This window comes from Dysidea avara, chromosome 2, assembly GCF_963678975.1.
Source record: "Dysidea avara chromosome 2, odDysAvar1.4, whole genome shotgun sequence".
In the NCBI taxonomy this organism is placed as follows: Eukaryota; Metazoa; Porifera; class Demospongiae; order Dictyoceratida; family Dysideidae; genus Dysidea; species Dysidea avara.
In genome coordinates this window covers 15488722-15777079 of record NC_089273.1, presented here as the reverse complement: position 1 = coordinate 15777079, position 288358 = coordinate 15488722, and the positions used below count along the sequence as shown (strand labels likewise).

Genomic DNA, 288358 nt, shown 5'->3' with positions numbered 1-288358 from the left:
TGAACTGGGACAGACTTACAGTGTATGACCCATTTTCTGGAGGTATGTATTGGCTTGCGTGTTTTAATTGCATACTTGGCGAGTTTTGGCCCCGTACATTTGCTGAAGGGTAAATCCTTAGGTATCATATTATTCCTTATTACATCACAAATATAGTGGCACAAATTGCGTAGCCGTAGAACTATTAGTTCAACAACTACAGCATTCTGTTTGAGGCCAGGGTGTGCATTGCTACAAAAATTACATCCAGGATTAAGGGTTAAGCGCATGTCCAAAGAATAGGCTAGCATGCTACAGAGCACCATACACCATATACTGGTGTACACATGGTATAGAAATCTAATGTATACTCACAGAGATTCAGCTGGCATACCCCAACATAGCCTCACAAAGCCAGGACCTTAGTAGGCATAAGTGCCATTTGCCTTATACTGAAATCTGAGAGCTCCTGGATGTGGCCTATGACAGTAAACCAGAGTAGATCACTACAATTATAACTGCATTAGATTTCTAGAGCACTTGTACTACGCAAAGATCATGTCTGCGTCTAGAAGTAAAGACTACTGTACAGTAGTGCTCTGCGATATACCGATAATACTGTTTATCGTAATACATTATCATAATCAATTATCGTACCATAACAACCTTTGATAGCCGATATATCAAAATACAGTGCTGGTGTATCAACAAATTCCAGTATAGGATTGCTTTTAACTCAACCTTTGGTGTTTAATCACCCAATTTTCTGGTGGTTTGGCAGACACGCCCTAAACAAACTCTTGAGGTTGTCACATTACAACACATGCCTACTTGTACTGAACTATATATTTTGGTTTTTGGGATGCATACCACTTCATACTACGCCAAAGAAATGATGCAGTAATTACAATAACAAGTTAACTATATATCGATATACCGCAATATTTTCCTTTTACTAATGCCGTGTATTCAATTTCAATACTGCTGAGCACTACTGTACAGAACAATGTTAGGTATGAAAATTAACTATTGCATAGATTCTCATAATGCAGACAAGGGACAGTTAAAAACACATGTACCATGAAACCACCTAACTTCAAAGGAAAATTTCAGGGTACATATCTCATAAACCCTGGCTTGCCATGGTACATTTAAGTTAAACCATGGCTGGCCATGGTTTATTTTAATTAAACCATGGCTGGCCATGGCCTTGATATCTGGTGAGGTAATGTTAGTTTGTTTTTATATGAATCCTGGTAGCATTCGATTGTGGGAGTTTATTATTGCTCACGTGATGAAAACCATGAGGCCGATTTTCCATCCTACAGCACTCAGACAGAGGCGATTCGACTCCCTCACCACCCTATGAGTTGACAAACGAAAGTTCAAGGTGAGAACTAGTGTCATGCGTAATTTACAAGCGCTTGTCTGCATGTTTGATTATGTACCATGCCCATTTTTCGTATATCACGAGGTAACCACTCTACAGCGAAGCTTACCCCTCTGGATGTTTAGAAAACTGTGTAAACAGTGTTTAAGTGATGTAGCAACTTTGAAACACTTGTAAAATTGCTAAATTGAGTGTTTCCGTGATATCCGTAGGATTTGCCCGTTTATGTTAACAAACGTAGTCACAACGTTAGTTGTTGCTGTCCCATAATCGAATTTCACAAGTTGGTCTATTATAATGAATTCGGTGGTTGGTCTCATATTGGTTTGGGTGATTAGTCGTCCGCAGGCTATTAGCCTGCACTGGCATGGTACATATCAGTTGTATCACGTGCCCTTGTGATTTGCCTGATATGTACACCCCCACTCTCGGGCCTAACGGCCCTCGAGCTTGGGTGTACATATCAGGCAAATTACTCAGGTACATGATACAACTATTACCAGTATAATAGCTACCTTTTGTAAACTGGATAGTCAGTAGGTAAGTCAACACTGTATTAGGTTAACCATAATATTATGAAGTTAAGAATCATGAAATTGGTATATACGTAGATCAGATAGATTACAAGACCACTTTTTCACATATCCAGTGAACTATTTCATGAAACAGCCAAATTTATGAAATTTATCTAGGCTATCATAACACTGTTTATTAAACAGTTTGTGATTACTCACTGGGTTACCCATTATGTTGTGTAGCACAAACTACTAATGACTATACTACAAGTCAGCACTGAACCAGGTTGGGTCAACCTGTTCATCTGGATGACATTCTGTCCTGATCATCTGAGTCTGACCCACTTTTACAGATTATCTGGTCTGACCTGGATCTGATCACATGGCTAGTGTATGTAACCATACATGTAGCCACATCCATTTATCAGTATGGCAGTCTGTACATATACACAAAATCCTGTCTACAGATTACAGCCACACCCACTAATCCATTGTAATCATACAAGACACAACACAGTTGTCTGGTAATACACCAGTTTCTATAGGATGTCACACCCACTTTAGTATCAAGAATGTGTGATACTTTATATTACCATACGTGGACCCACCCTAAGTTATTAGTACAGTGTGTGAAATTTGTAGGTTGCACAAAGCCACACCCACTTACAGGAAATATATCTTCCTGTCTGCACACTTATGTACAACCACACCAAATGATGGTTAATTATAATATAAACCTTAGCTTTATACACCTACCCTTGTGCTCGACCTATACGCTAGTCAAGTGTACAAAATGTACGTAGCTATTGGCTTACACCTCAGTTTTAATTAATCCAGGTATGACACAGATTGCATACAGGTCAGAAGGTCATCCGAGTCAGCAGTACTAACCTAGTTTCAATGCTGCTTCATGTAGCGCATGTAAACAATATGTTTGATTAATAATGCATGTCATTATACAACAAAGGGTGATAATATAGTATTATAATACACTGTGACTTACCCATCCCTGTGTATCCATCAGATGTGATGGTAGTGTACATGAAAAGTGAAACACAACAAATAATAACAACATTTAACACCTGTACCACACATATCATACACATGTACACTTGTCTACAAGACAATAAAGTGATAAAGCTGATAATGTACAGTCAATGTGTACACAATAACATATTATACAGTCAAGTGTTTGTCATAGTACAACATTTCAATTACTACATACATACACTTCCAGTGTACATACACACAACTATGTATTAGAAAGTTTTAATAAAATGTGTGGATATAAAGGAAGTTGAATAATTAACTACAAAAAGTCGAGAACAACAATACCAACATGATGTTACACACATCTTCACTGGTATATTGTATGACCACATTATGTGAACACACACAATTACAGTGTAATATGTGTTTAGTTAATAGTGGGTTAGGACACCACTTTTCTTCTCCTCACAGTAAACATGTAATCTTGTGTTGATAACAAACACAGATCTTAAAATAGGATCAGATCACTGTGTCACTAAAGTTGTTCTGTTGTATAAGGAAGTATAAAGAGCCACTAATAGTACTGGGTTATTATTAACCCACTCACCGGGTTTCGATATATAAATGCCCATACCATCACATTCTAAATGCTCTGTAACTTCAGTGAAGCGTTCTAGTGGTCCCTGTGCTTATCCTGTAACAGGCATGCCCTTAAGTAAACGGGAACAGGGATAACCGCTCTCTCGTACACTACTGTGTGGTTAGATGATGCAATTGCGTACTTTCAGAATTTCGATAACAAACATTGTAAATGATTTTTCGAAGTGATAATGGCACTACTAGTAAAGAGAAACAGTAAGGAGAGGGATTACATAGGTTAGGGTAGCGTGTTTCTACTTTCGTATGCCTTGAAACAGTGATCTCATGCCTGTATGCACATGCGTACTTGCTCAAATGCTGGAAAACCAAACTTAGAGATAATTGCTTCAACTGTTAACAGGTTAGTGATGTTTCTTGTACTATTATAAACAGTGCTAGCTTGTAAAGTTGTGAAATTTTACGTTTGGTTTAACTTAGATCAATTGTTGCACTTTAAAGGCTTTGAGGTTGTTCTTGTGTAAACAACAACTCGATAATTGAATTCCTTGTTCTATAGCAAGTTCGTTGGTATATAGTTTATAGGATTATATGTTATGGTGTGTAAGTTATAGCAGTTTAGAAGTGGTAGATTGGAGCCTCTACAGATTTGGCGGTGAGGAGGTTAATGACTACCTTAGTGTTATTCTTGATTATTATGTTGGATCATACTAGGTTATGTTGGCATAATTTGCAAAAAGGACACAGAGAAATTAGAAATTTTAAACTAGAGTAGAGCTAGTACCACAATTAAAAGTACTGAAACAGTCTGGATTGGAGTATTATGTAATGTCCAATTGCTATAAAACAATAAGAAGTGAATATCCTTACTGTACGTTTCATCTTCTAATTTTTCTTATACCATATAGCGGGTATAATGTGTGAGGCTCAATTTCTGTGAAGAAGCAAATTTTCCTTCCAGCAGTAATATCTGTGATTATAACATCTGCGAACCCTTCCAATCATCAAAACACATGGTCACAATAAAAATCGTGGTATGCTACATGTGCAATGGCGTCTGAGCTCATGTCTTAAGGGGCATGCTATTAATTCCTATGGCTTCACAAGCAAAATCTTAGTTTTCATGATCTGTGCTTGCTTTTCATTCCTTTTGTGTATCATATGTGTTTGTGGTACTTTAAAATCACCATCTCCAATTAGAAGTACTGACTTTAAGACTCAGTTTAGTATTTTAGACCTGAAGAATGGGAATTCTACAAATTTTGGATCGAGTCTCACAGTTTTGGTTCTACGCTTATTAAACTTTGCCATCTGCTACCTAAGCATATTCGCAACAAAAGTATGTAAGTATGAAGTACTTGATCAAATGAGCCATTGAACTCTCTAAAATGAAAAAGAGTATTCTCCTCCTTTGAAGCCATACTAGTCATACCTAATAATCTATTTCCATATTCTTTAAGATAATACTATTACAAGCCACTACAAGAATTTTTGGGGAGTTTCACAATTAGCTGCAGGAGGAGAATCAATTTTACTGTTAACATTACAGTGTTTTGTAACCACGTAAATAATATGCACATAGTTCAGGGGATTTCACTCAGATTTGCACTAAACATAAGTTCAATGTCTCAACTAAAACATGTTTTATTCATCAGATGGAGAACAGTATCTACAGGTGGTGTATGTTGGTTTTACAGCTTCATATAAAACACATAATTTTATTCACGGAAGCCATGGGACATAGTTGCTTGCCTCTTAAGTAGAATCCTTTACAATAGATTCTATGATTAGAGGATATCTTTTTATATTATGAACTCTTGATATCATGTTTACAAGGATATTTGGTCCAGTTTTATAGGGGAAGTGCTGTATTGTCGCCTGATATGCGAAACCACCACGATCCATTTGCTGTTGTGGTATGTAAGGGGATCACTGTAGTGAGACACGTGCCGAGGAAAATATCTCAGTTTTTCTGGGGAAGACAGGAGCAACAATAACTGTCACAGTTACAGGTTCGAGGCAGTGCTCTCATGACTTGCCATAAGGTGGCATGGAGGTAATGAAGTTTGCTGGTTGTAAGGTGATGGTGAATAAAGCGAAGTCTGTACTACTTGATATGAAAAGGCCAGTGCCACTTTTTATGTCTGTACCAGTTAGAGTCTGTCATGCTGGTACTGGTGGGAGTGATGTGAACAGTAGCTCTAACAGTAATCCATCACTGATCCAATGACAAGCATGAAAGTGTTAGAATGTGAACCGACATGTCAAGATGGCCCCCCAGAGGAGAAATTCTACCGCAAAACAAAGTCAGAAATAATTATGATGCTGAGGCCTGTGTATCTGTGGTTTTACTACATCCAGTTGAAAGTACTAGAGGTAGCAAAGATGCCATGAAGCATCAAAGCAGTGCATCTGCACTGGTGTCCAGTCCCACATTGGTGAAATTTGGAAGAATGTATTTTACTCTTTCAGACAGAGATGAAATTGCTGGTGGTTTTCAACTAAATGACAAGCACCATAACTACACCCAAACCATACTAAAGTGCAAGGTTTCAATTAAAGGTTTGCAATCCACTCTACTGCAGGCAACTTCATCTCCCGAGTCAATGAGCTGCAAATTGTCTATGTCAGGGGTAATCATTGGATAACTGCCAGCACAATATTGTCAAAACCTAACCAGGCCTTAATGTTGTCACTAACCTTTCCTGGGACAACTGTATTCTGCGATTCTCTGCCACAATCCGTAGCCTCACTTGTCTTCCAAAATCATCTAGCTCAACCACGATCTGTAGTTGATTGTGGTGAGTTGGTAGGTGTGCAAGGCCTCGATTGCTTTGGGTCAAGACTTTTTACTTTTGATTAAAGGCCAAGAGTAACATTACAAATTAGGCGACAAATACTTGGGCAGGCAAGAATGTTGGAGCAGGGCCAGCAAAATTGACCGTCCAAATTCTTGCTGCAGAAGCCATCCTATGAATGTGCTTATCAAGCAGTCATCCTAAGTGAGACCTTGCACTATCACACTCCCTCTAGAGGAATGGAGGTGCTGCATATGCAGCAAATGAAGAACCTTGGTAAGTGCAATGTATTGGTTAGTAAATAAAGCCTTTTGTTTAAGTATGAAGCAGACTTTGTCCTAAATTGGCTCTTCTTAGTAGGCATACCCGAAGTGGGTGGACCTATATTTACCCTAGTGGTAGCGGTATAGGTCTTGGATAACCAACAAATAGCAACCATCTACATAAGTGTGAACCAATATTTGCCTTAGTGGCAGCAACATTGGCTCAGTAACCAAGATTGTGCATGTAGTAACAATGAACCAATATTTGCCTTATTGGCAGCAGTATTGGCTTGGTTACCAACAGTGCATATAACAGTAACGGACCAATATTTGCCTTAGTGGCAGCAACATTGGCTCAGTAACCAAGATTGTGCATGTAGTAACAATGAACCAATATTTACCTTATTGGCAGCAGTATTGGATTGGTTACCAACAGTGCATATAACAGTAACGGACCAATATTTGCCTTAGTGGCAGCAACATTGGCTCAGTAACCAAGATTGTGCATGTAATAACAATGAACCAATATTTGCCTTATTGGCAGCAACATTGACTCGGTAACCACAAGTAATAACAATGAACCAATATTTGCCTTATTGGCAGCAGAATTGGCTTGGTTACCAACAGTGCATATAACAGTAATGGACCAATATTTGTCTTAGTGGCAGCAACATTGGCTCGGTAACCAAGATTGTACATGTAATAACAATTAACTAATATTTGCCTTAGTAGCAGCAACATTGGCTCAGTAACCAAAATTGTGCATGTAATAACAATGAACCAATATTTGCCTTATTGGCAGAAACATTGACTTGGTAACCACAAGTAATAACAATGAACCAATATTTGCCTTAGTGGCAGCAACATTGGCTCAGTAACCAAGATTGTGCATGTAACAACAATGAACCAATATTTGCCTTAGTGGCAGCAGTATTGGTCCAGTAACAACAGTGTATACATGTATAAATTAATGAATGTTACCTTAGAGGCAGTAGCGTTGACATAGATACCAAACAGTATGCATGTAAATACTTATTTGTCTTAAAGTTACCATGTGAAAATATTGAACCCAACATCTATTTTAAAGTTACCATATGACAGTAATGACCAACATATGTCTTAGAATTACCATGCAAGACTAATGATTCACTGAAGCAGCGTCTATCTTAGTCCAGTAGTATTATTATTAGTCTGTGATGCAGAGCATAGACATTGTGACAGAAGCATGATTGGGAGGGGAGGGGATTGGGAAGAGCAATTGCCGACTCGTTCGCTTAGTTGCATGTGTTACTGCGCATGCGTCAGTATTCTAATTATAGCACTGATACTCTTATTGATGCCCTACTCTGATAGCCATTGGATACTACTATTTTTTTTACCTGCATCACGGTGAGTATTACATCTGTTAGTTTCCAACATTAACTCGTTTTAAATGCTTTAAACTTCATTTAATCTTGTCACTAACCTTGCCTGGGACAACTGTATTCTGTGATTCTCTGCCACAATCAGTAGCCTCACTTGTCTTCCAAAATCATCTAGCTCAACCACGATCTGTAGTTGATTGTGGTGAGTTGGTAGGTGTGCAAGGCCTCGACTGCTTTGGGTCAAGACTTTTTACTTTTGATTAAAGGCCAAGAGTAACATTACAAATTAGGCGACAAATACTTGGGCAGGCAAGAATGTTGGAGCAGGGCCAGCAAAATTGACCGTCCAAATTCTTGCTGCAGAAGCCATAGAAAGGAGACCATGTGCACATGGGAATCTTTCACCCCAAGGATTCTGGCGCTTGAACTCGATGATGCTTATTGTTATACATGAATGCATAATACAATGTTTACAATTGAACAGGGCAAATTTGAGTTACTTTCTATAAGCTGGGTGCTGTGTAGATGATGTCACTGAAGTGGAGGAAGGTGCTACGTACTTGTGTATTATCACCAGGTGAGTCCTTGGCCATGCTCTGTGAGGAATAGAGGGCCAGTTTGTGTTCCTCTTTGGGCCAGATATGGAAGCATCCCTAGTATATGGCATACAGGGGTGTCAGTTGCTCCCAAGTAAATTTGTACACCCTATCGAACAGGTTAGTATTTGATTGTTTGATAGTGATTTTTAAAGATTACTTTTTTTTTTTGTTAGGACTCGAGGATATTTCTATATGAGTAGGGTTGATTGGATAGTGTCTGGTTGATACTTAGCATTATTTGGAGAGTGATTGGCAGTCTGACTCTCTGTGGGGAGTCCAATGCTTGAGAATTATTGGATGCCACGTACAACTAGCTGAAGTCGAGGTGTGAGCTGCTCACTGAGAGATACACTTTGATAGTGGTGCGCAAGATGTTGACCTCAGCTAGGATTTGTGACAAATAGAATTACTGTTGATTCTGATGATGGCATTCAGGAGGTCCTAGACGTTTGCAGAAATGAATGTACTTTTTCTTTCCTGCAGAGTACGTAGTTATAGATGATGGGGTTAGTTTTTTTTTGCAAGGAAGTGATCAGACTTGCTGCGGAGATCGGCTAAATGTGCGACATCCAGGGTAGTGGTACACATCTACAGAAGGAGATGATGGTGGTAAACGATAAGGATTACAACATGATTACAGTGCTTGTGGAAAGGTGGGCAGTTGCAATATATACAGCTCGGAGCAAACACGCCAGTATGAGATTCTTGGTCAACAAGCCAGGCATGCATGTTACTGGTGAGAAATATACATATAAGCAACTAGGCCAGTGAATTATATAGGGCCCTGTCACATATGCAGTGTGCTTGACATATATCCCATAAATATTATGAATAGGCTCATGCGTGCCCACACACACGTTATTTGTACATACATCATGATTACATATACAGCTATATATAGAAATAAAATAGTACATGGATACCAAGTGCACTGGCGACATAGGTCCTGTTTGAAAAAAAAATGTAGTGTATTCAGTGCGGTGTAATGCAGTTGTGACTAGTAGCAGAGGTTACTGGGGCATCTGGATGACTTGGGAGTGTCGGAGGAACTGAGACGACATCTAGTTGAGCTGTCTTAGTGACACAATTCGAGCAAGGCAAAGTGGAATTGGCAGTTGGTAAGCAAGTGGCTGTTGGCTGTGAGACGAGGAATTGTTGAAGCTTGTTTCTTGACAGCAGGTCTGCTGCTGTGTTTTGGACTCCCAGAAGGTGTGAAACTGTGATGTGAATGTCATAGTGGGCTATGAAAAAAAAAAACCTGAGACATCTGAGAAAGTGCATCATTATATTGTCTTTAGATGCATCTTTCCGAATGGGCTCTACAAGGCCAAGATGGTCACAAAAGAGCTGTACCCTCTTTCTACTCAGGAATCTGCCCCATATTGAACAGCTGAAGATGATAGCAACAAGTTCCTTGGCCATTATGGTAATTGGCTTCACTCAGGGGGGGCCAGGGGGAACTGGAAGCATTGATCTCCAAATTGTGCACCACAGCCCTATGGGCCAGAGACATCTGTTCGTATCTGGTAATCCAACAAAGTTTCCTGAGAGTGGTACAGAAAACTGATGCCATTTCGGGATGTAATGAACAGCGTAAGTCGGATTTGAACTCAGTGGTAAGTCTGATCCGGTGAGACGACTACTTTACCTTATTCATTATTTTTAAAGCAAGTGTTAATGGCAAACTCTGCTGTAGTTAATGTGCACTTGCAACCGAACTGCAGAAAACCACCTCATGATCTCTAGCCCTCATATGTTGTTATGCCTACGCCTTTGTTAATGTAATGGGGAGAGCTGCTGATTTGGAGCTCCACTGGTAAATAGTAACTGTTGATTGGTGATGATGACAGATGTGAGGTGCTAACAATATATATATATATATATATATATATATATATATATAGCTGTTAAAGTATTGTCATTTGTTGTTCATAATGTTTGTTTTTGTATCAGCAGAAGGGGTGCAACCTGAACCATTAGTGAAGCATGATGAAATTAACACACTTTTCATGCTTGACAACCATGAGGGTTTGAACTATTCTCAGCTAACTAAGTATTTAGCAAGTAAATATTACAGTGGTGAAATGTTAATATGTTTACCACAGTATGTATGTGTGTCTGCATCACTTTTGGTTATCTGTGTAATAATACAAATAGGCTGTAACACAACATAATGCCATACCATGGCTATGCAGTTACTGTGTAGACTTTGTGAGCATGTGTAATTTAATGCTGAATGGTATAGCTGGTGTAACACTATTATCAGAATTCTGTTATTTTATTTTTAAATTAATTTTATTTACACAATTAGAATTTTGAAACTAGCATGGTACTGTTAATCGCAGAAAACAGTTTTCAAATATTTCTAAAAATTTCCTTGTAATTCAAGGTTTATCGCACCCCATAATGGGTGGGAATTTTTACCTATAATGCTGTGTTCATAGCTTAATTTTAATGTGCCGAATGCACCCGTAAGGGAAAATTCGATCACATATGTCTTTGCTATTACTTACAGTCACTACTGTGTGGCAAAGGATGATAATAGCATGACCTTGAAATGGGAAATAGGCGGGAAAAAAAACAACTTCAGCTGTGCATCATTGCATTGTTATTCAGGAAATACACTACTGAAGTAACTACTACAGTAGTCTACATTAATTCTAGGTTAGCAACTCTGCAGCCGATAATGTTTGGCAAGCAAGATCCAAGATAATTATCACGAGAAACTTTAGTTTAGGCTGGTTAGAGGCCGAGTGATATCAATAGTTTACTATCAAGATGTGTAATCAGTTTAGATCTTGTAATAAAATGTTTGGTAAGCAAGCTGCATTGACTACCACCCAGCACTACTTATTGTTTAAATTGGTTCCAATTGTCTACACAGAATGACAATCATTTTTTTTGCATAAAGTTAGCATGTGATCTGCAGACGGTGATTACTGGGACTAAGCACATTAACAGTATACCTGGGGGTTTACATCTAATCATTCAATTAGGTTTCTGTGATCATGTAGCCCCAATAGACAATTACTCAACCCACAATTAGTACAATAAGCATGACTGATTATTTAAACCCACAATCGATTATTTTATGCCACCATGTGGCAATGCTGTATCTCTAGGGATGGCAATTCTAAGTTTACACAGGTAAGTGTGTGTACTTATTTGCCTGTATCCTGGGGTTACCATTCTAGCAAGTGACTCAAGCTATCTACATTAGGAATTTGCTAGAAAATATGCTAGGGTAGCCATAACAATTAATACCCTTTTATGAAAATAAACACATTGCATCATGGTGAAAGTAGGTATTACTTCAACACTAACTTACGTATGCATGGAGACGCTCGTTGTTGTCTTTCACTAATGAATGGAAGTCAACTCTTCCTTTGGCTGTCACTCTGAGTATAATTTCCTGTCTGGCAGGATGTTGTTCATTGATAACAAATCAATTCATTGCCGTTCCATTTAGTCACTCTCGCTCTACTATCCTTCTGGTGGAGGCCTTAACTGTCAGCCACCTGTCGACGTGTCTCCAGTGTTCTGGTAGCGATGTCATCCTAAAGTCGCTGCTATCGATTTCAGTAAAGCACGCGGCCTGTTGATTCTTCATGAATCATTATCGCCATCAGCGTGTCGGTACTAATTTCACTAAGGCACCTAGTTGCCAGGTCGCAATTGAGTCACTCTCTTGCTCTGGAGGCTGTGTCAGCGAGTCCATGTCTCTTGTACCTCTAATTTTACAGCGTCCGCGACTTTCGTGAATAGCACTCCCCATCTGGCCTTGAGTCTCACAAGAGGTTATGGCAGTGACAGCTGTGGTCGTTGTTGGGGTGGTGGCAGCAATGGTAGCGGGACGCGGCGGTGGTGATCCACCTAACGTAGACGCCACGATGGTAATAGTGGTTAATCCTCCCAATGTCAATCCAGAGGGTGATGCCCGAATCGCCGCTATGATTGTGGGGATGTCATTCGTTGTTAAGGGGCGAGGCGTAGTCGTGGAATGTCGGCTTTGCTTCAGAGGCAGCTCTAGTGTGTCCTGGCTCTCTCCAGAAGTTCGGGTGCTTGAAGGGGATTGGCGAGAAGCTGTAGCTTTCTTCCTCGGCATGGAATTACGAAGAGCAATTGCCGACTTGTTCGCTTAGTTGCACGTGTTACTGCGCATGCGTCATTATTCTAATTATAGCACTGATACTCTTATTGATGCCCTACTCTGATAGCCATTGGATACTAGTATTTGTTTTACCTGCATCACGGTGAGTATTACATCTGTTAGTTTCCAACATTAACTCGTTTTAAATGCTTTAAACTTCATTACGAAAACAGGGCATGTGGGCACAAACTACACCATGTCATGCTACAGATTATATCTCAGTCCTGGAACAGAATATTTGCATTCTGTAACTTGCATCATAAAGCCAATTAGATGCATACTAAGGGCTGAAAATTGTGTTGCCATAACATTATGGTACAAAAAGTTACGAGTGATGAGATTTTGAAAAAGTAGACAAAATTCATGTGCCTATATGCCCTATTCTCACAGGCCCAGTCACTAATGCAGTAAACATTTATGATTCACTCTATGATTCTGTAGATGAAAAAAGCCTGAAGATCATACAGCAGCTTTTTGGTGTTAAGGAGGTTCGTGTGGTACCAGTACAGAAACAACAAGGTTTCAATGACTGTGGACTATTTGCAATTGCATACGCAGTATATTTGGCAAAAAAACAACAAAAAAACATGATCCAGAAAAGGCTTACTTTCACCAATCACAGATAAGGTCACATTTATTCAACTGCCTGAGTTAAGGAAAAATGTCACCCTTCTCATCTCGCCGGGTCAAGCCTCAGAAGTAAACTGCATATGCAGCTGATACTAAAATGTGATATCATGTACATACCATAAAATATTGTGATTTAGCTGTACAATTTCACTAATCATCAAATAATTATTATAATGCAATTAACACAATTATTACACAAGTTCCTGGCAGTTGCTACTACAGTGATCGCTGTTCCTTCAGGACATCTGCTATTCCTGCAACCTTGAATCCATTCTGAATGATTTCTTTGTTGACCATTAAATGTCTGTAAGCCTTTAATAGCCATTGAGCACCAAGAGGTTTCATCACTGCCATTCGTAAATCAGCTGGTGTTGGATTTTCTGCTTCAAGTGTCTCATACACTACTGAGGAATACCATTCATTAAATTCCTCCTTCATAAAATCTTAGAGTTTTGTTGACACTTAAGTCCATTGGCTGAAGCTTATTGGTGTATACATTGTTAGCTTCCAGCAATTGATAAATTCTCTCGGTTGCCTGACCTTTAAATGCATCGAGCAACACAACAGCCGGAAAAGTGCTAGAAAGCCCTAATTCTGCTCTTTTCTTCTCCAAGTAAGGTAAGAGTACTGATTGATATACTCCTTGGTTTTGTCTTCATTGGACCAATGGTTTGGTGTGAAGCTCAGTAGCTAATCTTTAGGAAGCTTTACTTTAGATGTTTTCCCTTGGTAGATTTATTGAAATGGCAAAATCTCACCACTTAGTGCTCCACAAAGGATGGCAGTGATCTGCCGTTCATCATTCAAGCGAACTATTTTAACTCATTCTTCTCCTTTCTGGTTCATTGTCTATGAAGACACAGGCACGATGTTTATAGTTGAGTGGTCCCAGTTTAGTATCAAATCATCTGGGATAAACAAACAATGCTCTCATTCAACTTCTTGCCTAAACGTTTAGTGTATTTCCTGGCAGTGACGCTGTTTCCATTAGCAAACTTGGCAACTTGTGCCTTGCATTCTGGAGTGACTCTTACATACGGGGCCTTCTTTTGTGGTTCCTTAGCTTCAGCTATTGCTTTCTAAACCTGCAATCAATGTTGTAGGTAAGCGATCTGACAAAGGACCTTTCAGATCAGGCTGCAAGGATGAAATGTCCACTCTTTTGAAGTACTTGAAAAGAGACATAGGTGCACACTGCAATACGTGGATATTTAAATCACTGACTTAATAAAACACGAAAGTGTAAGAGGCTGTAGAATTAAATTCTGCGATCCTGTAGCTTCTCACATAATTTGCACAAATTAGGACCTCGCAGATTAAACCCACCATATGGTACTTGCTTGTGAACTTTTCCTGCAAGTTCATGACCACTAAACGCACTGTGTAATAATGCAAATTGGATTTTTTGTCTTTATCACTCATTCATATAGGAGCCATAAAATATTTCATCCTTGGTGCTAACTATTGACCAGATTTGAAGTCATTGGTTTCCTTCAATTTGTCTGAAGCTATGAATTATTAAAGTTGGCAAATTGGATGTCTGTGCGTGGGAAGACCCCTTTTCACATAACCAGTCATAATTTATTACACACAGTTATAGTTAACAAGAACACTATAATTATACAGTAAATAATGCTTAGGTGCCTCTAAAAATAATTATCGTGTTTTTTTCTAAAGACATTACAGCAACTGGTACAGGCTTCAGCTAAGGCCTAAACGGTAAGATTTAACAGTAAAACATTGCTGGGGAGTTTATCATTAAGAGTGGGCCTTCCCTTTTTATAGAAGTCTGGATCCGTGCCTGTAGCGAACAGTCAGGAGGATGGCACAGCAAACGTTCAGAACTGAATGCAAGTAAAGTTAACTTTGCTAAAAACAAATACTTGTCTTGGATAGCTTACTCAGCACTGCATGTCCACAGGCATTCACATTATGCAATGCTATATGGATAATGTTGCATAACGTGTAACTAGCCACGCCTCTAGATGGAAGCCCTACTATCGATGAAGAACCTTCACTGGTACAGAAGGATAAAAGGCAAGGCAATAGCGCATGCACTGTATGTTTTATCAATATGCCAAAGGCTTCTTCTTAAGTGAATTTGAAATGTTTTGTGAAAGAAGTAGGGCTGTAGCTTTACCCAGTTTTCTGCTATGCTTGACTGAACACATCAGGCAGGTAGTAGAAAATTCCATCAAATAAAAAAAATTAAATTCTGTAGCAGCTCAACAAAAGCATTTTGGGTCAATCTGAAGGCATTTTTGTGCTTGACTTTACCCAACCAATACTGTCATGTCATTGTGAAGAAAAATAGCTGTAGGTTTTTGAATTATACGTATTTATCACGGGTCATGCCCACACCTTCATCGTTCCTACTATACAGTACTATTTGATAAGTGCCTGAAACAATAAGAATAATCTAACTATAAAATGGAGAATATCTGTGCCGTAACTATAATATATCTGTGATTGTGTATAATTATACGTAAATGACATGTGATATACTCTAATAGAACAGTCAAGTGTGATTGTTTTATTAGAGTTTTTTGAAGGAATCTTCCACATACCATCAAACTTGATATACAGGTGAAAAACACTACTATAAATCACCAAAGTTATATGAATAAAGAATACAACTAATTATAGCATTGAGAATTCTTTAGGTAAAATAATAACACATAGCCTAACCATCAACACATAACTTGAATTCCCAAAATACCATATGTATGGCCTCCCCCACATTATTACGCTACACATTACAAAGATTGATGTAACTGATTAGTCATGTCATATGTGACCGGATCTGCAAGAATTCCATATGTTAGCGCAAGCCTAATTTTACAGTAGAATGTGCAATAAACACAATGGGTGAAATGCTTATGAAACGGAAAAAAATTCTGTAATTTTTTTGAGCATTTGTTTCACAGTGAAGGAAGGTGGTAACAGCAAATACCTTAGTACCATTGTGATCCCCAAAGCAAGAGGAGTTTGTAAATCTTGTTTTGTGTCAGTGCTCCCAAGGAGATGGAAGATATGAACGTTAATCTATCTCGCATTGGACGAGCGGTTTGATATCATTTCTTTTCTCACATTTTTGCTTTTGCCATGGTCGTAGAAAGGACCTGGAAGGCAAAATGTACCCAGCAATGGATTAACCTGTTCATGGAGAATCCGATTGTATACATTTCATCTTGATACATGACTGCATTCATAAGTTACGATTATTTAATTAAGCGCTTGTAGTTTATTTTCCATATTGTCACCATACAAATCAATTTTCCAGTTGTTGCCACTTGTAGCACTGTATCTTTGAAAGTTCTTGATTTCTAGAGCTGAAACTTTGGTTGACCATTCCATTGGCTATCTAAATAAAGATAATGTAATAAATGAAATTTGAAAAATGTGCTAACATATGGGGTTCTTGCAGATCCGGTCACATATCACATCACCAACTTGTTACATCAATACTATCAATGTTTCAATGTATTGTGGCAATACTAATCAAATTCTATAAAATGGTAAAACAGTAACTATGTTTCAAATTGACACAAAGGTTACTCAACACATAATGCAAAGTTGCTGACCACACATCAAATTAATAGTCTTCTCCAATATTTCATGAATGAGATGAGAAAGCTACTTTTGGCACATCTGGTCAACTAGATTTCACACACTGTAGCAGTTAGATCTCTGTAGCCTACAATAGTACTTAAAGCTTTTGGATTCTTTTAAACTTTACTGTGATTGATAATGCCTTTAATGTGGCCTGGTAATATATCTTGAGCCTTTGAAGTGGTTGAACAGATTACCATTTTCATAACACTAGTACTAACCAAGTACAGTTTTCAATTTGTATATGTTACCTATATCACCAATAGACAGTTTTGATTGTGGGATTCAGTGAGTCTCAATTAAAAGCCACAGGTTCTCAATAAGCCACACAAACCCACAATATAAAGCACGGCTTGCTAATAAGTTGAAGAGTAAAACAGTCTATTTGTTTGTACAGCATCTATGCAAAATCAAGACACACGGTAGTGTGTCGTGCGGCCCAAGAAGCCGGCGCGTAACACCCGTGAGTATATTGACAGGAAGAAAGAAAACGCAATTTTCGCACCTCCGTAGCTCTGTGCTTCCTTGATGAAACAAGACGATTTTTGCTGTGGACATTCCCTCCAACTGCAGCACTCCACATTCCAAATTTGAGCGAAATCGCTTCGCGCGTTCCCGAGATATGCGACTTCAAAAATTGGCTCAGCTTCTTCGTTTTTTTTTTCTTCTTCTTATTTTTCTTTTTCTTGTCGCACACTTACAAAAATTGCTATAAAACTCGAACGCCATATCCGATTGCCTTGAAATTTGGCACACAGAAGGGGGATATAAAGGCGCATCTCAGTACCAACTTTGGCTGGAATACGACAAACAGGCAAAGAGTTATGAGCAATTATTCACGAAAATTAATACCAATATGTTGTCACGCCTACAGGGTAAACCGCGTATGGGAAGAAGCTGAAAATCGGTGAGTGAATAGGTTAACTATTGAACCTCAAACCTTTTGTAGTTTGAAAGAAATCGAGCTAAAAAACAGGAAGATACAACGAAAAAACCAACAGTGTGTAACAATTACGCAATCGAGATTAGCTAATAAAAATAACGACTGCTTGCCACGCCTACCAGATAAACCGCTTGGGGTAATGCTTTGAAAATCGTTGTACAGATGGAGTAATCATCTTAGAAAGGCTCATCAATGGTGTAGAAGAATCAGACTTAAAGCCACGGAGTTATAACACGAAATCCAACTTGGTGCAGCAAGTGCGAGATCGAGATACTCTAATAGAGCAGTCATCCTAATAGAGCAGTCATCCTAATAGAGCAGTCACCCTGAAGAGAATTTAAGAGATCAGCTAGAAACAAGAAACATGTATAGAGATCAGCTACACACAAGTCACTCTGTAGAGAGATCAGCTAGAAGAAGTTACCTTGTAGGGAGTTCATGCAACTATGGAAATGGATAGTTCAGCTAGAAAAAATCACCTTGTATAGAGTTCAGCTACAAAGAAACCACCATGTAGAGAGTTCAGCTACAAACAAATCACCCTGTAGAAAGATCAGCTAGAAGAGGTCACCTTGTAGAGAGTTCAGTTACAAAGAAACCACCATGTAGAGAGCTCAGCTACAAACTAGTGACTTTGTAGAGACATCAGCTAGAAGAAGTTACCTTGTAGAGAGTTCAGCTACAAACAAATCACCCTGTAGAGAGATCAGCTAGAAGAAATTACTTTGGTGAGAGTTCAGCTTCAAACAAATCACCCTGTAGAAAGATCAGCTAGAAGAGGTCACCTTGTAGAGAGTTCAGTTACAAAGAAACCACCATGTAGAGAGCTCAGCTACAAACTAGTGACTTTGTAGAGACATCAGCTAGAAGAAGTTACCTTGTAGAGAGTTCAGCTACAAACAAATCACCCTGTAGAGAGATCAGCTAGAAGAAATTACTTTGGTGAGAGTTCAGCTACAAAGAAACCACCACGTAGAGAGTTCAGCTGCAAAGAAATCACCCTGTATAAAATTCTGCCACAAGCAAATTGCCCTGTAGAAAGATCAGTTAGAAGAAGTTACCTTGTAGATAAGATCTCCCTGTAGAGAGATCAGCTACAAGAAAGTACCTTGTAGAGAGTTCAGCTACAAAGAAACCACCATGTAGAGAGTTCAGCTGCAAAGAAATCACCCTGTAGAAAATGCAGCCACAAACAAATTGCCCTGTAGAAAGATCAGTTAGAAGAAGTTACCTTTTAGAGAGTTCAGCTACAAAGAAACCACCCTGTAGAGAGATCAGCTAGAAGAAGTTACCTTGTAGATCGTTCAGCTACAAACAAATCACCCTGCAGAGAGATCAGCTAGAAAAAGTTACCTTGTAGAGAGTTCAGCTACAAAGAAACCACCATGTAGAGAGTTCAGCTGCAAAGAAATCACCCTGTAGAAAATTCTGCCACAAACAAATTGCCCTGTAGAAAGATCAGTTAGAAGAAGTTACCTTGTAGAGAGTTCAGCTACAAAGAAACCATTTTGTAAAGAGCTCAGCTGCAAACAAATCACCTGTACAGAATTCAGCTATGAACAAATCACCCTGTAGAGAGATCAGCTAGAAGAAGTTACCTTGTAGATAGTTCAGAGACAAACAAATCTCCCTGTAGAGAGATCAGCTAGAAGAAATTACCTTGTAGAGAGTTCAGCTACAAAGAAACCACCATGTAGAGAGTTCAGCTGCAAAGAAATCACCCTGTAGAAAATTCTGCCAGAAGCAAATTTCCCTGTAGAAAGATCAGTTATAAGAAGTTACCTTTTAGAGAGTTCAGCTACAAAGAAACCATTCTGTAAAGAGTTCAGCTGCAGACAAATCACCTGTACAGAATTCAGCTACGAACAAATCATCCTGTAGAGAGATCAGCTAGAAGAAGTTACCTTGTAGATAGTTCAGCTACAAACAAATCTCCCTGTAGAGAGATCAGCTAGAAGAAATTACCTTGTAGAGAGTTCAGCTACAAAGAAACCATCATTTAGAAAGTTCAGCTTCAAACAAATCACCTGTAGAGAGTTCAGCTACAAACAAATCTCCCTGTAGAGAGATCAGCTAGAAGAAGTTACCTTGTAGATAGTTCAGCTGCAAACAAATCTCCCTGTAGAGAGATCAGCTAGAAGAAATTACCTTGTAGAGAGTTCAGCTACAAAGAAACCATCATTTAGAAAGTTCAGCTTCAAACAAATCTCCCTGTAGAGAGATCAGCTAGAAGAAGTTACCTTGTAGAGAGTGAAGCTACAAACAAATCATCCTATTGAAAGATCAGCTAGAAGAAGTCACCTTGTAGAAATTTCAGTTACAAAGAAACCACCATGTAGAGAGTTCAGCTACAAACTAGTCACCTTGTAGAGACATCAGCTAGAAAAGTTACCTTGTATAGAGTTCAGCTACAAACAAATCTCCCTGTAGAGAGATCAGCTAGAAGAAATTACCTTGTAGAGAGTTCAGCTACAAAGAAACCATTCTGTAAAGAGCTCAGCTGCAAACAAATCACCTGTACAGAATTCAGCTCCAAACAAATCACCCTGTAGAGATATCAGCTAGAAGATATTACCTTGTAGATAGTTCAGCTACAAACAAATCACCCTGTAGAAAGATCAGTTAGAAGAAGTTACCTTTTAGAGAGTTCAGCTACAAAGAAACCATTCTGTAAAGAGCTCAGCTGCAAACAAATCACCTGTACAGAATTCAGCTACAAACAAATCACCTGTAGAGAGTTCAGCTACAAACAAATCTCCCTGTAGAGAGATCAGCTAGAAGAAGTTACCTTGTAGAGAGTGAAGCTACAAACAAATCACCCTATTGAAAGATCAGCTAGAAGAAGTCACCTTGTAGAAAGTTCAGTTACAAACTAGTCACCTTGTAGAGACATCAGCTAGAAAGTTTACCTTGTAGAGAGTTCAGCTACAAAGAAACCATTCTGTAAAGAGCTCAGCTGCAAACAAATCACCTGTACAGAATTCAGCTACAAACAAATCACCCTGTAGAAAGATCAGTTAGAAGAAGTTACTTTGTAGAGAGTTCAGCTACAAAGAAACCGTAAAGAGCTCAGCTGCAAACAAATCACCTGTACAGAATTCAGCTACAAACAAATCATCCTGTAGAGAGATCAGCTAGAAGAAATTACCTTGTAGAGAGTTCAGCTACAAAGAAACCATCATATAGAGAGTTCAGCTGCAAAGAAAACACCACTGCCCAAATTTCAAGGCAATAGCTCCTTCCAATCTGAAGTTATCAATTGTCAAAGTTGGCAAATTGGATGTGTGGAAGGCCCCTTTTCGCAAATCCAGTCACATATGTATTATATGTGACCGGATTTAAGAAAAAGGGTCTTCCACACACATCCAATTCTATGAACTTGAATGACCATACCTTTGTGCTCAAAGAAGATACTAACCTGAAATTTTGTTCATGCATTAACCTATGTTGTTACTCATCACTGTCCAAATTTCAAGGCAATACTATTTTCCTATCTGACATTATGAACTGCCAAAGTTCGTAAATTGGATGTGTGTGGAAGACCCCTTTTCGCAAATCCGGTCACATATATATAATTTGTACATTACTTCATCTTTTCTTCTTCCTGTAGTAAAGAAAAAAACATAGGTTAAAAAATTCCCAAAGCTGGCCATAGGCCGGCTTTGGGGTATACAAATACAAAAAGACATGAAATCTAATCCAAAACAGCCAAGCTGTAAAAATAGTGTGCGGCCCTCAGAAAGGCTATGGTGAAAAAAGATGTGAAATCCAAGGTGGCGGCCAAGAAATGGCTGTGATGGTAGGTTAATGGTAAAAATTTTAATAACGACAATTCAGGTGAATTTTTGTGCCGCTTCACAAAATTTACCTGAATTGTCATTATTAAAATTTTTACCATTAACCTACCATCACAGCCATTTCTTGGCCGCCACCTTGGATTTCACATCTTTTTTCACCATAGCCTTTCTGAGGGCCGCACACTATTTTTACAGCTTGGCTGTTTTGGATTAGATATAAATTACAGGTGCTCATTTAATTGACCATAAGAACAGGTTACAGAGTTGAGACTTGTGGTACTGTTTTCACCATGAACTACAGTGTAGGGTATTCATTGAGGTAGAATTTTTGGGTAGGTAAAAACAGTGGACCAGGGGACCAAGGACCCAGGACCCGCAGAAATCCAACTCTGCTTGGAACTTTATACACTTCACAGTATTCTATACTTGTACTAGGTACCTCTGCAAGTAGTCATGCATGGCTAATCCACTTTTCCCCCCTCGCAGCGTCTCGTACGATATTTACACCAATTAGAAATTATGAGTGCTTCTGAAAATGTGTCTGAAGCAACTTGCACTTGCTACAGTATTTCCCCAGAATGTTTGTTTGCACAACTTTAGTATATAGCTAGGTGACATAATAGACTAGTATGCTCATTGTGCAGCAGGTGAGCAGTTACTAGCTAAGCCAAGCTAAGCAAGTTCCAGCAGCTCTTCATACATCATGGTGCATTTGCACAATGTTCCTAAACTACTCTAGTAGCTAGGTGGCATAATAGACTAGTATGCTTACTGGACAGAAGGAAGTGGCCTATAAATGCAGTCAGCTTCAGACACTTTATCAAAGGCGCTTATAATTTCTAATTGGTGTAAACATCATGCAAGATGCCGCAGGGGAGGGGGAAAGTGGATTGGCCATACAAGACTACTTGCAGAGGTACCTATAGTACAAGTAGAATACAGTGAAGTAAAAAAAATTCCAAGCAGAGTTGGATTTCCACAGGTCCCCAGGGCCACTGTTTTTACCTACCCAGAGTTTTTGACTTATTTCTACTTGAAGAGAAGATTACCTACAGAATCTGAGTGTCAAATAATGAGCAGTACCCAAGTGTGAAATAATAAACAGAGAATATTCAGCAATTACCTTTACAGAAACAATGAACAGTGAAAGTTCTAGAACTAACCTCAATCAATGTGTGTGCAACCTATAAATAAACTGAACTTTTATCATATAATGCTGGTTTGCTATTGCTGTGCTTAAGAGTTGTATGTTGATATATTGTATGCTGACTTGCTGTATCTTTTTGACAATTAATGATTGACTAATCAGCACTAGCTTGAGAACAACTTGGTAGCAGAGGATGGTTGAAGAACAACATAAAGAGTTGGAAGAAGAAGATAGTAGTGCAGTGCAGGATGAAGTGAGTATTATAGAACTTAGACAAAGGAAGGCTGGAATAAAGTCAGCATTTACTAAAGCTAGGCGCTCCTTGTTGGCATCCTTAACAGATAAGGAATTGAAGACTGAGAACATTAAAGAATTGTGTGATATGTTAGATGACTGTGAAAGAGAAGCAATGGATGTTATGTTCCAGTTAGTAGAAAGGTATAAAGGTCAGAAATACAGAAAGAATTTCAAAAAAAATAAGTGAGGAAATAGAGCAACTAGAGATAGAGTGCAGCAGTGCACATAAGAGAGCACAGGATATAATAGAGAATAGACTGGGTGAAAATTTAGCAAACCAACTAGCTGTAAGTCAAAAACATTCTGAAAGTCATAGGGAAATTGTTCAGGAGAAGTTATTACAGTCAGCATCATATCATCCAGTGTTGAATAACAGTGTTCGTGAACAATTATCAGCAAGATATTCAGTTCAAGAGAATAGTGTATTGAGTGAATCGGATCTTATCGGTCAAGATATCTGGAAGCAATTGAAAAGAGTCACTATCCCAACATTTTCTGGAGATAAGCGGACGTATCAAAGCTGGGAAGTAGCCTTTATGGCGTGTATAGATAAAGCTCCTGCTACAGCGGAATGTAAGTTGCTGCAACTTCAACAATGCCTCACCGGAGAGGCTCTTAAATCGATCGAGAATTTAGGTTACTCTGCAGCAGCCTATGAAGCAGCCAAAGATAGTATGGAAAGAAAATTTGGTGGTGGACAGAGGAGGCAGATGCCTTATACCTTGAAGAAATAGATAGCTTTAGACCAGTTCGAAATGGTAACACAAAAAAGATTTGGAAAGTTTGCATGTTTACTGGACATCGCAATAGTGAATTAAAAGAGGCTAGTCGATTTGATGAGTTGAAAGATGGATTGCCCTATATGAAGTTACAAAAGAAACTGCCAGCCACAATGTTGACCCATTACCACAGATGGATATATGAGAACCATAGGACAGAATCAGTTGAAAGAGTTTGTGGTCTCAATGGGTGTAGAGAAGTACATCATAGATTATTGCATTTGGGTGAGAACAAGAAGTCAGACATAAAAGTAGGTGAGCAAAAACCTGACAAGGGTCTAAGAGAAAAGTGTCAACAAGATATTACTGTAAGTCAATCACATAATACTGGTTCACAAAAGGTTTTGTGTACTGAGGGGGGATCTAAAAATGAAGAAAAACAAACAGATACTACAATGGTTTCAGAAACAACTGGTAATATTGCTTTGAGAACAATGCCAGTATATCTAAAGAATGGTAATAAAAGAGTGAGAGTAAATGCTGTGTTGGATGATGCAAGTACTAAGACATATGTCAACGTGGATGACACTGCATTGTTGTGTCTCAAGGGTCTCAAAGAGTTAATGTTAGTGTGCTAAACGGTCAAATGGAAAGTTTTGAAACAACCCCAATTGATTGTGCCTTGGAGAGTTTGGATGGAAAAAGTTACAACATTACAGCATTTACAACACACAGAGTAACTAGGAACATGAATGTAATCGATTGGAATGTGTGCTCGCAGAAGTGGTCACATCTAAAACTAGAAATTTCATAATTTGGGGTCTAGACCTATTGTTGATATTCTAATTAGTTTGGATTGTGTTGATTTGCATTATTCCATTAAGGACATTAAGGGTAAACCAGACCAACCTATTGCTAGACTCACCCCATTGGGTTGGATGTGTGTGGGTGCCTTGGGTGATAAGATTGGTCCTACGACACATTTTGCTACAACTTATTTTACATTAGACCAGAGAAAACATTGATGTTGTATTGAGAAAGTTTGGGGAGATTGATAGTAGCAGCATGGAAGTTTACCTGTGTTAAGTGTGAATGAAAAGATGGTCATAGAAAAGGTTGAAAGTTCAATCAAGTTTGTAGATAGTCGTTATCAGATCACCATACCTTGGAAGGAAGATAGACCGTCTTTACCAGATAGTTTTAAGATGGCCTTTCAGAGTCTGCAAAATTTAGAGAAACATTTGATGAGAAGCCCAGATGTTGCTGCAGAATACAATCAAGTTATTGTAAACCATCTTGAAAAAGGTTATGTAAGAAAGGTTGAAACATGTATGGAACAGCCAGAGTTAACGATAAGTGGTACTTGCCACATTTTGCTGTGGTTAATGACACTCGAACCACTTCTAAGATACTTGTCGTGTTTGATGCTGCTGCTGCTAAGTGCAATGGGATAGCTCTAAATGATATGGTGCATCCAGGACCAAGATTACAGAGAGAATTATTTGATGTATTACTGTGTTTTCGAAGATACCCAATTGCAATTGTTTGTGACATAGCTGAAAAGTATTTAAGAATTGGACTCAGTCCCGAAGACAGACCATATCACAGATTCTTGTGAAGAAATTTAGATTCAAGTAAGTCTCCATGTGAATATAAATTTAATAGTCTTGTGTTTGGCATCAATGCTGCACCATTTCTCACTCAATTTGTGTCACAGTATCATGCAAAGAAATGGGAAAAGAGTTATCCTAGAGCTGCTGAAACAATACTCCACTCCACTTACATGGATGATAGTATGGATTCCGTTGAGAGTGATACAGAAGGTATTAAATTGTACATAGAATAATAGGATAGCTGACTGTAGATGAAATCAAAGGTGCAGAGAAACAAATAATTAAGAGTGCTCAAAAGGAAACATTTCAAGATGAGTTTGTGGCATTACAGATGGCTAAACTGCTACAATAACCAGCACGTTACTTAAACTGTGTCCAAAGTTAGTTTAATTAGATGTGACAGTCGACTACAGTATGCAGAATTTCTGCCATGTGATGTCAGATACCCCATAATACTACCAAGAAGAAACCACATCACAAAGTTGATTGTTAAACACTATCACGAAGTAGGCAACCACACTGCAGAAACTAACCAGATATTGGCTGCTCTATCAGAAAGATTTTGGATTGTGGCTGTTCAAGAGGAGATACTGGGCTGGGAAAAAGAATGTGCAGCATGTAAGAGAAGAAAGGCCAAGTCTGCAAAGCAAGTTATGGCCCCCTTACCTTTGAATCGATTGAAGTTATCGCTAGGGGCATTTGTAAGAACAGCTGTGGATTTTGCTGATCTTTTATGACTATTCAGGGCCAAGGAAAACGGCAGCAGAAATGTTATTTGTGTTTATTTACCTGCTTAGCCACCAGAGCAATTCATTTGGAGGTGGCCTATGGCCTCAATACAGATTCATTTTTAAGAGCTTTGTGTATAATGTGCAACAGACGTAGTGTGCCTGAAGAAATACTTTCTGACAATGGTACAAATTTTGTGGGTGTAAACCAGGAGTTGTGTCAGCTAAGAGACAAAGTACTTAAAGAAAGTTTGATTAATCAAAAGATCAAATGGAAATTTAATCCACCGTCAGCTCCATACTTTGGAGGAGTGTATGAAGTGATGATAAAGGCAGCAAAGCGAGCAATCTTAGCCATGCTAGGCAATGTAGATGTCAATGATGAAGAATTGATAACAGCATTTACAGAAGCCTAGTCCTTAATAAATTCTCGACCATCAACATATCAGTCAGCCAACCCAGAAGACAACATACCTTTAACTCCCAACCATTTTTTGCATGGCCAGAGTGGTGGTTAATTTTCACCTCAAGTTGATGAAGAAGTAAACAGCAATCCGAAGAAGCGGAAGAGTCCAGGAGTTAAGTAGACACTTCTGGCACAGGTGGATAAGGGAGTGGGTTCCAAGTTTGAGTTCTAGAAAGAAGTGGTACCATTCCAATAAGAATCTTAAAGTTGGTGACATTGTATTGTTAAAGGGAGAGTGACATGTATTTAAAAAAACTTTTTTTTGTATGTATGTATGAATAGTTAAAGATATGATATGTACAACTGTATGATTTGTTTTAAAAATAATATAATCTAATCCAAAACAGACAAGCTGTAAAAAAAGTGTGCGGCCCTTAAAAAGGCTAAGATGAAAAAAAGATGTGAAATCCAAGGTGGCGGCCAAGAAATGGCTGTGATGGTAGATTTAATAACAAAAATTCAGGTGAATTTAGTGCCGCTTGGTCTTGGCATGTCATTGTAAAAGATTCATACACTCTAATAGAACAGTCAATGACTTATTCCTTCCTCCATGTCACAGATGACATGTTTGTCACTGCAGTGGTCAATAAAATACAATTCACTGGACTTCTTTATTAACAGTTTATAAGGCATGATTCCTTCAATTTGGGCCACCATCTCGTTGATTTTGAGAGAAAGAGGTATGTCTGCCCTTCATCATTTACTCCAGCGACATGTTACTAACTGTTAATTATTATATATTATGTATTTGTACACAACTGTCATATATGTGTGGACTGTATTTGACACCATAAAAGAGCTGACATGAATGTTTTATTAGAGTAGTTTACCAGATTTTAAAGGAATCTTCTGCACACACCAAGTTCAGTGCTGCCACAATACTACCATACATCACCAAGGTTGATATGAACATAAAACATGATACAGAACTAACTATAGCATAAGTTAACATTCCTCAGGTAAGCATACTTAACCACCAATTAAATACCCGACTACACATTACAAACATATAACTGATTGATATAACTGATTAACTATACAGTAGAACCTCAATTATCCAAATTAATTGGGGGAAAGGGTGTTCATATAATCGAACAGTATTTAAAATTGAACTTCCATACATTTATATACTGAGCTTTGCTCAACTACTCTAATAAAGCATATGCTTTTGATAAAATACTCTAATTGAACAGTCGATTTGGTGGTCGGATAATCAAGAGTTTGGTTAATCGGTGTTTGGATAATCAAGGTTCCACTGTATCATATAGCCAACTTATTATCAAACAGTATGGTAGTACTGTTCAATAGGGTTTCTACCTAAAATGACACCTGCCTCCAAAACGCTGTACCTAAAAACCATCTTTGAAATATTATATGGGATGAAATCATCTTTACAGAATAGTCTTGCTCCATTAAACATTAAATACAGCATTAAAAACAAGACAACAATAATACAGGAGGTCGGATATAAAATTCTTTTTACAAAAAAAGTCAAGACCCGTATTGTCGGTCTGCCTGCCCCACTGCTTGCCTCACAGATCAGTTACAAGGCTATATAGAGGCCAAATGAAGCAACACACAGCCACCATTTTACTCCATAACAACAAACTCACTGCCTTTTGTGGTTCCAATGAATGCCTGTCTTCTGTGCTTTGGCATTCTTTTATCTACAAATAAATGGTCACCTTCTTCTTCATGCCAGGAAACCATACCAAAGTATTAGCTTTCTGTATTGACACTCTTTTTAAAGGAACATACAGTGGAACCTCCCTTATCCAGACCTCTATTATCCAGGCACCTCCATTGTCTGGACAACCCAAATTGGTCATGTGGCTTATATGTACATAGTTTATTGACCATAATGAAGTTTAAAGCACAAGGAGGGAGCCTAAAGGTTGCTGTTTACCTGTTTGGTGGCTTGTTTATTCTACTAATAATAACTACCACTTGGTTGCTAGGTGATAATGCACTTTTACAGTCCAGGGGAGTGACCATGAATGCTCTGTAGTGACTTCCCCTCTGCCCATCAAAGGGGCGTCTGGATTCAGTGGACTGGAATGGTGGAACGGACTGGAATGGAATGGTGGAATGGACTGGAATGGTGGACTGGAATGGAATGGTGGAATGGAACGGTACTTTGGTAATTTCAATTGGTGGTCACCTCTTTATAAATACCACCTTCTAACAAAGACCACCTTCTAACAAAGACCATATAAAGACCGTTTTACTGTAATGTTTAAAATGCTGCTATCTTGTTGTTTTAGAGTGTATCCCCATAGGATGGTCTTATTGATCAGTTGTGCACCACATGCCTAGAAAAATCAGAGGGATATCTGATTTGTAATGCAGTAATATACCCCATGCAAAAACAGTTTGGCTGTATAAAGTGACGTCCCCATCAAACTAAAAGTAACTTACAACTAAAGTAGCTATATTATTTGGGTGAGGCCAAGAAACACTGACAAATAACTTGCTATAATTTATAAAAATTTGGTCCATCATCATTCACTCGTACAATCTTGCTGCATTCCTAATTAATTCCCTGTAACTCTAATTGGCTAGTAATTTACTATTATTAACACTTTACAGTGACCAGCACTGAAGGTCTGACAGCAACATGTGCTGCAACCTTAGGAGTACCTAACCTATAATTCAAGGACTTAGAACTAGCTGCCTTTTTTCTCCTCTACAACACTGGACTATTGAGAAAGGTACCAATTTACTAGCCAATTAGATTTACAGGGAATATATACAGTCAGACTGCACAAGTTTATGATAAAGGACCAAGATTATTGTAAATTATACTTAGTTGCCAGTATATATTGACATTCATTTCTAGATATTAGCTCCTTTAGTTGCCAGTTGCTTTTAGTTTCATGGACACATATTTTTTGTATAGCCAAGCTGTCTTTTGTATGGGGTATATAGCTATTACTGTATTGTATCATAAATCAGATATCACTGGCTTTTCTAGGGGACATAACATGTGGCACACGATTCATCAATAAGACTGTCTTATAGGGCTCTAAAACAACAATTCAGATATTAAAATAAAAATGGTCTTTGTAAAGAGGTGGTCTTTGTAAAGAGGTGGTCTTTGTTAGAAGGTGGTCCTTTAAAAGAGGTGACCACTAATTGAAATTACCTAAGTACCGTTCCATTCCATTCCACCATTCCAGTCCATTCCATTCCAGTCCAGTCCACCATTCCATTCCACTGAATCCACACGCCCCCATCAAAGGGAGTGTATAAACAGTGGAATGGAATACTGGAATGGTGGAATACTGGAATGGCCTACAAGGAAAGATTAACCAGTTTTTTTTTTGTTTTGTTTTTTTGTACTACTTAATTTTTGTTTTATCATTTGAATACACAAATCCTACCATGAATACTCTGGCCTCCTCCTCTTCTACATCTCGGATACAGCATTCCATTAAAAGAGCACCGTTGTTAACGCATGCGTAGTATACGTGCCTCGTGGCAGCATGTAGCATATGTACCTCGTGGCACTAACACAAAAGTGTTCGCGAGCTAGTTGGTGTTACCATGGATGGTTCTCCCATTCCTGGGAATTCGTGTACCTTTCCTTTACTTATTGAAGATGATGGAGACGATGCGGCCAGTCCTGTTAAGCCTGTAACGAGGTGCCAAGAATCGTACAAGTGTGTAGCCAATATTTTGTACGTATATTAATTTATTATCCTTACTTGCAGAAGACTTATCGAAGAATTAAGTGCTAGTGAGACTGAAGACTTAGACATGCACCTGGCCTCTAACTGCCCAAGCTATAGCGACCGAGATAGCGACAGTGAGATTTCGCATCCGTCATGTCAGGAAGACGACATAGTGGTTAAAACTGATGTAACAAAGTGCACATGTATGCTAGCTATATTGCGCAACTTCACTGTATGTTATATAGGTCTGATGACAGTTGTCCACTGTATGAAACCCCTCCTAATAAGTACTCTGTTGAGAGGGTTATTAAGATTTTGCTTGATCCAAAGATAGACAAATCAAGGATTTGTCACCAGTGGCCACTCAACATTATGTAGAACAGCACTTTTGTAATTGACTTGAACTCGCCGAAGGACCCAGATGATGTCAAAAAAGACAACTTTGGTGTTTGGAAACACAATGGTTCCCACAATCAGTCTTTTCAATGTTGTGTCAGTGAAGTCCATATTGGCCCATCAATTTTTTCACAAACAGATGGCAGACAGTGGAAGACGTTTTCACTTACACGATTGCATAGCAAACACCCAGCAAAAGACAGCTTCAGGAGAATGTTGTGCTTTATTACTGGTAAGTGCATTATTTATATGCTAGTTTGAAAGGGGAGAAGCTCTAACTAGCTTACCATAGATACAAATGTATTTAAAGGGATACAATAATGTATATGTAATATCACAGTTTTGTGATGTATTGCAGTGTTGTTGTAAAGGATAGTGGCTTGTAGATAATTGGCCTATTCAGCTGCCGCCCTCCAGGAGGGCAAAGCCACTGGAATGTAGTTGATGGTTTAGAGGTGATGAAAAGCCTTACCCTAAACAGGTTATAGCAAGAGTTCATAACATTTTTTCAGCCATTTTGAGCTTTAACTGGTGAGTGTACACCTCATGATATGGTGTTTACCTACACTGTATGACAAGAAGTATTGACAAAAGGAAAATTTGACGGATTATTTGTGTCATAATTATTTAATTTGCCTCTGTTTGTAATAATTTTTGTGTGTTGTGCCACATTTATATATAGCACAGATGTGTAAAGTGAGGCAACTCCTGTCATATGGTATAGAGGTCTTTAAAATTCCAAGATGCGCATATATGTATGGTGCTGTGAATTGCCACAAGAATTCACAGAATTTATTGGAACTTGTGTAAAAAACATTAGGTCTTTGGGCAGGTAAAAGAAATTGATACAACTTTAGTAATATTTGTTAGAGACTTTAAAGACAAGGTTGGAAGTTGTTTAGTGGTATAAACGAAAACCATCTAGCAGTATAGTTTGAAGAAAGCTTGATATGTAAGTGTATTTTTTCGATAAGAAGTTTTAGGCTAAATACACATGTTTCATTCTACATGCTGCAATTCAAAAGCTGCTGCCGGAACTGGCTACGCAATACTGATATAAACTATTAAACATCATATCTGTTGTTTAGCTAATTTGTGCCAGCAGTTTTCGAGATGACAAAAATGCCCTATGATTCACCATCTTTTGACACCCAGTCATCCATAAATTATTGTGGCTGCTCACATGTCCGTAAATATAAACTTTCTCGTATTTTTCGAAAGACCTCAATTGTTGTATCCCTATTGTGCTTGAGATTAGCTTGCATACCCTTGGCATAGTGAAAGAAATTCCACATGTTTGTTCAATCTAAATGTAATAAATGAAATATAAAATTTTTCATTTAAATAATTTAAGCACCTGTTTTGCAATATTATGCAGTAGTATGGTAGGGACAACGAAGGTGTGTATAAAATATTACCCAAAAACCTGCCTCGATTTTCTCTCACTGCAACATGACAGTATTGATTGGGTAAAATCAAGCCTGAAAGTAAAAACATGCTACAGAATGTATTAAAAATTATTTGATAGAACTTTTTTACTGTCTGCCTGATGTGACATAGCAGAAAACTGGCTACAGCTGCAGCCCTACTTCCTTTATTATAATGTGTGTGTGTATTTTGTATGTCTTATATTGTGATAATTTATATCACTGTTTTGTAAATCTTTGTAGACTCAACAGATGCTCCTCATCACCTCTGCTTGCTGGTATATTACATCCCAAAAGGCTACACGCCTATTGTGCTACCTCATGGAAACTCCAAGTCTAATCAGCCGTTCTTTCCCACCTGGCCCAGCACAATGAAAATGATCAAAAGTGAAGTGCCCAACAATTGTCCTAAAGGTGTTGTGGCATCTGTTTCTGCTAAAGTTGGAGGTGTCATGCAGGCAAATGCCCCAGGAGAGCTGCCACGTGGTGAAAGGCAAGTAATCAATACCAAGCACACTTTGAAATTCAGTAGTGATGATGGCATGGACGAACTTTATTCTGTTATGCAACAAGCAAAAGCAAACAATTCATATGTCCGTGACATCAAGACCTCACCAGATCCAGCTATCGTTATAGCATCAGATGGACAACTAGATGACCTTGTAAGATTTTGTGCGCCATTAGCAGGAGTAGAGAGCTGTGTTATGACAGTTGATCCAACGTTTAATCTTGGAGAATTCGAGTGTACACCCACTACTTATCGTCATCTGATGGTCCAAACGTGAAGGTACAAGACATATCCAGTGTTCTTGGGGCCAATTCTCATTCATTATCGCAATTTTTTTCCACATTTCTGCACTTTTCATCAGCTTTGGTTGCTCTGAGAAAAGATCTACAGTGTTTACGAGTGTTTGGGTGTGATGGAGAAAAGGCTTTGATTAATGCATTTATGCATGAATATAGATTTGCTATTCACCTACACTGCTCAATACATGCTTGCAACAACATCAAGAAAAATCTAAGAGAAAGGAGGCTTCCTGAGCTAGTTGTCAATGAGATTACTGACGAAATATTTGGAAAGCAGGTTGGCTCAAGTTATGTTGAAGGTTTGGTAGACGCTGAAAGTGAATAAATTTTTACAAGCAATTAGAAGAGAGAAAAGTTCAATGGGATAGAATAGAAAAGGAAAATCCTGGTTGTGTTTCTGGCTTTTATGAGTGGTTTAATGAACACAAATGTGAAGAAATAGTGTCTGGTATGCTAAGTCCTGTACGAGAAGATGCTGGCTTGGGTGTGCCTCTATCAGCATTCACAACAAATGCAAGTGAATCTATTACTGCAATGCTGAAGAGGAAAGTTAACTACAAAAAAAGTGTGTTGGTAGCTTTTATTCAGCATCTAAAAGAATTAATCGATGAGCAACAAAGAGAATTAGAATGTGCAGTCATAAGACGTGGCAAATACGAATGTAGAGAAGAATACAAATTTCTTGAAGTTGACGAAGCTAACTAGTTTAAAATGACAAAATTGCAGAGAGAAAAACATATGAAAAAAGTTTCAGCTTCTACACTTAAAAATTTGGACTTGGTGCCTATTGAGGCAAGACCATGTTCTCTTTCTGTTACAGCAGAGCAATGCCATTCTGGAGATCAGAAGGTTCCATTTGCTTCCATTCAGGGTATATGGAGGTAAGCTGAAGAATTAATAAATGAGCCTAATGCAATTGCTCTAGCCCCAGGATTTAATGAAGGGGTAATGATGGTGTTAAGTAGAAGTGGGAAACACCCTCATCTCGTCAAATGTGGAAAAGGTGGAAGGGTCTCATGTGATAGCGACTGTCCAAATTGGAAGTCTTTAAATATTTGTTCGCACTGTGTTGTGGCTGCAGAAACCAACAATTGCCTTTGTGAATTTGTTGATTATTACAGAAAATCTAAACGTCTACCAAGTGTTACCAGGCTACTATTAACAGGGGTTTCTTCAGGTGTTGGGAGGAAAGGTAACCGTGTGTCTCGGAAAAGAAAGGTATCAGAAGTCACCACTCGTATTCAGTCATCACCTGTTACCACACCTACTACCATGCTACCAACATCACCTGCTGAGCTTACCACTCATATTCAGGCATCATCAACTACCATGATATCGACTCCACCTTCACACACTGCTGATCACACTGAAGATGCATACCATACATTACCTGCTGCAGCTTTGGGGAATGCTACATACCCGACAAACAGGTTTAGTAATACAGTTCCTGGATCTAATTCAGTATACAATTTACCTGGTGTTCACATGCCATCAATGAGTATTAATACAGGAACTGGATATGTTTCAGCTATGCAAAACTGGCTTTCTCCCCACATAAATTGTCACACTCCACAGGTTAATGCTCAAAACTGGATGTCACCTGTCACCAGTGATAGTTCTGAATTCAGATTGTATTTTAGAACCGGAAACATAAGTGTATGCAATGGTAGCAAAAATAGATTTGACAAAACTGCTTCACCACCCAACGATTTGTGTATTCAGCATGAAGAGTGGCGGTCTTTTTTGTCTCCGACAGGTTTACCAGAATTGAGATATGGCAATGCTTACTACCATGCTAACCCTGCCTGTATTGTCAAGAAATGGCCTCATTTCAATCCTAGTCTTCTGGTGATTATATCACCAATTTTATCAAGGTTACTACCACAGCACAAAAGTATTATTTCATCACTTTTTGGTATAACACTTGTATGACTTACAACTTGTAGTTCATCACTTATATCTTTTATGACTCAACTTTATGCTCCTTGTATGATTTGAGATACTTTGTATCTTGTATGTTGATACTTTTGTCACTTGTTTATGACTTTGTACTTTGTATTTTTGTCACTTGTGTGACTTGATACTTTTATCATCACTTGTCTGAAAACATTTAAGACTCATATCATGTATGCATTCTTCAAATGCTATCTTGTGAAGGTTCAGTTCTGTGTGCAATGCAGCACCAACACAAGTGTGTGTACTACGATGCATACATGTAATCATCTAGCTAACTTTTTTATCATTGATTTCCCATTTGGAAACAGGGTTGAGTCAGAAGTCTTCTTGGTCAGTAGTCAATATCATCATATTCATATTAAAATACATTCGCTACATTATATCAAGTTTGTCTATGATGAGCTAAAAGAAGGGGAAATCCTTTTATTTGCTTAAGGAGAGGATTTGTACTTGGCTACTTGGATGTAAAAACTAATATTGAACTTAAAAAAATTCCATTCCACCATTCCAGTATTCCACCATTCCAGTATTCCATTCCATTGTTTATACACTCCCCCCATCAAACTGCATAGCACAACAGCGTTGAAACCGGGTCACTACTGCTGACCCGGATGACCCACTGACCCGGATAGCAATCCGGGTCAGACCCGGATTTGACCCGGATGTGACCCGGATTGAATTAAGCCGAGGCGCGCGATAAGAGCTATGTTTCGGGTATTCTCGAGCGAGCGAGACTACGTTTTGAGCGTTTGATGCATGTTGAGTAAACGAGTAGTTATTATTATTATTATTGATTGTTGTGCAGACCTCAAAAGAGTATGGTGCACAAAAAAGGGTACAATTGCTACTGTCAATTACAAAAGAAAAACAAACTTATATAATTATACAATATTTACTATACACAAGACCATATATACACATTGATAAATTATTAAACAGTTACTAGTCCAGCTAGGCTGTGCTTGAATTGGTCAATCTCTGTTAAATCAATCACGTGTTGGGGTAAGGAATTCCAAATATTGATTGCAGAGGGGAAAAAAGAAAATTTATAACAGTCAATTCTAGTCATTGGGGTTAAAAATCTCTTATCATGGCCTCTGGTGTGATGTAGGTTAGGATTAGAAAAAAGGAAATCATCAGCATTAATATCGATTTGGTGAGATATAATTTTAAATAACATTGTAGCCTTCTGTTCATTCCTGCATCTGGCTAAGGTAGGCCAATTAAGGTTAGATAACATTTCAGTGACGCTGGAATATCTAGAATAGTTGTTAAATGCAAACCGTGCTGCTCGTCTTTGGACATTTTCTATGGCATCGATGTCTCTTCGCGTGTGGGGTGACCAGACTGTGGCTGCATATTCTAAGATAGGTTTAACCAGGGCTTTGTAGCAGTTACTTTTGACTTGGAGAGGACACTTTTCAAGTTACGTTGCAAGAAGCATTTGGTGTTATTGGCCTTTTTAGTAATTTGTTTAATGTGCTCTGACCAGGATAAGTTTTTGTCTTTATGTGATAACTAAGCCGGTAAGTTTATAATTTAAAATCAGTCAGTGGGTTTGGTTCCACGTAACTACTGTGAGTTTACAGACAGCAATTGGGTGTGGCTTCATACATACTTAGTATTGCAATTTCCCAATATATTAAAATGGGTGTGGCTCACAAAAGTACTTAACATCCTGCTGCAAGACTAGACCTAGACTATATACAACTCATACATTAGTCGATTAGTGGGCGTGGCTCCACGTAAGCTTGCAGACAGAAACGGACACAATTTCATGCTACAGACTGCACTTACTAATAAATGGGCGTGGCTGAGCGTATGTTTGTAACGCGATAAGTGGTGGCTCATGAAAGAGCTACACGACTAGCGTTTATAGGTTCCACGTCGTCAAACGATCAATTTCGTTTCTCACGTGATCCAATCCGGGTCTGACCCGGATAATTTGTAAACCGGGTCAGACCCGGATGACCCGGAGAAAATGTGACCCGGTTGATCCGGATGACCCGGATGACCCGACCCGGTTTCAACGCTGTAGCACAAGCTGATAACAACAACAACATTATTTTTAGTGTATGTTAGATACCCACTGAGGGTTTTTTAGTAGGGCTCACAATCTGAGGGCGTGGTTTGGTCCCCAAGGGATGGCTTTAATTAGTGACCAAGGCACAGCTGAGGTTAATAATTAATGCCCGCCGAGGTGCCAAACCAAGCACGAGGGTTTCAACCTACCAAAAAACGACAGTGGGTATCTAACCTACTATTTTAGAAAGCTCATTACAAAAGAAGCACATAGTCATGCTAAGTAAGCGCCTTTACAGCGTGTTTGTGCCGTTGGCTTAGTGGCCAGGTTAGTGTTGCTTTAGCAGCTGTTATTTAGTTCCAAGGCTTGTTTACTAGCTAATACAAGCTGACCCATGAAGCAACAAGCTTTATTACAACTGGTCACAAAATAACAAGTTTTATCACAACTGGCCACAAAGCGACAAGCTTTATAACAACTGGCCATGAAGCGACAAGTTTGTTACAATACAACAAGCTGTATTACAACTGGCAACAAAGCGACAAGTTTTATTACAACACAACAAGCTATATTACAACTGGCCACGAAGCACAAGCTTTATTACAACTGGTCACAAAGCGACAAGCGTAACTGGCCCGAGGGGCCCGACACCAACTGGAATTCAACACAAATCACTTGGAATCCCTCAATGAAATCTGGAATCTTGGTCTGGAATCCAGAATCTTCGGCGAAGTGAAATCTTGACTATCTGTATCAAATCCGATTATTTCCGTATAATTTTAATAAAACACCGTAAATTCTAACAATGTAAATTTCCTGGTAGGCAGTTTCGCAACTAATCTAATCACGTGATCATACACTGAGCTTAAACTGATTCTGTACTTGTAAGTCCTCATGTAGGTCTCTCTGTCCTGGTAGCTTAGTAGGCTGCTGCCCAGCTCGGCTGTCTTGTTGAGATCTTGATAGCTCATTATCAGCTCCCTCGTGTTAGCTACACGATATCCTGGGTGCAACGGCTCGGTGTGGAGGCCTTTAGTGGGGTACCTGGCAGCTGCTATCCAAGCGCTACTGTCTACAACACAAGGGTTAGGTATGTGGGGCTACAGTTTGTGAGTGCAATTTAGCTCATCTACCTTTACTTTCACTATAGTGCTGTGTTCCCTGTTCTGCCGTAGTAGCTAGAAAGCATAGAAAAGCTAGAGCAGGATCAGTTGTGGAGTGACCCGTCGTCCACCAGGAGACTACCAAGCTACATCTCAAGCCGAGTATCAAACAATAGATACACTAGACTACAGGTTAGCTCAAGTCGCACTGAATGTATAATATAGGATGTAGCTATTAACTAGCCTCTTGGTCCACTCTTGGCTAGCTGAATATTCTGCCTCGCAACTACATGTTTGCATAATTACAGTGTTATATTTCTTAATTGAGTAGCTATAACTAATCAGAAAAGCTTTTCAAATGTGCTAAAAGTTTAGTGCAATTTTAATACATTACTTCTATAACCAAAATATCATGTAGAGAATAGAGTTAATAGGCCCTGTGAAGATCTTATTGCAATAACAAGAACAAGGCTATTAGAATTGCAGGTATAGGATAAAATGCTCAACAGCAAATTGTTCATTTGTAGCAGTTAATTACTTCCATACCATTTTGCCATGTTGTCATTTAACCTAAAATTTAGTGAGCTCAAGTTGTAGCAGCATTAGCTATATGCTCTTCACAATAGACTAATAGGCATAGCTACATGCTCTTGGTAAAACCTCAGTCTGTCCAACTACCAATCAACAGTCCTGTATCCGATGATGACCAGTTGAGGTATTAATTTGATGAAAGGTGAACTTGATTCAACAGGCCATTGATTAGTTGTTTCGTGGGCAAAAAGCTCAAGAGTATAGGGTTGGTAGGCTGGCATATAAATATTTAAAATATTAACAGAAATCAGGACAGAAGCAGTGCAGAAATAGTAAAGTATGTGTAAGGGGTGTGGTCTGGATGAAACAGAAGCTCATTTGTAGCTACTAATCTGTATTAGAACTAGGTGTTAAGAAGATATTTATAGGTAAGCAACATTCCAAGAATATCAGGCTTGTACTCAGGTACCGCAGTATTTAGCTTGATTTCTCACTTATGGAAATTTATCTTAAAATTTTCCATCTATGAATAGGTGAGTCGGTCAGGCCCGTGAAACAACTAATCAAGTCTAAACACATTCTCCATATTGAAATAATATTATATGATCTCCTGATACTACAAGTTTAATCGAAGGTTAAACAGTGTTAACTTGAAGGTGCCATAGCAACATTAGTCTGTGGACTAAGGTTAAACACTTTGTAGGCGAGGTGTCAGTAAACAACTAACAATAGGATTAGCTTGATCACTATGCATTGTGGTATGCATTAAAAGGTATCAGGTTTGAGGTGGTAGCATATGTAGCATCCTGCCTGTTAGATCATTCTATGCTATAGCAGGGTAGCAGTGGCAGCTAAGGAGCAGCAGTATCACTAATTGTTTGCAGTGCTGGAAAAGTTTTATCCCACTTAAAGGTCCCTCCCCATTTCTTTCTTTATAGTAGCAAACTATGAATTGTTAGTGTGACATGGGTTGCGCTGTAGCATATCAGCTAGGAGGGACCATATAGGGCATCTGGTGTGGGTAAGTTGGCATACCACAGAATAAACCAGCCAGAGCCTTATCATAGATGTTGGGGTGCATATTTATCATGACCCAATCTAGGAGGGTCACGTGACCTCATGTGACAAATTAAGGGTCAGGTCTTGAGGCTACAGCACTCCAGCCCATTCTCCCAATCTCGATGTCTTATTGTATATGGTCATTGGTACACACTTGTATACAGAGGTACACCTGGGAACAAGTTAATAAGCAATTATACAATCTCACAGATCCGTGCAAACAAATAACAATTGCTATACTTGTGTGTCATTAAAACTGTTTAGTTTGTTGTAATTTATTGCTTCACTCAGTAATGGCATGTTGTAAATTAACAAAATTAGAACCATTGATGGCATTGTTAAGTATATAATACAGTGCTGCAAGGTGTGCTTAATATCCGGTGTCTGTATAGCCACATCTCTGGTGTTAGTAGATCAAAGCATGCAGAAGTATTGCTACATATACACAAATAGTTTTGGAAGTGTGTGTGTAGAGGAGAGTGTCTAACTGGAGTGTACACCAAATGTGCAAAAGTACTAATCCAAGTTGCATCTCAGGTGTCAGTCTTATCTTTATGGAGGAGATTGTCTAACTCCTAGTACAGACCCTGTGTTAAATTTTGCTTTTGATGAAATTTACAATTTTGGTAGGCAATAAAGTCCTGCCTTTATTCTAAAAAATTAACTCTTGATATCTACGTAGATGAGAATAATGCACTATAGAGTCGTATATCATTATCAAATACACATGTTGTATTAGCACTTATCAGCAACCTGATAGCCAACATAATTTAGATATTTGTCACTGATCAATTTCACATCTTGTCATGTAACTATAACTGTTCACTTTTAATTAGTACAGGTGGAGCCCCAACAACTTAATTTGTTTACCAGTGGTTTACACATGGTGTAGATTAATGTACTGTAGTGTCATGTACTAGTAGCAGGTGTAATGGCCAGGAGTAAACAGTAGTGTAATTCTGCCTCATTTATACCCTGTTGGCTTTAGCAAGGAAGTACCTGTGCTTTTGTGCTACTATAGGTGTCCATCTGAATGATCATTAAGAGCATTCCTTGTTAAACCCTGAAATGGTAAACATGTTAACCTTTTACTAATTTATATGCACTATGTTCATTTACTGGATTTACAATGTTACAGTTTTTATTTATCGCATTTACTCAATTTGTGCCGCACCCTCGAATAGTACCGCAGTGCGGTACTATTCAAAGGTCTATATCCTTGTTTCTGAAAATAATTTTAATTGTACCACACCCTTGAATAGTACTGCACTATACTTTCGTAATTACTAGTGCTCTCATACCTTTAGTATTAATCTCAATCTCGATTTAAGGAAGGCACTGTCCTGGCAAAACTTAAACAGCTATCACGTAATCGAAATTCCGGATATTAGTTAGTAAATTGACGATGTAGGACGAGACGTGACATAGATGTGCTACAAGGACTTGACAGAAAGAAAGGTCCTGTATAGAAGGAGTAAGTAGCAACGTGTTGTGTATGCTTTATAGAACTATAGTGTAGAATAGCAATAGCAGTGGCATGTTTAAAATATTAGTAGTGCACCTTCGAATAATACCGCAGTGTGGCACTATTCCAAGGGTTTTATCCTTATATTTGGGCAAAAAATAATAGTACCCCTGGGGCACAAATCGAGTAATACGGTACATTATACAAAAAATATCAAAAACAAAATTTGAGAAACTTTAGCAACGAATATATAGATTACAAATGCAATATCACCCAGCACTATTATTGCCTGATCAATATTTCATTTATGTAAATTCAATGATCAAGTGAACTTTATCCATGGCCAGTATAAAATGTAGGAGTTTGTACCCACTGAGCTTTCATCACAGAGACATTTTTACAACTTTTTTGCTAGTTGCTCAAATGTGCAGTGAAGCCATCACAGCTAGCTTCTATACCTGATAATTAACAGCAAAATAGAAAAAGGTAAAATGTCATCAAGAATCCTCAATCAGATGGCAATCATAAAAAATGTAAGATGACTATTGATGTGACCTTAAATGAAACACCTCCTGGCTTATCTCTTCAGCCTGAAAGTAAGGAACATAGGCAGGTGCAGAGCTCAATACAGAACTGGATAGACGGTCACCAGAGTGAATTGCTCAGAAGCCTCAATGAAGATCATTACAGCATTAAAACGGTACTACTGTAATGGTGTATGTACAATGCAAACTTTGTAACACTTCCATAAAATTACAACCTAAATTAACCCAAAAAAGGGAGTTCAGCATAGAATATCAAACTGGACTAAACATGTTACACCTTGCTATCTTAAAAGGCTTAAAGCAGACTCCGGACAAGCAAAGCTCACATTGAAGTCCATTCAGTTAGATTCTTCAAATGAATGTAGTTCTTCACAATCATGTCCATTAGACAGTGTATTAGTGTGAAGAAGGTAGTGTTATGCTCAAATGATAAAATTTCAAAACAGCCTTCACGAATTGAGTGTGCTCAAAGACAGCTTCTTAAAGCAGCCAGCGACCCATGCCAATCACGCATAACGGATTACTTTCAAATACTAAACAATATTGAACAATTGTTAAAAGCCAACTGGAAGTTGTCTGATTTGCTACAACAGTGTAGGAAAGAGCAGTCAGAGGCAATCATTAGTCATGATGCATCATTTACACCTATTCTAAGACAGCTTATTTTGAATGCAGAAAGGAATTTAGATCAAGCTCCAAACCATCGGCGGCATTTAGAAATTCTAAAAAAATTCTCAACAGCTCTATTAATTTATGCTGGGCCACTGACATATGATTTAATCCAGAAAAACTTACCTGAGGCATTACCATCACTTCGAACTGTTCAGAGAATTATTTGCTCTGATTACAAAACATTTCCTGAAGGTTATTTCAAGTTTGATGAGTTGGCTTTTCACATCAAGGAGTTTAAGGTATCTACAGCTCTATCTATTGGAGAAGATGCCACTCGTGTAATATCTTGAGTAGATTATGACTCTGAAACTGATAAATGAGTGAGGTTTGTTCTTCCATTGAATGATAACGGTCTTCCTCTTGTAGATTCTTTTTTGGCTGTTTCTTTTAATTCTTCTACCAGTTGGTCCAAATTTCTTTGCTAGTGGAACCCACCTTCAAATGGTTCGAATGGCATATGGTAAAGATCAACACAATCTCAGGGAGTGTGATATTAGTCATAAAGACAAACAAATTTTTGATTCTGTTTTGCATATTATGGGTTCAGTCCACTTGTTAAGCACCATTGCTGAGGCTAAGGGTACCTTTGTTTATGTAATAGGTATACCATGGCTGCAAGGGATTTTGCTGATATATACACCCAAAGCCCGAGGGCTGCGGGTGTATATGTCAGCAAAATCCCAAGCAGCCATGATACAAGTGATATATATCACTTGGGGCGCACTCACCTAATATGTGAAAGAACTAACGAGAAGTCATCCCATTTGCTTTATACAGTAGCATCTGAAGATCGATCGTGGTTTTAATAGCGTGGGCTAATAGCCATCAAAATGTTCTCCATACGTTAAAATGTCATTAATACGTTACTATGCTTCAACACACAATGTTAGAAAACTTGCGATTGTGGGATGGAGTTTATATTGTTATCATTTTTGTACTAAGTTAAACCAACTAACTTGGCTATTGGGACAGTAAGTTATTATCTAATCCAAAACAGCCAAGCTGTAAAAAAAACAGTGCGGCCCTCAAAAAGGCTATGGTGAAAAAAGATGTGAAATCCAAGGTGGCGGCCAAGAAATGGCTGTGATGGTAGGTTAATGGTAAAAATTTTAATAACGACAATTCAAGTGAATTTTTGTGCCACTTGGTCTTGGCAAAAAAATTCACCTAAATTGCCGTTATTAAAATTTTTACCATTAACCTACCATCACAGCCATTTCTTGGCCGCCACCTTGGATTTCACATCTTTTTTCACCATAGCCTTTTTGAGGGCCGCACTGTTTTTTTACAGCTTGGCTGTTTTGGATTAGATTTCATTTCTTTTTGTATTTGTATACCCCAAAGCCGGCCTATGGCCAGCTTTGGAACTTTTTCAACCTGTCTTTTTTTCTTTACTACAGGAAGAAGAAAAGGTGAAGCAGATGTACTTTAAATATTTCTGATTTTATCAGTAAATGTACAAATTATATATATAATACATATATTTATCATAGAACTCTCCATGGTGGTTTCTTTGTAGCTGAACACTCTACAAGGTGACTTCTTCTTGCTGCTCTCTCTACAGGGTGAATGTTTGTAGCTGAATAATCTACAAGGTAACTTCTTTTAGCTGATCTCTCTACAGGGTGATTTGTTTGTAGCTGAATTCTGTGCAGGTGATTTGTTTGCAGCTGAGCTCTTTACAGAATGGTTTCTTTGTATCTGAACTCTCTACAAGGTAACTTCTTCTAACTGATCTTTCTACAGGGCAATTTGTTTGTGGCTGAATTTTCTACAGGGTGATTTCTTTGCAGCTGAACTATCTACATGGTGGTTTCTTTGTAACTGAACTCTCTACAAGGTAATTTCTTCTAGCTGATCTCTCTACAGGGAGATTTGTTTCTAGCTGAACTCTCTACAGGTGATTTGTTTGCAGCTGAACTCTCTACATGATGGTTTCTTTATAGCTGAACTCTCCACAAGGTAACTTCTTCTAGCTGATCTTTCTACAGGGTGATTTGTTTGTAGCTGAACTCTCTACAAGGAAACTTATTCTAGCTCATCTCTCTACAGGGAGATCTGTTTGTAGCTGAACTCTCTACAGGTGATTTGTTTGCAGCTGAACTCTCTACATGATGGTTTCTTTGTAACTGAACTCTCTACAAGGTAATTTCTTCTAGCTGATCTCTCTACAGGGAGATTTGTTTGTAGCTGAACTCTCTACATGATGGTTTCTTTGTAGCTGAACACTCTACAAGGTAACTTCTTCTAGCTGATCTTTCTACAGGGTGATTTGTTTGTAGCTGAACTCTCTACAAGGAAACTTCGTCTAGCTGATCTCTCCACAGGGAGATTTGTTTGTAGTTGAACTCTCTACAGGTGATTTCTTTGCAGCTGATCTCTCTACATGATGGTTCTTTGTAGCTTAACTCTCTACAAGGTGACTTCTTCTAGCTGATCTTTCTACAGGGTGATTTGTTTGTAGCTGAACTCTCTACAGGTGATTTGTTTGCAGCTGAACTCTCTACATGATGGTTTCTTTGTAGCTGAACTCTCTACAAGGTGACTTCTTCTAGCTGATCTTTCTAGAGGGTGATTTGTTTGTAGCTGAACTCTCTAAAAGGTGACTTCTTCTAGCTGATCTTTCTAGAGGGTGATTTGTTTGTAGCTGAACTCTCTACAAGGAAACTTCTTCTAGCTGATCTCTCTACAGGGAGATTTGTTTGTAGCTGAACTTTCTACATAATGCTTTCTTTGTAGCTGAACTCTCTACAAGGTGACTTCTTCTAGCTGATCTTTCTACAGGGAGATTTGTTTGTAGCTGAACTCTCTACATGATGATTTCTTTGTAACTGAACTCTCTACAAGGTAATTTCTTTTAGCTGATCTCTCTACAGGGAGATTTGTTTGTAGCTGAACTCTCTACAGGTGATCTGTTTGCAGCTCAACTCTCTACATGATGGTTTCTTTGTAGCTGAACTCTCCACAAGGTAACTTCTTCTAGCTGATCTTTCTACAGGGTGATTTGTTTGTAGCTGAACTCTATTCAAGGAAACTTCTTCTAGCTGATCTCTCTACAGGGAGATTTGTTTGTAGCTGAACTCTCTACAGGTGATTTCTTTGCAGCTGAACTCTCTACATGATGGTTCTTTGTAGCTGAACTCTCTACAAGGTGACTTCTTCTAGCTGATCTTTCTACAGGGTGATTTGTTTGTAGCTGAACTCTCTACATGATGGTTTCTTTGTAGCTTAACTCTCTACAAGGTAACTGATGTCTCTACAAGGTCACTAGTTTGTAGCTGAACTCTCTACGTGGTGGTTTCTTTGTAACTGAACTCTCTACAAGGTGACTTCTTCTAGCTGATCTTTCTAGAGGCTGATTTGTTTGTAGCTGAACTCTCTACAAGGAAACTTCTTCTAGCTGATCTCTCTACAGGGAGATTTGTTTGTAGCTTAACTCTCTACAGGTGATTTGTTTGCAGCTGAACGTTACTTTGTAACTGAACTCTCCACAAGGTAACTTCTTCTAGCTGATCTTTCTACAGGATGATTTGCTTGTAGCTGAACTCTCTACAAGGAAACTTCTTCTAGCTGATCTCTCTACAGGGAGATTTGTTTGTAGCTGAACTCTCTACAGGTGATTTCTTTGCAGCTGAACTCTCTACATGATGGTTTCTTTGTAGCTGAACTATCTACAAGGTAACTTCTTCTATTGATCTCTCTATAGGGCGATTTGTTTGTAGTTGAACTCTCTACATGGTAGTTTCTTTGTAGCTGAACTCTACAAGGTGATTTCTTCTAGCTGAACTATCTCTTTCCATAGTTGCATGAACTCCCTACAAGGTAACTTCTTCTAGTTGATCTCTCTACAGGGTGAATTGTTTGTAGCTGATCACTCTACAGGGTGAAATGTTTGTAGCTGATCTCTATACAGGTTACCTGTTTCTAGCTGATCTCTTGAATTCTCTTCAGGGTGACTGCTCTATTAGGATGACTGCTCTATTAGAGTATCTCGATCTCGCACTTGCTGCACCAAGTTGGATTTCGTGTTATAACTCCGTAGCTTTAAGTCTGACTTTTCTACATCATTGAAGAGCTTTTCTAAGATGATTACTCCATCTATACAGCGATTTTCAAAGCATTATTCCAAGCGGTTTATCTGGTAGGCGTGGCAAGTAATCATTTTTTATTAGCTAATCTCGATTGCATAATTGTTACACACTGTTGGTTTTTTCGTTGTATCTTCCTGGTTTTTAGCTCGATTTCTTTCAAACCACAAAAGGTTTGAGGTTCAATAGTTAACCTATTCACCCACCGATTTTCAGCTTCTTCCCATACGCGGTTTACCCTGTAGGCGTGACAACATATTGGTGTTATTTTTCGTGAATAATCGATCATAACTCTTTTCCTGTTTATCGTATCCTAGCCAAAGTTGGTACAGAGATGCGCCTTTATACCCCGCTTCAGTGTGCCAAATTTCAAGGCAATCGGATATGGCGTTTGCATTTTATAGCAGTTTTTGTAAGTGTGCGAAAAGAGGAAGAAAAATAAGAAGAAAAAAAAAACGAAGAAACTAAGCAAATTTTTGAAGTCGCATATCTCGGGAACGCATGAAGCGATTTCGCTCAAATTTGGAACGTTGAGTGCTGAAGGTGGAGGGGTGTCCACAGCAAAAATCGTTTTGTTTCATCAAGGCAGCACAGAGCTACGGAGGTGCGAAAATTGCGTTTTCTTCCTTCCTGTCAATATACTCACGGATGTTGCGCGCCGGCTTCTTGGGCCGCATGACACACCACCGTGTGTCTTGATATTAAGTTAAGTACTTAGGACTGTAAGTTACTAACCTATTTCAGCGTAGCAGTAGTAGCTTTGCTGTTCCGTGGTCTGTTCAAAGGCTGATACACGGTGGGTAGAAATACGCATCCACAATCGCCCAAACGATTATTTTATGCCTTCATTAACCTTTAGTAACAACCAACTACCCTATCTTAACAAATGTGCTAAGCTTAGCAACTATTACAAAAACGAATCTCACAATACAAAGCTCTATGTCGCTCAATATAATGAGTCAAAGCACATCGATTCTTTGAACTGGCTGGGTATCAAAGTCATTGGTAAACCGCTTTCCCATGATATTGCCTGGGCAATATGCGAGTTAAACACCGAGCGGCGCCTTTAAACACCCACACTAAAGTGGTATATGTAAAAATAATGGCATCCACAGTTGATAGCTACCTTAATATGAGCCTTAGTCCCCTGGAAAGGGTAGAAAAGGCATGGTATGCTAAATTTTTTTGTCAGGTATTGGAGGGAGTGGATACTGGTAAATGAGAAAAATACTTTGAAGCAGAATTTTCTCACCAACAATAGGGCAATTGGAAACAGTGGAAATGGAAACTAGAAAGGGAAAGTGGAAATGGAAAACGGAAACGGTCAAATTGTCATACGTATAAATGTACCCTAGAATAAAACCCTTGTATAGTGGCCACCACCTCTTAAAGATCTCCTTCTTATAAAGACCACCTCTGTACAAAGACCACTTTGTAATAAGATCTCAATGACCTTATAAACCACTTCATGATTACCTTTATAAAGACCACTCTCTTTACAAAGACCACCTCTCCTCATTGTAATAATCGTTCCAAACATCTTATCAAAACAGCTAGGTCAGCTAAAAAATACTACACTTTTAAGGTCATCATCTCTTTATGAGACCTCATTTTTTGTTGATACAGTAGGTTGTAGTGTATCTAGCCACATTTCACTTGCATGGACTAAGGACTTGGTACATTCTGGTATAAACCGATAATGGTAGACGACTTGAGTGAAATGTGGACCAAAACATGGGAGATGGCATTGACCTCTTTCTATGAGTCATGAAATACATGTTTGAAGCTTATCAAATATTACCCATGTAAAGAGGTGGTCTTTATAAAAGGTGACCATGAAGTGGCCTTACCTATCTTTAGAGCCTAATTACAGTGTATTCTTTGTATAGAAGTGGTCTTTGTACAGAGGTGGTATTTAAAAGTGACACTAAGTGAGGTTTTACCCTAGGACCATAAGAGCCTAGCTGTTTTGATAAAGTCATAGAATACATGCTTGGAATCTTAGCTATTATTACAATGTGAGAGGTGGTCTTTTTAAAGAGGGTGGTCTTTCAACAGATCATGAAACAGTCTCATAAGGTCAGCTATCCTTGAGATCTAATTACAATGTAGTCTTTGTATGGAGATGGTCTTTATAATGAGGTGGCCACTATGCAAGGGTTTTACTCTAGGGTACATGATTTCACCATTTCCACTTTCCGTTTCCACTGTTTCCAATTGCCCCCAACAATACATATCTGTGCATTGAACTCAATGCTCATGCTTTGTTAACATTCCTAATGAATGCTCGTGACAATGTGAATAAGAATGACGTTGTTTTCTTTCCTTGGTTACTAGGATCACTTTCCTGTGAGAAGACGTTTAGGAGTGCCCGCAGCATGAGCACTGTATTTTCTTCTGTACTAAATTTCAGTATTTTAGGGTTACTTTGCCGATTGCACCACCTTAACATCCAAGCAATGCTACAAGTGGATGCAGAGGAATCCGGAATTAGGTTTCCTCGTGCAGAGAAGTACATTGAGAGATCTGGCACAAAATCATATGTTGTTCCATCAGTTACAAGTATTACCAATCAAGAAATTAGCAAAACAGTTGAGAATGCGTTGGGCAGAGCAAAGGAAACTTTGGTAAATCTTGAAATGGATCAATTACTGAAGAAACATTCAAAGTGGGACAATGTGAAGTGGAGTAAGCCTTAGCCGTTATCAAGTTCACATATCAAGCAGTTGGTCAGTCAGTCAGTCAGATATTAGAAAATTCCACTTACACTCTGAAGGCACTGTTGGACTCTGACCAATACTGCCAAGGCACCTGTGAGGTTGGTGTATTATTGGCCAGGAAAACCCATTTGATTACATTATGTTCAATATTTGTTCTATACTTTTATAACTATAACTCCAGGTTGTGATGTTCATACTGTATGTATATCAGGGATCATGATGGTTTGAAAATAGACAAATTGTTTAGTATAACAACATAACATAACAGGTGATATTAAAATCCTAACTTGTTCCTTTAGGCGGCCCTTCCTCCGGCGTGACAAAGCTCTTCGCTTGCTCAATCCAGCAGTCGACCTTCCCAAGGACGACGACCCTCCCTTTTCTCAGCCGGCGAGAACTACGAGTATTCATCTTGAAGATTTAAAGCCACTGTAACTGGCAAGATTTGTTACAACAGGTATGAATTACTGCCAATGTGTTCTGCTAACTTTGTTGCGCATGCGTTGTTCTTATTAGAGCCCACTGTTGCATGCTAATATTTTGGATATTTGCGCAGCCTACGCTTCACAACATTAACTGTGTTTAATACTTAAACTTTATATAACAGGTGATATTAAAATCATAACAGGTTACTGATCACATTACTCATACAAAGGGATTGTTAACACTGGAAATAATAACTAGTGATTATAATTGAATAACATCATGTGATATATCATGTGATCACATCACTACTAATCCATACCATATTTTACCAGTTAATAGTCATGTAAACTAAGGATAGTAGCTACATCACAGAATTATAGTCATAACAGCTGCCTTTAAATAAGAGCCACTATTTGTATCTGAATAATTTGATAAAAGTGTTGTTAGTATTACATGTAACACTTTCACACCTAAGATCAAAGGAGCTGACCGGGTTACGTTTCGTATGTAGCACAGCTAGCCGGGCTACATATGAAACGTAGACCGGGCTACAACTGGGCAGTGATTATATAGATGTTGATGCCAAAACCAATTGTGGGGATCGATTAACACTCACGTGATTAGGATATACGACTTGGGTTTTGCTATAAAAACCATGCAAATGGTAAGCGTTTTGTTATCCTCGCCATCCTACAAGTTGAAAAACATTGGATTAAGGTGGAAATTAGTGCTATAGCTTATTGATCGTTTCAGCACATTTTGAAATATGGACACGCCCCCATCATGAAGCTACTACTCTGCACAGAGTAACCACTCTACAAGCAAGCTTACCTGTCTAGGCCTTTAGTGAACTGCGTAGTTTTTCCATAAACAATTCAGTAGCACTGATTAAAACATTAAACTCACGTAACGGAAATTCTCAGTTATATCTCTAGGATATGTCCCTTTATCATAACCAAACGTAACCAGAACGTACTAGCTGCTGACCCATAATCGAAAATTTTAGGTATGCAGATAAATTAAGTGGCTGCACTTGTATTGGCTTGGGTGATTGATCACCCTGTACAGGCTATCAGCCTAATAAATGTTACATATTAGCTGTAATATGGGCATTCGGGCTTTGCCTGCTATGTATGCCCTCTACCCTCGAGCAGTTAGGCATACATATCAGGCAAAGCCCTCATGCCCATGTTATAATTATTACATGTAGCTTGAAGTAGAAACCATACAAAGGAGTCACTTTAAGCCAGTTGTGTTCTTGAAGTAGTTTATTAGGAACCAAATGGAAAGATGGTTAAATGAGGTCAATCATTAAAATAATTCATATACACACAACTAGCTTACTACTACACAAGCTCATAGTAACTATCCTCAGATAGTAACCACATTCACATAGTAGCTGTATACTATTGTGTTGAATGGTATAGAAGTCACAACTATTCACTGGGAAACTACAGGTATGGTTTTTGTGTTATACTACCATGCCATTATACTGGATTAGTATGTAACAATACTCACAGTTTTAAAACGAGCATTGATATCAATGTTTTTATCTATTATGATAGTTTTAATCCCATCAGCGTCTCCTTTCCTAATAGCACCTATCAGTCTATCCTCCTCCTCCTACAACAAATATGTACCATTGCTCACACATGCATCACATGACCTTCACCACACCCACTAATTTCACAAATAATAAACTAGTTTCACAACACCTCTATACCAACCCTACATGTACCTGTATAGTACAATAGGAAATGTATATGGTGTACATGTTGTGATCATTTTGAAACTGGGAAGAGTCCTACACAGGACTACAAGTACATATTGAAGCCTATGATATGTAGGAGTGTTAGTAGTGGAATAGTGGAAATGAAGAATTTGGTAGTTGCTACAGTAAATCATTCTTCACTGACACTACAGTAGGTTGTGTCATAACAATTCTGTACTAGTGTATATTACTGTGACAACTGGACTGTCTGTGGATAATAAAACTTCTTCAAATAATTTCTTCAAACTATTAGACTATCTACAGACATGTACACACAATAAATTATATTACTCACATAAGTTGGTTCCCTTCCTGTCCCACGTTGAGCCATACCACCACTACTACTATAGTAGTAATAAAACATCTCATAATGTGTGCTCTATACAACATTATAATGTACACACATGTTCAGACCACAACACAATCATTAACAACACAAACTGAATTACTCATACTCAATCATTATTATGACACACATACATACACATCTAATGGTAGGTGTGTGTACACCAGTGGTTCAGGTCACCTGGGTCACATTCAAGTCATCCAGGTCTCACCCACTTTATAGAATATTCAGGTCTGACTCAGATTGGATCACATGTGAAATGTGTTAATTAGTTTGATGATGTGTTAACCCTTTAAGGATCACTGCCATAATATTACATCCAAGTGTATGGGATGTAAACAAAAGGCTGTAACTCGACAGTAATTAAAGCTATGAGCTTGAAATAAAAGTCATTATTTTTGCCACCAATTCTGTTGTTCATTTCCATTTTCTGTTTCCAGTTCCATGTATTGTTTCCAATTGCCCCATTCAAGGTCTTCAGGACACATCAGACACTGTCTGTCTGTCTGTCCAGCCAAATCAAATTAAAAAATCAATAAACAAACAAATGTGTCAACATAACAAGGGAGTGTCACATATGCTGTAGGTAAGTCTGTTATTGTGGTCAAAGATTGACTGGCCAAAGTATCACTTAGACTTGTGACTTGTACCCATACCCTGAGTATTACCTGTTACTTGATGACAACTATTAAGTTTTATGTACTTATCAATCATGAGTCAAACTTGTATCTTTGATCACTGACTTGGTATAAATCTAGCAGGATTGACTTGCAAATTTTATAACATTCACAGATCAATCTACATGGATCATACCAACTGGCTTATACCCAGCTTTTAATAAATAATGAGTAATAGGCCTGGCCATAGTTACAGTATTATTTTGATCGTGGAAACTATGATCAACCAACGATTTGGTAGAGTTTAAACTGCTACCCAGGGATTGCAGGCTGGTTGTTGATGGCACCTCTAGGTACCATCACAATCCAATTTGTTTCCATATACGGAAAGTTATTTGAAGCCGTATACAGAATTGCATGTAGCGACATTACAAGATGGTGGTAGTGTTCCCACTTGAGAGTTGAACTTTGTACAGAGTACAAGGAGATGTACAATGAGTGAGCCAGCGCCAAAGTGTGCACAGTTAGACAATGAAGGGACCCTAAGCCACCATAGAACAAGCCAAGGAAGGAGACTGGCAGTGACGCATGGTGATGGTGAAGTTGGCTGAGTTTTCCTTGTGGTCCTTCTCTTCTTTGATGGTGGTGAACTTGTCTCTACCTTGACATCAATTAGTGCAGCTGGAGAATCCATTGTTACATGTTGAATCACACATGTCAATTACATAACCATTATTTTGTAAGACGTACAGCAGATTTTTGTAATCTTGCCATTTCAAATATGCATGTGTGGATTTTAAAACAGCCGTGTGAACTGTTTGAACACTGTGATGTATTTCTGGTGAGCCTTTTAATGATGTAAAGTTCTGTTATGATGATTCTAAAATGAAAATCTTCAGCTCTGGATGGCATGAACTCAACCGTGATATTTTATAAAAGTACATGTACATATTGAAAATAGCCATTGGGATTGCACACCTAATAAAATTTACTGGTTTTAGCAGAATTCCGCATATCTACCAACATGGTAAGGCCAAAAACGCATAAGAAACCCACTAAAAGTTGGCTTAGCAAACATGATGTCTGTTTATATAGGCCTACAGAAACTAGAACAAAGTCATTATAAACTAAGTTACTAATGCAGCACTATTCTTGAAGCAGCTCTCCTTAACTTTACTGAATGGCCCGCTCTAGGGCAACAACTCTTCATACAATTCCCTCAAATTACTGAAGTAATATTCATGTACACAATGTCCCAGACCATTTTTTGTATTTAGATTAATTAGTTTAAGGTGGATTCCCATAGTCTTTGTAACGGGTGAATCCCACAATACATTATGTATTGGGAAAAATACAAAACGGGGTCAGAAACTGTGCCAGGTCCATGTATCTAAAACCATGAAAATAAGGTGGAGTATTCCTTAGAGGTATGTGAGTAATTAGCAGACCGTTTTGGTGGGTACCACTATTAATGTTGTTGGTGCTTCAAAAATACACGAACATCACTGTGTGTTTTTATACCATTTTAAGTAGTTAACGTATTTTTGGGGGCATGTCCCCTTCGATATTAATGTATTGATTATCAACCAAATAAATTCAATGCGATGCATATTAAAAACAGCAAGATTACAAAAAATATCACTGAAAAACCACTGTAAAGCAATTCATTTCAAACGCTGTTACATAATTATGGACTGTCACAGAATTCAGTTCCATGCTCCATCAGCAGCTAATAAGCTCCTGACTAGAGCTACAGAAAAAAAAGAAAATCCTAGGTAGAAAACCAGGCCTTAAATTAACACGCAGTGAGGACAAAATCCACACAAATAGCACAATGTCTGCACATAACGAGTTTTGAGCAGACACATATTTCCTTGCAAAACCAATAGTGGTACCATAACAGTTGATGTGTACATGTTTGTTTGTAGTGCAAACAATAACTGTCACTTGGTTGCTAGGAGATACTACATTTTCCCAACCCAAGGATTTACAGGTAGGTATAAACAGTGGACCTGGGGACCAAGGACCCAGGACCAGGGGACCCACTAAGATCCAGTTTTTTTGGAATTTTACACAGTTCACAATATTCTATACTTGTACTAGGTACCTCTGCAAGTAGTCTTGCATGGCCAATCCACTTTTACCCTCCTCACGGCGTCTCACGTGATGTTTATACCACTTAGATATTATAAGCGCCTCTGATATGGTGTCTGAAGCCGACTGCATTTATAGGCCACTTGTGAGACCACTTGCCCACTGCACAATAAGCAAATTAGTCTATTATGTTGCCTAGCTACTAAAGTTTAGAAATAATGTGAAAATGCACTATGCACTATTTTGTATGAGGTCCCGTTGTAGAATTCACTCCCGGGATGAAACTTGCCAGCTACAAGGCTTAGCTAGTAATTGTAATTTCCCTGGAATAATTGTTTACACAATGCTAGGTGACATAATAGACTAGTATGCTCATTGTGCAGCTGGTGAGTGGCCAATAAATGCTGTCAGTTTTAGACACTTTTTCAGAGGTCCTTATAATTAATTTCTAGCTAATTGGTATAAACATTGTGTGAGACACCGTAACAAGGAAAAGTGGATTAGTCATATGAGAGTACATGTAGAGGTACCTAGTACAAGTACAGACATTGTGAAGTACCAAAAATAGTTGGATCTTTGTGGGTCCCCAGATCCCCTGGTCCTTGGTCCCCTGGTCCACTGTTTATACCTACCCAGGATTTACCAATGCCACCTCCCCTTTGTACTGCTATCACCAGCAGCTGTAATGACCACAGCTTGGTGATATGTTGCAGCATAGATAATATATGTCATATGGATTGATTGGAAACTCCCGTATTATTTACATAGTGATGTCATGGGCCATCCTCGTTTTGCTGTGCGTAAACTTTATGGCCTCAACAGGTGGAAGATTTCACTGAAATTGTAACCAGCAAATTAGTGTTTGTTGTTTACAGCTGGGTTAGTTACCATCTACACTAATTAAAGGTTGGACTGGGTAAGGATGCTGGAGAGTAGTAAACAACAGCGTAAGAAAATTTAGGTTCAAAGGTGAAATATGGTGGATCGAAACGATTACACAAATTTCCTGAAAAAACATATAAAGTGCAGTGTTGTTTCTTTGCTGCTGTTTACATCACTTGTAGCAGGTAGAGTGTAGTAGGCTAGCTAGATATTCACTGCCAGTGTTGGGCAAATTACTTTGTAAAAGTAACTAGTTACATATTACATGCAACTGAACTATTTAGTTACAGTTATTAATACCATACCTGTTTCACTGCCCATACAAAAGTCTCAATAGTAGCAGTGAAATTTATCCCGTATTTCACTGGTAGCAGTGAAAAAGTTGTAATTGCAATTTCATTGGCTAGAATTTATGTTAACAATGTAGTGCCAATTAGTGTTTACGCGTACGTACATAGTGACAAATTGCGTACATAGCATGCGTATATGCAGCGAGTATGGTATTAACTGGGAATAGCATGAGTATAGCAGTGAAATTTTGGGATAAATACCACTCTTGTTGTATTGAAAATGGTAAATTTCACTCGGCTTCGCCTCATGAAATTTATCCCCATTTCCAATACAGCACTCGTGGTATTTATCCCAAATTTCACTGCTACCCATGCTATTACTAGTACATATTACTCATAAAATAAAGTAACTATAATAATATTACATATTATTACACAGCCGTAAGCTGTCACATTTGAAACTACCACTTTATCACATGACATGATTACGTTGTTGGACAATGTACAAATCTTGGTTATAAGTAAGAAGCTGGTGAATAAACTTCATTCAGTAGGCGTCATTACTTCGTTGTGGCTAGGCATTACTCAGAGGATAACTAATGAGATTAGTAACTTCGTTACTTGTAGTAATAATATTATGTAATATTAGACTCGTTACAGTAACTATATTACTTAGGTAACGCGTTACATTTGTAAGTAAAGTAACTTAAGTTATATTACCCATTTTTATAGCGCATTTCATTATATTTCTTAGTTACCACAATAATAATAATATTACATAACGCGTTACTTATGTAACGCATTACTCCCCAACACTGTGAATCACTGCTTTGCTGTATATTTCCACTGTTTCGACAAAACTTCCCAATATCCACAGACACGCTGTGTTTTTGTTCAGTACACAATGCAACACAATAAACAATGTAAAAGGAATATCCACACCATCAAACTGGCCTTCAAACAAGCAAGAGAAAGCTAAACAGCCACTCAGTACATTTCCTAATGTATCAGCACACCATAACTAGGATAGGAAAATAATTAACAGACATTTCCTATCCATTAGGAACACATACATTATCTATGGTTACAGCTATATATGTGGTTGCATTAACTTCAAACTTTCAATGGAAACTCCCTATTCCAATTCCAGCAGTGTAAAGTGCTCCTCTAGCTCATGTCTGTACAATCTGACTCTATGTCTGTACATTTGTGAATATGTAAGGACATTTGTCCTCCGCACCTTAAAAATTAAATTAAGGTCTAGAACACAAACCCCCAAAACACACCATTGTGATGAAGGCAACTCACTGCGATTATGTATGCTCGTTGCCATTTGAGACATAAAGTTAACAGAAGTTTGAGAACGACCAAAGGAGAAATTGTCCTTAGCGTCTCTGCCCATAGATATATACTAACCTCATCTATACTCTACCTGGCAAGTGGGTGTCACTCCAATAGACACCGTAGTACAATCTGCGACCACGGTCGAAATCGATTTTCGATTTTAACCCGTTGATTTTCACTGAAAATTTGTCTTGACTATTGATTAATTTTCACTGTATTATTGTGCACTACTTACTCGCGAAGCTTTGACCGTGCTGGGAAAACTTGACCATTGTTCTTTGTGAAAAATTGGCCTTGTTCATTGACCTTTAGTTTTACTTTTGACCGCGGTCGCAGGTCACAGTACCTATTGGAGTGACACCCCCTGCCTGCAGTTCTAAGGCCACGCTGACAGCGATAGTTCCCAAAAGAAAGGAATTTCACCTTCGCTGTAGCGCTTATTAATTCCTACTGTACAAATACAATAATTAATATCACCCATTTACAATACAGCCAAACAGCTTAAGAAAACTGAAAACGAGCGATTAAAAGCCGAGTTAAAATCAGTGGTTGGGTTTGGTTGGCCTGGCCGAGCGCGGCAGAATATAACGCCCTTCCCGCCTACAAATATTTCAGTTGAGTGGAGGACAAAGTGACCTCTCACTAATAATTTTTTCTATTGTTCCTGATTCCCCCGAAGGGGAGGGGCACAATATTGATTTGTTCATTGCCACAAATACCACACAAATACAACAAACACTTACCGTGTATACTGAAATAGAACACTTGAGTGGAGATCGCAAGGTAGTCTCTTCCGCCTAATTCACGCCCTTTATTTCACGTGATCAGTAATTGAATATTAATATCACAAGAGTGGGCGAGAGACAAATGATATACACACGGGAATGGCGTGGACTTCACTTCGCTGCTACAAGGTATCAGACAGTAACCTGTGATAGCAACTTGTAACAGTCTTTATGATTTAGATACAGAAGTATTAACAAAAACTCGAAGCCGGTAAAAACACTCCACGAAATATTCCATTATCAGGCCTGCCAACCTGGAAAGTAAAAAAATCTTGAGATTTCTGTACCTTTATTGTAGCATTGCAGTGTGTAGTAAAAAAACAACTGGTAGATGCTAGCTATGCTGAGACCAAAAAAAAAAAAAAAAGGTCTCGACTTTTTAATCTTGAAATCCGTGACATTGCGCTACAAACCGTGAGATTCTATCCAAAAAAGGTTAGTGAAACCGTGAGAGTTAGCAGGCCTCAAAAACCGTGAGATTCGATCTGCTGCCCTTGAGCAGGGTAGTGAAACCGTGAGACTCACGGTAAACCCGTGAGAGTTGGCAGGCCTGTATTATTCTTTATTCTTCCACTATTCTCCGGCTATTCTTGCATACTGTACGTGCTCAGTAAAATCCACCTTGTAACAGTCAGCTCACAAGTCAGTGTGGTATCTAGCTGGCACAAATCTTTAAAAAGGAAGGACAAGCTTAAGCATGCTATTATGCAGCTTTTCAGTATGGTTGTGCTAGGCAAATAATGGCTTTCCGGGGGAAAAGCTGCCAATTTTATATCAGTACTGAAATAATGCAGGGGCGAATCCGGGGGGGGGGGGGGGGGGGGGGGGTTCAAAAGGTTCCATGGAACCCCCCTTTTGAAAGAGCCTCTTTTACTTGAGATATTCTAATAGAGCAATCAAATCAAGATCAATCATTCATAGTAGTCTTTTGAGGAGCAGTGTAGCAAGTTACTGTATGTATCTATACTGAGTTATAAATAAATGAAATATAGTTGGTGAGGGCATCTATGGTGATGGGAAGCTATTGTCAACAGCTGATGACCTTTTTTGGGCTGAAGTTGCAATTCAATAGTGGAACCCCCCTTTTTAAAAGCCCCTGCAATGGACTGCCTGCCTGCATGCAAATATGCCTGAGTCCAGGATGGGAAATGGAGGATTTATTTGGAGTGGTCTAAATGCCAAGAGAAATCTTGACTCAGTTATTTAGTATAGCTATGTACCAGTGATATTAATGCTGTCTTAGTTGGCTGCTGGACAAGCCAGTCTAGTCCTTACAGATGTAGACCATGCAGTGTTGTAATTGAACTGAGGATGGAGCATGATTGGCCAATGAAGATTTAAAGTATAATATATGGATAAACTATGTATATCTATAATGTTCTTCATCATGCATGGCAACAAATGAAGTGGTCTACTCATGATCACTACTGTAGGTAGTTTCTGGGCCAGTGTTGAAACCATTTTGGGTCACCCAGGATAACCGGATCACATTTTGTCTGGGTCACCTGCTTTACATAGAATACCCAGGGTTGGATCAATTGTGAAAATGAGATCAATGGTGTGAAGTGTATTAGTACATTATGGTCCTGCTGGAAGCCCTGAGCCACACCCACTTATCAAGATTATGTGTAGCTGTCTCAGACTCTGTACCCACACCCATGCATTTATCAGTATGCGTATTGTCTGTATTATGTAAGCACGAATCCATATAATTATGCAGGCTTATTTGAAGCCATGCCCACTATTTTGATATTCGATAGTCTCGTAGCAGGTCATCCTCTTTTGTGAGTCATGCCAATGCACTTATCAACACACTCTAAAAAATAAATTGTGCTTTGCACACAAAGAGTGTGCCCTGTGACACCAAAGTGTGCTGTTTTGGTGTCACAGGGCACACTTTATTTTTTTAGAGTGCAATGTATGATTATATCCTTGGAGTCATGCTAATTTATCAGTACATGTGTTATGCACCTGTCAAAGTCAAATGGTTTAGCAGCCCAACAGGTCAGCAGTAGCAGCTAGGTCAGGGTATGTGTGGCATACCAGTAACGTTGGCTTCAATGGGATGTAACTTGTATGATAATATAAGCTGATGAAGTTCTGCTTTTTATTAGAATTTTCAAATGGGAATATACACTAGCTGTAGCTATGTAAATCAACTAAGCTAATAGATTGTTAATTATTTATTAATTTAAGCTGCAAATATTTATCTGATTTATAACATGACATCATTGGTTTTGTTGTTTTCTTGTGCTTGTGGTATACAAAGCCTATTTTATTAATTATTTCACTAATAGATGTAAAATGTGATGATACCAATGATGTTTGTCATCATCCCAGCATATTTAGTTGTGTCAGAAAAAGCAGTACTATTGTTACAACATTATGCTCATTGTGATGTAACATATTGTGTGAAAATGGGTTGTTAATTTAATTAGTTACTGGCTGGACAATTACTTTGATCCCATGTGACTAGCTACTGATACTTTCTGCTAGTGGAGTAATCAATGCAATTATTAAGCTCTGAATGGGTCTCGATATAATAGTGCGAGCCTATAGTTGAAGCATTGAGTAAAATACTTACATATTTGTAAAACAAAATTCATAATTTATTTAGAATTTGCTTAATTTATAGTAAAAGTTTAAATCCATTTGAAAATATTCATAATTACATGTTCCCAAGCCATTTGGCCTACTATCTCTTTATTGTATATTTTGCACTGTCCATTAATTATAATACTATAAATTTGAATATGGGGATCCAGAGGGTTTCTGAAGTTTCCAGAAACTGGTAAAGTATATTCAGATGATTTTGCAAAAGTATCAAATGTTCAGATCGAAATATTCTAATAGAGCAGTCAACTACCCTAATAGAATAGTCACATTTTGTATTTATTTAGAATTTACTTAATTTATAGTAAAAGTTTAAATCCATTTCCCAAAGTTGAAAATATTCACGATGGCATGCTCCAAACCCTTACAATGGCATTCATGCATGTCTGTTGTATGCATGCACATGGCTTCACCTCTTAATTCTAGATTCCTGCTCATGCCAGCACAAGCAGCCTAAATCAATCAATTCCTAACATGTTTAAAATGGCAGCTCATTCTCAGAATGTGTAATTTTCAAAATTTCTTGCCCCCAAACTATTTAGATTTAAGTGTGCATGCAACAGAAATGTCACCAATATTCCTGGAGCTGCCCTTGTGAAGGTTGATACAGGGACAACCTTCTCTGTCAAATCAGAGGCCACCAAACAAGCTTTAACGAAATTCTACTCTTGTCTAATTTGGTAGTCAAAACATACACAGATGAATGTATGAAGGTATAGGGCACACTCAGTGTAAATGTACACTATGGCAACCAACTGAGTTGGACCAATCCTCCCAGGTAGGAATTGGCTGAAACAAATCCAACTTGACTGGCACAGCATTTTCACCATATGAACAGCTGAAGCCACTTAACTCACTTCAACAACATAAGATTCTGTTCTCAGAAGAGCTTTGAAAGATTCAGCCATTTACAGCTGACTTCACATAAAGCCAGATGTTACTCCATGATTTTTCAAGCCATTACTAGTTCCCTTTGTAATCAAAGGTGCCATTAGCTAGCCAAGAACTTGATCAGCTAGAAAAGCAAGGGATCATCTCTAAGGTTTCTCATAGTCAGTGGGCGACACTCAGGGGCGGATCCAGGGGGAGGGCTTTGGGGGCTGAAGCCCCCCCTTCATATTTAGGCTTTACTTGATCAATATGCTGAGTATTATAATGAAATTTTGTCTTAGCATAATTATATGATCACTAATAATACAAATACTCATAAAACCACCTTATAAACATCTTTCCAAGGTATTATCAGTGGATTTATGCTAAAGTTTATGCAACAAGGACCCGGATCAGCATTGGAGGTGTACACGATCGAGATACTCTAATAGAGCAGTCAGCTAACTACTCTAATAGAACATTCACTGGAAACATGTAGTTGGTTCTGTTATGGAATTTTTTCCAAATCTGCCTGCACCTATACATACAATGAAGTGCATTGGTCTGTTTAAAGGGCTTCATTCATCTACTTGTGTAGTTAATATGTATGGCAATACTTAATTAAGGTACACAATTTCCACTGAAAATGCTCTCAGATTCAATCTTGTATTGTTCAAATTTCAAAATTTTCCACTTTCAACATTCTTATTCTAACATGCACCTATTCAGTGTTGTGCAATTGTGAGAGGGGTGCATCATGTACTTGGTTGTCTGTACCTACCCAAACTTTTCCATTAGCAAAATGCTTCAGAGAGCCATACCTATAATCTAAAGGCAGCATATAAAATATCTACAGGCAGAAAATATTATGAATTTTATGTGGAAATGTCTCCAAATTGCAGTATTTTAGCATCCATTTTTCAAAATTTTCCTGGGGGGGCATGCCCCCAGACCCCCCTAGTTCCAGCATACTTCGCACATCTCTACCCAAGAGATTAGTACCTTGAGTTAGCCCCCCCCTTTTATAAATCCTAGATCCGCCCCTGACACTAATTGTCCTACTCCAGAGAAAGATGGGAAATTTTGTGTTTGTGGAGATTAGAAAGTGACCATCAACCAAGCTTTGTAACACTGCACAAAATGATATAATTATTTCCATGGTGTTTCTGTAATGAAACTTAAATGAAATTTTCAAGAATGTGTAAGTTTGTCACAAAACTGTCATAATTCATGCAAATTTCCAAGAAACAAATTCGTTTACATTAATTACCAAAAAGTACATGTGACAGAACTGTGGTTGTGGTACTTCTGTCAAGTAGAGTTTATTGTGAAACCATATTTAATACAGGTGTTAACACAGTTGGTTGAATGTTGTATTTATCATCACATGCAACAGATGACCATCTTGTATAATTAAAAGCAGTCAATTATAATGTCCCACTAGTTGAGCTACACCAGTACATGCTCTGTTAACCATTTATTATCCAATACAGATAATGAAATTGTATGATTTGTGTAAACTTCGTGTGATGCATATGGACCCACCCATTAATTAACCCTTCAAGCTATATGGCAAAGTGACACTACTTGTTAATGTAATAGAATAAAATATTGGACAACACCAATCTCATAATATTTATGACAGTATGCATAATCATCAGCAGCATAAGCCTTGGCCACTAAACTGTTTTTGTCATAAAATAATGTCTCTAGTCACATTTACAGTAATATCTGGTGACAACATTTCTAGGTTCCAAATGCTGAACACTGGGGCACTAGTGACATTTTGTGTAATTGCATAGCTAGTTTCTTTGTGGATAATTAACTGTCTGCTGCACTTGTGCAATAATTCAGGAATGCAAAACTGTTGACTAAACATATAATAGAGTTAGGCATTTGGCAAAGTTTTTATTGCAACGAGATGACTGTTAAATGATAATGGATTTGTCTTTCATCTGGAACCTTGCATGTCTACTGTTAAATTCAACAGTAAAGTTGACACTAAATTCAGATGTCAGAATATTTGCTGTAAATATTGATGGTCTAGTGATCAGCATGGTATGCATAGATCTTGATGCAGGGCTGTAGCTATTCTTACAGCTTGGAATTGATTTGTCAAAAAAACGATTCAAAGTTTCCCTGCAAAGCAAATTCTTATCACTTACATTTGTGGTGAGTCTGTCCAGACTATCAGCTGAAGTTATCAGGTGCACTGATCATGATGTAGGAAATTGTATAGTTTTACATTGTCCAAGCTCTATAAGACAACATACATAACTGACTGGGAATGTTATGTGTACCAGAATTGATTGATCTAGCTATATACTAAAGAACAATAGTATGGGTCGCAGCAGTAAAAATGCTGGCCAATGATAAAGTGTTTAGCTTAACATCAGGTAGTGATACTAATGGTTCTAATTGAGTAAACTCTTGCCTTAGTACTTCCGAATTGTAAGTATGTGTCACTGTTAAAGTTGGTCTAACACTGGTACTGTTGATGTAAGAACTTGTTCTTATATGGTTCAGAAAGTACTGTGTTGATCGATACATATGACTTTCTTGGTCAATGGCAATTTATGGGATCTCTAAGTTTTGCAATCCAAAAAGATGAATCAGTACTTTATCATGACACACATATTATTGGTTGCCACAAACTATTTGTGAGTATGCAGTGGAAACATTAGTTGTATATATACCATAATAGGGTGTTCAGTTGTGCAATGATGGATCCACGATGGAGCATTTGGGGCAAATGTGTAGGAGCCAGTCATAGCTACATACTTCTGATTAAAATATTAAACTTTATGTCAGGCCAAGATTAGTTTATAAAACTCATGAAATTATGCACATTTTACTAGCATTTATTACAAATTCACTTGAAACCAAAGCAAACTAGCTGTGAAATTGTCATCCAGCACCTTTGTGTACTAAGCTCCTCTAAAATAACTATTGTGTTGCTGGCATTCAGTGCCTTTCAAGACTTCACAATCATCTGCAAATGCCAAAATAGCAAGACTCAACAGTGAGACACTACTAAGAGATGATTATTTGCTGCTTCAAAAATGCAGCAGCTAACAAGAGAATCTGGCTCTCCCCAACCACCTTCAACTTAGCCTGTTTGTGTCCCACCCCTTGCCAGCTCTTGGATCCGCCCTAACGCTTGTTGTGGTATGAATAATTACAATGTATACTTGTTTTAATACTTTTATAACTTGATTTCTTGAATCATGATTAATTATAACAGCCAGTAAATTCCCCTCCATAGTTGTACTGACTTTAGTGGTCATATCCTAACTCAGAAACAGAAGCCTGGCTAGCTACAATAACCACTGACTAATCACCATTTGATGGACTATTTAAACATATTGTGATGAACTGTTGGATATAGATAATGTGTTGCTATACAATGTGTGTTGTCATTAGTGTTGCACCGATATGAGATTTTGCCAATATTCTGATAGCCAATATTGGATAGTATTTTCAAGCCGATGAATGTAGCCAATCTAATACATAGCGCAGCTTAACTATTTTGTAGCAATTTTCACTAGAAATTTGATTGTGAAGGATTAATTTAGCTTGTTTATAGCAGCAGTATTGCTACAACAGCTGACATAACACTGAAGCAGTAAAATAACATTGTAATATAGGTAAATGCAACTCAATGCATTTGTAAGCATCATTTGGTGCACATGAGCATGTGTTTCTAAATACATACATATATCTGTATCTGCTGCTATTTTCATAATGGTGTCAATCTGATACCGATATACAAAAGCACAGCCGATATATGGTTTTTCTGATAACCAATCCAATCATCAGTGCAGCACTAGTTGTCATACAATGTGTAGTGTAGCATTAATGAGCCATGGTTTAATAACTGATTGGATTTAGCAAGCTTACTGAGCAACAAATCTGCAAAGCCACACAAACATCAATACGGAATTCAAAAACTTGCCTTTCTTTAACACTGCAATATAGAAGTACCCAGGGCCGCCCAGAGAAATTAAGGGGCCCAGGGCAAAGAGTTAAAGTGGGGCCCTTGACCCAAGTTGTAAGGTGAAGACCAAAAAAAAAAAAAAAAAAAAAAAAGAACCTGCTGGCAATGACAATAACTACCCATCACCAACCATATCTCCTTATCTATAAGCTTGCTACACTACTCCTCTGAAGAATACTGTGACTGCTCTATTAGAGTATTTAGATCTGACTGCTCTATTAGAGTATATCGATCTTTTAAACAGGTATTCAGGGGGCCCCTTTCAGGCTGGGGCCCGGGGCAAAATGCCCCAGTTGCCCCCCCTGTGGGCGGCCCTGGAAGTACCTTGGGTCCATTACAGCCCATCTAGCTAATACCTGATTGTTATATAAATCTTAGAATTTGCTGAATAGCTACGTAGATTTTTGTTACTCAGCAAGCTTTTAAGTATGTACAATGTGTAAGTGTCAGGAGCATTTGGCTGGCTAGTGCCTTGTTGAACCAGCATATTAACTTTGGGTAAGTGCTGCACATCAGCAATTATTGTAGTTGTCAACTGAGCTTGGTGAATATTCCCTAAAATAAGGTTACTAAAATGCTCTTTGGTTTATGATGTATTCAAATATAGATCAGTAGATCACATGTGGACCACCTGGCTTAAACATGTAACTAAGATGACTGTAATGTATGGGCCCTGTTAGAGATACATTATTTATATGTTGTCCATCACTGACACTACTTAACAACATGTTAGTGGTCTGTTCTTTTGCAATATTGTGTAGCTGAGTAAACGACTCAAATGGTCTTTCTTGAAGTTCATCATGTAAACATTGAGTAATTAATTTTCTTGTATTTATGAAATTTGGTTTTTCTTTCTTCAATAAGATATCTCACTAGGATCTTCTCCTGTAAACATGAAGGTCACAATCCAACCAAAACAGTAGATCTAGACATCCAGTTACTCGCTGTAACTGAATATAGTTTGTGTTGTTTCTGGGGTCATGTTCAAAGCTGTACCTGGTGATTCAATACAGTACCATTATCAAGGAACCTGGAAACACCAAAATCCCCAATCTTAGCCTTTAAACTCTTAGTAAGTAAAATGCTATTGGGTGTTAAGTCACAGTGGACTATGTCAAGAGGACACGAATGCAAGTATTCCAGACCTGCAATTATGCCACACAAAATTTTAACCTTAATGTGAACTGTAGACACCATTCATTAATGAGATATCTCAATGAAGTGTGTAAACGCTCCATGACCAGCCACGGGGAAAAATTCATACTATCACCTTTATAGTACATGCCAGAAAACTGAAGATGATCCAATATAACCAGTATAGAAGCCTCATACTCAAATCTATTTTTACAATACATATTTTACTGTAAAGTCTGTGTTATAAGTCATAACACAGACGTTACAGTAGTTTTGTTTAGATTTACACAATTATACTAACATTTAGACATGCATACCCCTTGAATGTATCAGTGGCTACAATTGCCATTCTAGGAATACAAATGCTTCACATGACACATACTCAGATTATTATAATCCCACACTACATCCTGATATACAACACTTCATACACTAACTGCATGACCATCATGACACTACAATGTCATTCATTATTGAAGCCAAGTCACATAGTTGTGTAAGTGCCATCCTCAAACCAATTGTGAATCTCATAATATATAACATGTTTACATCCTGTATTGTATAGTTATTGTAGACAAGTTAGCTTAGTACCACCCTACTGCCTCCACTTGCATTCCATTGTTATGTATACATCCTGATTTACGAAACAATAGGTAATATAAGCGGCAACCTTACTGCCAACCTATATATTCATTACTCTAAATTAAAGTCTGCAGATTTAGAATATAGCTACTTCCAAGTTCTTGGTAGTGACAAAATTTGTCACCTTATTCCGTGCCACAAATGGTATCTACTTATGTCAAGGCATTAGTGTGATTCCACTTGACTTGTCAACTGAGGATGAGTACAACATTTACGAGTTGAGTTTCCAAACCCTCGATAATTCACTGTTTTGATACTATAATGGCTTTATTGTACACTTTGAAACCTTGGAAGTAACCCGCAGCATCAGGTACTGTGATAGGCAGAGCCATGCATATATGTAGGATGAATACTGGACTAGTCCCAAGCTGTAAACATCACAAAACAATGCAGTCTGGTGAGATCTCTGAGTCATTTGAAATATTGCCCACAAATACATATTTATCCTGGGATACTATAAAAGCTGCTTTACTGTGAACTTGACACAAATGTGTGAAATATAAAATTATAGCAGGTTACTACTACCTGTGATCACACTCAATTATCAACAATATAGCAAATTCATTGTCTATATGTTTCTATACTTCAGCAGAAAATTTGGATAAACAGATTTCATATTATTTTGTGATGTCACAAGAATTGCTCTGTAGTGCATGGATGGCACTACATGCAAGTTTATAAGTTATAAGAACTTGCATAAACTTACTCAACTCCGATCCTTTAACTATACACAGGCTATAATATTATACACTATTTAGTTGAAGTTGCATATATGGTTCTAGTAGTTTAATTGCATATTAAATTTCCTTGATGTCCATGTACTATACTGCTACATAACACAGGTAGGATTTAGTGAAAGAGGGATTGACCACTAGCCTATTCTCAGATGTAGACCTAATTTGTAGTTACCTTCAAAAAATGATTTTTTTTGTCCCATGCAGGAATAGCTATAGCTACTGAGCAGCAAGGTAGATACCTTGACTAAAGGATTAGCAAAGGCACAAGACTGGAGATTTTCTCTCTCAGAAATTCAAATCCTCCCATTATCCTATATATATAAAGGTTGTGGGGCAAAGCTTGAATAACTTGAAACACATAATCATTATTTTTATCAATTTGATCTTCCATACACTTATACACTAGCTCACATGAGACTATACACACATATCTAGTACTAAATGTGTTCCTATAGTACCTAGCTATGTATGTGTACGTTGACAAGCACAAAAAAGTAATCAAAACAATTAGCTATGAATGAAAAATCTACACAAAAAAATGTTGTGTATAATAGCTAGGATAATTGTAGGAGATCCATGCACTCAGTGAAAACGCTGATTTTCAGTGGAGACCTATAGCTGTTTACAAACATAATAATTTAATCAGCAAAAGTGAAAAATACAAAATAAATTAAATCCATTTGAAATTTTTAAAAGGTTACAATGTAACACAATACTATCACACCATGCAGGGCTAGAACTTGATAATGAAGGCCTGGGCCCTAGTAACTTGACTCTACACCTTGTAGCAAACCTATTGTGATTCTGGCATATCCTGATCCCACTTTGATGTCCTGCATTAGTGTATTGTTTGTATTCTAGATCTGAACTCATACATGGACAATAAAATCCATGCAGTATAGTGTTTATTCCACTAGTGTTGTAATTCTGCATTGAGCACTTTACAGATTAAAATGTAGATATAGCCTATAGCATAATAGAGGTGGATTCATAGGGTGGAGGCCAAGGGGGCCAGTGCTCCCCCTCCCCTCCTACACACACATATACACACTTCAGAAAAATTTTATAGGGTACGTTGCTCATTTTACAAAGCTAAGCACTTTAGAGACATAATTTTGTGCAGCTCATTTATCATGGTATAATATGTCCAAATATGTCCATTGAATTGCTATACCCATATATAGGCATAGCACAAGGGGAACATGATCATGGGAACTACATTTGAGATTGAGATACTCCAACAGCATATTGTCTAATGAAACAGTCGAGAGCGGTGTAATTATAAACATTGTTTGTAAACCTAAATACTTTTCCTTTCCCACCTCAGTTAACTTGATGCATCAAGAGACAAGATATTCTATAGCTATAAGGATCATACTTTTGCACACTACACACCAGCAACATAATGTCTATGGCTTCATAATGGATATTCAGCCTGCAGTGCAGCTGCTTAGATTTATAGATATGCATGCTTGTGCTTTAGTTTGGCCTAACTACAAATTCTGTTTTCTATCTCAGTAGTTTTAAATTTCAATAAAAACTTTCAGTTAAAATTCAATGCCACCAAATTCATTCTTGGAAGGAAAATTTCTTTTGGAGAGTAATCGTGGTACAAATTTGATTTCTGTTTAGTAGCATTCATACAGTGCTGAATTTCATAAAACTTTAATTAAAGTTCCCACCAAATTCAATTGTGGCATATTATTGCATGTCTTGATCAATAAGATGTCTTCCCTCCAAAGGGCCATGTGCATGCATTTAATTTACTAGCAGGCTATATAATTAAGTGTGTCTGGGATGGTTATCTATATTTATTTATTTATTAATAGCAATCACCCTACAGGGTTTTAATGCTAATGTACACATTATGTACACACAAGTGCCTATATAGCTAGTTTAAGTTATAACAACGATAAGTGCTATAAGTTAAAACAAAGTAGGAGTTGTTAATTGTTTAAATGTTTTAGGATTAACACTCCATTGTATGGGGAATATAGTTTTGGGTAGGAATGAATAGAGCTAAGCATTTACAGAAGATTTTATATGAATGACTTTCTGATCATGATGAGCTCAGGAAGCAGTTCAATTTATGATGGCAGACAATGATTTGGGACAAGTATAAATAAGTGATTAACTATCTTGTACAGTAGGATGAGACATGCATGTTTTCTATGTTCTTAAAGAGATGGCCAGTGTATTTCATTTAAAATTTCTGTGATACTGTTTTGGTGGAGACGAAATTTGTTCAAACCTATAGATATAACTGTTAAGGATATGGAGACTGTTCTATTAGAGTATATATTAGAGCATATGGTATTGGAGCCGATTTGAAAATTGCCTTCATCTTGTTCTACACAACAGAGTTTGACACTACACTACGTCATCCCTACCCAGTTTATTCCAAAGGAAAGATCTACTAGACTATATCACTCAAGACAATTTATTTTACCCAAACTCATCCACTTAATCACACTAACTAAATTTTTATTCTAGAACAATAAAGGATTGGAACAGTCTACCATAGTAATTGAAATAATCAAGATTGACTCTTTTCAGCAGACTGTATAACACTCACTGTAACTACATAATTAATATCCTGTAATTGTACTAGTTACTCTTTTCCCCGAGCACATCAGCTGTGGCAGTGCTGTCTGCTCAGTAATGATCAATAAATAAATCCCTTACCATACATACTGTACTCAAGAGAGAGGTGGGAATGACATGTTAATGAGGCAATGCTAACAGCACAACAAACATCAAAGGTGGATAGGTGGACCCAATCATGGGTATGTATAGAATATACTATCTATGAGCAAGCCAACTTCTTTTGTGAACCATGCCCAAATCAGTGGGTTTTAATTAATTCTGGTTTTTAGACTACTATCTGGATCAGTATAGCCTGGCACAGCTGCAAGTGGATCAGTGGGTCATCCGAGCTGATGTGGTCAGATCAGCAAGTAGCGACCCGTTTCAATGCTGAATTGTGATGTTAGAACTAGCTCTTGCAGGTGTAGCAAAATAAATGAATAAATAAATTAAGAAATGTTTGACCTTTGATTAGATCATTGATACACTTTGACCCACAAGGTTGAAATACTTGCTAACTTTATGTAGCAAAGGTGGTATAGGCAATGGCTGTACTTAGCCACCTCTGCAGAAAGGTTCACAAATATATTGGTTGGCAGATCTAGAGGAAATATCAGTGATGAGACTTAGCTCCCTTGATCAGCTTTTGGATGTGACAATCCCTTACTTGTCTATGCAGATGCAAAGTTTCAGTTCATCACCTGAAGTACTTTTATGGCTTCACAAATACATGTCAGTTTTTTAAAAATGTGAAATGATCAATTGGTAATTTTAATGGCACCATATATATCTAACATGAAATAGTATGAATTAAGCAAATGTTGTACCAAGTTTATTACTTTAATCAAAAAGTAAATGATTTTTTCACCTAGCTGTTCTTGGTGTTATAATAATTATATGTTAACACTGATAGTAGTAATGTACATGATGACTGTCTTGATATACATCTTTAGTACTATGTGTCAAGCACCACCAGCACCTCATGTTAGCTATTATTAAAATAATGGATTTATAAAAAGTAAACAAACCAATGGGAATAGAGATTGCTGAAAAAAGTAAAGAAACAAGGGTCAAACAAGCCAGTATGTTAAACACACTGAGATCTTGATTTGGACTCAAATAAACATTTATATAGATCTGTAGTATTCTTGGTACCTATCTGCCCCTGATTTATGGAATCTACTGACAGTGTTTTTTCCTTATCCATTGAGTCCAAATAGAGATTTCTGTGTGTTTAACATGCTGGCTTGTTTGACTCTTGTTTCTTTACTTTTTCAGCAATGTATGTTTTAAATCTTAAATTTTTTACACCAACTAATATAATGTAATTCAATGTGGTATAATAATTTGGGGAAGAAACCTTAACACTGATATTCAAGGATATGTATATACATTTGATAGTTTCATGGTGATCAACCACTACACATCTAGATCACTTTAACAATTACACAAACAACATTTCAACAATCTATATGTAGCTACCTATACTACACAACATTTAAATAGGATGGTCATGCCACCAATGCATGGCTTAGTTATTGGTAATCAGATGACCTGTTTGCGCCTCTAGATGAGATGTGGGAAGTTTGTAAGGCATCCAAAAGGCATGAGATTGGTGTGTACCTAGTGATACCATCACTGCATGGGGTTGGCACACTGTAATTGAATACTGTCAGTAAAATTATCACCACTTCCCAAGGTTTCAACCCACACACATACACACATGCACACATGCACACACACACACTACATGACACTGCACACTATGGGGACGTCAGAACCAGGGACACCATGGAACCGCACTTTGTCTCAGATTGAAAAATCAGCCAAAGCTAGCTCCTTATTTAGTTACATGACCATGCATACCTTCATATGAGAAGCTATACAATTACCATATAATGGTCTCTAAAGCATTCAAGTTACTGGCTGTTAACCCTGTAATTTATGTACAGACCTCAAATTGAATAAAATGTACATGATTAGTTACAATTACACTACAAGTGAAAATTTAAAAAGTGTCAGTTTCCTACATAATTGGGTAGGTGATTCCATAATCTAACTGCTGTGGGAATATGAATCAATTCTTGAGGGTAAGTGGTAATAATAAGAACTTTTTGCAACTACTAAATAGGTGTGGCCTGAAGGATGTGATGACAGGGTATATCTCAGTACTTGATAATTAATAATTCTTTGGATTTCCATTGTTTGCTATTCAAGTTGAACTAACATAGCTGAAACACTGGAAAATCAAAGAATACAAATCTAGCAGCCTTCCCTAGTACCATCTTGAAGTATGTTAGTTTGTGTGTAAATGGACCAGATGATATAATCAACAATTGCATGGGCACAGATATGTTTGATAGTATTTGGTTTTACGTCTTGTGCACACTGTCCAAAATTTATCCTGAAAATGACAAAGTTGAGTTTGCTCAACCAATAACTCCTGAGATGTGTGTAGGCCAAGACAATTAATTCTGAGAAATAGTCACACACACATACATGCCATACAAAGCAAACCCTTCAGCTGCCACTACACGGTCATGCTGCCCACTACTCAGGTGCTATGAGTCAGTGCAGGAATTCCCTCCTGGAGCAGGACTAGTAAGCTGTACCATGTCTCACAAGTGAAGGTGTAGGCACCTGAAGTCCCACCTGGACCTTCAACTACTACTGTGACAGTATACGAGACATGGACAGTTGAGCATTTGCTTCCCCAGTTTACACCAGGTACCCATTGAGCTGGGTGCATGGACTGCTGTAACACACACACACACACACACACACACACACACACACACACACACACACACACACACACACACACACACACACACACACACACACACACACACACACACACACACACACACACACAAACACACACACACACACGCACACACACATACAGTGGCAGATCTAGAAATTTTCAGAGGGGGTTTCAGGTTCAGGAAGTTTTCAATAAACTGTGATTCCAGACTGCCACATAGATCTACGATGTAAACTAGCTAGCAATGAATCAGTAAAAAAAAAATATTCCATAACATTGTTTCACAGTTGAATATTACCAATGCAGGCCTTCGCAGGAAGCTCTGAAACAAAACACCACTTGTATTCATTTAAACGATAATTATTTTAGAGGCGCTTAACACGCTTAACACGCTTAAACCTACCTAGTACACAGTAGTAGTGACATTTTCAGTGATTTCGTAGGCTAAATTATACAATAGAAAATAATACACTATGTATAACTCCAGGTGATTTTATCACCCACACGAATCGTAAATAAGTTTGGGGCTCACACTATTTTAAAGAGGGGGAAAACCATTGCAACCCCTTGTACCCGCCACTGCCACACACACATATGTATGCAATGTACTGATATATGGTTAACACAATTGAATATTTTACTTAGTTTGCTACTTTAACCTATATCACTGTGAATAAGGTGTATAATAGAGTAAGTAGTCAAGACTAGAACAGATAGCTATACAGTGTAGCTGTGTAGTGTTATTGGCTAATAATATGCAACGCACATGTAGAAACTGTGCTGTATGTACCTGTTGAGCTGGATCCACACGCAAAAACATTTAATATCTTACAGATACAATTACACAAGTTCCTGAAATTTGGCTCATTTGTAGCACTGCTTGACCTGCAAATGCCTGACACAATATTTACAGTCAATCAAAATTTTCACCATACATTTCCTATATGGAAGTCATAAAAGTGCAATGTCTATTTTGCCTTTTTAATGGAGCCAAACCGCGCATGTCTGTTTGCTGTTCACCACTTATCATCTAGTTGGCTGAAATGATAACTCTCTTAAGATAAAAATCACTTTTATCATGTATTTTTCAGGATCCAGCTCAACTTGTATACACTCATATATCTAGTTACCTTACCAAATTGGGCCTTCTTATGTTTACATGGATGTTGATTGGTTTGTGTGTTGACTAGCTTTGGTCAAAAATTGTTCCTATGCCCATACTATACACCTCATACTACACACACCACACCATGTTACAGATACAAGAGATAGTCACTACCAACAGTCCTGTAGAATCATCTGCTACCGGGATCAAAGTTTTTGATTGACAAAAATATACGGATAATTTAGCACGTAAATTCTTGCTTTGTTTGTGAGCTAGCTTTCTATAGGATGTCTTGATTCAGTCCTAATTTACCTCTTGATTTGATTTTGATTCCGGTTGCAGATGGCTACCCCTCATGCCCCTTGAGATACACGGATACCACGCATACCATAATATATACTAGTCTCCCATGCCAGACGGTTTGTGTGGGGGCAGCAAATAAATACGGTTTATGTGGGCGAGGTGTGTGGGCGGCAAATAAATATTTGCCGTCCCCACGCAAACCAATCTCGTTATGTACAGACTTGCTCAACCACAAAGTTACGTAATACAGGAAACTGGTTGATCACGTGATCATCGCACATTGCTGTTGTGGTCAAACACGTTTTCTGCGTAACAATGACGAGTGAGTGACTTTATAAAGGAGATAAACTGGTGACTGTTATGAATATGGAAAGCACCTTGATGGAAGGTACGGTAACTCACCCCTGTGTTAAACTAAATTTGCAGTGACTTGCGTATGCACACATTCAAAGGCGTAGGAACGATTGTCAGGGTGGGGGGGCCAAAGATAGCCATGACCAGTTAACCATAAACCCATTCAGACACACAGGGTCCCATTGATACGGCTCCTCTGTACCTAGTCCATACGTACGTTTATATAAAGGTGTTGTGGGGTGTGTTATCACTAGCTAACAGCCCTACACCTATACTGCATAGCTATATCTCTTCACTCCCTACACCCGCCGCTATGCTCCTCTACACCTACTGCATGTGCTTAATGCATGTATGTATCACATGAGAAATCATGGTCACATCAAGGTCTTTTCTTTATGCGAGCTTTACGTACTTCACACTACAAGGATTACAGCATTAATAGTTGTTATCGGCAAAGTGAAACATCGTTACCTTTAAGGAACTATAAGCTGGGATGTCTGTTCTAGCAGGTGTTCCCAAACTGAGTGTAGATCAGGTGAATACTACACTGCATTCATGGTTGGCCACTTTCATATTCCTCATCCTTGTTTGTTTCTCTTCATAAATCAACTTCACCACAAAGTCTTAATAATGTCTGGTTTAATCGTTGGTAGTCAGCAACAGCGTTGAAACCGGGTCGGGTCAACCGGGTCACATTTTCTCCGGGTCTGACCCGGATTGGATCACGTGAGAAACGAAATTGATCGTTTGACGACGTGGAACCTATAAACACTAGTCGCGTAGCTCGTTCGTGAGCCACGCCCACTTTTCGCGTTACAAACATACGCTCGGCCACGCCCATTTATTAGTAAGTGCAGTCTGTAGCATGAAACTGTGTCCGTTTTTGTCTGCAAGCTTACGTGGAGCCACGCCCACTAATCGATTAATGTATGAGTTGTATATAGTCTAGGTCTAGTCTTGCAGCAGGATAAGTACTTTTGTGAGTCACACCCATTTTAATATATTGGGAAATTGTAATACTAAGTATGTACGAAGCCACACCCAATTTCTGTCTGTAAACTCACAGTAGCTACATGGAAACAAACCCACTGACTGATTTTAAATTATAAACTTACCGGCTTATAGTTATAACATAACTACTCGTTTACTCAACACGAATCGAACGCTCAAAACGTAGTCTCGCTCGCTCGAGAATACCCGAAACATAGCTCTTATCGCGCGCCTCGGATTAATTTAATCCGGGTCAAATCCGGGTCTGACCCGGATTGCTATCCGGGTCAGTGGGTCATCCGGGTCAGCAGTAGTGACCCGGTTTCAACGCTGGTCAGCAACTCCCATCATAGGCGGCGGAAAGGGGGGGGCTAGGGGGCTAAAGCCCCCCCTTGGTCTGCTGAGGGGGGGCTTAGCCCCCCCTCAGAATGATATTACACCGAAATTATCTTTCTTGGAGTGGGGCTGAAAACCTTGATAAAGATCGAGATACTCTAATAGAGCAGTCACTCTAATAAAGTAGTCAGTGTGTAGCGAGCTATATAAGGATTTTTATGTAGTTTATCAGCTAGAAATGGTAGCTGGTGAGGTGGAAAGCTCTTGTCAGTTGGTTGTGACCTTTTTTTTTTTTTTTTTTTTTGGTCTCACCTTACCAAACTATAGAAATAAGTCTGGGTCAGCTCAGCGGAGCCCCCCCTCATATCAACTACTTCCTCCGCCGCTGACTCCCATACACTCGTGCACTACAGTGTGACTGCCCTCTTAGACTTAGATCTGTTACCACCCTCAATTTGAGTTCAATCTTTCCCACATCACGGACATGACACTCTTTCTACTCGGTTCAAACTTCTCACTGCACGGGATCCAGGAAATATTTCAACCACAGGTATCATGTGCAAGCAGAACAGAAATAAAATTACAGGTGCTTTTGTGTTAAATACAGTGCCTCGTACAGTACAATGAATGGGGTGGACCAGGGGCGGATACAGGGGGGGTCAAAGGGGCCTCTTGACCCCCCTCCAAAAATTTTTAATATACCAAGATCGAGATACTCTAATAGAGCAGTCACTCTAATAAAGCAGTCACAGTATTAGAATAGTGTGTAGTGAGCTATTTAAGAATTTTTATGTACTTTATCAGCTATTAATGCGTGGTTGGTGAGGTGGGCAGCTATTGTCAGCTGGCTGTGGCCTTTTTTATTATTTTTGGTCTCACCTTATCAAACCAGAGACAATGTAGTGCCTCAGTTCATTTTTGACCCCCTTTCTATAAGTCTGGATTCGCCTCTGCGGTGGACTGGTGATGCCACACCCCAGAGTGCTTTTGCGTGATGGTTGTATGGCTTCTTGTATGGAGGTATACATTTCTGTGTGTGTATATAACTTGGCCCAAAAAGTGGGGGGCCAAAACATGCTTTTGAAAATAGTGTGGGGGCCTGGCCCCCGGTTCCGATGCCCTTGGACACATTCATAGTGATGAGTAGTCTGGCGGCGCCCGCCCCATCGCATAGAGTAAGGGCGGGTGCCGCCAGACTAAGTGATGAGCAAGTGAATCATTATTTTGCTTCGAGCTTGTAACTTATACTGAACATAATGTATGGCATTGCTATCAGGTGGTTACCAATACGCCTGACAATGTCATGCATATTTAAACTGTAAGCTCACTGGTTATGTACACATGGGGCAAGGTCAAGGACAAGGTTGAGATTTGAACTATGATGAGCACGACTGAATCTCTGCTTTGTGCTGTTGCAGTTTCACCGTAAATTCTTACCGGTGAAACAACATAACCAAATGGTTAGGACAGTGGCTTGTATGCCCCATGATGCTGGCTGGTTCATGCTGTTGCAGTTTCTTGCACTACTTACCATGACTATAACTGGTTATTATGGAACTTTGAGACAGTTTCTATCCGTGTTAACCTCCTGCAAGTTACTAGTCTTGTCCAAGGTGGATTTGCCCGCACATACTCAAGTGCTTAGGACACTTTCCCCAGCAGATTCAAGCCTAATAGAGCTCTATATGACATGCTTAATATAATGCTGCAGAAATGTTCATTTGATATCATTTCTCTTGTAATGCTGTGTACCCCCGGACACTGAACAAGACTATGGGACCGGCCATAATTGACGCAGTAAGATACATGAATTATAGTTTAGCTTTTTTCATTGTACCAGTAATAGACATGATGTCATGCACTCATCCAGTATTTTCTATAACACAAACTGAGTACGTATGCAACAAAATTTAATATTTTATCTTCAAATGTTTAGTAAAACACTTGTTCGTATTCTTCCTATTGTGTTGTGCGTATTGTCCAATCTTATATCAATTGCTTTATTTTACAGATTATTAAAACAAGATGCCACAGAACTTGCCAGCTTGAGCAATCTTAGTGTAAGTGTATTTTGTTTGTGATCTTACAATAGACCATATGCAATCTTGGGGGCATGGCTTTGTAGTATTGCTGCAAGAATATTATAGAGATGGGCAATTATCCAATTATCATGATTATTTAGTTGGCAATCGTCTAATTTTCATTAACTAGTGATAATTAAAATTGGCAATTATCACATAATAATCGATCATCTTAAATATTTTTGCCGCTTAGTTGAATATTTTAGGGTTTTTGTTACAGTACAGTGGTTAATTGTACAATAATTGTGATAATGGCTCATGACAATAATCGTACGACAGAAATGTCAATACCCTCCCATCCCTAGAATACTAGCCAAACTTCTCAGATGTTCCCTTAAGGTATTTTATAGCTACACATACAGATTATTGTACACAAGTTAGTACTAATATAATTCCCTACCCCAGGAATTAATAAACCCAGGACCAAAGATCTGCAGGGATCCAGAAATTTTATATGTTTCCTAGTGTTTATGCATTCTTAAGTATTAGATGCCTCTGCAAGTCAGTGTCTCATCTTACATAGTCATAGCACTTCTGCACCATGCATCACATGACGTCTATCATCAGGTCTGGACTGGCTGCTCACTGGTTACAGCTGGCTTTCTGTATGACAAGTACACTAGTATTGCTTAACTGGAGAAATTTTGTGTAACAATTTTTCCAGGAAACATTTTCAGTGAAAGGGTGACTGCTGGCAAGAGCTGCTGGTTACACAAGCAGTTTGACAAAATTATAATAGCCTTGTGTGCTTTATGTGGTGCATGAGAAGTTAAACTTCTAGTATTTATTAATATTAATGGTGCGTATGGTACCTGGAGGTGTGAAAATGAGCACCCATCAGAATGGCCTATGCTAAGCAGTCCAAACCCTCTTTCAGTGTAGGCATTAAATGCTAGGGATTGTGTGAGGCACCATGATATAGAATAAGTGATCTGGCCATGCAAGATGGGATGCTGTGACTTGTAGAGGTAACAGGCATGAATGTGAAGTACCAATTGAGTTCTTCATTTCCAGGTCCACTGCTTATACCACCTCATATTATTTACCCATTACATATCACAATAATAATTATTATTGTTTAATTTATTGTTAGCATTTATATTCCAGGAAGTGAGAAGTCTGTGTGATAGATGATGATTGCCTATTAGTCAGTTCACTCGCTTCAGCACTGATAAGCCCCCTGCCTATATTATGATGAAGAGCCTTAGATGATCTGTAGATGTCCTTATACCAAGAAGCTTAAGACGGCAATCAATCTGCAGCAATTGGTGACTTAATTATGAATTAGCCAATTACGACATGAAACTGACAATTCCTTTGTAGTATATCTAAGTGTGTAATACATAATATGTTTATGTATAATGTACTGTAATGATACAATGCAAGGAGTGAAAAAACATAATGAAGTGTCCATTTATATGTTGGTATTATTCTTCCTTGTATTGTACAGAAGTGTTTGTGGAGTCATCTAGGGACTTGCAATCGTCATTTGCAACACACACTTGAATGTTTCAATAATATTTACACAATCAGAAGTTTTGTGCTCCAAGTATGAAGCTTACACATCTGGTTGATGTACATGTACTGATAGTACATTTGATATGCTTGTCTCACCACTATTTCATTTATTGTGTTGCAAGCCTTGATTATTGCAAGTGCATCATTTTGAAAGAACCATTGCATCACGGCAGTGAGTGTTATGAAGATGATGTTGACTATAGAGCTGAAACAAACATTCTGTATACCAGTGTGTGGCAATGACCATAATACAACAAGACATCGAGATTGGGAGAACGGGCTGGAGCGCTGTAGCCTTGTGACCTGACCCTTAATCTGTCATGTGAGATCACATGACCCTCCGAGATTGGGTCATGGTAAATGTGTACCCCAACATTTATGATAAAGCTCTGGCTGGTACATTTGGTGGTATGCCAATTTACCCAACACCAGATGCCCTATATGATCCCTCCTAACTGATATGCTACAATGCAGCCCATATCCTACTAAGCAGCCGTAGTTTGGTACTATGGACCTTTGGTGGGATAAAAAGTTTCCAGCACTGCAAACAATTAGTGATAATGCTGCTTCTTTACTGCCCTGCTATAGCATAGAATGATCTAGAACAGGCAGGCTGCTACATATGGTACTACCCCAAACCTGTTGATACCTTCTAATGAATACCACAATGCATAGTGATCAAACTAACCCTACCGTTTAGATATTTACTGAATAGTGCATAGTGTTCAACGCTAGTTCCCATCTATTAATGTTATTATGGCCACCTTCAAGTTAACCTTCGATTAAACTTGTAAAGGTCTGAACAAGTGATAAAAATATACACAACTCAATCGATACGACAAACAAAACTTAGTTACAGAATAAGTTAGAATACACACAATTATAAACCAATTGCATCGTGTGTGGTGTTTTCCCATAATCTCCAGAACACCTATATATCAAGATGACAATTGCTAATAATCATAGAAATAAAAGACCACTAAACACATTACAGAAATTGGACAATCAAATCAGCAAATGAAGCCAAAATCTCACTAGCCAAATCAACACTATTGCAGAACTTCCCAGAAGCATTTTAGGTCACTCTGAAACCACGCTAATTTTCCAGTGACATTGTAAGGCAGAAAAGCGACAATCTACATCATTCTTACAATAGCACTGAATGAACTAAGCAAATGACAATGCTCGATTGATGATTTGATATCCATATGGTACAGTATATACACAGCTGACAATAGACTTACCTCAGCAGTATGCACATGACTCCAATGAATAAACATTTGTGTGCCACTAGCACCTATTATAAGAGGAACATTCATCACTTGTGACAACAGTTGCTGGTCTTAACTAAAAATGAACACAATACATTATGAAAGTGAATTTCACGAAGAGTGGAATGAAAGTTGTTGCAAAGCGATAGGATCAACTACCATCGAGTTATCAACCATTTTATAAAGGTATGTAAAGGGTTTGTGTGTTTCCTTACTGAAAAGTTATTTTCACGACTAGTTTTGGCTTCACCATTAATTTTAGTGTTAGGGTAAAACCCTAGGTATCATTTTGATCCTTGCTACATCATGAGTAGAATGATATAAATTGCATAGCCATAGGAGGGACGAAAGCTTTGAAAGTTACAGCGCTTTGTGCAAAGCATGTGTATTTATTAAGTGTAAATCCAGTTTTCTGGATTATGCGGGTTTAAGGGTTAAGCTGTACAAACAGCAGTGTAGTAGCTAGCTAGGCATAACTTCTTTTAAAGCAAACCTGTAATGAAGAGTCCACAGAGATGGGCTCGCATTGCTTGTTAAAGGGGACAGCCAGATCTTGTGCCTGGGTAATTCAGAAAGCTAGCTACACCCCGGTGTGTTTTGTAACATATCTCTACACAGTGACATAGCTAACAATGGTTATTGGCGAGGAAAAAAACTTGGACTATTTGCCAAATTCACCTATGTTTTACACTGCCTAAGTTGTCTATTGGCGGTAGCTTTCAGACCTTCCTCTCTAGGATTGTGATGACCAACAGTTTAGGCCTTGCTTAAAGGGTGGTACAAATGTGAATGTATGTTGGTGGTGGGATAGGGGGTTTAAATCAATCTCCTTACTGAGGACACTGTATTTGTTGTTATAGACTATGTGCAATCTAGAGCATAGTCTCATATATTCCTGAGAGCAAGAAATTCTATACTGGAAAAATTTTAAATGCTCATACTCTTGATGAAAGGAACATCCGAGAAGTTACTATAGTATTCTTTCAAGACATTCTGGTTACAGATTGCACACGATCAATACTACAAAGCCATGCCCCCAAGATTGCATATGGTCTATTGTAAGATCACAAACAAAATACACTTACACTAAGATTGCTCAAGCTGGCAAGTTCTGTGGCATCTTGTTTTAATAATCTGTAAAATAAAGCAATTGATATAAGATTGGACAATACGCACAACACAATAGGAAGAATACGAACAAGTGTTTTACTAAACATTTGAAGATAAAATATTAAATTTTGTTGCATACGTACTCAGTTTGTGTTATAGAAAATACTGGATGAGTGCATGACATCATGTCTATTACTGGTACAATGAAAAAAGCTAAACTATAATTCATGTATCTTACTGCGTCAATTATGGCCGGTCCCATAGTCTTGTTCAGTGTCCGGGGGTACACAGCATTACAAGAGAAATGATATCAAATGAACATTTCTGCAGCATTATATTAAGCATGTCATATAGAGCTCTATTAGGCTTGAATCTGCTGGGGAAAGTGTCCTAAGCACTTGAGTATGTGCGGGCAAATCCACCTTGGACAAGACTAGTAACTTGCAGGAGGTTAACACGGATAGAAACTGTCTCAAAGTTCCATAATAACCAGTTATAGTCATGGTAAGTAGTGCAAGAAACTGCAACAGCATGAACCAGCCAGCATCATGGGGCATACAAGCCACTGTCCTAACCATTTGGTTATGTTGTTTCACCGGTAAGAATTTACGGTGAAACTGCAACAGCACAAAGCAGAGATTCAGTCGTGCTCATCATAGTTCAAATCTCAACCTTGTCCTTGACCTTGCCCCATGTGTACATAACCAGTGAGCTTACAGTTTAAATATGCATGACATTGTCAGGCGTATTGGTAACCACCTGATAGCAATGCCATACATTATGTTCAGTATAAGTTACAAGCTCGAGACAAAAATTAATAGTGATTAACTCGCTCATCACTATGAATGTGTGCATACACAAGTCACTGCAAATTTAGTTGTGAGTTACCGTACCTTCCATCAAGGTGCTTTCCATATTCATAACAATCACCAGTTTATCTCCTTTATAAAGTCACTCACTCGTCATTGTTACGCAGAAAACGTGGTTGACCACAACAGCAATGTGCGGTGATCACGTGATTAACCAGTTTCCTGTGTTACGTAACTTTGTGGTTGAGCAAGTCTGTACATAACGAGATTGGTCCCGTATGGGGTTTACTCTTTTCACCACCTTTCATAACCCTTACGTAATATTAAGCTCAAAAGCATCCAGACTTCCTACTGTAGTTGTTGCTCTCTCTCTTCGACTTTAGGGCACGCATCTAGTAGTTACCGCGAGTAGTCGACTTTAGGGAATGCGTCCAGTAGTTGCCGCGAGTAGTAGACTTTAGGGGAAGCGTCCAGTAGTTGCCACGAGTAGTAGACTTTAGGGGAAGCCTCTAGTAGTGTTAGCGTTAGGGTTAGAGTTCAGCTTTGGTTTCTTCTTCACCTTTAGGGTTAGGTTCTTCTTACTATATACAGCTTATTTCGTTAGTCACATTTATAAGATACAAAAGAAGGGAATTAAGGGAGCTAGCAGCGGTAGCATAATCGGTAGAACACTGGACCATCACACGGGGATCCTGGGTTCGATCCCCCTTCAATATTGCACTTTTTTTTCGCCTTTTTGGTTCACCGTTTTTTGTCTAAGTTCTGTAGGGTTATGAAATAGGGTGAAAAGAGTGATACCCGGTCTCGTATCCAGCGCCTGCGGCTGGTAAATAGGGCGGGCGCCATTAGTTGGCATGGCTGACCACGTGGAACCCGTCAGATCCCCAGGTGTGTGACCCCAGCTGGACCTCCCGCCGCCTGAGTCGCAGAGAGAACCCCCTGCGCCTGTGAAAAGAAGACCAGCGAGTGGAGTTAAACTTGTGAAACCGGCCGGGTGAAATAGAAAGTGAGGACTCGACTGAGGAAGTGGTGAACGTTTTCAATCACCTGGTTAGGTGCGTTCACAGTGTTCAGTAAGTTGTAACATAGTTTATTGCCAACAATTGAATGTGGTTGCCTTTTCGTTGATTTGTTAATTTTTGCGAGCAGATTCGTGACATTAGTCTCGACCGCCTATCGAGACAAAGATATAGATTGTAAGCGGGCCAACAGAGGAGGGTTGACACGAATTAAGCGCTATCAAAAAGATTCTAAAGGTTTCGTGAAATTTGATGAAGCATACCACAAGGGATCGTCACTACCAATACTAGGCATTCCAGCTCGATTTTTAAATTTTGGAAAAATGGACTTTTTATATGCTCAATAGGTAGAGTATTGATTGTCGATCTCAGAAATATATAGTTTGTTGGGTTGGAATTAACTACTTTGCACAGTGCACAGTGCTTTAAAACTGAAAAAAGGTACATTTTTTCTCCGGGGCTCCCCATACATTTTAAAGGGAAAAATGGCACAATTGAATCAGGAAGCCATCTAGCAATCAGGACTGTTTTGAAACTGCAGTTGCTTTTAGCTGCAAGTTTGTACATATAATGAGAGTAATTTCAGATGTTATCGGATCTCAGCGATCTTTGTATGCTTTGTAGTGAGCAAATATGTTTCACCTACTGCACACTTCTCAATACAATGGTGCATACCCACAGGCAAGAGACGTCACTATTCAGTGGACTGGACTACTGGACTGGAACACTGGACTGGACTACTGGACTGACATATTTTTGGTTTTTGCACATTCTATGGTTGGATTTTTGCTAGTAAGAACCCTTTGGGCACCTGTAGCCCACTTCTAAACACTTTTAAACACTGAAGACAAACAGTGGAATATGCGAAAACTGTCTCTTAATAATTTCGCTACTGTTCATTATGCCACTATACAACACTTAGCTATTCCTTACCTGGTGTGTAGTAATGCTGCAGGCAGTGCAGGGAATTCCGCCAGTGAATGTGACAGCAATAGTTAACCAGCAATCAACTAGTCAGTAGACAATATCCTTCAAGATATATCCTTAGAGCAAGCTTGCAGCAAGCTAGTCTCATTAGTCTTGCTCTCACTAGTCTTGCTGTTTCAGTGTAGGGGCTTATCAAATAAAGATTATAAGTGCCCATGCTGAAAAATTTCTAATTGGTAAGCCCCTGCACTGACTGGCCATGCTGGCGAGACTAGCTTACTCCTCAAAGATATCTCGAAAGATTGTCTACTGGCTAGTTGATAGCTGGTTAACTATTGCTGTCATATTCAGTTCCCTGCACTGCCTGCAGCATTACTACACACCAGGTAAGCGGGAATAAGTGTTGTATAGTGGCATAATGAACAGTAGCGAAATTATTAAGAGACAGTTTTCACATATTCCACTGTGTTTGTCTTCAGTGTTTAGAAGTGGGCTGCAGGTACCCAAAGGGTTCTTACTAGCAAGACTCAATAAAACCAACCTCAGAATGTGTAAAAACCAAAAATATGTCAGTCCAGTCCAGTATTCCAGTCCAGTAGTCCAGTCCACTGAATAGTAACCCCCCTATCTCAAGTAAGTAAAAACATCAAGTTAACAACTTGTAAAGGTAAACAACTAAAGTGGAGGTGCCACAATGATGCAACAATACCTAAGGTGGAGCTGTGGTTTCAATTATGGCATTGTTATGCTGACTCTTTGAAGTGGTTTGTATTATTGAGCTGATGACACAGCCATCAGAAAATTGCTCTGGAGCTGAAAATCGCTAACCTGAACAAAGTAACTATGCACTTTAAAGTAAGCACCAGTGACTACCTTCCACCCGACACTACGTTTTTTTTAAATTTTAAAGTATTCTACATACATTACAAGGCTTAAAAAGATTACAAAACAACACAAACTTATATGTAATGCGCACGACAAAACTAAGATTTTCATGATGATCAGCGTGTGGACAAACCCCATAGCGATTTTCATCTTCATTGGAGCTCGGACTATGGACCAATCCCAAGTTAAACGCGAGTTGTTGTTTTGTGCCAGGGTTCTATTGGAGAATATACGGAGAAATTTTTTATTAGAAAATCTCGGATACTGGAATGCCTACCAATAGTCCTGTAGAACGATTTGCGACCGGTATCAAGATTTTTGATTGACAAAAATACACCTTGATTGCTTGATTTCATTAATAAGGTACCTTGATCCCTTAACAATCTAGCATAGAAGCCTCATAGATTCTCGATTTACTCTACAAATTGGCTTTCTAAGGTGCTTGATTGTCCTTTTTTAGGACTTCTTGATTGCTTGATTCAGTGTAAAATAACCTCTTGATTGTTTGATTTGATTTTGATCCCGTTCACAAATGGTTCTATAGGAGTGTTGGTAGTGACTACCCCTTGTACCTTTTAGCCTAAATATTTTGAGGGACAAATTTTCAAGTTGGCCAAAACCAAAATTTTGACTAACTGATTTGCAAACACTCCCAAAATTTATTAGACTAAATGGAGGTCTAAATTTTCAAGGATAATGTTTTCACTGGTAATCCCCAAAACTGTGAAATCAGCATAAAAAATGTCCCTCCCTTGAATTATTTAGGCTATACAGTAATGTGCCTATCAATGTAATACCCAACTACCACAGATACGGGCTGAGGGTGGGGTAGGTCAGGGATGGAATTTATCGCTAAATTTGCCTGATGTAGTGGGGATGTGTTTTCACTAAAGAAATTCATTATGGAGGAGTGTCTTGGGTGCTAGCTACTACATTCATACTCGAATCTACTCAAACTAGAATCCATTCAAACTAATTCATCACTAGACCAGTGCCACACAACCTTACAAATCCTCTCCTAGCCCCAGTATTCTCGGGGTTTGCAAGTCAAGACTTGGTCATGGTTTGCACTGCCAGTACATCCCCAATAAGTGGGGAAATGTAATGTTCAGTGATGCATATCCCCACCTCAAGTAGTCAGGGATTACATTAATAGGTGCATTTAACATTGGCTAATCACTTTACTTTAATTTGTCAAACATCTGTAAATACCCCTAAAAGTATTTGTTTAGATGATTGCTGATATTTGTCAATATTTAATTTGTCAGTACTGATGAAGTGTAGCCAGACCCTATTTCTTCACATGGCGCTTACCTGCTCCTTTTGGAGCAGGCGTTTATAATTTGCAATTGATAAGTGCTGTGCAGAGAAATAGGGTCTTGCTACATGAGACTAGATAAAGTGTGGATTCATCATATTTTCCTGCCAAATTTCCTGTTGTACAGTACTGCATTGAAAACTTCTAAGTGCCACCTAATCCATCCCCAATTTGCACCCTTTATAGTCGTTTGCATTCACCTGAGCCTCTTGTTACTTGGGCCAGCTGTGGGCTCGTTCACTCTACGTAACATGGACAAGAGTACAATATGTGGCTGTGAAGAGTTGAAAGGGTTATAAGGGTTGGTTCAGTATGGATATTACAACAGGGGTTATTGTATTTGTATGGTTCGCCTACCAAAGTTGTAAAAATTCAGACTAAAGAAGATTTGTTTGAGTTATGGAGCACCACCACATACTTTGGTGCGATGAATTGTTTCAAAGTAGTGAAAATAGCAAACCTTCTAGTAAATCAGTGAGGGATCAAAGTGAGAGTGACAGTGGTGTTGCTAAGGAGAAACAACAAAGTTGTGAAGAAAAGGTTCAAGAAATAGTAGATAGCCTGAAAGAAAAACGCTCTTCTAATTTTACACATATATGATTGCAGATCTGGGCTGAAATGATTGTAGGTGGCATGAACTCTAGTGACCCACCTAACACATCCATATTTGTCTGAGCTGATGGTTCCTAAAAAAAGTAAAGCCAACAGAATTCAGTTGCTTAGGCATTATCATAAGCTGCAACTGCTATTACAAGTGCCTTGTCTCCCAATAACCCTCCTATAACTGACAGTAAGTGTACCAGTGGTTTAGAGGTTATTGAGAGTGGTCATGGCTTTACAAACAATTTAGTAAACTTTGTTGTGAGCTACAAAATATGGTATGTTAACTGATGATTAAAGTTTTTGCAATTGAATTCGTCGGTTTTGCAATTGAATTCATCGGTTTTGCAGTTGAATTAGTCGGTTTTGCAATAGAATTCGTCGCGTTTGCATTACAATTCGTAATAAACAAAACGGCTCCAAGAAACCAACCCGTTCATTAAGAGATGAACTATTTATGCCTTGGAGAGTTACACTTGAGACACTAGAAGGTAATTGAAGCTGGTAGTACGCGAAGTTGATAGCTGTCTGACAAGTTAATTAGCTTGCTCCATTGCGAATGGCAATGGCATAGTAGAGTTTGGAATGTTGTTGGATAGGCTGTAGAGGAATAGTACAGTTGTTGAAGGTTAAAAAATGACTATACCCGGAATAAAATGGTATAAAGATAAATTTGGTATCATTAGATGCAGACTTTTCTGGAGAACAACATATCCAAAATCCTCTAAAATCCCCTTTGGGAAAAAAAGTTATGGATGTTTGAAGTTTTATGCTAATATAGTGCAACAAGGCATTAACATCCAAAAATTTTAATTTCATATTCCTGATTATAATTTGAGATGTACGTACACCACATATCTTAATTCTGTTTTTTGTACATGGTTATGCTCATGTACCTTTACTTATTTATATACAGTTACCATGACAGCAACCACAACTATCTAGTGGTTTGTAGATTAATGTATGGTTATATTTCGTGAGATTCGCTGCATGTAGCACTGGTATTTCTTTCATACCACACAAAATTAATTAAAATATTTCTAGTTTCACATACTTCAAAAAAATTTTTGGATATGTTTCTGGGAGAAGATAAACATGTGTTGGTCTGGCTGTTGAAGGGTGATACAAAATGATATCAAGATAAACTTGGTGTCATTAGCTGTAGAGAATGACATACCAAAATCCTTTGAAATCCTTTTTGAGAATTTTTTCTACAGTCATTTGATTTTTAATTAAAAATTACTATAGTTTATAGGAGCATGATCAGTTATTGAGTTTACAAAATACAGCTTTTTAAACACTCTAACCTTAACATTATATGTACATAAAATTTAAACAAAGCCATTTTTACTACTTTTAGGTAATTCAGAACTGTGCAGCTGCATGCTTGTTTTGTTACAGTTTGTATACATATATAATTATCGTTTTCAATGTAAATAGCTACGTATGAGTAGAGCCATGCTTTCTCAGTAACAATTTCTTTAGTAATAACCTTTTAGCCTTTTACAATGTTCTCCCCTCAAGTTGTAAGTCCACAATTGACTGACTATGCTATTATGACATAATTTAACTTTGAAACTGCCACATGTACGCCATAATATGACAGTTGGCATTTAAATTAAACTGTGCTCATGTCTATTCTTACAAATGCCTTAAAGCATGGCACAGTATAGTAAGCATTTATGAGCTCACAGGGCCGGAGGAGGGAAAATTGAGTTGGTCAGGCCATTGACTATAATGTTGAAATTACTGCTATATACATGCCAATGAGAGGAGTTGCTGCACAGTGTGCGAAGCACGAGTATTCTAGGGGGGTCTGGGGGCATGCCCCCACAGGAAATTTTTGAAAATTAGACACTCAGATCTGCAATTTTAGTGATATTTCACTGCTAGCTAGCTATATAAATATGCTCAAGCCTATCTGTTGTTCTTCAGATTTTCTATACTATGTATAATTGTAGACCTGACATACAGGGGACACAGCATGAAACTTGCTGTATGGTTCATTTAGTTATAGCTAGCAATTAGAAGTTCAAGGGGGGTCTGGGGTACAACCGAGCTGCAGATTTAAAGGTTGAAAATGCCTTAAAATTTAAAATTGATGCTAAATTTTAAAGTAAAACTAGCTAGCAACTTTTCCCCCCAATTTCACAGGGAACCCATGCAGCATGACCCCAGGATATAATTAATCGACTAGGCAGTTAGCTGTAGCTATACAGTGAATTCACACAGCTACAATAAGAAGCTACACACAGCTACAAAAATGCGGTATACAGTACTACTATACTGGTTTGTATGAAGTGAACGGATCATCATGTAAATATACTGGTGGACAGTCACGAGACCAATCAGTATTCGAAAATGGCATGAAGTGGGTGAGACTGAGAGTTTGCTCAGTATATCTCGACAGGATGAGTGGGTAGTTGAAGAGGAGTGATTTCTACTCAGAATCTCATCCAGATGGCTGCCATGTAATGTATGGGTGTACAGCTTCTGGCTGCGGAATGAGTCATCTGGTTTATCTCTGCCAGCCCTTCGCCCAGTAAAAGAAGCCAAGAGAGACAAGCCAAAGAATGCTAATGATTATTTTATGAAGATTGAATTGTGATATAAGTGTGTTGGTTTAGAATCAAAGAAGGCACCTGCCTTACACGTGATAAATGCCAACTGTCAGCACACGTGATGCTGTACGTAGAACCCACAATCATTTCTGTACAAAACGATACGAATGCTATGCTGTACTGTAAGGTAATTGGAGGTACTATACGTGTAGTTCTGTGCTTTAGTTAGGCTGAGAATCTAGGTAATTACTTGTGTCATGCATTTTCAATAACATCTGTAAAATGTACGTAGCTACATGTGGTTACGATCGTCCAAAGAATACATGAGAGTGATATAGTATTAGTTTGAGCTGGTCAGCTAGTTGGTTCAGCTCCAGATTATCGGTCCGGCTCAGGCCTGACCAACCGGACCGTCTCCTCTCATTCCAGTGTGTAACCTGCAAGTGAACCTGTAATTTAAATACTTCAACATCAATGCTTTCATGCTTTCCACCAGAATACTATTTAGTGAGACCCCAGCAGCAAGCCTGCATATGGCTACCTTTAGGGCTTATACACTTTGGCTTGCTTCTTTGTGAGGCTGACCACAAGTTAACATACACAAGGTGAAATTTTCAATTATCGTAGTTGATTTTCAATATAGATCAATATAAACATGCTTTATCAGATTTATTATTGAGAGAAAAATTATTAAAAATATTGGAGTAGCAATATTAGGCCATGCATTACTTGGTGATTTTCTGTTATTCATCAGAAAATGGGCATGTGGGTCAATATGGCTATAATATATTGCTATAGGCTTATTTTCATATCCTAACTCTCTGTATCACTGTTAGTGAACTATATACTTACAGTAACTGGTCTTAAAGCAGCACAAGACCACAATGTTATAGTCTACTTCAGATGTAGCTATGTACAGTTGTCCTTTGTGATTGCAGAACTTTACTAACATAAATGTTAGAAGGTTAACTGCATAATCTTTAAGGATTTTGGGACTACAGTGAACAAGGTAGCTGGTATGTAAGTGCAGTGATCTCAAAAACTGAACTCACATGCTCAATCTTTTTGATATACAGAAAAATAATGGTTGGCAACATCTTTGTAATAATGGGAATATATATATATGTGGCAAAGAAAGTACAAGTGGATGCTGATGAGATACAGAAAATCGCTAAGGCCTTACAGTATAGTTTGACTATTTGAATGCAAAATATCCACCAAAAATGTCACAGTAAACTAGAGCACAGTTCTAGTGGCAAAGGATGTGGAAATACAGATATTTAGTTTCCTAGACCTGACCTTAAAGTGGATTTATAAGTCCTGCTCTTCATTCACACTAGACATTGTTATTGTATAGTCTTGCTGATTATATCTAAGAGTGAATCATTCCTTGTCTATTATATATACCCTAATGGCAAAACATTTGCCTCTGTACTCACACATTTATTTGCACTACTTTGTTCATTATGCTTTAATGTGGTGCACTGCCCATTAGTATTGCATAATTTATAGCTCTACTGTGGATATACATTTGCAGTGTCAGAGCACACTTTTATACATAAATTTTGGTTTCAACTGAAAAATTGTAACGTGAGTTCACAATGTCATTAAACAAAATACTAAAAAGAAATTTACAAAAACCTTTTAGCAATGCCTATTTTTTTTCCAGAAACATACACCAAATATTTTTGAAGCCTTATGCAAATCAGAAAAATGGCCGTATTTACTTTTAAAATATTTGTTTTTTAAATGGGCTACTGACTGACCTTAATGAAAGTTTTCATCTGCCACAAAATGATTACCAAACTCAAAACTAGCTATTATACGTAAAACTAGATATGAAAAAACTAAAAACCATAACTGAATATACAAATCACGAGATAATTGTGGTTGTTGTCATGGAAACCTATGTACAAATAAGTACATATACATGAGCGTAACCATGTACACAAAACAGAATTAAGATATGTGGTGCACATCTCAGTTATGATCAGAAACATGAAATTTACAATTTTGGATGTTAATGTCTTGTTGCAGTATATTAGCAACAAGGCATTTATCTCTTTATATACCAAATTTATCTTTATACCATTTTTTTTCAAGTATTACCCTTCAACAACCAGACTAGAAGAATTATTGCCTATATAAAGATACTACTGTTGTACTTGAACAAGTTCTTGTAGCAGCTGCTACATCATGTTTTCGTGTTTGCTCCTGAATTTAACTGCAAAAGCAACGGATTCAATTGCAAAAGCGACAAATTCAATTGCAAACGTGACGAATTCAATTGCAAAAGCGACGAACTTAATTGCAAACGGGACGAATTCAATTGCAAAGTCGCCGAATTCAATTGCAAAAACCTGTAATATAAAATAGAAAGGACTGAATCATGAAAACACTTCAGCAACTGAAGTCATAACAGTATACACTGTAGTGATAGTAACAGGGTTAATGTAATTGTATGTGTTATTGACTGATTATTGGTAGCCACTGTGTGCATTGCAGTCTTCTACAGTTAACATGTCAAATACCATTAATCAGAAGCACTCTTGATTCTGTGCATGATTGAAAAACATAGTTGTTTTTGGACTTTCCTTGGCTAAACACCTCTTCTGGGGGGGGGGGTTGAGGTCAGGTGAGTAAGGGGGCAAAATAAGTATTCTGGAGCCACTATTCTGAATCAAATCTACCCCACCTTGCACATGGTGAATTGAAGCATTGTCCATGAAAACCACAGAATGGGAATAGTTGAGTGACTATAGACATTTCCACACGACAAAAATAATGTGAATTGAATGCGCATTGATTTGAATTATTCGCGTCCACACGGAGTGTGCATTAAGGCGATTCGAATTGAAAGTGGATTACACAAATTCACCTGCACAGGTGGTTTGAATAAGAATTGGCTGCGAATCGGGATTTGCTACGTCATAATAATGCGATGCTAGTTAGCACGTGAGGGCTTGACACGTTTGCACGTGACCTTTGTAAACAACACAGGGTAGAAATACAGAAGCGCTCAGTTTGACCTCGGTTTGACAAAAGCGCAGGGACGTGTCGAAGCAGTGTTTCATCATCCTAGCTAGCCCTTAGAGTTTGAAAGAACAACGGTCCCATACCTATCACGCACCATCCATACTCTACTTGTAGAAATCCTTCTGATACGTTATAAACAAAAGTATAAGCGTTACCACGAACCATTCCTTTCGTTCTATCTTTAAACTCACTATTCTATTGGTTGGTGCAATTGGGTGTTTTCTCAACCATTTAATTATCCGTTTACCACACTAGTAAATTCAATAATGCGCATTACGTGATAATGCATGTGGACACGTTCAATTCGGATTCAATACGCAGTGCCTGAATTCGTTTTGCATCTGGTTCCTAATTCGAATTCGTGTGGACATGTTTTTAAGATGTGGCAATAAGTAATTTAAAATCCCGCGTTCTTTCACCATTGATGGTTCCTTCAAAAAGGCAAACATCATGAATTCCTTCAACTGGTAAAACTGGAATAGCAGAGTGACAAGTACCTCACACCATCAATCTGATCTTGAGATGTTAGACCCATGTTTTTGAAATGATTTCCGTTTGTCACACCCACTTTTGTCAATCCATACAAGCATTTCAGACTCTTACATTGATACTTCAACCATAAATTCAACTCAGCATTCATCAACTGTACATCAATTTCCTTTGTGAACAACCCTAAATTTCAAGGTTTCTTGGCCGATTTTTTGGTGCAAAACACAGCTGATACTTTGAGTATGAGTATTGCTAATTATGATGTAACAGTCACATGTGGTTATGTGGGTTGGCCATTGAATGGCTTCAAAAACCACTAGCATCCTTAACTGACCCTCCTTGTAACTGAGGTAGTCAGAGTCAGTTGATTTAAGGTGCTGATCACCTTATTCTTTTTGTTCATCATTACCAAAGGGTTATGGTCAAATCATCACCTTGTGACTAAAGGAGGTTGGACATACTTTAAGCACCTCCTAAATAAATGCATTGTTTTGTTTTGTATATCACCTGACCCTCAATAGTCACAATACAAAACTGAATAATGATGTGGTTTATATGATGCTTCACTGAGATCAATGTACTACCCTTCTCAATAAAATGAATTTTGCATAATTTGTTTTAGTGGCACTCACTTGGCTCAGATACTTTAGAGTTAGTACTTATAATCTCTAATTGATAAGTGTTATGGTAGAGAAACTACATGAGAGTAGTGTAACATGGAACACAATGAGGTGTCACTACAATATCTATTGTACTATGATCTGTGGCTGTGGTCAAAAGAAAGGTCAACAAACTAGACTGATTTTATAATGGTCTAGCTGTTTCCCAGCATGTTCAAAGCTGCGTGAGTAACTAGTGCATGAAAATATAGCACAGGAAACAAGTTTATGTTATGCTACATGTATTTCTAAAAACCAAGCGCCCATGCAGTTAAATACTATCCCATTCGGCAACCATGTAGACTATATAAAATTTAGTTTATATTCATGCTATTGTTGTTATTAATTAATCTAGACAATTAAATATATAAATACTGTGATTTGGTGTATTTCATAATTCATGAATTATTTTGTGATTTGGTAATTATGTTGCTATGGACTGCTAACTATAGCAAACCACTTTAAACCGCAAGTTACACATAGAAGTATCTTCTCAACTGTTTCATAGTGTGTCTACCATGTTTTATAATGTGTCTGCTGTATTTTATCAGAGAAAGCCTCAAGGCTACCCTTCATTTTCATTCACGTAAGTACAGGTAATGCCCCCCTTTTAACTCGAAGGATACGGTACCTCTGCTAGTCTAAGAGGCCTTCAACATTATTTTAAAGTTGTTAAATGTCTATAAAACTAAAAGGGAAGAGTGTTCAAGAAGTGTAATGAAGAGTTGCCATACCCGTATTTCAGACCACTGAGAAGAAACTACCTCAGAGCAAAGTTTATGTGTGAGGAAGTTTAATGGAAACTTACTTTAGCTTTTATTTCTTACATCCTGGCTACTTTACCATTTTTAATGCTTTTGCTCATGTGGGTACGTATGGATGAACAAACGTAGATAGGTAGGGGTAGGTACACGCACATGTGTGTCGTTACGAAAATAATTTCAGTATACCAGATGCAAGCTCACAGCCAGCCCCTGGCCGGTTGTGGGAGTGTGCCTGGTTTAAAAATCTATAGTCAAGACAATTTCATTGTCAGTGATCAAATTCAAAATTCAAGTTTTGCTCTGTATTGATATTGTGTACATCAGTGTGATGGTGACAAACTATACTAGATCATTTCTTCAAGGGCTCAAGCACTCCTATATACTGATTTGTGACAGTGTACAAACTCATAAATTACATGTAATGGTCAAGACTTTGTTGTGGTTGAGTTGTAGTTGTAGTTGTTTGTAGTTGTAAGCTAAAGTAAGTTTACATTAAACTTCTTATATGGCTATACAAGGTCTTGAATTATGTGCTTGTGGTTTTTGATCAGAATAAATTTTTTTATGTGAGACAGTACGAATGTCATGATCCCTTATATGCAGTACTACCATACTGTATTGTTCAATTAGAGTTTAATCCTTTGAAATGTAGCATGTTTATACAGTGAAATTCAATGGGGAAGAAAAATAAATGTATGACAGAAAAGTGGGATTAATCACTTTGCTGTTTTTGCTGAGTCGTATCAAGTCTCCTTTCCCAACTTCAATTATTCATGGCTGTCTGTGTGCTCTAAACAGTATTATTGATTGGTTGTATGTAGTACAGTACATAATGTTACTGTTTGTTAACATGAAGAAAATGAAGTTGATTAGCTTGAAAGTTATTTAAATGTATGATGCAACATATACGTAATGTAGTTTGTGTGTGTGGTCAGTACAACTTCTTAACTTCATTTTTCTGTTGAGTAATGTTAACAAATTTCGTGACAAGGACATGTGTTGGAAGGGAGATATTCAACACTAGCATGCCTTGTTGCATAATAGTTTATACTCTTCTATAGTCTTTTGTTTATTGGGGCAAGCCTGAGCAAGCCCCACACTAGCGAGAGAGCTGTAAGTCATCATCCATTACATGGCAATTTACAAACAATTGTAAGTCATCGTTCATGACACGGCAACTTCATGATTAAATACGAAAAACAAATCTTACAAGTTCTTTGGTGTCACACAAGGACACAATAGTATACAGAGAAGTGTAAGTAATCGTCAATGTCACGGATGAAATTAACAGCATAGATTACTGGACTTCCTTATTTGTACTTGTCATTGACAATGCCACGGTGAATTTAAATGACATAGATTACTGAGCTTCCTTATTTGTACTGTTAGTCATCATTCATTACATGACGATAAACAGCATAGATTACTGGACTTTCTTATTTGTAATCAATGTCATGGCGATTTTTTTTTTGAAGACTTGTACAATGGATAGAGATTATTTCCTTTGAATGAATAGGCTGACCGCACAATTTTGGATCTTCGATAGCAGTGGAAGCACAAACACGCAACTCCAAGATAATGCGCACCTTCAAAAAGAGAGAAGAGTGTCAGTATATACAAATGTAGTCAAAAATTGTGTGAAGTACATATGGTAGGATTATTATGCAATACTTATAGTCAAATTGATGTGTTAGATAGTCAGGTCTCTACTCAACATTACAATGACCTTTGTAGTTGTGGCTTCAATAAGTAGTCAGTGATGACATTGTCAGTGATCCTTTTTATATTATTATACTAGCATTGGTACCTGCCCTACGTGCAGGGATCACTTTATGATAACAACCAAGCATTAAACATCAGTGCCATTCATGCCCTGCAGCATGCATGTTGGTAACATTTTAATACCATCATCTTGCCAAAATCATGGGAAGCACGCAGGTACCCCTGAACCTGCAGAATTGCAGTATTTAAACTACTGTAGTAATATGTATGCTTATAACACATAGGTGTGAACAATGTGGATAGTACCTATCCTATTATGCAGGCTATAGTTACATGTAGCGTCATTTGATAAAAGATTGACCACAAAAGACATTATTTATTGGTACCTACCCTATAAAGTAGAAGTTGCCATATTGCGCATTATGTTGTGGGCATGCGCATCATGTAATGGAAACCATGCATTAAAATTCATGCAACTATGTTGCATGAACAATGAATTAAAGACCATTAAATACCATCAGGCCATCCTGGAATGATGTGAGCATACAGATAATTTTAAACAGGAAAGCTGTGTATAGCTACATAAGCAAATACAACTGTAATACTGTACTACGTACCTGTCCATACCTATAATATTATGTCTACCATACAGGCACAAACTACATATTATGTGATATTAGTATAGTACCTGTCATGAAGGCCATACGCATGACATTTAACTTACTGACAATGAAAAGAAACTACATAATGGTAGGGTGCAGTACATGCCTACAGTGCAGGCTGAACTTTGTATGTTAACAATGCTACAACATTCCCTCCTGTTCCCTTTACTACACTACAACCTATTGTCATCACCTCTATCCTACATTTACAGTACTGTATGAGTAAGCTACTACTGACTATTATCACCTATTGTCATCACCATTGTGCAGTAAAATTAGCTACCACAAACTATTATCAACCAATACAGTGCAACCTGTTAATCAGGACACTTGACACCTACATAATCTGGACACTTGGTAATGCTCCTAAAGTATCCCTTAGCATGTAACTGAACTGAAAATTCAGGAAACCTTGATAATCAGGACACTTTTGGTACACTGCCTTTACTGTAGAGTGAGAAAAACCTGTTACTAAAAAGGCTGCCAAAATGAAAAAAAAAGTTGTAACAGAGAAAGGGTGTTGAAGAAAAGTTGGAACCAAAAGGTTTGAAAAAGAAAAATAAAAGTAATACAACTGGGATTTGAACTCTCTGGGATTTGAACTCCCATCCTATCAATTTCCAGCCTAACACTCTACCACTTGCACTAAATGTCACTTGTGATTAAAGAGTCTTTAAAAGTTGTTTATAAAAGTATGCTAAGTTGAATGGAATAGGTGTTTACTTGCGATTTGCATGCGATTTACAAAAAAATTCGAGCGAATTTTTGTGTGCACCCTTGCACTAATCGTGCTGTAAATGACAAACGACAGCGGTTAGAAGCTTCATTTGAAAGTGAGGCAATTCTTAGATGATGAGCGCTTAATTTGGCACAAAAAATGCTTCGATACGTGCATCAGCTGGCGAAAAAATCGTTGGACGCCATCGGAATTGTAGATGGACAGATGGCTTTTCAGCTTTATATAAATAGATGTTGACATGATGTACTACAAAAACCTGTATCACTTCAATGCATGGTACAGGCTATATAGTCTGGTGTAGAAAGCATTAGTGTCCCCCATTAAGCACTGGTGCAATTAAATTCAAAATGTTCATGTCAACACATGGGTTGTGGTGTAATGGTGGCACTTGCATGACAATTAATGACCTCACTATATGCTGTGTAGTCAGTATGTATCAGTTGTATGGTGTACACAAATTAAATTGAGGCTGGCTATAGCAGAAAGTAATTCATAGAATGTTATTAATTGATGTCCGAGTGATTTTATTCAGGAGATATCACTTATCTATAGAACAATTGCATTACACAACAGTGAAGAACAGTTTACAATGCTAATCGCCAACTAGACACTCAAAGTAGTAGTGGTATTCAAATAGAGATCATGACACCAGTCACGCCAGTGCCACCAATACTGCACAGTTTCCATGGTATTATCATCCAACTGTCATTGCTAAAATGACAGAATTTCACGTACACATGGGTTCGTTGCAATTAATTAATTATGAATAAGGTGTGTCAGAAATAGCTACTAAAATGGTTTTGGTATTATTGCTGCATAAGTACATATTTTGCCCTTTTGCTACTAGCAATTTCAGTACTTTTTTCAATTTTACATAATCTTGCTCATTTTCCACAAAATACCAAGACACAACATAAGCTTGCATAACATACGTATAGCTAGTCTTCAGCCATACACAGATGCAATTCAACACGCTCAGGCTCGCCCCACTGTTATTAATGTCTGTATAGTGCTGGACATCATAAGTTTCCAAAACTTGTATTCTGAGTTTGCGATGTCATAACTTTATGTGGGTTTGGTCTATGTCATTGATATTTGGACCGGTCGAGCATGTAACCATTGTGGTTACACAACCAGAAATTGAAGCCATATCAATATAAATTATTCTCACAATGATGTAACAACTAAGCAGATTCAACATTTACATATTTCAACTTTTCTCCCTGTAGCTTTAATCCACAAAGCTAAATCTTGGCGGGATAAGAGAACAGTTATAGCTCCAACTTTTTGTAAGACAGATTTTTGATATCTTCATTTATTTTGATGCTATTGTGAATTGAAAGCATATCACAAAGGATTCAGTGAAACAGCCAACAATACTCATGAAATTCGGTACACGTACACCCCTGTATATAATGCAGCATATGATTAAGGTTCAGGAGTTATAGCTTTTAAAACAGAGGAACCAGCTATAACTTTTAAAGCCACACAAAAATGTTTGAAGAATGATTGTTTATTCAAACAGGCTTAAGTATATGGCCAGGTAACTTGGCCTGCCTAACTCCATTAGCCTACGTAATACTGTACCAAATATCAAAAGAAAGCTTATTCATTGGGCTACTAAGGGAAGGCTAAATACACACTGTAACAATAGAGGCTTACTTGTTATGGAGCAATGAAGAACAATGGTATTGTTGCAATGCTACATTCTACGCTTCACCCACCATGTTAATTAACATTTCTGTCACGTGAACTGTATGTATGACCTTACTCGCCATTGAATGGCGAATCAGCCAACGGTGATTTGGGGTGAATAGGATCAACTGGCAATGAGTTATGGATGATTTTCTAAAGATGTGTAGAAGATTTACTTGCTTATAAACTGAAATGTATATTCACAGTGTTGTGGTCTTCATACTTTCATTGTAGGGTAAATCCCTAGGTATCTTTTTAATCCTTATTACATCTTAAGTAAAGTGACGTTGATTGCATAGTCATAGGACAAACACTATGAAAATTACAGCGCTTTGTTTATAACCATACGTAGCGGTCAATCAAATTGTATAGCACGTCATGTTTTGGGGAAGTTATGATGTCCAGCATTATAGTTATTATTTTTGTATTGTAATAATTAATTAGTGTAAGCAAGAGTCCATAATAAAGAGGAGAGTGTCCAACTCAGTATTGGTCCATCAAAATGAGCCCAGTAAGTACATAGTGGTAAATTGTTCCTGTTTGACCACATTAGCCATATTCATTTTAAAGAAGTACTGAAGTTAGCCTTCTTTGTACTCAGGCAGAATTTGGGCTTTCTGCATGCTGTCACTCTTTGTAACTGCTGCGGCCAAATACTACTATAAGTGTAAAAGTTTGCTTATGTCAACCTAAACAGATGTTGAAGCCTGATCTTAAAGTGTGATACATTTTTAGACGCTACTTTGGTAGCCATTACTTGTAGCATTTGTATGTATATAGTCAGTGTGGCTTGATCTTGTTGTGATGGTAATCTGAGCTCCGTTTTAACTTAACCTTGATACTTAAACCCAAACCTTATATGTACACTGCATGTGTGCTGGAAAGCGAAAAGTTAAACCATAATAGATAACCCAAATATCATCTGACATTGACCAAGGCTTGAGACCTACTGTAAGTTTGTTAACAGGTGAAAGATAATCTGAGTGATGGAATGCTATTGAAGGTTCATTATCAGTGATACCAGGAGCTTATATTTCGGCGCGTTCGCACCTTCGGCGCTTATAAGCTCCTGGTGATACCAAGCAAATTTGGCATCAAAACAATATCAGTGAAGTAATTAAAGTGTAGTCACAGATCATGCAGTGTAACATACTATCATACTAACTCTTGATACTGGGAATGTGTCATTAGTCTGAGGACAATGTTGGAAACTTACTTAAAAAAAATTAAAATTAAAAAAAAGTGATAAAGAACATTGTAAAGCTTTATTCTGAAAACACATATAGGTAAAAGCATGAGTTAACAATACAATCACTGTATGGAGGAAAACTTTAGTGTTTGGTAAAATGATGTTGTAGGAGGACACCCCATAGCTATAATTAGCTGTGCATACATGTAACTGTGATCATATGTGTGATACCCTTTCTGTTTACTGGTACATGTGTTAGTACTGGTATTATTAGTGTGTTGTGTTTTTTGTGTGAGTGTGTGGTAAAACAGTGCTACACCCCTGTTTCAATTGTTGTAGTGTGATGTTTCTAGCATTTCAATAGTCAGATAATATTAAGAGTCTGTTTAAAGCCAGTCTGTGAGCTCAGTACAGTATATAACTACAATTGAAACATGGTGAGTTCACCAGGGTAGTGCATTAGGTACAGACATAGAAGAAGGACAATGCATAAGTCTTGCCAGCCAGCCTGTATTTTTTTTCTTTTGTCATTTGGTCGGGGAAAAAGCTAGTCTGATAACATGTCCAATACAGTGCGGGAACCTCTCTTAAAAACTCCCCAAATTAAGTAATAATCTCCATAATAAGGACAAATATTTTAATCCCAACAGGTCTGGTTAATACATCCTTTACCTCTGAAGGAGGAAAACCTCTATATTACAACAAAAAGTCGCCAAAAATTCTCAGTCCCAAAATGTCCATAATACTAATGCAGCAGCAGCAGCTTTAATAATGATTGTATTCATATGATTGCTATATACTCCATAACAAGCTTGTAAGGCTTGAGGTTGAGCTTGCAAGGTTTGAGGTTGACCAACTCAATTTCTGGTCTGTCAAAAAGTGCTGCCGGACTGGCTACTAAGTGGGGAAGTTTTGCTGGATGAAAGTTTCGTGTTTTTCGTGGTTTCAAAGCAAACTGAAAGTGTTTCCCCGCTTCACCACAAATTTTCCCTGCTTCACCCCACTTTCACCACGAATAGTCTCAGTATGCCTTAACTGTGAAACTCCCTATTTACAGTACTGACTATGTTACCAGAATGTCGTTTTTCCTGATCAAATGACAACTGAAAAAAAATACAGACTGGCTGGAGAGACTACAATAGCATAGTTAGTACTAGTTTATGATATCCGCACAGAACACAATCCTTTACTAGATTGTGTGGTAGTTATACAGGGGTAGGGTGTGATGACATGATGGTTGTGACACGTGTACGTTTTACCATGAAGTTTATGTCTGCAGTCATGCTAGAAGCATAGTACGTTAGTTCTATCAGAAATTATTTTGATCAATCATATTTCAGCCAGGGAATGAAATAATGAGCTCTAAGCAGCAGGTATGGTTACAAGACAATACAATAAACTATTTGTATAGCATGCTGGAAAATTTTTGAGAAAGTTTGTTTGCAATGGTTTTTATTACTTTATTACCCATAATTGTTGGCTACTGTCGGTATCTTGCTTCATGATATTTTCTATATAGGCACCTGTACATCAGTCCCCCATATAAAGTGGCCATCTTGTGCTCGTGACGTCATTGTGAATAAAGTCCATTAATAACAAAGATGTTCTCCAAGCATGAAATTAATTATGTTCATCCCAGCCTCTGCAGGAACCATTTTTTGTGAATCAGTGTTGTTTTAGATTGTAAAATGTGTTTCTTGTCAGAGCTAGCTACACACTGTGTTGATCTGTTGTGTTTACGAATTGTATCAAATGAAATATGAACACTAACAAGATACATCATATGTACAATGCATGTACTGTGCTCATTACCTTAGTTAGAAAAATCAATTTGGTAACTGGTCATACTCCACCAGTAGCTACTTAATGCTTGAAAACGATGTTTAAGCCCTTATTTTCAAAAATAAATGGAGGCATAACTCCAGTGTGGCAACTATAGGTGCGGCATTTATTCAAGGATATATGGTACTTTTTACAATGTATAGGTGTAATCAGCTAGTTAACTTGTTTATTGTTGATTTTCCATTTGGAACAGAAAATTTTTTAATATTCATTAGATGAAGTGATATTGTGTGTGTAATTGATTTTTAAAAGTATAATACAACTAGTTCTAGTTTTGCCAGGCACAAAAATGCTAAAAGAGCTGACTTTGAGGGAAATCGTACTTTATTTGATTGTAGAAAATGACAGTGGGCTTAAAAAATTTCATTTCACTATTCCACCATTTCAGTAGTCCATTTCACTGTTTATACACTCCCCCACAAGTTGTGTGATATGATGTCTATCACTTGGTGTGAGGAATGTATGTCTATTTTTAGTTCTGACCATTTTTGTTTTATTACAATTTATTCATAACTGCTTGATTGGTTGTAATTTTATTCATTTTACCATAGATATGTTACTAACTATAGTATAGTGATCTGTAAATACTGTGACAAATATTACAAAGGCTAATTTACTACTAAATAAATGAAGATTTGGAAATTTCAAAAGAGGAATCACTGGACACAAAACAAGAAGGGATCGCTAGGGGTGATAATATAATTTTCTGTCACAAAATTTTAGTTACATAATCATCCTTTTAAATTAGTTGAGGAAAAATAGGAATGTCATTTGTATTACCACCCCAGGTGTTTTGTGGCTATTTTTTCAGTGATCCTTACTTCCCCTTTAAAATTTCTTTATCTAGTTTGTGCACTTTTTTTTAATCCAGTAATGGATTTGTTTTATTGATGATGACCATATAGATAGAGCAATTAAACGTTCTATGTACTGTCAATATTTCATTGAAGCTACACATGAAAGTGATCATACAGTGTTTCCTATTACAAGCATTACTATAGTCTTAGTGCCTTTAATAGCTTTAAAATTTAGTACAAGGTTTGGTGCTATCAGACTGTATTATGTGCCTGCTCTTTTAGAGTATTGTAATTGTGAATAGCCTGCTATATCATGGAACAACACTTCAGTTTTCATAAGGCTTCAACAGTGTTTCACATTAGTATTGAGTCTTAATTACAATCATTGTTGTGGTTGACTACCAGTTCCTGTCATTTTATTGAATATAATTATGTTGCAAAAGCACAAATCATCACAACGTTCAATGAGGCATGCTCTTAATACAAGCCTCCATACAATAATGAATTACATAGTCACTAGTTTTTTTTTTTAAATACAACTGTCGAAATTTGGATGGGCAAGCAGTATATAGTAAATAAGCAGAAGCCGATCTTTAATACTCGTCTCCACTTGGTAGTGGAGAAACTGTTTTAAATCTTGTAGCTGAATTATCGCATGAACTGAAGGCCTGACACAATGGTAGATAAGCAGGTTAATAGTGTCTAAAACTGGCCTGGTTTTGGTGAAAACAAAGTCAGTATTAAGTCATGGACACACACCATTCAGCAAGCCTTGCTACTTTTATCCTGGAATTCTTGTAAACTTTTGTTGTGCTTGTGAAATAATTTTTATGCGTAATATATGTATGAGCGGAAACACCTTTGCAGGTATAGCTAGTTTATTTCCTTTTCACTTGAGAACCACCAGAGGGTTGCTTTGATATGTGTCCCAGTGTAGTTTTTAGGTGTGCTTTCTATTAGGATTTTTCATAAACACTGGATCCCTATTGTGAACTGACTATTGTGGTTCGTGTATATGATGGAATGAATGAATGGAATGTTTGAGTGGGAATAATTTTGGAATGAATGGAATGTTTGAGTGGGAATAATTTTGGAATGAATGGAATGTTTAGTTGAAAGTACTTGTCCTTCACAATTCATTAGCAAGAGCTCATAGTATATGTTATATATTAACTGTTGCTTTTTGTATGTTAATTATCTGGCATTATTAATGTGTATTGGGATTCATTCACGGAAGAAAATACTCACGAATTGGCCTTTTCGTATCTTCTATAGCTGCAACTACTTGCAAAGAATCTTCAACCCTACTTGCATGATACAATGAGTGAGAATAATTATACTGAGGTTTGTGAGTGAGAATAATTATACTGAGGTTTGTAGCAATGTTTGAATTGTGCAATGATCATGTCTGACCGTATTAATCCGCAAGAGGCAAACATTTCTCTATTGTTGTGATCACAACACTTATGGCATCAGGTTTGGTGGAATCAATGTCTTCACACCACAACTTCACTTCCAACATTTTCCACCATCTCACGCACACACACACTTCCGAAACCTGGTCATAAATTTTAAATTACTGTAACTCTGTAATGGAAAGTGCTATTACTATGAAATTTGGAAGGATAATTTGTGGAATTTCCGATTAAAAAAATCCAGACAATGAATTGTGGTTTGCATTGCACCATAGATATGTATGTATTGAATTTAATACTCACCTCCACTGCACTGTTCGGTGCTTCCCCTGTGTGGAACATCATCATTCATAGCTACTCCCATAGTAGCTTGTCACATTCGAGCGATAAAATTTTTGAGGCACAAAATAGGCCGAGTATACAACCAGGTTTTAATTTTCTATTCACAGTGGCATGATATGGCATCAAGTAGTTCAGGCCAAATTCTGGCTGTTGTAAGCATTCTTCATTGTTAGCAGCACCTGCTAGTAAGAAGCAGTAGTGGCCCAGGTGGTAGATCAAGAGGTCCCAGGTTCAATGCTCGAGCAGGGACTTCTACTACTGTGTTGTTTCCTTGAGCAAGAAACTTCACTCCCATAGCTCCAGCTAAAACCAGGAACATATTGTGTGTGTACCAGAGCACAGCTGAAAAACAGCCATTGGTGTATTGTTCAAAACGTAACAATTACATTATCATGGAAAGAAATATTGTTCAAATCAACATAATGTTATAGTTAGCATGGAGTTCCTTGGAATAACTGTATGGAAATAAAAAAACATGAAATATAAGTACATGCTATTAATATACAAAGTGCTCTTATATAGCTACATTGTTATAAAAGCTATGAAGTGCTATAGACAGGTAAGGGCATTGTTACATCATAAATTTTGCCCAAAATGGCATGTCAGAGCATCTAATTTTGAAATATTTCCTAGAGGGGGTCACGCCCCCCTAGTTTTAAGCATGCTTTGCACAATGTTACCTGCATAGTTCAGCTATATCTGCCATACAAATTAACTAAATTCCTGACAATTCATATGTCTGGAAATCTTCCCCGACAATTTAAAAGAATTTATTTCAAGCACTGATGGTACTGTAAAAAAGTTTTGAAACATTTTCTTTATTGCTGCTTTAGAGCGAGTTAAACTATATTGTCAGAGCATATCTATAAATACATGTGTGGCTGTGACTGCTGTATTAGAATATCTCGATTTTGCTACAGTATTACACAGTAGATTAAACTAGGTGGTGTGGTACAACACCTTTATTTTCTACTGAACTAGATCATTGAGGGGTGTGGCCTCAACAGTGACTATTAGAGATGCAGTAGTGTGTTTTGATCTTTTAAGGGGGTGTGGCCCTTTGCAATTGTTTTATAAGCCTAGCTTAGCTTCTACTCAATACTACTGTGCCTGAGATGTTGCTACAATCCGTTGAGTGCCTCTAATAGTTTTGCTGCGGCATCTTAATACGCCTTTAAAGAAAATTTCGATACAGTAAAATTAATCCCTTGGTATGGTTTCCTGGCATGAAGAAGATGACCATTTAATTGAAGATAAAAGAAATAGCAAAGCGCAAAAGGCAGATATTCATTGGAACCCCAAAAAAGGTACATTCAACTCGTGAGTTTGTTATTGTGCCGTAAAATGTTGGCCGTGTGCTGCTCTTTTTGGCCTCTAGCCTGGTAACTGATCAGCGAGGTAAGAAGACCAAAATACAGTTCTTTAATGATATTTTATTCTATATTCAGCTGCCTGTAAGCATTTTCTTGTTTTTAGTTCTATATTTGATGTTGAACAGACTACTTACTTAGTAAAGGTGACTTTTTGTCGCATATGATATTTTTATGATGGGTTTTATAAGTGGTGTGCGTCACTTTGGAGGCAAACACTACTAAACAGTATACTACCGTACTGTTGGATAATAAATGCAGTTGGTAAATTCTTTCTGAGCTTCAGTAAATGTAATTAATAAAATAATGTTGTTTTCATACTGCAGTTACACTATGTTATATTTATTGCTTGTGAGTTACAGTATCGTGTGATCGTGATGAATGTTCATGAAAAAAAATAGGTGCTTAGTTGTTTTCTTTTCTATTTTTAGAATTGCTCAATTCCTTCATGACTTGACAATGTATCAATACTACTGTTTATATTTCAGTGCGGGGAGGATCAAAGTATCGTGCTGGGTGACAACTAACTTATCACTGGGTTGTCAATCATTCAGTATGCAGGATCAAAACTTTAAACCAGCTGTGTTATGAGTAGACTGGGTATATTTTGGTTAATGTTTAGTGGCCATGATCTATACTTGGCCATATGAATGAATTAATTAGAATATGTTGCTAAAGTATCTTAATGATGGCACTGGGATAATAGTATCCCTTGATCTTGATTTTCACTCAAAAGACTTGTAGAAGTCTGCCAGGTGCACAGACTGGTAGACTACAGGAGCATAAATTGGATGGCTGCAGGTTTGAGGCTGTCCAGGTCCAGTCTAGTTACTGTGTGCACAGCTCAAAACACTGTCATGTGTGCAACTACCACCTTATCATGTGACATGATTGTATTGTTGGTTAATGTGTAAATCTTGGTTACAAATTGTATTCATAAGAAAGTAACTGGTCAGCAAATGCTGTCTTGCAATAATAGAAGTTGCTTTTTCAGTTTCTGATTTTCCCCTAAAGTTTGTCGATCAACATGTTTGGTTTATTGAATTGTCAAGCCTTTATGGTTAATTAAAGATATGAAAAGCATGCATTTTTTTCCCGGGCTGGATGGACTGCCCTTGCCACCACCCCCAGCACTAGGTGTTAAAGTGCTGGACAGCTGGAAATACCAGCAATCAAACAAGGCCGCCAGACTCCAAGCGACCCTTGGAGTAGGCCAGATCAATATTAGTAGTTGATGGACAGCATGCATGGTCACATGCATACGTACATAGATGTATTTACGTATATAAATTTTTTTTTGTATATGATTTTTTTTTTGTCGAGCTATATTGGGTGCTACCCTACTTGAAGAGCCATATTTTGTATGTTTCAAGGTAATTTCTTGTAAATTAGCAGTTGGTATTTTGTTAACGTTGCAATCTATTGGATAGCTACAAATGTGATTGAATAAATTACTAAAGGAAACTTGTACTGTATTTGGCTATTTGTGTTTAAGTAAAATAATCAATCATGTCACTGGTGTCCTAAATCACATTCAGTGTGTAGTGCCTTTACTTTGGCTGCAAAAATATGTTTCTTTTGTTGATGTATATCTATATTCTGGTATGCAATGGACTGTCTCACTGGAGTTTTTGGTGAGATGAGCGAATTTGTTGTGCCACGCCCCACTGTCTTTGAGTAGATTAGTTGGGTGGTTTCTTACTGTAATCATTCTTGCAGCAAAGATTGCAGCAGGGAGTGACTGACTAACTGGGAGGTATGTGTGCATTAGGTCGTTTGGAACTAGTAAGTTGAAAGTGGGAGTTAAAAGTGGTTGGCGGTAAGCTAGCTAAGATTTGCCACGCCCCCCTTTTGATCAATATGAATAGATCGGAGTGTGGAATGATAGGATTGGGAATCATAACCGTAATAGTGTATTAAAGCCGTAATAGCTTTAATCTATTTTTTTGAAGGATAAATCGTTGCTTAACACATGGAATATTTTATATATTGAAAAATGAGTATCTGCTGTATATCTGGCGAGCTGGTTGATTGAACCTCGTCACCTTGCAGCTATGTAATGTAGTAGCTAGCAGCGCGTTGGAAGGATCCTGTCTCTGGTAAAGGTCGAGACATGAGACATGATTGCTCTATGCATGATGTGGTTGTGCTGAGCCATGTTCCTGTAACATGCCCTTTATGAGGGTCGTTATGCGGGATCACTGCTTTGGCTAACTATATAATTTAGTTGACAATGTTAAACAGTAAGGATATAGAAGACTGATCGAATGCAAAAGCTTTGAATAGTTGAACAATACGATACGCCTATTTTTATTCTCTACGCACGTGTTAGGGTGGGGCTTCCGAGAAGCCGGATACTAACCCGTATATTATACGAAAAACCATCTCGCTGGAACACCCAGCGTTGGAATTTTTCTTGAAGGGTTAAGAAAAATAAGGTTGTTTCGCGAGAAATTTTCGGTGGTTTGTACTATAAATCTCGTAGTTTAAAACCACAGTCTGGAGATTCCTTATGCCATTACGCAGTACATTAGTCTCGTGCCCAGACCGCTTTTTTTCTTTTTGTGTGGGGGCGGAGAAAAAAGGATCTGGTGGGTCTCCAATACATTTTTTGTGCAGCCGGATTCACAACTTTTGGGGATCGTTGATTAGTGGTGATGAATAGCAAAGGCTTGTTAACGAAGCAACAATAGGAAATACGGCGCGCGTTTGTTGGCAAGGCTGCATCCTTGGGTACGCGCGCCGTATTTCCTATTGTTGCTTCGTTAACAAGCCTTTGCTATTCATCACCACTAATCAACGATCCCCAAAAGTTGTTGATCCGGCTGCACAAAAAATGTATTAGAGATCCACCTGACCCTTTTTTTTCTCCGCCCCAACACAAAAAGAAAAGAAGCGGTCTGGGCACGAGACTAGCAGTACATTACTGCATTAGGATTTTTTTTTTGCGCAGTACATTAAGGTCTTTCACACTCATCAGCATTCTGAGCATTGACGAATTAAATGTTGACCAACAATCACAAATCTAAACACGTACTGTACTTTAAGGCGCTTTTTTATTGACGTTTGACGAATTAACTAGTTCGTTAATTTTCTTCGTCGAAGCTACGGTATAACCTGGTAAGCGCACTCTGTTTACGAATTCTGACCACTACCCAGATAGCTATCTGTTTGTCGTTGTGTTTTATCTAGTTAACTGGCTATTGTTATAAATGTATGTGGTAGAAGTTAATTATATTCTTTAGTGTTAAGTTTCGCTTTTCTTTTGTGTAGAACACGAACGCGATAGTGAAAGCTTCTAGGTCTACTACACCGGCGATAAATGGCTAGTCAGGAGTCTACCGCTCAAATTGGAATTGACGCCAATCTAACTAAGATATTTCTAAGGAAAAGTCCGGAGTCGTTGAGCCCGGCAGAGGTTGAAGCTTACCGGTGTTTCATCTGTCGCCTCCTCTTGAGACAACCATCTCAGTTATCATGCTGTGGACGCCGATCGTGCCGTTCTTGCATTGACGGTAAACGCAGGTTAGTGATGACATTTGCAATTGTATTGGTATAATGTACAGATTCCATACTAATATTTTGTACTGAGGTTTTCATCAGCGTTCGAATTTGCGTTACGCCGTGCGTGAGTGCGTAGCAGTTGGCGTGGTTGCACACTCAGCCTTTTACCATCACGCTAACCGGTGCACTCTCACGCACGGCGTCACGCAGATTCGAACGCTGGTGAAAACCTCAGTATCCTTGTTTCCGCCGTACGCCGGTGCAGTTATTGCATTACGGGCGAAATTTCTTGGAGAATTTTCCTGTCCACTGAAAACATTACTGAAATTGTACATGTAGTTGTCAAATTATGATGTTATAATCAAAGTTGATTGGGAGTTCTTCCCTTTCCTGTGGTGTAATAACTACCCAAACTGGTTAACATGTGGTTATTTGCAGGTGTGGTTTATTGTACACATCTAATTGTGGTGCATGGCTTGTGTAGAGAGACTTATGAACAGCTCTTTATGGGATAATTAATGACTGAGAAACACTGCATGCCTGGAATATATATGTAGCACATCATCTCTGAGATAAAAGGTCACTGGGACTTACAGTACCATGTTTTAAAAAAAATAAAAAAATTTTCAAAGTAAATATTTCAGCAACTGGCTGTACCAATGGGAAAGGAGAATGTCAAACTGCACTACAAGTTGTTAACAATGAGCCTGTAAACCTACATACCTTTGTTTCTTCTTAACCTGACCACTGTTGATTGCTCAGATTTAACACCTTATGGGGGCGGTCCTCATGGAATCATGGCTGAAATTCTGTCTTGTCACTTGCTGGTAGAACTTTCTCAAGTACACTGTTCTTTCACTCGGTAGTCATGTATACAAAGTGCACCCGCTGTGCTTATAATTAGTCACCAATCAACACAATCACTGAATCGTTGGAACGGTCACATAGGATTTTATGGGCTCATTTTTCACAGCATATATCTCATTGTAAGTAGATAGGAGCAACCATTATTGAGGTAAGGATTAATGGTATGGAAATGGAAGTTGCTTATCCGGCAATTTTTAGTTTGTGCTATAACGTGGAGGTAAAAACTCTAGGTGTCATTTAATTCTGGTTACATCACTGGTGAATTGTGAAGTATGCTTTGAAAGTTATGGCGTTTTGTTACAGTCATGCATATATGTGACCCTCTGAGCGAAAGCTTGACTAGTTTGCATTTTTCTCAAACTTATTTTTATAACTTCTTTGTTATCCAGAGGGAAAAACCAATGGTCTTTCAAAGTTTCAGCCATTTCTATTGAATAATTGTGGAGTTAGCGATAGGCAGCAGGAAAAGCAAAACAATTGATCTGTACAGTTACCATACTGGAAAATTTACAGGCACTTGTTTAATCGATCATAACTTACGAAGGAAAAAAGCTATGGAGATGGACTTGGCTCATTGTCTTCACAATGAATTGGGGCATCAGCAAGGTATGGTGTTTGCCCTACATACACCCATGCATAAGGCTGTTTAAGATTAGAAACAGCAACGTTTACATAATATTTACTGCTACGTAAACAAACGCTCATAACTCACGTTTGCTTCATGGCACTGAAACGAAGCAAAGATATTCTTACTCACCATTAACAGGCAAATCTGTTGGTCACTTAGTTCTGTTGATTCAAGCCTTGTTTCACTATTTGCTGAAGCAATTAAAATGCACGTAAAATTGTTTTGTAGTATGTATTTTTAACCCAATGTATTTCAATGCAGTTTTTCTCAAAAACAGAATTTATGCAAACTAGTCGGGTTTTGCTCAGTAGGGCAATTATCTGCTACTCTTGTAAATGAACAGGCAGTAGGTCTTACCTGTATATTCACATGTTTAGTGCAGCAAGCTAGTTGCATAAAAACACCTCAGTCTAGCAGCCTGTTTACACTAGCCATCTAGTTCGAACTGACTCGAATCAGAGCGATTTCCAAGTCAGTGTAAACGCGTACCGTACCGAATGGAACCGTGTCAAACCGCTCTGAAATGGACCTGCTAGAGATGTGGGTCTGGTTTGAACTAGTTCGCTCTACTCACCCTGTATAAACAGATGCGAACCTGCAGTTCGATTTGGTTCTAATAAGTGGGATAAAGATACAGAGAACTACAGCTAAAATGGCAACTGTAAAGACAAAATGAAGCAACAGCGAAGTATTTAGGTGATGATATGGAAGGGCAGTCTCAAGAACAACAAAAGGACTAAAAAAAAACAGGTACGCGTGCGAATGAACAGTTAACCAACTCCATAGAATTGAGAGGTTGTTGCCAACACTGAAAACTTTATCATGCTTACTAACCTTATGATAACAGAGCACACAAATCCTTTAACTCCATCAACAATCTCTACTTCGATGAAAATTATGATTGTGGGTTTAAGTTTTTTGGTGATTGGAATGGGTTTGGCCTTCGTAGTATAAACGGTGCAAAAAAATCGATCTGGATCGAACTGAAGTGATCTCAACCAGAGCGACTAGTGTAAACAGGCTGTAGTAGTCAGTTCACCAATCCAGCCCAGTGACTGTATACAGCTGAGTTAAAAGGGGCGTATCCTTTTGGTACATGAAAATGAAGAGCTGCTTTGGGGCTAATTGTTGTAAGAAAAAGGGAGACAATTCTGTACATAATTTGTATCATGATTTGTTTGTGTGTTTGTACTATTGATTAATTGGTGTTAAGGCATAATCATAAACACCTGGTTTTACAACTGGCTCTACAAAACCTTAATTATACTTGCTGTATTAGTGTAAAGCGTTATGCATGAAAATGGCTGACTAGAAACATACAATATATACACACGAACCTTTTTTTTACTAGTGCCAGAAAGTGTGTAACTGCTAACAAATTGCATTAATTCATTTTAGACATATAATGGAACCTATAAATAATGGACACTTGGAGATTGTGCTTGTTTGTCCTTTGTATGGAGGTGTTCTTTACAGGGAGGTTCAGAATGTTTGTATCCAATGTGGTATTCATAGGTTGACCAGTAGCCATTACAAAAAAGTGTCTGTCGTATAGTAGTTAGGTGTACAACACTGCAGGAAATGAGACTATATGGCTTGTAGGTACATGCACACACATACCCTCACACCCTTTGAAACGTGCAGCTACTAGTTATAGAAACTTTTCTAAAATGGTGTATTTTTATTTGGGTGATAAATGAAGATTGATTAACTGGGAAGAAGATATTGAGCTGATATAAGCATAGTGTAATTTTAGAATGTTTTAGACTGGTTAAAAATTTTTGGGTGTTTGCTACGGGTAGTGCTAAAAGCCGGAACGGAATGGAACGGAAGGGGGCGCGCGCCAAGTTAATGAATCGTTTTTGCAGATTGTACACCGTTTCTTACCATTACGTAGTGACTAGAATTGTGCTAAAGTTAGTTTTCTTCTGCTTGTAGGCATGCTAGAAATTGCTCGCTCGAAGTTTCTATTTAATACCCACTGTACGAAAGCGTTTTGCAATTACCTACGCTGAAAAAACTATCATTTAACCTGCTAAACTATTATTTTGTAAGCACTATAAGCATATGATTCACAGCCACTAACATGCACTGTGGTTAACTCTCGTAAATTATTGCCCATGCTGGTAGACTTCAGAAAACCATCCTCGCTGTTACTAAAGAGCTGGACACGACTATAACATGAAAATACTACAGTGGTTTACCTTTTACAATGATAAGGAAGCAATTCTACATCAGGATTAAACAGAATTTGATGGATTGGTAAGAGCACAACATGCCACGTGGCGGGCATTAAATAGAGACTTCGAGAGCGCGATTTCTAGCTTGCATATAAGTAGAAGGAAATGAACTCTAGCACAATTCTAGTCACTGTGTGGCAGTTGGAAACGATGCAAAATCCGTCTCAAATGATTTTTCTACTTGGCGCGCGCCCTAATTGATTCCGTTCCGTTCCATTCCATTCCGGCTTTTAGCACTACCCGTTTGCTACAATATCCAATCAAAATTATGTCTATGAGAAATGATACAAATTTTAAGGGTTCACTTAGACCCAGTGCTTTCCAAATAGAGGTAGCCATTTTCAAGAGTGATGTTATGAAGAAATTTAAAGACTGACCCTTAACCAGATTACCACAGGGAATTTTTGTGGACTGTTATAGAATTCATGTTGCATTTAAATATACCCACAATAAAATTTAAAGATGTACCATTATTTAGAATTTACTTTGCATGATTTTCAGTAGACAATTACATCAAATATGTGCATTTGTAACTGTTTACAAATGTTTTTACCACTGTTGATTATGCTTTTAGTCCATCCCATCTTTATTTTGTCGCTTCACAGGCTTGACCAACTCACCTTTTTGTACACTGAAAATGTTCATATTAATTACTAAATTATCACTATGAACTCTGAGTACAATTTAGCCTCATATTCTTAACAGTACATTTGTAATCAAGTTGAAGTGCATGCTCCACCCTTGGAACTTAGGACCTCCCTCTGTATAACAAACTAGTGGGTAATGGGATGTAATTTTCACCTACTGGAATTTTCTTTGCTACACAAACACTATCCATACATGATAATAGAAAGGATGTTTGTCTGTTTGAATTGTCTCATGCTAAGAAACATGTGTATGTTTGATATGCATCACAAAACCTTTTATGGTATGTGTTTTAACCAAACCTTAACACCTCAGGCTTCTCTTAGAAGCAAGACTTGACCTACATATCAGCAGTTCTTTGTCATCAATAGAGATGTGCATGTCATCAAAAGTGAACTTGCAGCAGTGTGTTTGTACAGGCTAGACACTCTCCCCCATACAATATTATGATAATTTATTATGACCTATGCATTAACAGAAGCCTGCCCCTCTTGGCATTAAGTATCCATTACAATGAAAATGTTTTGTAAACTTTCAGGGGTGATACAGTATGACTTGGAAGTGTGAAAGTGAAAACGTGACTTGCCCACGCACACAATGTTCCCTTATTGATTCATTGTGGTGGACAGTGGGGGTCAACCTGAGTTTATGTATGTAATTTAATACATATGGATCATTTGTCATGTCCATTGTAACACAATGGGAACAAGGAAACTTGTTGACACCTGTATACTCAATTTGTACTGCAGGATTACTATTACATGTAACTATCCTGTAACATTAGCAAACACAAAAGACATTTAGATTATGCTTTGTGTCCAAGGAGATATAGTCCATTCTCAATAAGCAACCAAGGTATGCAATTAAGTTTATGGCTTCTGTGGATGCCTGCTTTTAACCACAAAACCATGTTTTCCAATGGTTACAATGTATTTTAGCCTTCTCTTTCTGCGCATGGAACTCAGGCATACTGGATTGTGTTGGAGGCTACTACGAAGCCTTTTAAACTATTGACACTGCTCTTTAAAAGAGTCCCATGTTGGTAGTTCATACCATGAAACATGACATTAATATGTAGCAGTAGAAATAGTTGCTCACAAATGACATAATTTGTGTGCACAATCTAGAAAGCACAAAAGACAGAGGTTAGAACAGTAAGGAACACTACCAGAACAATAGTACAAAGAAAACATCAATTACAACAATTACACTTTTAAGCCTTGATGGTTGGATTAAGGGAAACACCACTATCAACGCTACACAGTTTACTTAGATGGTGAAGCAATATAACACTTGCTAATAGCTACAAGACAAGAAATCATTTTAAAATGTCACCACAAAGTGCCTACCTCACAAAAGAGCTCTGATTTTAGCTGTTTTAACTCCTCAAGACCAGGGGGGGTAGGACATGATGTCATAACGTGTACAATTTTGCGTAATTTAATTGAATTTCAATGATAATTACAAGATGAAAAACTAAATGTATCAGCTAGTTGCATCATTGTAGACGCCAAAGTCGATTGCATTTACTACTAACAACTAAGAATACAGCGAACAAATACTGTACCTGAAACTAAGATCAGAATTTATTCTAAATAATGCTCTATTACAAAATTCACCATAATATTGCTGGGGCTTAGCGGGGTTTAGTAGATAAAATGATTTCTTCACTATTGAATTACTATTTCTGACTATAAATACAACACTAATCTTCACGGTTTACTAGAACTCAACCCTATGGCAAAATGTACATTAAGCATACATCATGCAATTATTGTGACCTCTGCCTCAAGACAACTTGCACACAAATGATGTCATAATTAACAGGCATATTAACTTCATTAGAGGTCACAGCTCTATCCAACAAGGATCAATTAATAGAGTGGTTCCAGAACCTTCTGAAGTAAGTATGCATAGGCTCCAATGTATTTTGACATCATTTTTGATTAGCTGTTGATCTCATATACTTTGGTGTAGTAATTAGTGCAGCAACCAGTTATTGTTGTTAATGTGGCCACACAATAATAATAGTGGTTACCCAAAAATAAACTTTATGGTTAATGAACACATCAGTGGTGAGTGATCAACTTTGTAGGTTATGTACACTGTTGTTTACATCACATCTAGAGTATTAAAATTTTTCAAGTGATCCTGACTGACCTTCACAGTAGTCTTGCTGTAATCAGCGCCTCGCCTGCTCTATCAAATATGTCACACACCATTCACATTTCTCTAAGTTCCTTCAAATTTGTACTACGTACATTTGACTATCGTAATCATTTGATGTCTTGACGATCCCATTGAAAGTCCACACTTTGCAAAAATTTATGATGTATTTGATGCTATAATTTTTATTTGCAGTTAGTACTACAATGGTTTAACAGCCAAATAAGATCTTACCAATACCACAGTATCTTAACACAAGTACACAAAAATAGTTTCAACTAGAGTAGGGACCATATACTGTAACATATATCAATAAAAAGTACTGAAACAAGTTGGAGTAGTGCACAATGTTAAATCACATTAAAACAATAAGAAGTGCTATATCCCTACTGTACATTTCCATTAAGGTATCTTGATCACAGTAGGGATATGACACTTCTTATTGTTTTACTGTGATTTAACATTGTGCACTACTCCAACTTGCTTCAGTACTTTTTATTGATATGTTACAGTATATGGTCCCTACTCTAGTTGAAAATTCAATTTTTGTGTACTTGTTTGTTAACTTTTTTGTAAATAATTAATATGACTGGTGAACCCACGCATACTGCATCTGAAATGGCGCCGCATGCCCCAGTTTTATCAATTATCGTCTTAAATTTGAAGTATCCATTACACTTCGTTGTTGGTTATGTTCAACCCGTTACACAGCAGTACGAATTAAGAAATGTTCAAAAAGCACCTCTGCTATCAAAGTAGCCACTATGAAAAATATGGACGATTTCCATAAGGGAAGCCATCACGTGCTACCATGAATTGACACTTTTCGCTATCACTAAAGATGAATGGGACACAAAGGAGGACACTGGTAAGTCCGTGAAGAATGCATTGTACGCACTGCGGTATGCCAAAAGCCACCTCGGGCCAAAGCGACATCGAACAGTGAAAAAATCAAGCCCTTAGCCTTAACCGTTATCGCGTTACGCTTGTCTGACGGCATCAATCAGTCAGTCAGTTACTTACTCAGTCAGAAGAAAATTCTGTTCAATTTTAAAATTATGTAGCAACTTGTTGAAAGTGTTTTGGGTCGATCTGAAGACTTTTGGGGCTTAGTTTTACCTAACCAATACTGCCTCATCGTCGTCTGGGAAAATTGAGGCTGGTTTTTGAGTGATGTAATTTTATGGGCCACGCCCATTCCTTTGTAGTACTATTGTACTGTGTGATGAAAATAATTTAAAGCATAGCAAAGCTGTTCAAGAGTGCATGTGCACATGGTGTCCAGTGAAAAAGAAAATCTATAAGAAAAAATCATCCACAGATTTTATTCTATAGCTGTAAAAGAAATAACAAGCAACTGGGACACTACACAACATCTTGTGTGTGGGTATCACAGCCAGGCTTGTTATAGTAACCAGAAGTGATGTTATAGTCATTGAAACAGAGTGGTTCTTGGAACAGAATAACCATGCCTCCTACTATAATGTATCGCCTTTGTTACAATGTTTGACAGTCAGGGGCTATTCTATGACAAGAGTGCAAATATCTCAATAAACATGGTAACTAATATATATTACTGGAATTTACTGCTTTCCCTTTCCTCTAATACGTGAAATAACAATGTCAGTAGATTATATTTTTGTGGAAATTGTGTTGTAAGATTTGTGATAAAATTATAGGCACAGTAAAAACCTGCTGAACATTATTCTGATTTTGTTTATGCGTGTATATACACTGTATAGTTTGGTTGACGATAATGTCAGTTGGGTGACAATAATACAGTAAGTGACTGTCTCAGCAGAAACCTGACTTGGTTGCATAAGCATGGGTATTGAGAAAAATGAAATTTAAATTTAAAAAAAAAGTAAACTACGCATGCCACAAAGAAAACATGAGTTTTTATTGGGCCATTACTCAGAGAAGGAAGACTCAAATCGGTTAAAACTATACAGCATCTTATTTGCCTCCTCATGTAAAGTTCAAAAATCTTTTGTTTCGTTTCTGTAGCCCCAACAGTATGTGTGTCACATGTGTTTTGTTTATGATGTGGTAAACAAACAAGATCGTCCTCATTTCTTCAACTAAACCGCCTTCATATCCATATGCACAAGTGACTACAGGGCAAACACTATACCTTGGTTGATGTGCTGATCCATGGTGAACATTTTAAGCCAAATTGCAATGTAGACTAATCCAAACGGAAGTTATGGCTGCGAATGTAAGTGGCTGTAGTATAGCCGCTGTACAAATCGATTACCTTGCTCTTCCTACTGTCTTGTGCTATAATTTCAAAACTACTCACTACAGAAGGCTGAAACTTTGGTGATCCTTTCCTTGGACACTGCAGATAATGCTGAGAAAATGAAAAAAAATTCAGAGGTTGTGTGAACAAGTCGGGTTTTTGCTGAGATGGTCAGGATTGTTAGAATGTGGTTGAGAATTTATTTATTTGTTTATTACTGTGTAGAAACTCTACAGAACATGACGCACAGATACTTAATGCTAAATCTGTGTCTTATTACACCATTGCTAAGAATTCCACAGTTGTTTGACACAAATTGATGTAGTGCTACGCCAACATCTCAGTGGAAGAATAGTGGATTAAACAACTTATCAGCTCTTTACAAAGACCACCACCTTACAAAGTCCATACCAATATAATATTCCATATCGTATCACAGCATAACGCATAGTCACCAAGTTATCAGTACTGTCAAATACTTTCATAATGTAACTGTACTGCAGAAACAATGGAGGTAGGTATATTGTAATGGGAACCACGATGCTAGCTATCATATAGTGGTTGGTGGTATTCAAAAGCTTGTTAGGCTAGTGAATTGCTTCATCATACAGTATAGTAAGGACCACAAAGAAGTAGGTGTGGTCCATGAAATAATATCACCCAAAAATCAGCTGCAATTTTCCCTAATTTTCCCTAATTTTCCCTGACGATGATGAGGCAGTATTGGTTAGGTAAAACTAAGCCCAAACAAGCTTTCAGATAGACCCAAAATACTTTCAACAGGTTGCTATGGAATTTTAACAAAAAAATTATGTAATGGAATTTTCTACTGACTGAGTAACTGACTGATGCCTTCAGACAAGCATAACTTGATAACGGCTACGGCTAAGACATAACTCGATAACGGCTAAGGTTACAGGCTTGAGTTTTTCACTGTTCGACGTCACTTCAGCCTGAGAGGTGCCTTTTGACATACCGCAGTATGTACAATGCATTCTTGATGGACTTACCAGTGTCCTTCTTTGTGTTCCATTCATCTTTGCTGACAGCGAAAAGTGTTGATTTTGCAATAGCACATGATGGCTTCCCTTCGTAACAGAAATGTCCGTATTTTTCATAGTGGTTTTATTGTGTTAGCAGAGGCACTTTTCGAACAGTTCTTGATTTGTACTGCTGTGTAACGGGCTGAACATAGCCAACAACAAAGTGTAATGGATACTTCATTTTTCAGACGCTAATTGATATAACTGGGGCGCGGCACCATTTCAGATGCGGTATGTGTAAATTCACCAGTGCTAAACACTTACTGTGATTTAATATCATGCACAACTCCAACTTGTTTCAGTACTTTTTATCGATGTGCTATGGCCCCTACTCTAGTTCCAGAATCTTCTGTGTACTTGTTTAAGTGTGAATTGACACAAAGTTGAAAATATAGATCAACAAAGATGTGAGTAATAACCTGAGGTTATTGGATACGACATTCATCATTTACACTATACTGTGTTCAATTTCATTTTCTATAGTTCAGTGTAATGTTGTACTTGAGTGTTACATATGCTGTGTACATGCTGTACACATGTGAAAGTGGATATCTAAAATGTGCTTTCTGTATTATTACAACCAGTCCTCTGTTAAATAATAATGTGGTTGTGTACAATTGTAAATGATTTCTGAAAAGAATTTGTGTGTGTCTGCATGTAGTATGTGTATGTCAGTACAACCAGGTGGTTCTGGTATTGTGATTTGACCTAGCTAGTGTACCGTATTTACTTTGTTGCAGGCTTTGATTACTTTAGTTGTCTGTCTGTCTGTCTATGGATACTCTAACAAGACCACTGCACATTGAACACTTTTCAGGTCCTAAAGGCTCCTTAAAAATGTGTGCATGTATGCACGTGCCTATCTGTCTGTCTGTTCGTTTGTCCATCTATCTATAAATCTATCTGTATGTCTGTCTCTACCTATCTATTAAATTGCATTGAAGAAGATGACCAAAAAAATACTGCATTATTAGACAGGGTGCTTGTGAACAAGTTATCACCAATAAAACTGTATTCTCCAATCTTAGCATTAGTGCTCTGCGATATATCGGTAATACCGTTTATTGTGATAAATTATGATAACCGATCATCATACCATGACAGCGTTTGATAATTGATATATCAAATACTGGTATACCGATGAATACAGTACCAGTAAAGGATTGCTTTTATCCCAGCCTTTGGTGTTTAATTACCCAATTTGTTAATGGTTTAGCAGACACACCCTAAACAAACTCTTGAGGTTGTCACATTACAACACATGCTTACTTGTACTGGACTATATATTTTGGTTTTTGGGACGATACCGCCTCAATACTAGTGATGCAATAGTTACAATGTAACTATATACCCCACAATATTTTCCTGTTACTAATACTGTGTATTCAAATTTCAATACCGCCGAGCTCTACTTACCGTACATATCATTGTTTACAAGATATCATACAGTATGATAGTACTGTATGGTAGGGACCACAAAGATGTAGGCGTGGTCCACGAATAAAAATACCCAAAACCAGCCTCAATTTTCTCTGATGATGATGAGGCAGTATTGGTTAGGTAAAACTAAGCCTAAACAAGCTTTCAGATCAACCCGAGATGCTTTCAACAAGTTGCTAAGGAATTTTTGAAATACAATTATTAAACGAAATTTCTATTGACTGGTTAGTTGGTTGGCTGGCTGACTGACTGATTGACTATTGCCTTGAGACAAACATAACTCGATTACAGCTAAAGCTACAGGCTTGATATTTTCACTGTTTGATATTGCTTCAACCCGAGATGTGCCTATACCGCAGTACATACAATGCATTCTTCATGAACTTACCGGTGTCCTCCTTTGTCAGCGAAAAGTGTCAATTTGGCGGTAACATGTGATGGCTTCCCTTTGTAACAGAAATCATCCGTATTTTTCATTGTGGCTACTTTGATTGAAGAGGTGCTTTTTGAACAGTTCTTGATTTGTAATGCTGTGTAATGGGGTTGAACATAGCATAATGGATGGGGCAATTCACTTTTCAAACAATAATTGGTAACTGGTGCGTGGCGCCATCTCTTTTGTTTGATGCGCAGTCATAATAATTTTATTTCAGAATAAAGTTAACAAATAAGTGCACAAAAATTTGGAATTTTCAACTAGAGTAGGGACTATAGCACATCGATAAAAAGTACTGAAACAAGCTGGAGTAGTGCACGATATTAAATCACAGTAAAACAATAAGAAGTGTTATATCCCTACTGTGCTCAAGATACCATAATGGAAATGCACAGTAGGGATATAACACTTCTTATTATTTTACTGTGATTTAATATCGTGCACTACTCCAACTTGTTTCAGTACTTTTTATTGATATGTTACAGTATATGGTCCCTACTCTAGTATTTTTTTATGTACTTGTCATAACAGTAATAATACTTTTATTGTGTACATATTACTACATATACGGTGTTTGTTGTGGCGTAATGTATTTCGCGGACTGGACTCACGCACTGAGCTGGAAACAGTTTTTAAACAATAATCCAGTCATTATCCATCTCTTGCAACATTGGAGACACCACTATCGAGCTACAACTGCTAATACTGCTCTTCCTTACAAGTCAACAAACTAGCACGTGCACTAATTAATTAGAATACACTTACGATACATGAATACTAGCAGTGATAAAACGTGATAGAGGCCATTGTTGTAGCTTAGATGTTTTTCTTTTGTTGCTCCAGTACTTATAGCACTAGTGTTAGGGCTGTAGTGATGAGCCAGTTTATTTGCATAGCCCCATCACCTCGCCGGATGGTGCCATCTACAGCTACCCTGCTAAGAATTGTTACTGGCTCATCTCTACAACCCTAGCACTAGTGCCAAAACAATAAAGGAAAACATCTACGCTACAATAATAGCCTCTATCACGCTTTATCACTGCCAGAACTCGTGTATCGTAAGTGCATTCTAATTAATTAGTGCATGCGCTAGTTTGTTGACTTGTAAGGAAGAGCAGTATCAGCAGTTGTAGCTCGATGGTGGGGTCTCCAGTGTTGCAAGAGATGGATAATGTCTGGATTATTGTTTAAAAGCTGTTTCCAGCTCAGTGCGTGAGTCCAGTCCGCGAAATACATTAGGCCATTTGTTGTATCCTAAAAGTCAAAAATATGATGTGCGATTGTTCTATTATTGTTATTATCAATTTATTCATTATTTTTTAGAAATAGGAAGATATTTCATTGCCCCAAATGTAATGAAGAAATTGGGGATGGAGGTGATGAGGTGTGTTTATGGTATACTGAGTTATGTTGAATTATGTATTGTATCCATACATTTTAGTATACAACATAGTGTGAGGTATTATTTCAATATATATTGTCTTGTCTAATGTATGTGTGTCTGTCCGTCATGTGACCAAAACTAAAAGCAGCCAGTGAGTGAGAAAAGAATCCCTTTGAGTTGAAAGGGAGAGTGTCTATCTCATAAAAAATGAAAGAAAAATGCAAGAAAATTTTCGGGGTTTAGAAAACCCAGACCGGGCCGGACTAGGTCAACTTCTTCAAGTAAGCCAATTCACACAATAGCTGTAACATACAATTCACGCAATAGCTACCTATATCATACACTCTTCACCTTGTAGCCACTCTGCCAAGAACATAATTAGCTAGCTACGATGGCTCAGACTGCAACAGCGATCGCGCACGAAACTTCATCCATGATAAAACAACCTAACTAAGCTATTAAAATACTTTCTACTACATTTCACTACACAATCGCTACAAAGCTACAAGCTCTTTCTGCTGTACTCAACTGTTACACACACTAGTGACCGCCCGAATTTATTAGAATCGTGATATTCAAAGTGAAAGGAACTAAGATAACAGCAAACGTCTGAATTTATTTTGGTAGTGATGAATAGGGCTGAGTGATACTACCATTTTAGTATCACGATCGATACTATAGCCACTATTCACGATACTGAATAGTTCACGATACTTACAAACAAGTCAATCATAGTTGGTGCCACATAGCATATTACTCAGCATTCCTGCAGGAAGCCCTTATAGGTGATAGCAGGAGCTTATAAGCGCCTTCGAGGAGCATAACACTCAGGATATAGCTGTGTTCTATCTTTTGTTAATGAAACATGTCCTTATAAAGAGAGCAGTAATTTCCTGGGCTGTGCTTGGTTATGTTAACAGGTGCTAGCAGTTAATATGCAGCCATAGAGTGTCAGTAATACTGGTAGGGTAATTAAAAGAATTATTTCAACACAGCTCTGTTTCTGGTCCTCAGTACAGCACAGAGAGCTTACAAAACATATGGCTACTTAGTTCATTGTTAAGAGTTGTTCAGTCTCTTTTAGTTTACAAATAGCACACAAGTACTTAGACTCATCATGGCTTCCTTTGAAAATTAACAGCTTAAAAGTGATGATGCAATAAACCACTGAGTAGCAGTGAATATAGGATGAATGCCCTACATGGACTGAGGTTTAAGTAATTAGTCAAATGTTGGAACCACTAGTATCACGCTCCTTCGCACCTTCGGCCCTTATAAGCTCCTGGTGATAGCAAACTAGCCACTATCATCCTTGTTTACAGTAACAGTTATTGTAACACATGCTTTGAGGTTATGTTGTGGTGTTCACACCTCTCTGCAGGGGAAACCAGATGGGTGGACTTAATCATTTACAAGGATTCTTAGCCTAGTACTGCATAACAAATGGATTTTCAATGACAATAATGTACAGGCATGGTATCACGATAGTTAATAACAAAATATCGCGATATCGATACTTTCAAAATATCGCGATATATCGCTAAAACGGTAGTATCGCTCAGCCCTAATGAGTAATGGAGTGTTTGCTACATGTCAAGGTAAGCTTTAAATAGAACAAAACCTTACTACTCCAGAAATCTGTATAAAGCTACCCTGCATGGTCACTAGCTTACCTTTCTTAGTTTAGCCAGTCATCCATGACTATTCCTTTACATAAGTTCGAAGGTTTGTTAGTTCCTTTCACTTTGTATATCACGATTCTAATAAATTCGGGTGGTCACTAGTGCGTGTAACAGTTGAGTACAGCAGAAAGAGCTTGTAGCTTTGTAGCGATTGTGTAGTGAAATGTAGTAGAAAGTATTTTAATAGCTTAGTTAGGTTGTTTTATCGTGGATGAAGTTTCGTGCACGATCGCTGTTGCAGTCTGAGCCATCATAGCTAGCTAATTATGCTCTTGGCAGAGTGGCTACAAGGTGAAGAGTGTATGTTATAGCTATTGTGTAAATTGGCTTACTTGAAGAAGTTGACCTGGTCCGGTCCAGTCCGGTCGAGGTCCGGATTTTCTAAACCCCCAAAAATTTCTTAGAAAGGAAAAAATTATGAAACTGTTGAGAAGATAGTTCTCTTTATGTTGTTTGTTCTAGCTGCGCTCCATATCAACCAAAAGATTTAATGAATTACTATTAGCTAATTTGACTGGCTGATAGTCTTTATACCACATTTTGTGGACATCAAAGTGATGAGCAGAACTCTTTAAACACAGGACTAGCCCAGTACTGTATGTATAGATTGAACGAAACGTCTTAAAGGCACCACTTACTAACATGTGATCCTCTTCATGTGTGTATGGATTTGGTACTTTAATGCTTGTGCTATACAGCCACTTTGATTTGAGTGTTCTTGAATTGTGAGTTAAGTAATTTGTGCTCACTGTCTCCTTTGCTTGTTCAATTCCGTATGTATATAGCCAGCTTGTGAAGAATACAGTTTGTATCGCTAACTTTTTCATGTGTATAATGGTGAGGGGATGTCATCTTGTGAGATGTTATTAGTATTCATACTCTTTGTGGTACATGTCCATGTAGACTGTTGGATCATGGGTAGGTAATGATATTCATTTCATCCAGCTAATCTTGCAGTATATAATGCAATCTCAGGATACTGTATGCTCACGCCTTTGGAGTGTAGTATGTATATACAGTATTTGAGAGGTCAGACACATGAATTGGTTCTTCAGGAAAGCACTTCCTTATCAATCTTGAATAATAATATACAGTGGAACCTGTCTATAATGGTCACCTTGGGACCAAATATATCTGGCCTTTATATACAGGTGGCTGTTGTAGAGAAAACCTGTATAAGGTGGTCAGCAGCATTTTAGTGGCTATGGCTGTTATAAATGAGTGATTATTATTAAGAGGCTCGCGCCAACCGCAATACAGTAATATTTTTAGTACAGAAAGGACAAGGTGAGCTTGTTATGAATGTTGGTTAAAGCTATTGAATACATTTAAGTAATGAAGCCTGATAGATTATATAGTATTCATTGAAAGGCAGGAAGTGTGATAATTGTGCATTAATTGAAATGGTGCCGTGGTGCCAGACAGTTGGCTTAACAAGCCACCATAAAAGGTAGCGACCGCTATATGAAGGAGAAAGTTATGTATACATGCGAATTCTTGGTTGTTATTCGCGTTAGACAGGTGACCACTTAATGCAGACAACAATGCATACATTTGTATGGGAAAATATTTGGGACCTCGTGTCCATGGCCGTTAAGCAGAGGTGACCGCTTAATCCAGGTGACCGTAACACAGGATCCACTGTACTACCATCGTGTATGAGATACTGTAAATGAGAAAATTCTCAACTCTTAAAAATACACAGTTGGCTTGTAAAATTTTTGTTGTAATGTATGTACAAGTATTTTGTAAAAATGATGAAATTGCAATACAACATATTTAACCCTTGAACTCGCATAATCCAGAAAACTGGATTTAAACTTAATAATATGCATGCCTTGCACAAAGTTATGTAACTTTCAAAGTGTCCATCCTATGACTATGCAGTTTACGTCATTCATTCTACTTGTGATGTAACAAGGGATTAAAATGATACCTAGGGTTTTACCCTAACGCTAAATGGTGAGGCCTTCTACTCGTGATGTAACAAGGGATTAAAATGATACCTAGGGTTTTACCGTAATGCTAAATGGTGAGGCCAGAACTAGCCGTGTTAATAACTTTTCGGTAAGGAAACATGCAATCCCATTACATACCTTAATAAAGTAGTCGATAACTCGATGGTGGTTGCTCCTATCACCTTACAACAACTTCCATTCGATTCTCCATTAATTTTCTATCAGGCCATGTGACTCATGTGAGTAAATCCACAATCAAAATTAAACACATGGCAAGAATTTTGAAACACGGAGACGCGACTTGTTGCTGTTCATCACTTCATAACAAGTAAGCCACTGTAGTCACAGTGTTCATTTAACCTTCTCCAAGTAGCCCAGTGAGCAAACTTTTAATTGATGTATATTTGTAGGCTGTAAGAATTAAGTTACCCCACCTAGTTGCCATGCGTACCCATATTGTTTACACACACACACACACACACACACACACACACACACACACACACACACACACACACACACACACACACACACACACACACACACACACACACACACACATATTTCCAAAAAATTTAAGGGTTAAAAGCACGGCATAGCTATAGCAGAAGGGAAATGATGGCAGTTGGCGTACTAAAAAAAATATTGGCTAGTTGTGAAATTCCTGATCAGAATTCTATACCCATTAGTTTTATAACATGATTCTTGTAACCTACTGAACAGGAGTTTTTAACACATTGCATCCAGCAGTATCTTCAGTCTAGCATGTTAGATAATTTTTGTTCAGTAGTAGCAGTTTCCTATTTAGAAGTGGATGGCAGCAGTAAATGGTGATTCTATCGCCACTTTGTGCGTGTCTGTAGCCCTAGTAGTTTTGCGTACATTTATTCATTATTTATGACGTACTTTTGATCGGATTTCTTGGTTGTATAATAACACTTTACAGTGACCAGCACTGAAGAATGATGGTATAACAGCATAGCTTAATGGGAAAATCCCTACATTGGCATATTTATAAATATTAAATATCAATGATTTTGATCAATGCTAAAGTAGGGATTTTCCCACTGAGCTATGCTGTAATACCATCATTCATCTCTTGTTTCACTACTTTTTATTACTTGAATCTCTAAAATTAATATACTAGTTTGTTTTGCTTATAGCATACAGCTATAAACATGTGACTGTTCTATTAGGGTGACTGCTGTATTAGAGTATCTCAAGTCAACCTTTACCTACCGGGGGGGGAGGGGGGGGTGTCACTGTGCTAGCATTGTGAATACAGCTAGGCCAATAGTAACAAGCAGTAGCTTTTGGCAATTGAGGATAGTGTCATTGTGACATTGTGATCAAGTAAATAGATTGTTAAGAGGCATGATCTCGGTGCTTGATCATTATTAACCAAGATCACATTAATAGGCAGGGTCTTGAACCTATCATGAAGTTAAGGTATCTATGGGGCAAAAACACTTAAATAAGTTTGTGCGCCTATATATGCTGTTGAAGGATAGTGTTGATAGGGGAAATTAACACCTCATTATGGTTTAATTGCATGAAGAAGAATGAAGACAAGTCTGATTGAAGATAAAAGGAAAGAATAGGCACAGAAGGTACAAACTCATCAGAACCCCAAAAAGCACATCTCGCTGGTGAGTTTGTTATTGTGGCGTAAAATGGTTGCCATGCCCTGCTTTGTTTGGCCTCCAGCCTTGCGACTGTGGTCAGGCAGGCGGGTGGGTGGGCGGGCAGGCAGGCAGACGAAAATTCGAGTATTGGTGATGTTTTAAACATTCGATACCCAGCTGCCTGTAAGTGTTTTCTTGTTTTAATGCTGTATTTGATGTTTGATAGACTATTATGTATATGTTAAGGCATTAGCCTTCTCTTTGCTGAGTGCTTTATTAGCATCTCGGCTGCATGCCTCATGCTTTATTTTTCATATAGCATGAGCAAGGCAATGCTTTAAATGATTTGTGGAACTTTCTAGTCATAGCTTGCAGCCATACACTAGGGCTCATAATTAACACGCTTGTAGGAATTATTAGCAGCCTGAATGCACACAAACTAGTTTAGCAAAGTAACTCATGCATAGTTCATCATAGTTTGGCATGGTAGATGTTCATTGCGTATTTTGCTAGGTTTCGGTCACAACCCACAATCGATTCTGTTGTGAAGTATTTTTGTGATATCTCTAGGACTTGTCCACATACATTAACAAACGTATCAGCAATGTTACCTTCTCCCACCCATCATTGAAGTATTTAGATAAGTTTATAAAAGCAATCCAGTGGTAGAATTAGTGGTGATTGACCACTCAGCGTGGGCTATCAGCCTGCACCTGCTTGGGTGATTAGTCATACTGGTGTGAGCCAATAAAGCATGTGGGCAACTGTACTTCATTTCCCACAAAGTGCTTTAATTGCACATTGAAGTACTTTGTGTTGGCGAGATCAAAGCAAAAAGTGTGCTTTATTTTCCGTAACACATTCTAGTGTGCTATATTTTCTATTTGCATAACAATGAAGCACAGTTATGCGTTGGTTTGGAAAATAAAGAACAGTTACGCATTGATTGGAAAATGTTTACGAAAACAAGATCACGTGCGTAACATTTCTAATGACCAAAAGTAGCCAAAAAGATACTATTTATTTGTTTTACTATCACATCTGAACACTTACCGATTGTCTGATGACTGAAAACCAATGTGGTTTGAGTTCACAATATGAATGCTCCGAGCAAGACGACAAGACAGCACTTTAAACCAGTTAAAGCACCGCTACGCTTGTACAATATGAAACTAAAACACTTGGGCATGGTCTCGAGCCTAATATAGTACTCGCTTTGCCTCATGCTATATTAGTCTCTTGCCCACGCCCTCATGCTTTTACTAACCAGTATATAAAGCATTCTTTGGGCAATAAAGCACTGTTTACCCTAAAGTGTATTAAATGACATTTAAAGTATACTTTTCCTTTGATTTCGCCCACGCAAAGCTCTATAATATTCCGTAAAGGTGATTTTCATTGCATAAGATGTCTCTAGGATGATTTTTTTAAAGGTGGCATTTTAGGTGGCATGCATCATTTTTGGGGAATCCCTACTTAAATAGTGCTACTGCACCCTTCTTTAAGGTTTTATGTCACATGTAATAATGGTTGTTTATTTACAGAGGAATTATGTGTTTACTGATGCCAGCTGTGTCAATGATATGAAAAACATGGAGACTGTGTGCAACACCAAGCCAAGCCCATGTAAGTGGAGAGGAAAAGTCTCAATGTTGGAAGTGAGTACAGCTGAATATACTGTTTGGTGTTTGTAAATTAAAAACCTTGTGTGATCCGTTTTACCTGTAATTTACTGCATAACCGGACATATTGTACAATGTCAGATTACAGAGGTGACTTGATAATCCAACAACCTCCTTAATCCAGCTAAATTTATAGCTCCCAATTAGTGCCAGATTAGAGAGGTTTGACTGAATATGTGGCGCAAGCATTCCATCAGAGCGATTGTTTTAGTAAGGGAGAAAATATTGTTAACACCCAGCGTAACAGACTCTCAGCAGATAACGTGAACATGTTTATCTTTTTATCTACTAACATGTCTTAGACTTGATATTGTACCCATTGTAAACCTTGATTATAAATATAGACAATATGTTTTACATTTCTGAGCAAATATGTTTTGCAGTGTACTGGCTGTACTTTGTCTATTATCATAATTTCAGTAGTTTCATTCTAAAATAATAGTACACAAAGTAATAATAGTACATACGGGTGTGCTACTATGATGGCATATATATCCTCTGTGTTGATCACTTATGCTATTTACTCATGGAACTATCAAACTAAGTATATATAGTACTAAACTGTATGGTAAATTCGTGGTATCTGCAATAACCATTATATTTTGCTTCACAATATCTATCTGCAATAACCGTTATATTTTATTTCACAATAATCGTGGAGTTGCTTTGTTGATACTGTCCCACCCTACATTATGCTTCTACCTACAGCACCCCATTGTGGGATCTACCGTATAGAAGGAAATTTTCAAAAGGTTAAATTTTCGAAAAATTCGGAAATAACTATGTGTTTTCGAAAATATTTTTTCAAAAATAGTACATCATGGCTTTGAAGTGACAATCAAAGAAAGTATAGCTAGGTATACGTAGCTATATATAAATGATTTTTGTGAGTGCTTGCATGCATAGTTTCTACTAATGTCAGTTAGCTATAGGCCTAATGTATTATAGCTAGGCACTGGGCCACACACAAGTAGCTAGCCATATAGACAATTTCCACTTGACACGGAATAAAGTAGGATATTGCGGAAATTGTAACACTGGTAGGCAACTTGTGTGGTTGCGTTAACAATGCCAACAACTTGTGCGGTTGTTGGATGTAAAACCAGACAAAGGAAGGGCATTCCCCGTAGTTTTTATTGAATTCCTCCCGACTCTGAACGTCGCTGCCGTTGGTTAGCGTTTATTAACAGGAAGAAGAAAGATGGAACACCATGGCGCCCTGGCACAGGAAACCGTGTTTGTTCAGACCATTTTATTTCGGGGAAGAAATCAAATGTATCTACTCATCCAGACTTTGTTCTATCAGTGTCAGTCCGGAAAAGACAACAACGTAGGCAAGGGCCAGGCCCAGCTTGTGCAAGGTTTGAACGCGCTAAGAATAGAGCCAAGAAGAAGAGAAAGCAAGAGAGGGAAGCAGAAGAACGTGTGCGAGAACAGCAGCACAACCTACATGCGTTACTACACGACCGCAACTACGGTACTAGAAGAGAAGAAGTGGTAATAGAAGAGCAGCCAAGATTATTGTGTACCACAGCAGCTAGTGCCGGTGAAGATGAAATCCCAGCTGAAGGTAGTTGTGTCGTGTGTGTCACATTTTATTATGGAAATGTATATAACAGAATGCCAAACAGAAAACACTATAACCTACTCTGTACAGTGTGAGTGCTTATGTGCACATGCACAACTACAGTTAAGTCCAGAGTTTAGTGTCAGAATGATGTTGGAAGGCAATGATAAGTTGACACGCTACTACACTGGCTTGCCTACCTACAATAGTTTTGTTGCATTTGTAGAGTACTTAACACCAAAAGCAGTAGCATTAACTCCGTGGAATTGTAGTAACACAAGAGATGTTGTACCACAGTCTAGTGTTCCCATTAGTCAACCATTTGCTGGCCTAACAATTGCAGACCAACTTTTCTCAATATTGATTCTGCTTAGGCGTGGACTTGAAGCTTTTGATGTTTCAATCAGATTTCAGATCAGCGAAGCCACTTACAGCAGGCTGTTTGCCACATGGATTTTGTTTCTGTCAAAGGAACTTAAACTGTTGTTCCCTTTTCCTACCAGAGACCAAGTATTGCAGTGAATGCCTGCATCATTTAAACGTCATTTTCCCAACACGGATTATCATTGATTGTTACGAAATTGAGTGCCAGCGTCCGTCAGGATTAATGAACGCATCAATAACTTATTCTCAGTACAAGAGCCGCAACACCTGTAAGATATTGGTGGGATGCACCCCTTCTGGATTTATCAGCTTTGTTTCAGAGGCATGGGGTGGCCGTGTGTCAGATCAGGAGATTACAATGCAGTCTGGTCTTGTTGACTTACTAGAACCTGGAGATATGATCATGGCAGACAAAGGGTTTAACATTCAGGAGTTGGTTGCCAAAAGAGGAATACTTGTAAATGTTCCACCAAAGCTAGAATCAAAGAAAAAGCAGATGCCAGCATTAGATGTAGATAGAACAAGTAGAATAGCTGAACTACGTATCCATGTTGAGCTGGCTATTGGCTGTGGAAGAAGGTTTGACATTTTAAATAAAACCTTTCTCAATACAATGTTTGACCTAGTCAGTGATATAAATTGTATTTGTATGTACTTGACTAATTTTGATGTACCATTAGTTCAGTAGGATTGGTTGTGTGTGTGTAAAACTTGTATGTACCCTGTGTGTAGTTAGTTAGTCATGATGTTGTGTACTCTTTATAGTATTATAGCATGGCAAATAATAAATACTTGACCTTACAACCTCACAACAAGGATAGATTACAGTGATTACAACTCCGTTCCATTTTCTTCTTGATGTAACTTTGCAGATAGTATTTCAGGAATTACGTGCTGAGCATAAAATTCATCAAGCTTCATACACAGATTGTTCCAGTATTCTACTTCAGCTAGGATACAATCAACAACAATTTCACCTCCACTATATACAACAAAATCACACCACTCCACTCCTAAAATAGCCATCTGCCCTTGTACTTGAGCATAGTACACATGACCACGTGGTAAATACAGGCTTCCATCCACCCTACTTCTCATGAAAAACTTGTTGCCAAACTACTCTGCAATGGTCTTAGGAGCAAACTCAACTGTTGCACATCCTTCTATGCTGTATGGGCATTTAATATCCAAGCAGCCATTGCACAAAGTGTCAACACTAGAACATTGTACCAGTCCATCAGGGGAAGCATCCAAGTAACTCTTCTCCGCCAATAAATGTAATCCACTTCATGTAACAATCATATTTTCACCTTCAGCTGCTTTATTGTCAACATAAATTTTGTGGACAGTTTCCTCATTATCCTTTCCCCACCTCATTGCAGGAGTTGAACATTTGATAGGCCCACCATACCCCATGATATCCTTGACAAGTCGTCTTGAATTAGTTGTTGGTCGTCGGTGCAAGATTTCACCAAACCTTGAACTGGTCACTCTACCATTCCGCAAGGCATACCAAAGCTCACAGTCTGACTGGTCACGTGTTGCAATTTCTATGTCTTCCACTGTTGACATGGGCAGTCTCGTGCTATCTAAATACTTGTGGCAATCATCAGTAGATGGGGAGAAACGGTGTAATGTCATGGGATGAATCTGACTATAAATGACATGGCTCCACAATGACTTGGTGAGTGTAGCAACTTTTGAAGTATTGCAACTTCTCCAGAACTGCTGTAGCCCTGTAGATGGAATAGAGTCTTGAACAGAGTATAAAAGTTTATCTACTGCATTTGTATCTAAAATCCTGTGTTGGTGCTGGCGAGGATCAAATGTGCTCAGTTTGATTCGTTGTGATTTATGTTCAGGATCATCCCCATGACTAGGCTTGACAAATGGCATGGAAGTGGCACGGGCTGGAGTGACAACCTTCTTAGGTGGCTGGTTCCATGTCATAGCTATGGAAGTTTTGGACTTATCTGTAGGCAAATCAGCATCATTTGAATGGTAGTCAATATAAAAAAGCAGAGCAGCAATGTGGTTGCAAGCTTGACCTAACCTGCAAGCATATGACAAATCAGAACATTGAGTTAGCATTCATCAATATAATTTAATATTAGGCCACTCCAAAAAAATTCCTTGTTTCCCATTTCATTGATCTCAAAAATACATCCAGGCAAGTGGTTCAGTATCCATTATTTATTATAGATATTTCCGTTCAAAATTCATAACTAACTTACAGGTAGAAAGAATACAGTAGAAATATTTAAACTAAGAACCTGAACAGTGAACGGCTAGCTAAATGGGCTTACTGAATGCTAAACTTGTACTGTTCCTTGCTCCATTCTGTCACCCTGGAAAATAGTGGAAGCGTCCTCAGCACACTTTTAACCTCGTCTGTTATGTACGATATCCCTGTTGCTTCATCATCGTCCTCATCATGCTTTCCTCGAATCGCACTAATCCTTGCCATAGCCAGTATTCTGTCCATCACTTCACCTTTCTTTGAAGATCCAGTGAGGCGTATGTTGCAGTCTTTCGCCAGTACCTTCAACTGTTTAAGCGTCATTCCTGATAAAATACCAGTTAATTCTTCTGCCTCGTCATGACCCAGTCCCTGGCTGTTAAGAAGAAGCATTTTCGCTTTGCTTTCCTGAGTTTCAGGCTGACATAGCCGACTGAGCGCCATTCCTAAGCACGTTGATTCCTTGCCTACCAGCGTATCCGAATTCCGTAATATCCTACGTCTCCGTGTCACATGGAAATCGTCTATAGCTATAGCCACCACACACGCGCATATGAGCAAGCACGAATGACACCATGAGTCTTGAAGTCTATAAGAACTCCAGAGACCAGAAATTACTAGGAAAGACTATAATTATCAGCAAACATCTAGCTATATGGGCTGAAAAACGCCATGTACGTACTTAGCTATGGCTCAATGCTACCGAGGCGAAATCTGCCAAACAACATAGTTCAACCTACAAAGGATAGCTAGGTGAGATTCTGTCAAAGCCAGATTGAGCGTTTATATAACTATACTGAACAATCAAAGCAGCAAATTCTAGCTATGTACTAATGTGATCAACGCAACCACTGTTAGCTTCCTCCATGAATTAATTATCTACGGTGCGGCACGGTAAAGAGGCATTGTTTCGAAAATATTTTTTTGAATTTCCAATGAAGCACTCTTTCGAAAATTTCCCACTATATGGTAGTTTTAGTTTTTGTACTCCATTATGCCTATCAACTTGTCTATCGGGACAAGCCTACTTTATTCCATGGACTAAACTGGCCTCGCGGACTGGACTCGTGGACTGAGCTGGAAACAGCTTTTAAACAATAATCCATGAATTATCCATCTCATGCAACACTGGAGACAACATTATCAAGTTACAACTGCTGTTGCTGGCTCTTCTTACAAGTCATGACACTAGCGCATGCACTAATTAATTAGAATACACCTAAATACATGTGTACTAGTAGTGATGCAGCGTGATAGAGGCTATTCTTGTAGTGTAGATGTTTTCCTTTGTTGCTTTAGCACTAGTGTTACAGCTGTAGAGCTATGCAAATAATCTGGCTCATCACTACAGCCCTAATGCTAGTGTTAAGTACTGAAGCAACAAAGGAAAACATGTATGCTACAACAATAGCCTCTGTCATGCTTTATCACTGCGAGTACTAGTCTCGTGCCCAGACCCCACCCACTGCGTTGAATAGGGTCTGGTGACATTTGCAGGAGTTTTGGGCCTTACGCCATTTTTCTTTTTCTGACCAATCGGACGCCTTGATTCAGGTACAACGCGATTTGATAGGCTGGAACTAGGAAAATGGCCGACTATAGCTATGGATACAAATGCGTAAACAATATGGCGGCTGGCCCAAAAACATAGTGTAAGTCACCAGACCCTACTCAAACGCAGTGGGTGGGGTCTGGGCATGAGACTATGCGAGTACATGTGTATCGTAAGTGTATTCTAATTGATTAGTGCATGCACTAGTGTTATCTGACTTGTAAGGAAGAGCAGTACCAGCAGTTATAGCTCGATACTGGTGTCTCCAGTATTGCAAGAAATGGATAATGCCTGGATTATTGTTTAAAAGCTGTATCCAGCTCTCAGTCCACAAGTCCAGTCCGTGAGTCCAGTCAGTCTGTGTGTGGAATAAAGTAGGCCATTGGGACAGAAAGTAAGTTAACATATTAAGTTATGAAGTTAGGGCTATTAAGTTAATCACCTATTTTAACCTAGTTGTTGTTTTTGTGTTGTTCTGTGTTAATGGCTAATGAATGGTAGGTAGGAATCCGCATCTGTGCGTTGCCTAAATAATAGTTTTAGTCTTAAAATATAGTTTTGTAACTATCAACTAGTCAAAATTTGACTACAATAAGCCTAGCCTAACCTTAACTCAACCCGTAATTTATATGCTCCATGTCACTCAGTATAATGTGTCATAGTGTACAGTATCTTTGAACTTGGTTGATATCAAAGCCACAAGCAAACCATGTATGATATTAACCATGTATGATATTAACCATGTATGATATTAACCATGTATGATATTAACCATGTATGATATTAACCATGTATGATATTAACCATGTATGATATTTTACAATGGAAGCAATAAACAACAACCTTGAGATGCAAGCCTAGCAATTAAGGTTGTGGTATTTCTGAAGTCATTTAAAATCATTTACAAACATCTTCTGCCAACTACTGTTCTTACCCTGCATGTTACACATACTGTACAGTTAAGTTTGATAGCAATTGAAAGAGCAAGGTATCCTCTACTGACTTAGCTATAAATTCAGATAAGCAAGCTCTTTATTTGCTGAGTTACATTGCAAGTTACCAACACTTAAAGTTACCACTCGATAAAAGCATCAATTTGTGATAAACAGAACATGGATTAAGCCACTATCACAACACTGGATGTCAGTACAGACTACTACAGTTACTAACACAGAAGTCATCCATGAAGTTGTGAAGCATTGCCTCAAACAGAAACTGTTTCTTTACAGGAATGGTCACTGCGCATATGTATATTACACAATTTAGTGAGGTCTAGCTCACTATTATGCAAGCACAGAGGTGTTCTGCTCATAGTTCAGGATAACCACAAATTAGTCTTGCAACCAACAATTATTAAAGAAACATTCTTTGCCACTCACTTTTTACAAGTTTCTTATTACAAAATCACCCACATATACCCACACATTGTGGTCATATTGTTATTATGTAAACCTAATTTGTGTGATACAATAAAAAATTTTTGTGGTAGCATTATGGCTTCTTCCATTAACAATCACCAGCTGGCTATTAACCAAATATGTTAGTTATGTAGGAACACCTTGTACCATGCTAGTGCTGTTAATCCTTGTTTGGTTGTTTCATGTTAAGGCATGTCCACATGACAAGAATAATGCGAATTGAATCCGCATTGATTCGAATTATTTGCGTCCACACGGAATGCACATTAGGGTGATTTGAATTGAAAGTGGATTACACGAATCCACCTCCTCAGGTGGTTTGAATACGAATTGGCTACGAATCGGGATTTGCTACGTCATAATAATGCAACATGCGAGGGCTTGACACGTTTGCACGTGACCTTTGTAAACAACACAGTATAAAAATACAGAAGCGCTCGGTGTGATAAAAGCGCAGGGACGTATGGAAGCAGTAATTCATCATCGTATCTCACCCTTAGAGTTTGAAAGAACAACGGTCCCATACCCATCACGCACCATCAGCAGTTTTTCGTATTCTATTCGTAGAAATCGTTCCGGTACGTTATAAACAAAAGTATAAGCGTTACTACGAGCTATTCCTTTCAGTCTATCGTTAAACTCACTGTTCTCTTGGTTGGCGCAAATGAGTGTTTTCTCAACCGTTTATTTATCACACTAGTAAATTCAATAAATGCGCATTACGCGATAATGCGTGTGGACACGTTCAATTCGGATTTAATACGCATTGCCTGAATTCGTTTTGCATCCGGTTCCTAATTCGAATTCGTGTGGACATGCCTTTAAGAGAATACATTGTAACAATCCACTCTTGTAGATTAGAAACTCTCACAGAATGTTGTGGTGAACACACCATTAAAATCTGCATTCATTATGCAATTTAGCACATGTTCTACCATTACACCTGGTGAGCAGGTTCTTTCCACAATGGTTGATCGTAACAGGACAAGATTTTGAATGCTAGTCATAGACAGTTCCCTCATGTTATGTTAGTTGTAGTTTTGTGCTTTCTGTAGTGCTGATTTTGATGGCAATACATAAGAGCATGAACACCAAAAGTAGGGATGATTATTACTTTACATTGTTTATAATTTTGCGTAGCCCTTAAGCCTGCATAATCCAGAAAACTGGATCTAAACTTTACAAATATGTGTGTGTTGCACAATGCGCTGTAATTTTTGAAGTCTCCGTCCTATGATTATGCAGTTTATGTAGAGGCTAAACCTGGCCGTGCAAGTTAACTTTTTCAATAAGGAAACACACAAACCCTTTACATACCTTTACAAAATGATCCATATCTTGATGGTGGTTGCTTCTATCAGCTCGCAACAAGATCCGTTTTGAGTGAACCCACTATCGAATTTATACATATGGCTAGAATTTTGAAACATGGGGACATGACTCACTATTGTTCATCGCTTCATAACAAGTAAGTTGCTATAGTTACAGTGCTCATTTGACCTTCTCCAAGTAACCCAGTGAACAGACTTTTTAATCTACGTGTAGTTGTAGGCTATAATAATTAAGTTACCCCACCTAGTGTCCCATGCATGCCCATATTGTTTAAACATGCATTGTTATAACTTGAACTAGAATTATGTAATGTATTATTAGGCCATTTTGATATGATGTAATTCATGTGATGCAATATTGTTGTAAGTTTTCTTTTGATTGTTAGAGATTAGTAGAAATTGTATTAAAGTTAGCAGCTTGTTTCTGTCGCTCGTGTCAATTCGACCGTATCTCCACAATAACTGGCGCCCAACGTGGGGCTCGAGCGACTCACCCCGTGATGACAAGCTACCGATTCTCCTGCAGCGAGTAATCGACTGGGCAACCACCGATCCTTCATTGAAGTCAGTTGATCACGTCCTGAGGAGTCCGTGCCAGGACTCCCTAAACGCTAATTCCTTGGTGCCGGGTGTTAATAGGCACCCCAGAAGGTTAAGTAAACCGTTTTCGATACTGTCGATTCTTGTCTATTTTGTTCTAGCTTGCCATTTGGAATGTCGGACGATGAGCGATTACGTGCAATTAGAGGGGACCATCGTGGAGTGGTTACCAAGCTAATAAAGGAAGCTGCTTGCTACAGGAGAAATGTTTACCGCAGAACAACGGACACTACTGCAAGTGAAACAACAGCAACTAGACTCAAAATTGAAAGTGCTAGACGACATTGACAAATAGATTCTTGACAAGTGTGAGACTTCACAGATCGAACAGGAAATAACTGAAGCTGAAGTCGTCTCTGCTAAGATACTTGCGTGTAAACAGCACATTTCGGAAGCCATTAAATGACCTAATGAAATTCATCCACCATCTGCCAGTCTGTCTGTCGGCTCTCCTCCAGTCCTTAATAAACCAAAGCTTCCTAAATTAACATTACCTAGATTTCGAGGCGATCTGACGTCATGGACCACATTCTGGGACCTTTTCCATTCCACTGTTCACAGCAATGCATTGATGTCCAAGATTGACAAGTTCAGCTACTTGAAGTCATTGTTGGAAGGGGCTGCTGCAAGAACTATCCAGGGGCTTACACTATCAGATGCAAACTATGATGCAGCCATAACACTGTTGGAAGAACGTTTTGGAAGATCTAAGGAAATCATTGCTGCCCATATGGATGAATTACTCAAGATACCAGGCTGTACTGTGGATCGTCCCTCTGCACTTCGTTCAGTTTATGACAAGATCATTGTTCATGTACGTGGTCTGGAGACTCTTGAGGTAACATCTGACCAATATGGAAGTATACTCACTCCAATCATCATGTCAAAATTTCCACCTGATGTTCGCCTCAGAATAGCACGAGAAAGTGAAGGGAAGGTGTGGAATATTGTTAATGTGCTAAAGATAATCAAACAAGAAGTAGAAGCTAGAGAAGCAAGTGAGAACACACATGTCAATCCTCCCAAGTCTACCAATCAGTCCGGTCGTCCACCAAGTAGCCATAACTCCACTGGAAGCTCATTAGTGATAAATGGGAGCAATGTCAGCTGTGTTTACTGCCATCATAATCATTTTTCGGCTTCTTGTACTAAGGTTGTTGAGCTGAATGAGAGAAGAGATATCTTGAAGAGAAGTGGGCGCTGCTTTAACTGCTTGCGCAGCAACCATAAGTCTAAGGACTGTGACAGCTCCAAAAACTGTAGATATTGTCATCGTCGACACCATCAGTCAATTTGCGAACAGTGTCCTACAATCAAACGTGAACCTGTGACATCAGACAGAGGGATTCCTTCTCAACAGAATGCTGATAAGCAGGTTTCTGTTAGCAACTTTGCTAGCCAGGTTGATGGGAAACGAATTGTACTGTTGCAAACTGCACACGTTGAAGCCATTGGAGATCAAGCTGCCGTACCAGTTAGAGTATTACTAGACAATGAAAGTCAACTGTCCTACATCACCACTTCGGTAAAGACCAGACTAAACCTTAAACCCATTCGACAAGACCTGAATACCTTTGGGAGTAATTCCTTTACTACAAGAGGCTCCGATGTAGTCAGACTGGCCTTGCAGAAACCTGGACACAGTGAGAGGGTAGAAATAACTGCACGTACTTTACCTGTTATTTGCTCAAACTTGCCTGTACTGGTTAATGCCAGTAAGTATATCCATCTGCAGGGACTTGATTTAGCTGATAGTAGTAGCAACCACCAAGGTGGCATTGACGTGTTAATTGGATCAGACTATTACTGGCAGATTGTAACTGGTGATGTTGTCAGTGGCGAATCTGGACCCGTTGCCATGAATAGTATCTTCGGTTGGCTCGTGTCAGGACCTATCAATGACTCCAGTGTTGTCAATTCAAAATATTCCTCAAATTTAGCTATTATTGGAGATCAACACACAGTGAATATGCACAATGACCAGCTTACAGGAATGCTGAGGCAGTTCTGGGATACTGAAACCATTGGAATTAGAGATGTACCTGAGGGGGGGAATCTACTACCTTCATTCCAGATATTAAATTTGAGAGAGCCAGGTATGAAGTGAAGCTACCCTGGAAGGAAGAGTGTTCAGGTGATAATATTCCGACCCATTTTAACCTATGTTTTAACCGTTTGAAGTATCTGCAGGAGAAGCTACTGAAAAGGCCCAGTACCTTGAAGGAGTACAGTAAGATCATCAAGGAACAACAGGATCGAGGAATTATTGAAGCTATTCCCAACCTTACTAGTGGTGAGAGAAATTGTGAAACCCATTTGCCAGTTCATTATCTTCCACATCATGCTATTATTCGCCAAGACAAGGAGACCACCAAGGTCCATATTGTGTATGATGGGTCTGCAAAATCAGCTGATGATCCCTTATCCTTGAATGACTGCTTGCAGACTGGTCCAAATTTGATCCCTAAACTGTTCAATATTCTTCTCAAGTTCCGTTGGAATCCCATTGCAATCACAGCAGACATCGAAAAGGCTTTCTTGATGATTTCCATTCACCCTAGTGACCGAGACACAATACGATTTTTATGGCTTGACAACCCTGCTAACTTGAACAGTGAGCTGATTCATTTCAGATTTACTCAACTCGTATTTGGATTACATCCATCGCCAGCCATCTTGGGCTCTGTGATCTCTCACCATTTGAGCAAGTATCGTCAACAATACCCTGATGTGGTTGGCGCAATAGAGAGCTCACTGTATGTTGATGATTTGATAGCTGGTGCAGCTAATGCTCAAGATGCATACAACCTTTATGTGAAGGCCAAGTCAATAATGGCAGAGGGTAACTTTAATTTGAGGAAGTGGAACTCAAACTCTCCACTACTTGTTGATCAAATAAGAAAGGCAGACCAACATCCCAAGATAGTGCCCAAGAAAGCCACTGACCTCAAGGTAGATGAGTCTAGTGCTAAAGTTTTCGTTGCATCCGATAATTCTTGTATTGAATCTGGACTGACGAAGTTGCTTGGAATTACTTGGAACAGTGAAGAAGATGTGTTTGTGTTTTGTTCCACTGAATTAGTCACTTTTGTACAACAGCTCCCAGCTACAAAACGTTCCTTACTGAAGACTTCAGCCAAGATATTTGATCCCTTGGGCTTTCTGAGTCCATTTGTTATTAAGCTAAAGATTCTATTTCAAGTTTTATGTGTTGAAGGGTCAGATTGGGATGAGCCATTGAAGGGTAATGCCCTAGACCAGTGGAATCAATTTACCAACGAGTTTGCAATGCTTGATAAGGTTAGAATACCTAGATGTTATTTTTTGTATGGTTCAGATCCTGTTCATGTTCAAGTACATGATTTCAGTGATGCTTCTGAACATGCCTTTGCTGCTGTTGTGTATATAAGATCCAAGTATTCTGATGGTAGAGTTATAACAAGATTGATTGCTTCCAAGACAAGAGTGGCTCCCGTTAAAAGACAGTCTATTCCTCGACTAGAATTACTTGGAGCATTAATACCGGCAAGGCTCACTGAAACTATTTTGACATCTTTGGGTAAAGATATTGAAGTAGTTTACTGGTCAGATTCAATGCCTGCTCTTTGCTGGATCAGAATGAAAGACCATGGAAGCAGTATATTGTTCGCAGAGTCAGTGAAATTCGTCGTCTAACATCCAAACAAAATTGGAGACATTGCCCTGGCCCTCTGAACCCTGCTGACATGCCCTCTCGGGGATTGAATGGACAGAAGCTCTTGCAAAGCACTTCATGGTGGGAAGGACCGGCTTTTCTCCAACTACCAGCAGATTCTTGGCCCGATGAGAACACTGCAGAAGATGATATTGTATGTAAGGAACTGGCAAAGAACCCACCACAACCAACACATGCTTTAGCTGTCCCCAGCACTGCAGTTCCACAACTTGAGGAAGTTATAGATTGTAACCGATTTGGCAACTTTAATCGTCTTATTCGTGTAACAGCATATGTTTATAGATTTGTGAATTCCCTTAGGAAAGAGGTGCCAGTCATCATTCCACTGTTCAGTTATGTCCAGATGAGCTGTGTAAGGCTGAAACAATATTGGGTGAGTCATGTTCAGTCACAGAAGTTTCCCAAGGAGTTGCAGTATTTAGAGAAGAGAGGTGGTCAAGCTGCTCCAGCGTATGTGAAATAGTTTGGAACCTCCCTGGATGATAGCCACCTTATAAGATGCCGAGGAAGAATCAACAACGCTAATATTGCATTCACTCAGAAGAATCCAATATTGTTGCCAGCCAAGCATCGTTTTGTTGATCTCCTGATCAAGAACTTTCATGAAAGGGTAAAGCATAATGGAGTCAATGACACACTTGTCGCACTTAGAGAGAATTATTGGATAATACGTGGTAGGAAAGCAGTCAAACGAATTGTTAGGGCCTGTGTCATATGCAAGAAGTTTGAAGGCTCACCTTATTCAACACCCGTAAGTCCTGATTTACCTGCTTGTCGTGTGTCAGCTGATCCACCATTCACTCATGTTGGGCTGGACTTTGCTGGTCCACTGTATATTAAGGCAGGTAGAACCTCAGCAGAAGAAAGTACCCAGAAGGTATACATTTGCCTCCTTACTTGTGCCAGTACAAGGGCAATACACTTAGAGCTTACTGAAGGGCTTAATGCTGAGACATTTCTTTTAGCATTTCGACGCTTCTCTAGTAGAAGAGGGTTGCCTGCCACATTAGTTTCTGACAATGCTCGAACATTCAAGTCTGCTTCCAAGGAAATCCGTAGTATTACTCGCTCCCGTGAAGTATTCTGCTATTTGACAAACCAACGAACAGCTTGGCAATTTATAGTAGCTAAGGCCCCATGGTGGGGTGGATTTTGGGAACGTATGGTATGAAGTGTCAAGAGATGTTTACAAAAGATCATTGGTAGAAGCTCACTTGGATCAGTAGAGCTACACACATTGTTAGTCGAGATAGAATCTGTCATCAATTGCCGACCACTGACATTTGTTTATGATGATCAAGAAGGAGTTAGTTTTGCTTTGACACCTTCTCACCTGATTTATGGTCGTAGAATCACTAATGCTCCTAATGCCACACATTTTGAGATTATGAGTACTCATGTATCCCTGAACCGGAGAGTGCAGCATCACAGACGACTGTTGGAGCAGTTCACCAAGAGTTGGCAACGAGACTATCTCTTGAGCCTCAGGGAACATACAACCAACAAGCAGCGTTCCACAGGACAGAGTGTGAAGGTGGGTGATGTTGTATTACTGTCTGACGAAGGGTCAAAACGAGCATTCTGGAAGCTTGCCTTAGTCAATGAACTGTTACCAGGAGAAGATGGACATGTTCGGGCTGCCGTGATTAGAGTGGCAAATAAACAAGGACCTGCCAGACTACTAAAGAGAAGTGTTCGTCATTTGATACCAATAGAGGCATCCACTGATGATGAAGCTAGCCCACATGATCACTCCAGTAATGAGACTGACCAACCAGAACCGGAAGCACCTCAGGAAGTCATCCATCCAGTCACTCCACAGAGTTCATCACTACGACCCAGACGTCAGGCAGCTGTTGAAGGTGAAGCCTTACGAAGGAGTTGGACCAAGAGTAGTGTTTGATCAGGGATCAAACCCTGGGGGAGTGTTAGAACTTGAACTAGAATTATGTAATGTATTATTAGGCCATTTTGATATGATGTAATTCACATGATGTAATATTGTTGTAAGTTTTTGATTGTTAGAGATTAGTAGAAATTGTATTAAAGTTAGCAGCTTGTTTCTGTCGCTTGTGTCAATTCGACCGTATCTCCGCAATATGCATTTCCCAAAAGTTCTTTGCGGGTTTAAAGGGTAAAGTAATATCAAACGGTATGGTCGTACCGTTTAAGTAGGGATCGTGGTGAATGTTTTGCTCGCCACCAAATTTTCCGCCTTTAAAAATCATCCTAGAGATATCTTACGAGACGAAAGCCACCTTTACGGAATAGTACTAGTCCATATAATACATAAAACAGCATTAAATACAACAAAACACTTACAGGTGGCTGGATATAAAATTTTTAAAAATCGCCAAAATCTCCAAATTCAGTACAACTGCCTCACTCACTGACCACATTCGCAAGCCTAGAGCCCAAACGAAGCAGCGCACGGTCACCATTTTACGCTACAACAACAAACTCACCGGTGGGATGTGCCTTTTGGGGTTCCGACGAGTGTACGCCCTGTGCGCCTTGTCTTTTCTTTTATTTCAATCAGGCTGCTTGTCTTCTTCATCCAACGAAACCATATCGAGGCGTTAATTTTCCATATCAACACTTTCTTTAAGCAGCATAATAGACGCCACAAAATTATTTAAGGTGCTTAGAATACGCTACTGTAGCTACGGAGGTACCAGTACTCCACGATAGGCCACAAGATCATGCCCATTCTTTATTCTACGTGTATCGATCTATGGATCAAGACCACGCCCCTTTTACGCTAGCTGTGTGCTTGTCCAAAAAGGGCTCGGAAAAAGGGTGTGTTCATCGTGGTTTCGATCGATTATTAGACTAGAGTATCTCGAATCAGCCTACTAACTTGAAGGTGTGTGGTCAAAACCACGATGAACACACCCTTTTTCGAGCCCTTTTGGACAAGCACACATCTTTTGCAAGCTGACTCGAGATACTCTAATACAACAGTCACACGTTTATAGCTAGCTGTATGCTTTAACAAAAAACTAAACAAACTAGTATATTAAAAATTTTGAATTTAAAAATGAAGTAGGGATCCAAGGGATAAAAAGTAGTGAAACAAGAGATGAACAATGGTAGTTATTACAGCATAGCTCAGTGGGAAATCCCTACTTTGGCATGGTATAATAATTATTTTGTGTTCATTGCCAAAGTAGAGATTTCCCACTGAGCTATGCTGTAATAACTACCATTGTTCATCTCTTGTTTCACTACTTTTTATCGCTTGGATCCCTACTTCATTTTTAAATTCAAAATTTTTTATATACTAGTTCTTAATCAGTCTTATGGCAGAATGCCATAGATGAAATACTCTTCTTTACACATCAAGAACATATAGGTCCATGCCTCCTAGGTATTAACACTGGTACTGAGTATGCTTCTGTATAAGTGTTTATTTGAGTCCAAATAGAAATCTCTAACATGCTGGCTTGTTTGACTCTTGTTTCTTTACTTTTTTCAGCGATCTCTATTCCCATGTTTTATTTTTTAAAGTATTTCTAGGTCCGGGGCACATAACAAGTATAATCACCAGCGAGACAACCTACCAATAAGGCAGTGTATGACCATTACAGTGTGTATGTGTGTGTGTAATAATGACAATATGATGGGAATAGCTGTGTGGGTTGGCCCTTGAATGACTTCAATAATCTATTTTGGTGTGATCTCTATAGTGACCACTTCAAATAATACTGTTGTTTCATTTTGAAATATGCATATCTACTTATGCTTTGTTAATGATCCATTTCCTAAGAAACGGAATTAATGGTTGTTTTGTTTAGGTTGTTTAGTAGTTGGCAAGGAAGAGGTTCATTAGCATACATTTGATTATTTGAATCAAGTCAAGCACAGAGAGACCAACTATGTACTTTTTACTGTCATGCAATAGTTATTACAACAAATTCCGATAAACCACAAATGCCAACTTATCAAAACAACAAGTTATAAACACTGTTCTGAATTAAGAAAAAAAACTATTATTCCTCTTTTTTTATACACTGGGACACCTTTCTGTCACATGTGAAGTCACCAAGTTACTCTTTGATAGTTAACGTCTTGATATGCACAGTCACCATCTTGTAATTGGTGATGAATCCAGCTGGAACAAGCTACCAGCATATATTATCACTCAAGTAAAGAGAGCACAGCACAATGCATATTGGCTACAACCAGCGTGCATTCACACATGTCTTCAAAACTACAGTAGCGGACAAAAAAAAGTTCCCGTTGCACTGGCGTTTTATGTTTTTGGTGAGGCATTTCTGTTTCATAGCATTTCCGTTTTGCTAGCGTTTTAATTATTGCTGAGAATGCGTGTTTTATTTGCAGAGGAAATGGAGTGAATGATGGAGATGTGGCGATTATGCTGGTATAATTTCAGGCATAATAGGTATGTGTGGGAATCAGGAATTATGGTAGCATTTTGAGGTGATTATAAAGCTTTAACAGTAGGAAAATCTGCAGATTGCACAATTCAGTTTAAAAAGATCGAGATGCTCTAATAGAGCAGTCGCTGAATATTATTTACTCTTGTAGTCTCTAAATGATAAGTGCCTCTAGTCCTCATGGCCAGGTTGTCGATAATGCCAGTGGATATAGATGGATGTACTGAAATTCTGATGCAACCAGAGTAACAGCTATCTGCTACCTTAGATCATGTTATTACCACACCTACTGTAACCGTAAAGTGCTACATGTTACATTGCTGTGGGTTTTAAGTGACCACTGAAGTCTTATATTAGAAGTGGGTGTTCCTACTGTTTGTCTTACTTTTTAATGGTTCATTCCTTCTGACATTGTCCCTGGAATTAGGTGTGAGAGTTTCATTCTACTGCTCCATGGCAGGTGGTGGACACTTATGATAGTGTGGATGACATGTGGTCCTCTGTTAGTTGTATTCTTTATGAATGTGTAGATACATTTTACCCCAATTTGTTCTGTTCATTGTGAAAATCTCATCATCCAACTCCCTGGTATTAGTACCATCTCTCCTGTTTGCCATCAAGCAGCAAAGAGGGAAGCCGTAAGCAAACCAAAAATGGTAAAAATGTTCCAATTTATAAGCACCTCAAAAATTATTTAAAATGTCTTGTTTGTGAGGCCAAACTAAAGTATATGATGTATTTTATCCCACAAGCTAGGCAGAGTCCATAGACTGCAGAGTTGTGGTATGGCATTAATGATGTTTGTCTCTGTGTCATTCTAATTAAAGCCCACCTCACTATGTTGATTCCTGAATTTATAATTGTGTAACTACCTGCTAACTGTCTTTCCAGTCACAATATTTCCTTCACTGGCTATGTAGCTAGGCAGCCTAGTGATAATGTCTCCATTGAGCCCGAGTGATTAATTGATTATCAGAATAATCACGATGTTTGCAGTACAATCAATTCTACAACAAGCACCACATTTAATTATGGCACCTTTTAAATTAAATTCCCTCACTATCGTGTGTGCAAATTTCATGAATTTTTGTCACCTCATTAATAAAAATGGCAACAGACAAAGTGGTTGTGTTCGAGGATGAATTGCCTAGTCTGTTGCATGACAAATCACTCGGAATTGTTGAGGCTTGAAGGACTACGAGCAGAGTGTGGTTTGGCTTCTCAGCTAAAAATTGAAAGTTTCTAGAGCCAGACAAGAAGAAATGGAAGCGAGTGAATTGCAAACTTTGCCCTCAAGATTGTTCGTACGTTGGAAACACTACTAATATATGGCAACATCTTAAACAGTCCCATCCTGGTCACTTCAGAGAAGCTAAACCTGACTAGAATTCACTAAGGTGTGCTAGTGCTAGCGCTTCTAGTACCAGAGTCGCTGACACAGAGATGCCTGAAGAGACAGATGAGACTGAGACATCTTCACAATTTGTAAGTAGTTCTAGCCATCAGTTAAGATTTCCTTTGTTTTTCAAGTGTCAATTACCTCTTGCCCATACTTCGCGTTGCAAAGCCATCACTGATTCAGTGTGCTATTTCATTGCGAAAAGTATGCACCCTTTCCAAACAGTGAATGAGCTTGGTTTTCGTAAACTGTTGCATGTACTGGAACCAAAATATGAGCCTCCAGATAGGAAGACACTGGCTAGCAAGAGCAAGATGTATGAAAAGGAGAGAGAACGTGTACTGGACAATCTGGTGAATGCTGATAATTACTCTGTCACTGCAGATTTTTGGACGTCCTGTCAAAAAACTGATCTTATGGAATAGTTGCTATTCAATATATCAATTGTTTTGATTTTCAAAGCCATTTGTTAGGTACAAAAAAGTTTGTGCAATCTCACACTGGATCTCACACTGGATTGAATGTTGCTGAAGAAATTTGGAATGTACTTGATGAATAGAATATGTCATCGGAACAGGTACAGGTATCTGCAGCAACTACTGATAATGCATCTAATATGGTTCTTGCAATGGACTTGATGGAATGGGTAAGAATTCCATGTTTTTCACGTAGCCTTCAGTTAGCAGTAAAGGCTGCACTAAAGTTACCTGCAGTCTCCAATTCTTTAGTAATATGTCGATGACTAGTGAGTCATTTTCATCACTCCACAAAATCTATGTATATACTATGTCAAAAAACAAATTGACTTACATTATGAGTTGTGTTTAGTACGAGACGTTCCAACTAGATGGAACTCAGCATACTATATGGCTGAAAGAATAATGGTATTGCGAGAGCCATTAAGTGCTGCTTTATGTGCTGTTTGGAATGAAAATCTGATGCCTACTGATGGTGAATTTGTTACCCTTGAGCAATTCATTGAAATTATGAAGCCAGTTGCACAAATAACTGAAGTAGTTGGAGGTGAAAAGTGGGTGACTATATCCAAGTTAGGCCACTGTTGCACAGATTGTTAGATGATCATTTAGTGTGCTATGATCAAGATTCAAGGCTGGTGAAGGAAATGAAAACTGCTATGATTGATAACCTTCATGATCGGTACACTGAAGCTGCATTAATGTTTCTCAACGTTTCATTTCTTGACCCAAGGTTTAAATTTACATCTTATCTAGGCAATGAAGAGAAAATTCCATTGATAAAGCACCTAGAACAAGAAGTACTAGATAACACTTTTGTGAAAAAGGAGAAAGAAGATGAGAGACCAGAAGGAAGCAATCCAGCTAAGAAATTACGAGGGGGGGGGGGGGGGGGGTGTATCTTGCTCTTGTACTTGATTGAAATGTGTGCAGCAAACCTTCTAATTGTGATTCTACTGAAAGAGCAAAAGCAGAGATAAGAAGATATGTGGATGAAGAGGCATGACCACTTCTGTGGTGGAAGCAGAATGAGTCAAGTTTTCCTGAAATGGCAAGAAAGTGTTTATCTGTGCCAGCCATATCTACAGTACACCTAGTGAAGGAGCGTTTAGTATTAATACTACATTGATTACAATGTAGTATTGTGAACAAAAAGAGAGTGCGTTTGCTCCCTAAAATGTCAGTATGCTCATTTTTTTGTATGAAAACTTACCTTGAACTGTACCTTACCATACTTATTACACTTTTATACCTTATGTACTTGAGTTACATACTACATTGTCAAGCTTTTGTTGTACTCCAGTTATCATAAAATGACTATCGAATTAATCGATTAATCGTGATGTTTTTTTTTAAAATAATCGTGATGTTATGAATGCCATAATTGCTCAGGCCTACTTTAAAGTCCAACCAGTACCTTCTTAAATCTGACTAGTACAACTCTTGCACATATCACTGACGTACATGCTATAATACTCTAGTATACACAAACACTCTAATATAACACACAGCATATCAGTTCATGTTAACTTTAGGCCACCACTTAGAAATTCCTGGGCTGAACCCTATATCTCCCAGTACAGCAGTAACTGTCTATCGCTGTTCAAGTAATCTTGAAATCATATTGTATGTGCTATTGCACCTCGTCGCCACATCCTGGATTAAAGTATGCTCATCATTTTTTGCTTATACTTTAATCCATCTAGTGCTTTTGTACTTGCTTTACTAATGCACTTGCAGCAGCAATGGAATGGTGTATGACATCATAGATAATGTATGTCATGGATTGGAAACATGTTATGGGCCATCCTCTTTTTGGTACGTGTAAACTTCGTGGTCTTGACAGGTGGTAGATTTCACTGTTCTTGTAACCAACAAATTAGTGTTTGTTGTTTACAGCTGGGTTAGTTACCACCTACACTAATTGGAGGCTAGACTGGGTAGAGATGCTGGAGAGTAGTAAACAACAGCTAAGAAAATTCAGGTTCAAAGGTGAAATATGGTGTTTCAAAATGGTAGTGCAAATTAGTGTTGCACCGATATGCATTTTTTCACATTTGCCAATACCGATTTTTTGCCTATTCCTGTAACCGATATGCTGATATTTTCTGATATTCTTCAATTCTTCAGAACAGAGGAGGAGCAGAAGATCACCTAAAGTTTATGTGTATAAATTTGTAATGATAATGTAATCAATGTAATTAATTGCGTGGGCGGCCAACTTTTACAATGTTTTATACAGTTTTGCTACTATCTCCTTTCATGGAAAAGGAAGCCAAGTAGTTATAAAACAGCTAAGCCAGCTTATCAAACAGTGTTTTTAGTGGGACTACAGACCTTTTGTGAAGAGTGATCAACTAATTGTGTGGGCGGCTGATAAATATACAATAGCCTTGCAACCATACTTGTGCAAACAAACAAGCCAAAACAGTTACAGCAAACCACTTACTGCTACATCCACCACCTTCTTTACTTTCACCCGTTCATTGCCATCAATTTAACAACTGATCGTGGGTTTCAGTTAATCGACAAATTATTTCCGCTTCGTAGCCGATACCGATACTTGTAAAATTAGCTAATATCGGTTGTTACCAATAATTCAACCGATTATTGGTGCAACACTAGTGCAAATTTCCTGAAAAAACATATAAAGTGCAGTATTGTTTCTTTGCTGCTGTTTACACCACTTGTAGCAGGTAGAGTGTAGTAGGCTAGCTAGATATTCACTGCTTTACTGTATATTTCTACTGTTTTGATAAAACTTCAAAAAAACAGGTACTATTTGTGCAATGTTTAGCTCAAGCTGAGCAGTACTGTAGCATAAAATCTGTTTCAATGCATCACACGTTTCTTTGGTTGTGTAAATGCAGTGATGAGAAGTTGGCTAATAGTACTGCTGCTGAAATATTAGCTGGTGCGTACCTGCCATTGTCACTTGTCACAAACAATATTTCTCTCCCTCTATGATGACATTGACCTCTAAAGGATTAACCAAGCACAGCTGTAGAGTGTTCCCAGCTGATATTACAGAAGTAACATTAGGGAGCTCTCCTTTGAGGTTTCTTATTGCTGCCACCATGTTAGATCCATTGTTATGAACTACTGTATAGCATACACTTTTGATTCTGCAAAGAAAAATGAGGACATCAATGTTCCATTGAGCAATGTTCTCTGCCGTGTGACTACCCTCAAGAGATTTGACAGGTACAACATATGTTTGTATGTCCCATTCAACAGTGATTAGATGTGCAGTTACACCCAGTAGTGTTGGGCGATATCACATATTTAATAATCTAGATATTTGTTACCAAATAATCTAGATTTTCAATTTAATCTCGATATTTGTAACATTATGTAAATGATTGTTGTAACCAGGTAAAAACAGTAAGAGGACATAAAGTCTTATAAATTAGTAGCTTAAAAAGTTAACGTGTTGACCTTCTCAGGGTTTAGTAAGGATCGTTTATCAGTAACAATGTTTCCTGAAATGCTAATTAATCGTTCAGATAGACAGCTGGTGGCACAAATGCACAGATATTTCCTTGCTAACACTGACAGGGTAGGGAAAGAAGCAAAATTTCTCCTCCACAACTTTAATGGGTTTGAATCTGCATCTGGCTTTGGGGACTGCAAGTAGGATTCAATTTCCTTCTTCACCTTGTCTTCCAAACTAGTCCTACTGCCAGTGTCAGCACTTCTGCTTTCTGTGGTTTGTTTAAGGATACTCCCCAGAGTAACCTTGTTCTTCTTTGCTGGAGGCTCATGTGTCCCATGTGTGGCAATTGTTAAGTCTACTCTAGCATCTCCATCTTCTCTTTCTTTCGTAGCTATTGTCATAGCTTCAACAGTTTTGCTATTCTTGATTGTACCCAAGTCTTTACTGTCAGTGAAATTGGTTTTGAAATGTGGGTCTACAAAGCCTGCCATATCTGTTAACCTCGGGATCAGTATACTTGTCTTCTAAGTAAGCCATGACTTTAGACTTGATATCCTTTGTAAGCTGAACATCGTCTTCTCTGACAGATAGAATATCTATACGGAAATGATCTAGTATTGGTTTAATAGCTGACACTTTGACATGCTTTTCAGCTGATAAAACAGTAAAGTTCTTTAGACCTGACAAAGCATTGTTAACACCATTCAAAACTTCTTTGTCCTGCCAGGTAGTAACTAAATGCCATGTATTTTTGTCTTTGCTAAGTACTTGACGAATAGCATCTTCTTGTTCTATTACACGCTCCACCATCATTTGGTTAGATCTCCACCTTTTTGGACAACTAGTAACAAGTGTATGCTCTGGCAGGCTTGTTTGAATGGCAGATAAGTCTTGTTTTTTGTTTTTTTTAAAGCTGTGAGAAAAGGCTGAGGCTATTTTTTTTACATAATCCGAATGCTCTTGCCACGCAATCATCCCCTTTTGTTGAATTTGTCACTGCTAAATTCAGATTGTGTCCAAAACAGGAGAGAGGTGTCCAATTCAGCATGCTAACTGCGGAAAGGATATTGGATCCATTATCAGTGGTGATGCAAACTTGCTTGGTTTCATTCAGTCCCCATGATTTTAGTGTTTCACATAAGCCCTCAGACAAGTTTTCACCTGTATGTGATTCAGGGAAGTAGAGAGTTTGAAGGCATTTACTTTGAATTTCCCAGGTCTCATTGATGTAGTGAACAGTGAAACCCAAGTAGGGATCACTAGTGTTGCTGGCTGTAGTTGATGAAAAAAATTCAGTTCCATGTATACTTTTCAGTACTTTATCTTTGGTAGTGTTGTATAACCCAGGTATAGCAACACGAGACATGTAGTTGCGGCTTGGTGGCTCAAAATGTGGATCAAACGTATGTAACAAGTGCTTAATTCCAGGTTTCTCGACTGAGTATATTGGCATCATGTCCTTTGTGATACAATAAGTGACAGCATCTGTTAATTTCTGCCATTTTTTCCATTATGGGGATAACGCTGAAATTTAGGTACACTTTCAAGTATTGTCATTTGCCTTGACTCTGTAGAAGCTTTCTCTTTATCATCATGGGACTCAGTTGTTGACTCATTCTGAAGATCTCTTACTGACTTGAAAATGATATAGCGGTGTAATTTGAGATGCTGAAATAAATTAGTAGTGTTGGAGCCCTTAGTTGTTACTGTATTATAACACTTCTTGCAGACAGGCTTCTGTAGATCCTTGGGCTTACCATCACCAAAATAAAACCAAAGGAACAAAACCAAAATAAGAACAAAACCAAAATAAGACCAGACAGGTGATTTAATTTTCCCTGGCTTTGCAATTAAATTAACAGGATTACTAATAGATGTGGTAGTACTGTCTCTGTCACTCTCACTTTCACTACTGGCCATTTCACCTGCTGCATGCTCACTACCTGCCATTGCACCTGACGCTCACTCGCTACTGGCTTTTACACCTGCCATGTGTACACAACACAACAGCACATTAATTGAAACACAATGTGATAACCACTAGTAGACAAATTAAGTTGTTGGCGCTCCAGCTGCACTAATCAAAAGATCGATGTTGGCTACATAACAAGATGTATAATTGATTAGTGACAAATATCTAGATTAATGCCCAACACTAACACCCAGGTAAGCTTCCATTGGACTGCTGGTGAGACAGAGTTGATCACAACTTTGAAATTTCAAACACAGCTTGTTAACAGCTGCACTATATTTGGTCTCTATTGCTTTTGTAAAAGTAGAAGCTGAGTAAGGCTCAAACGATTAGCCGAATATTCGGATTAATATTTGTTTGCTTGTAGCCGAATAATAAAATTAACAAATAATTATTCGCATGTGATCATTATGTGGTGACACATGATTAGCTGTCACACTTGATTAGCTGTCAGTAATTAATGAAGCAAGTGAAGAGTAGTAATAGAATTAGGTAGCCACTAATTGGTGAAGATGTACTAATTCCATGGTGAATCTAAATGGATTTGTGGCTTACTCCAGGTACTTCTACTTTGTTATAAACACTTTCTGTCACAGTGTCACTATTAATCCAGGAGCTTATAAGTGCCTAAGGCGTGACGATGCTTATGAGCTCCTGATTAATCCTTTCAGTAAGGGCATTATGGCATCTCTTTCTTAGTAAAGTTATTCATACGAAGCCACAAAGGGTGTTTGTGGTTATTTGTAGGCTTCTTGGTAGCGGCCACCTTAATTACTGAATTGCAATGAAACCTTACACCGATTATCGACTAATTTCGTAATGGAATTGGCCAAGAAACAGCCTGTTACGTTTGAAAACCATCACGAAAATGATCGTATGGATGTCCAAGAGTGACAATAGAGTGAATTAGCCTGAAAGTTAGTGCTAGTTTTGAAAATACATGGGAACATAAGTGAGACACAAGCTGATTTGTAGCCAACACACATTTCTTCCTGATTTGTATTGTACACCTGTTCTTAGGTAGTGATTATGTTCCAGCTGGATTTATCATACATAACAAGAGACTGACCATGCGAGGCGAGGCATTGAACAGGCTTTGCGACTCCACAAGCAACAGGAAGGTGTCCCAGTGTGTAAAGAAAAGGAACAAGAACTTTTTTTTGTTTGTTCAGAACTTCATTTATAACTTGTTATTTTGATGAAGTTGGCATTTGTGGTTTATTGGAATTTGTTGTAATAGGTGGTTGGCGTGCACATGTTCTATACTGCATTGTAAAAGGCGATATTCGGGAATACACAATAGTTGGATCTCTACCAAACTTTTGGTGGACCATCAGTGATAAATTTGTAAACTTTTAGTGCATGGAATTATAATTGTTGTGATCCAGCACGAAGTTACAAGGCCTGGAAGTCGAAGTTTACTCACGGGTACTCGCTCTTTGTTTTATAACTCAAGAAAGAAGAAATACAAAGACAAATCCATGCGCTAAGTTTACACAAGTTTGTTGAAGAATCTTCGCAGCAAATTTGATGCATGTGCAAGCAGCCAGTATCTCGGAATAAGAAAAACATATGGGTTAACTTTGAGGGACTATAGCACATGAATGAAACAAGGTACAATCTTATACTTTGGTCTCTGTACACAAACTTTATAATAGGCATGAGACCAATTTATACAGCTAATGGGGAAGGACTTACAGAGATGATGCAATTTTTAGAGCCCAGATATTGCCTTCCTTCAGCTTTAAGGGTGCTAGCGCCTTTTGAAGCCAGACAGATGCTGTTGTTTTTACCTTTGATACAGGCAAAAAGGAAGCTACAGGAATCTAAACTACTGCTTCGAAGATTGACTTAACTTTCTACTAATCAGTTTGATAATTTCTGCTGCTCACTCAACAGTACAAGTTGATCTTGTACAGAAAGGATCCAAAGTTCTTTGCCTATTGTATACATAGAAAAGATGAAGATTAACTAATACACTAAACCAGCTTTACTATATCAGGACAAGGCCACTAATCAAGCCTACTGGCTTTAAGATGGACATGACTAAAACATGGAACGGACTGGGATGGGAAGAACTTGCCTGAAAACATTTTTGGCCATAGAAATTCACATAGAGATTCACTATCTAGCTGTTAGAAAGAATATAACATGCAACAATGACCTGAATCAAACCTCTGAACATGGATGTCGAAGTGTGCTCAAGCCGATATTAAGCCCTGTGCTTAAATATAGTCTGAAATTAAATTCATTTTGTGTTTAATTAAAAGCGCACTTTCGTTTTGCATGTGTAAGCAAGACACATGTTACTTGGATTTTGTGGTCTAGTTAATTGTTACAATTAGCCGTAGATTCCTTATTTCCTGTCAACCACCTACATGGTAATTTTAGAGTCGCATGCAAATTTATTATTGCATTTGATAGTCATGTGACCTAAATATTAATACTGGCAGGGGGTTCAGTTGTGTAGTCGTGTCATTGGGATAAAGACTAGGTTATTGGATAGGTGGACTATGATGTGAGTTTCTGATGTTATTTAGTTTATGGCATCTAGCCTAATACTAGCAGTGAATCTCTTCAAGTAGCCATTGGTAAACTTGAGATGTGCATCAACACGAGTCCCATTCTCAATCTGTTATTATTAAAAGTGTGAAACATTCAGAAAATCTGTACTGTTGAAGTTGATGGTACAGAGTCAGGCTAGTAAGTACAGTACTAGCTAGCATGTGTCACCACAAGTAGCAGCTCTGTACGTAAATGTCTTTCTGGCTGCTCAAAAAATACTGCAACACTGAATATAACCTCTAGCCTTGAGGTTTGAATCTTAGTAAATTCTTTCAAATTACAATTAACCTTAAATCTGAGATGGAAGCTAGTTGGCAATGTTTAACTGCCAACTAGCTTCCATCTCAGACTCCTCGGAGCATCATAGAAATGATTTTGCCAGTGGTGCACAGTATTATTCATCATCTCGAATCACTTTACAACGGCTTGTACAACTGTTTGTAAATTTCACAAACACTTTGAAAACGGTAAGGCTTATGCTAAGATTTTTATTCTGTTCTGAAAGCATTTTCTTAGCCTTCTATTGCATGCAGCGGAAATGGAACGCCAACGGAATTGGAAGTTTTTTTTGTCTGCTACTGTATGTGTTACAGTGTATATAATGTGTGTAATCTTTACTCAAAGATGAAAGTGCTTGTGGGTGCAAGTGCAAATCAGTACCCTGGTACGTGACAGTTGTACTGCTGCCACTGGAGGCCTCTCTTTGTTGAATTCGTCTTAAAACTTTCTTGACAGTTGGAAAATTTTCAAAATTCTTCACTTTAAGTTCCTCTAGACTCTTTTTTGTACTTAAGAATGCCTCAATACTCAATAGCCCTTATAATACACAGCTCCTCTCCTGTGCTGAGTATTTCAATAGCTTGTGCGCTAACAAAACTTTTGATCTTTTCCACCGTATAACATAGCCCTTTTATTTCTCTTTATCAGATGACTTGACTTTCCTGTCTTGTGACAACATCATTAGGTGATTCAGGTAAGCTACGTATCTGTCAATTAACTGTGCCACTTTGTGAGCAACAAACCTTGTTCCACATGCTCTGAGTGGCTTAGTACCTCCTTTCATAGGTGTTTCTGTTCCTGTTCAGGGACTTCTTCAGGTTGTTGACAATCTCCTTTAATTCATGGCACTTTTTAGGTGACTTCTCATAGACATAGTAAATCTGCAGCAACAGATGATCAATTTCTTTGAAGTACGTATCTTTCAAACCATCTTTGATTGACAACTCAAGCCTGTGGGAAAAGCACCAGGAAACAACTAGCCATGGAATGTCTTCCAGGAGGTAACTCTTGAGACCACTCTCCCTTCCTATGTTAGCATCGGTGCCATCACATCCTAGCCCTACCATATTACTCCTCTGTTCTACTCCCTTGTAAGTTAGTGATTTCTTCATGCAGCCATACAAACCCTCTCCAGTCCCATGTGCAAGGTGACGTACTACAAATAATTTATCTCTCTAACATGCACTGTGCCATTCTCAGCACTGCTGTATGGATCAAAGAAAAGAGCTAAAAACAACTCTTCATCCACTTTGCTGCAATCATTGCTGCTATCCAATAGCTACGAGAAAAACTTAGCATTGCAGTGGTCCTTCGATTATCCGACCATTGAATAACTGAACTTTCAGTTATCTGAACTGTAGCAATGACTGCTTTATTAGAGTATTTTATATAAGTGTTCGTTCTGTTAGAGTAATTGAGCAAGGCTCTGTATATAAATGAATGGGTTTTGGTTATCCAAACTTTTCGATTATCTGAACACACCCAGGGCCCAACGAGTTCGGATAATCGAGGGATCATTGTACTCATCTTCTCTTTCAGTTTCCCTAGTAGCTCTGCAACAATGGCTTACACAAATGAGGCACAGCCACGATCATTTCGGTAGATAGTTCCAATCTCTAGTCCGTGTTTCTCCTCAATATCACATAGAGGCTTCATCTTTTTAAAAGACAGGTTTTCTTTTGCTACCATGTAAGCTAGTTGGAATTTTTGCTTCAACTTATGTTTGGTGGCTTCATCCATCGATGGTTGCAACAATGCTTTTGCAGTAGGTGCGTAATGACAGTTGAGTGATGCTTCTGGTACAAGGACATCACACGCTGGTGTATCTCTGTGAGTTGTGTCCCAAGTCTTTGTCATTCTCAACAGTCCATTTTATCTGCAGTTCTTCTTGTTAAAATTCTTTTTGGTTGTCCTGACATAATGTCCGAACAAATGAGAGTTTATCCGGACATGTACCACAAATCTCTGGAAACTGTCTGATGTCCGACCATTATTTTGCACACTGGTATTCACCTCCCGAGTCTGTTCATCGTTTGCTCAACACTTTCCTGCTCATGAGCCTGGCCTTGGACTTACTGTGACTACTGTTTTTTGGAAACTTGCCTCCACGTTGCCTGAGAAATGGAAAGTATATTACAGTCACTGCTTATTCTGGGTTCAGTGTAGATTGTGTTTTTCCCTATTAAGGTCTGCTGTGATGTACTTAGTACTGCTTACAGAGTCATCAACTTGCCATCTGATAACAATTATTATCAAACTGGGGGTTGCATTGAGCCTGGAACCCTCAAGTGATTTGTTCAGTAGCTAGTAATTCACAAGCAAGGACAGTCCATCTAGCCAAGGAAAAAAATTAACATGTGTACACAAGCCTTGCTGCATCCCTTTACTTCATCAGTTTCTCTTAACCTATCTATATGTCTTCTTTTCCTGAGCCTTTCTTTCCATAGTCACGTGACTCCCTGGCTTCTTTTCTTTCTACTGTAATTGTGTGTGTGTGTGTGTGTGTGTGTGTGTGTGTGTGTGTGTGTGTGTGTGTGTGTGTATTTTTATCATGCTCTCTGTGTCTCTATTTTTATCATGCTCTCTGTGTCTCTATTTTTATCATGCTCTCTGTGTCTAGCCAATCTGTAATATGCATTTGTTATAGAGCAACAGCTGACACACAATAGCTTGTGTGCACAAACTTTATATCCCTTTCTTCAACTTGCACTGTATTTGTAATGTAAACTTTTGGGAACGTGATGGTCATGTGGTTGCATGTTGAATGACTACACCAGCACTAACACTGTGGGGGTTTCCGTGTTCATTACGTAAACTTTCAGGAACGTGATAGTTGTACAGTCGTACCGACGGTTGAACTGAATCAGTTTTGGGGCTTGCCCCAATTATGCAAATACTTTAGTGTCTAGGCACATTGCACTGAATGCATGTATTATTAAGATTCAGATATTAATGATTCCTGGGCATTCACCATTGTAAATGAACACTTAAATATTTCATGGTTCTTACTGCTCGGCTTCATCTAAACTTGAGTGAGAATTTGTTTATGTAAGAACATGGGTGATTTCTACTATTACAGACGTATTATATTGTACAGTACTAGTTAATATGTGTGTACCTTGATATTGTTAGATGTTGTATTCTTTTTGTAGTCACATAAGGAACAATGCGACAATGCAGTAGTCTCATGTGGTAAGTGTGGCGATGTAATGAAGAGGAGTCAACTATCTGAGCACATGAGGATTGACTGTCGAATGAGAGAGATAGGATGTAGCTTTTGTTCAACAAAAATAGAAGTTGCAATGTTACAGGTAAGAAGATGTAAGGGAACCAGGATTGTTGTTCCTCTTTACATATTTAGTTACCTTATTTATGTAATTATTAGCTAGGCAGTATTGGAATTTTAGTTCCCAGTATATCGTGTATAAAAATATTGTGGTATTCACAGATGAGTGCTATATTAGAGTGGTTGACTGTTCCATTAGGGTATTTTGATCTTTTGCAATAATTTTGAAGCACCAGGCGCTTATCTCCAGTAGCACCACATGTTTTCTTGTGGTAAAATATAATAATCTTCTGACTTCAAAAGTACTGTCACAAATACTAACCATTAGTTAAAACCTTGGTAATATTGATATTGTGATATTGTTGTTTCACAGGAATTTCAATGATACAGGTAACAGGTATTGTTTTATTGGAATACCTCATTTAATGCCGATATACCGCCCAGCCGTGGTAATTATTTCTTAGAAATACACAATTTTTGTTGCCATTTCTTATTTATCGAATAACCAACAAGTCTATGTGCAATGGTATTTAATTTAATACAAATAAGTAATCCATTTCTAGTATCTACCACCTATTTATATTGTTCTATCAAATATGAATGAAGTTATTTAGTGATCACAGTAAAACTTACTAAGAATTGATGACAGTGATGTGTAATTCTTATAGTTGTAGCAGTATTTATGTGTCAGATTCTATCGGTACTTCTCTAACTTGAAGATGTTATATTGTTCACATCAAATGAGAACATAGCACTGTGTCTGATATCTTTGACACCCTACATCCAGTATTTGTGTGAAAAGATTCTAAGTTCTCCTCAATGTCTTCTGGAATTCATTCTCTATACATGTAAGTGTGGTGGCCAGTTAGTCAATCTGGCTTCTCAAGTTTTAAGGATTTGCATGTTTCCTTACCACAGTTTTGGCTTCACCATTTAGCGTTAGGGTAAAACCCTAGGTATTTAAGACTTTTACAGAATACAGCGGTGTATGTTCAATTTCTGTTTCATCAATCTGTTTTAAAGCACTTTAAGGCAGGGACACTGGAGGTACACCAAGTTTTTGATAAGCCTGACAGACAACTCCTTCAACCATAACATTTGAGACATTGCTCTGGAAATAATAGTGACCATCACCACTGCTCGATAAGTCCACATGCTAGTATACCTAGCAAGTGGCAGTAGCACCTCCAGTGTCGACAGTGCAAAAGATCTATTGTTGAAACTATTGGGCTCAGTATGCTATAGAAAGGATGCTTCCTTTTAATAAAGCAACAAAATCTGGGTGTTTCAGGTTCTGGTGAGAATATGGTAAATCATCTGCAGAACAGTTGTTAAATAGCTGGAGAAGCTGGTAGCAGAATGTGGAGACACACAACACATCTCAGGCTGACAACATTCACTAGACACTGATGTATACAACATAGGGTTAAGCTACATCAATCAACAGACCATCACTCCAAATACAGTGCAACTTAACACATCATCTTCAGGTGAAGATAAATGCATCAATCTCAAGAACTTGAGAATAGCACTACTAAAATACCCAGATATAAGCAATCTTCCACAAGATGGACATTGTCAGATAATACAATCGTCATTTATACACACCAGGTGTGTGATTATGTTTTGTTTTTATTTCAAATCTATCGGCAAAGCAAAAGTGTTTTTTCAACATGCTTCATTTATATATGGATCTAATATGCCAGGGTGTCTACAGAAAGGAACAAAGAAACCTTTTTTCATTAGACTTGTTGAAGCATGTTATTTCAAAAAGCATTTGACTGCAACACTGAAGGGACACAAAATCCCAATACATTTGTTGTTGTAGCTCCCTTGGCGCATGCCTAGATTGCAGGTTGTGGGGGATGAAGTCACCACTGAGTCTGGGATTTTTTTTTTCTGTATTCCTTCACAGTTTTAGATATATGTTTCTGAATTCCTGTATTTACATGACTACCCTTCTCACAGGTCACTTGTGGGACAACACTTAAAAATATAATATCATTACAACCAAGGAAAAGTAGTTACAAAACATTAGGGAGGGTGATAATTAACGATCGAATATTACACGAAGAAGACAGGGTACCTACTTTTTCACCACTCTGACATCACTGACAAAGATCCTGCTGGATCAATCAGCTGTGGCAACAGTCTTGTGAGCCTGATAGATCTGCCATCCCCAGAGAGTAGTGGCTGGCTACTGTAGAATGATGGTACGCAGACAGTTGACCACAAGGCTCCTAAAGTTAGCAGGAAATCCAACGTAACATTTATTTTTTAACTTAAACATGTTTCTGCACTTAGCTGTAGTTGCAAGAAACGATTTTTAAATTGTGCTTCTGGTTGTTTTTGCCATGGGTGTGCTTAATGTCAATGTAGAACAAAAAGAAAACTTGCATATCTGAGAATGATGATGATAATTGCAGCAGTAGCAGCAGTAGTGATGATGGAAATGATACTGATAATACTGTGAGTAGTATGTCTGAGCGGCCTAATGTATTTCACGGACTGGACTCATGCACTGAGCTGGAAACAGCTTTTAAACAATATTATCCATCTCTTGCAACACTGGAGACACCGCTGTCGAGCTACAACTGCTGATACTGCTCTTCCTTGCAAGTCAACAAACCAAGCAAACTAGTGCATGCACTAATTAATTAGAATACACTTACGATACATGAGTACTAGCAGTGATAAAGCGTGATAGAGGCTATTGTTGTAGCATAGATGTTTTCCTTTATTGCTTTGCTACTAGTGCTAGGGTTGTAGAGATGAGCCAGTAATAATTCTTAGCAGGGTAGCTATAGGTGGCACCGCCCAGCCAGCGAGGTGATGCTGGGGGCTATGCAAATAAACTTGCTACATGGTTACTCAAACAATCTTTCTACACGGTTACTTGTTTCCAGCTGAACTCTCTATAGGGTTATCTGTTTTTAATTGAACTCTCTACAGGATGGTTTCTTTGTAGCTGATCTCTCTACAGGGTGAACTTGTTTCTGGCTGAAATCTCTACAGATGATTTGTTTGCAGCTGAACTCTCTACGTGGTGGTTTCTTTGTAGCTGAACTCTCTACAAGGTGATGTCTTGTAGCTGATCTCTCTATAGAGTCATAACTTTCTCTATAGAGTTATAACATATTTGTATAGCTGAACTCTTTACAGAGTGGTTTTTTTGATTGGTTTCTGAACTCTTCAGCTACACGATGACTTTTGTACTACAGAGTGACTTGCTTGTAGCTGAATTTTCTATAAAAGTAACTATTCCTAGCTGAACTCCCTATAGAATAACTTGCAATGCAATATAATTCTATAATGGCATAAGTTATAAATGTAGCTGAATGCTCTATTAGGGTGACTGTTCTATTAGAGTATCTCGATCTCGCATATGCTATATACACATAGTTGGCTTTGGAATCATAGCTCAGTGATTTGTAATCCGATTCTTCTGTACTACTGCAAGGACTTTCTATGATAATTATTCCAGCTACACATCGATTTTCAGCTCATTGCTCTTCATGCCTGGTAGGCGTGAAAACTAATAGTTAAAATTGATCGTGTAATTGTGACACCGGTTGGGTTTTGTGTCGTATCTTGATGGTCTTTAACTGGATTCCTTTCAAACCACGAAAAGGCACTCCTATGATAGTTACTCCGTCTACATATAATAGCAATTTTCATCTCATTCCTTCAAGGGGTTTACCTTGTGGGCGTGACAGACCTTCGACCTTATTTTACACAAATAATCAGTCATATCTCCATGAATGTTCATCGGATTCCTACCAAACTTGGTATTTAATGAGTCCTTTAAGTGTGCCAAATTTCAGCCCGATTGGAGCATGCATTCGTGTTTTATTGCGGATTTTGCAAAGTGTGCGAAAAGAAGTAGAAGAAAACGAAGAAAAAAACCCCAAACTTTGGCTGCACGTATCTCAGAAATGGCTAGAGCGATTTTCTTCAAATTTGGAAAGTGGACTTCCCTACCTAGCTGGCACTTCTGTAGCAACTTTGGTGTCAATCAGGTATGGAATCACGGAGCTACAAAGGTGTGAAAATTACATTTACTTTCTTCCTGTTAATATACTCATGATATGGCGCGCCGGCTTCTTGGGCCGCACGATACACTACAGTGTGTCTTGATCTCTGTGATATGTCGTTCTTTGTACTTTACTACCATATCATATAGTGTTTTAGTAGCATTCGCATTACTATATCCATAGCACTTCTTCGGAGTTAACTGTAGTAATGTGAATACTGGTGTATCTTCTGAATGGGATTCTAAGGATCACATCGCTTGAGGCTCAGAAGTATTGTGTGTTACATCTAGGACATGACATGTCATGTTCTTCTGTTAATATGGCTACTAGATGGTAACACAGGATTGTATTGTGGCAAAAAATGCGTATGGTGGAGGGTATGGACTGCGTGATGAACTGCGATAAGGGTAAGGGATTGTGGGTGTTGGAAAGAAGACACAATTGTTTGTTGGAAAATATCCAATACTTGGCTGGTGGTATATCAAGGATAACCATGACCATCACTTGGTGGATAAAGATGGCTAGGTGGCATGGAGTAGGCATACTTTGGTGAATGTATTATGTTGTTTGGAATGCTAGGTGGAAAAGCATAACTGGGTGATGGTGGATAGGGATGCGGCGATTATGCCAGCATAATTTCAGGCATAATAGGTTTGTGTGGGAATCAGGAATTATGCTAGAATTTTGAGGTGATTATAAAGCTTTAACAGTAGGAAAATCTGCAGATTGCACAATTCAGTTTTAATGATCAAGATGCTCTAATAGAGCAGTCAGTAATTCTAATAGAACAATCACTGAATATTATTTACTCTAATAAAGCAGTCGCATTGAAATGAAATACTCTAATACAGCAACCAGCTAAAGAATTAAAGACTATTTGAAGCTTAAACATCAACGAAAATGGCCTGATACAGCAATGAATTGGCATTATTAGCCAATTATGGTGGCATAATTTTGGGAATTACAGGCAATTCTCAAAAGCATGATAGGTGATTATTTGAGCACTACTCAAAAGCATAATGCTCAATTTTTGGAGCATAATAGCCTCATGCCTACTGGCAGATAGACAGCATTACTGGGTGATGGCAGATAGACAACATCACTGAAGGATTCAGTTGACAGCCACTTGATTGTGTCAGCTGAACCTTGAGGATTAATCTGAGCACTACTGACAGCTTGAGAATCATTCTGAACACCAGCTTATTACTGGCATGGCTGAAGTTAGTGGCAATGTGTTAGTATCATTAAACGTCTGTAGTTTTCTTCTTTATAGGATCACCCTTGTGGTGAGTTGATGGCTTTTTGCCTATATATAACATGTAACAAGTTGTAAAATACTCAAACTTTTCTTTGTTTTTGTCTTGTTTTTTTTTTTTTTTTAACGTGCCCACTGTAAGTATTCAGCAAGAAAATCAATGTCTTCTGCTGCAGCTAAAGCATGTGGCATATATGCGGGGGAGTTACAATATACTGGACAGTCATACTTCATTTTTATTCCTACTTTACATTGGTTGAATGTTACATTGTATTTGTAATTTTTAAACAAGGTCCACTCAGTAATCAAATAACATGTGATATCATGGCACTGGATAGTTTGCTTTCTTTTTGGCTTGTTATTATCAATTTTTGAAAACCATTGCACAAGGCCAGTTACGAGTGGCGATGTAAAAAGTGTGGACTTACAGTCCCTTACACTACTACATATTCAAACATAGTTGAAAATTAACCAGGCAAACTAACAACTAACTATTTACTGTACAACCAATGGGGCTAAAGCCTTTACCACCCAGACAGGGTCAGCACTACTTTACTTTCTCTTGGTGCACAGCTTTATTCACACAGGCTTTCGAAGGCTGGAACCTTTTTCACAGTTCAAGTTGCTTTTGTGCAGTACAACTATACAACAAAAATATATAACCAGTGATCAGCTTAGGCCATGACAGATTAATTTTATGTTTCATGGATGCGTATGCAGTGGGTCAATGTTTTGACAAACTCAAAAATAAAATATTGTGCAAACAGTAACAGGTGCAGTAGCCAAGGGGAAGGAAATGGAGCTCCATCACTTTATTATGGAAGGACTTCAGCTTTTGCACCTGTCAAGATCAAGATATTCTAATAGAGCAGTCATATAACGCTAACAAAACCTGCCACCTCACTACTAGAGGGCAAACAATCCGTGAAACACATGGTATGACTTTAGTACAGTAAATTACTGTGAACATGATAGTGCCACAAAATCTCAGAACAATGGCAAACAAATGTACCAAACGATCAGCACTTCAACATTCACAACAGTTCAATTCCTTACCCTTCTTATTTGTGTATATTTACAGCAGTAACGATGGTACACTGACCAAATAATCATTGTCACCTGCAAATTTATACCAGGTTGGTTACAATGAAATTTTGAACTAACAACTTAACACAATTAAAACTCTTTACCTCACATCCTTAGATATTGTGGCACCATTAAAACTGAACTTGTATCTAGAAGAATGACTCACATTTAGGGCCCATACACAAGGAAGTAAAGATTGTTGGCATGAAACTAATGGATGGTCCGTTGTTCTTAATCTACTACAGATACCAACTCAAAATATAGCCTAAGTGATGTATTTTATCACAGACAATCACCTCGGCGACTCAAAACGATCAAAAGATGCTTGTCTGGTTAGTTTCACGCCCATTTATGAAACAGGCAAAAAGATACCACTGGCTAAAACTTGGCAAAAGTCGCAAATTTGTTACAATAACACCTCTAAACTCACAGTACAGTATCACTATTAAATAGCGAGTCAATACAGCTTAAATTCATGACATAAAACACTTTAGAATTTTCACTAGCTCCAGAGAAAGAGAAAGGAAGCAAAAATGGGGCATTTTTTCAAAACGCGAATATGCACTTTTTTCGTACAAAAACTAGACTAGCATGTATAGCATGTTATAATATGACTAACCACGTCGATAACTCATCAGTTTTCACATTCTCGAATGACTTTTCAGCATCCAAAGGTAATTATTTTTCCCTAGCGCGGATAACAGGGATTGTTTCAAGAGTGCCTACGTCATAACTACAGTGTATATTAGGTCCGCGAAAACCGTTTCCAATCCAGGTGTTATAATATCTATGACAGAACACACCCACAATAATAAAAGGACCTTTTTCCAAATTGGTATACATTGTGAGGTAGCTCAATGTTCCAGGTTTAAATGGTGACCAACCTGCTAAAAATATGTAATACTAATTTGAATGGCTAAAATAGAGTGGTATTTTTATTAGAAGTAAATGTCCAACTTGACAACTATTGTTACCATAGTGATAGATGCCCCATGGAATAGCAACAATATGCTTGCTTAGCAATGGTTGTTGGGTAGCTGTTGCATCATTTTAAGACCATAGCAATGGTTGCTATGTGTGTTTGGTCTTTTGCAGTGGTGTTTGTTTCTTGAATTTCTGTTACCTAGTAACAGTTGCTATGGTTGTTGGATTAATTTGCAATGGGACGGATGGCTGTGGTATTCGGTTTAACCCTTTAAGGACTACAGTAATTTACGCAGTGCCTACCCTGAAAACCCACAAGTTTTATGAAATTTGCATTTTCTATTACTTAGCAAGTTTGTAGTGTCACCAAAACCGCAGGAAGTAGTAAGGGTTAATACAAACTGTAGTACAGATTCGCCTATCAATAATAAGCAGAAATATCTAAGTTATTAGTGTGTAGAACTTACCATTTTCCACTACTAAAGCGATTTGTTAACACCGGTGACGATCTGTCTTCTTCACGATGTGATCTGTTACAAGCCATTGCTTTACTCCTTTTAAAGAGTGCCATCACGTGATCTTGTATATCATTAGATGCATCTCTAAATGAAGAGCGCCATGAAGTTTATTGTTGCTCAATATGAGCTACAAGGCGAAAATTATGGACGGATTTGTATAAGGTTAGTTTTGTTGTTGTGTAAATATAATATACTTAAATTAGACGGCTAGTTCTTTCTAGTGTAGTTCGTAATATATTGGCATTGTATATCAAAAGAATTGCCTACTAATGGAGAACAAAATCGTCTTTGTTTAAAGCCCATAGCTTCTAATACTGTGAAGATATAGCTCTTTGTTTACTGCTTAGTATCTTGGACGTACATGTACGATGCTGGGTTTTTGCGTGAGGCTATATTTGGACGTACATGTACGACGCTGGTCCTTAAATGGTTAATAGTTTTCACATCGTAAATAGGAAGGAAATAGTGCTCGGCTTCACCTCACACTATTTTACTCCTTCCTGTTTACAATTCTCACACTATTAATCTGGAATACGACAGCCATCCATCCTATTACATTTACAAACATTTTAAGCTAAATTGTAATGTTGTAGTCTAATGCAAATGGAAGTTAAGGCTGAGAATGTAAGGGCCTGTAGTTTATTTTCAGTATAGTCACTGCACAATTGCTCTTCCTATTGTACAGCACTATAATTCCAAAACTACTTGCCACAGAAGGCTGAAACTTTGGTGATCCATTCCTTGGACACTGCAGATAATGCTGAGATAATTTTTTTTAAATATTCAAAAATTGTGCAAACAAGTTGGGTTTTTGCTAAGACTGTCACAAATCAGAGATGTACTATAGAGGTGCTCTGATAGAGGTGCACTGATATCGATATCAGTATTAGTACTGATATCATGATATTAGTATCGGTGAAAAGTTGACTTTTAGCAGATATAAGCAGATATTGCACTTAAGTACTATAATTGTCCAAAGTGTCTACAGTTGACTTGGTAGCACAATGGTTAAAGCATGTTGACAAGTTTTTCATGATGGCCAGGGTTCAAATTCGGAGTTGGTCACACTTTTTTTACACACCTTTTTATCACTCACTACCTTTTTCAAAATATATATTTTTTCTTTACATACGTTTCAGTGACCACCTTTAAGCTTTTTGCCACATTTTTAAAACGTTTATTGTCTGAAAACCTTTTACGTTCAGATATCGGTATCAAAATCGGTGATTTTTATAGCCAATGTATTGGTTATTTGTATATTGGAAAATCTCCATATCGGTGCACCGCTAGTGTACTTCCAATAGAAACACACCGTACTGTTTTAGCCAGTGTTACAGGTTTTTATCTAGGGACCTTGACAAACAAGCATAATACTAATTCTATTGGTTAATTACTATTTCTTTAATACATCAAACTGTTATTGAGAGTATTATGTTGTAACATGTTTACTTGTTAGAGTGGTATATGTAATAGGACAGATGGCTATTCAGGATTAATAGTGCAAGCGATCTAAACAAAAAAAAGTATTACAGGTGAAGTGCCGCGCTTACAGGGTATTTCCTATTTACTATACAAGAACTATTAATGCCGAATACCACAGCCATCCATCCTATACCAAGCAATCTGTCAGCCATAGCAACTGTTACTAAGCAACAGAAAGTCAAAGAATAACCATGGCAAAAGATCAACCACGCTTAGCAACTATTGCTATTGTCCCAAAGTAATATTTTACCTACCTGCAACCATTGCTAAGCAACCATAATATTGCTATGTGGCATATATCACTATGGTAACATTAGTTGTCGAAACGGACATGTACTTCAAATAGAAACACACTACACTATTTTAGCCAATAAGAGTAATATTATTGAGGGACCTTGACAAACAAGTGCAATAGTAATTCTAGTGGCTAATTGCCTGATGTAGCATGTCAAGGTGCTATTATTTTGTAACACATTCACTTGATGGATTATAGTTGGTTCATGTTACCTGAGCCCTCATTTCTTGTTAGTAATTCTTTTAACATAGGCCAGCTGCCCAAACATTTACTAGCACTATGAAATCCTTTAAATACCAGAACTACTTATCAAAAGACTGCTTCGATATGGGTGAGAACAATTGAGTTATGAGGCTTTAACAATATCCCATATCACATACCTTTAGTAAGGGATGTGAACATGTTTACAACATGAAAACATGCTTGTTCCAGTACACAACCATTGGGAGTGACACATGTTCACCTCTTTGATACTATTTTTTTGGCAGGGGCTCAGGTGAAAGCAAGCACACTATAGTATGAGCAGGCAGTGTAGTCATACTGTTTAGTAGGATTCCCCCCTAAAGTAACGCATGCCTCTAAAATAGCATCATCTAAAACCATCATGTATCATACGCAACAAAAATCACCTTTACAGAATAGTGTTACTCCATTCAGCATCAATTACAGCATTAAAAACAAGAAAAGTATATAGACATTTGAATTATTAAATTTTAAAACAGTTGTCATAACCTGAAATTTCGTCTGCCAGCCTACTATAGTTATGTTTTACAGTGAAAGACCACAGCACACGTAGATTATGAGCAACTGGGTATGGTACAACAATGTTTTATACTGGTGATTTAATACTACTGCAACTAGCTACGTACGTTACAAGCCAGGCACACGTTTTCTTCAGCCATGTGCGTACTGTAGCTACAGTAATTTTGCTAAGAGTCATGCTTATAAAGTGAACTACATGTGTGTTTTCATGTGTGGTGGTGGTGGTGGTGGTGGTGAAGGCATGTGGTGGTGGTACACATGTGGTGGTGCCATTACACATGTGGTGGTGCCTTCATGCATGTAGTTGTGTGTGCACGAGACCAAACCATGTGTATGTGTTGAGTTCACACATGTGTTGACGCAACACTTGTGCACTGTGAAGTTATATTTGAACAGTACTGTAGCTATTTCAGATAGGTGCAATGGTTGGACACCTGAAAGTAGTTTAAATGACTAAAAAATGGTCGAAATGAATGTTAGAGTAAAACCCTTGCTTAGTTGCCACCTCTTGATTACAAGACCACCTCTCTACAAAAACCATTTTGTGATTAGCTTCCAGTGATACTTAATGATATCATTTAGAAGTTCACTTCATTCAGTGGCCATCTTTTACAAAGACCAGCTCTTTACATAAATGTAGGTTAGATACCTAGCACGAGGATCTTCGTGGATTTTAAAAACCAAGCGAAGCGAGGTTTTTAAAATCCATGAAGATCTGAGGGCGTGGTCTCTAACCGACTTAGAAAATATATGAGCTTTATGTGGTGCTTTATATGGGTATGTACAGCTGTAGGTGGAGTCATTGTGGGATTGAGTTATATGTCATGCTGAAATCATCACACAATGTTAAAATAATCACAGAAGACTGAATGTGCTTTTGTTGGAAGTGTTGAAAAAAATCGAACTGCTTCCTTCACAAGTTAGACTTGTATCTGGCACAGCTGGGAAACGGCAGTGACCGATAATACGTAATGTCAAGCCGGGTTAGCAGTAGCCAGTTTGCCCATGGCATCACAGCAGCAGCTTGTGTGGATTTATACAATGGGAACGAATTACGATGGGAACAAGTTGTCACAAGTTGTGCCTTCAGTGGCGCCACAGTAGCATGAAGAACAGGTACAATTTCGAAGGAGTTCGAATATGGAAATGCCCACATTACAACACAAAATAATGTATTTACAAGGAAGCTTATCCTTTTTAGGCCTTAGTAAAGTCCATCCTTGGTTTAATAGAAGACCAAAATAGTATTAAAACACTCAAGAAATAGATGGGCACTAAACAGAACTTTCCATGATATTTCTGGACTTCTCCGTTCATCATAACAAACGTGCATACAACGTTAGATTTTACCTCCCATAATTGAAATCTTTTAGGTATGCCTATAAAATGAATAGAGTGGTTAACCACATGTTGGCCTGGGTGACTAGTCACCCACTGCAGGCTATCAGCCTGAATATGCTTGGAGGAAGCATTGTAAATCAATGATTGAAAGTGAGATTTGTGATGTTTGAGGTCTTTTTTGCTAGCAGGTTTCTAACCATTTTAAGAACTTGCTAGCAGGTCTCTTAGTGGATTTAAAGATATTATGCATACCATTTTCTAATTCTTATTAATGACCTCACTATAATAGGTCCACATTATTATACAAAGACATAATTGTAACAATGGTTATTCCATGCAGACTTGTATTTCATGGCTTTGTTAACAAGACACCTAGAAAAAGGGTGCTTATGGGACTGCATTTTTATTATTTTTTTGATACAGTAGTAGTGTATTACAGTTCACTATAATGTGGTCTTGTTAATAAGGTGATGAAGTACACCATATTATAGAGGTGGTATTTGTACACAGATGATTTTTGTAACAAGGTGGCTATAGCAGGCCACTACTAAGCAAGGGCTTTACTCTAACATATATGTATATGAATAGGGACCTGCCGATTATGCTCATTATTTAACCTATTATGCTATGCTACACTGCTAAAAAATTTGCCTATTGTGCTTAAATTATGCTCAATATTTATACCTCAGTTCGCATGTTTTATGGGAAAACAATAAGTTGCTGAAGCACAGACTCTAAATCCTTGCTTGTCAAAATGCATACCACAATAAGATCGATATGCTCTAATAGAACAGTTAGCTGTCTGTTCATTCTCTGACTGCTCTATTAGAGTATATCAATTTTTTCTGTGATATGTATTTTGATAAGCAAGAATTTATGGTAATCCACAAGCGTTCTGCCTATTATGCTAGCATTATGCTCAATGCGTTATGCTCATTATTATGTCAGCATAATCGGTGGGTCCCTATATATGAAGATTTGAACATTTTTGTGTTTCCATTTTCAATTAGCCGAATGGCTTGAACCAGGTGGTGTTTTCAAATTATGTGGATGTATTGTTACTGTAGGAGCATTTAGTGGAATGTACCCAAAGAAAGGATTACAGCTGTCCTTTTTGTGAAGAAAACTGCAAAACAAGAGAACAGGTATGTTTTATCATATATTCATTTACAAAGCATATGTATGTTAACAATGTAAGGTATAAATCTCAATTTCTATAAGAGTTTCTCTTCTATACACACCTTTTCACTTTGTACATCTGTGTTTCCTCAGCATCACCATCCACAGTCATTGGTGCTTTCAGAACTATTGTGTTCTTGTTCGTAAGTACCATTAGTGTTACCACCTGCCAACTCTTTTGGAGAACATCTAAAGAGACCTGGATGCTACTAGCTGTGGGCTTACTGATCAAAACTATCTGATGGTATACGTATAATATCACCTGGTCTCCCCAGCTATACATAGAGATGCTGTCTATCATAGCAGTGCTTCTCTTTAACCTGTGCATTCTGGATAGCAGTTTGCACAGCTTTCCATGCGGTGGTCATGCGTGGTGTGATGTCTGATTTGTATGTAATCACCTAAATTTGCACAAGTCTGCCCTTCTGAGGACTTAATCTTACCAATGTAGGTAACACCGGATCTCTACCATAATACCATAAAGCAAAACAAGCCATCTATCTGAGGGTGGTATGTGACCTTTTCAACTCCAAGTACCAAATATACTTCTTCCATTAACTTGGACAAAAATGCCGCCCCTCTGTCTGATAGCAACTCCGAGGGCACTCCATACAGGGGTACTTTCTGTTCCACTGAGACCTGTGCCATAGTCTGGTCTTTAACTGCAAAGACCTCTGGCCACTTTGTCATTTAGTCCATCATCACAATAGCATATTTGTTTCCTTTGCTGCTGGTTGGAAACTTAATCACATCAATGCCAATCCCATCAAATGGAACCTGATAGTGGAATGGGTGTTAAAGGAATATGGATTTGATGACCCTTTTGTCGTGATGTACACACCTAGCAGGAATGAGACCAGATAACTACATCTTGACACATCTGGTCACCAGTAATGCTTGACAAGTTGGCCGTATACTTTGGTACTACCAAAGTGTCCTCCAAACATTCCAGTATGGGCTGATTCAAAGTACCCTCTTCAATCTTTTAGGGGTGACACAATCCACAGTGTTTTGTGAGGGTCTACATGGTATAATGTCTCATCTGCTTCTCAAATTCTACGTTTCTCAAGATGATCTCACATGCTTTCTTTTCGTTGGCTGGTAATTCCTTGTCCAGGAAATAATGTGTATCATCCTTCTATGTGGAGTCATCTTCTTGATGTTAGTTAAGTGGTTGTGCTAGCTGGTTGACTGCACAGTTAGCATGCATGACTGAGAGCTCTTTATCGTATGTTACAGCTGTAACCACACTCTCTATTGATGTGTCTGTGGATACTGGGTGGCAAGACAGAGCATCAGCTGCTTAATTAACTTGACCTGGTCGATAGTGGATGCAGAGTCAGCTCTTGAATAGCTATCCCCATCGCACAAGTTTACCAGATAGATGAGGGTATTGAGCGAAGACTTTAGTGCTTCATGATCTGTATGCACATTGTAGGGTAATTGCCATACAAATATGGTCTGAAGTGCCTGATTCCCCATACAACACCAAGGGCTTCCAGTTTCACAATGCCATAGCTTTTCTCTTGTTTCTGCAAAGTGTGGCTGGATAAAGCAATTGGGGTGAGTAGTCTGTTCTCCTGCTCTTGGCAAGTACAGCTCCCAAGCCTGCAATGGAGGCATTAGTTTCTAAAACAAAAGGTTTGGCACAGTTTGAGAAAGCTAATAGAGGTGCAGTCGTCAACAAATCCTTCAGATGTGCAAATGTCTCATGGCATGTCTGATCCCATACAAACATAGCATCCTTGTGTGTTAAGGCAAATAATGGAGCAGCTATTGTGTAAAATCCTGGGATAAATCTCTGGTACTATGATGCCAATCCCTAAAATGATCTGTACATTTATGTGTAAGTGACGATAAGGAATGTTTCAAACTTTATCACACAAAAGTAGAAAACTGGAACACTAGCTAGCACAACTGTAGTAACCAGTACACAGTACTTTATTGTTGCTTAACATTATTTGGGGTTGGAAATCCTTTTACCACATTTAACTTGTTTGGATCAGCAGCAATGCCCTTAGAAGATACTCCATAAGCCAAGTACACTTTCCCGTTTTGCCAGGTGGTGTTCACTTGGGGTCAGACATAATCCAGCATTTTTAACTTGTGTCAGGACCTTCCTCAAATTGCCGATATGCTCTGCAATGGTTTTATCATCTACTAGAATATCATCCTGATATACAAAATGTTTTCCCCAGCTAAACCTGTTAACATCATCTCCACTAGTCATTGGAATGTGGCTGATGCGGTGCATAGACCAAATGGCATGACTTTGAATTCATTATAATCTGGAATGTGAACAGAATGTTGTCTTTTGTTGTGATTCTTCATCCATACATGCCAATATCCTGACATAAGTTCTAGGGTGCTACAGTATGTGGTGTTAGCCAGTAGTTCTGAAGTGTCGTCCACTCTTGGTAATGGAAAAGTGTCCATTCTGTTGATTGAATTAAGACGTTGATAATCAACACAGAACCTTTAAAATGCTTGAGTTATGCCTCTTCTCAGGCTTGTGTACAGCATCTTGCACTATTAATTTGTGCCAGGCCTGGGCTTGTGCAAATGTCTTTCATTGACAGACTTAGTGTTTTCAAGTATCAATCGATATTTATCAATGCTCTGTTAACTGCGATGATCAATCTTCTCCTGTGGTAAACATGCACAATAGCACACACTCTCAAACAAAACTATCACTAGTGTATCCCTGTTATCTACAAATGACACAATAAATGCCTGTGATTAAAAAGTTCCAAGTTCTGGGTCTTGGTTGGTGTGGAGTAAGTATTCGTAGGATCGCTACAACAATCACGGCAACAGTGCCTTCTGACTCTCTGATTCTGTCTTACCTCCCCGGACAAGCCCCCACATGTGATGGAAGTCCGAACTGAATGCTACTATTAGGCTAGACTGCTTGCATGAGGTCACTCTTATTATTAACATGCACACACGCACGCACACACACGCACACGCACACACCTAGACCTGGAGGCAAAAATCCAGTATTTTTCAAGAGATGGGTGGAAGGGTAACCCCCTACCTAAAGTTTATATAAAGTACAACTCAGTACATCCGGCCTACAGCTGTAGTGTTCATGCATAAAATGTGTCCTTAGGCAAACTTTAACAAGCACAATGTGTGTATGACTAGCTGGAAAACTACATTGCTGTTTGTGCGGCATATTGCTATACTTATGCTATAGCAGACTTATAGTTTATGTACTACTTCCTGGCACATAGTAGTTATGATGAATGATGGAGTGTTTGTTCATCACACTTCTTCCTGACCAAGTTGAAGAACTACCAAAGTAGCTAACTCCTGTGTCACTCCATAATTCGTACTGTTGAGTATGGGCACTGGAGTTAAGTTCATTCTGTGTCTTCTGGGTGAGGTCTCAAGAACAGTCGAGTGATATCACATGCTCATATTGACCAAATGTTGGGGAGAGTCAGGTACATTACCACAAAAGCCGGCAGTAAAAACTGCTTAATATAGAAGATTATAAAAATCAGATTACCTATACAACAATATCAGTGACTACAAATGCCATTGCTCCCTTGCAGTTGCCAGCTCTTCCACTCACAGTAAGTGCGTATCTTCTGCCATTTGCAAAACTTTGAACTACCCATATCATGTGAGCTATCATCACATGATGCTTTATCATAGTTAAAAATAGGGACTGCTCTATTAAGAGTATATCGATATTTTGTGATCTGTTGCTTTCTTAGGCTTCCTGTTCGAAGTTCAACCTGAGTGGGGTCTCAAGGCCCCTAAGACCCCCCTGGATCCTCCCCAGGTCACAATAAGGCAATATCTTTCTGCTTCACGGCAGACCAAGTCAATAAATTTTCGTGGTCTTCTAGTTCTAGAGTACTTGTGCTGTGTCATATTCTAGGGTCTTTGAAACACGCGTGTGCACACACACACTCCTTTACATTACAGTAATTAAATAGCTAAATGGTACTATTACACTTCCATCAGCACATTCAGATACAAGCCACAGCTCTTATTCGAGGGTGGCTCTTGTGACAATAATTCTAGGCTGTGGCTGTCTGGGGGCAGCTATTACGGTTACTGGTTAGGCGCTTAATAGAGAGTTATTATTTTTCGAGGCATGATGGTGGACGTGTATAATTAGCGTGTGTGTCACAAAACCATTAGAATGTAACATTATTAAGAAAGTAGATGATTCAAAGCATTGTATAACCACTCGATAATAGCAGAGGAACCATACAGAGTGAGTGTTAATTGACTAATGAATTACAATGCGTCAATTCTTGTGTTCCATTCTTCCATATCGGTAATCCACGTCGGTTTGCGGATGGGCTTCATGGGTGAAGTTAATTCAGGCAGAGTGCTGTTAAAGAAAAATTCTTTTAGTTTCGGCAGGAAGGAATTACAGAAAGTTTCGTCATACTGAACCCATTCAACATGAACATCTCGGCAAGTCCTCACAATGAAGCCGCACCATTTCATTCCAGTACAGTGCATTGCCACCTGGAGTTGGTAAAAATACTTATCAGAACGTTTTATTGCTAGAATACCACTCGGAGTGCAAGAAAAGAAAGTTAATTTCTTACTCTGTACAGCATCCATTAAGGTAAGGTCACGGCAACTGTGGGGATTCTTGAATTCCACCAGTCCCTTGGCAAGTGTACCTTGGGGATCATTGATGAAACCATCTGGGGTTGCAGCCAGCCAAGGATGGGTAACTGATATGACCAATCCACACTCAGTGTCAACCGATATCTCAGGTGACCCATGCTGTTGCTTCCATTGTATGTAATGAGAGGCCTGACTTAGGCCCCAATGAGTGGCTTCATTACCAGAGAATTTTGGTATAAAGCATGTTGTGTACGGTGGATGTAACTTGAGTGCTAGCTTGTCGTTTGGCGATGGTACCAGCCATTGATGATGTTATCTGTATTCTTCTTTCTGCTTTTCAGATGCCAGATACCATCTCATCATAATGATGTTGCATGGTAAGTAGTTGTAGTTGTTTTGCTTGTTGTATTGTAGTAACTACTTTGGTCTTGTAGAAGCTGATTATCAGGTCCTGAACATGTTGTGGAGGAACATCCTGCATGACATCAGCAGCATTAGGACCTCCATCATAGCGTGAGTAAGATCTCCTTGAGCTGAGGCTGTTGTCAGAAGATGATTGGCGAGATTTCTTGCATTGTTGTTTTGCTGGTAAGACAGATTTACGTTTTCGATCATTTTCTACCGTATAGCTGGTAATTTTTGAAAGGTTTTTATTTTCGGATATTTCGAAGAGGCCCTTCTCTTCGAAAATAAATTCCCACATCCGGTTGTTTTTCGAAAATAAATTACCACAAGCGCCAAAGCAACCGTCCAACTTTCGGCGATTCGTTCATGTATTCTTCGAGTTTTAGCTCAGTATTGCTGATGATAAAGGGTAAACTGTATCATTACTGTACCAATAACCAGAAAACAGGTTCCAGAATGGGAATTGATGCCGTCTGCTCTAGAATCTATGGTAGGATAGCTCAAGGGATAACTAGCTATGATCGAGCATGATCATGCCAGTGAATTCACTCCACCTGATCATGAGACTCCCTCAGTCTTCTCTCCAGTGTACAGGAATGGGGATTATTCCATCAGTAAGTCAGTTTTCGGCAAACATTCACGCATCTCCATAATTTGTGACATGGATTTCCGTTTATTTGAAATCCATCCGGACTTCGAAATATGCACTCTTCGAAATTAAAATCTTTCGAAATTCAGATTTTGCTTCTTGTGCGAAAATTTCTGTTTCGAAAATAACCCGCTATACGGTACTTCTTTAGTGATTGAGGTAGCATGGGTGACAAAGATGTTATTTGGTTGACGGAAAGTGGCCTTCTCCCAGCACTTCGGACCCCACGTTGGACCTTCATTCAACCTTAAGCCAACTCCTGCACAACGGCCTTCCCAGGATCCTTGCTGACTTCAATTAATTTGTTTCCCTCTATCAAACTTGGTGCGCATGTGCATCCAAGACTCAACAAGGTCGGTGGTAAAGTTTCCTATAGAATGATTATTACTGTATTTGATTGTTATATGTAGCATGAAAAACATACCAATGAGTTGTGGAGCTTTAGCAACAAGACGGCTGAGTATTCTCTGGATGTCACAAATGATAGCTTCTTCTTGGGGAGTAGGGGATGCAGTAGATGCAACAGGAATGGCCCTCACCTCCTGCAGATCGGTGTCATCGGTAGCATCCTGCCACTCTTCGTGTAATTCTATTATTGTCTCTTCCAGGTCATTGTGCTGGGTATTGGAAGTGGTGTTGGTATCTACAGATTCATTACTGCTGCTGTCATGAAGGTAGCTGGGGATGTCACTGACACAGCTATCAGGTGGAATGGATTGCATGGCTGATGTAGCTGACTGTTGCGCTGTTCTACAAAAGTTGGTGCTGCACTTCGCATGGTAACCAAAACAATGATATGGTCCTTTCAGCAAATCATGCTCCAACTTCAGAAAGGCTTGCTGACGATCACTCTCTTTGCTGCGCATGATGATGGCACTCCTGGCAGATTTAGTTAGTCATTTTCTCATACTTTCAGTAAGTTTGTTTTTCCCTTTGTATGATGGATTTTCACGTGCCATGTGCTCTAGTGAAGATCGAAAGCACTTGAGGGAGTGGTTGGCACATTCGATCTTGGTGATGGAGTATCCCCATTCTAGTGCCTCTACAAGACTGGAGTAGACTGAGCTGTCACCATCACCATAAATGAAGTATATCTGATGCTATGCTTCTCCTCACTGATTTTAAAGCCTTCAACAATGATGTCACTTTCCATGGTAAAAGATGAGCTTTCCCAGTTACGGAAACACTTGTGTGGAGGTGGTTGTTCGGGATGTTTACTGCAAATGTAGCAATGCTTGTTACACACTCCCATGTGCATGATCTTCCCAGTGGCCTTACCAATAATGATGGCTACTCCTGACTTGACATTGTAGGAGTGTCTGTGGGAATGTTTTGACCACCTGCCATCAACTACCACGGTGACTGCTGGTATTTGGTTTGGACCATGGTAAGAGTTGTTAGTAATAGCTATCTGTCTTTCTTCCCTTCCAGCTTCTAACATCGACTCCTCAAACAAGTCTCTCCACCATTCACCAATCCGCTGTTCTGCTGACATGAAAGATTGCTTGGTCATTGTTGGTACTCCAAGGATAGCCATGGTTTCTGCTAGTGGTTTGTGTCCTCCACCCGTTGTCATCTGACCCCAAACAGCTGCCAAGTTAACCTCCCAGTACGCTCCACCACTAGTACCTTTCACCTTACTCGACGTTAAAAGGTTGAATTCTTGTTGGCAACCAGTACAGCTACTGGTAAGTACAGATGCCAATCCAGCACGGTCAGTTTCTTGTAAAAAAATAAACAATTCTTTATCCTGTGGCATATTGTCAACACAACCCTGACAAGTAGATACATGGGATGTCATGTCAAGTAAATGTTTCTCCAGACAGCTGAGATTAACAATTCTATTCCCCGAACTCACAATGTCAGGATGCTTTGCATGCTGTGTTGAAACTGATACTCTTCTCCTGCGATATTTCCCACGATTTGCATTGGGATTTCTTTTGTTTTTGGTGTTTCCCATATTGTACCAACTATGATAATAGTGTTTATTATGCACACATGTATTTACTTACATTATATACTTTCTTACCTTAGCTTGTACTGAAGGTAGTCAAGGCGATAGCAGTGAATATAAGAAGCACATGCTTAAGGCTGAAATTAACTCCCCACCATAAGGTTGAACCTGCAATTAACAGTACTGGTTTTTATTTATCAAAAATAGCGATAGCCAATCAATTTGTACTAATTTCCAAGGTCTATGCCAATAGGAGGTTAAATTATCTAGGTCTTGTCGTGGAGAATTTGTGGGAAAACTTACGAGCGGCTGGTGAGTAACGTGTCTATGGAGGGAACAGGGCTATTGTTTTTGCTACCTAAGTTATCAAAATTAGATATAACATCCAAATTGGTTCATGAGGACCTAGATATTACTAAATAACAGCTTACTGATTCCTTAAACGGTGAGTTGGCTTCCCATGAAATGTGGTTTTTGATGAACAGCAATTTACAGCTTCTCTGCTGAATGCTTGCATTTTTGTACAAGGGCTTTGCTTGTTGAATGCTTCACTGGTTATGTTTGTACAAGCATGTTGATATAAATATGTTAATTTAGCGTGGTCTGCCATCCATAGTAGATACAACAGAGTTGTAAACAAAGCGCCTACAAAATTATTTATCGGGTAGCCCGTAACCTTAAATGGTCACAGTATTTGCTTTTCTCTTAGATGCATACCGTTGAAAGTAGTTTTATATGTACTTTCATATGTGTGATCATTATTTATAGCTTTACTCCCATGTATATGATGGACATTGTAAAAAAGCTGTCCTTTCTTGCTCAATGAGAAAAGAAACTGGATGTTTAAAGCAGGTAGCTTGATGTATATACTTGTATTACATGTCTCATGGCCTTGTATTTGTACTGTGTAGTTTGTGTGTATACTAGACAGAATTTATACTGTTTTAGATAATAGTGTCATGGAAGAAATTCTTCTCAAGCTACAAGAATGTACAATTTTGAGCAACTGAACAAAATAACGATGCATGCTGCGTAAGTGTGCAATGATGGTATTGATGAAAAAAACTAAAGTGGATGTGTAGTACTATAATTCTGTTATGATATGGTGTGAAGAATGTATTGCATGCAATATTTCTATGTTTTGGTAACTCAGATTTATCCATTGTATTATGCAAATATTTAAAGAAATTACATACATGTAAGCTAGGTGGCATAATGAACAAGAGGTGTACAGGATGATGTGCAGGAAATAAAAGCAAAGAAGTTGCAGATAAAGTTGTTTTGTCATGTCATTACATTGGTCAAGACATGTAACTAATACCTATTACTCAACTTACGGAATTTATCCTTCAAGGATGATCATTAATATACTTGTTTGTATAGGCACACATGTTATATTTTTATTATTGTAAGACGCTGGTTTGTGTCAGTTATCTGTTAATGTGTTGTCAGTGTGCTGATAAAGTGAAATTAAAGTTTCAAACTTGGCTACAAATACTGCACTGGAATTTTACCATGCTGTGTGTAGCCTAAATCAGGATAATAAGGGATCTCAGTCATCAGGTGCTGTATTGTGTATGTAGCATAATCTTAGCCATGCTTTTAGCTAAAAATTTATATTTATATTGTTGGAGGCATCTGCCAACTTGTGGTTGGTTGATATCACTGCTACATGTGACTTTCTACAATACAAAAGGCATGGCAGTAGGCTGTCTTGGACAAGCATATTCTTTCCTTTTCAGAAATACCTCCTATAGTTTACTGCACAAAAAGTTGGAAACGCTTTATTTTGGAGAAGTCAACACAGTCGTAGCAATGTCCAATAGTTTTAAATGTGCATGCATATAAAAGCAAGGACTTACCCATGGCTGTATCTTCAGTGATCAGATGATAGTTTGGTGGGAGAGGGTCAGTATCCACTGGATAATGGGTTTCTTTGAAAATAAATTTGATTGTCAATTTGAAGAATTTGACATTAACCTTCAGATTTTAATAGAACCTATATACTGCTTCATGCTGTGTATACTTAGCACTCGCAAAGAGAAAAATATTTTGGTGAGGTTTTTGTAGGTAGACAGCATTAGGATAAATAAGTATGGTAAATCAGGTGAGAATTTTTTTTGTGCAGTTTATCTAGCAGGGTAGCTACCATTGTAGTTTGCGACACACTATGCATAACCAGGTGTACTGATACAAATACTGTACCCATGCTATTTACAATTGCTATTGTTAGCTGATAACAGTTGTCACACAATATCACATTTGTGACTGGATCTGCAAAAGCCCGACACAATCACGCATTTTTAAAATTCATGTTTACTAAATACTGTGTTTATAATCTACTTAGCCAAGTGTACCCTCTGGCAAAGATTCAGTCTCATATGCCAATAACTTAGGAGTTACAGCCCTTCAAAGTAGCAACAACAGAAAAATTGATTTGTACAGCAAGTATAGGGAAATTAAATTACAGGCACTTACAAAAACGGTTGTAACTTACCAACAGATTGGGGTATGGAGCTGAAATTTTCACTATCATGTTCACCATGAGTAAGGGAATCAATTACTGGGTAAGTTTTTGTTTACTCACTTATCTTCACTGCATACAAAGCCAAAATTCGTGATGAAATTTGATTACATATGATTGCTGATGTAAACAAATACTCATAACTTATGTATTCTTGGGTCTACTGCAATGAAACAAAAAATTTCGAACTCCTCTTGAGTAGGCAAATAAGATGATATCCAGGTTTTTATCGTTAGTCCCTTCCTTCACTAAAATAAAGGGGATTTAAAAATTTACAGAATTTTTCAATAATATGCAAGTATTTCACCCAATGTATTCATTGCTTTATACTGTAAATTTAGGCTTGCGCAATTGTATCAGATTTTCGTAGATCCGGTCACATTTGCTGAATTAGAAAAAATTCAATAAACAATTGCCAACACATTTGGTTGGGCTTTAAAGTGTATGTTTTGTTTGCAAAAGTAAACACTGGCTTCTTGGTGGCTAACTCTTTGCCAGTTATAGTGACTTTGTAAAAATACAGGACCAAAGCATACTAGAATAGGATGTCCCATTATATAGATGTAATATGTAGTATACCCTGTGTATGTATTGGTAGTCGAGTATCATGTAACCCCTTCAGCCTACATGTAATAAACATTTTCACTGACGTCTGGCTCATGTGAATGTTTAGGCCAAGTGGGTAGAACATACCTACTATGCATAAATAAGGAAGAAAGGTTGGCATGCCACTCTGAGGTTGTCTAGGTATTAAGCATCTTGTGAGTAGCTAAGTGGAGAGCAGACTGGAGTGTACAAATATAGAATGTGTATGTTTAGATCTGAAAGTGATTCTAGAAGACCATAAGCTGCTGTGCTTATGTAAGTGGAAGCTGTAACAAGCATAATGATGATGCATTCATTCCACTGTTTGCCAAAGTTGCCCATTATTCCTTAAAACAATATTGTGTAAGAGGGCAGCCATCTTTAAAGCAGAAAAAGGAGTTACCCTTCCTCGATTTTTGACACTGCTCCATATAATTAAGTGCTGCTGCTACTGGGCAAATGTCTCTTCTTAGATGTGTTGTCATCCCTTTGTGGAATACATCTGTTTTGGAATTTTTTTATGCATTCTTCTAGTAGGATGGTTCCCCCTACTATTGACTTGCATATCCCCATGCTTAAGTGAACTGCAGGATCATAGAAAAAATGTACCACTGCTTCTACCATTTTTAGGAGGCCAAAAAACAGACAACATACCATTCCCAGCATCAGAGAAAGTGGCATACTGTTTTGTAGCATCCTTATACCTTGATACATTTGCAGGAAGCTCTATGAAACCCTACTTTCCCTTGCCTATTATCTCATCTGCTGCAATCTGTATGGTCAAAGAGGGAGGACACAGAAAATACTAGTCTGGTTATTTTCTAAGTGTAAGCAGTTGTTTTGTGACTAATGCTAGCCTTGGATTAGCTGAGAGAAAATATGATGACTGTAAGTCATGGGAAATTTCATCGTCTTATCTATAATATTTTTGAATCTCACTGTATGGGTCACTTCCACCTCAATTTGAAAGTGTGCTTTAATAAAAACAAGCACCATAACAACTGTATGTTCTTTGGTTCTGGGAGTTCAGGACATTTACTGCAGCTTTATTATCACAGTAGACTTGAACTACTTGCCCGTACCACAGATTTCCCCCACACTAACACTACAGGCAGTACTTCCTTTTGAGTGATTGGCCATTTCCTAACTGCACCACACACTGGCCACTTGTACTGCAACCATTGATTGCCCCACCATGCTGTCCTTGTGTTAAGATTCAGTGATCTATAAGTTTTGGCAGTGCATTTTTGTAAAACAATGCTCTATCCAATGGACCACACACCCAAGAACAGTTGTTATTCTGCAGTAAAAAAAAAAAAAAAAAAAGAACAGACAAGTACATATAGCTGTATTGCTACCTCAACACAGTTGTTGAAATATGCTTTGGTTTTGAAATTTGTCTCGCCCACGCATACAGCGTAACCTTAATTAACATCCAAATCATGTTTGTTTTGTCATGGCGACAAACCTTGCTTCAAGGTTTACAAGACATTGAAATGCAAAAATTGTTTGCTCAAGTTTCAGTCTTGTGTAGACCTGTATATAGTTATAATGGTGCACTTCATCCTCCTCCTGCATAGTTGCCATAGTTACTTTCTCCAGACAATAATTTTTATGGTTTTACTCATCACGTGCCAAATATTCTGATATTTTAAATGCTCCAATTTGATCAGTGCTGGCACTATAGTGACAGCATGCATGAGTCCAGTATATGGTCATGACCAGATCCTTTTACAGAGAGCTCCACCCAACTTATCAAAAAACAAGTGGCATAAAAGGGTCAGCAGTGCCAGACTGTGTCTAACATCATTTCAGCTTAACATTTGTTTGGGTGTCCACAGTGCCTACTAAATTTCTAGAGACTAGTACACGGGTAGGAACAACATCTTCGCTTAACCTTGGACACTCACCTGTAGATCCCATATCAACCACACCTGTCTCCTTCATAAGCTTTGCCTGTGCATAAAACGCATTGAAAACAAGAAACCGTTTACCCTACGCCACTTCTTGTGACTTCTTGCATGTGTAATATTGTGTCATGGTGGGTCCAGGCTTAGACTGAAAATGTCTGACTAGTAGTGCTGCCACGAGAGAAACTCTGTATCATAAATCACCAAGGTTTATATCACGATATGAACATAACATCATGATATTGATATAGAACTAACTGCAACATTTGCAAGACAAACATGTACATATTCCTCACTGTAAGCTAAAATTTAAGGTGGATGTATACCACAAGTTAAAGCTGCTCATGTTTAACAGGTTTTAAATGTGTTTTACTACTACTATACTGTTGGAGACGAGTGGCTGGCACTTCATACAACAATCACTGAGCATTTTCTTACCCTGGCTACAGGAAATTTAGTGATATGAACGAAAGTCAGCTATATCACTAAACCCTACCACCAATTGCAGGATGATAGCTTCTCTGGGTCTACCTCTCCCATCTACAGGTCCAGTGGTAGGACATTTTTCTCCATAATAGTAGCAGCCAGGGTGTCCCGCTAGTTACTTGTCATGAACTGGATCTTATTTTGCATTGGATCTGCACTCTTAGCTGCTGTTGTCAGTGAATACTGGAAGAAGCATGACTAAATCATGAACCTAAAATGCAAGTCATGCCACTCTAAGACCACTAATAGAGTGTACAACAAGCATTCAATCCCATTTGTTGGTCCCATCCTGCATGCCATGTGACTACTTGCTGCCTATGAAATCTTTGAGTTTTGTCACTTTGAGACCACTCAAGATTTTGTGGTAAACAACACATATTTCCTGTCCAAACAAGTTGCAGTACCACCCCTAATAGATTTGTCCTTTAAACATAAATACACAAATTGCTTCCATCTGCAGTTAACCCTTTCTGCCCACTGTGGGCAACAAAGGCCTGGTGGGCGATGCAGCAGATGAAGCAACATTCCTGCTGTAAGCAAAACAATGGCCCAACTGCAGGATAAACCGTGAGCCAAACAGCTATGACCCAAGCCTGAAGCCAATAGTTCGATAGCAGAAACTATGACTATTCATGAGTGCAAGGTGGGACCCACTGTTTTCATATTAAACCATACCTTCGTTCGTATTCTTCCCATCATGTTTGCTCTCTGCTATCATACTGGCTGTTTAAACTTCAGTACCTTAAAATCCACCTTGTGTTCACTGGATAAAGATTTGATGCGTGTTTGAGATACATCGTTAGGTGTACAATGATGGTTGCCATCTTTTGATGTAATGTGCATGTATGTGCATATTTGTACAACAGTAGAGTATTGAACGTAATCCACTCCTTCCCTTACGAAACATGTAGATTAGTATGTGGTAATAAAAGAGACTGTACTGGTGTTTACTTCTTACCATTTAAATACTGTATTCTGGTTAAATTTGGTTTCTTTCACATCGTATGCTCATTCATTGCAAAATTTGGATCAAGATTGTCCTTATATTTGTTTATTCCTTATATTCAACTTTTGTCACTCTCCTTCTACAAAGACAGTTTCAGTTTTCTAATCTCTCACTCCTCTAGCTTTCTTTTAACAATGATTTTGGCATGTAGCAGTGTCTGTAGTAGCTCTTGCACAGAACAACCAGAACTGTTTCTGGAGTTACTGTGGAACTACATTCTTGAAATTTTTTCAAATAGCTTCAAGTATGTATTTTGTTAGTTTATGAGATGCCATCTGCTAGCAATCATGCATAGTGTCCAAAAATGCCTCATGCTGACCCAAACTGACTGCTAACTCTTGGCATATGTATCTGATTAGCTCAGGGGTTATTATAATTATTTTAAAATGATCTGACATTTGTCAGACCATAGTTGGTTTTGATCTGACATTTTACATAATGATCTGACATGATAATCAATGTTGGTCCTTTTACAGGTGTGAACAGCAAGGACTGATTTGGGGATACAATATGCAGTACGTGAAACACTCCAAAATGCAAGGTGTTGGGCATGCCTCCTCCCCCCAGAACTTTTTAAAAAATTGGTGCCCAAATCTATTATTTTAATAAAATTATAGTGATCATTAATTGAAACCTGTCAAACATATAAGCAGGAAACCTACTTAATAATAATCCTTAATAGGTATACTTGTCAAATTACTGCCCGTTATAAGGTTTAAGAAGCCTCATTAGACAGAATTCACAATAGTGATTGAAACAAACTTTATAAACATACAATGCTGCTGTGAGTGTTTCATAAAAATTTTAATGTTACAATAATAAAAAGTAATAAGCATGGTTGAAACAGTTTTCAATATTTCACAATATCTGTAGACTGTCTGTGTAGTTCAGCTTGAGTCTTCACTCTCTTCTGAATCTGAATTAGTAGAAGTATCAGAAACAATTTCATCATCACTATTGAAATCAAACCAGTCATCCCACAGTGTCAACAGTTCACAATTGTCACTATCTTCGTCACTTTCACTGCCATTATCAGTTAGCGCTTTAGCACTTGAGGTCTGTTTAGGTTTTCTTTTCTTGTAATGTTTTCGAGGTTTCTGCTGAACACGCCTTGAGCAGTCTTTCCACCATAACTCAACAGCTGCATCAGCAGAAAATTTGCTGAAAGGTGGACCCTCTACTTTCCATTCTAGCAAATCCTCTAATGTAGAAGTATTCTGACTGGTTCTTTTTTCTGTTTTAATTGCTTTTAGCACTGAGAAAATTCTTTCTACTTTGGCAGTAGAAAATGGCAAACTAAAAAGTAACTGACATATCTGCAATAAATTAGGCCACTGAGCTGTATCTGGTGCAGTGTGTAGCCTACCAAACATTCTTATAGTTGTCTTTTTCAATGTTTAAATACTTCCTCGAATATAGCACAGCATCTTCTATTTCATCTAAAATGCAACAAAGCTCCACGTTCTTGGCTTCTAATGGTGCTCCAATGCTTGATTTAATTTCATCCAAGCTTTCGTCATCCTCTTCACTACCTGAACTATGCTGAGATGTCCAGTTTTGTGTATCCAGCAATATCTAGATTGCTTTAAGCATAGATAATAGAGTAAAGGGATAGGAAACGCAAGCGATTTCCGGTTTGATTTCCGTTACGCGTGACTTGAAAGGACAAGGCAGTTTTGTGCTCAAGCATGGGAATTAGTGTTCTAAGCAGCGTAAATAGTAATCCAACAGACTACAGCAAGTATTTAGGCCTATGTGAGAGATTTTGGCGAGAGAATTCAGACCGTAGATTTTGTAACAAAGCGTATCGCATTAATCGTGATTGTTACACGCTGTCATACTTTCGCTCATAGTACCTTCATGCTTTGTCCATACCGCTTCTTTTATAGCCGGTTCCACTTTTGAATCTTGTGGTAAGCTAGGCGTGTCACCAACACAGTCTTTTACCGTTGCATTGTACTGCAAGGTGGTTTAAACTTTTGGTAAAGAATGGAAGATACTTAGTTGTTTCTTCAAGCAACAGTTCCTGTTTTGCTCCGATATTTCCTCTGGTTCCCTCTGTTAAATGGTAAGGAATAGGTTTATCACAGTTAAAAGGATAGAATATATTTACGAAGAAAGGTAAATGGTTTAAAGTAATTTTTGGGCCGTTTTTTTTTCACTTTCAATCTCCTTTAATTTTGCGTATAACTTCCTTGAGAGTTGGTACCATCCTAGTTCCCTCGATTACTTACTTGAGTTCACTGTAGCGAAGTTTCACAGTCGTTGGTTACAAAATTCTGTCGTTACAACGATTTGTTTCTCTTTGATACAAGCGCAGCAAGTGTAACGAGTAAGTTCGTGACGTACTACACGGAATTCCAATATAAATGTACGTATTTTGTGATGTCACGTTATTGCGTTTCCTATCCCTTTTATAAGTACTCTATTATCTATGCTCTAAGCAGTCAAGGTTGAACCATTCCGAACGTATTCGTAATTTTTCATCTAAACGGTTCAAATCTGCCGCATCTTGTTCTTTGCAAGCTTTCTTAACAGATTTACTGTAACTTTTTAAACATACTCCTTGGTACATATATTTACCATGTTCATCAGGGTCTTCAGCAATTTTACTGCAGGTAACTCTTACGGTTGGCCATTTGAAAGGATCAATTGAGCTGAACTTCTTAAGAGATTTATGTGACTTAAGAATGCCACGGATTCCTTTAACTATATCAAGGTTGTTGTCTTGGAGACTAAGGCTAAGTAGTGATGGTGACTATAGTATGTCAATATACATGGCACACCCCATGGTTATTTGACTATTTCTCCATTTGAAAACATAGCCTTTTAACTTCTGGCGGTCTACACTCTTGATGGTTTTATCCTGACTTAGTGATACCAGGTGATTAAAGTAAGCACCAAACCAGTCTAGGAAACGTTGCAATGTGTTTCGTTTATGTGATATCCAGCGGCTCCCCTGAGCTCTGACAGGTAAGTTCCCACCTTCAGGAAACTCGTACACTTCTTTTAGGTCATCTACAATATCTGCAAGTTCACGGCATTTCTTTGGTGATTTCTTGTAGAGATAGTAGAGTCTGAGCAACATTTCGTCAATGTCATTAAATAAGTGACTGCACAGAGAGTCTTTGCATGCTAATTTGAGACAGTGTGCAAAACACCACGACCAGAATAGCCATGGAAGACTACATTGGAGTATGCCCTTCATACCATTTTGATCTGATATATTGACTGACGCTCCATCAGTGCCACCACCAACAAGCAGTGGTTTACCTTCAACTTTAAGAACTTCTTCGCTATCTAAAATATCACTCACATCCATTACTTGTAGCCCCTTAGCGACACATTCCACTAGACCATTAGCATCAGCTTTTGGCTCAATTATTTTTTAAAACCTGGAGCATGATGTAGTCTCCTCAGAATCATTATCTACAAGGCAATACTGTACAACTATTACTTCGTTCTCAACCTTTCCTTTATCTACAGAGCCATCCATTAAAATGCTAAAAAAACTTACTGTTTGAAAGCACGCACTGAAATTCTTGCTGCTGGGACTCTGCTATGTAGTGTAAAAAGTTCTGTGCTGATTCCTGGTTTTATAGGAGAACCCAAGAGGGACTTCATAGCGCTCCAGAAGCTCCTGAATTGCAGGATACTTTGTAAATAGTAAGTTCTCTTTCACTAAAACATACGTTATGTCGAATTTATTCTTCAATTTATCTTTTACTGCTGGATCCAAAGTAGATTGAAGACTGTGAGCAATGGGAGCATACACAGCTACTGGTAATTTTGCACTTTGTGCTCTTTCTTTGCATAACCACGCCATGGCTGTCTTGTGCTGGTCGCTCGATGCATGGTCTATTATGTTGCTGGTTTTTTGGTTCGTGGAATTGTCGATGCATGCCCTTGAGAAGTTCTTTAAGCTTTCAAGTTGGCTTTCATATTGCTTACGCACTGCACACCAGAGAGTTGACACGAGCGTTTTATCAGTAGAATCCATAGAGCAGCGAAGCCATGACATGGCTCGATAATCCCATTCGTATACTCTCTTCCACTTATCAAATGTAGTCTTAGACACTTGCCATTTCGCTTTCTTGCTTGAAGTTCCACCTGCACGAGACCTTTTAGTCGCCATTATTATAGTAAACCGAAATACAAAATTACATGTAAGAATTTTTTTTTGTTTGGATTTTTGTCCGGTCAGCTTCAATAATGGACAGCCAATTCAAAATTTGACCGGATTTTAGCCGATGGCCGACTGCTATAATCACCCCTGTTAGCTATATTTTGTTTTGAAATAATTTAGCTGCAATTATTGAACATACATGTACAAATTCAAAAGTAATATGCACTGCAGCTGGTATGCTGGTACGTATAGCCTACCAGTTTTCAAACTTGGTTAGAAGGTATGTGGGTTAAATTAGATCCAAAACAAGAAACACAGCATGAAAACTGCAAGGGAGATACCTTTATCTAACCAAGTTTGACTAAACTGATGAGGAAAGTATAGCTCCCAAAACAGTGACCATGATAAATCCAAGAGCATTCCACAGAAGTCTGTAAACGTGATGGGATAAATTGTACATGGTTTTGGCATGCCTGCAATTGTCCTCGACAGAGCTGCTACACTGTATAAACCCATATAGGAGTAGAATATTAGTTTAATGTTTAGAATAAAAATTTTGCTTATCCACTATTCTGTTGTTCTGCTCTGCCTTTTATGGCCTCCTGTCTTGAATATGTCTTGGTTGCCATGGTTGTGAGCAGTAGAGCATCTGGGAATGAGTCATAGAAATGTTATCTGTTTCTGAACTGAAGTATTACCGGAGTTAAAAGTACATCAGATCAAACCCGATGGCTTACATGGTATTATTAAATAGTAGTGCTCTGACCAAAATGGGTTCATAGTAATCTCAATCCCAAATCTCTGAACGAGCTTTTTGACTTTTCAATCAGTACATTATTCATTGAGTAAACAGGTGCCTTGTCTTGATCGAACCAGAAGTGTAGTACTGCACTATTAAAAGTCATGTTAGATACTATGGACCATTCACCAATTAAATTAGGCCCTCTTGCTTTGAAATACAATCCTGTAGTGTCTTACAAACACTTTGTATCATCGGCGAAAAGGAAAGGAAGGATATCCTTGGGGAGTTCATAAATCATTAATGTAGATAGTAAACAAAAGTGGACCAAGAATGCTCCCCTGAAATACTTCAGATAATACTGGAAGCACCTACAATTTTTAGTAAAGTTCCTTGTGGTGGATACTTGTACATCTAAATATGCAGCTTCCATAGCCATAGAATACTCATGAGTGTCAATCAGACTGTTAATGTATATGAACAGTTGCTGCAAGGATAATCTCCCTGGAATAAATACTGGAGAAAATAACTTGCTAAGAAATGTGATAATATTCTGATAAATTACTTACTCTAAAACTTTAGAAAATATTCCTGATGTTAGAGCCAGACTTATGAATTGGCACAATGAGATGAGTACGCCATTCTCCTGGGAAGGAACATTATTCAATACACAAAGTTAGTGTTGCACCGATATGCATTTTTTCACATTTGCCGATACCGATTATTTGCTTATTCCTGTAACCGATATGCCAATATTTACCGATATTCTTCAATTCTTCATAACAGGGGAGGAGGAGCAGAAAATCACCTAAAATTTATGTGTATAAACTGCATTTGTAATGATAATGTACTCAATGTAATTAATTGCGTGGGCGGCCGACTTTTACAATGTTTTATGCAGTTTTGCTACTATCTCCTTTCATGGAAAAGGAAGCCAAGTAGTTATAAAACAGCTAAGTCAGCTTATCAAACAGTGTTTTTAGTGGGACCACAGACCCTTTGTGAAGAGTGATCAACTAATTGCGTGGGCGGCCGATAAATATACACAGCCTACTATAGCCTTGCAACCATACTTGTGCAAACAAACAAGCCAAAACAGCTGCAGCAAATCACTTACTGCTATATTCACCACCTTCTTTACTTTCACCTGTTCATTGCCGTCAATTTAACGATTGATTTAGGGTTTCGGTTAATCAGCAAATTATTTCCGCTTCGTAGCCGATACCGATATTTGTAAAATTAGCTAATATCGATTGTTACCGATAATTCAACTGATTATTGGTGCAACACTACATAAAGTATTTAAGTGGTTAGTCAAGAGTATGAGGGTCCTGCATACACAGCATCATAACTTTAGCACTCATGACATCTCTCTCTCGCTTTGGTAGTGTCAAGAGTAGGAAAGCATCTTTTGGTGTTATTAGTATGGATGTTAATGCGGTTGATTCACTTATATAGAAGGAGGTGTTGCATCACCAGAAGACTCACAAGTGAACACTAAGTATAAATACTTCATTAGAAATATTAAATGTACAATGTAATCTAAAAACAAGAATTGTAGATTTTGTTACTTGCTTGAGAACAGGTTAGATTCACAAGGAAATACATTTTGGCTGTTATGCAGTCGGATATACTTAATGATACTGTACAAAAATAATCAAAGTGTTCAGACATTAGCCAGAAATGGTTGGAAAACAGAAGAAAATTCAGGCTCTGAATTCAGATTGCTTGTATGTTCTGTGTAACTTGCACATAGATTCATGTGTCTAACAACCATCAATTACCACTACACATACCACATATGATTTTACTTTATGGTATTTACAAATGAATATGGATTTATTGTAGTAAATCTTTAGCATTTTTCTAATGAAACATGGCCATAGTTAAAAATACAGATGATGTAAGTCAGCCAGCAGTGATGTGCGTGATACTAACTTGTGAATCAATAGCTCATTCCGGATTTTACTAAACATAGTAAACCTAAGATTTATCTACTGATGACTATTGCTTGTAGCTGGCTCAAGAGTTGTCTGCAGCAATGTTATACAAATTTGTCAGTAGTGCCTTTTGGCATAAACTCAGCAGTGATTACTACTTAATTATCCATCAAGACACACAGCAGTGTGTCATGCAGCCCTGGAAGCTGGCACGTTGCACCAGTGTGTTATAGACAGAAAGAACATAGTTGCAATTTTCACACATATGTATCTCTGTGCTGCCTTTGTGAAATGGAATAATTTTTACCATAGAAATGCCCTTCACGTTCAGTAGACCACATACCTAATTTGAAAAAAAGTTGTTTCAAGCATTTCCTAGAGATGAGATTTCTAACATTAGCTTATTTTTGTTGTCTTTGCACACTTGACAAATCTGCAGTAAATCACAAACCAATCACAAACAAATCAAATTCAATTGCCTTGTAGGTTGGTACACATAAGGCAGGTTTAAAAGCAAATCTTAGCACCAAGTTTGGTTGGAATATGATTAAAGGTTGCAGAGTGGTTGTTGATTGATTGTTAATTATACTCGCAGCATTCGGACTAACCGTTCTTCCAAGCTGGAGTGTTACATATACAACATGCGCAACAACAACAACAACAATTATATACACATAGTACAATACACTAGTATATTAAAAATTATAATTGTATAAAATGAAGTAGGGATCAAGCAATAAAAAGTAGTGAAACAAGTGATAAGCAATGGTAGCTATTACAGCATAGCTCAGTGGGAAATCCCTACTTTGGCATGGTATAACGATTATTTTGTGTTCAATGCCAAAGTAGGGATTTCCCACTGAGCTATGCTGTAATAGCTACCATTGTTCTTCTCTTGTTTCACTACTTTTTATCGCTTGGATTCCTACTTCATTTTTTTTAATTTATAATTTTTAATATACTAGTTTTAGTTTTTTGTTAAAGCATACAGCTAGCTATAAACATGCGACTGTTCTATTAGGGTGACTGCTGTATTAGAGTTTTGTGACGTCTATTATGCTGCTTAAAGGAAGTGTTGATATGGAAAATTAATGCCTCGATATGGTTTTGTTGGATGAAGCAGAAGACAAGCTGTCTGATTGAAGATAAAAGAAAAGACAAAGCACACAGGGCATACATTTGTCGGAATCCTAAAAGGCACATTCCACCGGTGAGTTTATTGTTGTGGTGTAATATGGTGACCATGTGCTGCTTCGTTTGGGCTCTAGGCTTGCGACTGTGGTCAGTGAGTGAGTGAGTGAGACGAAATTTCTAGTTTTAAAGATTTTAAAAAATTCTATATTTGGCCGCCAGTAAGCTTTTTTTTTGTTTTTATCGCTTCATTTGATGTTAGACGGACTAATATTATTCCATAAAGGTGAATTTCGTTGCGTAAGAAGTTTCTAAGCTTGTTTTTAAAGGTGGTACTGTATTTTTGGTGGCACGCGTCGCTTTTGATGCAAACCCTACTTAAACAGTACTACTGTATTGTTTGACTAACACACACACAAATACAATTAGTAAACAAACAAAAAAGGAAATGTGCACAAGGAAAAAAAATTATCCACTAATCAAAGAAACAAACTAACAGTTCATGAAATTGGATGGGATAGACTCTATCAAATTAGCCGGGAGACTATTCCACCACATAATTGCCTGTCCTCTGAAAAATTTCTTTGAATAAGATAATTTGTAGCGATAAATGCTGGCAAAAATAGGTGAAGTTTTTGTACAGTAGCGGTGTTGAGTGCCAAACTGGATATTTGGATTTAATAATAAGCAGTGATCCATCAATAGTTATGCACTAAAAATGACACTTATGTTTTCACATCTACAAGGCAAACATCTTGTAGCAATCAGTACGTGGATAGGTTAACTATTGAATCTCAAACCCTTCATGGTTTGAAAGAATAAATCAAGGTAAAAAGGATAAAGAAGCAACACAAAAACCAACAGTGTGTAACTGGGGTGGGCGGTATTGATCAATATCGTACCATGGTTTTTTTGTTATAAATATTGCAGTGTTACTACATTTAAACCAAAACAGCCAAGCTGTAAAAAAAGAGTGCGGCCCCCAAAAAGCCCAAGGCGAAAAAAGATGTGAAATCCAAGGTGGCGGCCAAGAAATGGCTGTGATGGTAGGTTTATGGCAAAAAAATTAATTGCAACAATTCAGGTGGATTTGGTGCTGAATCCTAGGAGGCAACGCAAATTCACCTGAATTGTCGTAATTAAATTTTTTGCCATTAACCTGCCATCACAGCCCATTTCTTGGCCACCACCTTTAATTTCACATCTTTTTTTCACCTTGGCCTTTTTGGGGGCTGCACTCTTTTTACAGCTTGGCTGTTTTTGTTTAAATGTAACTTCTTTTTGTATTGCAAGCCACAAAGCTAGCCATAAACTGGCTTTGGTTAGCTTGTTTTTTTTTTCTTTACTGCAGTAATTGTGGAACAAGTAGAGAAATTGTGTGTAAAGCTTTTGTCTGATTAAATATTTGTATATTTAACACTGAATGATTATCACATACTGTAGTTAATAAGGTGACTTCTTGCATAACTGAACTGTAGCTGAAACTCTCATTGTTGTTGTAGCTAAACTCTTTTTAGGGTGATGTGTTTCTAGCTGGACTCTCTACAGGGTGATTTCTTTGTAGCTGAACTCTCTACAAGGTGACTTGTTCTAGCTGAACTCTCTACAAGGTGATCTGTTTGTAGGTGACCTGTTTGCAGCTGAACTCTCTACAGGGTGATCTGTTTGTAGCTGAACTCTCTACAGGTGATTTATTTGTAGCTGAACTCTCTACAAAGTAATTTCTTCTAGCTGATCTTTCTATAGGGTGACTTGTTTGTAGCTGAACTATCTGCAGGGTGATTTATTTGTAGATGAACTCTCTACAAGGTGATCCTTCTAGCTGATCTCTCTACAGGATTACTTTTTCTAGCTGATCTCTCTACAGGGTGATCTGTTAAATGTTTGTAGTTGAACTCTCTACAGGGTGATTTGTTTGCAGCTGAACTCTCTACATGGTGGTTTCTTTGTAGCTTAACTATCTATAAGGTGATGTCTTCTAGCTGATCTCTCTACTGGATGACTTGTTTCTAGTTGATCTCTCTATAGAGTTATAACTTACTTGTATAGCTGAACTCTTTACAGAGTGGTTTTTTTTGGTTGGTTGCTGAACTCTCCAGCTACATGGTGACTTGTTTGTTGCTGAACTCTCTACAGAGTGATTTACTTGTAGGTGAACATTGTCTAAAGTAACTTGTTTGTAGCTGATCTAGATGAACTCTCCACTGGATAGCTTTTTTGTAGCTGAATTCTCTACAGAGTGACTTGTTGTAGCTGAACTCTCTACAGGGTGACTTGTTGTTTATAGCTGAACTCTCTTCAGGGTGACTTATAATGTTCTGGATCTCTATTGCTGTATATATAGGTTTAGTCGATTTGAGTCTTCCTTCTCTGAGTAATGGTTTGATTAAAACTTGTGTAAAATTTTCTTTGTGACATGTAATTTCACCAATATTTTAAAGTTTCGTTTCTCAAAATGCATGCTTGTGCAACTAGATGTGTTTTCGCTGAGATGGTCACATTTAGGATTCATATATATATATATTGTGCAACAGCTAAAAGTCAGCATATTGCCCACCCCTAGCGTGTAGCCTACCCGAAAAACTGCTAAGGGGAATGAGCTGAAAATCAGTGTACAGGTGGATTAGTCAGTTTTTCAGTGGTTAGAAGAATCAGATTTAATTCCTATTGTGCCAAAACCAACTACAGTGATACCTCAGTTATCCAAATCCCTTGGGACCAGAGGTGGTCCATAAGTCTGAAAGTTCGTATCTCTGAAACTGTGTATAAATAACAAATAACCTTAAAATAGCATGAAGAAAATTTTTGAAAATATCAAGATTTTCAACTACTCTAATAGAACAGTCACTACTCTAATAGAGCAGTCATTTCCGTAGTTTGGTTAACTGAGAATCCGGATAAGTGGGGTCCGGATAACTGAGGTTGCACTGTATTGAGATACTCTAATAGTGCAGTCACTCTAATACAGCAGTCAGCAAAGGAACAAATAACTCCATTAGAGTGTTCAACTGTGTTACAAGTCACCTTGTAGAGAAATCAGTTCTGTTGTGAGTCGCAAATACTAGTACATTTTAACCCTTAAAGTCACATAAACTTTTTATGAATGCGTGTTTACAAGAGTTATTGAAATATATGGCCATGTAACTCAGCCTGCCTAACTCCATTATCCTAAAACCAGATATGAAAAGAAAGTTTATTGATTGTGCTAATTGGGAAGGCTAAATAACCACTGTAACAAAAGAGGGGCTTACTTGTTATGAAACAATGAAGAATGGCGACTGGCATTGCGACGCCACATTCCACACTTAATCTGCTATCTTAATTAAGGTTTTAGTCAAGTGAGATGCATATGGTCTTACTCATCATGTATCATACAGTACAGTAGTACTGTATATTAGGGATCATGGAGGTTTGGAAGTTTCTAGCCAAAAATATCACCCAAAAACCAGCTTCACAATAGGCAGTATTGGTTAGGTACAACCCCAAAACCTTTAGTACGATCCTAAAGGCTTCCAGTAAATTATTACAATAATTTTTGTTACTGACTAACTGTCTGCCAGCGTAACTCGATAACAGCTAAAGCTATGGGTTTAATTTTTCACTGTTCTACGTCACTTCGTCCAGAGATGTGCCTTTTAGCATACCGCAGTACATACAATGCATGCATTGTGGACTTATCTTTGTCCTCCTTTGTGTTCCATTTCTTTTTGCTGACAGTCCAAAGTGTCAATTCGCAGCAGTGCAATGCATGGCTTCCCTACGGTGCATTTGTAAAAACAGGAATCGTTTGTATTTTCCGTGGTTATTGGATTGATTGCAGAGACAATTTTAACACTGTTCTTCATTTGTAATGCTATGTAACAGGCTGAACTTAGCTGAAAGTGGAGCATAATGGCTGCTGCACTTTGATAATTGGGGTGCACGAAATGTAATTTTGTGGTGACTGGATTGATTGCAGAGGCACTTCTACTGTTTTTCGTTTGTAGCGTTGTGTAATGGGCTGAATATAGCTGAAAGCGAAGCCTAATGGCCACTGCACTTTTGAAGCAGTAATTGATAGCTGGGGCACGTATTCAGACAAAAATACTAATTCTGGTGTCATCCTTTCTTTTTGATGCAGTATGCGAGGGCCACCAGTCAGAATAGTATTACAAAAACGTAAACGAACAAGTGTAAGGAAAAATTAGGAATTTTAAGTTCGATTAGCGATCATAGAAAAAGGTAAGGAAACAAGGGATGTCACCTGCAGATATACTAGTGAACATTTAATCCCTAATTCAGTCTTAAGTTTGGTCTTGGGGATAGAATGAATTAGGGATTAAATGTTCACTAGTATATAGGCAACATCCCTTGTTTCCTTACTTTTTTTCTATGATCCTTAATCAAACTTAAAGTTCCTTACACTTGTGGTGAATCATCTAACAGTGATTTGGAGTAAAAGGGATTAGCTGGCAACAAGATATGGAATGTTTTCTAAGGAATTTGCATGTTTACAAAATAAGGTATTTTCATGGTGTATGTTACCTCTAAAAAAACAGGCGCCCAACAAAACTACTATTCCTTGAAATAATCAACTCCTTGTAAATTAACACGCAGCATGCTATTAATTATCAGAGGGAGGGGTGGGTCATGATATGTGCAAGTACTAAAAATGTTTCACGTGAGTCGAATAGTCTCTGTACAAAAAGTAGAGGAAGGGGCGCATTGGGGCACGATACATATTTCAATTCTATTCAGTTTGCTGTTTACAGTGGTGTGAATCACGATTATAAAAAATGCTACTGTTATGGAGTAATTTGACTTACAGTGATGACGGTGTGTGGTGGTCTGCAATTCTGTTAGGATACAGTGTTCTCTACTCCTATTTTGATTCAAGATAATGATTGTCAATATCTTCATGAATTGCTTCATTAGGTAGTATTCTTGTTTTGTCATTCCTTTGTCCGAACATTGGTCATAGCATAGTTTGCACAACATTTCATATGGACACGATGCTGTAGTCTACTGTTAATGCGTTCAAAGGTATAGATGCTCATTCTTGAGTTTGTTCCCTGATAGCTATACAAAGGATAGTAGATTCTCTGCTTATTTACTTCACAACAATTGCTGTTACTTACCTGTGCCTTGCTGCCTTCACTATTAAACTAAGGTCAGTACAATCACTAGGTTTGACAATTTTTAAAACATTTCCACTCACAGTTATTGTGGAAGCTTTACTTCACAATTATTTACCAGCACGAGTAGATTGGGCCTAACCTATGAGATGCCATGCATGGAGTGTTTACCAAAGAAAGCTTAGTAAAGATGATGAGCCATGAATATAGCTAGAAACTAATTTTAAAAAGGCTTACCCATGTGATGCCAGATGGTTTATCCCACAAGCCAGTAAGCTACATGTGCATCATATGTATTAATAAATTAGTGCATCATTTTGTGTAGTAGTGCATAGGATAGACTTGTTTGGTGGAAAAAGGAGGCTGAAAAAACTGATAAGCACACTTTGGATGTGTGTGTGTAACTGCAACAAGAAGATTGTATTTCAGATGTGCTTTGATATTGCACTAACAGTTTATACCAGTATGATGGTTTTTACGATATCAGATATTGTCAGCTGTGATATACTTCCTGTCATACTGATATACTGTATATATATATATATATATATATATATATATATATGTAACGCTTTCACACCTCAGATCAAAGGAGCCACCTGGACTACATTTTGTATGTAGCCCAGCTAGCCAGGCTACATACAAAATTTAGACCGGGCTACAACTGGGCAGTGATTATATAGATGGTGATGCTAAAATTGATTGTGGGGATTGATCCACACTCACATGATTAGGATGCATGACTTGGATTTCACTATGAAAACCACTCAGACGGAGAGCGTTTTTTTATCATCACCATCCTAAGAGTTGAAAAACGTTGGGCTAAGGTGAAAACTAGTGCTATAGCTTATTCATTGATGGTTTCCGCACGTTTTCGAAGACGGACACACCCCATCACGAAGCTACCACTCTGCACGGAGTAACCACTCTACAAGTAAGCTTACCTGTCTAGACCTTTAGTGAACTGCATGGTTTTTCCATAAACGATTCAATAGCACCAATTAAAGCATTGGTGTAACGGAAATTCTCCGTGATATCTCTAGGATATGTCCATTTATTATAACCGAATGTAACCAAAACGTACTAGCTGTTGACCCATAATTGAAAATTTTAGGTATACATATATAATACATCCAGTGACTACAATCATATTGGCTTGGGTGTTTGATTGCCCTGTACAGGCTATCAGCCTAATAAGTGTTACATATTAGCTGTAACATGGGCATTCGGGCTTTGCCTGATATGTATGCCCTCTGCCTTCCGGCCTGTAGCCCTCAGGCAGTCGGGCATACATATCAGGCAAAGCCCTCAACTATTACATATATGTAGTAGTTATAACATGGGCACGAGTGATTTGCCTGACATATACACTCGAGTACGAGGGCGCAGCCCGAGTGCGAGTGTGTATATTTCAGGCAAATTACAAGTGTCCATGTTACAACTAATATATTCCACTTCGGTGAATCACCTGCAAGTGTACATGGAAACTGCTGGAATGCTTTGCGAGTGTATTTATATGGGACCATGTGACTTGATTGTGGGTAATGTCGTAAGAGCAACGACAAGGCACTGCTGAGAGGCCGAACGTAAGTGTATCGTCATGAGCATGTAGATCACTTCGATTGTGGGTATGCAATTAAACACAGGAAGCCCAAATACGAGCTGAACAGCTCATAATGAAGCTTAAGTGCACTATAAAGTACTTACTATACTAGCCATGAATAAACTAAAGCAGTGAATATGTTTACAGCACTATAATGGCCTAGCCAATTAAGCGCTACGCCCAGTCACAATGCGTGTGTGACATTGCGCCAGGTGTCAAAGCGGCATGATTCAACTGCACTAAAGTACTTACTTTACTAGCCATGAATAAACTAAAGTAGTGAATACTATTAACACTAATGGCCAAATCAATTAAGCGCTACACCCAGTTTGCAAGATTTGGGGAAATACTGGTAGCAGTGCGTATATCTTGTTAACAGTTTGAGTCAGTGCGATATGTGATATATATGCACTGGCTTTCCTTTGATCTGAGGTGTCAAAGTGGTACACATATATATATGTAACACTTTCACACCTCAGATCAAAAAAAGCCGCCCGGGCTACATTTCATATCTAACCCAGCTAGCCAGGCTACATATGAAATGTAGATCAGGCTACAATTCGGCAGTCATTATATAGATGTTGATGCTGAAATTGATTGTGTGAATGGATTAATACTCACGTGATTATTATACATGGGTTGGATTTGGCCATGAAAACTATGCAGACGTAGAGCATTTTGTTATCCTCTCTACCCTAAGAGTTGAAAAATGCCGGGCTAAGGTGAGAACTAGTGCTATAGCTTATTTTCCAAATGTCCCCACATGTTTTGGAGTAAGTACCACACCCACTTTACTGATGATACGAAATAACCACTGTACAAACAGCCTTACCCATTTATACCTTTAGTAACCTACTTATTAATCCTTAATAGATTTAATAGCATTGATTATGCCAACAAACTTGCGTAACTGAAGTTTTCCGTGATGTCTAGGATTTGTCCGTTCATATACCCAAAAAATGTATTTACTATCAGTTTGTTTTGATTTTTTTAGATTCACTGAAAGAAGCTACAACAACTATGGTTGGATGCAATTATGATCAATGATTCAATATTATATCATCGGTATTATTAATTATGACAGCAAATTAACTTAAATCACACATTGCAATAGTTTTAACTAAGCTTTCAATAGCTGTGTTCAATCTTCACATATCTCATCAACAGACAGTCCTGTGAGAATTTCCTCAGAGATTGCCTTTAAACTTGGCTGAGCACTCGAAGGATTGACAGAACATCCTGTAAAGTTGCATCCACTAAAAAGGATTGTTGGCGAGGGTTTCACTGATAGTGGAGATTGCTACACAACATTTGCCTTACTATACTCAATGGTATTGGAGGTAGTGTCATCGCCCCCTGTAGGCTTAGTGCCTGATAATACATTAGACACATTCAAAGTTGCATTTCTGAAGTACACTCATACTTTCTCAAGGCATTGAGTGACCTATGTCCTGTCTTTTGCTGGATTAAATTTTCAGACACACCTGCCTGGTACATAGTAGTTGTTCCATATGCTTGCAGACTGTGGTTTGTATACCTGGACAACCCAGTTTCTTTACGCATGTCTAATCATATCTCCCAATTTATTTTTACCGATTGGTGTAAGTGTAAACCATGGAGCATTGGGATCTCTAGGAGGCTTTGGCAGTGGTTTAAGATAAAACACATCATTACTTGCTGCATCCTCTGGCAAGATGCTGAAATACTTGTCTAGTATTTTAACATGACACCTTGGCAAATCAGTCTCATACTGCCTTACCACCTTGTTATCCATATTTAATGAAGCAAATCCTCCTTGATTATTTTTTTGATCCAAATTCTTCATAGACATAGCTGCTAAAGGTGTTTCCATTTACAACAGTTGTTTCCCTTTTAAACTGAGAAATCCTTAAGCTGTGATGCTCTTCTTGTCCATGTAAACTAAAGTTCTTTCCATTATAACAGAAGACAGCTTTTAACAAACCTATCAGTGTATCAAGACCAATAACACCACTTTCCCAAAGCTTACCCTCTTCATGATTTGATAATACAGGAGTAGATTTAGTTTCTGTCCCAATTCCTTTTGCATGCAGTCTCTTGAAAACTGAATCACACACATTTTTGTAGTTCCCTAAATGCTATATCCTGAAAAAGATTAATCTGCTTTGTTGGTCTTAACTTTCTAATTTGCCTCTGCAGTCCACCTAAAAGTAAGGATAGGCTCCGTGGAGTGTACTCTGCTCCATCAGATTTCCGTGTCTCGGTAATGTATTTACACAACCACTCACAAAAGAATCTTATCTTCTGCAGTTCTAAGGACATCCTTGAGGCATCGATTATCAGGACACTTACGGTTTCGAACTATTCACCATAAATCAAAATTTCAGCATGCCCATTCTATGTTCTTTTCAGTGTTAACATGGATCTCACCTTCCTTGAACTTGGCGAGATCATCGAATGTAACATCGAAGACAAATCTATCTTCCTTTTCATCATTTTCCTTGCCTTTCGTACAATCACCTTTATGCTTTTTTATCCTTGCTTTTCTTACAATCACCTTTGTCCTGTGTGTCGCGTGGTCGCTTCAAAGGCAAACTTTTCTTTGGCTGTTCCATGTTGATACAGCAGGGACACCAATCGTCTTAACCCAAACAAAATCATTTGTAATGATCAGAGCTGTAACCAGAAGTACGTCCTTTTCTTATCAAAGACTTGCTGACACCAACGTCTTTCCACTCATTACACGACTCCTCGTACTTTACACGTGGCTTTCCGTATATCTATAAATCGTCGCATTGACGTTTTTGCTCACCCGTAAATTTCACATGGCCTACCGTAAATCCATGAATCATCACACTGATGTTTACTTTTTCAGTACCACGATTAATAGTTAGAAGCTACACTATAAATATACTTGTGCTAAGAAACCTCAGTTTTGATTAAAAGCTATAAGCCTAATAAGTGTTACATATCAAGACACACGGTAGTGTGTCGTGCGGCCCAAGAAGCCGGCGCGCCACTTTGTCTTTTTGCACACTTGCAAAAATTGCTATGAAATGCAAATGCGTGCTCCAATCGCCTTAAAATTTGGCACACAGAAAGGGAGTCCAAAGGCAAATCCTAGCATCAAATTTGGTGCAAATCCGATAAATGGTTCAGGAGTTATGACCGATTATTCGCGTAAAACAAGATCGATTTGTTGTCACGCCTACAGGGTAAACCGCTTCATGGAAAGAGTTGAAAATTGCTATGTAGATGGAGTAACCATCGTAGGAGTGCCTTTTGGTGGTTTGAAAGGAATCGAGATTAAGACCACGGAGATATGACACAAAACCTAACCTGTGTCACAATTACGTGATTGATTTTTAGTAATAAAAAAGTATTAGTTTTTACACCTACTAGGCAAACCGCTAAGAGCAATGAGCTGAAAATCGTTGTGTAGCTGGAATAATCTTCATAGAAAGTCCTTGCAGTAGTATAGACGAATTGGATTACAAACCACTGAGTTATGATTCGAAAGCCAACTCCGTATAGCAAATGCAAGATCGAGATACTCTAATAGAACAGTCACCCTAATAGAGCATCCAGCTAATTTATTTACTCCATTATAGAATTCTATTACATTACAAGTTATTCTGTAGGGACTTCAGCTGCAAACAGTTAATCTTATAGACAGTTCAGCAAGAAGCAAGTCACCCTGTGGAGAGTTAAGCTACAATTATATCACTGTAGAGATTCAGAACATTACAAGTCACACCGAAGAGAGTTCAGCTATAAACAAGTCATGCACCATGTAGAGAATTCACCTACAATTAAATCACTCTCTAGAGAATTCAGCTACACACAAGTCACTGTGCAGAGAGTTCAGCTACAAACAAATTACCCTGTAGAGAGATCAACTACAAACAAAACACTTTGCAGAGAGTTTAGCTACAAACAAATCAATCTTTAGAGTGATCAGCAACAAACAAATCAACTTGTAGAGAGATCAGCTAGAAACAAATCAACCTGCAGAGAGATCAGCTAGAAACAAATCAGCTTGTAGAGAGATCAGTTACACACAAATCAACCTGTAGAGAGATAAGCTAGAAACAAATCACCCTGTAGAGAGTTCAGCTAAAACAAATCAAGCTGCAGAGAGATCAGCTACAAACAAATCACCTTATAGACAGTTCAGCTACAAACAAATTACCCTGTAGAGAGATTGACTACAAACAAATCAACTTGCAGAGAGATCAGCTACACACAAATCAACTTGTAGAGAGATCAGCTAGAAACAAACCACCCTGTAGAGAGTTCAGCTACAAACAAATTACCCTGTAGAGACTTCAGCTACAAACAAATCACTCTGTAGAGAGATCAGCTAGAAACTAGACACAATGTAAGGAGTTCAACTACAAACAAATCAACCTGCAGAGAGATCAAATCACCTTATAGAGAGTTCAGCTACAAACAAATTGCCCTGTAGAGAGATCAGTTATAAACAAATCAACCTGCAGAGAGATCAGCTACACACAAATCAACTTGTAGAGAGATCAGCTACAAACAAATCACCCTGTGGAGATCAGCTAGAAACTAGACACAATGTAAGGAGTTCAGCTACAAGCAAATCACCCTGTAGAGATTTCAGCTGCAAACAAATCACCCTGTAGAGAGATCAGCTAGAAACTAGACACAATGTAAAGAGTTCAGCTAGAAGAGGTCACCTTATAGAGAGTTCAGCTACAAAGAAACCATCATGTAGAGAGTTCAGCTGCAAACAAATCACTCTGTATAGAGTTCAGCTAGAAAAAGTCGCCTTGTAGAGAGTTCAGCTACAAAGAAACCATCATGTAGAGAGTTCAGCTACAAAGAAAGCACCATGTAGAGAGTTTAGCTGCAAACAAATCGCCTGTAGAGAGTTCAGCTAGAAACAAATCACCCTGTAGAGAGATCAGCTAGAAGAGGTCACCTTGGAGAGAGTTCAGCTACAAAGAAATCACCACCTAAAGAGTTCAGCTGCAAACAAATCACCCTGTAGAGGGATCAGCTAAAAGAAATCACCTTGTAGAGAGTTCAGCTACAAAGAAACCATCATGTAGAGAGTTCAGCTACAAAGAAATCACCCTGTAGAGAGTTCAGCTAGAAGAAGTCACCTTGTAGAGAGTTCAGCTACAAAGAAACCATCATGTAGAGAGTTCAGCTACAAAGAAACCACCATGGATGTAGAGAGTTTAGCTGCAAACAAATAACCTGTAGAGAGTTCAGCTAGAAACAAATCACCCTGTAGAGAAATCAGCTAGAAGAGGTCACCTTGTAGAGAGTTCAGCTACAAAGAAACCATCCTGTATATAGATCAGCTACATTTCAAGTCACCCAGTAGAGAGATCAGCTGCAAAAATATCCTGTGGGGAATAATGGGCATGTAATAAATATATGTATATAATTTGTATAATTACTAATAAAATCAAAAATAATTGGAGTATTAAAAATCTTCTATAAGTTCTTTTCTTCTTCCTGTGGTAAATAAAAAAAAAACACATGGGTTAAAAAAATCCCAAAGCCAGCCATAGGCCGGCTTTGCAGTATACAAATACAAAAAGAAGTGATATCTAATCAAAAACAGCCAAGCTGTAAAAAAAGGTGCGGCCCCCAAAAAGGTCATGGTGAAAAAAGATGTGAAATCCAAGGTGGCGGCCAAGAAATGGCTGTGATGGTAGGTTAATGGTAAAAATTTTAATAACGACAATTCAGGTGAATTTTGTCTTGGCCGCCACCTTGGATTTCACATCTTTTTTCACCATGGCCTTTCTGGGGGCCGCACCTTTTTTTCAGCTTGGCTGTTTTTGATTAGATTAGTTGTAACATGGGCATTCGGACTTTACCTGATATGTATGCCCCCTGCCCTCGGGCAGTTGGGCATACATATCAGGCAAGGCCCACATACCCATGTTACAACTATTACATATATATCACTCAACCCTAACTATCACACATCATGAGGAAACAGCAGTCTGTTACACTAAGGTGGTTGATGCAACAGTGACAAATCCACAATAACAGCATACCATCTCTGTTAATAAAAATCTGTGTCAGTTTTCACAACCTGTTAAAATGAGCAGTAATTTTCACTGAAATTCACATTAAAACAACTGTGGTGTCTTGGTTTTTTTGGTTGTCAAAGTAAAGGTAAGATTATCACCATTGTAAGTAGTCAGTTATAGACAGCAATGGTCAGATCCTTCAGAAAGTGTCTACAGAATTGCACTAACATTACAACAGCTAATTTTAGAAGTAGTTTGTCTTGGTTTGTGTTTTCTATTCAGAACACATGTTATATCAGTAGTTGTTGTATATGTTGTGACCTATTGTAGTAATGTGATGTTACAGTATCTCATAATACTTTTATGTAGGTTAAGCCAAGTGAAATAACGCGGCATACTATTGATCACATAAAAGATGAAAACTACAAATTGAAACAAGTTATAATTGATTTACGTAGTGAGTGCAATGGATTCCAACAACATGGTAAAAGGCAGGAAGAACATATTGGTCGACTTGAGCAAGAGATAGTTTTAATGCAGCAAGAACATAAAAAGCAAGTTTCCCAACAACAGGCACAAATGCAAAACATACTTGCTAACTTTGAAATGATATCAGCTAAGGTTTCTAATATACCATCAACTCAACCACCTGCAATGTCATCACAAAATCTTTCTCAAGTTGAAAGTACTGTTCGATCTCTTCAGCACAGTTATGACAGTTTATCTCGTCAACTTCAAACCATCACCTCAAAAGTAGAAGAGAACAGTGAACAAGCTGGTGCTCTACAAACTGGTATTGATCAGTGTACTACAGCTATTAACCAAGTTAATGGATTACTTAATGAAGTGGGACTGAAAGTTGATATACTAGCTGTGAGGAGTATTAATGGGATTCTAATTTGGAAAGTAAATGAGGTAGAGAAAAGAATCGAAGAAGCTCGTACTGGTAAAATCTTAAGTCTATACAGTCCACCGTTCTTTACATCACTACATGGATATAGGATGTGCTTGCGTCTGTATTTGGATGGTGATGGCCAGGGTAAAGGTACCCATGTCTCCTTATTTTTGGTGATAATGAAATCAGATTATGATGATCTCTTGTCGTGGCCTTTTAAACAAAAAGTCACCTTGTATTTGCTGAACCAACAAGACCCATACAACACCAGGGCACACATAGCTCAAGCCTTTCGGCCAACAGAGACCAGTACCTCATTCCAAAAACCTAAGGGACCATTCAATACTGCTTCAGGTTTCCCTCGCTTTGCACCAATTGCAAAGCTTTATGACAGGAGTTATGTACAGGATGACTGCATGTACTTCAAAGTTAAAATTGATATGACTGATCTTAAAGCCCCAGATTTTCCAGCTTATTAAATTTTACAGCTTATTAAAAATGTTAATCAAATGAATTTTTAAAAGTTTTCCCCAACAGAATAACACCAAAAAGGTTAATTAGAATCCAAGAAATAGTATTGACCTTTTTTTTTTCTTTGTTGGGCTGCAACCTGATCTGTACAGGTACACATGCATGCACACAAAATGCCAGATTGCATATATAGAAGTGTCGACTGTGTAATTCTTTGCTGTTGTATTAATGCACAATTAGTTATATTATTTGAATAGTCTCATGTTTATTTCATTTTTGTAGAATTGTTGTAGCTGAATGATGTAGTTAGCTAATATTCTAGAAATTTTAAAATAGAAAACTAGAAATTTGATACACTATATATATGTATAGTAGTAATAGGATTGTGTATATTTTAAAAAAAATTATATAAATTACATGTTAATTAGAGGTGCAGCTACATATTTTTATGGCATGCACATGTCATGAGACCTATACAGTACAGTAGTAACTGTAGTAGGCATTGGGGGGGGGCAGCCCCCCTCAATGATACCATGCTGAAGTTATCCTTGGTGGGGCTGAAAAGCAGTGTAGCGAGCTATGTAAGGATTTTTATGTTATCCATCAGCCTATGAATGCGTAGCTGGTGAGGTGGGCAGCCATTGTCAGCTGGTAGCGACAATTTTTTTTTTGGGGGGGGGGGTCTCACCATACCAAACCAGAGACTAAGTCTGGGTCAGCCCAGCCCCCCTCATATCAACTACTTCCTCCGCCCCTGATAGTAGAGACCACAAAGGAGTAGGTGTGGCCCACAAAATATCACCCAAAAACCAGCTTTAATTTTCCCAGACAATGATGAGGCAGTATTGGTTAGATTAAGCCCAAACAAGCTTTCAGATCGACCCGAAACACTCGTAAAAATTTTTCATTCAACAGAATTTTCTGCTGACAGTAACTGACGGATGCCTTTACACAAGCATAATTCAATAACGGCTAAGGCTACAGGCTTAAATTTTTTTTTTCGCTGTTCAATGTCGCTTTAGCCTGAGAGGTGCCTTGGCATACTGCAGTATGTGCAATGCATTCTTCATGGACTTACCAGTGTCCCCCGTTTATCTTTGCTGACAGCGAAAGGTGTCGATTTGGCGGTAGCACGTTATGGCTTCTTTTTGTAATGGAGATCATCCATATTTTTCATAGTAGCTCTTGGTTGCAGAAGTGCTTTTTGAACAATTCTTGATTCAAACTGCCGTGTAACAGGTTGGACATAGCTGACAGTGAAGCACAATGGATACTTTTCAGACGATAATTACTATAATTGGGGTGTGCGGCATCATTTCTTTCAATATTCGTGGATTGCAGAGGTGCTCTTCAAACAGTTCTTGATTCAAAATGCCAGGGGCGTAGTGAGGGGGGGTTCAGGAACCCCCTTGTAAAATTTAGACTTCTGCAAGCAGGATCCTAACACACCATTTAGTGTGGCAGGACAAAATGAGTGAGCAATATAGTATAATGGCACAGCACAACAATTGATAAAACTTACATTCATCTCTCAGGGAAGGATTTACAGAGGTAACATGAGCCCTCTTCAAAACTTGTTAAAAAGGTCGATATACTCTAATAGAGCAGTCAGGTATATACTCTAATAGAGCAGTTGGGTATACTCTAATAGAACATGCATGTAAATATCCATGTCCATATTATGAAGTTTTTCAGACATTCCAACATTAAATGCAAAACTTAGCATGACCTTATACTGCTATAACTTTGGTGTGCAGTGTTTAAAGATATAGCACTGGGCGAAAAGTTCCATGTCCGCTTGTAGGTAATGAGTATAAAATGGCCATGAAATTTGTCATTTCAGCCACATTTCATACTTAGAACATTAGTAGATTTCAGTAAAGTTTCATACAGAGGATAGAGAAAGATTTACTGCATCTAGAATGGTGCTGGAAATGAGGCAGTGAAGAAATGTACATTTTAACACTGTGAAATGCATACAGGATGTAAAAAATCCTGTAGCTGAAATCAACATTTTCTATATTGTGCATCTGCTTTATACTGCGCTAGTAATATAGCTAGCAATGTCTCGCTCCTGTGTTGTATTTACTACCCACAATACGTATTTCATTAATAAGTAAAAAAGCACATCATTTGTACAGCAACTATAATTTTCAGTTCACAAATTGAAGTTCTTGACACCCTCAGGATTCTTTTTTTCTGAGGGATGTTACATCACTAAAATTAATGTAGATTGGCTCTTTTACTTCTGTCCATTGAGTGCAGCTTTCTTCTCCTAATCTGTTTCATCACTAGTTATATATAGTTCTTATAGGTAGCATCTGTAAAAATGTTGTTACAATAAAAGTATTGCTATGGCAATTTTTTTCTGTGACAAACCTTGATTAATGTATGCTATTCCTTGTACAGTGTCATTCATAGCTTTCACAAGATCCAGCCATGATCACAGGTTTCTCCACTGCCTAACTTCAATAGACCACAAAATACTGATTTCCAAGAACTATAGCAGAACTTACTATGTGATTTCATCTACAGTACTACCACAAGACATCTTCATCAGCAGTCCAAGTTTTGAAAGCATCAGTAACTACTTTGTAACTTCCTTTGACAACTTTACGTAGCTAGGTGATGTTGATGGCAGATCCCACTGCCATGCAATGATAGATAACAAATTAATAATGAATCATGAATTAGCCACATCTTCTTACCTCACAATTGCTACAAATGCAGCTCTTCCTATATGTCTTTCTGCAAAGTTCCCTATGTAAGGGTAGCTTGCACTTGCAGTCATCTATAAAGTAGACTTAACCAATTCACTGTGAGGTAGTTGTACTATAGAGATGATGAGTGCTTGTGAAATGCACCCAGTTGTCTCTCAACCCAGGGGGTGTTATCCTCTACTCCTTTTGCCAGCAAGCAACATGCGATTTTATAGCCGCCAAACTGAAATGCGTGTAGCACTGTAGCTAGCTACTGTAGCAAAGGTATACAATTGTGGAGTTGCCGGAAAAGGATGGAAGAGGCGATATCTATGAACGATCATAAATGCTGTGACAGTCTTTATAGCTATACCTGCAGGTAAGTCTGCCATGGAGCACAAGCACTGTTCTAGTTCTGGATGACAACAAGCTGCATCATTGCTAGAGCCTCGTTATTAACTGCGACTAGAACAATCGGAAGAAACATGCAGCGAAGGTGATTGTGGGCAATCTGTGCATGCATGCATGCTGTTGGTATAATATATACGAGCATGATAGAGCAGTAACCTCATCCATGCGCAGCCATATAGCTAGTGCGGTGGATGCACTGTGGCTAATTAGATTGTCCACACTGATTAGTAAAAATATTCATCTACTTGAATGCATTCCTGTCAACTTCTTAGTCAGCCTTAGCCTAACAGAGCAAAGCCCAACACACACACACATACAAACACACACACACAAAAGACAATACCTTCAGCTACCTCTTGCCTACCTGACTGCATCTGTGTGCTAGCTACTCATGTAGGCTGGTGCTAAGAGTCATCGTAAGCATAATGAGGGCAGGACTAGTATTATACATAACTCACAGAAAGATGTACCATACAGTATCTCATGTGAATGTATGGGCATGGCAGCCCAATTAAGTATCACCTGTACCTTCACCCACTACATATGTTATATCAGAGCCATGGATGGTCTGCCTCCCCAGTTGTCACTAGGTTGCCACTTAACACCTGGATAACTGTACTGGGCATCAAACCTGGCTCAAACCTTTCAATTACCAAACTCAGACCACTTATCTTAACTGCCTCATTTACTCTCTCTCTCTCTCTCTCTCGCACACACACACACACAAACACACAAACACACAAACACACACACACACACACACACACACACACACACACACACACTAGCTACTACACAACATTAAATTTTTCCATGTATCAAAGCACTGATTGTGCCTACCAAAAGTAATGGATTTGATAGTGACAGACTGTTAGCAGCTACAGAATTTTTTTGTGATTTATAATGTTCGTGCTTGCATGCATGCATGAGTCAAAAGCAAAGTATAAGTCCTTTCAAACTATTGGCACACAGACTAACAGCTGTTCCTTCAAGCCATTAAAATGAATATAACCGTTAACACTAATGAAATAATGTGCTGTGGTGGATTCCCAGTATGCAAATTCATAGAATTTTTTGCACTACACATCACTGCCTGCTTCGAAGAGCTTTTGCTCAATATGCTTCACACATCACTGTGGAGATTATTGTGAACACTTGGCACTTTTAAGTTAGTTTTAATATAGAAAAAGCTAGCTACCACCATTAGCAGGACACATATGCATAGATGAATTGCATTCCATCTTAAGAGCCTCTGTGATTGAAACTTACTTTGCTACATGCTTAATGCATGTTCCTGACATGTAGATATGTATTATAGTGCACACAATAGTTGCTAACAGGTGACTGGAAATTCATTTACAACAGAACAAAGTAATGTTATAGTTTAATATGTATTCAACCAAAAGCATTTAAAACTAGGGCTACCAAAAAAGTCACCATTTAAGAAAGGTCCCTATTTAACAACTGGGTAAACCGGAGCAATGTGAGTAACCTTTCTTGCTCAAGGAAGCAGTAACAGCAACTTAGCATCAACCCTGACTGAAACCTTACAATTACCAAACTTTGATTGTGCCTACTAAAATTCATGCATTTGATAGTGACAGTCTGACAGACCGTTAGCAGCTATAGAAGTTTTTTTTGTGATTCAAAATGTCTATAGACCATGCTTACATGAATGAATAGCAAAGTATATAAGTCCCTTCCAAGCATTGGCAACACAAACACACTAACAGCTGTTACTTCAAGCCACTAAATGGATATAACCACTAATGAAATAACGTTAACGCGCTGTGGTGGATGCCCAGTATGGAAATTCATAGAGTAGATTACTAAGCTACACTTCACTGCCTGCTTTGAAGAGTAATGTGTTTCACATATTGCTGTGAAAAAATTGTGAACACTTGACACTTTAAACACATAAAGCTGCAGCTACCACCATGCAGGATCAGGTAACATAGTTAAGCAGGACACATGTACATAGATGGATTGCATTCCATCTTACGAGCCTCTGAAATTAAACTCTTACCTTGCTGACATGATAGAATTTTGTTTACACGTTGCTGCTAAGAGGTGACCAGAAACTCATTTACAACAAAACAAAGAAATGGGCAGGTAGCTATAGTTTATGTATTTAACCAAAAGATCTACCAAAACATTTGAATATAGTTATGTGTAATTCTTCAACTCTATGAATATGACCAATTAGCTGCCACCACCCTTCTCACTCAATCAAGACATGCAGTTTCTTAGCAAATAGCTAATTTTAGGAGAACTTTATTCCTCATGCAAGTCCTTGCACATTACTAGCTACTAGTTACATGTGAATGATGATCACATCTTGTTGGTCTCATAATGTTATTAAGGCATACAGGTCTCCAAATCTGTATAGTAAATCTGTGAACTAAAAAAATTTAATGTGATACTAGCTATAGACCACTATATGAGAGTGCTGTAATCCAAACATTTTGTTTCCTTACAACATCATAATTCTTGCATGGATAGAAGCCATTTAACTGTAAACCAACATTGCAATTAATAAACCATCTAAGTGTCATTAGTGTTTTTTTCCTGCAATAAAGTTCTACCAATAACCTCTTGTACCAAGAGTCCATACTATAAGACCTCTTTATTATGAACTATTGATAGTACACATATACAATCAAAAATCAGTAATTTATTGTTATACATTACATACACTTGTCAGAAAGTGCCCAGTGGCAGTGACACAAAGACTAACACCTGTTGGTTTGACAATCATCCACTACAGGATTGCAGGAAAGACTATACCACAGTTGGCTGTGGTGCCTCAACAGAGACTAGGGGAGGTCACAACATTACAGTATACTGTGTTGACGTCATCCATGACTGACCAAAGAGTTGAGATTAGCCATATTGTATATTGTCAATGTAGACTTGCGTGCATCATGTATCAGGTAATGTAGACAGTATGATGCAGCTAATGCACACAGAAACTAGCTATATGTAAAATGATGTGATATCATCATAGCTAAGTTGATAGCTTGCTTCAGTTATAAAATTAATGTAAAGCAACATTACAATAATATGTCACCCGAGCGATAACCGGAAATGCTAGGATGGCATCAACTTAGTCACTGCACTGTAGCTATGTTACACATAATCACCCACATAACTGTAAAGGCATATATTCCCATTCCTTATATATATACACTAGGGGAAATTTTTATGGTGTACATGTATAATATTCATAGCCACTTACATTTCCTTTATTATTATATTCATGAAATGCACTATTTCTTTTTTATCTCCTGGCAACCAAGTGCAGGTTATTTTATCGTAGTAATCAGTACCTTTCCACAAATCCAGGTATATCATTGTAGTATACATTAAAGTACATAGCATGAAGATGGTGAACCGCTGAAACAGTAAGTAAAGCCATCGCTAGATATTTACTAAAATAAACACTTTGTCACAACGCCATACTCCCCAGCTGTCTGTCACTATTCATGACAAATTCTAACATCCATATTGTACAAAGAAACAAAGTGTAACACACAATTAAGGCCATAAATTCATGTAATATTTACCTTGGCATACAGTGCATAACTATCCAGCTCCGTGTGTTGACTGTTTACATTGTCATGTTGAAAGCCCTAAAGGGTTGAGTATCATCACTGTATGCCATAGCTTCTTTTTTCTGTAGCACAGTAAGTCACTGAGAAATATGGTGTAGTTGATTTAGATACAATTCTGGCATTAATTTTAAAAGTAAAATAGAGCTTCCTTAGTATAACAATTCATATACCACTAAAACGTTATTGCAGCAGCAGCATAATATAGGTTACAGTGTTACACATTGTTGTAGAGACACTCTGTTATATGATGTTGAAAGCCTATGTTGTGTTGAGAACCAAGTTTTGGCTCAGTATTACAAAACCTGCAGTATCCATTTGATCAGTTTACAGCTGCATTTTCACTAGTCATGAATGTGGTGAAAATCTTAATACTGATTTTATCTACATTTCTTGTAAATGTTAAAACAATTTACTGCAATGTGACACTAACAGGAAATTGTACAGAAAATGTTCAAAAACATTTCCTGCATGATAACTCAAATAGGAAATTCTAAAGGAAATCATTAAAAGAATTTCCTACGTGCTGACACAAGCAGGACATCTTACTTTTCGTGCAGTGTAGAGCTCCAGTAATTTATCACTTGTGTTATGCAAAATGAATTCATGCTATGCATATTTGTATAGTTTGATTGTCATTTGTATCAGTGGATTCATGGCTCCTATACCACAGTGAGATATAACCATCACTTACAGATTACTATATGTGTCATGCTGTCTGTTTCCACTTGGTCACTTTATCTAGTACTACCTTCATCCCAGGGGCACTTAATGCATCATAATTAATGTACTTTTGCATAAAATATAGCAATTTGCTGAGTTTTGATTTATTAAAATATTGAAAGTCTCTCAGTGGCTGGGGGCTGTGCCCCCAGACTCCTGCTTCTAGTAATTCAATGCTGGTGCTGGAACCCCCCTTCAAAAAATCCTGGCTATGCCCCTGAATGCTGTGTAACGGAGCTGACAACGAAGTGTAATGGATAGTTCACTTTTCAGACAATAGTGGATATAGCTGGGACACATGGTGCCATGATGCAGTAGGCATGGGTTCACTAGTCATAATAAATTTATTTACAAAAAAGTTAACAAACAAGTACATAAAAAAAATGGGATTTTTAACTACAGTAGGGACCATAGCACAACGATAAAAAGTACTGTAACAAGTTGGAGTAGTCAATGATATTAAATCACAGTGAAACACTAAGATTCCAAAATGTTTTGTGCACTTGTATATGTAAGTGTGAGCCGGGTTTGCAGTAACATTTTTCCACATGTAACAGCTATAATTATGACCAAGTTGCAATATAGTCAAGTTCACTAGTCAAAAATACACTTGTTCAAAGTTTATGGGGATTAGCAAACCTATACATTTTGGAAGCTTAGAGCATGAGGAATCTGAAAATCAATGTTTAATTTGCACAAATTCCTGCAAGGTCAGCATTTTAAAACTCAAAGTGACAGCAAATAGAATAATATATAGTGAACAAATATTCTGGATTATTTGGGTATAACTAGTGCAAAATATAATTTGGCTTCTATAAAAAAGTTCAAACCTAAAAAAGCTGAAAATTTAGATACTCTAATAAAGCAGTCAACTTTTTTGTTGATGTACTTCTGTATGTTTAGCATAATTAGCACTAGATGAATTTTGAAACAATTTTCATTTTAAAATTATAGTAATTGGAATTAGCTCTCCCCTAAAAGGGAAGTTCCCCCTAAAAGGGAAGTTCCCTTTTCACATAAACAATTGGCAACAGTGAATATACTCTGTGATCACCAAGAGCAATTTTAAGCACCAGATAGACATGCACTGACAAGTTAAATTGAAACACAATCTTTGAAAATTATAGGATCCACTGTTACCTAACTGTTAGTCCAATGAAAATTTGCTTTCCAGTGACAGAATGATTGTATATCACACATCTTTAAATACTACAAATATTGTTGATGGAGTGATTATCCAAAAGATGACAACAATAAACAAGGACGTTTGGCACAGCAATAAGGCCACTCCAAATGAGAGTGTAGTTTCCCGTCCTCCTCCCGCATCAAGTTTGAGCCGCCGCATGTAGACGTCATTATGGTCGTTATTCTCTAATTACTCGAACAGATGTTTTTCCAACTGATGCTATGTGTATTGAGAACGAGTTGAAAACTTCATGACAACTTTAATTCTTACTGTAATAATGGTTTTAGTAGTTGCCTCCGTGTATGACAACTGTAAAATAATATTGCTAGACTGGACGCTGCTGGAAGCTGATAACAAGTGGAAAATCCAAGAGTTTTATCATGAAGTAAGTCAGTTGTCTTTTTTATACCTAGTTAAATGTGTATGTGATTTTAAAACATACAAAATGTATGAAATACACTTGTGTTTTGCTAGGTTGTTTCCCAGAAGCTTCCCCAAGAGAAGAGTGATCACACTGCTGTTGTTGAAATACGTATGGCACAATCTCAAGAGTCAAAATTTGTCACTGGGTGATTTTACCCTTAATCTGTGTAGTGCAGCTGAACTCATTGGGAAGTACGTCAAGTACTACGTGACAGGTAGTGTGACCATCACACAACAGGAGTCATCTAAGGCTCCAGTGAATGCTTTTGCAGTTATGATGGCTGCATCCAGAGCTGCTTCTAAAGCTAGTGCTGAAATGCCATTTGTGACTGTACAAAACAGTAAAGACAAGATGTACAATGACTTGCTTTCGTTTGTTAAAGCCAAGTCACTGAAGTGGAACAGTAGTGAAATTAGTAGCAGAATTGCAGCTAGGTGCCTGTCTACCCTACGGGATGCCTTATGGTACATAGATGGAATGCATGATACACTAAATGAAAGATCCTGTACAGTTCCAGCAGTTTTCAACCAGTTTACAGGGTACAACAAGCCAGAAATCCACAAACACAGGAAACGTGCTTGTCACTCTATGTCAAAGGAGCAACTGCTATCCCACTCCAGAGCTCTTTTTACATGCCTTTCCAATCCTTTTTGGGCAAGAGAAACATGGGTTATGCTAAAGAAAGATGTTGAGCAATTGTCACGCTCCCTTGCTTCATATGCTGATCTTTTACTTGATAAGAGAGCACGGATCCAATCTATTCACTCTTCAAGAGAGGTGACCAGAACTATTGCTGAAAACTTATCTATTTCATACATTGAAAATTGCCGTCAACCATCAGTTATTTTGTCATCAATATCGGAGCAGATAAACCAGATAGAGCCAAACACACCCTTGGATCTAAGGCCGTTACTCCCAGATAAACGTAGAAGGCGCTATGAGTGGATTCAAAAGCTTAAAAATGGCCTTCAAATACCTATTATTCATGTACAATACTCTCCAGGAAGCAACATTGGGGACTTGCATTGGATTTGGCAGTGTACAGCTACCAATATTGATGATGCTTTAAAGAGTTGCACACCAATCATTGAGCACCTGAAAAACGATTAGGCACCGGCCGATTATGCCGGCATAATTTAAAGCATAATAGGTGACCAAAAGCATCAAGCTAATGCCAGCATAATAGGGACGATATTGGAAAATTTAATTAAAATGTGCAATACGTGCGCCTGAAAGAAAGCAAATAATCACTGCCAATAGTATTATTAGTGCATTTCATATTTAAAAACACGTAATATAACTTACTAAACTGTTTCTTTGTTGGTTATTCACACTTTGCAGAAATAAAATCGAGATACTCTAATAGAGCAGTCACTTACTCTAATACAGCAGTCAGGAAAGGCTGATATACTCTAATAAAGCAGTCAGCTCTAGAGCATAATCTTGATTTTGAAAGCATAATTTTGAGCATAATAGGCTTAATTTTTTAGCAATGCTCAAAAGCATAATAGGTAAAAATTTGGGCATAATAGGCCGGAGCCTAAAAACGATATTCCGCAGTACCACACACGAGCAATGAGAAAAGATGCATTTGAACTGTTTGGGTTGGTATCTCCCAAAACCAAGAAATCTGTGGTCTGATGTTTGTACAAAGAACTTGTGTGCGATTCTTCTGCTTCAACCAACCTATCTCAAGAAGAAATCGATCAGCGTGTGCAAACAATGTTTGATCTGGAGGATGCATCATTTGTGTATGATCTGAGAACTTTCTATGGAGAAAAAACCAAATTTGATCAGTTTTGGACTTGTGCAAAAGAGTACATCGAAGAAGATGTTGGTACAGCTGTTGATGACAGGCGGCACTCTACAATTGTTCACACTGCCAAAGCCATCTCAGTACGAGACCTCCGTGAAAAAGTTGCCGAGAGATGTCCACCCAACACTGCAGTACCAAGTGATGAATGGATTCGCTTGCAATTTTCTCCTTCTTGCCAGTCATCAGACACACGATTAAGATACACTGGACGCTTGAATGTAAAGCACATGGTCCAGCAGAGACAATGGCGAAAACAACATGAAGATTCCCATTATGCTGCTTGTTTGTTTCGCTATGAAAGAGAGTATGCACTACTGGTTAAAGATCATGCAATTTTTGCTTGCATTGATGACAAACACAGAATAAAAGTTGGTGAACCAGGTAACCCTGTTTCATCAGCCGAACGTGGAAGACAAGTAATTGTACAATCAGGTACATCCTTACAAAGTTCTGACCATGATTTTACCACAGTCAGTTAATCCCTTCTGTTGTCCTCTTGTGTGAAATTCCTTCTGAAATTAGTGGGTCGTGGTATCATGGTGATGTCAAAGTGATGTTAAAGGAAGGAGCATTTGAACCATCTTCACCTTTAAGGCATTCTGCAGAACTAGCAAATGCTATTAGCAACCAAGTGGAAACCAAACCTGCTCTGTTCATCTATTCAGTTGGAGCATATCAGACAATTCAATGTATTTAAATGTCATTCAGCTACAGTATGAAAATGTACTGTTTGTTCAATTAGAATTTTAAAAATAAAACTGATTCTACAAAAACCTGTTAATTTTAGCAACTTTTATATGCTCAGCTGTATAGCACGTATATCATATACGGGGTGGGTGGGTGGGAGGGTGCGGAGGGGAGGGGTGGTGGGTTGACAGAAAAAACAGTCTATAAGTATCATACAACTGTTTAAATATATACGTTCTTTGATATAGTATATGCATTAGTTTGCCAGTGATAGTTATAAACGGCGAAAAGAATGTAATGAATTGCCCGCCCACGCCCAATTTGCGCCTTCGTTAAAATGGCCTTGCTCAAAGACGATTAAATGTCTATGACATAGTTTTCTGTATAAATACTTTGGTTTGTTTATCATGCTGTAATATTGTGCTGCTGTGTTATGCTATAATAATATTAATGCTTATATTATTTAATGATGTTTGTTTCTATTACTTTAGTGCACGGTGGGAGGTGGAAGCGTCCATGATGATGATTGGGCAATGTGCAAATAAGGTGAGTGTATGCTTTGTAAAAAGAAGCCCACGTAGCTGTGCAGGGCTCATCTTCTGTACAGATCAGCTTCTGTATAGTCTTTCATTATTTTATTTTTCCCGAGGGGTAGCCAACGCCCACGAAAAACACAGAAATGGGGTTGTCAATGCCCAAGCAAAGCACCCAACTGGCGTATACGAGACTCCCAATCTTTATGTATTTTTAAAAGCATTTAGTGATATTGCTAACTAGTAACTACCTGTACAGTTGTTGATCTACATCTTGTTCTAGTTATTCATGATCGATCATTGTCTACTTTGTTAAACTCACTTTCTCCTTTATTTTTACATGATTTAGGATTTGGTTTCTAATATATTTGTGTATTTCTGATTGGATTTCTCACATAGCATACAAGATTCCCAAGGCATTGGCTACCCCTCGCTTTTTACCAATAGCCAGTTCATCTCTAGTTGACAAAGATTGATATTACAAACTAAATTAAATTCTTGATCACAGATACACATTTCCCTTGTTGCTATATGTGGCACACCACAAAATTAACCAATGTAAACAACCATTACCATACCTTGTAGTGTTTTATTTTTATGTGAATATGTAGTGAAGTGTGTAGTGTGTAGTGTGTGTGTGTGTGTGTGTGTGTGTAGTGTGTGTGTGTGTGTGTGTGTGTGTGTGTGTAGTGTGTGTGTAGTGTGTGTAGTGTGTGTGTGTGTAGTGTGTGTGTGTGTGTGTGTGTGTGTGTGTGTGTGTAGTGTGTGCGTGATAAAGATTTTTTAAATTAACCAATTTAAATGTGACTGTTTTTTCCACAGGTTTATACGTTGGAGAACTGCAAACAAGTAACTTGAAATTTTTATAATGACCATTTTTCAAAATATTTATTTGATTACATGTACAAAATACAAAGATGTATCACGTGATCTAAAAAAGTTATTAGCATGATGTACAAGGACTATTGACCATTGAAAAGTTGATGAATTAAACATTCAAGAACGTAATACTTCTCCATTGCAACTCGCCCACGCAATATAGCGCGCGCGTCATTAATAATCAGTGCTCAGCCAGGGTATGCGACTATTGGATTGAGATAGTGATTTTTATAAAATTATTTGTACCGTGTAAAACGTTCGTCACGAACGGTATAGCTAGCTGAAGTATTCAAGAAAGGATAGATCTAGCCTGGTATAACCTGGAATCGTTAAAAAGTTTGCGCCTGGATTGTTGAGGTGAGCCAATATTTTCATGGCCAATGGTTCTATTTGTAATGTTAAACCCCCTACTTTGTACCATGAAGAAGGCCGTATTAAGCTGTTACATTTTACGTGAAAGTAGATGTCATGCTGGCCATTCCTGCTAGAACCTGGAAAGGGTTTAAAAGTTATCTGACGCTCCGTAACAGAGCCTTGAAAACCTGCTTCCAGTGTAGACGCGTGTATCTTGCCAATAAAATTTTTTTTATTTAAAGTCGCTTAATTGTTGGATATGGGTCCTGATCATAGGGTAAACTATGTGTCTGTGAAGATAGCTCTAATTGCATTGTTCCGGAAACTTGATCTTGATTATTTGTGCGCTGTGAGAACAGCCCCCTATCATTCCTACAGAAATCTTGTGGAGAGGATTATGGCAATCATCAACATTGGTTTGCAAGCCATAGCTTTGGCTAGAAGAGAAATGCCACAAGAAATGGAGGCAGAAGCAGAGAAGTGCAACTCAATGAAAGCACTTCGAGCAGTAGCACAAAGAAACCCAGAATTTAGAGAAGCAGCCTTGGACTCCATTGCACCGGTAAAGATTGTACTCAATGATATTGCTCAAAGGTTGGAACTGAAGGAAAGGAAGTTCAGTGTTTTCACAGCAGCAAGTACTAAGGAATTAGATGATTTATGGACTGCACTCCTATCAGTTGATGAGGAGTTCCCACATGGAGTAAGTGACAAGTTCAGCGCAAAGGAATTAACTGATAGGCTGATAAAGTTCATTGACCATTGTTGTGTCCAGAGACACTATTTTTTGACATCATCAAGTGTGGTAAAGAATATTGTGACATCTGCCTCCCACCAAGACTTGCACCTGACATCTTTTCAACTCTCAAGCACCTTCCAGATCCAGTTCCTGGACCAGATGACCACTATAAGAAGTTTACTAATGTTTTTGGAGCTAAAACAACTGAGGATCACCGTCCTTCCAGTAAAAAGAAAGCACAAAGAGACAAATCACTTCCTTTCTCAGCCAGCATTCAACATGTGAAAAATATTGAAATGATGTTAATGTGTGATGAGTGTGAGATGTGGAGATTACTGTATGCAAAAAGGAACTCAAAAAGCAGAAGAGACTTGAAGTAGAGCGTGGACTCAATGGATTGTCATTCTCATGTGGCGCACAGTTTCAAGATACTGATTTGCCAGACTATGTGAAGGAGATTGTGTTTACTAGGAAGATGGCTTGTGAAGATCCGGTGGAAAAGTTATACTATTCAGCAAAGTATGAAGACATATGTGTATATTGTTCTGGTCCTGTCGATCCATGGAGTGACACCGAGATGTACTATCCCCAGTGCAAAGGTTGTGAAGACAAAGAGAAAATTCCTAATGCAAAAATGGGTAGAAAACACTAAGAACAGTTTGTTTTTTATTTTTATTTATTTTTATTTTATTTTTTTTTTAACCATCAGAATAATGATGAAATGACAAAATTACATACAGAGCCTCAGACACATGCGACTACAAAGATAAGATCCGCGTAGGCATGGCAAGGATACATAGAAAAATAATTAACTACAAAACTTAACTTAAAGTGTCCAGGTTGGATTACTACGTGCATAAAAGATTCTCTGAGAGGAAGTTATAGCCACAGCAGCTGCTCTATCAAGCAATGCTTTCGTCTTGGAAAAACTCAGATTTGAAACTCTTTTCATAGATGTTACTGTCTCTGTAAGGTAATGGCCAAGGCAACCAATTTCAACTGTGTGGTAATGACTAACAAAACCCAAGCGGTCAAGCTCAGCAATAATTTGCAGATATTCTGGCTTCTCCTGCTTACGTTCTCGTGCAGCAGAAAGGTCAGCACGAGAATTAAATGGGCAGGTAAGTTCCAGAAGTACAACAGATTTCATTTCTGCATTATATATAACAATGTCAGGTCGGTGAGAACACACTAGTACAGCAGGGGGAATGGTGGCAGGAGGAGAGTCAGACGCACGTTTGCCATCCAAATCAGCAAATATTTCTACATTATCCAAACAAGCTTGCAACTCAGACATCAAACATAATAAAACAGCATCATGACGAAAAGTAAACCCGCCTTGCTGCAAAGCCACAGGACACCCATTTAGCACATGGTGACAAGTTGGACGAGGTGACAAACAAAGTGAACAAGTTGCACCAGTTTGTATATGCCAGCGACGTAAATTTAACGGAGTTGGTAATGTATCTGATGAAGCTCGCAGCACAAACGAAAGCTGGCCTGGATGAAAACCCAACAGGAGTCGATTCCACAGCTTAGAGTCAGCTTCCAGAACAGCACTTGATTCAAATTTACATTGAACAGAGAGATACTATAGTATTGTGTATCATGTATCTGACTTGACTTCCTTTAGTTGATTGTCCTTGCTGGTGTAATGATTTTAATGTTATTATTTAAAAAAAAAAATTATTTAATAATGATAATTAGCCTCCCGCCCGCACCATATTTTGAAAGCATCCGGATGGGAAACTACACTCTCATTTGGAGTGGCCTAAAATATCTAGATAACATCTTTTTAATGACAGGCTTACAAGAAATTGCTCCATGCTAATGCTAGTGCTATAACTGGAATGGTTCGCGGAAAAAAGTTCGGGAATGATTTATTATTTCCTCGCTCGCGACAAAAAAGTTGGGCGCACGCCCACAATGAATTAATTTTCCTTTTTCCATGGATAGCTAGGGAACGCTCGACTATATGGCTGACTGACATATTGCGTACTACGCATACTAGTAGCCATGCATAATCAATGTTTCGCTGGAGAAGTAGGCGTTCACGATAATGAGCGTGGACGATTGGCACGCCTACAGTATAGCCTCTAGCCGGGGGGCGGCACTAAAACCAAGGTTAAGACACGCCATTCCGGCACAGAGAATCGGAATGGTGTGTCTCTACTCGGAGACATATAAGGTAGAAACTAAGGGAGTTGGGTAGCTGGGAGCCACGTAGGACTCTGGGCTCAAGCACTAGAGGTCCTGGGTTCGATTCCCGCTCAAGGCATTTTGTGTTTTCCTTTTTTTTTCGTTTGAAGACCTTTTTTGTCTAAGTTTTATTTTTATTCACGTGACTGCCGGAACAATAGCAACAGCCGATTTTTAAACCGTTTGAATCTCTGTTCGAATCACACGCCTCGGTCCTGCGCCTCACTGGCTATACCGTCACGCATGCAGTTTAGCAAGTAGCTACCCGCCTATGCACTCGTTACTTGAATGCTACATCAACTGATCCATGAGAAAAACTTTTTAATTGTATTAGTAAGAAAACATTCGCGAATGCACCTAAAATCGCGAAATACGCGAATGTTTTCTTCCGCGAATCATTCCCGTATACGGTATATTGCAACAATTTACCTTGCATAGTTGTGTGGTACAGATGAAGATTTAAACATACAAGTAGAAAGAAAAATGAAATTTTGAAGTTAGATTAGGGATCAAAAAGTAGAGAATTGTTATATGAGAAGTTGTGAAAGAAGGGAAGTTGCCTATACATCTGCATATAATACCAGTGGACATTTAATTCCTATACTTCATTCAGTCTATAACCATGACTGAATTAGGGATTAGCTAAATGTCCACTGCAGCATATATGCAACCTCTTTTTCACTACTGTGTTAGACTGAGGTAGGGTCCGCAATCCGAAAAATCAACTTCTACAAATCAATCCCCCTACCATTGTGGGATGTTCATTGTAGTATCCCATTGCTTGATCCACCATGAAACCGGAGGCACGATTGTTGTCTTCACAGAAATATTGTTTTCAGTATCTCGCAAGATGCAAAATGTATTTTTAAAATTTCGTGCTCCACACTAAGGACCGGATGATACTTGTTACTTAGCCAAATCGTATCCAGAGTTGTTGTGGTTGAAAAGTACGCACAGAAATAAATAAATAATTTGCTGGGTGCCCTGCACAGGGTTGCTTTCTTTGAAAAAACAGACAAAGAGATACGAAGTTTCGAATTCAAACTGCCCTACCACTCAGGGCAAGAGAAGCCAACTCTTCCTCATAGTGTTTCGATACAGTTGGATGCATAGTCTGTCTATGCTGTTAGTTTGGAAAAGATCTGAGACTTCTCACCATCTGGGTGACGAGCGTCAAAATTTTCTGCAACATCAAAGAATTGTGTCGCACTTTCTAGCCAGTTCCAGCGCTTCTGCAGCCACAACAACCATCAATTATAAACTAAAACTATGGCAAAAGATGTTTCTGGACGTTTGGTAGTAGCGGTTGTCAATTATAATTTCATCCACGGCTTCCACGCCTTGCTTTAAGCTATGCATCAAGGGAGGCAGCAAAATTGTCCAAATTTGACTTCATGTCTCACACTCCACAGCTGCTTCAAATCTTCACTAGATCACCCTACATCATGCACCATTATGCTGCAAAACATCCCAAAAAAGCACAAAAGCTTTCATTTTTTATTCTAGCTGGGTGGAGCTCCTGGTGAGCTGCTGGTACACTGCATCACAGAAACACCGACTACTACTACTACCAAACATTTTGATCCATCATTTATCATCATTCTAAACAAAATTAAGTGACCAGTGTGCAGTGTTGGGAGTAACGCGCTACTTATGTAACGCGTTACGTAATATTATTACTTTTGTGGTAACAAAGTAATATAACGAAATACGCTATAAAAACAGGTAATATAACTCAAGTTACTTTACTTGCAAATGTAACGCGTTACCTAAGTAATATAGTTACTGTAAAGAATCTAGTATTACGTAATATTATTACTAAAAGTAACGAAGTTACTAATCTCATTAGTAACCCACTGAGTAACGCCTAGCCACAACGAAGTAATGAAGCCTACTAAGCGAGGCTTATTCACCAACTACTCACTTATATCAAGACTTGCACATTGTCCAACAACGCAATCGTGTCACGTGATAAGGTGGTAGTTTCACACGTGACAGCTTAAGGCTATGGACACAAAGTAATATAATATGTAATATTATTACAGTTACTTTATTTTATGGGTAATATGTAACTGTAACTAAATATAGTTCAGCTGCAAGTAATATGTAATATGTAACTAGTTACTTTAAAAAGTAACTTTCCCAACACTGCCAGTGTGGCATCAGAAGTAATGGAAAGCACCACTGTGAAAAAGGTGGGATATAAGATGGTATTTCCAGTGGCTTATTGAATACAAATAAGCTTTAATATAAACCCTGTATTATACTCATGTTATACTTCAGTATAATGCATACTATACTATTACATATATGGTTTCAGTTTATTTACCACATTACCTGAAATAGCTTATATCTAGTATAATTCCCACACTATACCATCAAATATATGGTTTCAGTATGTTTAACACATTAACTAAAGCCTTACATGAGATTGTTAGTATAATACAGATTATATCAAGCTTTTTTGTATTCAATAAGCCACTGGAAATACCATCTTATATCCCTCTTTTTTCACAGTGCACTTTGGCACCATTGAGAGAATCCCTTGAAATGACGCCCGAAAATTTTGACGTTCTTCACCCAGATGGTGAGAAGTCTTAGATCCTTTCCAGACTAACAGCATAGACGGACTATGCATCCAACCTTATCACATCACTATGAGGAAGAGTTGGCTTTTCTTGTCTTGGCTGGTAGGGCAGTTTGAATTCGAAAATTTGTGTTTCGTTTTCTGCTTTTTAAGAGAAAGCAACCCTGTGCCGGGAACCCAGTGAATCATTTGCTTATTACTGTGCGTACTTTTAAACTACATTAACTCTAGATAATATCTAGCTAAGCAGCAAGTTTTATCCTGTTCTTTGTGTGGAGCACGAAATTTAAAAAATAATTTTTGCATCTCACGAAATACTAAAATCGATATTTCTGTGAAGACAACAATCGTGCCTCCGGTTTCATGGTGGATCTAGCAATGGGATACCACAGTGAACATCCCACAATGGTAGGGGGATCGATTTGTAAAAGTTGATTTTTCGGACTGCAGAACCCTAACTGAGGTATAGGGATTAAATACAGGACTGTTTTGTAACATAATTATGACTGGTGAACCTCTGCATATGCTGCATCAATAGGAACAAGGGCACCTGATAAAATATATGTCTGGTCGCATGCTCCATGCAACTATCAATTATGAAGCAAAAAGTGTTGACTAACATGTAGGTATCTGTATAAGGCCACTCCAAGTCATACCTTAGTTTCTGGTCACTCCCAAACCTACAAATGGATGCGGGCGGGCGGATGATCAGGACTTCAGGACTATAGACTCTACTGTGACAATATACTGTATGGTATTATTATTTGCTCAATTTAGCAAATTCATGTTGATTTTATTCTTAACCAACAACATAAGTAGTTGTGCTTCGGCAAAAAATGCACTAGGAAAGTTGTTGATGGATCATGGCTAGCTATACACTGATGTATAGCATTTAAGTATATATTAATTTATTTATTCAGAATATACTATAGAAAATGTTTTGCTCATGTAGCTACTTATGCTTTCCAAGTGAAATAAATGTCTTATTAGCTATGTCAGGAAAGTATTACTATGACTTATAGCTAAGTTGTTCAAATGATCATGATACACAATGAAATTTAACTTCTATTTTCACATCAGAAATTCTTCATTCAAATGTAAAGTCTTAGCCCACTAGCTATGTGTTTCCAGCCTTCTATTCAGTAACCTTGAGAAAAGTAACTGTCAAAGTTTTGAGTCATTGAGTGCTCCAGACTACTGTTTTTTAGTGATCATCTGGGAATGTTTAAACTATAAGGGTTTCTACTTGCCAATCTAATTTTAGTTATGGAAAAGTTTAAGTTTAAGCTCACCGAATGTTGCCGGCTTTCCATACCCCTGTAGTGTTCAGTGATAAGGAATTAGACTAATCATTAGAGGACTACATTTGAATTATAAAGTTAAAGCTATGGCCCATCTGCATGGACTAGTAGTTAATGCTACTGGAATTACTTTGGTTACAGAAGCATTAGTAACAGTTATAATCTGAACAGCTATATAATCAAGGACAAAACTAGCTATAGTTAGAAACATTTTATTAGTGTGGCATATATACCTAATATATACCTAATATTAGAGTTATGAGTAGTGTGACTGCTCTATTGGAATCCCTGAATGCTCTATTAGAGTATATCAATCTTTTGCAGTAAAAAATAAGTGTCTTGCTGGGTCACGTGCACTTAAGCACCTGTAATATTAATAATAGTCCTCATAAACTAGGGTTTCAGGTTTACCATGCGGGCGGGTGACCAGAAACTAAGGTTTGACTTGGTGTGGCCTAAAGATTTTCATTGATATCCAAACTCTCAGCTTTCTAATAACAATTATGTAGACCCATAAATTTGGAGCAAAGTTGTCTTTTTAACTGTATCAATGCATGCCACCAACTGGTGTAAAATACTGTAAGATCTAGTCAGGGTGAAATCAGTTGCCAATTTTCAAAGTTACCTTTTAAAGGAGAATGTTTTATGCAAATTACAATTTTCTTTCAAACCTAGTATTAGCTAATCTGAAATTTATGCCTAACATAAGCATACTAGCTAGGATTTTCACAAAAGTGACTGCTACATTAGAAATATGTGACTGGATTTTGGAAAAACAATCCAAATTGCACATTAGACAGGGGCGTATCTGAGAGCTACAAGGGCAGGGGCACAAACAGGCCGAGTTGTAGATGGTTGGGGGAGTCAGATTCGCTACATTTTTGGAGCAGCAAATAATCATCTCTTAATAGTGTCTCATTGTTGGTTTTGCCATTTTGATCTTTTCAGGTGGTTGTGAAGTCTTAAAAACTGTTTAAAGGCTCTGAATGTCTTATTTTTGATTACTCCAAAGCTAATTACCCTGGACTTATTAACTTTTTGTCACACATTGATTTCTCTATTTATGAACACTTACCAGACATTGATTCCATATGGCATTTTATTAAGAACAGTATCATTAGAAGAATGCATATACTTGTGCCGAAATTCAAATGAAAGTCCTCACAATCTCCTAAATAGTTTACATCCAACATATGGTGTACCTCCTATTCAGTCAAATTGAAATACTTATACTAATGACTCTGACAAAGCAGAAGCTCTGAACAATTACTTTTGTTCTGTTTTCACTGCAAGATCATGTGATGAGTACGCCGGTTTTGAAGAAGTGCCCTTTCCATCCATACCACCTATTAGTATTAATGTTGATGGAGTTAAGCAGCTGCTGGACAGTCTTGATGTGCAAAAATCTACTGGTCCAGATTGTATTCCTGCCCATTTATTAAAAGAATTGAGTTCTGAATTTGCACCAGCACCTACCCACATATTTCAAGCATCTTTACAACAAGGCCATACCAACTGAATGGAAAAAAGCAAATGTAGTTCCTATTTTTAAGAAAGGAAATCATAGTACACCAAGTAATTACCGTCCTGTGTCACTGACCAGCATAATGTGTGTAAACAGTTGGAACATATCATGTACTCACATGTATTTTCTCACTTAGATAACCACAATATATTATGTGATGAATAACACGGATTCTGAAGAAATAGATTGTGTGAGACTCAACTACTATCAACTGTACACGATTTGGCCAAAAACTTGAATGATGGTTTACAAACAGATGTTATGTTTTTAGATTTTTCTAAGGCTTTTGACAAAGTGGATCATAACCTTTTATTACACAAACTAGAACATTATGGTATTCGTGGGCAGCTCCTATTGTGGTTGACTGACTTTCTTTCTGAGAGAAAACAGTAAGTTGTTGTTGAGGGGCATCATAGCTCTTCAGCTGAAGTTACCTCTGGGGTACCACAAGGTTCTGTTTTAGGGCCCTTACTTTTCTTATGCTTTATTAATGACTTACCAACCAATGTTAGATGTAAGATTAAGTTATATGCAGATGATGATTTGCTTTACACTACCATCAGAACAATAGATGACTGCCACAAACTACAGGCTGATCTTTATTCTCTTGAACAGTGGGCTAAAAAGTGAATATGCTATTTAATCCAGCAAAGTGTGAATTCCTCAGGGTATCCAACAAGTGTAATCCTATATATTAATGCATTATTATATTCAAGGACAAGAAATTAGGGTTGGCAATGAAAATATCAACCTCTATAGTTTCTCCTCCAGCTCTGGACGATCAATCCTACCCAAGTCTACATCAAAACCATAGGGTTATAATATGGTGATTCCCCTTGCTGTGTCTGCAGCGCGCATTTTAATTTTTCGCGATTTTTCAGGTTTTTAAATAAAAATGGGCAGCAGCATCAGCGAAGCTGTTTAGAGCGCTTCAATGTTTCCATGAATGGTGCATTCCATGGTGGTCACTATGCTATAGACAACGGATGCGTATTCTTGGTGAAACAGATGCTTCGAGTTTTTAAATCATAGCGTGAGAGAGGGCACTGGCATCAGTTTGCGTTGGCACGTAAACACTGTAAATCTCCACTTAATAAGGTCCAAAAGGTGCCTGGGAGTTAGTAAACCAACCTTGGACTTCGTTAAGTTAGTTTCAGTTGGTTTATTTTTCATTGCAGACCGGTCAAGCACCGTTTTAGCGAAAATTGAAGTACAGCGAATCACCTTTTAAACAAGTGTATTTTATACAGCACCTCACCTAATAACCTAAAATAGTAATGGACAACATTCTAGATGTTCCTGCCCATTTTTATGAAAGTGAGCCGAAACTTATCCGTCAAAATTTACGACACGGCTACATCCCAAACGGAAGGCATTTGGTCGCTACTGAACTCACCATTTAAAAATAGACCATTGGTAGACTCCATCCCCTGAGTTACAACCTAATCCAAAGAGGGTCGATTTTTTCATTGCCAACCCTAAAGAAATTAAGCACAGTACATCAGCTGAACAGAGCTCTCAACCTGTCAGTTACCTTAGAGTGATGACTGAATTTAAAATGAGTGAGAAATAAGTATGTAGGAGTGAGACATGCTGGTGAACATCCGACAGTGTGCAAAACATACTTAGCTAAGGGGTCTGGTGGCCATGTACCCTGGGAAAATTTTGAAAAATAGACTATACAGATTTGAGAGTATATTATTAATGTAGCTAAGTGATAAAGCAGTAAAAACAACTCACTTGCATGGTACAACTATGCTATTTAGCTACATTATGTAACATAGTCTATAAAGTTATTGTTTGCTACTGTGAACTTTATTGTATTCAACACACAAAGAAAACACCATAGCAGTGCACAAAGGCCACTGTGAAAGGGGAGTAACTTGTACTGAGCTAACCATGCAGATATTACAAGTAAACAACCACTGTGAATAATATTGGTGCTATTCACTATTTAATAATATTGAAGCCTTAGAGATAAAAATTAAATTTGCTGCTCCATATGAACAGCATCACAGTGCAGCTGCACGTGTATTTGCATGTGATACAAGCGAGCCGGCACCGTTCACTATACTACATCTCAAGTACGAAAGTATACGGCTCGCTGTCGCGGGGGTACAAAGATTGTAACGGGCTGGGATTGTAAGTTAATAGAGACTATATTATAAAGCTAGACAGTCTGTTTCTGAAAAATGCGTGAGATGTTTGCAAAACTATGCGAGAGTTACAAAATCAAGAGTGAGATTGGAGTCAAATGCGTGTGTCTCACGCGCAATGCGTGAGAGTTGAGAGCTCTGGAATTGTTACGCCAAGATATTGAGGCTGAGGCGGCGGGCGGCCGGGCCCCGGCCGCCCGCCGCCTCAGCCTCAATATCTTGGCGTAACAATTGATGAACACCTCACGTGGAATGATCATGTTAAGACTGTTATCAGTAAAGCAAACAAAGTGAAACGTTTTCTCCAGCGTAATATTAAGCACTCTCCAACTAGTATTAAAGCAAGATGTTATAGCAGCATGATTAGGCCCATAGGCGGCGGAAAGGGGGGGGGGGGGGGGGGGGGGGGCTAAAGCCCCCCTCAGAATGATACCACCTAAGTTATCCTTCTTGGAGTGGGGTTGAAAACCGCGATAAAGATTGAGATACTCTAATAAAGCAGTCACAGTATTAGAGCAGTGTGTAGCGAGCTATGTAAGGATTTTTATGTAGTTTATCAGGTATGAATGCGTAGCTGGTGAGGTGGGTAACTATTGTAGGGTCCGCAATCCGAAAAATCAACTTCTACAAATCAATCCCCCTACCATTGTGGGATGTTCATTGTGGTATCCCATTGCTTGATCCACCATGAAACCGGAGGCACGATTGTTGTCTTCACAGAAATATCATTTTCAGTATCTCACAAGATGCAAGATTTATTTTTAAAATTTCGTGCTCCACACAAAGGACCGGATGAAACTTGTTACTTAGCCAAATCGTATCCAGAGTTGTTGTAGTTGAAAACTACGCACAGAAATAAGTAAATGATTTGCTGGGTGCCCGGCACAGGGTTGCTTTCTTTGAAAAAACAGACAAAGAAATACGAAGTTTCGAATTCAAACTGCCCTACCACCCAGGGCAAGAGAAGCCAACTATTCCTCATAGTGTTTCGATACGGTTGGGTACATAGTCTGTCTACGCTGTTAGTTTGGAAAAGATCTGAGACTTCTCACTATCTGTGACAAGCGTCAAAATTTTCTGCGCCATCAAAGAATTGTGTCACGCTTTCTAGCCATTTCCATCGCTTCTGCAGCCACAACAATCATCAATTATAGACTAAAACTATGGCAAAAGATGTCCCTGAACGTTTGGTAATAGCGGTTGTTAATGGTGGGGACTATTCTACGGAACGGAACGGAACGGAATGATGGACTAAACCACGGAACGGAACGCTTCCTCAAACTGAAGCTTGCAACTTACCATTGCCGAAACTTCCCTTATAAGTTAGCAGTGGCATCTCCAGTGGGTGGTTAAACATAAGATAAAAAGAATTAACGGATCGATTGTGGGTTTTTGTTGGTTGTCATTAGTAACGAAGTATTATTGTGGGATGAGCTGTATCAGTGATGTTCATCCATACGGAAGGGAACTTTATGTGAGCTGTTTTTCTTATTTAGACTTTACAAAACAGTCTGGGCCGGTCTTTCAAGTCATAAGTCAGTGTATAAATAAAGCAAGCAGGAAGATACTGGTAACAGGAAAGAGCCAGCTGAATTAAAACTTGAAGAATTTTGTGCAGTGTGTGAGGAGCAAATATTTTGGCAGACCGCAAGGAGGGTATATTCTGCAAACATCACTGAAGTGTATGCATGGAGTTATTTATATATTAACAGCTGGTGCAGTGGACTAATGCCGTATTCAATAGTGAGCTGATTTTATCTGTTGCACAATTCAAGGATGTGTCTGACTGCTAGCCTTGAATCAGGCTAAATGTCAAAACTCCAAGATCAGCCAAATCTCTATTATAAGCCGCATGTGAAACCATGCCCATAGCCACCAGGCAAACGTGATTTGGACCAGGATGTGTGTGTAATTTCAATGTATCTAGTCAGACCTGAAATGGAACACTTACATTAATTACATACCACCTAAGAATCCTAGGATTTCTTAAGTGTAACATTTCACATGCTTCACTTCAAACAAAACAGGTTAAATTTGTTTGTCTATTTTCAAGTGATTCCCAGTCCAGCTGGTCCATGAAATTACAATGGGATCACATGTATTTGTTACAGTGTGGGCTGTCCTGTGTTGGATCTACTCTAGAGTTGAGATTTCAAGGTAGACTCACTGCCAATTTACTGACACTAGTACTGTTGTAGCATGTTTAAGTGGAGGACAAATGAAATAGTAATGCTAGATTATTTATGTATACAAATTTTTCATAATGAAATTGATATCCCATTTTGATTTGTACTTCCACTTTGCAACATATTCAAGAGCAAGAATCTACCACACTTAATCTCCAACCACTGTCATTAATTAACCAAGATCTCACTAGTCTGTAATTCACCTTACTGTAGTGATTTTATTGATTCATCTGTATGCTTTCTTCATTTCCTTTGAAGTTGTACCAAGAGTTCATGATAAGGTGGGGAGTATCTAACTTGAATGCATTCACCAAACACCCTGCTTAAAGTAACACCTCGGCCTTATTTCAGAACAAAGGCTTTACCTTCTTCAGCAACTCTAATCAACAGTTTTCTATCCCCCAGTAAAGGTGTTGATTTGATGAAAGGTGAACTTTACACAGGGTGTTTGTACAGGCCATACTGAGAGTTAGACACTCTCCCCCATACAAATCAGTATTATGAACTCTTGGTTGTACAGTATAGATAAACAAAGATAAGTTTCTCTCCCATCTTATTCTAGGATTTCTATTGACAAGGAAAATTCAATTATTTGTATACAGGCTCAAAATTGAGAAAATATAAAGAAAGTGAATTAATATTATACAGTCAGTTTGCTTTTGGATATTTAATGTCTCCAACCACAACAAAAATTCGATGAATCCATGCATCTCATCACTGGTCGTCTGAACACTCTGAAAGTGATACCTCACTCAATCAACCATATATTCTGTTTATTAGACTGAATAAAGTCATGATTACCTAAACAATCACTTAATTAATGTTTTATAATTATCCTATTCCATTTTCCTGGAGGTTCCACTGATAAAATACAATTTCAGCAATGATAGCAGCTAGCCAAGCTGCAAGTTGATTCAGAAAGCACTCCATTCTGTAAAATAGACCCCATCCAGAATTCAACTCAGTACTCAGGCTGAGATATCTGACAATAGTCCACTATTCTGTTAATGAATCATTGATGTTCACACAATATAGCCTCCTTGAGGTATCTGAATGTTTGCTCCTCACACACTGCACAAAATTCCTTTAGATTCTACTTAGACTGAGTTGATTCAGCTTGTCACCATACTTGTTTCCTTTGTAGTGTAGCTATACACATACTGATTTATGCCGATTAGAAAGGCTGGGCCTCAGACTGTACATTCTAAAGTCAAGTAACTCACATACTAGTAAAAAAAAGTCATGCATTAAGTTCCCTACTTGATATATCCCAAGATGAAATCACTGAGTCAGCTATTCCCACAATTAGTACTTCGTTACTAATGACAACCAACAAGAACCCACAATCGATCCTTAAATTCGTTTTATCTTTCTTGGGGTACGTTTGATTACCTGCTGGAAGTGCCACTGATAACTTGTACAGCAATGGTAAGCTGCAAGCTTCAATCTGAGAAAGCATTCCGTTCCGCAGTTTAGTCCATCATTCCGTTCCGTTCCGTAGAATAGTCCCCACCGTTGTTAATTATTGTTTCATCTACAGCTTCCACGCCCTCGTCCACGCCTCGCTCTAAGCTATGCATCAAGGGAGGCAGCAAAATCGTCCAAATTTTACTTCACCTCTCACGCTCCACACACTGTTAAAAATAAAGAGTAACCACCACTCTGAAGAGTTCCCAGTGTAGGGAGGATTTAACACCCCATGGAGAGTAACCAACACTCTGAAGAGAATAACCATTACTCTGAAGAGTAAGTGACACTACCTTCAGAGCATGTGTTACTCCCCAGTTACTCCTTTAGAGTAATGGTTACTCTCCAGGGGTGTTAAATCCTCCCTACACTGGGAACTCCTTGAGAGTTGTAGTTACTCTTCATTTTAACAGTGCAGCAGCTTCAAATCTTGATCACCCTACATCACCATTATGCTTCAAAACATCCCAAAACAAACCGAAAAATCTTTCATTTTTGATTCGAGCTGGGTGGAGCTCCTGTTGAGCTGCTGGTATACTGCATCATATGAAATCACAGAAACACCAACTACCACTACTACCAAACGTTTTGATCCATCATTTATCATCATTCTAAACAAAATTAAGTGACCAGTGTGGCATCAGAAGTACTGGAAACAGAGTCGGTGTCACAGTGATATATGTTTCCCCTGGTAACGTGTTTCCCGCACACATATCCCTAGGGATCCATGTTTCCCCGCACACATATCACTAGGGATCAGTGTTTCCCACCAAAAGCTGTCAGTGATATGTGTTTCCCGTAGCGATTTTTTAAATATTTCACCGCACACACATATCCCTAGGGATTCGTGTTTCCCCGCATATATATCACCAGGGATCCGTGTTTCCCACTAAGATATAGCCATCGTGCAGTAACTCCAAGGTCCTATGGCTATAGTTGCAAACAGTACGCGATCCAACCATTCAGTATATATATTGCTATATCTAGCTAATAGACACCCATGCATATTGCATGTATATAGCTATAGTTAGCTAACTAGCTATATAGCTACTATATAAGCTAATACAATAATTATACTAGCTAGCTATACTAATAATCAGAACTATAGTCATTTAAAATAAACTTTGTTGCTCTTCTCTGGACCTGCTCAATAAGTGTGATGTCCTTGACAGGGGCGGATCTAGGATTTATAAGGGGGGGCTCAGCAAAAGCATGCTGGAACTAGAGGGGCCTGGAGGCATCCCCCCCCCCCTCAGGAAATTTTGAAAAATAGATGCTAAAATACTGCAATTTGGAGACATTTCCACATAAAATTCATAATATTTTCTGCCTGTAGATTATATATACTGCCTTTAGATTATAGGTATGGCTCTCTGAAGCATTTTGCTAATGGAAAAGTTTGGGTAGGTACAGACAACCAAGTACATGATGCACCCCTCTCACAATTGCACAACACTGAATAGGTGCATGTTAGAATAATAATGTTGAAAGTGGAAAATTTTGAAATTTGAACAATACAAGATTGAATCTGAGAGCATTTTCAATGGAAATTGTGTACCTGAATTAAGTATTGTCATACATATTAACTACACAACTAGATGAATGAAGCCCTTTAAACAGACCAATACACTTCATTGTATGTATAGGTGTAGGCAGATTTGGAAAAATTTCATAACAGAACCAACTACATGTTTCCAGTAAATGTTCTATTAGAGTAGTTAGCTGACTGCTCTATTAGAGTATCTCGATCCTGTACACCTCCGATGCTGATCCAGGTCCTTGTTGCATAAACTTTAGCATAAATCCACTGATAATACCTTGGAAAGATGTTTATAAGGTGGTTTTATGAGTATTTGTATTATTTAGTGATCATATAATTATGCTAAGACAAAATTTCATTATAATTCTCAACATATTGATCAAGTAAAGCCTAAATATGAAGGGGGGCTTCAGCCCCCCCCCCCCCCCCTCTGCTTGATATGGTTAGGTTTCCAAATCACTGAACCGTATATAACTTGCAATCTCACTAAGGAAATATACAAAGTTCTCTTGGCTGTCATTGTTTGATACTTGCTAAAGCTGCGATGGAGCAGTCCTAGCATTCTGTAGGTCTTATGTTTTTGTAGTGTTGATCCCAAGATAGGTCTGATGATATTATAATTCCGAGATTTCTATGTGAACTATTTGTTAAAACCTGTGAGTCAGCTATTTTGTAATTAGTGATGACCTTTGTATTAATATAAGTGGACACTTTTTTTTGGATTAAAGGACATATTATATCTCGAACTCCACAAAGTTGCTGAGTCTAAATCATTTTGAAACAGTGAAATATCTCCAGGACTACAAACAGTATTATAAATCATGGTGTCGTCAATGAATAGTAAAGTTTTACTGATGGTAAGACAAGATGGTAAATCATTCATGTAAATAATGAAGAGTAGGGGTCCCAAAATACTCCCTTGCAGGTATGTTCCACCGGCAAGGGGGTAGATAATGACTGACTGCATGCCAAAGCTGTAGCTACATATACATAGCTACAATCACATGATTTACTCTATATAGCTAGAGATAGTATTTTATTGTATATACATGAACTTGTAGCTACTGTTTTATTAAACTGATGCTATAGCTACATAGCCAAATCACACACAGTTTAGCAGTTATAGTTGAATGCCAGTGAATGGCTTGATTTCCGCCATCAACATGTATAATTATAGTATTAGTTGTATAGGTATGGCTGCTAGCTGTGATTATTAAAAGTGCATGCGCGCCTATATGCTATAACACTACGTACGTTGCACATGACTTTATAAAGGGGAAACATATTACCCGGGGAAACACATATCACTGTGACTTGTAGGTCGCTAGCGAGTTAGTGATATGTGTGCGGGGAAACACGGATCCCTAGGGATATGTGTGCGGGAAACACGTTACCTGGGGAAACATATATCACTGTGACAGCGGATCTAGGATTTTTAAAAGGGGATTTCTGAAAATTGGTATAGCTAAATAAGGCGGCATCTGATGACAATTCTCCGGAAAATTTTTGAGATTTTAGAAGCTTTGAGATAGGGTTTTAGGCTATTTTAGTTAGCAATTACAATAAATTCAATGCTTTAAGCTGTAAATAGTTACTAAGTACTATAGCTAACTATAGGGCAAATATGTGACTGAATTTTGGAAAATCACCCATGGCATATGGGTGCATTTGACACCTAAAATATTTAATGATCAAATCACAAACTTTATAGTGAAAATCTACTTGTTGATGGTTTTATGCCATTCTCAATACCTTAAATTACAAGAAGGTTCTTGAAACTGTACCCTGCTCTTATTATATAGCAAGTTAACAACCCGCTAAACATGAAAATTCTAATTATTTCATGCGCACCCATATGGGTGATTTTCCAAAATTCAGTCACATATTATGGTGACTACATGCTGTAGCTTTGATTGTTCTATTAGAGTAGTTACTTGACTGCTCTATTAGAGTATCTCGATCGTTTTAATGCAGTGGGAGATGAAAAGTGAAGTGTTGCTGAGGGTTCATAGCTATAAATGGTGTTAGTTAAGTGCAACTGCATGCATGCTACTGGTACATAGTTGTTTGCTATTACAAATTGTCAATACAATAATGTTTATGTCGAGGTTTATGTATTGAGAATGCCACTAAGCTAAAATTAAAAGGGGGTTTCTGTCGAAACCCCAGAAACCCATCTAGATCCGCCACTGGGAGAGAACTTTGGTACCATTGAGAGAATTCCTTGAAATGACGCACGAAAATTTTGACGTTCTTCACCCAGATGGTGAGAAGTCTCAGATCCTTTCCAGACTAACAGCATAGACAGACTATGCATCCAACCTTATCACATCACTATGAGGAAGAGTTGGCTTTTCTTATCTTGGCTGGTAGGGCAGTTTGAATTTGAAAATTCGTGTTTTGTTTTCTGCTTTTTGAGAGAAAGCAACCCTGTGCTGGTAACCCAGTGAATCATTTGCTTATTTAATACTGTGCGTACTTTTTAACTACATTCACTCTAGATAATACCTAGCTAAGCAGCAAGTTCTATCCTGTTCTTTGTGTGGAGCACGAAATTTTAAAAATTATTTTACGAAATACTAAAATCGATAGTTCTGTGAAGACAACAATCGTGCCTCCGGTTTCATGGTGGATCTAGCGATGGGATACTACAATGAACATCCCACAATGGTAGGGGGATTGATTTGTGAAAGTTGATTTTTCGGATTGCGGACCCTAGCATAGATGAAGAACACACGTACTGTATAGTAAGTACTTTGTGACATACTCTGTCAAGTACTAGTTATTGAGCTTACATTTGATGATCTAAATACCTGTAGCTACATTTAACTTCTTTATGTATAAAACTCAAATTCTATCATTATCACCAATGTTATTTAACATTTTGTAATACTTCACCTGATAATTTGTTTGCACTTCATGGACTTTAGCTGGAGAAGGGGTGTATTAACTGAGCCTTTTCCACACCAGCAAAACCTATCACCAAGACACTTGATTCATTTAGAAGCATTCAACAGGAAAAAGCCAGAATTAAATTTCCTACTACAAAACTGTATTTGTTCTCTCAAGTCTAATAGTGATGGTAACCATTATAGTATAGCTTAAGCTGAAACAAACATTTGTTAAAACAAGCAAACTAAAGGAAGTCAAGAGAGCAAATGTGAATGGGCCTGTGAATATAGGGCATGTGAGCACATAAAATTTATCTACTTTTCAAACTATAATCACCCATACCTTTATGTACCAATGTGCTATAGCTTTGAAAATTTAAGCAGCTATTAAGAAATTGATTGGCTTTATAATACAAGTAGCAGAATGCATATATTTCACTCCAATACTGAGATACATCCTGCTGTGTGACAGGGTGTAGTTTGTGCCTACAGGGCCTATGACAGTTATTGAGACATACGTAACTATGGTATGCATAATGATGCTTTCAGGGGTTTATGGGACTATTTAATTGTTCAGTTTTTTCTGACATCAATTTTAATACCTCAGATTTGTTAAATAGCCAGATTATCAAACAATTTTTGGGTAAAACTGAAACCCACAGAAGCTATTTTGTGAAATTTGTATGGTTGCTATGCAGCTAATTAAACTTTGGTTGCTATGGCAAAATGCCCAAGGTTGACACCAGTCCAGCAGGTGGAATATTGTTTTAGGTATACAGAACAATCCAAAAGTGCATTAAAATAAACTATAGACCATTTTGCAAACTTCACCCTGCTGTCTGCCGGACTAATGTGGTTCTTGCATTTGATGATGTGATGGGTATAAAATGTGGTCCAGATGACTCTTGTATTGAGTTTTAGTATGGCTAAATCTATGGCTTGTCCAACGCCACTTATGCATGGCTTGATCATGGCTTGACAGCTGAGAGCTGTCAATCAGTGCCTGTAAGTGGCGTTTATGGTTATTCAGCTTTTCAGGTGCTTGTGGCTAATTGAGTGCATCAAGAAACCACAAACATGTGACCTACTAATCACAATGTTCTTAGACATGTTGCTATTGAAGGCTCATTGAATGAGGTAGTTAGTTATTTCAGTTGTAGGGCATGTAATATAAAATGTGACTAGTCAGAACTGTTAACTCTTAAAGCTGCTGTAACACATGTTTGGCTACAAGATTTGTTGTAACTGTTGTGATTAAATATTTGAATAATGTCATCATAACTCACAAGAAGGGTATGACCTGAAACACTTCCTAAAACTTGCTATGAATTTATTAAAAACAATCTTTAGTGGAATCGTCTACTTCCTGACTGACTAATTAATACCTTCACCCAAGCATAATTCGATAACTGCTAAGGCTATGGGCTTGACTTTTCCGATGTCGCTTCATCCCAAGATATGCTTTTTGGCATACCACAGTAAGAACAGTACACGCATCATAGACTTACCTTTGTACTCCTGTATGTTTTGCTGACAGCCAAAGGTGTCGATTTGTGGTAACTAGTGCAATGGTTTCCCTACTTATGTAAATTGGAATCATCTGTATTTTCCATGGTGACTGCAGAGACGCTTCTACTACTGTTCTTTGTTTGCAATGCTGTAAACGAGCTGAACATAGCTAAAAGCGAAGCATAATAGCCACTCTTGAGTCAGTAATTGATAACTGCAGATTGTCAATATTTTTCATGGTGACTGGATTGGTTGCAGAGGTGCTTCTATTGTTCTTCATGTGTAGTACGGGCTGAACATACCAAAAGCAAAGTGTAATACCTACTTCACTTTGGAGTAAATAATTGATAGCTGGGGCACATTCAGATGGAAACATTAACCCTGGCACTATCATTTCTTTTGATGCAGTATGTGCTGATTCACCAGTCATAATGATGTTACAAACAAGATAAGGAAAAATTAAGAATTTTTGGATCATAGAAAAAAGTGTGACAAAAAAGCAACAACAAAGGAAGTCGTCTATACCTGCAGATACTAGTGAACACTTAATTCTTAATTCAATCTCAACTGCTGCTTACTATGTTTGCATGAAAAAGGTCAAAATGCTCTAATAGAACAGTCACTGAAATAAAAATATTCTAATAGAGCAGTCACACAAAGCTAATGTTGGAGATGTGTAAATTATATGGCAATTATCAGTATCAATATCTGTATTGGTGAAATATACTACTAAATTATTTGTATTGGATTGGTAGGTATTTCTCTGTCTTGTAGTACTTCACTCTCGGTGATCAAGTGGTTGTTTGTGAGGAGAAAGGGCTTTGCTACTAGTGACAGTAATCAGTGGTTGGGTCCCAATGGAGACCTAAAACAATTAACAGGGCTATAATCATTGGTAGTATTGTCTTGAATAGAAGTCTGCTACTGTTGAAGGACCAGCTATGGATGTTTAGCTCGTGCTTCCTTGTAATAGTTTGTAGCTGCATCCTCCGTATCACAGCCAGTAATGACATTGTAAATGTAAGATTAATTTGCATGTCATGATATTATGCTGCTTGGGATGATGTCGAAGGACTGCATTAAGTATGAAGGGGGAATTAGTTGCTCCAAAGGGTATCACTTTGAAATGATAAATACGAAACTGATTGGACGAATCTGCAGGGTTTGATATCCAAAAAAAACTGGGTGTAATTACTTATCATCTGGATGTAAGCGTATGTTTTAAAAAAGCTTTCTTAATATCACCTGAGATCCCAAATTGATGAAGCCTGAAATGAATGAGGATGGGACACAAATCATTACTACATGGTACACTGATCTCTATCTAGTCAGTCATTAAGTGAGGGGTGGCTAGCTGACTGTCGGCAACTATAGTTGGTGAGTCTTTCTCTACTGCATGGTGTGGAATGTAATGAGTCCCAGTATACTCACTTGATGTGTTGATTTGCTCAATGAACCCCCCTGGCTTCTTGGTGAGTAATGATCTGGTGGTGCAGTAGCAATAGCTTAGGATTAGTGGCTAGTCTCCTTGCTAATTATCGTGTTCTACATTCTGCCACAGTGTAATTACTAGGACGGGGAGGATGATGTGTTCTCCAAGGAAATCTGGCTACATATACCCCATCAGTGGCTCTTGTGACACATGAGGTGAGGTAATTCTCTGTCATGTTGACTTCAACATCACTTTGTCAAATTCCAATTGATTTCAAAGTCCAGAAAGATTTTAAGTCAAAATCACTTTGTGTTGGGGTGTTAATCATTGAAACATTAGTTGTCATGGAATGAGGGTCCCCTGTTGGTTTGGGCCTGAGATGAGGCATCCCAACTTCGACTACTGTGATTGGTCACTGTCACGAACAACTTTTATCTCCAACTATGTCCCAGTAGTAATCTACTCTTACTAAAAGCGAAACTCACTGTCTGATCTAAGGGCATGAACCAGTTAAAGTTCCTTGAAGGTATGGAAGTTCTGAAAAATCAAGGCTACTGAAGTGGCACTACAAGGACAGATAATTGTAATTCTTCTCTACTCCTTTTGAGCAATGTGACCCTGCTAACATCAAGATGGTGACTTGTTGGGTGCTTGGTCCCAAATGATGAAATAGTTATGAGTTCCTTAGAGTAAGGTCAGAGATCTAGAATGCTGGCTAGTTCTTTGGTTACTAATGTCCTCTGGGATCCTTCATCCAGTAGTATATTGGCTTCAATGCATCTTTTTTAACTTGTCACTCTTGCTACAGCCATTTTGAGAAGACAAACATTGTTGTGTTTGGGATGGAGGGTCACGGGAGTGTACACCAGTAGGTTGAACAGCAGGTTGAAGCTAAAGAGTTGAGCTTGTAGGGTGTACTCCAGTAGATTGAGAGGTCACGGAATGTATACCAGCAGATTGAAGTTGAACAAGGGATGGAGGGAGAGCTGTGTTATTGCTCTGCTGTTTGTATAGTGTTGACTGGAGTGGTAGGTGGGTTGCGATTACTCTGGTGTCCAAGGGTACAAAGGTTCATATGTTGTTTACGGCAGCTGTGGTGACAATGGTGCTTCAAGTTACAAGAGGAAATCTTGTGGTATCCTAAACAGTTGAAGCACAATCTGTCCTGATGTTCAATATCAGTGCATTTCTTAGGGTCTGTGACAGTACTGCATAATGAAGGAGAATGAGGTCTTTTACAGAAGGGGAGCATTGTGCTTTCAATTTAACAATCAGCTAGCCAGCTCCAGCAACAAATGCAGCTGTTGGTGACAGTGCGTCTTCTACTTGGGATCCCATCTCAAAGATGTACAGCTCATTACGAGTAGCAGATTGTAGCTTTGTAACAGTCCACTCTCTCTTGCCACATGCTCTTTTTTGTTTGATCTTTCCAGGGAGCTTTCCGAGGATGATTGAGACAAGCAAGCTGCCATTGGAGTCTTCTTTCTTCCCTAGTGATGCAAGACTACGAATGTGACTTTCTACAGCATCATGGATCTCACATGAACTGGAGTATGACTAACTGAGGGTGGGAAGAGTAATGAGAGCTTGCAATGTACATCAATTTGCTTGTATGGCTGTCCAGAGCATTCTTGTAGTAAAGCTACTGAATGAGTATAGTTAGCATTGGTGAGTTGAAATAGTTATAGCAATGATTTTGGATGCTTCCCCCTTGAGTTGAGCACACAAGTAGCTCAGTTTCTAGACTCCAGTCAGGTGTCAGGGATGTGTTATTGTGTACAGCTGCCTTGAAACTGTCCCAAAATGCTTGCCAAAGGAATGGGTTACCAGAGAATTGTGGCAAGTCCAATATTGAGAGACAAGTGAGAGAGACAGGTTCTTTAGTGTGATGCTCTGGAGATACAGAAGGAGGTGGGATGGTGGGGATGTGTCTTATGTCAAGTTTATATTACTTCAGAAACAGTAGGAGTAAGGCGATGTGTAATCTTATCTTGGCCTTAGCAATAGATGTTGATGATGCACTCTCTTCTGTTTGTAATATTTCAGTCTCTGTCTCTTCATCATTGTCCAGTACTTCAAAAATCTTAGAGGTTATAAAATGTTCTTACGGCTAAATTTCTTGTGCATGTCCCTCTGTTTTGTCAGATGTGTGTGATAACCTCTTTGAAGAACTTATGGCTTGCTTGACTTCTGCCATGATCCTTTAGTTAAAGCTCACAGCACCAAAGCGGTTGTGATGATGTAGTGAAGTATGGTGTACCTGTGGTCACAGCACCAAAAATGATGCGTGAATTTGTGTAGTAGTTCCAGGTTCCTCTCGGGATTAGCAAACAAGAGAGAGGGATAAGAATCAGCCATGTTCACACATAGAACCCACAATCAAATCTCTAATGACACATGATCATGTGTGCAATATCGCAACTATAAGGTGCTATAGTACAGGTTCATTGTTCCGGCATCATGACAGCACCATTTATGCTAGAATAATGCTCAACACTATTACAGCCTATATATGTTTTGTTAACATAACATTTATGATGATGACGATTGGTGTGAGTGGCTATTAATCAGTATCGGAATGGCTAAATAAATGAGCACTGACCGATGCCCAATGTCAGTTCCAATTTGATACCAGTGTGAATATCGGTGGAATATTAATTCAGTCATTGGTATATGCTGAATTAGGGATTAAAGATCCACTAGTATATCTGCAGGTGTAGGTGACCTTCCTTGTTTCCCTATTTTTTTTCTATGATCCCTTAAAATTCTTAATTTACCCTTATACTGGTAGAGCAGTTACATTACTCTGAACTCTAATAGAACTATCATGCCTCCTTAATTATTTGGCTTAAGGTTACGGTATAGTCACGAGCAATCATTCAAATTTTTGAATACCTATCAATACTTTTGGGAAGACCATAAAACCAGTCTACTGAGTCTAGCGTGAAAGGTTTAAAGTGAACACAAGGCCCTTCATATATTAATCTTTTTATGTTGCTATAGTGTAGTTTTATAGTGTAGTTTGAGGGAGGTGGAACGTTACAAGACAAGTTAGCCAGCCCATACATCGTTTAGCTCCAGCCAGTACATCGCTCAGCTCCAGCTATCACTACCATGTTTTTCCGCTGCCAAATACAGCAAGAGCTGTAGGCTCTATGGGCAGTTCTGGAGCATGGTGATACTATACATTAAATTTATTAGGTCCTGTGGAAGTGTTTTTGGCATATTTCTTCCCGGTGACAGAGATACAAGCCTTCAAAGGGCTTGTTTCACTCGAAGAAACTACTAAAAGTTCAGTAAAATGTCTTCACAAACAGTAACTTAAAATATCGCTTCCACAAGACCTAGATATTTTAGCAGCTTAATTACTTGCGTCGGAATTATAGAGATTCAGTAATCTGTTAGTCTGGTTTTTTGCACCATGTTTTTGAAAGACATTGCTCTATCGTGGACCACACACCCAAGAACAGTTGTTGTTCTGCATTGTAAACAAACAAGTACAAATATTTGTATTACTTCCACAACACAGTTGGTGAAATTATTTATCCCTTGCTTGGCAGGTTCTGCAATTTGTTCTGCCCACGCATTTTATAATATACTGTAACCTTAAGGGGGCGCAGCATTGTCTACTGTTGTGCAGCCATAATATCATGTTGGTGCACCTGACATAACTATCAATGTACTAGCCTGGATCTTGCTGTTTCTGGTGGACTTCCCATGAAGGTGCATATATGATTTCACAGGCTGAATGATTGAATGACTTGATGCAGTGTCCCCTTTTAACCATGGTTATGTGGAATACCTCAGTTGGAGGGACAGTGAAATATGAGAGGGAATCTGGAAAAGTGAGAGACTATTTCACTGCGTAGCACAGAGGTCGTTGACCATCCAGTGTGTGATTGGTGCTTGAGATCACTTGTACACAATCAATATTATTTATTTATTAATGCTTTACAGCACAAGTGCTGAAGGTCTGTAGGACACCTGGTCCTACATGTAACCTGCTCAAAGACTTTAGCTACAGAAGGTGTGTTTGAAAAATTGGAGAAAGGAGAAAAAATCCATGACTGGACCTGGGTGGCCTCGAACCTGCAGCCATCCGATTTACGCTCGAACGCTTACAGGAGTCAGAATGTTTTCTCCTTGTTATTTTCATGTACTTATATCCATAGGAATTCTAGAGAGTAACTCATTATCTCTAAGTACTATTAAACTGCGACACACTTGCACAGCATTGGGCTTGGCTGGCTTAAAGTATTGAGGTGTACCTGTATGTCTTGTAGTCATTGTGCAACATGAGCCCGATCACAAAATAATTACGAAAAATTTCAAAAACTTGAGGTGAAAATAAAATCCTGAAACATACATTACTGTCGACTATTGCCAGCAGCGTATGTCATGTCTTGTCAGTGAGTAGTTGGGTGATCACAGCTAAGTATTATCTAATCCAAAACAGCCAGCTGTAAAAAAACGTGTGCGGCCCTCAAAAAGGCTATGGTGAAAAAAGATGTGAAATCCAAGGTGGCGGCCAAGAAATGGCTGTGATGGTAGGTTAATGGTAAAAATTTTAATAAAAACAATTCAGGTGAATTTTTGTGCCGCTTGGTCTTGGCAAAAAATTCATCTAAATTGCCGTTATTAAAATTTTTACCATTAACCTACCATCACAGCCATTTCTTGGCCGCCACCTTGGATTTCACATCTTTTTTCACCATAGCCTTTTTGAGGGCCGCACACGTTTTTTACAGCTGGCTGTTTTGGATTAGATTTCACTTCTTTTTGTATTTGTATACCCCAAAGCTGGCCTATCCGGCCATAGGCCAGCTTTGGGACTTTTTTAACCTGTCTTTTTTTCTTTTTCACAGGAAGAAGAAAAGATGAAGCAGATGTACTTTAAATATTTCTGATTTTATCAGTAAATGTACAAATTATATATATAATACATAATATTTATTACAGAACTCTCCATGGTGGTTTCTTTGTAACTGAACACTCTACAAAGTGACTTCTTCTTGCTGCTCTTCCTATAGGGTGAATTGTTTGTAGCTGAACAATATACAAGTAACTTCTTCTAGCTGATCTCTCTACAGGGTGGTTTGTTTGTAGCTGAATTCTGTGCAGGTGATTTGTTTGCAGCTGAGCTCTTTACAGAATGGTTTCTTTGTAGCTGAACTCTCTACAAGGTAACTTCTTCTAACTGATCTTTCTACATGGCAATTTTTTTCTGGCTGAATTTTCTACAGGGTGATTTCTTTGCAGCTGAACTCTCTACATAGTGGTTTCTTTGTAACTGAACTCTCTGCAAGGTAATTTCTTCGAGCTGATCTCTCTACAGGGAGATTTGTTTGTAGCTGAACTGTCTACAGGTGATTTGTTTGCAGCTGAACTCTCTACATGATGGTTTCTTTGTAGCTGAACTCTCCACAAGGTAACTTCATCTAGCTGATCTTTCTACAGGGTGATTTGTTTGTAGCTGAACTCTCTACAAGGAAACGTCTTCTAGCTGATCTCTCTACAGGGAGATTTGTTTGTAGCTGAACTCTATACAGGTGATTTGTTTGCAGCTGAACTCTCTACATGATGGTTCTTTGTAGCTGAACTCTCTACAAGGTGACTTCTTCTAGCTGACCTTTCTACAGGGAGATTTGTTTGTAGCTGAACTCTCTACAGGTGATTTGTTTGCAGCTGAACTCTCTACATGATGGTTTCTTTGTAGCTGAACTCTCTACAAGGTAACTTCTTCTAGCTGATCTTTCTACAGAGAGATTTGTTTGTAGCTGAACTCTCTACAGGTGATTTGTTTGCACCTTAACTCTCTACATGATGGTTTCTTTGTAGCTGAACTCTCTACAAGGTAACTTCTTCTAGCTGATCTCTCTACAGGGAGATTTGTTTGTAGCTGAACTCTATACAGGTGATTTGTTTGCACCTTAACTCTCTACATGATGGTTTCTTTGTAGCTGAACTCTCTACAAGGTAACTTCTTCTAGCTGATCTCTCTACAGAGAGATGTGTTTGTAGCTGAACTCTCTACATGATGGTTTCTTTGTAGCTGAACTCTCTACAAGGTAACTTCTTCTAGCTGATCTTTCTACAGGGTGATTTGTTTGTAGCTGAACTCTCTACAAGGAAACTTCTTCTAGCTGATCTCTCTACAGGGAGATTTGTTTGTAGCTGAACTCTATACAGGTGATTTGTTTGCAGCTGAACTCTCTACATGATGGTTCTTTGTAGCTGAACTCTCTACAAGGTGACTTCTTCTAGCTGACCTGTCTACAGGGAGATTTGTTTGTGACTGAACTCTCTACAGGTGATTTGTTTGCAGCTGAACTCTCTACAAGGTAACTTCTTCTAGCTGATCTCTCTACAGAGAGAATTGTTTGTAGCTGAACTCTCTACAGGTGATTTGTTTGTAGCTGAACTCTCTACAAGGTAACTTCTTCTAGCTGATCTCTCTACAGGTGATTTGTTTGCACCTTAACTCTCTACATGATGGTTTCTTTATAGCTGAACTCTCCACAAGGTAACTTCTTCTAGCTGATCTCTCTACAGGGAGATTTGTTTGTAGCTGAACTCATACAGGTGATTTGTTTGCAGCTGAACTCTTTACATGATGGTTTCTTTGTAGCTGAACTCTCTACAAGGTAACTTCTTCTAGCTGATCTCTCTACAGGGAGATTTGTTTGTAGTTGAACTCTATACAGGTGATTTGTTTGCAGCTGAACTCTTTACATGATGGTTTCTTTGTAGCTGAACTCTCTACAAGGTAACTTCTTCTAGCTGATTTGTTTGTAGCTGAACTCTATACAGGTGATTTGTTTGCAGCTGAACTCTCTACATGATGGTTCTTTGTAGCTGAACTCTCTACAAGGTGACTTCTTCTAGCTGACCTTTCTACAGGGAGATTTGTTTGTAGCTGAACTCTCTACAGGTGATTTGTTTGCACCTTAACTCTCTACATGATGGTTTCTTTGTAGCTGAACTCTCCACAAGGTAACTTCTTCTAGCTGATCTCTCTACAGGGAGATTTGTTTGTAGCTGAACTCTATACAGGTGATTTGTTTGCAGCTGAACTCTCTACATGATGGTTCTTTGTAGCTGAACTCTCTACAAGGTGACTTCTTCTAGCTGACCTTTCTACAGGGAGATTTGTTTGTAGCTGAACTCTCTACAGGTGATTTGTTTGCACCTTAACTCTCTACACGATGGTTCTTTGTAGCTGAACTCTCTACAAGGTGACTTCTTCTAGCTGACCTGTCTACAGGGAGATTTGTTTGTAACTGAACTCTCTACAGGTGATTTGTTTGCAGCTGAACTCCCTACAAGGAAACTTCTTCTAGCTGATCTCTCTACAGGGAGATTTGTTTGTAGCTGAACTCTCTACAGGTGATTTGTTTGCAGCTGAACTCTCTACATGATGGTTTCTTTGTAGCTGAACTCTCTACAAGGTAATTTCTTCTAGCTGATCTCTCTACAGAGAGATTTGTTTGTAGCTGAACTCTCTACAGGTGATTTGTTTGAAGCTGAACTCTCTACATGATGGTTTCTTTGTAGCTGAACTCTCCACTAGGTAAGCTGATCTTTCTACAGGGTGATTTGTTTGTAGCTGAACGAAACTTCTTCTAGCTGATCTCTCTACAGGGAGATTTGTTTGTAGCTGAACTCTCTACAGGTGATTTGTTTGCAGCTGAACTCTCTACATGATGGTTCTTTGTAGCTGAACTCTCTACAAGGTGACTTCTTCTAGCTGACCTTTCTACAGGGAGATTTGTTTGTAGATGAACTCTATACAGGTGATTTGTTTGCAGCTGAACTCTCTACATGATGGTTCTTTGTAGCTGAACTCTCTACAAGGTAACTTCTTCTAGCTGACCTTTCTACAGGGAGATTTGTTTGTAGCTGAACTCTCTACAGGTGATTTGTTTGCAGCTGAACTCTCTACATGATGGTTTCTTTGTAGCTGAACTCTCTACAAGGTAATTGATGTCTCTACAAGGTCACTAGTTTGTAGCTGAACTCTCTACATGGTGGTTTCTTTGTAACTGAACTCTCTACAGGGTGACTTCTTTTAGCTGATCTTTCTAGAGGGTGATTTGTTTGTAGCTGAACTCTCTACAGGTGATTTGTTTGCAGCTGAACTCTCTACATGATGGTTTCTTTGTAGCTGAACTTTCTACAAGGTAACTTCTTCTAGCTGATCTCTATACAGGGAGATTTGTTTGTAGCTGACCTCTCTACAGGGTGATTTTTTTTGTAGCTGAACTTTCTACATACAAAGTGACTTGTTCTAGCTGGTCTCTCTACAGGATGACTTGTTTCTAGCTGATCTCTCTGCAGGGTGACTTGTTTCTAGATGAACTCTACCGGGTGATCTGTTCGTAGCTGAACTCTCTACAGGATGATTTGTTTACAGCTGAACTATCTACATGGTGGTTTCTTTGCAGCTGAATTCTCTACAAGGTGACTTCTTCTAGCTGAACTCTCTATAGGGTGATCTTCTCATAGCTGAACTCTCTGCAGGGTGATTCGTTTGCAGCTGAACTTTCTACATGATGGTTTGTTCATAACTGAACACTCTACAAGGTAACCTCTTCTAGCTTATCTCTTTACGGGATAACTTGTTTCTAGCTGAACTCTCTACATGGTGATTTGTTGGTAGCTAAACTCTCTACAATTCGATTTGTTGGCAGCTGAACTCTCTACATGGTGGTTTCTTTGTAGCTGAACTCTCTACAAGGTAGCTTCTTCTAGCTGATCTCTCTACAGGATGACTTGTTTCTATAGCTGAACTCTCTACAGGGTGATCCTTTCGTAGCTGAACTCTCTACAGGGTGATTTGTTTGCAGCTGAAGTCTCTACATGATGGTTTGTTTGCAGCTGAACTCTCTACAAGGTAACTTCTTCTAGTTGATTTCTCTACAGGGTGACTTGTTTCTAGCTGATCTCTCTACAGAGTGATTTGTTTGTAGCTGAACTCTGTACAGTTTGATTTGTTTGCAGTTGAACTTTCTACATGGTTGTTTCTTTGTAGCTGAACTCTCTACAAGGTAACTTCTTCTAGTTGATCTCTCTACAGGATGACTTGTTTCTAGCTGAACTCTCGACAGGATGATCTGTTCATAGCTGAATTCTCTGCATGGTAGTTGCTTTGTAGCTAAACTCTTTACAAGGTGACTTCTTCTAGCTGATCTCTCTATAGGGTGATTTGTTTGTAGCTGAACTATCTGCAGGGTGATTTGAACTCTCTACAAGGCGATGTTTTCTAGTTGATCTCTCTACTCAGTCTGGATGACTTGTTTCTAGCTGAACTCTCTACAGTGTGATCTGTTAAGTTTCTACCTGATCTCTCTATAGAGTTACATCTTGTTTGTATAGCTGAACTCTTTTACATGGTGGTTTTTTGATTGGTTGCTGAACTCTCTCTCCACGGTGACTTGTTTGTACTACAGAGTGACTTGTTTGTAGCTGAACTCTCTACAGAGTGACTTACTTGTAGCTGAACATTGCATAAAAGTAACTTGTTTGTAGCTGATCTAGATGAACTCTCTACTAGGTAGCTTTTTTTGTAGCTGAACCCTTTACGCAGTGACTTGTTTGTAGCTGAATTCTCTACAGAGTGACTTGTTGTAGCTGAAGTCTCTACAAGGTGACTTGTTTATAGTTGAATTCTCTTCAGTGTGACTTATATAGTTTTACTATATAAAGTACTACATGATTTATTAATTATACCAAACTGTTATCTCCCATTTAAATCTACTGTATTACGGACCCGACACTCACACAACTTTAAACTAGTACCTTACCAACCAAGAATTGATGTATATAAATATTCCTTCCTTCCAAGAACTGTACCAGAATGGAATAGATTAGATGATGAGATTATTGAGACTGACTGTGTTGAAGAATTTAAGCAAAAATTAGCCCCTTCTATGTATATAGTTAAGTAACTTATCGTAATTGTATATATTTTTATAGTTTATTATTGTAATTGTACATATGTATATAATTAAGTAACTTGTCGTAATTGTACATACTTATATAGTTAAGTAACTAATGGAAATTATACACATGTAATTGCACATCAGCATTATACCCCTGGAGGGTCCTGCTGATTAACAATAAATAATAATAATAATTACAATGTTCTGAATCTCTACAGCAACATATTTGTAGCTGAACTCTCTACAGGATGACTTGCTTGTAGCTGAATTGTCTATAAGATTAACTGTTTGTAGCTGAACTCCCTACAGAATAACTTGCAATGCCTAAGAAATTCTATAATGGAGTAAGTTATAAACGTAGCTGAATGCTTTATTAGGGTGACTGTTCTATTAGAGTATCTCGATCTCGCATATGCTACACGTAGTTGGCTTTGGAATCATAACTCAGTGGTTTGTAATCCGATTCTTCTGTACTACTGCAAGGACTTTCTATGATAATTATTCCAGCTACTCACCGATTTTCAGCTCACTGTTCTAAGCGGTTTGGCTGGTAGGCGTGAAAACTAATAGTTTTTTTATTCATAAAAGTCGATCGCGTAATTGTGACATATGTTGGGTTTTGTGTCATATCTCGATGGCCTTTAACTGGATTCCTTTCAAACCACAAAAAGGCACTCCTGCGATAGTTACTCCATCTACATAGCAATTTTCAGCTCATTCCTTCAAGCGGTTTACCCTGTGGGCGTGACAGACCTTCGACCTTATTTTACGCAGATAATCGGTCATAACTCCGTGAATGTTCATCGGATTCCTACCAAACTTGGTACTGAGATTCGCCTTAATGAGCCCTTTAAGTGTGCCAAATTTCAGCCCGATCCAAGCACGCATTCGTGTTTTATTGCGGATTTTGCAAAGTGTGCGAAAAGAAGAAGAAGAAGTAGAAGAAGAAGAAGAAAAAAACGAAGAAAAAAAACCCAAACTTTGGCCGCTCGTATCTCGGAAATGGCTGGAGCGATTTTCTTCAAATTTGGTATGTGGACTCCCCTATCTCGCCAGCATTTCTGTAGCAACTTTGGTTTTAATACGATAAGGAATCACGGAGCTACAAAGGTGTGAAAATCGCATTTACTTTCTTCCTGTAAATATACTCACGGTGTGGTGCGCCGGCTACTTGGGCCGCACGACACACTACCGTGTGTCTTGATGCACAAATGTTCTAAATGATTCCTTACATGTAGCTTATTACATGACAATGTGAACACCATTTAGATTGTGGAATTGTGGTTGATTTCATAATTGATATTAATTTTGCTTTTCATATGTCCTGTAACCTTTGTTGTATTCTCTACCTTATACAGCTTCATGAGCATGTCTATAGTGGCCGGTGTACCAAGGCTCTCCTATCATGCCCAGTAAGGGCACTTCTCCACTGCAATGCCAAGGTAAATAAAAATTATTGTTCTTTCTCATGTACATATTGTAGCTTTAATAGATAAAATTGTGAGTATATGGGAAATGCACTCAATTATGGAAATAGCAATACAATTAGTGATGCCATGATTATCATTATTCAAGCTGGTGATACAGTCCTAATATTGTATATTTTCATGGGAGTATGGAAAACCTGGAATGCTGGAACAAAAACAGGATCAATAATATTGCTATACTTGTAACAAATCTGCGAAGTACATGACAAAATAACAAGTGGATGGGCATTAATTGGGATACAAGAAAAAATCTTTTGTTATAGAATAATTCTTTTTCAGTCAGATATAATTATGGCCAGGGTAAAGCATTCAGTGGCCTGGTAAGGCCATGCATTCTTACGTACACAATCGCTACAATCACCACATAGTTACATTTATGGGGCACTGGTAATATCCTAGTAACATGTGTTTGTGTGTAAAATCATCATTCCTTAAAGGGTATGATAGTTCCGCGCAGTGTGTAAAATCATTATTTCTAAAAGGGTATGATAGTTCCGCGCAGTTATGTTGCAAATGAATTTACCATAGGAAGGTTCTATGTTTCCTATCGGATTGGCATTATTTAACTATAGCTGAATATCATTTTGTTATATTGGCATCAGTCTCTTTGCTGTAGGGATGTACGATATACAACATATTAGTGGTGAGCGATAGTAGAGGATTCACTATCACCAAGAGTTAATAATAGTGGAGGGAGAGTGTCTAACACTGCATAGGCCTGTAAAAAATGATCCTGAGAAATTCAAAGGGATTCTTTCTGTAAAACTCTGTAATTTGTAGTATTCTCCATAGGTGAAGATTGTTTCAATAATCACATTTCTTTGTTCTCTCAGTGTGCAATCATCACATTACCTTGTTCTGCCTGTGTGAACATTTTACACATCTGAAGGAATCCCTTTGAATTTCTCAGGATCATTTTTTACAGGCCTATGCAGTGTTAGACACTCTCCCTCCACTATTATTAACTCTTGCTATCACAATATGGATAGATATTGAAGTATTATTCACAGTACGATAATATCATGATAATTACACTTTGAATGATCTTCGGTCAAGTTCCAAACATTCAATGCATGCTTCACATAATTAACACCATCATAGATTACTATTTGGTTGGTTTTCTTGTAAGTGCATCAATTAGGTAATCAATTGTAATTAAATGTGTAGGCAGTCAATATTTCTACAATTTTTGTTACGGTCTATTAGAATATCTCGATCTTGTATGCAATTTTTTAAGGGGGGGGACGTGCTCCCCATGCCCCCTCTGGATCCACCACTGGGCTCAATAAATATTTCAGATGTGTTACTATGAATGTGTACCAATGTATATTAATTTCAAATTTCACGAAATATTGAACACATTTGACCTATCTAACATAATATCATTGTGTGTGTGTGTTGTGTGTGTGTCTGTCTCAGCAATAACCCATTTAGTTCGCACAAGCATGCATTTTGAGAATATAAAAGGGTGAAATTATGCGTGTTACAAAGAAAATTTTATGCAAAGTTTAATCTAGCCATTACTGAGGAAAGAAAGTCTTAAATCGATTAAACCTATGCACCATCTTATTTGCCTACTCATGGGGAGTTAAAAAATGTTCGTTTTATTTCTGTAGTCCCAATGGTTTGTGTGTCACGTGTGTTTGTTTACAATGCGGTAGACATGAACAAAATTGTCGCTGTTTCTTCAATAAAACCACCTTCATATGCCTATGTGCAAGGACTGTTGATCTGCCAATCCATTGTGAACTTTGTAAGCCAAATTCCAACTCTGTAGACTAATCCAAACAGAAGTTATGGCTGCGAATGTAAGCGCTTGTAGTTTATTTTTAGTATAGTCAGTGTGCAAATTAATTTCCTACTTTCTAGCGCTGTAATTCCTAAACTACTCACCGTAATTGACTGAAACTTTAGTGAACCATTCCTTGGACAATGCAGATAATGTTGAGAAAGTAAAAAAAAATTGAAAGTTGTGCAAAGGGTTTTCACTGAGATAGTCACATTATGTATTTGTAATACTATATCATTCAGGCATCCATCTAGTGAGTGAGTGAGTACCTGTGGTTTCATAGATTAAATAACATGTATCCTACTTTTACCAGTTTTAATGTGATTTGATTAATCTGACACTACAGGTCAGCCCAACCCAGAGAACAGAACATTGTATTACTCATATGACAGAAGTTATCCAACACAATGTACAGCAAAGAGCAGACCTACAGAGTGAACTTGACTCATTACGTCGGAAGTGCGCAAAAGATGAGAATGAACTGATAAGACAAGCAGAAGATATGCAAATGCTAAAACAAACTATTGAAAAGCAAGCTGGCCAACACAAGTTGGAGATACAGAGTTTACAGACTAATATTGAAGCCTTGTCTAGTCGATTATCAAATCTTCCAGCTGCTATTCAACCTTCAGCAATGAAGTCATCAGACTTATCTCATATGGAAGGAACTGTTCGTACACTTCAACACAATGTAGATAGCTTGACACGTCAGTTACAAACAATGAGTTCCAAAGTTGAGGAGAACAGTGAACAAGCTGGTGCTCTACAAACTGGTATTGATCAATGTACTACAGCTATTAACCAAGTTAATGGATTACTTAATGAGGTGGGACTGAAAGTTGACATATTAGCTGTGAGGAGTATTAATGGAATTTTAATTTGGAAAGTCAACGAGGTGGAAAAAAGAATAGAAGAAGCTCGTACTGGTAAAATCCTCAGTCTTTATAGCCCACCATTCTTTACCTCACTACATGGATATCGCATGTGCTTGCGATTGTACTTGGATGGTGATGGTCAGGGTAAAGGTACTCATGTGTCATTGTTCCTGGTAATAATGAAATCTGACTACGATGATCTCCTGTCTTGGCCTTTCAAACAGAAAGTCACTTTATATTTGCTCAACCAACAAGACCCATACAACACCAGGGCACATATAGCACAAGCGTTTCGCCCCACAGAAACAAGTACTTCATTTCAGAAACCTAAAGGACCTTTTAACACGGCATCTGGATTTCCTCGATTTGCACCCATTGCCAAGTTATATGATAGAAGTTATGTCCAACATGTATTTCAAGGTCAAAATTGATATGACTGATTTGAAGGCACCGGACTTCCCTGCCTATTAACCTCCAGATCTACTGAACTGGGTAAAGTATCAGATTGGGGCACTGACTGCAAGTGCGTAATAATAGCGATGAATAAAATTTGCTTTATGATAAAGAATTTATATTTACTTTGATAGATACGACGAATAAATTTACTTTATGACAAGGATGCCGAAACATGATAAAAAAAATTTATGATGATAGCTAACTATAATGAACATGAATTTGATTGACTTATTTTACATGAATATAACAAAATATATGTATACTGATTTCTCAAGAGCACCGACTGCAAGTGTCTAAAGCTTGCTTTGTGTTTGATAACTGAAAATGCACACAACATGAGAAGAAAGTATTTTGCTTTCATGAAGAATAATTATTTATCAGAACTAGTCTTGTTGAGTTTAAGTTACAGACAGTTTTTGTAAAGTTGCAGACATTTTACATAGGTTGATTTAACAGTTTGTGGAGATGATGGAAAGGAGAATATGTTGAGGAGATTAAGTAGATGAGACACAAACAATAGAGTTGAGTTCACTGCACAAGTAATAGCTGCCATTACCTTAGTAATTTGTGTAATTTTGCTAGTGTTTTATTTAGATTTATAATACTATATAGATTTGTAGAGTTGGAAGGAATTACACGTGCGTTAATTATAGTTAGATGTTGATGCCCATTTTTTTTGTCTTATTTGAGCATAGTACTAATATATGTAGCAACATAATTGTCATATGGAATAGCTACAAAGTTGGTACTGACCAGAACTTTTGTTTGTTTACTTCTCTCAAACTAGTAACGCTGGGAGGTTTTACATTTATTTATTAGTGTGACCTTAAAATTGTGGGAGTGGAGAGTGCAATGAGTAACCATGGATGAGCTGCCACAACTACGCATGAAAGCAGATGCTATGGCTACCAGGTGTAAAGCTTGACACTTGACTATTAGAGTGAACATGAACTACCAAGCTACATGATGAATGGGTAGTGCCAAGAGCTGGCAGGGGAGGGGCACAAACAGGCTAAGTTGCAGGTATTTGGGGAGAGCACCTCTTAGTTTCCTACAGTTCATTTTTGCCATTGTAGCCTTTGCAGATAGTTGTGAAGTCTTAAAAGACTAAGAATTTCTCAAACACCAGCAACACAATAATTATCTTTAGAAGTGCTTAGTACGCATGAAGGTGCTGGGTGACAGTTTGATAGCTGCTTCAACTTTCGTTTCAGGTGAATTTGGTAATGTTATGCATATTTTTATTAATTTTGACCTAACAACATTAATTTTACTATTTCAATCAAAAGTAGCTATGTGCCTATGACTCCTCCACAAAGGGAGGGGAGGGTGCCATTTGCCCCATCCTGGATCCGCCATTGTTGCATGTATTACAGAGATATGAAATGAATAGGTTTTCACAATGAGAAGAGTGTTAATTAGAATTAGGGGAATAACTGATGCAGTTCTCAAGAATAATGAAGTAATTAACATTCAAGGAAAAACCATGATGTATTTTGTGGTTAACTATTGCTTCTCAGAAATCCATATTATTCTGTCATGAGGACATGTGATGCTGTTAGATCTGGGTCTTCACAAAGACCACCTATAATAACATTATGATGAGAGGCCACCAGCTCACCATGTCAAGTAGGTCCCAGATAAGGTCAACTTGAGTATCATTATTCATGTAGTAACTTACAAGAAAATTCCAAGCTGTGGTGTATTTCATGACTTTAAGTAAGCTTTTTCAAATATTGAGACCATAATTTCTTGTCTCGCGTATTGATGTGTGTAATACATTGTAACAAGACACCCGTGAGAAAAACATGATCTCAATTAACAATATCACTGATTTGAAATACTGGTACACCATATAAATGTCACTGCTTTGACCACCATACATTTGCAAGTGATGAACTAGAAGTAGTGCTTCGAGTTTTAATACAAGCTTGAGCAATCTTATAATACTCTGAAGGTGTAAATGCTTAAAGTTGCAACTTCAAAGCTTGTTCAGCTCAACACAATACACATTCTTACACCATTGTCATTACTGTTTGTGCTTGGATTAATTATTTACACAGCAAAAGGTAGAGAAGCAATTAAACATAACATATGTGGAATATGTTGAAATACAATTTCCATCATACAGATGCACTGTAGTCACAAATTTGACTTAGTTTGCATATTATTTTTGCAAATACATTATTGCAAATTTTTTACACTGTACCCTTGGGTGTGCAAATCCACCTTTTTTTGCAGTGTTGCTTGGGAAAAAAATTGTCCATAGGTACAACTGAACCATCATGATACTTTGTATGTATTACTAAATACAGACAACAACCTAACTAGCCCACTTTAATTCTATGCATACCCTTCTCTACCTTTCCCCCAAAAGGTATCACTATTAATACCAATGTCTGTATTTCAGGGCGCTTCATCATATCACATGCACATTGTCAAGTCTGTGATGCAAGCTAAATGTGCATGAGAGAGTAGTCATTTATTGTCATAATTGTAAGAAGCACATGCGTTATAGAATTTGACATGTACCTTGTATGTTATACAATCGATAGTGGGGAATCGCATTGGCACAGTTACCTTAGCATTTAAGTAATCCATGCCACCAGGAATTGTACACAACCCTTGCTATTACCTGCTGTATGTGCTTATTTAGTAACTTGTTGCATGTATAAATGTTGTGTAAACCGTGTTGCATGTGTGATGTCTCTCCGCCCGTTACCACTGACTTGATTGCAGATACATTTTCAAGACTAGTTATGCATTATTGAGTGGCTATCATATGAAATGTATCCATACATGAACAGCCAGGTTGAAAAAAAAGGGGTGTTGGTATTTCAGCCCTTACTTGGATTTCACAACCCAGGATTTTGAAAACTGCAGCTTACTTGTGCAGCTTACACATGACCTTTAAAGAGAAAGGATGCCCAGGTGCAGAGTTCAGCAGGGAAAAGCCAACTCATTGCTTTGCAGTAAGATATTGCAAGGTAAGAATACATTGTAAACAAGAGGCAGGTTATATGGACCAGCCTATTATGCTCATTATTTTTACCCATTATGTATGTTGCATTGCTCAAATTTTCCACTACATTATGCTTACTTTAATTCTAATGTATGTTATGCTTCAAACTTCACACAGCTCCACTTCTTAGCTCTTTAGCCTGCTCCTGATACTGTGCCAACAGCAAACACAAGTACTATTAAGTAGCCTATATTGATCAATTCCTAACATGTCAGCTTTAAAATTAAATTTGGAAACGAGTCATGAGCCACCTTGGCGTATGTGCAGTAGCTAATGTCTGAGGTTAATATATGAATGCTAGCTACTGTACATTAACAGGTAATAATGGTACACATAAAGGCACTACAAAAACACCTTCAAATCTCACCTTGTGAGTTTCTCTCAAACAGTGGATTCGGTGTATGGAATTGTTTATGATTAGTCCTCCATTCTTCTCCCCTCATAATGTAATAGGCACGTTTTAGTAGTGTGGCACCAGTGTGTGAAATAACTTTTCAGACATGTGCTGACATACTGTCAAAACATTGTGAAAGTTGAGTGGACATCAAACAATTTGACCAGACACTTTAAATTTTGTTGTTTCTCCTCTCCTGTCTTTCTACAAACTTACATGTTTGCTTCTGCCAAACATTGAAGCCACCCATGTACTTGACAGGTGATTACAACTCAACCACTCACTAACACTGATACTACAATATGTATAGGGTAGGTACTGGCAGAGGCATAGCTACAATGCAGGCAGGTGAGGCAACTGCCTCACCAAATATTAGTGACTGAAGTCACTGAACTGAGAGCTACATTGGACCTTTTAGATGCATTGAAAGCTTGTGTTAACAAAGTATTTAGTTCAACTTATTGTACATAATAAGAGTGCATGGCATGCAGATCTAGGGGTTGAGGCTTTCAGAAACTGGTCAAGCAAGATCGATATACTCTAATAGAGCAGCATCCTAATAGAGCACCCACCCTAATACAATAGTCAAGCAAGTTTATAGTATAATAATTTTGATAAAATTAAATACTCTTGCAATCATCTCAGACGATCTAACTTTCCCAGGGGAGAATAACCCAGACCCCCTGGATTCACATGTTACCAGTGTTTATATTACTCTAGTCAAGGTCTGAGCAGCATGCATAGAATACCATAATGTGCATTCCTTGCAATTACCATTGTAGTAGGACTAAAAGTACCTCCAGATTCAACCTTGCAACTTTTAATTTTCAAACATTTCCCTGGGGGCACACCCCCAGACACCCTAGCTGGAGCATGTTATGCATGCTGATTTCTTACACACTAGAGTGCATGCATCATTCATAAAGCATTGCAAGGTCTGCCTCACCTATTTAAAATTTCTAGCTACGTCCCTGACTGGTCACATAAAAGGGCTTCTATGGAATCAATTCTGTTACAAGGGCTTTAGGAAAGGAGTCATAATTGGGCTTCTATGGAATCAATTCTGTTACAAGGGCTTTAGGAAAGGAGTCATAATTAAACAACTTCTGTCAAGGCCTTCTACTTTGCTTTTATATAGCTATATTATGTGTTGCTCATACTGCCATGGTTTAGAATATATTTGTAGTGACTTAAATCCCTAATACAATTTATGAACATAAGAGATGCACTGATATCTTGTTCATTCTAGCTTAACTGGCACAGCATAGTAAACTGTTAATCTTGAGCATATTATACCTTTGTAGTCACCACACACATAACTTAATTACATGTCTGCCCTCCATGCTAGTGATATTACTGCCGGTGGAACCCACACAGACTGTAAATTATGGAATAAAGATCATTATGATATAGGGGAACTTCGATATTTAATCACCTGCCTGCTGTACAATACAGCGTACAGTACAATATTATTATCATGCCATGACTACTAGACAATTTAAATCTTACTTCGTGCTGTGCAATTACGTACTTTCAATTGTTTTGCTGTCTCTAGTTTTTTTTGTAACTTGTAATGTGTATTCTTTTGTATGTGCTGTACTTTATTGTGTGACAATGTCACAGGGCACAGTTGAAGAACAGCTTCTCCTACTGTTTTTCCTGTATAAATAAATTATTATAAGGCTAAAACCAACAAGCAAACCTTTGAAAGACCATGTGAAAAGTGAAGTTTTCATTGGTAGCTTTCATCTGTGACCTTTAAAATGCAGTGAAACCACATTATCACAGGATAATCATCATGAAAACAGATGAAAGCGAAAAAAAATGCTTTGAAAGTAATTCACGAAAATACAGCGAAATATATAGCAGGCTAGTTAGCCTTGTTGTTATGTGTTCATTATTTTGTATATCATGTTCTGGTTTATTTTTGTACATTTCCTTGACATGTTTGTACAGTGAATGTTGTATGTATAGTCACATAATGTGTCTAAAATATTGTAATTGTGTGTTTTAAGATGGGTTTTCAGCTCTCTTTATTTAGCTAGCTAATTGACTTTTCATTGATTATTTTCAAAGTAGCTGTATCAGTTCATTGAGTTTTCATGATTTCAATGGCCACCGATGAAGACTACCAATGAAAACTTTACTTTTCACAGAGTCTTTTATAGATTTTAAATTGATTTAGCTCCAGTAACATCAGGGAAGTAATCACATATTACAAGGAGTTGTATGTGTTACAAACTATTTTGATATAGCTATTTATAATTTGTGATATTTGTTGTCAGCAGTATGAATCTAAGTGCATGGTATTGCCTGGTGCTGGGTTGGTGGATTGTGGTAAAAAGTGACTTGCATAAGCCAAGACTTTTTCTCATTGGCAGACAATTTGGTGGAAAAGGCTGTGTTTCATTGTGGTTCAATTAGGTCAATTTTAGCATCACTGTTGCACTACTCTATCTTGCTGCTTGCCTCTGCACCATTTCAATCTTTAGAATTAGATTCTGCTGAATGTGGATCAGACTTGAGTGGCATACTCCGATAATTGGTACAATGTATGAGTGTGGTGTAACATCCAATTTCACTTTACTCGGGGCTGTAACGTTGTGCTAAAACTGTTGTTTTAAAAAAAAAAAAAAATTCAGCCTTCTGTTACCATATTGGTGGTATATACTATTGATGTGAGTTGCCCATGAAAGTTAATTATAAACCTATGTGTTATTTAGTCTGGTTGGTTAGGGCATATCACATATATGTGTTAAGCAAAGCCTTGTAAATCGCAGCAAAACACACTTAGCTATTGACATTAAATTTCATCTGCCTCTTTTGTGTCCATCTGGAAATTTCGCCAATATCTAGTGCATAGAGTCACATCTTCATCCTGATGGTTAGCATGCAGTCAACAGTTGTATCAATGGTGAGATGTTGCTGGCAATAGCTGTCCCTTAACATACAGTACCTTGTATATAACTGATACAATCATTTCTATTCACCAGCACTCTTTGTGCTCATCTCAATCTAGCTAGCCATTCAAAAATCCAGCAATGCATCTAGTCACCAATTATGTAATACCGTAACTTTTAAGCAGTTGTTGGTGGACTACGGTATCAAATGCTTTAGCAAAGTATAAAAAGAGTACATCAACTTGTTTATGCATTTAGCTAATTCTTCGACAAGGGTAAGTAGCTAGGACAGGGTAGTAATGTCCTAATTTAAATCCATGTTGGAGGGGATTAAGTATGCTACAGGGGCAGATCTGTGCAGATTTTTTAATGGGGTTCTACTGTGGTAATAATAATAATAGCTTTCAGCCTAGTTACCTAGCCACATTAATCCCCTAGCAATATTTCACTGTTAAACCTTACTATTTAGGCCTTTAAAACTGCCTTTTTTACCAAGGTAGATTTAGGGGGGCTCTTGACCCCCTCCAAAATGTTTTGGTAAATGTGTTAATTGTGCTGTATATGTCATGAAGATCTAATCCAGTGATGTTTATCTTTCTGTTTTTGACTTTTAACTGCACAAATAGCTACTACCTGTCTCCATCATATAAAGACTCCCAATGGCCAGCCTACATGCTAATTAAAACCCACAACCAAATATATTTGAGTGTTGTATAAAAGTACACAGCTAGCTGAGTATATTATATGAGTGACAGTGTATAATCAAACAAAATTTCTTTAACACAACCAGTAACTTTCTTTTGATTGTTGTCTAAATAGCTTTATTGAGTACATTTATTATGTACTCCCAAGTTTCTCTTATATGTCCTTCATATTCGTGCACCAGCCATGCACTGAGTATAATAGTTACTTCAGTTTATTGTGTTGCAGCATTCTTCTGGTGGTGAAGTGAAGTAATGGTCATTGTGGAAGAGAATTACATATCTGGCAGTTCTTTAGAAAGTTGATTAATAAGCATGAAGATTGGACAGAAAAGAGAGCAGTTTGGAATTTTTTGTGTTAAAGGCCATGCATGTACTCCTGACAAGTTCTGCCAGTTGTGTTCGAGTGAAAGACCTTTACACAGTATAGTATATAGCTAGCTTTTAATAACTCGGAACTATAGATAGATAAAATACTGGTGAAACAATTGTATCTATGAGTGCTATAATGTTCCCAGCAAACTTTGGATGATGCTAGTTTGTACACTTTAACTGCTGTTAGCTGAGCCAGTTATTGCAAGTGTCACATGTGTTTTATTCTTGGTACTCCTTGGTATAACATATCTAAATGCTCCATGGAGAGTGCTGTACAAATAATTGTTTGAAGATCTGGGATAATGATAATACTACAAGTTCAAGTGTCTTAAATGAATGTGATCAGATATAGAGATACCCAGGAAATCTATGTACTATGCATTCTTATTTTCAGTGATATCAGATGGACTGGTCACAGGTTGTGTGTAGTTTGTATGATGTGCAATATGGATAAACAGTCATGCATCAGAATAATTTAAAATGCTACTGACTCACTGTAAAAGTATAATTCTTGTGTTGGGACTCTTATGTCTACCAGAACCAGTCTCTGCAACTTATGGTACACAGTGCATGCATCAGTGGTTACGACAAATTTTGAATTGTGAATTTGTGTTACTAAAATTATTAATATTATCACATCACACGGGAGATGCAATACCACAAAAATTTCTTACCTTAATTATATATATTGCAAAAGAATCTCTGCGTGTGTAGCGGACACTTTGCACCCAGAATTGTAGGCCTATAATATAATTATTTGCTATAATAAAGACTGAGGATTTCTTCCTTAAGAGGTAATAATGTATGGAATCAGACCTGATGGGGCAAAAACTCTTTGTGAGGTAAGTCTGTCCTTAATTCAGAGTTTAACAGAGTATCACACATACAGTATCACTAGTTACTGTGTTCAATTTAGCCCACTGGGCCACACAAAGGTTATCAAAGTGTCTTGAACGACAGCTTTCAATGTTTTGAAGTTGAGCCAACATGAGAGACGTCTTATTTTGTTAAGACAATACCATAAGTAGCTACAGGGGTCTAGACTCAGGGGTACCATGCACTGATACCCTCAGGGTGGATGGTACAGGAGCTTTGGCAAAACTTACTTACAATAATAAATATTATTATAGCATGCAGAAAAGTTCAGTTTAGGCAGTGCTCAAATTGTGAAATAACATGGAGGTATACTAAATCCTCATTATGAAGACATGTTATAATCAGGTCATCAGTTTGCAATATTAAGTATGTATGGTGTTTGTCTCAGCATTTTAGCTACTTGCCGAAAGCAAGGATTAACAATAGTTTCCTATGCCCAAATTCAGTATTTTGGCTACAACTAAAAGTCTCACTTCTACGTATATAGCCCTTGGATGCTGGATGTAGGTAGATAACAGACCACTGTATCTTAATGTCCTATAACAGTAGAGTATACATGTATGGTTTATTAGAATGTATGTATGACTGTTCTATTAGAGTAAATTGATCTGGGACCAGGTCCTCAGTATATTCTCACTTTTGGGATACTTTGAGACAGCTCTCACTTTTTCACCTGTGGCAGAAAAATCTGGTTGATGAGTTTTAAATTTATTTTTAAATTGCTGCAAATTGCCAAGCAGCCAACAAGGTATACTATTTATGGAAAATATTCAACACTTCTGTATACCCTCAATTCAAGCTTTGAGTTTAGGAAAACTGATAGATCCCAGTCCTGGGAAGCTCTACAATTAAAACATTTGTATGACTGGGAGACAGCAATGTGGGCATCCTACTCAAACAGGGATTTATAGTCTTCTTTGTCATTTCACAAACATTGGCCACTTAATAACCTAAACTACCAATTTTGATGGAAACAAGATTAACAGATAAGCCAGAAAGCTGAAGGTCATATTATATTGATCTTCTTTCCAAGACCTAGCAGCCAAAAGATGTTGCTGAGTATTCAGGATGGGATAGTTAGTTTGAGCAAATATTGGAAACCAACACCACAGAAGGCAGGCCTGCTAGGGTGGAGGAAAGATTGGTTGGAATGGTACTAGGAGGACAGACACATAGCCAAACATCTATCTAACACATAATATATCATCAAACTATACCAGCACAGTTGTGGTGACTAGACAACAATTAAAGTGTATTCTAAATAATGAGTGACATAAACGTTTATGAAGTTTGGAAATTTCCAGCACTTATTGAGTATTGATGCATGGGATAGTTAGTTTGAGCAAATATTGAAACCAATACCACTGAAGGCATGCTGGCCTGCTAGGAATTAATTTTTGAGTGGGAAAAAGGATCTAGGATTTCATAAGGGAGGGGGTTGCTAAGTTAGGAGCATCTATGCATATATTTGGGGCTAAACAATGTAGCAACTGGTTGATTATGATACAACTAGTAGGTTCAGTTTGAGAAGCACACTTAGCATGATGTTCATGCTTTATCTAGGAGGCCTGGGGGTACGCTCTCACAGAAAATTAAGTTTTGCGAACTTAGTTTTATGAGATCGGATTTGGCAGTAATATTGACTGGACTTCTTCATATAAGCATTGTGAGTCACTTTAACTAAGTGAAATTTTATTTTTTAGCAGTGGTAACTTGCTTTCATATAAAGGGCACAGTGCTGCAGTATGGTTTGAGTTTAAAGTTGAAGTTTAGGAGTTGGTCTTTGTTTCTTATATATAGTGTAAAGAATTTTAACTGTGGATGTTCTATTAGAGTAGTTGACTTGTTTTATTAGAGTATATTTCAGCTTTTTTAGTGGTTTTGTCCCTTCGATTCCCTCTTGTTGATTCCTAGAAGAGATTAGCTCTTCTCTTCTCACTCTTTCTATGTTATCATTACTCAACCATGCTTTAGATGCAACTGCACTAGTACTGTACTCAGCCTTTCTAGTATAAGCACATAGTCAAATTTTGGAGTGGGGGTGCTTCAGTCTCCCATACACCCCCTTTTAATCCACCCTCACGGCTTGCATGCAATATGCAATACAATTCATGGCTATTGCCAGCACAATATGAGATCAAATCCTAATTGAGGAGAAACCTTAAACTGATGGTTGTATATTATATCCTAGGGGTAAGAGTGTGATTGTCCCAAAGCAGTTGAGAATCAAGCTACTAAAGAAATTGAATGTTGCTTGGAGATGCATAAATGTGCCTATAGTCACTTGTTGCCAAGATAATGGTATTAGATGTTTTGGCAGTGTTAATCCAGCAAAGCAACTGCAAACACACCAGCACAAGTAGCACACTACCCTAATGCATCATAGAAACCAGCACGCACTTTCCAGAGTAGAATACCATATTAGTAGATGCTTACTGTGACAACTACCATCTGAAGAAACTACACTGTAGCACCGACTATCAAGATGAAACCAAACACACTAGTATTATCACCTTTTTGACAATGTACTACAATTTCTCCTATGTACAGTTACCATTCAACACTCCACTGCCTTATTCTTGAAGCAAATGCCACATGCAAGACTGTAATGAACATTGGCTATTGTCAATTTGTGTGTTAACGCTCTGTTGCAATTCAAGTCTCATCAACCATAAACAATGACACAATATTGATGCTCCTGGCAGACCTATGTCTATGACCACATGTGAGCAAGTGACAAAACAATGAAGTGCAAATGCAGTGCTAAAGCCATGAAACTTAAGGGAGGGTATATCAGTGAGGCACATGTAAAGTACGTACAACTCTGGTTGTACATAATGATGGACCAGCTTCCAGTAGAACTTAAGCTATTATACTGATCATGTGGAACTTCCAGATTACCTCCTTATTCCACCACCTACAAGATTTAAGTGTGAGAATTAAGGTTCCAATAAAAAAGACTATGAAATTAAACCTTACTAACTGAAAAATGGGCTCTTAAATTTAACCACTTTTATAGTTTAGTGTGTCCTAAAACCTAAAACACTACATGTGTAAGATCTAGCCTAGTAATACTGTATGTACAGTACTTTATTAATAATAATATACTACTACAATATTTACGTGACTAAAGTAAAAGACATCTAATATTTCAACATGTATAAAATGTAGTTGTATGTAATTTCAGTAATGGAAAGTATCATTGGTCAAAACACAGCTGAAGAACCTTTCTCAAAACTGCAACAATTCCCAGAAATAGCTGTCTTTTGCAGCATGTATCAATTTAATACAATGACTAGACATTGCCAAGGTGACCACTCATCTTGTTCCATAAGTGTTCCAATTCTATCCTAAAGCTCTGATATTTTATGATTTTTTCTTAATCCTTTTCAAAAATTACTTTCAGTAGAATAAAGTAAAGTTATTAACAGTTACCTTATCAATATGCTTTAGAGGTTTATTGATGGGACAAAAATAAAACTTATTGATGAATCTGATTAATGTGATCGTGACATTTTATTGTTACAGTATCTCATCTTATGCATTAGAGGTTGCAAAATTCATTCTGATCTTACTTTTTATATTAGAAAGTTATGGATGAAACTTAATGCAAGAAGTATTTGTGACTGGGACTTCATAAAACAGAGCATGTGGGCACAAACTACACCCTGTCACACAACAGGTCATATCTCATTATATGCAACAGACTATTCTAAATGTTAAAAAATTTCATTGCCATATCATTATGGTATAAAAATTGATGGAAGTTTGAAAAAGTAAGCAAAAGTCATGTGCCCCTATGCTCTATTTTCTCAGTCCCAGTCACATAAACACTTTACTCTTTTACAACACTCACTAGCTACAGTATTCTAATAGAACAATTATGTTTAAAGTTCAGTTTATAACTGAAAGTTTGGATAACGCAGTTACTATTGTCTTTTTAATAGACAGTTTTACACTGGCAGTTAACTGACCTCCAGCTTTTATGTAAACCTTTTAGGCAAAAGGAGAGATTACATCTACTCACAGCATCCTGGAATAATGGACTAAAATGCTTATGTTTGTAAGGTTCAGTACATCCAGGCTCGACTAACTAGTGTCTACATGCAGTGTTCATTTACAACTTCCTGTTACAGCTAGGACCAGCAAGGACTCTGTTATAATAACTTACATGCAACAATACACAACAATATGCAATAAAATTCACAGCTGTTGCTAGCAAAAGACGAGATCAAACCCTAATTGAGGAGAAACTTTAAACTGATGGTTGTATATTATATCCTAGGGGTAAGAGTGTGATTGTCCCAAAGCAGTTGCGAACCAAGCTACTGAAGAAGTCAAATGTTGCTTGGACATGCAGAAATGTGCCTATAGTTGCATGTTGCCAAGATAATGACATTAGATGCTTTGATAGTGCAAAGGAACTGCATCCACACCAGCACCAGTGGTATACCACCCTAATACATCATAGAAAGCAGCACATACTGATTTTCAGAATAGAATGCAACTTTAGTATAATATGCATACTTACTGTAAATGGCCACAGCAACACTGAAAACTGTTGAAGCATTGCATACATATTTGCAAGCCATGGTTACCATGGTATCCCAACAATTCTAGTATAATTATATCTAAGCTCACGTCATTTGAATTTGTCAAGAATGACAACTACCATCTGAAGCAACTACACTGTAGCATTGACTATCAAGACTGAGACCAAACACACTAGTATTATAAACACCTGTGGTTAGTAAAATTCTGGAATCAGTGATATGAGATAAATTATTTGATTACACTCAAATAATTTTATCTTTTGTCACTGATTCCAGAATTACTGTTTAGAAATAATCTGTTAAACAAGCATCATCATGGTTTTGTGTCAAAACGTTTATGTCTAACACAACTTCTCACAGCTCTGCAATATTGGACAGAGTCCTTTGAGAAGGGTACCCCTGTGTTGTAGTCTACTTTATTTAGACTTCAGTAAAGCTTTCAGCTTAGTACCTCATGAAAGACTACTTCTAAAACTAAAAGCATATCGTATACAGAGCAATATCCTTATCACTTTTCTGACAACATACTGTAATTCCTTACATACAGTTACCATTCAACACTCCACTGCCTTATTCTTGAAGCAAATGCCACATGCAAGACTGTAATGAACGTTGGCTATTGTCAATCTGTGTGTTAAGCCTCTGTTGCAATTCAAGTCTCATTAACCACAAACAAAGACATAATAATTTCACATTGATGATCCTAACAGACCTGTGTCTAGGACAACATATGATCAAGTGACAAAAATGAAGTGTAAATGCAGTGCCAATGCCATGAAACTTATGGGAGGGCTTATCAGTGAGGCACATGTAGACTATAGTAAAACTTAAGCTATACTGATCCTGTGGAATTTCCAGATTACCTCCGTATTCCACCACCTACAAGATCTAAGTGTGAGAAGGTTCAGAAAAAAAAGACTATAAATATATTAAAAGAAGTTCAACCTTACTAACTGAAAAATGGACTCTTGCTGTGTGTACTTAATATTATTAATACACCATAATATACTTACATGAGCCTCTGTGACATATCTGACATTTCAAAATGTCTACCTATGTTCTTCAACTGTGTTTTCATCTAATAACAATACCTGTTGAAATAATACTTTCCACTACTGAAATTACATACAACTACATTAGACATGTTGAAATGTCAGATGTGTTGTACCTTGGTCACACAGGCTCATGTAACTATCACTGTAATAGTATATTTATAATATTAGAGTACTTACAGTTAGGCTACATCTTACATAAGTAGTGTTTAACTTTTCTCAAAACTGTAACAATTCCCAGAAATAGCTGTCTTTTTCAGCATGTATCAATTTAATACAGTCATGAAAATGACTAGATACTACATCAAGTGCCAGTGACAACTGGAATTTTTATTGTCATCTTGTTTGATAAGTGTTCCAATTCTATCTTGAAGTATTTCTCTTGATCCTTTTCAAAAGTTCTTTTCAGTAGAATGAAGTTGGCTTGATCAATATGCTTTAGAGATTCATTGATGGGATAAAACTCATTGATGAAAAACTCATTAATGTGATCATGACCTCATCACAGTTTTCATCTTTTGCATTACAAATTGCTGCTGAATTCAATTCTGATTATATATTTTAAGTATCAGAATGTTATTGATGTAAATTATGGAGAAAGTATTTAACATTTTCGCAAACAACACTTACTACTCTAATAGAACAATTATTTTTGAAGTTTGGTTAACTGAAAGTTTTGGATAACTGCAACTCTGATAACTAATCATGAGGTTCCACAATACAAGACTGTGATAGGGTTGTATGTTTATGACATTAATTACAGCTGACATTATTAGTCAATTAGCAAATAGTTGATGACATTATTAGTCATTAAGCTTACAATACATGCCTACTATGGAGGTGAAGAATTTATGAGTGGTGTTGTCTTGCCTACCCAAATTTGACTTGAAGTTGATGCTTCCAAGTGCAAGTTGTAGGAAATTTAGTGTACCAAAACTGCCAACAAGTTTCAAATTAGGCGTAAGTCAAGCCCTAGTACTTGATGTGACAAAACCAACAAAGTATCCATTTCTGTATTCCTTGTGTCTAGTAAATCACTACTTTCCCCTACCACATTGGTTATTATAATTGTAATTAAGATGTAAAATTATTTTGAAATACAGATATTTCTTGTTAACTTTTTTTGCTTGTATTCAGGGCTCCACTGAAGGGCAGTGTTTCAAAGAGTGGATTCTCTGTTGAAACATTTACAACTATAATTACAAAACTGTCTATTTCTCAAGAAAAATCACCGAAATGAAGTAAAATGTACAACTGATGCAGCTACTGTACAATAATTGTGAGATAGAAATAGTAGCTACAGGCTGAGGTATACAGGCGGCAATACAGACACCAACCACTTATAAGATGCAACAGATAATAATTGAGGGCAATGTGTATGATGGAGCTGAAATGGGAAAAGTTATGTGCAAATGGGAGTAACTGTGGAAAGTAGCTATTCTGCTTCAAAAGTAAAAAGCTTGGTTTAATTTTTGGTGTAGTAGGAATGTTCTAGTAAAGATTTCAATCATGAGAGGTCATAGAGTAACTCACCTAATATTAGCTCCAAAATGGGATGCAATTTATTGCACAGAACACGGAGTATTTAAACATCATGCACATCTCTGTGTAAGTAATTGTTGCATAAACGTGTGCACCAAGTTTCAGATCCTTCATCTGGATACAGTCAAAATGTAATCATTTTGAAAAAAATCTCTGTAATTTTCAATTGAGTATACTCACAACTTTTGCATGTGCCCAATTGTATGGTTTTCCGAAATACGGTCACATATAGTAGCAGTTTTTTTTGTGGAGCACAAAATTTTAAAACAAATTGTATCTGAGTCTGACAAAATCAATGCATGTGCTCACTTAATAATTATTATTATTATGTATCTCCAATCCTGCTCTATACAAGCTATACCAATTTTTATATAAGTGGCAAAATGTTATACTTAGTTATTAGATCAGATAAAAGTTATTCAATTTCAAACTTGGAAAAAGTGGTTGAAATTTGATGGGAACAAAGGCTGGTCATACTGGGTCCCAATGCAATTTTTCATATTGTGAGAAAATGTTAATACAATAATTCTATGATGACAACAATCATGCCTCAGGTTTCATGGTGGACCTAACAATTGGATACTATAACAAAAACTGTAGAGGATTGATTAATATTATTTTGTAATAGTTGGGTTGTTTTTATGATAATTCCTAACATGCATGAGTGTGTTGTGTGTGTGTGTGTGTGTGTGTGTGTGTGTGTGTGTGTGTGTGTGTGTGTGTGTGTGTGTGTGTGTGTGTGTGTGTGTGTGTGTGTGTGTGTGTGTGTGTGTGTGTGTGTGTGTGTGTGTGTGATGTTGCTGTCATGCTGAACCATCAGAAATTGGCTGGCTGCTACAAAAATAGGAAGTATGCATTATAGTTTGTTTTGATAGTAGCTGCTGCTTTTACTAGGCTAGCTGCTTGGAATGCAACTATTTCCCAAGAACAGCTGGGTGTAGCTAAATCCAGCTCTGCTCTGAAATGTGAACTACAATTCTTCTTTTGCAATGACCATCTCTTTCAGTACTGGGATAGTCAAGTGGAACACAAGTTAACAATAGTTGCTGACTAATTGATGCTACAAGATAAGTCTGCCAGTGAAGACAAGGCTGTATAACTGACACAGAAAATATTCTAATTTCAATTAGTACTTAGTGTTACGTATTAGCATTGATTATGTTTTCAAGAGTACAAAAGTAATTATAACCTTTGACACTTAACAGAATGATGTAGTCATGACTACACAGTGAGATCTTATCATTTATCTGGCTTCCTATAGTACACATATATAAGAATGCTGGAAAGCTGAGAGTAAGCCAGTTGGTACTGTGATATGTAAAGATTCAAAATGCTGCTTTCAAGAAAGGTTTCATTTCTACTGTTTTTGCTCTTTAATGCTACTGAAGTGGTCAAAGCAGCTACAACTGACCCTGACACTTCTGCTAACCCTGACAATGATACAAGTGTTACCAGTTTTCCAGGTAGTGACAGCCATGAAAATGAACTTCCATGTTGTAAAACTGAAGCTTACATTTTCTATTCACTTTTTGATGCTCTTAACAAAACCACCAGTAATGACACCATCAACATTACCAGTCATGTTGTTGTGCTGTCTTCAATAGTTACATTAGAAGGTGTTGAAAATATTACTATAATTGGACACACCAATCCTACTACTGTACAGTGTAATGATATTGGAGCAGTGAAGTTTATTGATTGTAATAACGTATTCATCAAAGGTATTAGCTGGGAGAGGTGTGGTTCTAACAGTGAGTCAACATATCCAGGGGTTGCATTTTACAATTCATCTGAAGTTGTACTTCGAAATTGCTATTTTCAAAACTCTACAGGACAATCTGTTGTGTTGTCAAATATCTCAGAAATAGTGCACATGGAAGATTGTCACTTTACTCATAACAATGAGTACAGAGGTCATGGAGTTGCTCTGTATTACTTATCTCCAACTGATAATTACAATCAAGCTATGATAGTAATCAATAACAGCAGTTTTGAAATGAATGGGGCAGCTAGAAGCGTGGTATACATTGGAACTTCAAGCAACAACTATTCAAGCCACAATTGTTTACAGAATTCAACATTTGTCAACAACAAGGGAGTACCCATTTACTTATCCCACACTAGTCTGAATGTTAGTGGTACTGTACTTTTTAATGGAAATGAAGCTGATAATGGTGGAGGCATTTATAGCATTAGTTCCACTGTCATCTTTGATGATAACTGCAATGTGAGTTTCTCTTGTAATTCAGCTACAAGCTCTGGTGGAGCTATATACCAAATAACTTCAGAGGTTTTCTTTAGGGGAAACTCAAAAGTAGTATTTACAAACAACTCAGCAGCTAACGAACATGGTGGTGCTGTTTATTCTGTGGCAAAATCATATATCTCCTTCACTGATGAAGCCATAGTTGTGTTCATCAACAACTTTGCTCTTCTTGAAGCAGGAGCTGTGTATTCCGGGCAACTTTCCAACATATCATTTGATAAGGGCTCAAAAGTGCACTTTAATAACAATAGAGCTAATTGTAATGGAGGAGCCATTAGGCTATATGATAATGCTGCAATCTCATTTGGAATAGTACCATTTAACAATAACAATGCCAGATATGGAGGAGCTATGGTGTGGGATGAATTTACTGCCTCATTTAGTGAAAAACCGATGGTAATATTTGACTACAATATTGCTGGGAAAGATGGAGGAGCCTTGTATAGTAACATCAGTAGTACTGTATCATTTCAAGGATACTCAACAGTGAAATTTTATAATAATAGAGCAATAGAAGCTGGAGGAGCTGTACACAGTAGAGATTATTCTTATGTAACATTTCGTGGAAATTCAATTGTATCATTTATGAACAACACTGCCAGGTTAGGAGGAGCTATCATGGCTCAAACAAACAGTACAGTATCATTTGATGATTTCTCAATAACAAATTTCACTGAAAACACTGCTAATAAATATGGAGGTGCTTTGGTCGGGTTTAAGAATTCGAGTATATTGTTTATGGGAAAAACAAAAATCATATTTAAAAATAATAAAGCTACCAATAGAAATGGAGGAGCCATTCGCTGTTATTTTCATTGTAACTTAACATTTAGTGGTAATTCAAGTATTACATTCACTAACAACAGTGCAGTAAAGAGTGGAGGAGGAGCTGTAGACATGAGAGACAACTCTTATGCCGCATTTTCTGGAAATTCATCTATTTCATTTAGACACAATATTGCGCATTATGGAGGAGCTACAGCATGGGGTACTGTTATTGCCTCATTCAGTGGAGAATCAATGGTAACATTTGACTATAATTCTGCTAAGGGAAACAGAGGAGGAGCTATGCACTGCACTCACAAAAGTATCATGTCATTCTATGAAATCTCAACAGTGAAATTTAATAACAATGAAGCAGTATATCTTGGAGGTGCTGTATATATTGAACATCACTCACATGTAATGTTTCATGGAAATTCATGTGCATTGTTTACAAACAACAAAGCCAAGTATGGAGGAGCTATGTATCTCGTTAAACATTCCAATATCATGTTTGTTGGCAACTCACAAGTACACTTCAATAGCAACAGTGCTAGAGGGAATGGTGGAGCTGTGAGGTTACATGATAATGCTGTGATATCATTTGGAGGTAGTTCAATAACAACACTTTATGATAACAGTGCACAGATTGGAGGAGTTATTGTAGAAGAAATGTTTACTACATCATTCAATGGAGAATCAGTGATAACATTTGATCACAATATAGCGAAGTGGAGTGGAGGAGCTATTATCTGTTCTTGCAAAAGTACTATATCATTCCACAAAACCTCAACTGTGAATTTTTATAACAATAGAGCAGTAAAAGATGGAGGAGCTGTACACAGTTATGATTATTCACATGTTATGTTTCATGGAACTTCAGCTGTATCATTTATAAACAACACTGCCATTAGAGTAGGAGGAGCTATATATGTTCATGGCAGCAGTACAGTATCATTTGATGATTTCTCATTAACAACATTTACTGATAATGCTGCCAATGAAAATGGAGGTGCTTTAGGTGGGTATCATAACTCCAAAGTATCATTTATGGGTAACTCAACCATCACATTTAAAAAGAACAAAGCCACTGCAGGTGAAGGAGGAGCTGTTGGTTGTAACGATCACTGTAGTTTCTTATTTAATGGAAACTCAAATGTAACATTCAGTGATAACACTGCAGTAAAAGGTGAAGGAGGAGCTGTTTGTTGTAACAATCACTGTAGTATCTTATTTGATGGAAACTCAAATGTAACATTCAATGACAACAGTGCTGTAAAAGGTGAAGGTGGAGCAGTACACACCAGAGGTAATTCTCATGCTGTCTTTTCTGGAAAGTCAGTTATATCATTTATACACAATAATGCTTGGAATGGAGGAGCTATGGCATTGGATGAATCAACTATCTCATTCAGCGGAGAATCGATAGTAACATTTTCCCGTAATATTGGTAGGGCATGGAATGGAGAAGCAATGTACTGTGCTGTCTGTAGTAGTACAACTTTTCATGAAAACTCGACAGTGAAGTTTTATAATAATAGTGCAGCACAATATGGAGGAGCTGTACACAATTTGAATTATTCACGTGTTATGTTTTATGAAAATTCATCTGTATCATTCGTAACCAACACTGCAAAGTTTGGAGGAGCTATCCATGCTAGTACCAACAGTACAGTATCATTTAATGGTTTCTCAACAACAACATTTTCTGAAAACACTGCTAATGGAAATGGAGGTGCTTTAGGTGGGACTGTTAATTCAAATTTATCATTTATGGGGAACTCAACAATCATCTTTGAATATAATAAGGCCACCACAGGTGAAGGAGGAGCTGTCCATTGTAATTTACATTGTAACATCATGACTAATGGAAACTCAAATGTGACATTTAGTGATAATAGTGCAGTAGAAGGAGGTGGAGCTATAAATGCCAGGTATAATTCTAAACTATTCATCACAACTAACTCAATTGTGACATTTACCAATAATGATGCTACAGTTGGAGGAGCTATACAGTGTACAGATCAGTCCAGTATATTATTTGAAGAAAACACTGTAGTGACGTTTACTGACAACACAGCTGTCAGGTATGGTGGAGCAATATCTACTGATGATAGTAATGTGATATTTTAACGAAATGCAAGTGTAACAATATCTCAAAATAGTGCTATATATGGTGGTGCTATATATAGTAATGCACTGTCTTTCATTACATTTGAAGTGTACTCTGTTGTGATTGCTTATAACGTGGCTATGCAGAATGGTGGAGCAATATTGATTAATAATTCTTATGCGATATTTGAGAGAGAAACAAATATAACATTTTTTGGCAACAGTGCCATATATGGTGGTGCAATATATAGCAGCATAATGTCCTCTATTGCATTTGGAGGTAACTCTGTTGTTACACTTGCTCATAATATAGCTACACTAAATGGTGGAGCTATGCACCTAAGTGATAATTTCTTAACAGTGTTTAGTTTTGGTTCTCATATTACATTTCTTGGTAACATTGCTGGTGGATACGGTGGAGCAATATATGCTGAGTTGACTGAGCATGTTAACAGTACAAATATGATATTTAATGAAACGGAAATGAACTTTCACAATAACACTGCACTAGTTGGTGACTTTATCTATATACATGTTCCGTCATCATGTAATGAAGTTTGTGCAAATCACAGTGTGGTGGACATTGCTAAGACCTCTTTAAAGCAACGAGAGTTTAACAAATACATTTCTACTCCTCCAAGTAGGTTGGTTCTCTATGAGCCAGCTACATGTATTGATCACAATCACTGTGACACTTATCTTGTAAAGAATATAATGCTTGGTCAGGAAATTACAATTAATGGTTGTGTACTGGACTATTACGGTCAACCAACTATTGCGGCACAATTTTCAGTAAGTAGACCTGATCACAATTACCATATCACAGATTCAGATTATGTATTAATCTCTTGTGAAATATCAAATGGAATTAGCATGGTGGGAACGGAAATTACAAATATGGAAAACTTTTCTGTAACCTTAATTTCTCACTTAGGTAGTCAGTCAGATTAAAAAACAATTTCCATAAAGCTAATAGTTGAATTATTACCATGCCATCCTGGTTTTCACTATGACAACATGACACAAAGATGCACATGCTACAGAGATATTGACATCATATCTTGCATTGATAGCACATCAGCCATCAAGGAAGGTTATTGGTTTGGTGTGGCTGATGGTAAAACTACGGTGACCATTTGTCCTAATAATTACTGTAATTTCACCTGCTGTAAAACCATCAATGAATTTTACCAACTTTCACCAGAAAGAATAAATCAGTGCCTTGTACACAGATCTGGTACTGCTTGTGGTAGTTGTGAGGAAGGCTACACTTTATCATTTGATTCTGTGGAATGTGTAGGCGTTAACAAGTGTACAACTGGACACACAGTACTGGTAGTCATATTAGCAATGATATACTGGATAGTCATAGTTATACTAGTGTTTATTATGACATACTACCATGCTGGGATTGGTTACTTGTATGCTATTACATACTATTACAGTATGGTGGATATTTTACCAAGTGAACGTTTATACATCTCAACAGGATTGTTTACGACTGTAAGCATCATGTCTAGTATAGCAAAGATTACTCCACAGTTTTTAGGACAACTTTGCTTTGTTAAAAATCTAAGTGGAATTGACCAACAATTTATTCATTATGCACATCCACTAGCTGTCACAATTATTGTAGCAATGATTTGTTTATTAGCAAGGGTATCTTACAGGATTTCAACATTTGTGAGCAGGGGAATTATTCGTGTCATATGTTTCCTTCTATTATTATCATATACTTCTGTGGCAACAACTTCATTACTGCTATTGAGATCACTGTCATTTCATAATGTGGATAAGGTTTACACTTACCTGTCACCTGACATAGAGTATTTTCATGGTCGTCATCTACCATATGCTATCATAGCAATATTATGCACGCTAGTAATTGTGATTGGTCTACCACTTCTACTTTTACTTGAGCCTTTCCTTAATAGCAAGATCAACTTTACAAAGATTAAGCCATTACTGGATCACTTTCAAGGATGGTACAAGGACCGGTATCGTAGTTTTGCAGCTTACTACATGTTATGTCGACTGATAATTATTGTGATAATCATTGCTAATTCATCCAATGACAACACCACCCAGTATCTTTTGGTCACTGCCAACTCTATATTGTCCTTGATACACGTAACACTGAAACCATATGCAAGGAAAATGCTAAACATCTTTGATGGTCTTGTTTTACACTTGATAATTGTGATTTCAATGATACCACTTGTCGACACTTTTGATCCACATTTATTGGTAGTATTCGTTATCATTTTAGTTATACTACCAATAATAGCTTTTCTGATGATGGGAAATTTACCTTTACAAAAGTAAAATTAAGGAACTGACTGAACTTTGTGTACCACCTAAACCAGATACTACCAATGACAACAATGAAATACCAATGGTAGATTTTGTTGATAGTGTTATTGATGATAACAGCAGGAGGAATGCTTATATATGTGAAATGTAAGTTGCCAATAAGATTGAAGTAGTTGGTACCATAGGTGATACAGTAAAAGACACTTTCAAAGTATAAGCAAAATAGTGAGCCTGCAAATGCCAGAGATGTCATCACAAATAATAACATATCACACACAATAAATCATGCTTTATTTCTGGAATTTAATATAGCATTCTGAATTAATTGCTTACAAGTATAAAGATATTAATGGTATTAGCTATAAAGGAAAGTTTTCCAACCTGTTTGGCTCAATCACATTATGCAATACTATAATGAATTATTATATGTTCTGTTTATAACACCCTATGCAAATTATTTACTTTTTTGTTAGCTACTAATAAATGCTATTTTTAGCAAATATGTGACCAGAGTTGCGAAAATCGTTTTCTACCCAAATTTGAATATTCATTATTTCAGATTAGAAAAGGCTATTGAGTTGAAGTTTGGTCAGTAATGAATGCCAACATTAATGAATGCCAACACAGCTTAATGGATGGAGTGAGTTTCAAATTTATGTTTCTTTAACACTGAGTGATGGTTGTCCATGTTAATAGAATTGGATGTGTGTAGAAGACCCCTTTGGCAAATCTGGTTACATATTGACATTAATTTTGAAATTGCTTTCGATTGAAGCTATGATAGCAGTCAGTAGTTCTCATCCATGTCCTTTAATAACATTAATTGTAGCAAGGAGGAAACCGCTGATGATGAAGCTACACCATATCGTGATTCAATCATTGCAATGACGAATTAGATTGAGGAGACTGATTGTTTACATAGTAATTGCAATATTTAATCATGCATATGTGTACATAGTACTGCACAATATTTACGCACAAATCTTATATTTTAATTTCACAGTGTATTAGCTAATTTGCACATTCATTTTCAACTTCTGCACACTAGGTAAAGTCAAAGTTGATTTTTGACATCATGTTGTTGACTGACAGCATTGTATCATAATGTAAAAAACTGAATTTGAAATAATTTTTTTTTGTTTGCTGATTGTACTAATTATGAAGCATCATTATATGATTCCTGTTTAGTACTTAAAAGCACAGTGGCGGAGGAGACACCTTTATTTAAGGAGGGCTAGGGATCTTCTAGCTTGGTAGTGCCATGGCACATCAAAGGACAAAAAAGAAAGGTCATAACCTGCTGGAAATTGTTGTCCTCCACCAACTATATTTCCCTATTTATAACTACATATGTAGCTTGCTACACTGCTCCTCTGAAGAATACTGTGACTGCTCTATTAGAGTATCTCGAATTATTGATGCTATTGAGCTGGGCTCTCAATGACTGCTATAGATAATTTTAGGGGGGCTAAGCCCCTCCATAATCTTTTTCACAGGGACTTGCTCCCCTTTTTCCCACCCCTGCTTGAAAGCCATAAGCAGATTTGTTTTGTTTTAGGAATGTAACTGGTTTGCAAATACATAACTTGGATTTGTGAAAAGGTACGTGGAAACAGACTATAAGTATACAGTAATTTTAATTTCATTCACTTGTTTGCATAACAGTCCTATATAAAATTATTCCCTGAACATAAGCATGCATCTAAATAAACACATCTCATTTTCTTCACTAGATTAAGCACCCTCATTCCCAATATCATTGTTCTGTTTAAATTTATTTTGCTCTGTTTTGCAGGAAAAGTTTTTATAAACACAGCTAGCACATTGCTTGAAATTAAAAATGCATAGCTAAATGTGATCAATCTGTTGAAAGGGATCTTACAGTTCCACACATATCATATTGTGTAAATTTGAAAGATTACACTATGACTTTGTGTTGGTATAGTTTATAAGTACAAGTTTTAAATTTTCTTTATTGTTCTTCATGTTTTGCTTATGTATTATATAAGCATAATAATAATATTGTGCAGTTGCACTAGCTTCTTTCAGCTTGTAACTATTAGCTATATAGGTGAAAGTTGAAGACTCTTTTGCAAAACTTTCATGGCTTCAAACAATAGTAATATAGTAGAATGGTGGCATAGAGTAAATGCCATTGAGCCAATCATGCAGAGATAAATAAGTGAATACCTTAGTGAGCAGACATTAAGGCTTTTATGTATATTAATATTTTTAGAGCTGCAAAAATTAATGGAGATTCTAACAGAGCCATCAGATATTGTAATAGTGAAATCAAGCTACACAAGCCATCCTCTGCCTTAGATTCCAATAGAACACGTACACAATAATTTTCTGATGGATGTGTCACAAACTCATTATAATTAGTATGAACCACTTCAAAGTCAATGCCACAATGCAATGCCACGTCGTATAACAACGCCATAATTGAAACCACAACTCCACCTAAGGACCAACGTAGGCATTGATGCATCATGCTGACACCTACACTTTAGTTGTTTACCTTTACATGTTGTTAACTTAATCTTTTCACTTACTTGGATAGCCACTTGCCTATGAGTATGCACCTCAAGACTAGTGTGCAGTAGGTGACTGAAACATATTTGCTCACCACAAAGCATGCAAAGATCGCTGAAGCACAATAAACCCTAAAGTTACTCTCATTACGTGTACAAACTTGCAGCTAGAAGCAACCGCAGTTTCCGGTTGCTAGATGTCTTCCTAATTCTATTGTGTCATTTTTTTCCTTTAAAATGTATGGGGAGCCTTGGACAAAAAAATGCACCTCTTTTCAGTATTAAAGCACTGTGTGTGCCAAAGTAGCTACAGTATTTCCAGCCCAACAAACTATATATTTCTGAGATTGGCAATCAATACTTTATCTATTGACATTATAAAAACTAAAATAAAATTTAAAAAATCGAGCTGGAATTCCTACTAACATTGAACAATAGTCAACAAAGTTTTTCGTTACATTACATCACACGTAAAAAAGTTTCAAGGTAGAAAACTTTCATAGATCAGCAAAATTAATATGGCTGAATTTGGAAAAACATTTTTATAGGTGAAATGTGATCAACAAAATCTACGAAAATGTTCCACCTTGAAAATATTTACATAAAAGGTATACGTGAATCTGTGCATGGGAGTCAAATGAGTACTAATGACTCAAATGTGTACTAATGACTATACATTAAAAAAATAACTGATGATACAGCAGAACTTTTTAGAAAGAATTTACTATCAAGACACACGGTAGTGTGTCGTGCGGCCCAAGAAGCCGACGTGCCACCCGTGAGTATATTAACAGGAAGAAAGAAAATGCAATTTTTACACCTATGTAGCTCTGTGATCCCTTATCCGATTGGAACCAAATTTGCTAGAGACGTGCCGGCCAGCAAGGGGAGTCTACACACCAAAGTTGAAGAAAATCGATCCAGCCATTTCCGAGATACGAGCGAACAAAATTTCGTTTTAATTTCTTCGTTTTTTTCTTCTTCTACACTTCTTCATTTCGTCACTTCGCAAAATCCGCCATAAAACACGAATGGGTGCTCGGATCGGGCTGAAATTTGGCACACTTTAAGGGCTCATTACGGCGGATCTCTGTACCAACTTTAGTAGGAATCCGATGAAAATTCACGGAGTTATGACCGATTATTTGCGTAAAATAAGGTCGAAGGTCTGTCACGCCTACAGGGTAAACTCCTTTGAGGAATCAGTTGAAAATTGATATGTAAGTGGAGCAACCATCGTTGGAGTGCCTTTTTGTGGTTTGAAAGGAATCGGGATAAAGACCATGGAGATATGACACAAAACCCTACCTGTGTCAAAATTACGCGATCGATTTTTATGAATAAAAAAAAACTATTAGTTTTCGTATCTACCAGGCAAACCACTTAGAGCAACGAGCTGAAAATCAGTATGTAGCTGGAATAATTATCATAGAAAGTCCTTGCAGTAGTACAGAAGAATCGGATTACAAACCACTGAGGTATGATTCGAAAGACAACTACGTGTAGCAAATGCGAGATCGAGATACTCTAATAGAACAGTCACCCTAATAAAGTATTCAGCTGCATTTATAATTTACTCAATTATATTACATTGTAAGTTATTCTGTAGGGAATTCAGCTACAAACAAGTCACGCTGTAGTCAGATCAGCAGGAAGAAGGTACCTAATAGAGAGTTCAGCTACAAAGAAACCATCATGTACAGAGTTCAGCTCAAACAAATTGCCCTGTAGAGAGATCAGCTAGAAGAAGTTACCTTGTAGAGAGTTCAGTTACAAAGAAACAATCATGCAAAGAGTTCAGCTGCAAACAAATCACCCAGTAGAAAGTTCCGCTATGAACAGACCACACTGTAGAGAGTTCAGTTAGAAACAAGTCATCTTGTAGAGAGATCAGCTAGAAGAAGTCACATTGTAGAGAGTTCAGCTACAAAGAAACTACCATGTAGAGAGTTCAGCTGCAAACAAATCACCCTGTAGAGAAGTCAGCTACAAACAAATATGCCCTGTAGAAAGATCAGCTAGAAGAAGTTACCTTGTAGAGAGTTCAGCTACAAAGAAACCACCATGTAGAGAGTTCAGCTGCAAACAAATCACCTGTAGAGAGTTCAGCTAGAAACAAGTCACCCTGTAGAGAGATCAGCTAGAAACAAGTCACCCTGTAGAGAGTTCAGCTAGAAGAAGTCACATTGTAGAGAGTTCAGCTGCAAACAAATCACCCTGTAGAGAACTCAGCTACAAACAAATATGCCCTGTAGAAATATCAGCTAGAAGAAGTTACCTTGTAGAGAGTTCAGCTACAAAGAAACCACCATGTAGAGAGTTCAGCTGCAAACAAATCACCCTGTAGAGAAGTCAGCTACAAACAAATATGCCCTGTAGAAAGATCAGCTAGAAGAAGTTACCTTGTAGAGAGTTCAGCTACAAAGAAACCACCATGTAGAGAGTTCAGCTGCAAACAAATCACCTGTAGAGAGTTCAGCTAGAAACAAGTCACCCTGTAGAGAGATCAGCTAGAAACAAGTCACCCTGTAGAGAGTTCAGCTAGAAGAAGTCACATTGTAGAGAGTTCAGCTGCAAACAAATCACCCTGTAGAGAACTCAGCTACAAACAAATATGCCCTGTAGAAATATCAGCTAGAAGAAGTTACCTTGTAGAGAGTTCAGCTACAAAGAAACCACCATGTAGAGAGTTCAGCTGCAAACAAATCACCTGTAGAGAGTTCAGCTAGAAACAAGTCACCCTGTAGAGAGATCAGCTAGAAACAAGTCACTCTGTAGAGAGTTCAGCTAGAAGAAGTCACATTGTAGAGAGTTCAGCTGCAAACAAATCACCCTGTAGAGAACTCAGCTACAAACAAATATACCCTGTAGAAAGATCAGCTAGAAGAAGTTATCTTGTAGAGAGTTCAGCTACAAAGAAACCACCATGTAGAGAGTTCAGCTGCAAACAAATCACCTGTAGAGAGTTCAGCTAGACACAAGTCACCCTGTAGAGAGATCAGCTAGAAACAAGTCACCCTGTAGAGAGTTCAACTAGAAGAAGTCACATTGTAGAGAGTTCAGCTACAAAGAAACTACCATGTAGAGAGTTCAGCTGCAAACAAACACCCTTTTAGAGAACTCAGCTACAAACAAATCGCCCTGTAGAAGATTAGTTAGAAGAAGTTACCTTGTAGGGAGTTCAGCTACAAACAAATCACCCTGTAGAGAGTTCAGCTACAAAGAAATCATCATGTAGAGTTCAGTTGCAAACAAATCATCCTGTAGAGAGTTCAGCTATGAAAAGATCACCCTGTAGAGAGTTCAGCTAGAAGAAGTCACCTTTTAGAGAGTTCAGCTACAAAGCAACCACCATGTAGAGAGTTCAGCTGCAAAATAAATCAATCACTCTGTAGAGAGTTCAGCTAGAAGAAGTCACCTTGTAGAGAGTTCAGCTGCAAATAAATCACCCTGTAGAGAATCCAGCTACAAACAAATCACCCTGTAGAAAGATTAGCTAGAA

At 38.0% G+C, this 288358-nt stretch overlaps 8 protein-coding genes, 5 long non-coding RNA genes and 1 pseudogene across 18 annotated transcripts; 9 read left to right on the top strand and 5 right to left on the bottom strand.

Moving 5' to 3' along the window:
• Positions 1 to 51006: 51006 nt before the first annotated feature.
• On the bottom strand, positions 51007 to 57722 carry LOC136245445 (uncharacterized). The gene is made up of 3 exons (XR_010695863.1): positions 57577 to 57722; positions 51556 to 51604; positions 51007 to 51112 (listed from the first exon to the last, which is right to left on the bottom strand). It is a non-coding gene; the product is annotated as an uncharacterized lncRNA (long non-coding RNA).
• Positions 57723 to 74576: 16854 nt separating this feature from the next.
• LOC136246697 (uncharacterized) lies at positions 74577 to 79550 on the top strand. The gene is made up of 3 exons (XR_010696756.1): positions 74577 to 74760; positions 78064 to 78112; positions 79241 to 79550. It is a non-coding gene; the product is annotated as an uncharacterized lncRNA (long non-coding RNA).
• An 875-nt stretch (positions 79551 to 80425) lies between these two features.
• Positions 80426 to 83054, bottom strand: LOC136246696 (uncharacterized). Its single transcript, XR_010696755.1, has 4 exons — positions 82926 to 83054; positions 82008 to 82056; positions 80896 to 80948; positions 80426 to 80582 (listed from the first exon to the last, which is right to left on the bottom strand). It is a non-coding gene; the product is annotated as an uncharacterized lncRNA (long non-coding RNA).
• Positions 83055 to 83689: 635 nt separating this feature from the next.
• LOC136246694 (TNF receptor-associated factor 5-like) lies at positions 83690 to 130441 on the top strand. 5 transcript variants are annotated; one of them, XM_066038241.1, is made up of 4 exons: positions 83690 to 83896; positions 110146 to 110397; positions 123407 to 123467; positions 130277 to 130441. In XM_066038241.1, exons 2-4 carry the CDS (start codon positions 110195 to 110197, stop codon positions 130424 to 130426), a joined length of 414 nt encoding a protein of 137 aa, XP_065894313.1. In that variant the 5' UTR covers positions 83690 to 83896; positions 110146 to 110194; the 3' UTR covers positions 130427 to 130441. The 5 variants fall into 5 exon arrangements, with proteins under 5 accessions (XP_065894313.1, XP_065894312.1, XP_065894310.1 ...); XM_066038240.1 differs by having other exon boundaries at positions 83690 to 83914; XM_066038238.1 differs by lacking the exon at positions 83690 to 83896 and adding an exon at positions 108497 to 108628.
• A 455-nt stretch (positions 130442 to 130896) lies between these two features.
• On the top strand, positions 130897 to 133675 carry LOC136247851 (uncharacterized). Its single transcript, XM_066039672.1, has 3 exons — positions 130897 to 130958; positions 131605 to 131984; positions 132034 to 133675. Exons 1-3 carry the CDS (start codon positions 130897 to 130899, stop codon positions 132501 to 132503), a joined length of 912 nt encoding a protein of 303 aa, XP_065895744.1. The 3' UTR covers positions 132504 to 133675.
• A 6401-nt stretch (positions 133676 to 140076) lies between these two features.
• Positions 140077 to 143180, top strand: LOC136247850 (uncharacterized). Its single transcript, XM_066039670.1, has 2 exons — positions 140077 to 141543; positions 141696 to 143180. The coding sequence occupies exons 1-2, from the start codon at positions 140077 to 140079 to the stop codon at positions 143178 to 143180; spliced, it is 2952 nt and encodes a 983-aa protein (XP_065895742.1).
• Positions 143181 to 143230: 50 nt separating this feature from the next.
• LOC136247849 (uncharacterized) lies at positions 143231 to 145123 on the top strand. Its single transcript, XM_066039669.1, has 3 exons — positions 143231 to 143670; positions 143872 to 144380; positions 144465 to 145123. Exons 1-3 carry the CDS (start codon positions 143231 to 143233, stop codon positions 145121 to 145123), a joined length of 1608 nt encoding a protein of 535 aa, XP_065895741.1.
• Positions 145124 to 152912: 7789 nt separating this feature from the next.
• Positions 152913 to 153741, bottom strand: LOC136247848 (E3 SUMO-protein ligase ZBED1-like). The gene is made up of 2 exons (XM_066039668.1): positions 153449 to 153741; positions 152913 to 153375 (listed from the first exon to the last, which is right to left on the bottom strand). Exons 1-2 carry the CDS (start codon positions 153739 to 153741, stop codon positions 152913 to 152915), a joined length of 756 nt encoding a protein of 251 aa, XP_065895740.1.
• A 7132-nt stretch (positions 153742 to 160873) lies between these two features.
• Positions 160874 to 210475, top strand: LOC136246693 (TNF receptor-associated factor 3-like). 2 transcript variants are annotated; one of them, XM_066038235.1, is made up of 4 exons: positions 160874 to 161058; positions 173798 to 173875; positions 182288 to 182371; positions 209055 to 210475. In XM_066038235.1, the coding sequence occupies exons 1-4, from the start codon at positions 160957 to 160959 to the stop codon at positions 210057 to 210059; spliced, it is 1269 nt and encodes a 422-aa protein (XP_065894307.1). In that variant the 5' UTR covers positions 160874 to 160956; the 3' UTR covers positions 210060 to 210475. The 2 variants fall into 2 exon arrangements, with proteins under 2 accessions (XP_065894307.1, XP_065894308.1); XM_066038236.1 differs by lacking the exons at positions 160874 to 161058; positions 173798 to 173875; positions 182288 to 182371 and adding an exon at positions 195860 to 196045.
• LOC136246303 (zinc finger protein 862-like) lies at positions 188833 to 192165 on the bottom strand (annotated as a pseudogene).
• Positions 210476 to 212130: 1655 nt separating the features above from the next.
• On the bottom strand, positions 212131 to 213402 carry LOC136243431 (uncharacterized). The gene is made up of 5 exons (XR_010694870.1): positions 213124 to 213402; positions 212760 to 213080; positions 212568 to 212698; positions 212431 to 212517; positions 212131 to 212372 (listed from the first exon to the last, which is right to left on the bottom strand). It is a non-coding gene; the product is annotated as an uncharacterized lncRNA (long non-coding RNA).
• An 8402-nt stretch (positions 213403 to 221804) lies between these two features.
• Positions 221805 to 223110, top strand: LOC136243438 (uncharacterized). The gene is made up of 2 exons (XR_010694871.1): positions 221805 to 222154; positions 222964 to 223110. It is a non-coding gene; the product is annotated as an uncharacterized lncRNA (long non-coding RNA).
• Positions 223111 to 256072: 32962 nt separating this feature from the next.
• Positions 256073 to 259429, top strand: LOC136247846 (TNF receptor-associated factor 3-like). Its single transcript, XM_066039667.1, has 2 exons — positions 256073 to 256289; positions 258470 to 259429. The coding sequence occupies exons 1-2, from the start codon at positions 256167 to 256169 to the stop codon at positions 259427 to 259429; spliced, it is 1083 nt and encodes a 360-aa protein (XP_065895739.1). The 5' UTR covers positions 256073 to 256166.
• A 16770-nt stretch (positions 259430 to 276199) lies between these two features.
• LOC136247845 (probable outer membrane protein pmp20) lies at positions 276200 to 280030 on the top strand. The gene has a single exon (XM_066039666.1). The coding sequence runs from the start codon at positions 276200 to 276202 to the stop codon at positions 280028 to 280030; it is 3831 nt and encodes a 1276-aa protein (XP_065895738.1).
• The last annotated feature ends 8328 nt before the right edge of the window (positions 280031 to 288358 follow it).

Bases quoted from the DNA above. Each gene is read 5' to 3' on its own strand.
- LOC136247850 (XM_066039670.1), top strand. From the start codon at position 140,077: ATGTCCAAGATTGACAAGTTCAGCTACTTGAAGTCATTGTTGGAAGGG. The intron at 141,544-141,695 runs GTACCTGAGGGG...AAGTATCTGCAG, and splicing joins AAACCATTGGAATTAGAGAT to GAGAAGCTACTGAAAAGGCC.
- LOC136247846 (XM_066039667.1), top strand. From the start codon at position 256,167: ATGTCCTGTAACCTTTGTTGTATTCTCTACCTTATACAGCTTCATGAG. The intron at 256,290-258,469 runs GTAAATAAAAAT...CTGACACTACAG, and splicing joins TTCTCCACTGCAATGCCAAG to GTCAGCCCAACCCAGAGAAC.
- LOC136247845 (XM_066039666.1), top strand. From the start codon at position 276,200: ATGCTGCTTTCAAGAAAGGTTTCATTTCTACTGTTTTTGCTCTTTAAT.
- LOC136246693 (XM_066038235.1), top strand. From the start codon at position 160,957: ATGAAGAGGAGTCAACTATCTGAGCACATGAGGATTGACTGTCGAATG. The intron at 173,876-182,287 runs GTATGTTTTATC...CATTATTTATAG, and splicing joins ACTGCAAAACAAGAGAACAG to CTTTACTCCCATGTATATGA. The intron at 182,372-209,054 runs GTAGCTTGATGT...ACTTTTATGTAG, and splicing joins AAACTGGATGTTTAAAGCAG to GTTAAGCCAAGTGAAATAAC.
- LOC136246694 (XM_066038241.1), top strand. From the start codon at position 110,195: ATGGCTAGTCAGGAGTCTACCGCTCAAATTGGAATTGACGCCAATCTA. The intron at 110,398-123,406 runs GTTAGTGATGAC...ATTATTTTTTAG, and splicing joins TGCATTGACGGTAAACGCAG to AAATAGGAAGATATTTCATT. The intron at 123,468-130,276 runs GTGTGTTTATGG...GTTTATTTACAG, and splicing joins TTGGGGATGGAGGTGATGAG to AGGAATTATGTGTTTACTGA.
- LOC136247851 (XM_066039672.1), top strand. From the start codon at position 130,897: ATGGCATATATATCCTCTGTGTTGATCACTTATGCTATTTACTCATGG. The intron at 130,959-131,604 runs GTATATATAGTA...GTTTATTAACAG, and splicing joins TCATGGAACTATCAAACTAA to GAAGAAGAAAGATGGAACAC. The intron at 131,985-132,033 runs GTAGTTGTGTCG...TGTATATAACAG, and splicing joins AGATGAAATCCCAGCTGAAG to AATGCCAAACAGAAAACACT.
- LOC136247848 (XM_066039668.1), bottom strand. From the start codon at position 153,741: ATGGTGGAGCGTGTAATAGAACAAGAAGATGCTATTCGTCAAGTACTT. The intron at 153,376-153,448 runs GTATACTGATCC...TTTCACTGACAG, and splicing joins ATGGCTTACTTAGAAGACAA to TAAAGACTTGGGTACAATCA.
- LOC136247849 (XM_066039669.1), top strand. From the start codon at position 143,231: ATGCCCTCTCGGGGATTGAATGGACAGAAGCTCTTGCAAAGCACTTCA. The intron at 143,671-143,871 runs GTATGTGAAATA...TGTCGCACTTAG, and splicing joins GGTGGTCAAGCTGCTCCAGC to AGAGAATTATTGGATAATAC. The intron at 144,381-144,464 runs GTATGGTATGAA...ACACATTGTTAG, and splicing joins GTGGGGTGGATTTTGGGAAC to TCGAGATAGAATCTGTCATC.